Source organism: Moschus berezovskii, chromosome 4 (genome assembly GCF_049115385.1).
Source record: "Moschus berezovskii isolate FMDL1 chromosome 4, NW_MosBer_1.0, whole genome shotgun sequence".
Taxonomy (NCBI): Eukaryota; Metazoa; Chordata; class Mammalia; order Artiodactyla; family Moschidae; genus Moschus; species Moschus berezovskii.
In genome coordinates this window covers 96,721,552-97,009,909 of record NC_142463.1, presented here as the reverse complement: position 1 = coordinate 97,009,909, position 288,358 = coordinate 96,721,552, and the positions used below count along the sequence as shown (strand labels likewise).

The 288,358-nt window shown below is 42.5% G+C and overlaps 2 protein-coding genes, 2 long non-coding RNA genes and 1 other non-coding gene across 20 annotated transcripts; 3 read left to right on the top strand and 2 right to left on the bottom strand.

The window, feature by feature from the left end:
- Positions 1-95,166: 95,166 nt before the first annotated feature.
- On the bottom strand, positions 95,167-155,491 carry LOC129541691 (uncharacterized). Of its 12 annotated transcripts, none has more exons than XR_016037278.1 (10): positions 154,436-155,491; positions 132,041-132,184; positions 117,887-118,309; positions 115,675-115,777; positions 115,419-115,584; positions 115,085-115,232; positions 112,203-112,442; positions 109,449-109,525; positions 107,903-108,061; positions 95,167-97,480 (listed from the first exon to the last, which is right to left on the bottom strand). It is a non-coding gene; the product is annotated as an uncharacterized LOC129541691 (long non-coding RNA). The 12 variants fall into 12 exon arrangements; XR_016037270.1 differs by having other exon boundaries at positions 95,172-97,480; positions 115,675-118,309; positions 154,436-154,738; positions 155,022-155,491; XR_016037274.1 differs by having other exon boundaries at positions 95,172-97,480; positions 115,675-118,309; positions 154,436-154,568; positions 155,022-155,491.
- TRNAA-UGC (transfer RNA alanine (anticodon UGC)) lies at positions 110,292-110,364 on the bottom strand. The gene has a single exon. It is a non-coding gene; the product is annotated as a tRNA-Ala (tRNA).
- Positions 143,387-154,442, top strand: LOC129541694 (uncharacterized). Of its 2 annotated transcripts, none has more exons than XR_016037279.1 (3): positions 143,387-143,419; positions 150,518-151,957; positions 152,105-154,442. It is a non-coding gene; the product is annotated as an uncharacterized LOC129541694 (long non-coding RNA). The 2 variants fall into 2 exon arrangements; XR_008682874.2 differs by lacking the exon at positions 143,387-143,419 and having other exon boundaries at positions 148,078-151,132; positions 151,834-151,957.
- Positions 155,492-155,505: 14 nt separating the features above from the next.
- Positions 155,506-235,358, top strand: VTCN1 (V-set domain containing T cell activation inhibitor 1). 2 transcript variants are annotated; one of them, XM_055403799.2, is made up of 7 exons: positions 155,530-155,651; positions 202,541-202,618; positions 204,312-204,376; positions 217,742-218,089; positions 223,115-223,393; positions 226,773-226,942; positions 233,535-235,358. In XM_055403799.2, the coding sequence occupies exons 1-6, from the start codon at positions 155,620-155,622 to the stop codon at positions 226,895-226,897; spliced, it is 927 nt and encodes a 308-aa protein (XP_055259774.1). In that variant the 5' UTR covers positions 155,530-155,619; the 3' UTR covers positions 226,898-226,942; positions 233,535-235,358. The 2 variants fall into 2 exon arrangements, with proteins under 2 accessions (XP_055259777.1, XP_055259774.1); XM_055403802.2 differs by lacking the exon at positions 202,541-202,618 and having other exon boundaries at positions 155,506-155,651.
- A 31,313-nt stretch (positions 235,359-266,671) lies between these two features.
- Positions 266,672-276,814, top strand: TRIM45 (tripartite motif containing 45). Of its 3 annotated transcripts, XM_088835618.1 has the most exons (8): positions 266,672-266,903; positions 267,518-268,050; positions 269,653-270,386; positions 272,082-272,211; positions 272,831-272,945; positions 274,990-275,116; positions 275,477-275,632; positions 276,003-276,814. In XM_088835618.1, the coding sequence occupies exons 1-8, from the start codon at positions 266,703-266,705 to the stop codon at positions 276,149-276,151; spliced, it is 2,145 nt and encodes a 714-aa protein (XP_088691744.1). In that variant the 5' UTR covers positions 266,672-266,702; the 3' UTR covers positions 276,152-276,814. The 3 variants fall into 3 exon arrangements, with proteins under 3 accessions (XP_088691744.1, XP_055259758.1, XP_055259759.1); XM_055403783.2 differs by lacking the exon at positions 275,477-275,632; XM_055403784.2 differs by lacking the exon at positions 275,477-275,632 and having other exon boundaries at positions 266,837-266,936.
- Positions 276,815-288,358: the final 11,544 nt, after the last annotated feature.

The following is a 288,358-nucleotide window of genomic DNA, read 5'->3' as shown; positions in this document are numbered from 1 at the left end:
CTTAAGGCTCAACACTAAAAACACTAAAAAGATGGCATCCAGTCCCATCACTTCATGGCAAACAGATGGGGAAACAATGGAAACAGTGACAGATTTTATTTTCTTGGGCTCCAAAATCACTGCAGATGGTGACTGCAGCCATGAAATTAATAGATGCTTGCTCCTTGGAAGAAAATCTATGACCAACCTAGACAGCATATTGAAAAACAGAAACATTACTTTGCCGACCAAGGTTCATCTAGTCAAAGCTATTTTTTTCCCCAGTAGTCATGTATGGATGGGAGAGTTGGATTATAAAGAAATCTGAGCACTAAAGAATTGATGCTTTTGAACTGTGATGTTGGAGAAGACTTTTGAGAGTCCCTTGGACTGCAAGGAGACCCAACCAGTCCATCCTCAAGGAAATCAGTCCTGAACATTCATTGGAAGGACTGATGCTAAAGCTGAAACTTCAATACGTTGGCCACCTGATGCGAAGAACTGACTCATTTGAAAAGATCCTGATGCTGGAAAGATTGAAAGCAGGAGGAGAAGGGGACAACAGAGGATGAAATGGTTGGATGGCATCACCAACTGGATGGATATGAGTTTGAGCAAGCTCTGGGAGTTGGTGATGGACAGGGAAGCCTGGCGTGCTGCCGTCCATGGGGTCACAAAGAGTCAGACACGAATGAACTAAACTGGACTGAACTGAAAGCCAGAAGGTTAAATGTTAGAAAGATTTCTGCTCAAGTTGGTACAGTGTGGTCGTCCTTTGATTTACAAACTTTACTTCACACAAATAGTAATGATAGTGAAAATATAGAAAGAGAAAACCAAAATGATGTAACCAAGTTCCGTAACAAAATAACTCTTTTCTTAGATCAGAAATGGAATTGAAACAGAAAGCACTTAGCAAGTCTGAAGCCACAGACCCACTGAGGTAGAACTTTGAAACCCAAAATTTGTGTCTGCTTTGAAGTGACAGCAACTAAATAGGCTCCAAACAAGGTGGAGGAGGTGGAGGACAGTCTTAGTTGTTGAAGTCAGGAACTTGTAAGAGGATACCGAAAATAAACTGCTGCCAGCCCACTGCCTGGGGAAGCAGAAGGACAAAAAGTCACAGTCTTGGAATCAGGAGCTAAGCCAAGTAGGTGGCCAAGTGACAAGTTCTGCAATATCCCTAACACCACTGTGGGGTAAGAGTACAAAATGCCAACAGTAATCCTGATTCCAGAACAAAAGTTCGGGAAGGCATCTGGAAGCAAAAATCACTGAGCCTGAAGGGGTGAGCACAAAGAGGGCAGGGGAGAGGGGAGCATCCTAAATTAAAATAAGACAGAAAAAAGCAAATAAAAACTTCACTCAAAATGAGCCTGACCACCAAATTACAAAGGTATACAGAAGTCTCATACTAAGAAAGATGGCCAACAAAATGAACACTCAGAATGTGAACCTACTCCAAATAAAATTACACTATGATATTATATGACAAAGATTTTTTAAATTAATGTTTCGCATTATCAAAGTGATAAATGAAGGCTCAGCACTCATTTTAAAAGGAAAAGAAATTAGGTAACAGATACAAGCTGCATGAAGAACAGGTAAATGGGGTAAATATGGGGGGAAAAGACAATAGAAATCTTGAAAATAAGTATATGGTCAGTGAGATTTTTAAAAATCCAACGGACAGGTTAACCCTGGAGCTGGCCAAAGTTGAAGAGAAAAAGTAATTCACCCAGAGCATAATGTAGAAAAATAAAGTTATTTTAAAATGTGAAAAAAAATAGGTATTCATGGGATTATATTGAATGGCTTCCACATATGTCTCTTAAGAATTCCAGAAAGAAATACTAAAAACTGAAGGGAAGAGTGGACAAGTTATACTTTAAAAATGAAGAAATGAGTGAAGGTTTTCTACTCAAAACATCAGAACACCATGTGTACTGAGCAAGGTAAATAAAAGTAAATGACTACTTCTGTCACATTATAGTGAAACTACAGAGAAATAAGCATAAAGATAAAATCTTAAGTTACCAAGAGGAAAATACTGATTACCTTCAAAGAGTCTATAGAGTTCTCCAAAACAACAACAGAAAAAAGAAAACAATTGAGTATCTTAGAAGTATTGAATGGAACATTATCAACCAAGAATTTGATTTCCAGATAAACTACCATTTCAGGAGAGGGCAGAACAAAGACATTTTCAATCATAAAAGACTAGGGAGTTTTCTACCCACAGACCTAAACTAAAAGAACTACTAAAGAATGTACTTCCCCCAGTGAGAAAATTAAGCCCAGAGGGAAAGCATAGGATACAGAAGATTCTAGTGAAGGAAGAAATTAATAAAATGTGATGGTAGAATTGAAAATAACTACTTTAGGAGTATGGTATTAACAGACATAGACTACTACACATAAACTAGATAAGCAAAAGAATTTACTATATAACACAGGGAACTATATTCAATATCTTATAAAAACCAATAATGGAAAATAACTTGAAAAAATACATATGTATAACTGAATCACTTTGCTGAAACTAACACAATATTGTGAATCAGTTATACTTTAATTAAAAAAATAATACTTTAGTATTGAAAAAGAAGGAAAGAAATGTTTTCAATGGGTAGTTAAAACATGCTAAGTCCTTTGTCATGTTTGGAAGAGGAATATAAATGATTGTGTTTGAATACGTTGTCTATAAGATATTTTCTATTAATAAAAAAATGATCTAGAGCTTCTAAACCTGCAAAGAAAAAAGAGTAGCAGGGGTTGGGGAGATTTGATTTGGAAAACTGATCATTCTATAGAAGGCAGAAAAGAAGAAAAAAGCATGTCAAACAAAACCCCAAATTAAATTGAATAGTAGAATTAAATCCTATTATCAGCAAGCACAATAACTAAACAGATTTAAGTTGCTTATTAAAAGACTGATTCTCAGATTGTTTGGAATAATATTCAGACATATAACATTAGTGAAAAAACACAAAACTAAACCACAGAAATATTACATAAAAAGAGATTTAAAAAAAGAAGCTATCAAAATACTGTCAAAAAAAAGTTGATGAAGCATTATTAATATGAGACAAAAAAGTATTTTGAATCAAATGTACTAATTAAGAGTATCAGTACCAAGAAGTTGAATGTACCTAATAATATAGTTTTCAGTTATAGAAAGCAAAACCACCAGAATTACAAAGAGAAATTGACAAGCCCACTGTCTGAGTGGGAGATTTTAATCTATCAGACCCAACTATTATGTTAGTGCAAACATAATTGCAATTTTGGACCGTGAATTTTAAATCATTCTAACTAGACTTAAATACATCTTTATTAATCAAAATAGGAACCATTATAATCAGCACATTTTTGCCAACAAGAAATTAAGTTTGCTTATTCCTGTAGCATAAAAATCCATGCTATAGGATTCCATGAAATCTTGGAAAGTATTTTTTGCCTTCTGCTTGTTGTGAAAGCGTTTTCCCTGCAGAAAGTTGGCAAGACGCTTAGAGAAGTGGTAGTTGGTTGGTGAGAGGTCAGGTGAATATGGAAGATGAGGCCAAACTTCGTAGCGCAATTTGTAAAACTTTTGAAGCATTGGTGTGTGACGTGTGGTCAGGCATTGTCATGGAGAAGAATTGGGTCCTTTCTGTTGACCAATGCCAGCTGCAGGTGCTGAAGTTTTTGGTGCACCTCATCGATTTGCTGAGCATACTTCTCAGATGCAATGGTTTCACTGGATTCAGAAAGCTGCAGTGGAACAGACCAGCAGCGGGGCACCAAACAGTGACCATGATCTTTTTTGGTGCAACATTGGCTTTGGGAAGTGCTTCGGAGCTTCTTCTCGGTCCAACCACTGAGCTGGACATGGTGGTGGTGGTTTAGTCACCAAGTCAAGTCCGACTCATGTGACCCCGTGGACTGTAGCCTGCCAGGCTCCTCTGTCCATGGGATTTTCCAGGCAAGAATACTGGAATGGATTGCCATTTCTGTCATATAAAATCCACTTTTCATTGCTCAAACCGATTGAGAAATGGTTCGTTGTTGTAAACAATGAGAAAAAATGACACTTCAACAAGTTTCTTGATTTGGGTCAGCACACGAGGCACCCACTCATTGAGCTTTTTCACCTTTCCAATTTGCTTCAAACGCCAAACTACCACAGAATGGCCAACATTGAGCTCTTCGGCGGCTTCTCATGTTGTTGTAAGAGGATCAGCTTCAATGAGACTCTCAGTCTGTTGTTGACTTCTGATGACCAGCCATGGCACGCATTATCTTCAAGACACTTGTCTCCTTGGCAAAACTTACTGAACCACCAGTGCACTGAATGTTCGTTAGCAGTTCCTGGGCCAAATGCATTGTTGATGTTGTGAGTCATCTCTGCTACTTTACGATCTATTTTGAATTTGAATAAGAAAATTACTCAAATTTGCTTTTGCCCAACGTCATTTCCCTAGTGTAAAATAAATATAAAATAAAAAGTAAGTAATGTCATTAGCAAAAAAAAAAAAGCGATAAGTGTGCATTAAAATTATGTCTAAAATAAGCACATTTATTTAAGAATGTATTCCAATATGAAATGCCAAAGTTCAATAATGGAAAACTGCAATTACTTTTGCACCAACCTAATAGATCAAGCGGACCAAAATAAAACAGAGGTAATAGGGATTGAATCATGAAGGGCCTCTAAGAGGCTGCATTAAGGAGTTGGGTTTTATTCTGGGAGCAATAGGAACCAATTAAAGGATTTTAAACAGAGTAATGATTACATCAGATGTCCTTTTTTAGAAGGATCGCTCCGGATATAAAATGGAGAATGGACTTCAGGATGATCAGACTACATAAAGACAAGAGGACTATTTTAGAAAATCCTTCCTACCCTCTAGCCAAGAAATATTAAGCTGAACTATAATAGAGTCATTGGTGAAGGGAAAAGTCATTGGTGAAATGTCCCAGACATTTCAAGGGACATTCAGATGGCATTGTTGATCAAATGACAGAGGAGGAGGATTAAAGACAACATCTGTACCTATGTTCTACAAAACCTGACGCATGGCAAGGAAGAGGAGGAGCAGGGTTTTGCCAGGGGTCGGGAGAGGAGGTGGGGGTGGTAGCGAAAGGTGGAGATATCGTGTCCTTGTTTTTGATTACGCCGCTTAACTCTCAGTCTGTCAATTTTGACATTCAAACTGGTTCATTAAAAAGTTAAATTCTAGGGACTTCCCTGGTGGACCAGTGGTTAGAATCCACCTGCCAATGTAGGGGACACAGGTTCAATCCTGGTCTGGGAAGATTCCACATGCCAGAGGGCAACTAAGCCCCTGCCCTGCCCGAATACCCTAGAGTCTTTGCTCTGCAACGAGAAGCCTGAGCACGGCAACTAGAGAGTAGCACCCCCATCTCTGCCACTAGAGAAAAGCCGTGTGCAGCAACAAAGACCCAGCACAGCCAAAAATAAACAAAATAAATAAATTTTTTTAAAAAGTTAAATTATAGATTTCCCTGGTTGTCTGGTAGTTAAGACTCTACACTGTCAATGCCAGGGCCACAGGTTTGATCCCTGGTTGGGGAAGATTCTGCATGCTGCATGGGGACAAAAAAAATGGGGGCAAATTATATTCGATATACAAGCGGTATACAAGTTAATTTTAAAAGGTGTCTACCAAAAATATACTATTTTAAATTATTGGTGCTTATGGAATGTTTCAATAATCTGGGCAAAAATTATACTTCAAGAATACCAGAAAACTATGTGTATATTTGAAATAATCATTTTTCATATAATAATAGTCCTTTAAGATTATTTATATTTTTATTGCAGATTTTCATGCTTTTCTGTACCTAATAGACTTTAATTTGCCCAACTATTATAGTATTATACAGTTGGTAGGGCTTTCCTTAGTGTGTAGCTGGTATTATGAACAAGGAATTCCAATCTGTTGACCTGTGAATTTTTACAGAGTCATAGATTTCATGGCACATAACTCCTTTTCTTTTCCTGGTTGTTCTTAACTATCCTAAGCTAATTCCAAGTTTATAGTGTGTGTTTATCTTTCAGAGAACAATGATTCTACCCTGACTGAAGCTGGGAAGGGTGTACATATTATACAGCCAAACTGAGGTTACTTACAAATGCTGGAAATTAAGGAGCTATTTTTCCAAAGGCACTTTATTCAGTATCTACAAGCATTAAAAAGTTTAAATAACTTACAGATTTCCAATTATGAATTTTAAGGTTTTGTATTTCTTTTATAGTCATTCCAAATGCAAAGGAGTTTCAGAGTTCCAAATGTGCTATGCAATTTCAGCCTAGTATTTTAAGGCATGGAGTGAAGTGTGAGCCTATAATACAGAAACAGGACTATTTGAACTGTCGAGAAATGCTTTGGATCCTTACAGGAAATCTGCCTGAAAGTCTGCAGACTGGAAGATTCCTGGTAGGAATAGAGCCATGAGATATGTGATTCCAGTATTGCCTCTTAAGTGATGGCAAAGATGTGTTTTGAAAAGACAAAACCCTTTTTGTGTCTGGTTTTTAAAGTTAACACTTATTTGAGCTAATTAATGCTGATATTGAATTAAATTTCACACACAGATTCTGCTGTTTATTATGAGCCATTATCATTTTAGTTTCAGTTCAGACCACATTGCTTCTTCAATTGCAGCACCCTGCGTTCAGGAGCAGTGCAAGCAAAATAGTGAACTGGGCTCTTCTCCTTTGGGGCCAGTTGCTGTATCACTCTGCTGCTAAGTCACTTCAATTGTGTCTGACTCTGTGCGACCCCATAGAGCCCGCACAGGCTCCCCCGTCCCTGGGATTCTCCAGGCAAGAACACTGGAGTGGGTTGCCATTTCCTTCTCCAATGTGTGAAAGTAAAGTTGCTCAGTCATGTCTGACTTGTAGCGACCCCATGGACTGCAGCCTACCAGGCTCCTCCGTCCATGGGATTTTCTACGCAAGAGTACTGGAGTGGCTTGTCATTGCCTTCTCCGCTGTATCACTCTACTTAAAACATAATTTGGTTACCATCATGCTATGTAGACATCTCTGACTTGATGGAGAAATGCTATAATCAGAGATTCCACTATCAAGATGTTGTAGGTTTCTTCCCTATCATGGAAGTTGAAAGAACAGATGTATTATGCTTTCCTAATACTATTTAAAATTATAGTAACTTATTAGTTTTAAACAGTATAAAAAATTCAGTTCAGTTCAGTTTAGTCGCTCAGTCGTGTCCGACTCTCTGCGACCCCATGAATCACAGCACGCCAGGCCTCCCTGTCCATCACCAACTCCCGGAGTTCACTCAAACTCATGTCCACAGAGTCGGTGATGCCATCCAGCCATCTCATTCTCCGTCGTCCCCTTCTCCTCCCGCCCCCAACCTTTCCCAGCATCAGAGTCTTTTCCAGTGAGTCAGCTCGTTGCATGAGGTGGCCAAAGTATTGGAGTTTCAGCTTTAGCATCAATCCCTCCAGTGAACACCCAGGATTGATCTCCTTTAGAATGGACTGGTTGGATCTCCTTGCAGTATAAGGGACTCTCAAGAGTCTTCTCCAACACCACAGTTCAAAAGCATCGATTCTTCACCAATCAGCTTTCTTCACAGTCCAACTCTCACATCCATACATGACCACGGAAAAAACCATTGCCTTGACTAGACGGACCTTGGTTGGCAAAGTGGCTCCAAAATCACTGCAGATGCTGATTGCAGCCATGAAATTAAAAGACGCTTACTCCTTGGAAGGAAAGTTATGACCAACCTTGATAGTATAAAAAATTAGGCCACATCAATAAAATCATAATTCTTTATATTTCTAGATGAGCCGGATATGTATTAAAATTAAAGGGAGTTTTCATTTCTGTTATTGTGTTGGTGGTAATTTTTTAAAACTTTATACTTCCTGGAAATACATATGCAAGGAAGGAGAGAGGGAAAGAATTGATGCACTGGAAGATGTGAATAATGCTGAAGATTTAAACATGGTACACAGAAATTACTGAGGTGACCCAAGGACAAAAGAGTAGATAAAACCAAGGAGGGTCTTGGAAAGGAAAAACCAGACCCTTATCATCTTTCCCTCCTCCATGTTGTAACTATTAACGGATTTCAGGTCCTCCTGAGCAGTATAGCCTGTCTCCCCTCCTACCCTATCAGTTCAGTTCAGTTCAGTCGCTCAGTCATGTCTGACTCTTTGCGACCCCATGGACTGCAGCATGCCAGGCCTCCCTGTCCATCACCAACTCCCAGAGTTTACTCAAACTCATGTCCATTGAGTTGGTGATGCCATCCAACCATCTCATCCTCTGTCGTCCCCTTCTCCTCCTGCCATCAATCTTTCCCAGATCAGGGTCTTTTCAAATGAGTTAGTTCTTCAAATCAGGTGGCCAAAGTGTTGGAGATTCAGCTTCAACATCAGTCCTTCCAATGAACACCCAGGATTGATCTCCTTTAGGATGGACTGGTTGGATCTCCCTTCAGACCAAGGGACTCTCAAGAGTCTTCTCCAACACCACAGTTCAAAAGCATCAATTCTTCGGTGCTCAGCTTTCTTTATAGTCCAACTCTCACATCCATACATGAATACTGGAAAAACCATAGCCTTGACTACCCCATAGGGAAAAGGTATTTGCCTTACTCTTCCTCCACCCAGTATATGTGCCTCGTCCAATCAGCAAATGACCCACAAGACCCCTACTCCTTGTACCCTGGGTATAAAAGGGGACTAAGGACCCTGTTCAAGGTCAGTTCTTCCTTGAGCTGGCCCGCTGTTATAACAGCATTTCCCATTCTAATAAACTTTATTTCCCTCTCATTCTGTCTCATGTCTGGAAATTCTTTTCCAACCCACACCTGGACCATGACATTTTTGGTGGCCTGTACAGGGAACTTGGGGTCTCTTCCCCTACCTCTTCACTTCTGCTTTTTCATAGGGACCCTCTGCGAACAGGCAAGTGCTGTGGAAGCAACTGAGGAACTCTGGCCAGGGTTACCCTCTGCTGTGTTCCAAACGCCCCACTGCTCACTGCACCCCAGTAGCTGCCGTCTGAATGGGTGAGGGTCTCGCCTTTCGACTTCTTTCCAACTGAAGACTAGGCCAACCAATATTGTGTGGGCACAGGTCAGGCACTGAAAATCCATTAGGGCACCTGTCACATGAAGACTCCCCTGTGAGGATGAGGGGGACACAGAACGGATCAGGCCACAAGGGCATCTGCCCCTAGCAAGACAACTTCTGTACACCGTGTCAGTGACTGAAGCAAAACAGACCATTTTCCCCTGGCCACTGCCTCCCCAATAGGACTGTAAGGCGGATTCCTCAGCCTTCTTCCTTGCCTCTTCCACTTCTTTCCCTTTCTGTCCGGATTGATTTACACGCGCCTAGGTATTGCCTCCATGATCCAGCGGATATTGGCAATTTGATCTCTAGTGCCTCTGCCTTTTCTAAAACCTGCTTGAACATCTGGGAGTTCACGGTTCACATATTGCTGAAGCCTGGCTTGGAGAATTTTGAGCATGACTTTACTAGCGTGTGAGATGAGTGCAATTGTGCGGTAGTTTGAGCATTCTTTGGCATTCCCTTTCTTTGGGATTGGAATGAAGACTGACCTTTTCCAGTCCTGTGGCCACTGCTGAGCTTTCCAAATTTGCTGGCATATTGAGTGCAGCACTTTGACAGCATCATCCTTCAAGATTTTAAATAGCTCAACTGGAATTCCATCACCTCCACTAGCTTTGTTCGTAGTGATGCTTTCTAAGGCCCATTTGACTTCACATTCCAAGATGTCTGGCTCTAGGTCAGTGATCACGTTATCGTGACTATCTTGGTCGTGAAGATCTTCTTTGTACAGTTCTTCTGTGTATTCTTGCCACCTCTTCTTAATATCTTCTGCTTCTGTTAGGTCCATACCATTTCTGTCCTTTATCGAGCCCATCTTTGCATGAAATGTTCCCTTGGAATCTCTAATTTTCTTGAAGAGATCTCTTGTTTTTCCTATTCTGTTGTTTTCCTCTATTTCTTTGCATTGATCGCTGAGGAAGTCTTTCTTATCTCTCCTTGCTATTCTTTGGAACTCTGCATTCAGATGCTTATATCTTTCCTTTTGGCACCAGAGATCAAATTGCCAACATCCGCTGGATCATGGAGAAAGCAAGAGAGTTCCAGAAAAACATCTATTTCTGCTTCATTGACTATGCCAAAGCCTTTGACTGTGTGGATCACAGTAAACTGTGGAACATTCTGAAAGAGATGGGAATCCCAGACCACCTGACCTGCCTCTTGAGAAACCTGTATGCAGGTCAGGAAGCAACAGTCAGAACTGTACATGGAACAACAGACTGGTTCCAAATAGGAAAAGGAGTACGTCAAGGTTGTATATTGTCACCCTGCTTATTTAACTTATATGCAGAGTACATCATGAGGAACGCTGGGCTGGAAGAAGCACAAACTGGAATCAAGATTGCTGGGAGAAATATCAATAACCTCAGATATGCAGATGACACTACCCTTATGGCAGAAAGTGAAGAGGAACTCAAAAGCCTCTTGATGAAAGTGAAAGAGGAGAGTGAAAAGGTTGGCTTGAAGCTCAACATTCAGAAAACAAAGATCATGGCATCTGGTCCCATCTCTTCATGGGAAATAGATGGAAAAACACTGGAAACAGTGTCAGACTTTATTTTTTTGGGTTCCAAAATCACTGCAGATGCTGATTGCAGCCAGGAAATAAAAAGATGCTTACTCCTTGGAAGGAAAGTTATGACCAACCTAGATAGCATATTAAAAAGCAGAGACATTACTTTGCCAACCAAGGTCCATCTAGTCAAGGCTAAGGTTTTTCCTGTGGTCATGTATGGATGTGAGAGTTGGACTGTGAAGAAAGCTGATCGCCGAAGAATTGATGCTTTTGAATTGTGGTGTTGGAGAAGACTCTTGAGAGTCCCTTATACTGTAAGGAGATCCAACCAGTCCATTCTAAAGGAGATCAACCCTGGGTGTTCATTGGAAGGACTGATGCTAAAACTGAAACTGCAGTACTTTGGCCACCTCATGCGACGAGTTGACTCACTGGAAAAGACTCTGATGCTGGGAGGGATTGGGGGCAGGAGGAGAAGGGGACGACGGAGAATGAGATGGCTGGATGGCATCACCGACTCTGTGGACATGAGTTTGAGTGAACTCCGGAAGTTGGTGATGGACAGGGAGGCCTGGCGTGCTGTGATTCATGGGGTCGCAAAGAGTCGAACACGACTGAGCGACTGAACTGAACTGAGGTGTTGCCTCTGAGCCATCCCAAGAGTGCCTTCTATGTTTCAGGGAATCCCAGAATGGTGAGTCACCTGGTTGCTCCCAAGAATCTGTCTTTCTCTGCCCAGGTCACATGATGCCTTAGTTGCATGGTTCTCAGAGGTCATCTCTCACTGCTGGACGCGACTGTTGGAACAGCCACCCGTTTTTGTGTCATTAGTTGCACAGAGATGTCACTGAGACAAAAAGGGATTCCTTTTTGCCAGTCGGTGACTCTCAGCACCCCCATTCTATGGCATATAGGCTAAGGATGGGCTCTGGTATGTCTCAGGAGACTCTCTCAGGCTCACTCCTTGGCTACATTCTCAGAAACTGGAAAATTTTGACCCTGCAAAAGGCCTGGCCCCAATACAAACTGGGGGAACCAATAAACATGGCCTCTGAATGGCACACTGCTGCTGCTGCTGCTGCTGCTGAGTCGCTTCAGTCGTGTCCGACTCTGCGTGACCCCACAGACGGCAGCCCACCAGGCTCCCCCGTCCCTGGGATTCGCCAGGCAAGAACACTGGAGTGGGTTGCCCTTTCCTTCTCCAGAATGGCACACTAGCTTTTGCCAAAAGCAAGAAAGGACTCAGAATTTCCTTACATTCAGTCCTTCATGGCCCTCAGTCAGAATCCGGATTTCAGGAACTCGAGCCACATGTGTCTTTCTGTTGCCTCCCTATCTCCTGTTCCCCTCTGTCTTTCTCCATCAAATTTCCCAGATGACCCCTATATCCACATACCTCTGGGAAAGAATTCTGAGGTTCCCTTTGGTCCAGGTCCTTCTCCTATTTTCAAAAGCCTAAGGGATCAAAAAACTCTCCTAACATTCTGAAGAATTCCCTTCTAACTACTGTTTCTCAGGGTGAAGAAGGACCAGGCTTCCCCCCACTCCTGCAATTCCCTTAACCTTTCCATCTTCTGATGGGACAAAGACCTCACTTCTCAATCAGAGGGACAATCCAAGATTTTTATCAGCTGATTTGCCCCTGATATCAGAGTCAATTTGAGCACTATTTGGTCTATATTTTAGCTATGAAACTATGACTACAGAAAAGAAAGATGAATTTTTGACACAGGATGGCCATGATATTCTTTAGACTCCAGAGAAAACTGGTTAAAATGAAATTTTTTTCTTGGAAACCGCAAAACTAGTTCTTTTTGCATATGCAATTAAAAGCAACTAGCTTGCTGGACACGACTGGGCGACTTCACTTTCACTTTTCACTTTCATGCATTGGAGAAGGAAATGGCAACCCACTTCAGTGTTCTTGCCTGGAGAATCCCCGGGACGGCGGAGCCTGGTGGGCTGCTGTCTATGGGGTCGCACAGAGTCAGACACGACTGACGTGACTTAGCAGCAGCAGCAGCAGCTTGTTAAAAGGCCTGCCTAGGGAAATGTTTGAAGTTAACCCTTTCCATGTCCTTGAAATACACAGCCCACTTTGCCTTGGACAAATTAGAACTTCAAAAAAAGGGAGGGGGTGGGAATCAAAGAGACATTTTAAATCTCAAGCAGAAAACTATGAAATCTCTGCCTGTCTGTCTGGATTTATATATGTCTCAGTGTGTGTCTTTTGTTGATTTTTTTTTTATAATATTGTTGAAGTTGTAGATGAGTTCTAATTTAATTGGCCTAAAGAAAAGTAGCGGTTACAAATCAGACAATTCTAAATACAAGATAAATTAACTTAAATTAATTTCAATATTACGCAAACTGGGAAATATTCAATATTAAATATCTAGTATTAATGTTTGTTTGCTAATCTAATATAGACATGTCTAAGAGTCATTAGGGAGAAGGCAATGGCAAGCCACTCCAGTACTCTTGCCTAGAAAATTGCATGGACAGAGGAGCCTGGTGGGCTGCAGTCCATGGGGTCGCTACTAGTCGGACACGACTGAGCGACTTCACTTTCACTTTTCACTTTCACACATTGGAGAAGGCAATGCCAAGCCACTCCAATGTTCTTGCCTGGAGAATCCCAGGGATGGGGGAGCCTGGTGGGCTGCCGTCTATGGGGTCGCACAGAGTCGGACACGACTGAAACGACTTAGCAGCAGCAGCAGCAGCAACAGTCATTAACATTAAACATAATGTTTTCATTGTGCCTAGGTTTATCATAAGTTAAATATTGTTAAACTGTTATATCTGTTACAAGTTTGACAGCAAAGAAAGTAACTTGAGTGAAGAAACTTTTAAAAAATATATAAATGAGACAAGAGATTTTAGATAAACTATTAAGAATAAGTGGTCATGTATGGATGTGAGAGTTGGACTGTGAAGAAAGCTGATCGCCAAAGAATTGATGCTTTTGAACTGTGGTGCTGGAGAAGACTCTTGAGAGTCCCTTGGACTGCAAGGAGATCCAACCAGTCCATTCTAAAGGAGATCAATCCTGGGTGTTCACTGGAAGGACTGACGCTAAAGCTGTAACTTTGGCCACTTCATGCGACGAGTTGACTCACTGGAAAAGACTCTAATGCTGGGAAGGATTGGGGGCGGGAGGAGCAGGGGACAACAGAGAATGAGATGGCTGGATGGCATCACCAACTCGATGGTCATGAGTTTGAGTGAACTCCGGGAGTTGGTGATGGACAGGGAGGCCTGGCGTGCTGTGATTCATGGGGTCGCAAAGAGTCGGACACGACTGAGCGACTGAACTGAAAGTCACTGCAGATGGTGACTGAAGCCATGAAATTAAAAGACACTTACTCCTTAGAAGGTTAGTATGATAATCTCTACTTCCACCTCAGTTCAGTTCAGTCGCTCAGTCGTGTCCGACTCTCTGCGACCCCATGAATCACAGCACGCCAGGCCTCCCTGTCCATCACAAACTCCCGGAGTTCACTCAAACTCATGTCCACAGAGTCGGTGATGCCATCCAGCCATCTCACTCTCGGTTGTCCCCTTCTCCTCCCGCCCCCAACCTTTCCCAGCATCAGAGTCTTTTCCAGTGAGTCAACTCGTCGCATGAGGTGACCGAAGTATTGCAGCTTCAGCTTTAGCATCAGTCCTTCCAGTGAACACCCAGGATTGATCTCCTTTAGAATGGACTGGTTGGATCTCCTGGTGCTACAAGGGACTCTCAAGAGTCTTCTCCAACACCACAGTTCAAAAGCATCAATTCTTCGGCGATCAGCTTTCTTCACAGTCCAACTCTCACATCCATACATGACCACGGGAAAAACCATAGCCTTGACTAGACGGACCTTTGTTGGCAAAGTAATGTCTCTGCTTTTACCGACTCAAAAACATGAATTTGAGTAAAGAGATGGGAATACCAGACACCTGACCTGCCTCTTGAGAAACCTGTATGCAGGCCAGGAAGCAACAGTCAGAACTGGACATGGAACAACAGACTGGTTCCAAATAGGAAAAGGAGTGCGTCAAGGCTGTATATTGTCACCTTGCTTATTTAACTTATATGCAGAGTACATCATGAGGAACGCTGGGCTGGAAGAAGCACAAGCTGGAATCAAGATTGCTGGGAGAAATATCAATAATCTCAGATATGCAGATGACACTACCCTTATGGCAGAAAGTGAAGAGGAACTCAAAAGCCTCTTGATGGAAGTGAAAGAGGAGAGTGAAAAGGTTGGCTTGAAGCTCAACATTCAGAAAACAAAGATCATGGCATCTGGTCCCATCACTTCATGGGAAATAGATGGAAAAACAGTGGAAACAGTGTCAGATTTTATTTTTTGGGGCTCCAAAATCATTGCAGATGCTGATTACAGCCATGAAATTAAAAGACGCTTACTCCTTGGAAGGAAAGTTATGACCAACCTTGACAATATATTAAAAAGCAGAGACATTATTTTTCCAACCAAGGTCCGTCTAGTCAAGGCAATGGTTTTTCCCGTGGTCACGTATGGATGTGAGAGTTGGACTGTGAAGAAAGCTGATCGCTGAAGAATGGATGCTTTTGAACTGTGGTGTTGGAGAAGACTCTTGAGAGTCCCTTGTACCGCCAGGAGATCCAACCAGTCCATTCTAAGGGAGATCAATCCTGGGTGTTCATTGGAAGGACTGATGCTAAAACTGAAACTGCAATACTTTGGCCACCTCATGTGACGAGTTGACTCACTGGAAAAGACTCTGATGCTGGGAAAGTTTGGGGCGGGAGGAGAAGGGGATGACCGAGAATGAGATGGCTGGATGGCGTCACCGACTCTGTGGACATGAGTTTGAGTGAACTCCAGGAGTTGGTGATGGACAGGGAGGCCTGGCGTGCTGTGATTCATGGGGTCGCAGAGAGTCGGACACGACTGAGAGACTGAACTGAACTGAACTGAACTGAGTTAACTCCAGGAGTTGATGTTAGACAGGGAGGCCTGGCGTGCTGCAGTTCATGGGGCTGCAAAGAGTCGGACATGACTGAATGACTCAACTGAACTGAACTGAAACATCAGGGAGGGAACATAGCTCCACCCATCAACTGAAAAGTCAGATTATAAATTTACTGAGCATGGCCCCACCCACCAGAACAAGACCCCGTTTCCCCCTCAGTCAGTCTCTCCCATCAGGAAGCTTCCATAAGCCTCTTATCCTTCTCCATCAGAGGGCAGACAGACTGAAAACCACAATCACAGAAAACTAACCAAACTAATCACATGGACCAAAGCCTTATCTAACTCAATGAAACTATGAATCATGCTGTGTAGGGCCACCCAAGACAGACAGGTCATGGTGAGAGTTCTGACAAAATGTGGTTCACTGGAGAAGGGAATTGCAAACCACTTTAGTATTCTTGCCTTGAGAACCCCATGAAGAGTATGAAAAGGCAAAAAGATAGGACACTGAACTCCCCAGGTCGGTAGGTGCTCAATATGCTACTGGAGATCAGTGGAGAAATAACTTCAGAAAGAATGAAGAGATGGAGCCAAAGCAAAAACAACACCCGTTGTGGATGTGACTGGTGATGGAAGCAAGGTCCAATGCTGTAAAGAGCAATATTGCATAGGAACCTGGAATGATAGGTCCATGAATCAAGGCAAATTGGAAGTGGTCAAACAGAAGATGGCAAGAGTGAACATCAACATTTTAGGAATCAGCAAACTAAAATGGACTGGAATGGGTGAATTTAACTCAGATGACCATTATATCTACTACTGTGGGCAAGAATCCCTTAGAAGAAATGGAGTAGCCATCATAGTCAGCCAAAGAGTCTGAAAGACAATGCTTACATCTGTCTCAAAACGACAATCTCAAAAACGACAGAATGATCTCTGTTCGTTTCCAAGGCAAACCATTCAATATCACAGTAATCCAGGTCTATGCCTTAACCAGTAATGCTGAAGAAGCTGATATTGAACAGTTCTATGAAGACTTACAAGACCTTTTAGAAGTAACACCCCCAAAAAATGTCCTTCTCATTATAGGGGTCTGGAATGAGAAAGTAGGAAGTCAAGAAACACCTGGAATAACAGGGAAATTTGGCCTTGGAGTACAGAATGAAGCAGGGCAAAGGCTAACAGAGTTTTGCCAGGAGAACACACTGGTCATAGCAAACACCAACTTCCAACAACACAAGAGAAGACTCTACACATTGACATCACCAGATAATCAACAACGTAATTGGATTGATTATATTCAATCCAAAAATGGAGAAGCGCTATACAGTCAGCAAAAACAAGACCGGAAGCTGACTGTGGCTCAGATCATGAACTCCTTATTGCCAAATTCAGACTTAAATTGAAGAAAGTAGGGAAAACAACTAGACTATTCAGATATGACTTAAATCAAATAACTTACGGTTAAATAGTGGAAGTGAGAAATAGATTTAAGGGACTAGATCTGAGAGACAGAGTCCCTGATGAACTATGGACAGAGATTTGTGACACTGTACAGGGACAAGGATCAAGACCATCCCCAGAAAAAGAAATGCAAAAAAGCAAAATGGCTGTCTGAGGAGGCCTTAGAAATAGCTGTGAAAAGAAGAGAAGTGAAAAGCAAAGGAGAAAAGGAAAGATATACCCATTTGAGTGCAGAGTTCCAAAGAATGGTCAGGAGAGATAAGAACACTTTCTGCAGTGATCAGTGCAAAGAAATAGAGAAAAACAATAGAATGGGAATGACTAGAGATCTCTTCAAGAAAATTAGAAATACCAAGGGAACATTTCATGCAAAGATGGGCTCAATAAAGGACAGAAATGGTGTAGACCTAACAGAAGCAGGAAACATTAAGAAGAGGTGGCAAAAATACACAGAACTGTACAAAAAAGATTTTCATGACCCAGATGATCGTGATGATGTGATCACTCACCTAGAGCCAGACATCTTGAAATGTGAAATCAAGCGGACCTTAGGAAGCATCACTATGAACAAAGCTAGTAGAGGTGATGGAATTCAAGTTGAGCTACTTCAAATCCTAAATGATGATGTGAAACTGCTGCACTCAATATGCCAACAAATTTGGAAAACTCAGCAGTGGCCAGGGGACTGGAAAAGGTCAGTTTTCATTCCAATCCCAAAGAAAGACAATGACAAAGAATGCTCAGACTACTACACAATTGCACTCATCTCACACACTGGCAAAGTAATGTTCAAAATTCTCCAAGCCAGGCTTCAACAGTATGTGAACTGTGAACTTCCAGATGTTCAAGCTGGTTTTAGGAAAGGCAGAGGAACGCTGGGCTGGAATAAGCACAAGCTGGAATCAAGATTGCTGGGAGAAATACCAATAACCTCAGATATGCAGATGACACCACCCTTATGGCAGAAAGTGAAGAGGAACTCAAAAGCCTCTTGATGGAAGTGAAAGAGGAGAGTGAGAAGGTTGGCTTGAAGCTCAACATTCAGAAAACAAAGATCATGGCATCCGGTCCCATCACTTCATGGGAAATAGATGGGGAAACAGTAGAAACAGTGGCAGACTTTATATTTTTGGGCTCCAAAAGCACTGCAGATGGTGACTGTAGCCGTGAAATTAAAAGACACTTGCTCCTTGGAAGGAAAGTTATAACCAACCTAGACAGCATATTAGAAAGCAGAGATATTACTTTGCCAACAAAGGTCCCTCTAGTCAAGGCTATGGTTTTTCCAGTAGTCATGTATAGATGTTAGAACTGGACTATAAAGAAAGCTGATCACTGAAGAATTGATGCTTTTGAACTGGGGTATTGGAGACGACTCTTGAGAGTCCCTTGGACTGCAAGGAGATCCAACCAGTCCATTCTAAAGGAGATCTGTCCTGAGTGTTCATTGGAAGGACTGATGCTAAAGCTGAAACTCCAATACTTTGGCCACCTGATGCCAAGGGCTGACTCACTGGAAAAGACCCTGATGCTGGGAAAGATTGAAGGTAGGAGGAGAAGGGGACAACAGAGGATGAGATGGTTGGATGCCATCACAGCCTCAGTGCACATGAGCTTCAATAAACTCCGGGAGTTGGTGATGGACAGGGAAGCCCGACATGCTGCAGTCCATGGAGTTGCAAAGAGTTGGACATGACTGAGCAATTGAACTGAACTGTACCTTTAACTTTCTTGTTAAGTTTGTTTTTTCTAGAATACAACAAATCTCCAAGTGGTAGTACAACAAGGATATTCCCTGACCAACACTTAGAGGATGCTGAAACAAGTCACCTTATCATTCCATGGACTCTCATCTCCCTCCTTAAATGCACCCTGAGAGAGCAGGCAAAGGGAATCCAGAGCCCCACGATGCCCCTTTACACCCTGACGAAGCCAGAGCGGTCATCGCCCCCTTTCCCCTGAGACTGGATTCCCAAATGTCTGAGAAGGGAAATAATTAGACAGTTAAACATGAGCGGGGTATCAACAGGGGCCAAAGAATTGGCCCTAAAAATACAGAGAGGGAGGAATGTGGTGACCCAAGGACTAAAAAGCAGCTAAAACCAAGGAGGGTCCTGGAATGTAGGAAAGGAAAAAACAGACACTTATTGTCTTTCCCTCCCCTATGTTGTAACTATTAACGGATTTCAGGTCCTCCTGAGCAGTATAACCTGTCTCCCCTCCTACCACTTAGGAAAAAGGTATTTGCCTTACTCCTCCCCCACCCAGTATACGTGCCTTATCCAATCAGCAAATGACCTGCAAGACCCCTATCCCACTCCTTGTACCCTGGGTATAAAAGTGGACTAAGGACCCTGTTCAAGGTTGGTTCTCCCTTGAGGTGGCCCATTGTTCTAACAGCATCTCCCATTCTAATAAACTTAATTTTCCTCTCATTCTGTCTCATGTCTGGAAATTCTTTTCCATCCATGCCTAGACCACAACAATTACTACTATCTCTACAACTATGCCAAGAGTTGAAGACAGGATCAGAACCTAACAGGACAAAAACTAATTTTGTCATTCTCACAATAGCAATGTTAATCATTATATTAGTGTAATGACAAAGAACCTGAAAAAAGTCTTTAGTAGTTTCTCTCATTTTTCAGCAAAATATGTACAGTGTCCCCACAAGATATTGACTATCTGATTTTTATGAATCGGAGGAAAATGAAGACCCCTCAAATGGCTGTCTTGCTTTTTTATGCAAAATTGTTCTATGCATCTAACTTGAAATTCTTTCCTGTCTTAACTTCTCTACCAGGGATTCCTATAGGCTGTGGGGAAAATGATAGTCACAGCATCTCCTGGGTATCAGGTTAATTTAGGTTGATGTAACAAGAGAAATGGAAATTCCTTATACAGATAAAAGCAGAGCTGGGGAGTAACCATTAACCCCAAGCAATCAAACTGAGTACTGCACAAATATAGAAAAAAGAACTCCAGAGAGCCATCTAAATAAAACCTGGAGGGAAGATGGACCAAAGGGCATAGAGCTGCAAGTCAATTATGGGTAAGAGACACCAAAGTCCCAAGTTGTAACTTTCCAAAAATGAGATGTGTTTCTTGGCAAACTATGGCACAGCAAAGGTAGGGAACTATGTTATTTCTAATGAAATAACCAAATAGTCTGGGAGCATTTAAATCCCAAGATTTCACTGAAGCATTCATTCATTCAACTAATTTTATTATTATTATCATTATCCTAACCATCACTGCTGTCAAGCATTCTTCATCTTTTTCTTTTAACCAAAAAGATTAATGACTCCTGTCTTATTAACCAATTCATGGGTTCTCAATTCTAGCTATAGGTCATAATCACTGATAGAGGTGATTTTAATCTGCAAGGCCCTCCTTCCCTGAGCCACTAAATGAGAATTGCTTGAGGGCAGGACATGGTCATGTAATGAACCCTAAAATACCTCTCTGAAACAAAAGTCTTTTGTAGCATCCCTCCTGTTACTGAGTCCAAGCTTGCTCTGCTATGACAGGCCAGTAAAATCAGAGATGAGATATTGAGAAAAGGAATACAACTTTATTTGGAAAGCCAGCTGACTGAGAAGATGGCAGACTAATGTCTCAAAATAGCCATCTTGTTGGGGTCTGTATGCTGGGTTCTTTTATAGAACAGAAAGGGGCAAGAGTTGAGGAAGTAAAGTAAAAAGGCCATTATCTTGCAAATATCTCCTGGAATGGCCAACCTCAGGGAGGGGATGTGTTAATCTCTTCTTTCTTGCAGCCATTCATAGGTGGGCAGGGTCAGATTATCTCCCTGTGAGCTGAAGAAAAGCACTTTTAGTTTAACAGTCAGCCAGAAGGACAGGGTTCCCTGAGTCAAGGCATTGTGTATGATTATAATAACAAAAGGAATGAAAAGCAAAGGTTAAAGTCAAAGAAACAGATCCAACAAGGAGTCAGAATTGGCTCTTTTCCTGCAACACTGCCGTCCACCTTAGACTGTGGATTTCTGGAGCTCTTGAGGAGAAGCCAGGATTCCAGGTTGGGTGAAAAAGACACCCTTTTGCAGACACCCTTCACTTCTGAGGAGCCAAGTTTTGGGTGGTTACTGCTGCTTTGAAAGTACAAGCTTTACAAATGCTCTATTGTTTGATGAAGGTGTAGGGTGTATGAGTCAAAAGCATTCAGGGTGGGGTGGGTGGTGGTAATTTATTTACAAGATTGCCTATAAATGGTTTTATTCTATATATTGCCAGAGAATGAACCCATGGCTTATCGTCCAGAATTTATACAGCAAACACTCCAAAACATTTGAGGAGGGAATAGATAGTTAGATCTAGCTATTGACAGTTTGGATTTCCCTGGTGGTTCAGACAGTAAAGAATCCACCTGCAATGTGGGAGACCTGGGTTTGATCCCTGGGTTGGGAAGATCCCCTGGAGGAGGGCATGGCAACCTACTCCAGTACTGATGGTTTAGAACTCTGCCACTTGCTGCTGTGAAACTTGGAGCAGGCTACTTGACTTCTCTGATCCTCAGGAAAGTCAAGCTAAGATTACTTCCTTGTAGGTTCTTGCAATGACTAATGGATAAGAAAAGCAGCTGGCACAGTGCCCAGACCAAAGTTAATATTAATAGTTAATACATTTAGAAAAGCAGCACAGCCAAGTGCACCCAAACCTTTTATTTTCCTAATTTTGTCTCTTTCCTTATGTAATAAAAATGGATGTTACAACCATAATCATCACCATCAAAACCCCAGAAAACAGGGGAGACAGGATGAAAGGTCAGAGGTTACTGCTCTGCAATTCTCTCAAGTAGACACTTATGAATTTTGATTCATTAATATTCATTAAACAACTTCTAGAGACCAGGTAGTGAGCATAAAGGAAAAACGGCCAACTGAGAGCTCAGTCTACTTTCATACCAGCTCCTCTGCACAGAAATTAATCCAACACAAAATCAACATTGGTAGAACTCAAGTATAAAACATAATTTAAAGCTCAGCTGAATTTGTCTCTCTTCCCCATTTGAGAACCTGGGGTCAGGGACAAAAGAATCATTAATCACACATCAGATGTCATTTGAAAAATCTGCATCTGTTTTGCTTTTTTTTTTTTTTAAATAATGCATCATTATTTATTTATTCAGTTTTCCCCCATTTTTATTGAGTTATAACTGACACTCATCACTGCATAAGTTTAAGGTGTACGGTATAATGGTTTGACTAATGAATATTGCAAATCCATTTTGCCTTTGATAATAATATCTAGCATTTAATGAGTGCTTGCTGCTGCTGCTGCTGCTAAGTTGCTTCAGCGTGTCAGACTCTGTGCAACCCCATAGACGGCAGCCCACCAAGCTCTGCCGTCCCTGGGATTCTCCAGGCAAGAACACTGGAGTGCTTACTACAGACCATGTTTATATGTTCTCTCTTGTAACTGTCAGAACACAGTTATATCCATGTTAGAGTTAAGGAAACTCAGGGCCACTGTTGAAAGTGTAGAGGTTTGGAAATGTGCCCAAGATTGTTTGGTTAATAGGAACCAGCCTGTCCCTACCCCACCACCGCCACCCCCCTCCACACACACACACAGCCTAGACTCATACCTACTACACTGAACTGCCCTACCAGAAACTAGCCTTCTCCCCAATTGACCAGGCAGGTCTGGTCCCCATTTTGATTTCCCATCTCATTCTGGTGTCTGTCTTCCTGAGGCTGAGCTCTTCTGATCCCTGAGCTTAGTAATATCTCTCTTAGCCTGACGAATCTGTCTGATATTTACTGCAGGTTCATGACACATCTGAATTGTATGGAGGCTGGCCCTTGCCCTTCCCATGGTGAAGAGAATGCTTTGATTTCATGGCAGGGTTCCACTAGGGTAACTCCTCTCTCTGCTTATTTATTTAGGCAAGCAGTCTCCAGCATGCTCCCTTACTGAGGGGACACAGCCACTCAGGTAAATGAAAGAGTCTATTAACCAACAGCATGAGCTCTGGGGGAGAAAGAGAGCCAGGAATAAGGCAGGTTGTTAGGGACATGCATTCACTGGGTCAGTGCTACAAGACTGTGGACTGTAGCTGGTAACAAGCTTCCACTTCCGTTACATTTGCACTGGGTGTCTTTCTCACTTAGAGGCCCGGTGACTCCTGAGCTCCCTCCAGTAGAGGAAAGTTGCTCCAGGCTTCACATTGTGCATGAAGAATATTCTATTTTGAAAAAAATTCTAATAGTCCTTATTAAGAGATCTCAAAATATTATAACAACCACATTTCCTCATGTCTCACCCAAATCTTGCTTATAGGATACTTTTATCTGTAACGATTACATTATAATTTGTAAAACTTATATGTATTTGACTTGCTATTTTCAAAAACAAGATTAACATGGCTTATTCTCTAAGTGTCAACCACTCACGGCCCACGTTCAACCCTCACCTCACCCCACCCCCACCCTCACTGATAGGAAGATGAAGAATGGTCATTTAATATTTTTGAGAAAACTCTTTAAACCACATTGTTGTACTGATTCTGCATGTGGATTGTTTCTTTGCTAAGAAAAACCTCTTTTCATTCCAATCCTATGTAGCCTTGGTTCTGTTTCCTAGAATGAGCAGGAGGAAACAGAATAAAATATCACTGTGTTTCCCATTTTCATTTTTCTGCATGAGGTTAGTGGTAATGAGACCTGCTTCTCAAAGCAATTGCATCTGTGGCAGTTGTCCAGGGTCTGAGACTGTCCCTGGCTGGCCTCAAGGTAGTCACCAATGCAGTGAACTGTGGCCAAGACCTTTCTCGATTTAGCTGCTATTCCAGAGAGAACACCCACACAAGAAAGGATCACAGCAAAGGCACTGGCAGTAGTTTTTCTTTTTCTTTTTTTTGAGAAAAGAGGATGGCAGGTGTGGGAACAGGAACGCAGAGACTGAGGATTTGAAACACAGATTTTTAATTTTTTTTCCAGAATTTCACAGCATTAAAGTGAGCAGAAAGATAAGTTGACATTGCTGAATCCAAAAGGTAATAAGAGTGCCCTCACCCTCTCTTACACACATACCCATCTCCCTCCAACTATTTCTGTTCAAGATTTTGCTTTCACTTTGGAGGAGTATTTTCTTACATGTGTGTGTGCCAGCTTAGCCACCAGTCGTGCCCGACTCTTTGCGACCCTATGGACCGTGACCCACCAGGCTCCTCTGTCCATAGGGTTTTCCAGGCAAGAATACTGGAGTGGGTTGCCATGCCCTCCTCTAGGGAATATTCCCAACCCAGGGATCAAACCTGCATCTTGGGAAGTCCCAGGTGTATAATTTTTCTTATGGCAGGTCACTTCAGTTCAATTCAGTCTCTCGGTCATGTCCGACCTTTTGCAACCCTGTGGACTGCAGCACACCAGGTTTCCCTGTCCAGCACCAACTCCCAGAGCTTACTCAAACTCATGTCCATCGAATCGGTGATGCTATCAAACCATCTCATCCTCTGTTGTCCCCTTCTCCTCCCGCCTTCAATCTTTCCCAGCATCAGGGTCTTTTTAAATGAGTCAGTTCTTTGCATCAGGTGGCCAAAGTATTGGAGTTTCAGCTTCAGCATCAGCCCTTCCAATGAATATTCAGGACTGATTTCCTTGAGGATGGACTGTTGGATCTCCTTGCAGTCCAAGGGACTTTCAAGAGTCTTCTCCAACACCACAGTTCAAAAGCATCAATTCATCAATTCTTTGGAACTCAACTTTCTTTATAGTCCAACTCTCACATCCATACATGACTACTGGAAAAACCATAGCTTTGACTAGACAGACTTTTGTTGGCAAAGTAATGTCTCTGCTTTTTAATATTCTGTCTAGGTTGGTCATAGCTTTTCTTCCAAGGAGCAAGCGTCTTTTAATTTCATGGCTGTAGTCACCATCTGCAGTGATTTTGGAGCTCAAGAAAATAAAGTCTGACACTGTTTCCACAGTTTCCCCATCTATTTACCATGAAGTGACGGGGCCAGATGCTCATGGTCTTAGTTTTCTGAATGCTGAGCTTTAAGCCAACTTTTTCACTCTCCTCTTTCACTTTCATCAAGAAGCTCTTTAGTTCTTCTTCACTTTCTGCCATAAGTATGGTGTCATCTGCATAGCTGAGGTTATTGATATTTCTCCCAGCAATCTTGATTCCAGCTTGTGCTTCATCCAGCCTAGCATTTCACATGATGTACTCTGCGTATAAGTTAAATAAGCAGGGTGACAATACACAGCCTTGATTTACTCCCCCGATTTGGAACCAGTCTGTTGTTCCATACCCAGTTCTAGCTGTTACAGCAGGTGTATAAATCCAATTACGAAACACTGCCCGTTTCTATAACCCTCAGTGAGGCTATCTTCATACTAAAACAACCACAACAACCACAAATGTGACTGTAGTTTTTGTTTCCCCTGTAGGTATATTAAAATTAGTTGCTGAATTTCCTATTCTCTAAATTGTTTAATGCCAAGTGTTTTGGAAAGTCTTTATAAAAACAAACCCCATTTAGCCAAGCTGTAAGCCTCTAACTGAAGTAAATCTAACTTGCCTAAAGTGATTAAATACAAGTGAGTCCAGAAGTTTGACTTACCTATTTGAAATTCTTCTCTGTCCACAAAGTATATATAAATCTTTATGGAATGACCTATTAACTGCCTGCTGCTGGGACCAAGCTATGGACTTTGTTTCCATCATAAAATAAGGTCACTCTGCTTTTGGCAAAAAAATGGATGTAGGTGCTTTGTTAATTAAAATCTACAGAGTCTTGAAATGATGATATATTTAAACTTCTAGAAAACAATGTGGAAGCTATAAAATTACAAAAGGAGAAGGGATCAAAGTTCCCTCCTATTGTTCATCAAATTTTATGTTGGTAATAGTGTATTGACGTCATGCTTTAAAAAGGATGTCAAGAAGTTTTTTTTAAACTTTAAATCCAAATTCTGAACCACTTCTTGTCTGTTTCACTACCAACGGGCACTCCTAGAGGGCACTACATAGGAGGGTATCATTTAAATGTCTTCAGCTTTCTATGAAGTGTGCTCATGCCCAGTTGTTTAGTCGTGTGTGACTCTTTGTGACCCTATGGACCATAGCCCACCAGGCTCCTCTGTCTGTGGAATTTCCCAGCCAAGAATACTGGAGTGGATTGCCATTTCCTCCTCTGGGGAATCTTCCCGACCCAGGGACTGAGCCCACATCTCCGGCATCTCCTGCATTGCCAGGCAGATTCTTTATCACTGAGTTACCTGTGGAAGCCCTTTGTATGAAGAGTTCCACTAAAAATATTCAAGGATGCTGCTGCAAGTCGAAGAGTCGAGAGTCAAAAGGCATCAACCTGGCCTTTAACATGGGGGTTTTACCTATAGAGAGACCTACTCCTTGCAAGCTTGGAGGCTCCAACCTGCTGAAGGAAAAGCTCTTTCCTGACTTTTTCCTGCTGCAGTTCAGAGCAGGTGATTCTGGCTCCAGTATGACAACACCATCTGGAGAGGCAGTACCTAGAATTGAGATCAAACAAATGTCTTATTCCTCATGAGGTTCCAGTGGTCCCATGAACTAATTTTTTTTTTTTTTTTTTAGTTTTTGGCAGTACAATGAGGCATGCAGAACTTCCTTGGCCAAAGATTGAACCTGCGCCCTCTGCAGTGGAAGTGTGGAGTAATAACCACTGGATCACCAGGGAAGTCCTAAGAATTGTTTTAAGTTACGCTTAAAAGTCAAAAAATCTTTCAGGCTAAATCTTTGAGATTTTCCTAACAAAGATGCCCTAATCCTACCTTCGTCAAGATCCTTAGCCTCACTCAGCCTCATTTTAATCATTTATAAAACAAGTAAATCATAATTCATTTAATGAATCACTAGATTGTTCTAAGTATTTAGAACAGGGATGCCTGTAGAGAGAGCACAGAGTGTAGTGCTGGCCCCAGTGAGGGCTTCTGAAATGCTACGTCCAGTAAGTACAGCTGGGCAAATAGTTTTGGTTCCATTTTACAGATGGGGAAACTGAGGCTTAGAGAGTTGAAGTAATGATGCATTTAAGTTAGAAAATAATGAGGCAAGAATCTCGTATTAGTAGTATAGTGATACAGTGCAGTTACTTCTAAGGGAGATGGTCTACAATTTGCTTCTTGTCACTGGCTGTTCTGCACATCCCTAAATAGCTGATTAGTCCAGTCTTCTCTCCAAACGGGAGGAAGTTCTGCACACTGGCACCACCTCCTGCAATGCTTACCCGGCTCTCTCCCCTAACCCCCTCACCCATCTCAGCCCCCAGAACAGCCATGCTCCCTAGACTAACAGAGGTATACTCCTGTGCAACCAATCGCTCACACTTGGGTTACTGTGAGATGCCACGGGAAATGTTGATATTTACATCCATTAGAGGTGCATCCTGGCCTTCCTCTCTTTCCCTTCTGTCTCTTCTTTGTCCACTTTCCTTTCTTTCTTGATCCCCTTTCTCTCTCCCTCCCCCCGTCCTCCCTTTCCCCTTTCTCCCCATTTTCCTTCCCCTCCCCTCCTTTCTCATTCTTCCTTTACCTCCTCTCCTTCTTCTGACTCCTACGCCATTACCACCATCCTTATCATCACTACCACATTCCCTTCTAGAAGGTCTGAGAGTCTTGAAGGCAAATGGACCTGGGTTTGAACTTGTCTCTCATAATAGTTGTGTGACTATGGGCAAGTTAATTAACCTGTGTCTAAACCTCCCCTTTCTAGAATGGAACAGTTGATGATAATAAACACTGGCAATGATGGAATTAGAAATAACGCTAGGCACACTGTGTCAGGACATGTGGGCGTATGTTTCTCCTTGCCCATTTCTCAACATCCTTCCCTCCCTTCATGCCCATCATCGAACCCCATGGCTGCAGTTTGTCACCCCACGTGATGCTGCCACTGGGAGAGGATATGGTAGTTTGCCAGCAACTGCATTCTATTTGGCTCACGTGGTAGTAACATTCCTCACAATAACAACCAACCCTTTGGTGTAGACTTTGGTCCCTCATGGGTTTGGTCCAGGCATTTCAGTTGACTTTGAGAGCACAATTCTGGAACATTGACAAGGTAGGGACAGATCTTACAACTTGCTGACTCAATGGAGTCAGGACACCTGTGAGGTCTCTGAGGAGACAGCCAGACTCTCCTCCCTGGAGAATGCACCAGCTTCAATCCATGCTCATTTTGAATGGCAGTTTCATTTACTGGCTCTGTGGGCTTGAGCAAATCACTAAACCTTGTTGGACCAGTTACCTTCTCTGTCCAGTCTACCTATCTCACAGGGTCACAGTGAAGATCAGTGGTGAAAACATTCCATAGACTGCAGTGCGCTGTATAAGTGTAATTGATTACTTTTTAAAATTTACATTAAAATCTAGGAAGTCTTATCATTCTGCTTCATTCTGTCAGTGTGAGGTCAAACCAACTTTAAAAGGAACTTTGAAAATTCAGAAAATCACATTTGGAATAGTACTTGAGAAACACTATTTTGAAGCTTTAAAACTATACACATATTTACATCTTCTTATGTATATATTAAGTATATTATTACATATTTATGGTTATTATGTTGAGTCACTGTTATAACCCAGATGGTGGAATTTTATAAGGCAACAAAACACAATTTTATGTTAGTTAGCATATGTGCAGCTTCTGATGTGATATAAACATATCTTTTACCTTGAGCTTTATTGGTCTTCTATTTATTTACCCTGCCCCAATCATTAGAAATTATTTTCTGAGGCATAAATGACAACTATAGGAGCCCCAACTGACCCATCTTTGCTTTGCTGTAAACTCGATTATATAGCAGAACAGCTAAAGGTACTGAATACCAATGTTTTGGGTTTGGAATTTTATCACTCTCTCTGGCCATTGAGCCTACCAGTTATAAATTACATTTTATTACCTTCTATAAAAACAAATTAACTGATGGGCAATTCACATTCCATATGCAAAATGGTTAAACTGAGAAGTAAGACTCAGCTGGACAAATTCCCATTTTTCCCACCAATGGAAGCTGGGAGAAGGGGGAGAGGGATGAAGAAGGTGTTTGTTTTGAAGTAGCTAAAACACCTGACTTAACAGTTGGTGCTGTTACTTGAGATGACATAACATTGGGCAGGGAATTCTCTGGCGGTCCAGTGGCTAGGACTCAGTGCTTTTACCCCTGATGCCCAGGTTCAGTCCCTGGTCAGGGAACTAAGATCCCACAAGCCATGTGGCACAGCCAGAAGAGAAAAAATACCAGTGGACAGTCAGAGTGGTATGTGGGCCATCTCGCCAATATCACCTCCATTCCCTTTCAAGAAAAGAGAGCAAGTGAAATAAGTCAGAAAGATAAAAACAAACATTATATATTAACATAATATATGGAATTTAGAAAATGGTACAGATGAACCTATTTGCAGGGCAGGAATAGAGACACAGAGAGAGAGAATGGACTTGTGGACACAGGGTGGGAAGGGAGGGTAGCCAGAATTGGGATATTAGCATTGACATATATACAATTCCATGTGTGAAATAGACAGCTGGTGGGAACCTGCTGTATAGCGTAGGGAGCTCAGCTTGATGCTCTGTGGTGACTTAGACGGGTGAGAAGGGGGTGTGGCAGGGAGGTTCAAGAGGGAGGGTATGTATCCATAGAGCTGATTCACTTTGCTGTACAGCAGAAACTAACACAACATTGTAAAGCTGCTACACCTCAACAAAAAATAAAAATAGAATAATAATAATTAATTAATCTAAAAAAAATAGAAAGGAGGGCCACAGATGACCATTGATGTGGCCTACAGAGTCAGTCCCCATACTTACCTGGATAATTTCTTCTGTTGCTCATCTTGGTTGGATGTTGGTTAGATGTGATGTCACTTGGTAGCTGTTTTCAGTCTTTAAATTCCATCTTCCTTTTGTTAGTCGTCTTTGTTTGCATTCAAATGAGTTTATCCTCCCAGCTTTTTTATACTTTGCCTTGTGGTTCATTTTTTGCTTCTGCTTCGTTTCTGCTTCATAATTTCCCTAATCTGCTTTCTAGACATTTTCTATACCTTCTTTCTCTGATTCCCTATCTAATTTCTACTCCATTCAAGGTAGATGTGGTTTACGTCATCTTGGGAGGGTCGAGAACTGTGTTTCCCAAAGCACACAGCATACAAACTATATGTGGGCTTAAATGGCCCTGGAGACAATGATCAGTCATACCCAGACACTGATATTCAGTGACACTGAATCACACAGTGAGCAAGTTGTTCCCTTTCCAATTCTCTCTTAGTCTTGCTGATTACTTCAAGGGAAAAGTTTCCATTTGGTCTCTGTTCTTCTATCATTTCCTAATCTCCCATTTTAACAGAGAGCAGGCCTCAGGCTGAAAGCCTGTGGCATGCGATAGTACCTAGCTAGAGTTTTTTTTAAGGACTGTTTTGGTTTTTATTACATAAATGTGTACTTGTTCTTCTTGTTACCTCCTATTTATGGCAAGTTTTTTTTTTAACAGTCATTATATAAAGTCTCTTCTTTAAAAGGGTATGTGTGCACGTTCAGTCGCTTCCGTCAACTCTTTGTGACCCCATGGACTATAGCCCACCAGGCTCCTCTGTCCATGGGATTCTCCAGGCAAGAATACTGAGTGTGTTGCCATTCATTTCTTCAGGTGATCTTCCCAACCCAGGGACTGAACCCACATCTCCTGCATTGTAGGTGGATTCTTTACTGCTTAGCCACCAGGGAAGCCCTTAAAAGAGTATATGTAAGTTTAAAATGCAAAACGGTTGAAAGAAAAACATTAAATGAAGTAAGCACAAAGAAATGGAAAAAATATTAAGGGTAGTAGCATGGGAACAGTTAAAGTTGGGAGACAATGGCTTAGAATCACTCCATCAACATTTGTTACTTTTTTCTTGCTTTACAGAATTATAGTTCATTTTCAAAGCATACTTGTAATAATATCCAAGTCTAGACACAAGTCATTCTACTTCTGAATTTCTCCAATTGAAATTATACACTGATTATGTCATGGTCTCTTTTAACTCCCTTTAGTCACAGGGTTTTGACAAGCTTCTCTTCAAATAGACACTGAAAATCACTGATGTTCCATTTGGCAGACTAGGGCAAGTATTCTGGTTTAATTAATCTATTCAGAGTGCTACAATCTATACTTATTAAAAAAAAAACCCATCTTCCCTCTTCTGCCATGAGGCAGCAGATAAAGCCATAGGATTTTAAGACTTTGACATTTATTAAGAATCCTTCAAGGTGATCTCACTAATCCCAAGCAATGCAAACTCTGCAATGTTTCTCTAAAAAGAAAAAGGTCATGTGTCTTTTGAAGACTACTCAATCTCATCTATAGAAAGGAAAATTTTGATCTTAGAGAATAATATTCTCCTCCACCTCTCTTTTCACCCAGCAGGAAAACTCTCTAAGATGTCTAAGTTTATTCTTGGAGGTCCAGTTGGATCGTCATCAAGATCAGAGGCCTTTGGCACCCCCTGAAAATATTTAGGTGGGCTTCAGTCTGCAGACATTGGGAGAGAACTTCCCGATCTCCATTCCCACCCACTGACCAGTGTAGAGCAAGCCCTCTGAAAAAAACCAGACCAGGTTGGCATCTGTGCAGCTGCTCCTTGTCCCACCTTCTCATTTCAGGCAGAGTCCCTGCCATCCACACCCACCTCTTCCTTTCCTCCCAAAAAAGTCAGGCCTTGCCCTCACAGTTCCAAAGTAGGTACAGGTCAAACCTTTATGTTAAAACCATAACCCACCTAATTCTTGTAAAAGGAAGTGGATCGGGCGTAGGTCATGGAGTGATTGCAAGGTAATACTTACTTGTGGACCACTGTTCCACACCACTTGAAACCAACTCCATCCTTGTTTTTATGTATCTACTCTGATATCTTTAAATCTCTGCACGCCTAATGACTGCTCAGGTGAGGGGTAGGGCCAGTTCTCATTTTAGCTGCTTTGCTGTGTCTGACCCTCTGTGATGCTTTTACCTCGGGAATACTAAAGATGGGTTTTATTCCTGATCGCAGTCTTTGCAGTGTAGCCTTGCTCCCTACGGTGATAGCCCAGTAAAGGGCAACCATGTTTCGTAGATTTCTGAGCACCGTTTCTGGCATTTTTTTCCTTTGAAGATTGAGCCTTGTGACTGGCAAAGGGCCACCTATAGGTCTTCTCAGAAGCCTTAGATCTGAGGTCAAGACTTTGCTTTCCTGGCAGTTCAGTATCTGTCCCAGTTGATTTGGGTGATCCCTGGATTCCTGTCCTTACTCTTGGCAGCTGGAGGGAATTAGGAGCTTGTTCTTAGACTGGCAGCTGGAGTTTTGACTGATGAAGTCTTTTCAAGGCAGCCCCAATAATTACTTGATCACAGACAGCCTGATCCATATCTTCTTTATTACCATCATAGGGTCCCCACTTTTAATAAGTAAGCTTTTTTTTGTCCCCCTTTCTGGTTCACCGATGATTTAGCAATTTTGCCTGCATAACTCTACAGTTGATAACACTCCCAAATACCTGCTCCAGTTCTCTGCTCCAGTTCTCAAACATTAGGCAGTCTTCCCAAAGTACCACATGACTTAACTTCTCTGTGAATCTCAGCTGTCAAGCTTTGAACGCTCTCTGTTAACTTTACTCAATTTCCTAAATGAGGTGATGCTTGTAAAGTGCTTTGCACAATGCCTGACACTTAGTAAGTGATCAGTAAATGTGAGCCATTGCCACGTTTACTGTAGTTGGTGCTGTTACTGTTTCACTTCTGATAACTGCCATTTTTGCAGTGTCTAAGTGGTTTTCCCTAGCCAGAGTCTAATTTTTTCCCCCAGTGCTATTGTAATACTCTTGAGGAACATGCCGCCTTTTGTCCCCATCCCGCATGGATTCTACCACTGTCTGTCCCAGAACATGAGCTTATACACATATGGTAGCAGGTGGTCCAGTTGGGTTTTAAATCCATCGGTCAACTTTCTATCCAAGGACTCTGGTCATATCTGACATCTACTGCACGTCTTGATCCAGGAATAAGTTCACTCTCTACAGAAATTCAGTATTTAAGGTAGAGAGGAGAGGACTGAAAGACTACTTTCCAACACTTATCTCTCCAAGGGGTACAAAATAATTAAGCTTGAGCAAAGCTGCATTTATTTCCTCTTCCTTTCCGAGAAACTTGCCAAGCACTTTATCCCTTTCCAGGATCCTTAAAGAAGACTGTCAGGCATTTTTAATTTCAACTTTCTCACTACTCACTGGCATTCACAAACAAACAGAGAATACACACCTATTTAGAGCTCCCACAAAGTCGTTGCCATTTCCAATTACCAATTCTCTCTAGTTCTTAGAAGGAAAATTTAGTCCTTATTATATGTGTGTAGATATAGTTCCCTGGTGGTCTAGTGGCTAAGATTCGGCACTTTCACTGCTGTGGGCCAAATTCGATTCCCCATCACTTGAGTCTGTCAAGCAAGACTGATGTACAGAAGACATGCCAGGCCACTCAGTCCTGTGTTTATAGCAGATTTGGGCTCCAAATGCTATTGCAGTTCCTTGATGAGATCTGTGTTTTGCCTTTCTTTAAGGGACCCAAGTTTGCTATATAAAACTCTAAGCTTTATGTAATCAAATGTATCAATCTTTTCTTTATAACTTCTGGGATTTGTGCTATATTTTTTAAAATCTTGCCCATCCTAGAATCACAAAAATATGCATCCATGTGTTCTTATAAGTTGTCTGTGATTTTATGTTCTACATGTATATCTTAGATCCATCTGGAACTTATTTTAGTATAAGAACTCAGATAGGGACCCAGTTTTACTTGTCCCACCCACCCAAAATGGCAAGTCAGTCAATCCGATTACCATTTAAAGAAGCCCTTTAAATAGCAAACTTCTCCATCTACATTTTAATATGATTCAATTTATATAAGGTCTATATATGCATTTATATAAGTTCTTTTTAAAACATAATGACCGAAACAGCTATGTAGTTGTGGACAGTTGTTTAAATGCTCCTCCTCAGTCTGTTCCCCCAACCTATAAAAATCAAGACAACATTACCTTGCAGCAGTCGTGTGAAGATTTTAAGTGCAAAATATGTAGATGCTTCTACCTCGATAAATGAGAATTTCTTTCTGTTCAATTTTCTACAATAAAGCAATTTTTGTAGAAAAAATTTTGTGGTCCCTCAGAACAAGCAACAAGTTGGCGTCTTAGATATGATTTCTCTTTAGTTCCTGAGCATATTGACATGCAAAAGGATCATGGCTTTTTCAACAATGATATGTAATTGTTTTCCTTCCTGGTCAGTGCTTAAGAAAGTGAAAGTGAAAGTCGCTCACTTGTGTCCGACTCTTTGCGACCCCATGGACTATACAATCCATGGAAATCTCCAGGCCAGGATACTGGAGTGGGAAGCATTTCCCTTCTTTAGAGGCTCTTCCTAACCCAGGGATTGAACCCAGGTCTCCTGCATTGCAGGCGGATTCTTCAGGTATCTTATTTAATCCTCTTGAGGTATCAAACGTCACCTTTTTGGTTCCCCAAATATTTCAGCAAGTTATGGTGCTTGTGACAACTGGTACCACACAGATGTGAGTTTGAATTCCAATTCTTCCACTTACCAAGTTCTTGACTTTTCTTGAGGAATAACTTCAAGGGGGAGAATGACAGCCCCTATGGGTCCTTGTGTATTTCAAGTTCCATGAGAACAAGAACTTTGTCTTGTTAATCACAGTGTCTATCCCCAATGCCAGGACGGTGCTTGGTGTGCAATTGCCACTTATTAAATCAGTACAGAAGGAAGGAAGAAAGGATGGATGGATGGAAGGAAGGAAAGGAGTTAGAGCAATTAGCAAGTAGCTACAACTCTTAGCTCTAAGTGGAGGTCAGAAGTAACAAAAATGTGGTCCTGCCTTCTGAGGTTAGAATCTGGATCTAAAAGCTAAGGTGTATAGCACTTATATATGAAGCATAACAAAATCCACGGTATCACCTGTGAAGTGAAGTGAAAGTCATTCAGTGGTGTCCTACTCTTTGTGACCCCACAGAGTGTAGCCTGCCAGGTTTCTCTATCCATGGAATCCCCAGGCTAGAATACTGGAGTGGCTAGCCTTTCCCTTCTGCGGGGGATCTTCCCAATTCAGGAATCGAACCCAGGTCTCCCGCATTGCAGGCAGATTCTTCATCAGCTGAACCACAAGGGAAGCCCAGGAATAATATAGTGGGTAGCTTATCCTTTCGCCAGCGGATCTTCCCAACCCAGGAATAGAGCCCAAGGTCTTCCACATTGCAGGCAGATTCTTTACCAACTGAGCTATCAGGGAAGCAAAATAGTGCTTTGGAGGCAAGTGGGAAATAATGAATTTCAACTGGAGGAGCTATTTCACGGAAGAGGGCAATGTTTATGTTGGACCTTAAAAGAAAATAGATTTTTTAAAAAAGAGATTTGATTTTCTAGGCTGGGGGGAAAGAAAAACACAAAATGGGGTAAGCGTTTGTTATATTCCAGGACCAGAGCTTAGTGTGAGTAAAGAGAGTGCAAGTCTGATAGAAGAAAGAGTATCTGGAAGATCAGTCATGGCTACCTTGAGTGTTCCACTGTAGTGTTTGACAGTTCACATACTTGAAGGTTTTAAAGTTGCTGAGTCATAGGGACAGATTATTATTAATAGTAGGTTGACTTATTCATTATTTGTGTTCATTATTCAGAAATCAGTGCAAAAGATGAATTAGTAGGAGTAAGCGTTTTAAAAGCTGTTGTAATAATTCAGGGGAGATGTCCTCACAGTCTAAACTCAAGAGCTGCCAAGGAATGGGGAAGGGGGAAGAGATGAAAAGTGAGGGGAGCGCAGAGTCATAGGTAGTTGAGAGTTTGCTTGGCAGTTAAGTGATGTTTCCTGAGGTCAGAAATACAGGAAGACAAACAGGGTCAGTTTGGTCAGGGAAGTGTTGAATTTAAGGATGTCTTCTGGACTCTCAATTGGAAATAGGGCACTGATATCCAAGAAGATGTCAGAAGAAGTAGAGACATGTCAGCATTCATCCATCATTAATGAGATGATCAAAGTTGCTTTCCTAAGATGTTTACAGTCAACATAAAATATAGAAATGGAAGTATCTCAGATCAATGAGGAAAGGTGAATTATTCAATAAATATTGTTGATAAACTGACTGGTTTTGTGGTCAAAAAAATGTGGCACCCCATCTCACACTGTGTTCAAAAATAAATCCCAGATAAAGCAAACATGAAATTGAAAATATAAAATGTCAGAAAAATATTTAGATAAGGAATAGGTATGAATATAAGTATACATATACATATATGTGTATGAGGGCTTCCCAGGTGGCTCTAGTGGTAAAGAACCCACCTGTCAATGCAGGAGACATAGAGAGATGTGGATTAGATCCCTGGGTCAGAAAGATCTCCTGGGGAGGGCATGACAACCTACTCCAGTATTCTTGCCTGGAGAATCCCTTGGACAGAGGGAACCTGGCAGGCTACAGTCCACAGGGTTGCAAAAAGTAGGACACGACTAAAGCAACTTAGTACATATGCACATAGGTGTATGAACAGGTGTATGTATGTTCAGTTGCTCAGTCATGTCCAACTCTTTGCAACCCCATGGACTGTAGCCCATGAGGCTCCTCTGTCCATAGGGTTATCCCAGCAAGAATACTGGAGTGGATTGCCATTTCCTCCTCCAGGGGATTAGCCCAATGCAGGAATCAAACCCACGTCTCCTGTGGCTCTTACACTGGCAGGTGGATTCTTCACCACTGAGCCACCCGGGAGGCCCCCAAGGTATGTGAATATACACATTTAATTTGATTTCTATATCTATATATTTATTGAAATCTGTGAGCTAATGCTGATACCTCCGATATCAATTCAACACCAGAGTGTTTATTTTATTTCTCCTTTACCTTATTTTTAAGTCTCTCATATGACACTGAGAAACAGCTCTCATTATTTTTTTTTCATTATTTTTGATATATTTATTTATTTGATCAACTTCACAGTATGTTGGCTGTTCCTTTCTCTGAATAGAGACCTTCTCATCCTACTTGACTTCTGATACACAACAACAGGTCACACATCTGAATCAATGTTTACCTTGCTTTGCCCCATATGATGGCTTTAGGACTGAAATCGTCAGAAAAGGAAAAGGAAGAAGAAGAGGAAAGGAAAAGGAGAAAAGACCTTTCTGTTTATTTCTGTTTGTTTATTGAGAGTGCATCAGAGTGATCCACCTTTGCAGTTGGATTCCCAAGGACAGAGGAGCCTGGCGGGCTATAGTCCATAGGGTCACAAAGAGTCAAGCACGACTGAATGACTGAGCAGACACACACACCAATCAGATAGTTGACAGCACTACAGTGTGACCTGGCACAGCCCAGTCAGTTCAGCCAGGGCTTTCTGGTGTTGTTTTCTAGAACACATATCCAAGTGACCTTTTTTGAACGGGGTATTATTTGAAATGATGAATTTACTTAAGAATGTGCTGCCCATTGGTTTAAAATAGAAAATAAATATACTAGGGGTCAAAAATTACACACATATATATACATATATATTAATATATTTGACTCTATTTCATTCAGCTACCATTTATCAAACATTTTCTGTGCTTAATGCATTCTGGGAAAAATAAGAAAGTATTTCCCAGAGCATCACTGACATTCAAGAGTTCACAGTCTCACTGGGGAAATGAAACACAGAGACTTAAAACCAATAAATACAATTTAAAAATCAGCAGTTCAACACAATTCTGGTGCAAGCTGGCGCCAGATGCCTGATTTTCATGGAGCCAAGTGAATGAAGACATCATTTCTGCAAGCCTGGTTTATCTGGGGCTGGCAATGAAGCCTGGTAGGGCAGGTTGAAGACTCCCTCTTACTAAAAGGGAGACAGCCCATAAGGGCAAGATTTCTTTCCAAGGATGTTTTATCATAACTATTTCCTGCCAACTAAATAAAAATTGCTACCATCCTGTATATGCAGAACAAAAATATGTCTGCAGATCCTAATGGATCATTGCCTCATTCCCAAATAGAGCAGGTCTATGATCTTGGGTGAGACATCCTGGAATGTGAAGTCAAGTAGGCCTTAGAAAGCATCACTACGAACAAAGCTAGTGGAGGTGATGGAATTCTAGTTGAGCTATTTCAAATCCTAAAAGATGATGCTGTGAAAGTGCTGCACTCAATATGCCAGCAAATTTGGAAAACTCAGCAGTGGCCACAGGACTGGAAAAGGTCAGTCTTCATTCCAATCCCAAAGAAAGGCAATGCCAAAGAATGCTCAGACTACCACACAATTTCACTCATCTCACACGCTAGTAAAGTCATGCTCAAAATTCTCCAAGCCAGGCTTCAGCAATACATGAACCGTGAACTTCCAGATGTTCAAGCTGGTTTTAGAAAAGGCAGAGGAACCAGAGATCAAATTGCCAATATCCACTGGATCATGGAAAAAGCTAGAGAGTTCCAGAAAAACATCTATTTCTGCTTTATTGACTATGCCAAAGCCTTTTACTGTGTGGATCACAATAAACTGTGGAAAATTCTTCAAGAGATGGTAATACCAGACCACCTGACCTGCCTCTTGAGAAATCTGTGTGCAGGTCAGGAAACAACATTTAGAACTGGACATGGAACAACAGACTGGTTCCAAATAGGAAAAGGAGTATGTCAAGGCTGTATATTGTCACCCTGCTTATTTAACTTATATGAAGAGTACATCATGAGAAACTCTGGGCTAAGAAGTACAAGCTGGAATTAAAATCGCCAGGAGAAATATCAATAACCTCAGATATGCAGATGACACCACCCTTATGGCAGAAAGTGAAGAGGAACTAAAGGGCCTCTTGATGAAAGTGAAAGAGGAGAGTGAAAAAGTTGGCTTAAAGCTCAACATTCAGAAAACTAAGATCATGGCATCCAGTCCCATCACTTCATGGGAAATAGATGGGGAAACAGTGGAAACAGTGTCAGACTTTATTTTTCTGGGCTCCAAAATCACTGCAGATGGTGATTACAGCCATGAAATTAAAAGACGCTTACTCCTTGGAAGGAAGATTATGACCAACCTAGATAGCATATTAAAAAGCAGAGATATTACTTTGCCAACAAAGGTCCGTCTAGTCAAGGCTACGGTTTTTCCAGTAGTCATGTGTGGATGTGAGAGTTGGACTGTGAAGAAAGCTGATCGCCGAAGAATTGATGCTTTTGAACTGTGGTGCTGAAGAAGACTCTTGAGAGTCCCTTGTACTGCAAGGAGATCCAACCAGTGCATTCTAAAAGAGACCAGTCCTGGGTGTTCATTGGAAGGACTGATGCTAAAGCTGAAACTCCAATACTTTGGCCACCTCATGGAAAGAATTGACTCACTGGAAAAGACTCTGATGCTGGGAGGGACTGGGGGCGGGAGGAGACAGGGACGACAGAGGATGAGATGGCCGGATGGCATCACCGACTCGACGGACATGAGTTTGAGTAAACTCCGGGAGTTGGTAATGGACAGGGAGGCCTGGCGTGCTGAGATTCATGGGGTCACAAATAGTCGGACACGACTGAGTGACTGAACTGAACTGAACTGATGATCTTGGGGTTTCTTCTACCACCAAGACTCCAAATGCGAGCTTCTCCAGGAAAAATGAGCATGGAAATTCTGACTGTCTCTTATTTTGTTACATAAATAATATGAATTCTTTTTAGAAATTACACACAGTCAAAACTGCAAATATTACACATAGTCTTACAACTTTGAAAGCATATACTTTCAGAAATTTCTTTCTCTATGTTTGTATAATCTCAAGTAGGTAATGTAATTAGCTGCTGTATGTCAGTTTCCTCATCTGTAAAATAAATAGCAATATGATCTACCTCATACATTGAGGGCAAAATGTGATTTAATATACACAAAGTGCTTTGAATAGTGATGCTGCAAGGTAAGATCTGTAAAAAATAATATTACTTATTTTTATTTAGCATTTATCTATTTAGATTCAGCTATTTTTATTAAGTGAAAAGGAAGTGTTTCTATTTCTTTGTAGCTTGTTTCATTTCATTTAATGACATTACATGAAGTTTTTTCCTTGTATGAAAGTTTTAAAAGTGCAAAGAGACCAGTAGATTGTTTGAGTGATTTTTCTAAAGTGAAAAGTAGTGTAGGCAATGGACCTGCTCCTGCAAGGTATTAGTTCTAGGTGATGAGGTAGGTTAGGGCAAGGCCTGGATCTGTTAATAATACTTTCTGAAACCAGAAGGCTGGGATGCTCTTACATATAACCTTGAGCTCCTCTAGCTCATAAGTTTTCAAAATTGTTAAAACAGTAAAGCCATGTTTTCCCCCAACAAAATCTTATGTGGATCTCTACCCAATAAGTAAAATAATTTAAAAACATCAGAGGGTGGCTCAGAGGTTAAAGCGTCTGCCTCCAATGCGGGAGACCCAGGTTCAATCCCTGGGTCGGGAAGATCCCCTGGAGAAGGAAATGGTAACCCACTCCAGTATTCTTGCCTGGAGAATCCCATGGACAGAGAAGCCTGGTAGGCTACAGTCTACGGGGTCGCAAAGAGTCGGACACGACTGAGTGACGGAACGGAACGGAAGGCTGCTTGACCTGGTAGCTCAGACAGTAAAGAATCTGCCTGCAATGCAAGTGACCGAGGTTCAATTCCTGGGTCGGGACGATCCTCTGGATAATGGCCCACTCCAGTATTCTTGCCTGGCGAATCCCATGGACGGAGGAGCCTGGCGGGCTACAGTCCATGAAGTCTCAAAGAGTCGGACACAACTGAGCAACTTTCACTCTCTCACTCAGGCTGCTTGTTTAAGAAAAATTAGAACTCCAAAGATATGGGTGATCATCACATTCTTAGGTAGCATTAACTTCCATGCAGTGTTCACTTCTGTAGCCCCTGTAGCCCCACTGCCATAGGATGAAGTATTAGAACCAATGTTCCAACACCCTTATTTTTCTAATAAGGAAATGAAGCCCTAGAGGTGTTGTATAAAACTGCTTGGGCTTTTAACATGAAATGTCCCCAAAGTAAAAATAATCTGATAATAGGATGAAAATAAATATTGCAATGAAGAAAGTACCTGGAATGGTTAAACGTATTATCCACAAAACACAGTTCTTTTCTATTTAAATGATTACCATATAGTTCTCCAATTAATAAAAATGGAAATGGTCAATTAACTTAGCATCTGTTCTTTATTGTTTTGCATTATCCTCATAGCTTGTAAGCACTCAATTGTGCTGACTATGTAATTCGTATTTTATTCCATTAGTGGATATAGATTTACTGATTATCTCTAATAATTAAACTATTCATTTCAACTTATGAATCAGCATCTCATTTTCTATATATCAGCTCTTCTTGTCTTTTAAATATTCATCCCATCATCTGAAATTTTAGTTGTTTTCTAATCAAGAGGCTTGCTTATGAGACTCAGGAAACTACTATTGACAAACAATTTCCTTCACTAATTAAACAAGGCCAGTCTTCACTGATGGAAACAGAAGTTGATTCTCTGTTAACCCTGCTACTTCCTCCTTTTACCTGGACATTTGATGCCTATGCCTTAGCATCCTTATAGCTACTCTACCCTGTTTATATGAGCACTGACAACCCCCTGACCTCTGTGTTGGGCACAGTCCTGCAAAACCTTACATGTATTTCATTTTTAAAAAACAGAAAAAGGAAAAGCAGTTCTCACAAATGATCCAAAGTCAAGGTTTTAAAAATTACATTGAGAAATATATCATATATGAAAACACGTATATAAGGTATTTACAGAAAAGTGATTTGTTCTTTCAAAAATTAATATTATCATAAAATCACACTTGCTTATTATAGACAGTTTAGAAAATATGTTAAAAATTAAAATTCTAATAACATAACTGAAAATCACCCATAAATAAATCTACCCTTCATTGTTTTCTCTCTATTAATACACACACACACATATATATATCTATCTATAGATGCATACACACATATACCAAATATAAGAATAAGTACATACATATTTTTACATTCTTTGTGTCCATTTTCACTCAATAATATAACGTGATTATTTTCCCGTGCATTGCATGATTTTAAACAATCTTGATTTTAAAAACATCTTTAACACCTATTCTACTCAAACTCTTCCAGAAAATTGCTGAGGAAGGGAAACTTCCAAACTCATTCTATGAGGCCACCATCACCCTAATCGCAAAACCTGGTAAAGACCCCACAAAAAAAGAAAACTACAGGCCAATATCACTGATGAACATAGATGCAAAAATCCTTAACAAAATTCTAGCAATCAGAATCCAACAACACATTAAGAAGATCATACATCATGACCAAGTGGGCTTTATCCCAGGAATGCAAGGATTCTTCAATATCCGCAAATTAATCAATGTAATACACCACATTAACAAACTGAAAAATAAAAATCATATGATTATCTCAATAGATGCAGAGAAAGCCTTCGACAAAATTCAACACCCATTTATGATAAAAACCCTCCAGAAAGTGGGAATAGAAAGGACATACCTCAACATAATAAAAGCTATATATGACAAACCCACAGCAAACATTATCCTCAATGGTGAAAAACTGAAAGCATTTCCCCTAAAGTCAGGAATAAGACAAGGGTGCCCACTCTCACCACTACTATTCAACATAGTTCTGGAAGTTTTGGCCACAGCAATCAGAGCAGAAAAAGACATAAAAGGAATACAAATTGGAAAAGAAGAAGTAAAACTTTCACTGTTTGCTGATGACATGATCCTCTACACAGAAAACCCTAAAGACTCTACCAGAAAACTACTAGAGCTAATCAATGATTACAGTAACGTTGCAGGATATAAAATCAACACACAGAAATCCCTTGCATTCCTATACACTAATAATGAGAAAATAGAAAGAGAAATTAAGGAAACTATTCCATTCACTGTTGCAATGAAAAGAATTAAATACTTAGGAATATATCCACCTAAGGAAACAAAAGACTTGTACATAGAAACCTATAAAACACTAGTGAAAGTAATCAAAGAGGACACTAATAGATGGAGAAATATACCATGTTCATGGATTGGAAGAATAAATATTGTAAAAATGAGTATACTACCCAAAGTAATTTATACATTCAATGCAATCCCTATCAAGCTACCAATGATATTTTTCACAGAACTAGAACAAATAATCTCACAATTTATATGGAAATACAAAAAACCTCGAATAGCCAAAGCAATCTTGAGGAAGAAAAATGGAACTGGGGGAATTAACCTGCCGGACTTCAGGCTTTACTACAAAGCCACAATCATCAAGACAGTATGGTACTGGCATAAAGACAGAAATATAGATCAATGGAACAAAATAGAAAGCCCAGAGATAAATCCACGCACCTATGGACACCTCATCTTTGACAAAGGAGGCAAGAATATAAAATGGAGAAAAGACAGTCTCTTTAACAAGTGGTGCTGGGAAAACTGGTCAGCCACCTGTAAAAGAATGAAACTAGAACACTTCCTAACACCATACACAAAAATAAATTCAAAATGGATTAGAGAGCTAAATGTAAGACCAGAAACTATAAAACTCCTAGAGGAGAACGTAGGCAAAACACTCTCCAACATAAATCACAGCAGGATCCTCCATGACCCACCTCCCAGAATATTGGAAATAAAAGCAAAAATAAACAAATGGGACCTAATTAAAATCAAAAGCTTCTGCACAGCAAAGGAAACTATAAGTAAGGTGAAAAGACAGCCTTCAGAATGGGAGAAAATAATAGCAAATGAAGCAACTGATAAAGGATTAATCTCCAAAATATACAAGCAGCTCCTGCAGCTCAATTCCAGAAAAATAAATGACCCAATCAAAAAATGGGCCAAAGAACTAAACAGACATTTCTCCAAAGAAGACATGAAGATGGCTAACAAACACATGAAAAAATGCTCAACATCCCTCATAATCAGAGAGATGCAAATCAAAACCACAGTGAGATACCATTTCACACCAGTCAGAATGGCTGCTATCCAAAAGTCTACATGCAATAAATGCTGGAGAGGATGTGGAGAGAAGGGAACCCTCTTACACTGTTGGTGGGAATGCAAACTAGTACAGCCACTATGGAGAACAGTGTGGAGATTCCTCAAAAAACTGGAAATAGAACTGCCATATGATCCAGCAATCTCACTCCTGGGCATACACACCGAGGAAACCAGAATTGAAAGAGACACATGTACTCCAATGTTCATTGCAGCACTGTTTATAATAGCCAGGACATGGAAGCAACCTAGATGTCCATCTGCAGACGAATGGATAAGAAAGCTTTGGTACATATACACAATGGAGTATTATTCAGCCATTAAAAAGAATACATTTGAATCAGTTCTAATGAGGTAGATGAAATTGGAGCCTATTATACAGAGTGAAGTAAGCCAGAAAGATAAACACCAATACAGTATACTAACGCATATATATGGAATTTAGAAAGATGCAAATGATAACCCTCTATACGGGACAGCAAAAGAGACACAGATGTATAGAACAGTCTTTGGGACTCTATGGGAGAGGGTGAGGGTGGGATGATTTGGGAGAATGGCATTGAAACACGTATGTTGTCATATGTGAAACGAATCACTAGTTCAGGGTCAATGCATGTTATAGGATGCTCGGGGCTGGCATGCGGGGATGATCCAGAGGGAGGATAAAGGGAGGAAGGAGGTGGGAGGGGGGTTCAGGAGGGGGAACTTATGTAAACCCGGGGCGAATTCATGTCAATGTATGGCAAAACCAACCAATATAATATTGTAAAATAATTTGCCTCCAATAAAAAATAAATTAATTACCAAAAAAAAAAAAAATCCAATATCCCAAAAAAAAAAAAATCTTTATTTCTTCCCCCTTTTTTTGAATTCTGATTTTTCTTACAAGTGTTTTCTTATTATGAATAAGATTTTCATGCAGGACTTTAGGCGTAAATACTTATGCTCATCTCTTTTTTTTTCTTTGTGTTAAGGTCATGTTTCCTGATATCAGATTTTGTGACTAGATTGACATTCTCTTAGTAATACTCCTAAATCTATTCTAGTCAGTATATAAATGATTTCTATAATAAAGTTCCTGGAAGAATTGTTACAGGCTCATGTCAATGACACTGGTGAATTCCGTTTCCTGCTCTTACTTGGTTTACTAAGCTTTGGTTCCTGTAAATCTTTTGGCTTATGGAAGTTTCCTTTGGACCAAGTTGTGTCACATGATGATGAATATGTAAACAAAACAGACTGAGATTTGATGGATGTCCAGATTTAATGGGAAGACTTGCATCCAGCAAATGACAGATGAGGAAGGGCAGAAGAGGTAGAAAGGAAAGTAAAGTAAAATAAAGTTGTGGAGTCTGAAATTAGAAAGAGAAAAATCAAGTGAGTCGTTGGGCAATGGTGCCAAAGGCAGCAGAAAGAACAAGATGAATGAATCAAAGAGACGTCATTAGATTTCATCAGAAAGTGAGCACCATTTACTTTTGAGCCGTTTAAGTGGAGTAGAAATGAGGAGAGAAGAAGTGATGGGTGGGGATTGTGCCAAGGAAATGGAGTTAACACCACACAAAGCCTGAGCCTCTTTTCTTGTTCTTTCTGCTGGTTAGAGTACTATAATACAGGCAATTTCATTCATTTTCTCATTCCACAGGTATTTATTTAGCCCTATTCTGATCGCCGAAGAATTGATGCTTTTGAACTGTGGTGCTGGAGAAGACTCTTGAGAGTCCCTTATACTGCAAGGAGATCCAACCAGTCCATTCTAGAGGAGATCAATCCTGGATGTTCATTGGAAGGACTGATGCTAAAGCTGAAACTGCAATACTTTGGCCACCTCATGCAAAGAGTTGACTCACTGGAAAAGACTCTGATGCTGGGAAAGGTTGGGGGCGGGAGGAGAAGGGGACGACAGAGAATGAGATGGCTGGATGGCATCACCGACTCTGTGGACATGAGCTTGAGTGTACTCCGGGAGTTGGTGATGGATAGGGAGGCCTGGCGTGCTGTGATTCATGGGGTCGCGGAGAGTCGGACACGACTGAGCGACTTAACTGAACTGAACTGATTCTATATGAGGCACTGTGCCAGGGCAAGGGAACATAGCAGTGGATAAGAAAGATGTGTTTCCTGCTCTGATTAAGCTTACCTTTTACTAGAGAGACAGTTGCTTAACAAGGAAACAAGTCATCAAAAAAAAGAAAAATGTGTGAGGTGGTGATAGATGTGAGTTAAATTAGACAGAATAGAGGTAGATATTGTTTAAATTCAAGGGAAAGTTAGTTTACCTATGATAGTTAAAGTAAGTCCTTCTGAAAGGTGATATTTGGAGAAGAAGCCAGCATATGGGATGAGCATTTTGGGCAGAAAGGACAGCAGTTATAAATCTGGGAGATGGGCATGAACTTAGCTTTCTCTAGAAGCAGAAAGAAAGTTCATGTGACTGGAATGGAGTAGATGAAGAAGAGATTGGAGTGGCTAATGAATGATAGGAAAGAAGATTAGACACGCAGATGTAAGCAGGTGGCCTGATCTTATAGGTCCTTACAGGAGTTTGGATTTTATTCTAAGTGTAGTTGGGAATCAATTTTGATAGAGAAATAAGCCTGAAATCAAATGACTGTGCCTTTGCCTCATGTAGCATAAGGACCTGGAAATAAGATTAGCAGGTAATATGTGTATCTGATTCACTTTGCTGTACAGTAGAAACTAACATAACACTGTTTAGCAACTACACTCCAATAAAAATTAAAAAAAAAAATATTAGCAGGTAGAGAGGACGTTTTCTTGTTTTGTCCACTTAACTAACCTTTCCCATTTCTTCTGGTAACTGTAGCCACTTGATCTACCCCAAACCAGGGACATCTACTAAACAGAACCTCACTCTCTCTGACCTCAGGAAGGCACATATCACCTAGGTCAGGCCAACCAGGGTCCCATTCCTCTGGCCACAGGGACTGGCCCAGGCAGGGGTATATGATTTAAGCTAGAACTATCACAGTTGTTCCCTAATACAGGTGGATGCTGGATGGGAAAAACTGTCTTCATCCTCTGGGGTCACCAAACAGGGATGATGCAAGCTTGACAACATCTTTGACCACTTCTGCCCTCTCCTCCTCTCAATTTCTCCTATTCTCACTTCCTCTGCATAGACTCACTTGTGTAATTGGAAAGAATAAGGTGAACACACAGAATTAAGCTGAAAATGGAGAGAGAAAAAGATCTAGAGCTAGCAACTTCCTCACCTACTAACTGTCCCAGAGACCAACTTCTTCCTAGACTTCCTGGTTTGAGGGCCTGATCAAATAAATGTCTCTTTTTTGCTCAAAGTAGTTTGAATCTGGTTTCTGTCACTCGCAAACCAAAGAATTCAGACTACTGTTGTTATTGTTGTTTAGTTGCTAAGGTTCCTCTGTCCATGGGATTTCTCAGGCAAGAATACCAGAGTGGGTTGCCATTTGCTTCTCCAAGGGATCTTCCCAACCCAGGGATTGAACCTGAGTCTCCTGGTGAGTTCTTTACCACTGAGCTACCAGGGAAGCCCATCCTGGCTCTTACAGTATGTTGAAGAGGGGAAAGGAAAGTCTGTTGACATTTACACACATTCTCCAGGCTTTCTCACTAGAAATAGGGTATGGGAACAGATGGGATGTGTATCACTTGAGACTTCAGTTTCTGCGACAAAGACATTTACAGTAAATTCTCCAATGACCAGTCACTCTTTCTCTTATGCCTTCTTTCCAGTGATATGCTGGTAAACTGGCTTCTTTGGGGAAAAAAAAGAACTGATTTGTAACATTTGGCAATTTCTGTTCTATAAATCCTCCCACTGTGGCAGATTCTGCCAGCAAAATTCCTGAATGTGAGAGTCAGTAAGACCAGGCTTCAGTACACGATCGCTTTCCTCTCTCTTCCTGCGTGCAGTCTCCCTCCCTCCATTCTTCCCTCTTTTGTGCAGTTGGCTTCTCTCTGCCACGTGTCCCCCACAAGTTCACCTAGGGTTTCCTCCCCATTCTTCGAATCTCAACAGCATTATCATCCTGTTTGATGCCAATGACATAAGGTTATTGGAAGGAATAGAGGCTTTGGTGTTGTGTTTAGTTTTAGTCACTTGTGACCTTGAATAAGTTACTTAATTACACAGAGCCTTGGTTCTCTAATCTGTAAAGTAATAATAAAAAATAAACCTGTGCCTCCCACATAATGGATATGAGGACTGTACAAGAAAAACTGATATGAGAAATGCCAAGTGAAAGCTTTTGTCTTTCCTAGGCCGTCAGAGAGTGTTAACACCCCATCTGTGCCCCAGGGCATCCCCCAGCCCCCAAGGCTAGTTCTTGCCATGAGCATTGCACATGGCTCTCCCGTCACTAAGGGAACTCTTTGACTGCAGGGCTTTGTCTTGTTCATCTTCATACCCCAGATCCTGGCTCATTGTCTGGAACATGGTAGATGCCTAATAAATATTAAATGAATACTGTCTTTCTTACCCATTTCCTATTTGATCATGGGAAGAGCTGGGAGAGAAAGAATTGGGCTGCAGAAGAAAATAGGAGGAAAAGGTTTGGGGCCGAGGAGACTGGTTGGGATGGATGTGGGCTGCCAGCGCAGCAGGTGGGCAAGGGTGGGAAGGCTGGCATGAAAAGCTGATTTGTTAGCATATGGATTGCTGACTTCTCCCACGGGCCCAGCTCATTAGTTTACTTGGTACACAAAGCTGAACAGAGCCCAGGGGAAAGACAATTCACTCAATAGCATTCATTCTTTTTTCCTCTCTAGTTTATCTTAGCTGCTAGTGCTCATGTCATATCTTTAAGTTTCTTTCACTGATTGCCTTTTTGCTTTAAATCTTTAAGTTATTTTTTCCCTTCTTGTCCTGGAGATATATGAACCAAAGCCAATAAAGTAAGAGCTCTCTTTTTCCTTCACAGCTCTGAAAGCTTTACATAAGTGTTTCTTCACTTCTATTTTATGGCCAGGACCAGATGCAGAAGTGCTAAAATATTTTGATAAGAGCTGTCCTGGCAGTACTTCTTGCTTTTATAGCTATCCAGAGGGAGAGAATTAGCTAGGAAGTCAGCCCACAGAGAGGAGAAGGAAGCTATGAAATCTCTCTACTGACCGAGATTTTCAGTTAGTTTAAAAAATCACTTGGATGAAGAGAGAAAGAAAATTTAGGCCACAGAGCTTTTAAAATGAAAACTAGTAAGTAAATTTGAAGGCCATCGTAATTCCTAACATTTATGAGGATGAGCTCTTTTGAAGTTTATAAAATGCCTTTATATACAAACATATCCTGAGACCTCGAGTTAAACACACACTTCCCTATCCCATAGTACCTGTAAAGGTAGGAACTATTAGTTTCCTCATGGAACAGTTGAAACTAAGGCCTAGAGAGATTAAGTGACTTGTCCAAGTTTCCATAGCTCAGCGATCCCTAATCATTCTGGCTCCAGGGACCAGTTTCATGGAGATAACTTTTCCATGGCCCGGGGTTAGGGGGATGGTTTCAGGACAAGTCAAAGGCGTTACATTTATTGTGCACTTTATTTGATTTTGTGGCAATCTCAGGATATTCTGTTTTGAACTTTAGGATTAGGGTTATGTTCCTATGAGAATCTAATGGTATGGTTGATCCGACAGGAGACAGAGCTCAGGCAGTAATTTGAGTGATGGGGAATGGTTGCAAATACAGATGAAGCTTTACTTGCTCACCTGCTTACCTCCTGCTGTGTGTCCTCAGTACTGGTCCATGACCCTGGGGCTTGAGGACTCCTGACATAGCTGATCAGTGGTGATACTGGCATTTAATCACTATCGTGTTTAGTTGGTCAGTCGTGTCTGACTCTCTGCAACCCCAGGACTGTAGCCCACCAGACTTCTCTGTCCATGGGATTCTCTAGGCAAGAACACTGGAGTGGGTAGCCATTCCCTTCTCCAGGAGATCTTCCTGACTCAGGGATTGAACTCGGGTCTCCTGCATTGCAGGCAAACTCTTTACCGTCTGAGCCACCAGGGAAGCACTGCCTCTCATCTGTTTTGCAGAGAAAAAGTCAGAAGTGTAGCAAGGTTGAGTTGTACAAGATGCCATGGACCAGGAAGCAGAAGGGTGCCATTGTTTCTTTCTCCACTCTGCAATGGGGTCATCACCTCTCTCTGAGCCTGTCTCTGTCTCATATTCTTTTCCATCTTAAAACTTTCCCTTCATCTTGACCACTCTTTTGTTTCACTTCATTCCACCTCATTCGGCCCTCTTGGTGTCCTTTGGGGGCTCCGTTTTCATCCCTCCTCCTGGGTCCCACACATGTGACTGTGTTTTACGTGACCTTGCTGGGTCCTTACCTTGTGCCAGGAGTCCATCACCATGCATACAAATATTACCTCATTTTTATCCCCCACAACAAACCTAAAAAGCAAACACTATGATTATCCTTATTTTCCAGTTGAAACAAATCAAGTCACCTCACCTGCTCAAGATCACACAGCTAATAGGCAAAGAAGCCAAGCATCAAGGCTGAGCAGTCTGGCTTTAAAACCTCATCCTAAATCATTCAGCTGCCTCTCTCTGGGAACTTGACTTTACCTATATCTGTCCTTCAGGATATGTTCACACATAGCTTTGCCTGGACATAGATGTTCTGGATGTCATTGCTGTCTTCCTTTCCATTGTGTGAAGTTAGGCAGTATGGGCTGGGAAGTGGCTTTCAAGAAAGGAATTTGTAAGGGATATAGATGAGATGAAATTAAAATTCACAGTCTCTGAGTCTCAGTTCAGGATTCCATTTATTCAATAGTTTGTTCGTTCATCAGCCTGATGTTGCCTGCGACCTCCTTGAGAAGCAGCAGCAAAAACTAAACAATTAAGCTACTTAAAGGATGGCTCATAATGATAAACTGTTTGTTGAATAGTTCACGGTATGTCTGCAGCTATAGGAGATACGTCATTTTCCAAAGGGAGAGAGAAATGTAGCCTGACAGAAGGGAGGATAACCAACATGGGAATAGGTAATAAAATAAAAATTCTGAATCCAATTTCCTTTGGTAAGATGTATTAGATTTTAATCATCTAAACCAAATGGCTGAAACCCATTGAAAGCCAGATCAGCTAAATTTTGTCTCATGTTTGTTTATGTAAGCATCTTCCTTCATTTGCCATTATATTAAAAGCTCCTTGCATATAACACTGAAGGTTACTCATCTTAGTCTCCTGCTAAATGCCTGGCACATTGCCTGGCACATAGCAGGTGCTCAATAAATGTTTATTGAATTGAATTTAAAAGAAAACATTTATTACTTATCAATTCTATACTCACCCCCAGATAAAAAAGAATAAAAGTGATGTTATGCTCTATTAAGTGCAAAAATGAAAACAAATACCATCTCAAGGTTGTTAATTTAAGAATGTGGGGACTCTGAAATGAAACCTCTCCACAATGGAGAATTGCTTGCAAAGCATTTTCTATATCAAGGTTTACTATAACAATACCACAGAATAGTCCAAAGGCTTTCTATTTTAATTCCCAATTTTCCAAGATCAAAGAATAAAAACTCTCTGAAAAGCACAAATAGTCACTCAATATATTTGATCTCAGTTTAAAGTTTGTCTTTTAACCTACTTATGTTTGAGGTAGAAGAACACAGGAATTAGAAATAGGCTTGTTAATTTTTCTGGATATGTTCAAGTTTTTTTTTTTTTTTTGATGGGGGGAGAAATATATAAAACCCTTATCCTTTTCACTGACATAAGAACAAATTGTGTGAGGCACACGAGGGTCAGGCAAATGTAAATAAAAAATAAAATCTGTATTTATTTACTTATCTTTATTGAAGTATAGTTGATTTATAGTGTTGTGTTGGTTTCTGGTATACAGCAAAGTGATTCAGCTCTACATAGTTCCCCATGTATATGGTAAGACCTTGCTGCTTATCTATTTTATATGTAGTAGCTTGTATCTACTAATCCCAAACTCCTAATCTATCCTCCCTCCACTCCTTTCCCCCTTTGGTAACCAGAAGTTTGTTTTCTATGTCTGTGAGTCTGTTTCTGTTTCATAAATAATTCATTTATGTCTTATTTTAGATTCCACATATAAGTTACGTTATATGGTGGTTGTCTTTCTCTGTCTGACTTCACTTAGTGTGATAATCTCTAGGTCCTTCCATTTTCCTGCAAAAGGCATTATCTCATTCCTTTTTATGGCTAAGTAGTCAAAAATAAAATCTTTATTACTCATGAGGAAGGTGTTTGGAAAAGGTGTTTAGGTCGGTTAACAAGTGTGCTTGCTGAGACTATGCCCCAGATTAAGTTTGCCCATCACCCTGCTATGGCAGCCTTAGTCAAAACAGCCTCAGATCTCTGTCACAGGGGCCTGCCCCTTAAAATTTATGGCAGACTACAGGAGCCTGTTTCCCTGGTAGCTCAGAGGGTAAAGCGTCTGTCTGCAATGTGGGAGACCCAGGTTCGATCCCTGGGTTGGGAAGATCCCCTGGAGAAGGAAATGGCAACCCACTCCAGTATTCATGCCTGGAAAATCCCATGGACTGAGGAGCCTGGTGGGCCACAGCCCACGGGGTTGCAAAGAGTTGGACACGACTGAGTGACTTCACTAACTTCACTACAGGAGCCTGAGTACCTGCTCCCTGCAGACATGTAGATCCCTAGGAAGAGGGAAAAGGGCTAACATAAGCACACCCAGTTTGGTCTGCCAGATAGAAAGTTAAGCCTATTTTCCTGGAAGGGGTAAGAAAAGGATGGAGTAAAGACTTTGGTATGTTATCCTTATGGCAGTCTCTTCACACAATAAAGATGAAGAGCGGGGACTAATTGTTCCTTCCAACACATAACACATTTTACAACAGATGTACTCCATTGCCAATAACTTGTAAACAATTTGAATTTTATCTTTTAGCAGTGATTTATTGAGTCCTATGTGCCAGGCCCTTTGTTACTGTTCATGGGGTTCTCAAGGCAAGTATATTGAAGTGGTTTGCCATTCCCTTCTCCAGTGGACCACATTCGGCTGTGGTCCATGTGATCAGATCGGCTAGTTTCCTGTGATTATGATTTCAGTTTGCCTGCCCTCTGATGCCCCCTTGCAATACCTACCGTCTTATTTGGATTTCTCTTACCTTGGTTGTGGAAAATCTCTTCACAGCCGCTCCAGCAAAGTGCAGCCGCTGTACCTTAACTTGCACGAGGGGTATCTCCTTAAGGCCGCCCCTCCTGACCTTGAACGTGGAGTAGCTCCTCTCGGCCCTCCTGCGCCCGCGCAGCCACCGCCTGTTGGACGTGGGGCAGCTCCTCTCGGCAGTGCCTCTTTGCCTGGTCGGTTGCGCCGGGGCCGGCGTCTCTCGCGTCTGCGCCGCCGGGGCCGGCGTCTCTCGCGTCTGCGCCGCCGGGGCCGGCGTCTCTCGCGTCTGCGCCGCCGGGGCCGGCGTCTCTCGCGTCTGCGCCGCCGGGGCCGGCGTCTCTCGCGTCTGCGCCGCCGGGGCCGGCGTCTCTCGCGTCTGCGCCGCCGGGGCCGGCGTCTCTCGCGTCTGCGCCGCCGGGGCCGGCGTCTCTCGCGTCTGCGCCGCCGGGGCCGGCGTCTCTCGCGTCTGCGCCGCCGGGGCCGGCGTCTCTCGCGTCTGCGCCGCCGGGGCCGGTGTCGCTCGCGTCTGCGAAGAAAGCTGATCGCGGAAGAATCGATGCTTTTGAACTGTGGTGTTGGAGAAGACTCTTGAGAGTCCCTTATACTGCAAGGAGATCCAACCAGTCCATTCTAAAGGAGATCAATCCTGGATGTTCATTGGAGGGACTGATGCTAAAGCTGAAACTGCAATACTTTGGCCACCTCATGCGACGAATTGACTCACTGGAAAAGACTCTGATGCTGGGAAAGGTTGGGGGCGGGAGGAGAAGGGGACGACGGAGAATGAGATGGCTGGATGGCATCACCGACTCTGTGGACATGAGTTTGAGTGAACTCCGGGAGTTGGTGATGGACAGGGAGGCCTGGCATGCTGTGATTCATGGGGTCGCGGAGAGTCGGACATGACTGAGCGACTGAACTGAACTGATGTGCCAGGCACTATACTAAAAGCTGTATGAATGTGTTGGCTCATTTGATCCTGAAAGTAACCCTTCAAGGGAAAATAGTTTGGTATTTTCTCAACAAGTTTAACTTGGAATTACCGTATGCCCCAGAAATTCCATTCCTGGGTACATACCCAAAATAACTGGGAACAGGTGCTTAAATTAAAATTTTGTACACAAATGTTCATAGCAACACCGTTCACAATAGCCAAAAGGTGGGAACAACCCAAATGTATATAAACAGATGAACAGTGAAACAAAGTGTGGTCTATTACAATGGAATATTACTCGGCCATAAAAAGGAATGAAATACTGATATGTGCTTCAATGTGGACAAACCTTAAAAAAATTATGTTAGGGGGAGAAACAAATTCATCAAAAGAACATATGAACGTGGAGTAAAATCCACAAAACAACTTCTGAATGCTGGCAGAGGACATCAGGCACCCAGAAAAGCAGCCAATTGTCTTCGAAAGGAGGTGGGAAAAACATAAAAGATAAAAAGAGAGACAAAAGAGGTCGGGACGGAGCTCCGTCCAGGGAAGGGAGGCTTTAAAAAGAGGGAAGTTTCCAAACACCAGGAAACACTCTCACTGGCGAATCTGTGGCAAGCCTTGGAAGCTCAGAGGGCCACATAACCGGGAGGAAAAAGAAAGAAACAAAACCCACATATTACCGCCAAGTGGTAACTCCCAGTGGAGAAGCAGCACAGATGCCTGCATATGCTATTAGCAAGCGGGGGCTAGGGAGGAGCTGGCTGAACTGCTTAGAGAGAGGACTGGGCTTGAATACGGAGAGAACAATCTGACAGAACTACCTGGGGACAGCAAAGCAGACTGTGGGATAGCTTCCCCGCGAAAAGGCGGAAAGCTCTAACCTAAGACTCCACCAGCCCCGCTCAGAGAACAAAGGACTGAGCAGAGCAAGTCCCCCATCCCCCATTCCCCACCAAGACAGGCAGGGAGGGCAGCCAGAACCAGAGGGGGCAACCGCGGCCCCAGAAAGGCATCCGATACAAACTGCAGGCAGGCTTGTTGATAATCAGGACTTCTTGGGCTCGGCTGGTTGATATCCCCCTGAGAAGGTGCGCTGGTTGTACACCCAGAAAACTGACTGGCAGGGACTGGGGAGGGGATAAGTTGCAGCAACAGCGCTCGCCAAACACCTGGTCACCTGAGCTGCTCGGACCAGCGAAGGCACAAAATGCAGGCCCAGCCAAGTCTGCACCTTTGTGGAGTACCCAAGAAACTGAACTTGAGCCGCTCAGACCTGGGAAGTGCATACAACCCAGTGCCGGCCTCGGACAGTTCCCGGCAGAGCAACCTAGAGCCTGTGCAGTGTAGACTGGGACAACACATGCGCTGCGAGCGGGGGTAAACCCAGTGTGGCCAAGACGCTGCGAGCACTCCCCACAGACGCCAGAGATATTTATCTGCAGCGTTCCTCCCTTCCCAGAACAGGACTGAACAACTGAGCCTTAAAAAGTGTCCCCCCACCCCATAATGTCAGGGCGGAAATTAGACACTGGAGAGACCAGCAAACAGAAGCTAAAACAGAGGGAACCACCTTGGAAATGACAGATAGAGAAGTCTAGAGACTACTCCAAGAATAAGACCAAAAACCAGAGGCAAGAGGCTTAAGCCCAAATCCTGAGAACACCAGACAACTCCTGACTCCAGGGAACATTAACCGATAGGAGCTCATCAAAAGCCTCCATACCTACACTAAAACCAAGCACCACCCAAGGGTCAACAAGTTCCAGAGCAAGACATACCACGCAAATTCTCCAGCAACACGGGAAAATAGCCCTGAGCTTCAATATACAGGCTGCCCAAAGTCACTCCAAACCCACTGACATCTCATAACTCATTACTGGACACTTCATTGCACTCCAGAGAGAACAAATCCAGCTCCACCCACCAGAACACCGACACAAGCTTCCCTAACCAGGGAACCTTGACAAGTCACCCATCCAACCCCCCACACAGTGAGGAAACTACGTAATAAAAAGAACTCCACAAACTGCCAGAAGAGGGAAAGGCCACCCCAAGCAACGCAATATAAGCAAGATGAAGAGGTAGAGAAATACCCAGCAAGTAAAGGAACAAGATAAATGCCCACCAACACAAACAAAAGAGGAAGATATAGGGAATCTACCTGATAAAGAATTTGAATTTTGATGGTGAAATGATTCAAAGTCTTGAAAGCAAAATGGAGTTACAGATAAATAACCTGGAGAAAAGGATTGAGAAGATGGAAGAAAGGTTTACTAAGGACTTAGAGAAAATAAAAAAGAGTCAATATACAATGAATAATGCAATAGATGAGATCAGAAACACTCTGGAGGGAACAAACAGTAGAATAACAGAGGCAGAAGACAGGATAAGCGAGCTAGAAGATAGAATTGTAGAAATAAATGAAACAGAGAGGAAAAAAGAAAAACGATTTAAAAGAAATGAGAACAATATTAGAGACTTCTGGGACAATGTTAAATGTTCCAACATTCGAATCATAGGAGTCCCAGAAGAAGAAGACAAAAAGAAAGACCATGAGAGAATACTTGAGGAGATAAGAGTTGAAAACTTCCCTAAAATGGGGAAAGAAATAATCACCCAAGTCCAAGAAACCCAGAGAGTCCCCAACAGGATAAACCCAAGACGAAATACTCCAAGACACATATTAATCAAATTAACAGCTCAAACACAAAGAACAAATATTAAAAGCAGCAAGGGAAAAGCAGCAAATAACACACAAGGGGATCCCCATAAGGATAACAGCTGATCTTTCAACAGAAACTCTTCAGGCCAGGAGGGAATGGCAAGACATACTTAAAGTGATGAAAGAAAATACCCTACAGCCCAGATTACTGTACCCAGCAAGGATCTCATTCAAATATGAAGGAGAAATCAAAAGCTTTACAGACAAGCAAAAGCTGAGAGAATTCAGCATCACCAAACCAGCTCTCCAACAAAAGCTAAAGGATCTTCTCTAGACAGGAAACACAGAAAGGGTGTATAAACTCGAACCCAAAGCAATAAAGAAAATGGCAACGGGATTATACTTATCAATAATTACCTTAAACGTAAATGGGTTGAATGCCCCAACCAAAAGACAAAGGCTGGCTGATTGGATACAAAAACAAGACCCCCATATATGTTGTCTGCAAGAGACCCACCTCAAAACGAGGGACACATACAGACTGAAAGTGAAGGGCTGGAAAAAGATATTCCATGCAAATAGAGACCAAAAGAAAGCAGGAGTAGCAATACTCATATCAGATAAAATAGACTTTAAAACAAAGGCTGTGAAAAGAGACAAAGAAGGAAACTACATAATGATCAAAGGATCAATCCAAGAAGAAGATATAACAATTATAAATATTTATGCACACAACATAGGAGCACCGCAATATGTAAGACAATTACTAACAAGTATGAAAGGGGAAATTAAAAACAATGCAATATTAGTGGGAGATTTTAATACCTCACTCACACCTGTGGACAGATCAACTAAACAGAAAATTAACAAGGAAACACAAACTTTAAATGATACAATAGACCAGTTAGACCTAATAGATATCTATAGGACATTTCACCCCAAAACAATGAATTTCACCTTTTTCTCAAGCGCACACGGAACCTTTTCCAGGATAGATCACATACTGGGCCATAAATCTAGCCTTGGTAAATTCAAAAAATTGAAATCATTCCAAGCATCTTTTCTGACCACAATGCAGTAAGATTAGATCTCAATTACGGGAGAAAAACCATTAAAAATGCCAACATATGGAGGCTGAACAACACGCTGCTGAATAATGAACAAATCATAGAAGAAATAAAAAGAGAAATCAAAATATGCATAGAAATGAATGAAAATGAAAACACAACAACCCAAAACCTGTGGGACACTGTAAAAGCAGTGCTAAGGGGGAAGTTCATAGCAATACAGGCATACCTCAAGAAACAAGAAAAAAGTCAACTAAATAACCTAACTCTACATCTAAAGCCACTAGAAAAGGAAGAAATGAAGAACCCCAGGGTCAGTAGAAAGAAAGAAATCGTAAAAATTAGGGAAGAGATAAATGCAAAAGAAACAAAAGAGACCATAGCAAAAATCAACAAAGCCAAAAGCTGGTTCTTTGAGAAGGTAAATAAAATTGACAAACCACTAGCCAGACTCATCAAGAAACAAAGGGAGAAGAACCAAATGAATAAAATTAGAAATGAAAATGGAGAGATCACAACCAACAACACAGAAATACAAAGGATTATTAGAGAATACTATCAGCAATTATATGGCAATAAAATGAATAACCTGGAAGAAATGGACAAATTCCTAGAAAAGTACAACTTTCCAAAACTGAACTAGGAAGAAATAGAAAATCTGAATAGACCCACCACAAGCACGGAACTAGAGGCTGTAATTAGAAATCTTCCAGCAAACAAAAGCTGAGGTCCAGACGGCTTCACAGCTGTATTCTACCAAAAATTTAGAGAAGAGCTAACACCTATTCTACTCAAACTCTTCCAGAAAATTGCTGAGGAAGGGAAACTTCCAAACTCATTCTATGAGGCCACCATCACCCTAATCGCAAAACCTGGTAAAGACCCCACAAAAAAAGAAAACTACAGGCCAATATCACTGATGAACATAGATGCAAAAATCCTTAACAAAATTCTAGCAATCAGAATCCAACAACACATTAAGAAGATCATACATCATGACCAAGTGGGCTTTATCCCAGGAATGCAAGGATTCTCCAATATCCGCAAATCAATCAACGTAACACACCACATTAACAAACTGAAAAATAAAAATCATATGATTATCTCAATAGATGCAGAGAAAGCCTTCGACAAAATTCAACACCCATTTATGATAAAAACCCTCCAGAAAGTGGGAATAGAAGGGACATATCTCAACATAATAAAAACTATATATGACAAACACACAGCAAACATTATCCTCAGCGGTGAAAAACTGAAAGCATTTCCCCTAAAGTCAGGAATAAGACAAGGGTGCCCACTCTCACCACTACTATTCAACATAGTTCTGGAAGTTTTGGCCACAGCAATCAGAGCAGAAAAAGACATAAAAGGAATACAAATTGGAAAAGAAGAAGTAAAACTTTCACTGTTCGCTGATGACATGATCCTCTACACAGAAAACCCTAAAGACTCTACCAGAAAACTACTAGAGCTAATCAATGAATACAGTAAAGTTGCAGGATATAAAATCAACACACAGAAATCCCTTGCATTCCTATACACTAATAATGAGAAAATAGAAAGAGAAATTAAGGAAACTATTCCATTCACTGTTGCAACGAAAAGAATTAAATACTTAGGAATATATCTACCTAAGGAAACAAAAGACTTGTACAGAGAAAACTATAAAACACTACTGAAAGTAATCAAAGAGGACACTAATAGATGGAGAAATATACCGTGTTCGTGGATTGGAAGAATAAATATTGTAAAAATGAGTATACTACCCAAAGTAATTTATACATTCAATGCAATCCCTATCAAGCTACCAACGATATTTTTCACAGAACTAGAACAAATAATCTCACAATTTGTATGGAAATACAAAAAACCTCAAATAGTCAAAGCAATCTTGAGGAAGAAAAATGGAACTGGGGGAATTAACCTGCCGGACTTCAGGCTCTACTACAAAGCCACAGTCATCAAGACAGTATGGTACTGGCGTAAAGACAGAAATATAGATCAATGGAACAAAATAGAAAGCCCAGAGATAAATCCGCGCACCTATGGACACCTTATCTTTGACAAAGGAGGCAAGAATATAAAATGGAGAAAAGACAGTCTCTTTAACAAGTGGTGCTGGGAAAACTGGTCAGCCACTTGTAAAAGAATGAAACTAGAACACTTCCTAACACCATACACCAAAATAAACTCAAAATGGATTAAAGAGCTAAATGTAAGACCAGAAACTATAAAACTCCTAGAGGAGAACATAGGCAAAACACTCTCTGACATAAATCATAGCAGGATCCTCCAAGACCCACCTCCCAGAATATTGGAAATAAAAGCAAAAATAAACAAATGGGACCTAATTAAAATCAAAAGCTTCTGCACAGCAAAGGAAACTATAAGCAAGGTGAAAAGACAGCCTTCAGAATGGGAGAAAATAAAAGCAAATGAAGCAAATGATAATGGATTAATCTCCAAAATATACAAGCAGCTCCTGCAGCTCAATTCCAGAAAAATAAATGACCCAATCAAAAAATGGGCCAAAGAACTAAACAGACATTCTCCAAAGGAGACATAAAGATGGCTAACAAACACATGAAAAAATGCTCAACATCCCTCATAATCAGAGAGATGCAAATCAAAACCACAATGAGATACCATTTCACACCAGTCAGAATGGCTGCTATCCCAAAGTCTACATGCAATAAATGCTGGAGAGGGTGTGGAGGGAAGGGAACCCTCTTACACTGTTGGTGGGAATGCAAACTAGTACAGCCACTATGGAGAACAGTGTGGAGATTCCTCAAAAAACTGGAAATAGAACTGCCATATGATCCAGCAATCGCACTCCTGGGCATACACACCGAGGAAACCAGAATTGAAAGAGACACATGTACTCCAATGTTCATTGCAGCACTGTTTATAATAGCCAGGACATGGAAGCAACCTAGATGTCCATCTGCAGACGAATGGATAAGAAAGCTTTGGTACATATACACAATGGAGTATTAATCAGCCATTAAAAAGAATGCATTTGAACCAGTTCTAATGAAGTGGATGAAACTAGAGCCTATTATACAGAGTGAAGTAAGCCAGAAAGAAAAACACCAATACAGTATACAAACGCATATATATGGAATTTAGAAAGATGCAAATGATAACCCTGTATACGAGACAGCAAAAGAGACACAGATGTATAGAACAGTCTTTGGGACTCTGTGGGAGAGGGATGGTTTGGGAGAATGTCATTGAAACATGTATATTATCATATGTGAAACGAATCGCCAGTTCAGGGTCAATGCATGTTACAGGATGCTCGGGGCTGGTATGCGGGGATGACCCAGAGGGAGGATAAGGGGAGGAGGGAGGTGGGAGGGGGGTTTGGGAGGGGGAACTCATGTACACACAGGGTGGATTCATGTCAGTGTATGGCAAAACCAACCAATATAATATTGTAAAATAATTAGCCTCCAATAAAAATAAAAATTAAAAAAAAAACATTATGTTAAGGGAAAGAATTCAGGCAAATCCATAGAGATAGAAAACTGACTGGTGGTTTCCAGAAGGTAGAAGGAGGAAATAATGGGGAATAATTGCTTAATGGATACAGTTTCCTTTTGGGGTGATGAAAAATTCTTGGAAATAGATAGTGGCAATGCTTGTACAACATTATGTACTTAATGCCATTGGACTATACACTTTATACTGGTTTAAATGGTACATTTTATTATATGTCATTTATCACAATAAAAAACATATATAATCTTAGGAGGTAGGTTTCATTATCCCAACTTTACAGATAAGAAGACTGAAGTGCTAAGAAAAATCAAGGAAATTGCCATCAGACGGGTTGAATCTAAGTTTTGTGTGGTCTGAATTTTTTACAATTTAAGAAAGTACCCTATTTAAGAAAAATATACAAAATTATGATTATGAAAATAAACTGCTAGGGTACCTCCAAAAGTCTAAGGATCTTTGTAAGGGAGAACTCTGAAGCTTACCTGTAGTTAACCCCAAGGTAAATTCATATTTTTCTTAGTATGTAGAACTGGGAAATGAAAAAAAACTAAAAACCTGTAGTTCCATTTTCAATAACAGCAAAAGCTGTAATACTTAGCTTTTGTAATGTAATACTTAGGAGTAAATTTAACAAAAGATGTGTCAGATTTCTGCAATAGAAACTACAAAACATTGCTAGGAGAAATTTTAAAGAACCTAAATATATGGATAGCTGTACCATGTTTAAGAATTGGAAGATTTAATATTAAAATGTCAGTTCTCCCCATATTGATTTATCGGTTCAAAGCAATTCTGCTCATAATCCCACCAAAGCTGTTTTTCATAGAAATTCTCAAACTAGCTCAAATTTATATATAAAGTACCTAGATTGCCAAAGAAATGCTGAAAAAGAAAAAGTTCAAGGACTTACACTGGCTTCAATACTTAGAATAAAGCTACACTATCAAGACAGAGTACTATTAAGAGAGAAAAATAAATCAATGGAACCAAACAGAGTGCCCAAGAATGAGACCATTTATACAGTCAAATGATTTTCAACAAAGGCACTATAACAGTCCAATGAGGAAAGAGAATTGTTTTCAATGGACGATGCTGGAATAACTGGACATCTGCATGGAAAAGTGAGTAGGCAGAGCTAGAATTTGACCCTAGGTCTGTCTGTACCCATTCACACTACCTCTCTCCCCACCTTGCTTTGCCCTTGCCCTGCCTAAACCCTCTCTGGCTACAGTCTTCAGAAAGGTGACTCTAAAACTTGAGATAGTGAGGCCTCTGAATCAATCTTAGGGCCAATTATTTGCTAGGAAGTTTAAGGGAATGGAATCTTGACTCTGAAGGGGGTTACTTGCTTTGGGTCTTGAGAGGCCTGGGACCCTACTACCTGTTGTCAGAAAGGGATTTAGGAAGCCTATCAGACAGGAAATAAAACTCATAGTACATTTTCACCGTCAGTCAAATGATTGAAGCCTGCTCTCAGAGGTCACCCATGGAGAGGGAGAAATTCTGAACTTGCACTCAGAATTTTCAGGTTCTGTTCTTTCCCTGGCTCTATATGACTCTAGGTGTGTCCTTAGTTCTTCTTTGATCCTTGGTTTCCTTACCTGAAAAATACCTCCTCTATTTCACCCCATGGGTTGCCATTAAGTTCAAATAAAGCAGAATATTAAAGTATCCTTTGAAGGCTATGAAATCTTACATGATATAATTTATCACAGTTCTGTGTACACTCTGTGTGAACTGAAATAAGTAATAATATTACCTTGTCTATTCTAAATTCAAAGTTTACATATCAGGTTTATTCTATAATTATTTTTCTTGTTCCTTTTATGTTTATAAAAGAAATCAACCATTCTAGTAATGATTCAGAATTCCTTTATTAGTGCAGCTTTTGAGTCAGAGATACCTGTTTTAATTCCACCTATTCACTTATTTCACTCATTGAATTTTTAAAAATTTCACTTATTACTTAATCAATTCATTGTGTTCAATAAGTTCTTATTTAGTGCCTACTATGGGCAAGACACTGTTAAATGCAAGCAGTAAATGGATGAAAAGACATAATCCCTGTCCACAAAAAGCTTAGGCTAGTGAGGATACAGACATATCCTTTAAAAGCTAATTATGATATAATGTCACCATCGCTATAAAGGACTTATTTACAAGTTACTGCCCTGGAGAAGGAGCATCTGTGGCTGAGTATCACAGCAGGCTTCAGAAAGGATGTGATCTTCCAAGTTGGAATTGAAAGGAGAAAAATGATTTTACCAAGACAGTCTAGGGTAGATGGGCACCATAATTCAAGGACATATACCAAGACAGGAAACAGCATGTTGGAGAATTGCAAGAGAGTTTAACATATGTAGAGTTTAAAGTTAGAATAGGTATGGCCAGGGAAGAGACTGGAGGAGCTGGCATAGAGTAATAAGATCAGCTCTATAGGTTAGAAAGTAAAACATGGCCAGTGGAGGACAATGTGGGGGGCTGGCTGGAGGTGGGGACAGGGGAACAGGCAGACATGACCAAAGAATATGCTCTGCACTGTCAGAACTCATTTGGGAACTTGCAGGCCCTTACCAGGAACTGCTGATTCCTGGTAAGGGTCTTGTTTCCTACGAAACAAGTAGGAAAACCCGTTAAGCGGATTGCAATGGTCCAGACTGAACTAGACTATGGTTATAAGCCTGGTCAGAGGACACTGATCTGAAATTCATTTAAGAAGCAGAACTAATAGGATTTAACAGTTAGTTAATTGAATGTAATGAGTGAGAGAGAGAAACTCCATCCCATGTTACTGACATGACCTTGGATACAGTGCCTGACCATCCCAATTCTCAGTTTCCTCATTTAGAAAACTGGGAGTAGTAATACCTAATCTGCAGAGTACATCACAAAGAACGCTGGGCTGGAAGAAGCACGAGCTGGAATCAAGATTGCTGGGAGAAATATCAGTAACCTCAGATATGCAGATGACACCACCCTTATGGCAGAAAGTGAAGAGGAACTAAAAAACCTCTTGATGAAAGTGAAAGAGGAGAGTGAAAAGGTTGGCTTGAAGCTCAACATCCAAAAAACAAAGATCATGGCCTCTGGTCCCATCATTTCATGGGGAAACAGTGGAAACAGTGTCAGACTTTATTTTTTTGGGCTCCAAAATCACTGAGGATGCTGATTGCAGCCATGAAATAAAAAGACGTTTACTCCTTGGAAGGAAAGTTATGACCAACCTAGACAGTATATTAAAAAGCAGAGACGTTACGTTGCCAACCAAGGTCCGTCTAGTCAAGGCTATGGTTTTTCCTGTGGTCATGTATGGATGTGAGAGTTGGACTGTGAAGAAAGCTGATCGCCGGATAATTGATGCTTTTCAACTGTGGTGCTGGAGAAGACTCCTGAGAGTCCCTTGGACTGCAAGGAGATCCAACCAGTCCATTCTAAAGGAGATCAATCCTGGGTGTTCATTGGAAGGCCTGACGCTAAAGCTGAAACTCCAATACTTTGGCCACCTCATGCAACAAGTTGACTCACTGGAAAAGACTCTGATGCTGGGAAAGATTGGGAGTGGGAGGAGAAGGGGACAACAGAGAATGAGATGGCTGGATGGCATCACTGACTCGATGGACATGAGTTTGAGTGAACTCCGGGGGTTGGTGATGGACAGGGAGGCCTGGCGTGCTGTGATTCAATGGGGTCGCAAAGAGTCAGATACGACTGAGTGACTGAACTGAACTGAACTGAATACCTAATCTGTAAGGTTGTTGGGAGCCTTTAAGGTACTCAGTGTAAAAGCACCTATCAGAGGGCTTTATACAAAACAGATTTTCCACAAAGACTTTTTCTCCCCTACTTCCTCCTCGTTTCCTAAGCCCACAATGTATAAGAGCTCTTCTGAATTATGGAGACTTAGCTCTTAGAGATACTCATGCTGGACACTAAAAACATCGGGGTTAAAGGCTTTGGGGCCACATATTCTCTCCTAATATACATCTCCAGAGTTTTCTTGATAAAGAAACTTCCAGGCTGGATAGACCATGTTTGGGGCAATTCTTAAGCTATCTGAGGAAGCAATCAGCAGTTTCTGGTAAAGGCCTGGAAGTTCCCAAATGAGTTCTGACAGTGTGAACCATATTCTTTAGTCCCAGAATTCAGTTAACATCATTCTCACCTCTGTGATACAAGCTGATGGAGCTGGGATCCTATGGCTTTCCTGGGGCCCAACAGGGCTCTGTATCTCTTTCCTACAATGAAGAATTCTGGATTTCCCTTCAGTTCACATAAAATCTCCCTGCTTCCTATTATTTTCCTACCATGGCAGAGGTCATGTAGGCCTTAAACACAACCGTAGGAAACACTATTCCAATCCTGCCCTTTCTCTCAGCTCAGTTAAGTCTCTCAGTCATGTCCAACTCTTTGAGACCCCATGGATTGTAGCCCGCCAGGCTTCCCTGTCCATCACCAACTCCCAGAGTTTGCTCAAACTCATGTCCATCAAGTTGGTGATGCCATCCAACCATCTCATCCTCTGTTGTCCCCTTCTCCTCCTGCCTTCAGTCTTTCCAACAGCATCAGGATCTTTTTCAATGAGTCATTTCTTCACATTAGGTGACCAAAGTATTGGAGTTTCAGCTTCAGCATCACTCCTTCCAGTGAATATTCAGGACTGATTTCCTTTAGGATTGACTGGTTTTATCTCCTTATAGTCCAGGGGACTCTCAAAAGACTTCTCCAGTACCACAGCTCAAAAGCATCAGTTCTTCAGTGCTCAGCTTTCTGCATCCTTCCTTCTCATGTCTTGACTGGATGTCCAGATACTATTAGAGAAAGCAGCACTTGGAGAGAGACAAGATGCTATGTGACACATCCCCGAGAAGGCAGAAGCAGATTTTGGAAACAGTTGACCAAGCTACCGCCTAGAGAGGCGTTGATTGAAAGGCCTGCAGTCTTCAGAGGCTAAGATAATTAAGAATTTAAGAGCCTTCTTAAATTAAATGTTCCCTTTATTTCTGACTGGCATTTCTTGTATGTTATTGCTGAAAAGGAGGGGACTTGTGGGTAACAATATTCTTATCCATGAATAATAATTAACTACCTCTGGCTTCCAGGGTCACTATGCCCAATCAGCATTTATACCGCTCTTTTGAAAACCCAAGCAACTCTGAAAATTTTCCTTTGTTAACCCATTTCCCTTTCCTCGGCAGATCAGCACTACAGACCATTCAGATCCTGAGCTCCTGAGAATTCTATTAAGACACACCAGAGGGAAGTCATTAATGTTCTGCCTGCAGAAAACCTAAACTCTGCTTCTCATCCCTGATACCCTCCTTTGTGATAGAGCCTTGTCTAATGGTGTGCAATGATGTGCCAGATCTTGGAGGGAAATTGAGTTCTCCTACAGGAGCTCTGAGCTGTGGGGGTACGTTTTCTCTCCTGAGTGGTGTCTGCAGCTGAGAAAGACTGACACACTGCCTCTTCCCAACAATTCCTGGGCTGCAGGATGGAGGATTGTGATTAAACCAGGAACATAGAAGATGGTAGCAGTCCTTGCCTGACTGCTCAGAAGTCCACAGATGTAATCAAGATAAGTAAGTGAGGGGTCTTATAGGAGATGTAATTCAGGGTAGTAGTAGGAGCCAAGTTATAATTATTGTAATAAAAATTCACACACAGTGAATTCTTAATTATCTGATAATGAAGTTCAAGAGAGGATACCAGAATTGCAAAGCACAGATAATCCGAAAAGCTCATTTCAGATATATGTTCTTTATCATCCAACATTGATCCAGGGCAGTGAATTTACTCTCTAGTGATAATAGTTCATGTTTATGTGTGACCTGTCATATATCATAGGTCTGAGTGAGTTTCAAGGATGTTTTTAGCAGCAGATATATAGTATCAAACAAAATCTCCTCTAGGATCTCATAATATAAAGCAGATAAAAGTGGAGCTGCTCTGGTGCAGCCAGACCTCGAGACCCTAGAGCTCTCTCCCTGAGGATAATTCCTCCCTTCCGACTGCCCCATCCCCCTATTAAAGCCAGAGCTTCTGAGGGACCACTCAGGAAACCTGGAACCCAGAAGAATGCAATTAAAAAATTGGCTTACATTAGCTCTTGACTATCATGTGCCCTATAAAGTAGATATGTCAGGAATCAATATTCTTCTTTTCCTGATAAGGTTCAGGGAGGTTGGGTCACACATGTAGTAACCAGTGGAGCTGGAACTTGAACTCAACTTTCTGATGCCAACTTTAATATCCTTTTAACTCTACCTATGTTCACTTTCTCAGGCTACCCTCTTGTATTGGGATGTCTTAAGAAGAAAATTCACCAAAGGAAAAATTAAGGGATGAGGTATTAGTTCAATAGAGAGCCTTCCATGTTTGCTGAACTGTCCTTTCCCCATTCTCCATGTGACAAATAAACCATTGGTCTGATGAGGAGAGTCGGGATGGTATGAGAGGTGTTTTCTGTTTCACTGATCACCTTTAGTGATTGGAATTTCAATTTCTTAATAATTTCTGTCACTTCCCGGCTGTTTCTAAATATTTAGGCAGATTCGTGCAGAGTGGATTTGTCTATTTGATGTGTTGCATATATTTTTGTGTTCTGATTGTCAATCAGTGAGGAAACCACGCCACAGAAAGCAGATGTGATCTGACAGTCGCCAAATGTGGGTCTCACTGTTCCCAGCATTCCCTGTGCCTCTCAAAGGCAGAACTAATTTCTGTCTTTGGACCACAGACTCTCAGAGAATCCAGCCACTTGACATTTGTTTTCTATATTCACTTTCTGTGAAATCTTAGGCATATCCATGGCTTTAGTTACATCCCTAAACTCTGCTGCTGCTGCTAAGTCACTTCAGTCGTGTCCGACTCTGTGTGACCCCATAGATGGAAGCCCACCAGGCTCCCCCGTCCCTGGGATTCTCCAGGCAAGAACACTGGAGTGGGTTGCCACCTCCTTCTCCAATGTGTGAAAGTGAAAAGTGAAAGTGAAGTCGCTCAGTCGTATCCGACCCTTAGCGACCCCATGGACTGCAGCCCACCAGGCTCCTCCATCCATGGGATTTTCTAGGCAAGAGTACTGGAGTGGCTTGCCATTGCCTTCTCCGCTCTAAACTCCAGTGATTCTCAATTCTATATCCTTAGCCCTAACCTCTCTCTAAGTTCCAGGCCTACATTTCTAATTACCCACTGCTGCTGCTGCTAAGTCGCTTCAGTCGTGTCCGACTCTGTGCGACCCCATAGAAGGCAGCCTACTAAGCTCCTCTGTCCCTGGGATTCTCCAGGCAAGAGCACTGGAGTGGGTTGCCATTGCCTTCTAGACATGTGTAATTGGAAGCATATGTACTGACTGGTTCAGAATTAGATATTTCTAGCAAAAACAGTGCCTCTTGAGTTTCCTGTCTTGGTTAACACTGCTGCAACTTACCTCCTAACAAAACTAGAAAACTCAATTTCCTTAAACCCCTCCCTTCCCTCACCATCCACTTTCAACTAACTACCAACACATTCAGATTCAACATTTAAAATATCTCCTGTCTTTAGTTGCCCCTTCCCCTTCCAGTTCCCACCATCTTAGTTCAGTCCTTCCACCTGACTATCATAATAGTTTAATGGGCGCTTCTCCAATTAGCCTAACTGGTCTCCTTCTATTATGATTCATCATCCTTTCTGCTGCCCCTACACTTAACCTGAGATTAACTCATAAAGGATCTACACTGTTGACCCCTGATCCATCTGGCCAGCCTCTATTCCCATCACAACTCTTTCTTCTCTTCTCCTTAACACCCAAATCCACCCATCCAATCAGATATTCCTCCTGACATGTTTACAACATATACCTCATAGCCGCCCTGCTATGCAGTTCCCACTGCTGTTCCACCAGGATATTGCCAACCCTCATCATTCTTTGCCTGCTCTCTTGCAATCACCCGAGATTGCAACTGATCTCACTGTTCTCAGTCTACCTTTACTGAGGTTTCTTTTTTCAGTGTATTCATGTATTTATTGTTATAGCTTTATTTTTTTATTATTTTTATTGAAGTATAATTGATTTACAATGTTGTGTTGGTTTCTGGTACATAGCAAAGTGATTCAGTTATATACACAGACACATATATGTATTTATTCTTTTTCAGATTCTTTTCCATTATGGGTTATTACAAGGTTTTGAACATAGTTTCCTGTCTCATACAGTAGAACCTTATTGGTCATCTATTTTATATATAGTAGTGTGTATCTGTTAATCCCAAACTCCTAATTTATCCCTCCTACCTCTTCCCCCTTTGGTAAGCATGTTTGTTTTCTATGTGAGTCTATTTCTGTTTTGTAAATAAGTTCATTTGTATCTTTTTTTTTTTTTTTTTAGAATCCATATATAAGTGATAACATATGCTATCTGTCTTTCTCTGACTGACTGACTTCACTTAATATCTAAATCTCCAGGTCATCCATGTTGCTGCTGCTGCTGCTAAGTCACTTCAGTCGTGTCCGACTCTGTGTGACCCCATAGATGGAAGCCCACCAGGCTTGCCCATCCCTGGGATTCTCCAGGCAAGAACACTGGAGTGGGTTGCCATTTCCTTCTCCAATGTGTGAAAGTGAAAAGTGAAAGTGAAGTCGCTCAGTCATGTCCGACCCTTAGCGACCCCACGGACTGCAGCCTACCAGGCTCCTCCATCCATGGGATTTTCTAGGCAAGAGTACTGGAGTGGCTTGCCATTGCCTTCTCCGCCATGTTGCTGCAAATAGCATTATTTCAAGTGAATTCAGGTTATTTTGTTAAGATATATATTCTCTTGCTACATGCTCTCAGAATTGCCTTTTGGAATTTGAAGTTATTACATCCCACCATAATTCTTAGATGATAATTTTATTTTCCTTATCCTTTTTGGCACTCTACTAGCCTTTCAGTCTGAAATATTTTTTATTTCAGTCTAAAATCTTTTACCCTGGGAATTTTCAATCACTATTTACTTATACTTCCTATACAAATTATCCATTGTTGCATAGCAAATTACCCCCAAACATAGTGGCTTAAAGGAAAAACAATGATTTCTTAAGGTTCTGAGTTGTCTAGGTGGTTCTATTGGTTTTATGGGTCATACTCCTGTGTCTGCCTTCAGCTGAAGGGAATCCAGTGGACAAGGATCCTCTAGCTGACCAGGCTTCTCTCATCATGGGGTCTTTCAGCCTTAAGGAGGCTCAGCTAGGCTTCTTCACACAGTCTGGGCAGTGTGCACAAGCACTTCTTAAGTCTCTGCTTCCTTCAAGTGGACTGATGTTAATTAGTCAAAGTAAATCAGGGTAAGCCACATGATCACATGTGCTCTAGCATAAGGTCTTACATGTCTCCTTGCTTTACTGATATCCGATTTGTCAAAGTAAAGCCCATGATCAAGCTCAGCATCCGTGTGAGAGGAAACTAATTCTACACTGTGGGAGGTGTGGTTCAGTGGGGGCCACAGTGTTACAACCTACCATGTGTGCATGTATGCTCAGTCACTTCAGTCATGTCTAACTCTTTGCAACCCCATGGACTGTAGCCTGCCATGCTCCTCAGTCCATGGGACTCTCCAGAAAGAATACCAGAGTGGGTTGTCATGCCCTCCTCCAGGGGATCGTCACAATCCAGGGACCGAACCCACTTCTCCTGCGTCTCTTGCACTGTAGTCAGATTATTTTCTGCTGAGCCAGCGGGGAAGCCCACAACCTACCATATCTCCTCCTATTCACTTTTTTCTTTCCTTCTGGAACTCCTGTTAAATCCTCACTTCTTGCTTCCATTATTCTTACCTTTTCTAACTTATTTTTCCTCACTTCATTTCTTCCTAAAGCTTTGTGAGATAGTTGCTTGACCTTATCTTTTGCTCACTTGTTCAATTTTGCCTGGATCCAGTCTGTTTTTTAATCTCTTCGAGTTCTTAATTAAACTGCTATATTTTTCCTACCTGGTATTTGCGCTTGATCTTAAAAAAATTACTGTATTCACTTCATGTTATATTATTTGTCCCACTTTGTATATATTATACTCTCTTCAATTTTTAAAGTCTATCTCATCTGATATGAATAATTTAGTTTATTATTTTTCTTTGATTAGTGGCTGCATTCCTTAGCTATCTGGGTACTTTTCATTTACCTTCTAGATGTCAGCTCTTCGTTTATGTGCCCTTAGTGGAGAGAAGCCTAAACTCAGCCTCTCATTTATGTCATTCCCACAGATTTAAAGGAGGATGAGATGGCCCCCTAGGGAAGAGAATCAGTGGATCGGAGTCTGGGTTTGACTATTTCTGACTGCTGCCTTCTAATAAGGTGATCTTTTCCTCATAGTCTGAGCCCTCATGCTTCTGTCCTTGGCACCGGTTTGTTTGTTTCTTTGTTTTTGCTTTAACAGGAGTTTTACTTTCTCAACAGGAGGGCAGGAAGAATGGACCCCTTGGTCTAAACTTTTCTCCCATGGCCATTCATTCCCTCCTTCTCACACCAGGCTTCTAGACTCACATAATGTTAATTTCCCAAACCTCTGCTGGCCTGAGATTCTATTTTCCTGTCTCTCAATAATGTTGGGGTGAGCAACAATCCACTCAAAGCTCTTCTCTTTTGAAATATTTTGGAAAAGTTTTCTTCACTCTGACTCTTCTTCTCAAGGGAGATTTGGCCACATGCCAACTATGCCAGCATTTGGAGTCGGAAAACTCCCCTCACAGGTCTGTCAAACTTAACACCTTTATGAAATCCCCTCCTGGTGAAGATGAGTACTTGTTAGTAATCTCTAGGTTTTCTGACTCTTAGAACTGTCTTCCCTCTGCTGCCCTCCATTCTGCTAGTGTGTTTGTTTTGCTATCTTAGGGGTCATCTCTGTTTTTGTTGTGGGGCAATAGTCCGGAAAATTAAAGATCACATCATCTTAGCCACCATCTTGTCTCTAGTCCATTTCTAGCTTCACTTTTTCATCTCATTGACAGGGAGATTTTCTGATACACTAAACAGATGAGACTTTTTCTGGGTCAAATACATTCAAGAGTTTAGCTTTCTTTTGCTTACTGGACAACACCCAAAATCCCTGAGGCCCTCTATTATCTCAGTTCAGTTCAGTCGCTCAGTTGAGTCCGACTCTTTGCGACCGCATGAACTGCAGCATGCCCGGCTTCCCTGTCCTTCACCAACTCCCAGAATTTACTCAGACTCATGTCCATTGAATCAGTGATGCCATCCAACCATCTCATCCTCTGTCATCCCCTTCTCCTCCTGACTTCAATCTTTCCCAGCATCAGGGTCTTTTTTAATGAGTCAGTTCTTTGCATCAGGTGGCCAAAGTATTGGAGTTTCAGCTTCAGCGTCAGCCCTTCCAATGAATATTCAGGACTGATTTCCTTTAGGATGGACTGGTTGGATCTCCTTGTAGTCCAAGGGACTCTCAAGAGTCTTCTCCAACACCACAGTTCAAAAGCATCAGTTCTTCAGTGCTCAGCTTTCTTTACAGTCCAACTCTTACATGCATACATGACCACTGGAAAAACCATAGCTTTGACTAGACGGACCTTTGTTGGCAAAGTAATGTCTCTGCTTTTTAATATGCTGTCTAGGTTGGTCATAACTTTTCTTCCAAGGAGCAAGCATCTCTTAATTTTATGCCTGCAGTCACCATTTGCAGTGATTTTGGAGCCCCCCCAAAATAAAGTCTCACTCTTTCCATTGTTTCCCCATCTAGGAAGCATCACTACAAGCAAAGCTAGTGGAGGTGATGGAATTCCAGTTGAGTTATTTCAAATCCTAAAAAATGATGCTGTGAAAGTGCTGCACTCACTATGCCAGCAAATTTGGAAAACTCAGTAGTGGCCAGATGCCATGATCTTAGTTTTCTGAATGTTGAGCTTTAAGCCAACTTTTTCACTCTCCTCTTTCACTTTCATCAAGAGACTCTTTAGTTCTTCTTCACTTTCTGCCATAAGTATGGTGTCATCTGCATATCTGAGGTTATTGATATTTCTCCCAGCAATCTTGATTCCAGCTTGTGCTTCATCCAGCCCAGCATTTCTCATGATGTAATCTGCATATAAATTAAATAAACAGGGTGACAAAATACAGCCTTGATGTACTCCTTTCCTGATTTGGAATTAGTCTGTTGTTTCATGTCCTATTCTATTGCTTCTTACCTGCACACAGATTTCTCAGGAGGCAGGTCAGGTGGTCTGGTATTCCTATCTCTTGAAGAATTTTCCATGATTTGTTGTGATCCACACAAAGGCTTTGGCATAATCAATAAAGCATAAGTAGTTATTTTTCTGAAACTCTCTCTTTTTTTCAATGATCCAGCAGATGTTGGCAATTTGATCTCTGGTTCTGCTTCCTTTTCTAAATCCAGCTTGAACATCTGGAAGTTCATGGTTCACATACTGTTGAAGTCTGGCTTGGAGAATTTTGAGCATTACTTTGCTAGCATGTGAGATGAGTGCAATTGTGTGGTAGTTTGAGCATTTGTTGGCATTGCCTTTCTTTGGGATTGGAATGAAAACTGACCATTTCCAGTCCTATGGCCACTGCTGAGTTTTCCAAATTTGCTGGCATAGTGAGTGCAGCACTTTCACAGCATCATCTTTTAGGATTTGAAATAGCTTAACTGGAATTCCATCACCTCCACTAGCTTTGTTTGTAGTGATGCTTCGTAAGGCCCACTTGACTTTGCATTCCAGGATGTCTGGCTCTAGGTGAGTGATCACACCATCGTGATCAGGTCCCATTCTTTTGCAGCCTTGTTTCTCACGTCACACAATCTTTTTCTTTCTTGGAGAACAAATAAGGCTCCTTCCTGCCTCTGCCTCTGCTCAGACTGTTCCCCTAACCTTGAACATTCCCAGCCCTATCTTGTAGCTTACCACATCGTCATTGTTCTCCAGGACCTGTTAAGTCTTGTGTTTTCTAAGACTTCCCTCCCATCCTCTCCTGTAAACAATTACATTTTTTGAGCACTTATAGTTAAATGCCAGGCAAGGGTCTAGTTAATCCTGATGAGAACCCTATGAGAAACAACAATTATTATCTGGCTTTAAGAAAACAGAAACTCAGAGTGGCTAAATAGAACATTGACAAGGTAACAGTCAGCGGCAGAATGTCAATTTAAACATGACTTGTGTCTTCAGAGACGACACTTTGATGTATTTCACTACTCAGGTCTTAGAGATGCAACTTAACGTTTTTGCAGATGTTTCTTTCTGTTTTTCTGTTTCTAGACACACAGATACATGTGCTCTGTCATCTCTCTCCCTCCTACTCTCGCTGTCTCTCTCAGACACACACTCATGTAGATAGAAAGTGTTGCATCAACTTCATATAAAATTTGCATACATCACTCCCCTGATTCTTCTAGTTATTAGCTACAGAAGCAGGAGCAGTCCTGTCTAGTTCTGCCTTCCAACTAGATTTAAAATTCCTTGGTGGCCTCTTGCTTCTGAATATCTCCCTTCATATTGCAAGTAACTCAGTACTGAGCCCTGAATAGGAGCTTTGTGTGTGCTTGTTGATAGACTAACAGGAAGAAAGGATATAACTGGAAAATGCTCGTTTACAGATAGAATCACAAAGCTCTATGGAGACAGGAGAAATGCCTCATCTCCCTCTGGTCTCACCTGTCTAGGTGACTTTAAACAATATACTTGGGCTTCCCTGGTGGCCAGTGGTAAAGAATCCATCTGCCAATGCAGGAGACGCCAATTCTGAGTTGAGAAGATCCCCTGGAGAAGGAAACGGAAACCCGCTCCAGTTTTCTTGCCTGGAGAATCCCATGGACAGAGGAGCTTGACAGGCTATGGTCCATATGGTCACGAAGAGTCAGACATGACTTAGTGACTGAGCATGCATGCACGCAAGCCAAGATACTTAGGTGCGAAGGCTAAGAAATGAAGATCCTGTCTGCAGCTGTGAAGGATGGCTAGGCATATCTATCATGGTCATCAGCTTGCATTCTGTGGAGGGAGGTTCAGAGCAGAAGGGAGGTAACATCTATCAACTGCTAGGAGCTTCCTGCAGTCAGGACCACACATGTACCAAGGATAATTGCTGGGGGGAGGAGGAGGCAGAAACCAGAGGGCCAGTCCTTGTGCTCACCCAGCAGGATGTGAAAAATTCAGCTGGGTTCTTTTTATAGTTTCAATCATCCCTGGTAATGAAGATTCTGCAATTAGAACTCAGCTGGCAGTTGTGTTGTGGATGTGTGAGGCAGAATAGAATCCCGGGTCTGCAGGAGGGCAAGCCTGTTTATCAGAAAGGCTCGAAGGCACTGCTGGGAACAAGCCATGTGATGTAAGGACGAGAGCTATTTTTACAGACCATTTTCAAGCCATAATCACTCCTTAAATAAGTTCCACTTGGGCATTACAGCTTTAACATTTTATTGAGACTGCATTCAGCTCTCAATTATCTGTACAAATAGAGGGAAGTGTTAACACAGATAATAGAAAACAGCGACACCACATTTATATAAGCCACAACTAACATGGAATTTATGATCATTTCACCTGGGATTGATTGGAGTTTATCTGTGTATATTCTATGAAGAGAGCATTTGATGAAAAAGATTCAAGGTGGATCAACCTACTTAAGAGGAGGTACTCTCTTCAAATATGCCTGCGTGCATGTGTCTAAGTAGCTTCAGTCAAGTCTGACTCTTTGCGACCCTATGGACTGCCAGGCTTCTCTATCCAAGGGCTTCTCCAGGCAAGAATACTGGAGTGGGTTGTTGTGCCCTCCTCCAGGGGATCTTCCTGACCCGGGTTTTGAGCCTGCATCTTTTACATCTACCTAAATTGGCAGGCAGGTTCTTTATCACTAGCACTGCCTAGGAAGCCCTCAAATACGCATATTTCTAAGTAAATCTTTATTGAGCATTTTCTATGCGTTTAGGCACCATGCAAAACTCTTTACATGCATTATTATCCCTAATCCTCTTAGATACCTTATTAGATAGGCACTATTATAAGTCCCATTTTATAGGCAAGGAAACGGACTCTTGTCCAAGATCACATATCCAGTAAGTGGCCAATTCTGGCTCTAAATCCAGCCAAACCTGACCTGGATACTCTTACTCTCAATTATAAAATAGTAAGCTGGTAATAAGCCAGTCTCCTCTAATCAAAACAACAACTCTGGTCACCTCTGCAAGGCATTTGCTGTTAGCAATTGGATTTATTATCACTGCTTCTTAAAAATCTATGCAGTGAAGAATGAGGGAGAAGCATCAGTTTATTGCTAAATTCTGCAATGCCTTTCTCATTCCTTGCTTGTGTAGGTACCTCTTGGTTCCTTCTCTGTTGAATTTAAAACTCTCACTAAAACTCCGACACTATGACAATCATTCCATTTCTCTAAATTGTCTTATGAAAACAGAAAACACATCTGCTCAAATTGACATTTCTAGCCTGACAAACTCATCCGGTGAGCCCCAAGCTGCAGCTTGTGTTCAAGTCATGTGCCTGTATCTGGGCTAGGCTGGCACTACCTATCTCTTCCTGAGGTATAAGCCCTGGGGTCACTCGTAGTTAATACACTGCTGGGTATGGGGCAGTGGAGGCCCCATGAAAACATGAACGAGAAAGAAGGAAAACTTACTGCTTCTCAATGCTCTGATGGACTTCCCTGTGGCTCAGAGGATAAAGAATCTGCCCGCAATGCAGGAGACACGGGTTTGAACCCTGGGTCGGGATGGAGAATGGAATGGTTATCCACTCCAGTATGCTTGCCTGGGGAATTCCATGGAGAGGAGCCTGGTGGGCTACATTCCATGGGGTTGCAAAGAATTGGACACGACTGAGCAATTAACACTTGCAGTAATACTCTGATAGTTGGAAATCAATGAGCTTTTATACTTTTTAGAGGACGGGTCATACTGATAGGCCCATTCATTCATATGTGAACTTAATTTGTCATGTGAGGAACAATTATTGGTCTGTGGGTATGTTACCTGAGAAAATGTGCTGATCTTCTAGGTTAGGCATAACTTTCACATACAGAGCTCGTGTACACAATCAATATATTGGAAAATCTCACTCTTCTGACACCCTAAGCCTGAAAATCCACAGGTAAAATGTGAAGTTTTGTTTATATTTAGTTATGACAATGTAGCAAGTCTTACTTAGTGCTATCTGGTGCCAAGATTCTGAAAAATTCATAAGCTAGTGATGCTTCCCTCTGAAGATTAGACCGGAGAAAGTGGCTTGAGATTCCACGAGACTTAGAGATTCAAGTGGATATGACTAAAATAAGAGAAGGTTTGGGATGCTTTGTAAAATCACATTTACTAATAACCACACACAGAAAAGAGTTTTATTAAAGATAAGAAAATGGTTTGGAGAGGGTCTTCCTTGGTGGTCCAGTGTCTCAGACTCTGCATTTTCACCACAGGGGCACAGGTTTGATCCCTTGGTCAGGGAACTAAGATCCTTCAAGCAGGGAGCTCAAACCTGGAGCTTGGTGACAACCTAGACAGATGGGATGGGGTGGGAGTTGGGAGGGAGGTTTAAGAGGGAGGGGACAGATGTATGCCTATGACTAATTCATTTTGATGTATGGCAAAAACCAATATAATATTATAAAGCAATTATCCTCCAGTTAAAAATAATTTTTTTTAAAAAAGAAATGAAAAGTACTGCTTTAAAAAAAGATCCCGCAAGCCACAGGGGGCAGCCCAAACACAAACAAACAAAAAAACATTTTGAAGAAACGCTATTTTGCCCTTGGGTTGAATATTTAGTTTCACAGAAAGGCTTCTATGTTATAATAGAGAGAGAAACCTAAGTATGTTTTTAATAGAGTGAACTCAGCCCTTTCATGCAGATTATCCAAAACAAATCTTTAATTTCCAGTAGGTTTGTTCTAACTTCCTTCAGTCCTGCTATAGTCAGTAGATATAAAACATGAAATACAAATTAATTGTAATTCAAGCAAATCTATGGTGGGAAAACATCTACATTCAAAAGAATCACCAATTACATTCCAACAACAGCTCTCCAAAGCCCTAATTTTGTGATCATCTGCTATTTTGAATGATACGTGCCAATGCTCACTGCCGTTTGTGCGACTGATTAAGAACTGACTCTGTGCATGATAAATATTGACACACTCACATGCAGAAGTTGGGGCAACATGAAATTGTTCGCTGACTTTATTTCAGGTAAGTCAAGAGACCACCCATCCAAGCTGCTCGAAACCTTCAGGTGGCTATAGCAATGTTTCTGCCACCTCCCAAGCCCTTCCCCTGCATGTCCTCACGTGCGTACCCCTGCCTGCCACACTCGGTCCCACCTTGAGCCCCAGACCCCTGCTCCCACTGTGCCCAGATATGCATGTGCTTGGAGTAGCTTTCTCCCTAGAACATTCTGTGTACATAGCCAGGTTTACAGCCCTGAATGCTACTTGAGTTCAGGCTGGGCGTGGCAGTGGGTGGTTCTGGAGTTAGACTGAGCCCTAGACTAGGCAGTAGGTGGCTGGGATATGAAAGATGGTCTGAAGAGGTAAGTTGAGGGGGACAGGCTGGAAGCAAGAATCAAATCACACTGTCCTGCAAAGAGTTACCAGCAGTGAAAGGTAAAATGACGAGCTGTGCAGAACTGCCACCAGCCTGTATGGTGCATTTTAGAACTTAGGGAAAGATGAGTCTCTGTGTGTGTGCAACCTGGTGCTGAGGTTTGCAGCCAGACAAACACTTGTTTGAAATCAGGCTGGATTTCAACTCTTACTTGTCCCCTGGACTGGTTGCTTGTGTTTAGGATACAGACTATACAACCCTGGAAGGTTGCCCTGGAGTCAACAGGAAGAGTCTGGAAAGATCCTCTGGGGGATGGCTAAGGGAAACATTATAAAGTTAGGAGAAATATATTCTTAGTATTAAATATATATATAAGGAAAAGAAATAAAAGTAAAAATCTCTTATCTCACCAAAAGAAACCACCATCGACACTTTCTTGAACATTCTAAAAAATTTTTATGAATGTACTAGCATATGTAATATTTACATAAAGTGTCCCTATAACACATACTTTTTGCACCTTACTTTTTTCACTTAATGTATTTTGAAGTAATTTAATATCAATGTAGCTTAACCATCTTCTTATTTAACTGGCTATGTGGTATCCCATGACAGATGCATTCTACACAGCCAGTTTTTGTTATTGGATATTTAGATTATTTCTTTCTTCCGTTCTCTTGCTCCCTCTTTTTTTCTTCTTAGAGTTAGTGACTTATTTGTTTTATTTTTTGGCCGTGCTGGGTCTTTGTTGCTGCATGCAAGCTTTCTCTAGTTCCGGTTTGTGGGGGCTACTCTTCATGTGGTGTGCAAGCTTCTCACTATGGTGGCTTTTCTAGGTGCAGAGCACAGGCTCTAGAGTGCACGGGCTTCAGCAGTTGCAGCACGAGGGCTCAGTAGTTGCACCTTGCTGAGTCTAGAGCACAGACTCAGTAGTTGTGGCACGCAGGCTTAGTTGCTCCACAGCATGTGGAATCTTCCTGGGCCAGGGGTTGAACCCATGTCCCCTGCACCGGCAGGTAGATTCCTAACCACTGGGCCACCAGGGAAGTCCACTTTCTGATCTCTTACTATTTTGATATTTCAGTAAATGTCTTTAAAATCACTCTTGATATATTGGTTGGGTAAGGAGAATGACATGGAATCACAGTATCCTGTCCACTTCAGGACATTGAGACCGAAAGCTGCAGTGGAGAAGTTGACCTGACACATCTCTGGTCTTCGACAGACTTGACTTACTGTTGGTGGCTGATGCTAAGTGGGGCTTGGGGAGAGAAGGATGTGGGCAGTGCATTAGAAATGCCTGTTTTTCTCCCCATGGGTCTGACACAAACAGCAGCTCTCTTTCTAAGGAGAACCATAGGGGAACCCATGAACTCGCCTCTGCTGTGCCTACCCTCTCACCAACCATAAGATGGAGAAAGACCTCCTTGTACTTAACACCCCTGGCTGGATGACAAAGCAGGTGAGGTTGTGAGAACAGTCCCCTGATGAATATAGACCTTGAGGAGCAGCTGTGGATTCTGCTCCACTTGGCAAACTTATTTCCAAGAAATGGGTCTTTTGAGAATTTCTCTTACTCTGTGGTTGCAATGCATTTCAGAACTCCCATGCTCTATTTATGCTTTCCGAAGAAAGTGGCTCAGTGGGCTGAATTATGCCTGGCTCTGCTTTCAGGTTTTCTCAAATGAGAAATTGAGGAAGAAGTTACATTAACGACCTTCTTTCTTCCTGAAGTTTCAATCAAACGATAGGAAAGCAATCTACATAGTAATTATAGCACCCCTCCAAGTGAATCCCTGTGCTCCAGCAGAGAAGAAGAGTGTGGAAATCATATCTATAATGAAATTCAGACCCAACAGCTTTTAAATCACAGGGAGGTTAATTCAGGCTGCATGGTCACAAGCAGAGGTGATATAATATACTGGTCACGGAACAGCTCACATTGTTCTCCATAGCAGAGGGCAACAGGAAATAAGCCAACATGGAGACAAGGCTGGTGCTAAGAGAGACCTTAATCTGGGACTGCTTGAAGTATTTTTTTTTTGGCTTTTTCCAACATCAAAGGAGAAAATACAATAGTCAGAGTTCTTGTCCTAAATCTGAAAAATCAAAGGATCATGAGATGAATGGATGTTAATGGTGTTAATGGATCGTTTTTTAGGGGAAGCAGAGGTGTCTGGGGGGAGAAGTACATATCTCTAAACATTTGAGACTGTTCATCCACAGGCTTCCATTGGTGCCTCTGTCGGTCATCTCCATCTGTGATGCTGGGAGGATTCATTCATTCTCATGACCTAGTGTAGCATTTCTCATGCCCTTATTAATAGTGTCAATGAAATTAAATCTAGTCTTTCTTTTCTGCAATTAAATAATATTTACCTTTTAAAGATGCAATAGGTCATCACTGTCCTCAGGGCTCTGATGATAACTAGAGAACTACAACCTGCCAGTATTCAGCGAAATTCCTGTCTCTTGCCCATTCCCCTGGAGTCCACTTGCCTCTCTGTTGCTGGGTTACCTCCAGCTCTACCCAAGGCCAGCAAATTACTGAAGTCCTTGCCATTGGATCTATACATTGTCCAGGTAGGCTTTTCAAACAAAAAGTCAGTTTTACTCCTTTTCTGTTCACTCCTGTCAAGAGCTCCGGTCCCAGCAATGTTTCTGAGAATGATTTCCTTCCCAAAGCCCCAACACAACTCTTGTCTTTGTTAAGTTTGAGGTTCTTCTTGGTCCTGTGCTGGCCTTTATCACCACAAGTGGTGTCACATGTGAGGTGAGTCTTGAAGCAAATGCTGAGTTAGAGTCAGCAAATGACCATCAAGGATTCCGCAGAAACTGACCCATCTGCACCATAAGATGCTAAAGCACCTTGACATTAGATTTCACCCTGTATTGTTGGTTTGATTTGTGTGTGTGTGTGTGTGTGTGTGTGTGTGTGAGTGTGTAAATCAGCACAGCCCATTCTCATCTTGGGCTCCAAAATCACTGCAGATGGTGACTGCAGCCATGAAATTAAAAGACACTTGCTCCTTGGAAGAAAAGCAATGACAAACCTAGACAGTATATTAAAAAGCAGAGACATGACTTGGCCAACAAAGGTCCATGTAGTCAGAGCTATGGTTTTTCCAGTAGTCATTTATAGATATGAGAGTTGGACCATAAAGAAGGGTGAACACCAAAGAATTTATGCTTTTGCATTGTAGTGCTGGAGAAGATTCTTGAGAGTCCCTTGGACTGCAAGGAGATCAAACCAGTCCGTCCTAAAAGAAATCAGCCCTGAATATTCACTGGAAGGACTAAAGTCGAAGCTGAAGCTCCAATACTTTGGACACCTGATGTGAAGAGTCAACTCACTGGAAAAGACCCTGATGCTTGGAAAGAATGAGGGCAGGAGGAGAAGGGGACGACAGAAGATGAGATGGTTGGATGGCATCATCGACTCAATGGACGTAAGTTTGAGCAAACTCTGGGAGATAGGGATGGACAGGGAAGCCTGTCATGCTGCAGTCCATGGGGTCACAAAGAGTCTGACACAACTGAGCAGTTGAACAGCAACATTCTCATCTCTGTTCTAGCTAATTGAACTATTTCCAAATTGTTATTAGATGTCTTAGTTCCTATGGCTGATGTAACAAATTATTGAATACTAGGAACTTGGTGACTTAATGAAACAGAAATGTATTATCTCACAGTTCTGGAGCCAGAAGTCTGAAATCAGTACCACCAACTCAAGGTGTGAGCAGGGACATGCTCCCTCTGTGGGCTCTCAGAGAGGAAGCATCTGTTCCTTGCCTCTTCCAGCTTCTGGTGGCTGTTGGGAGCATTCCTTGGCTTGTGGTTGCATGATCCAGTTTTCAAGGCCAGTATCTTCAAATCTCTGTGCTGCAACTTCACACTGCCTTCTCCTCTGTGTGTCTGTGTCTAATCTTCATCATCTTCCCTGTATAAGATTGTACATGTAGAAGGATACATGTGATTGCATTTAGGATCCACTCAGATAATGCAGGATAATTTCTTCTTCACAAAATCCTTAATTTAATCACATCTGCCAAGAATAGGTTAATATTACCAGTTCCTGATATCTTTGGGGAAAGTTATTCGGCCTACTATACTCGCTTCTGTGTATTTCCCATGTTGTCGTATATATACAATAGCTGCTTTATAAATGCTTCTTTTTTAAAATTTGCAATGCTGTGTTAATTACTGCTGTATAGCAAGGTGATTTAGTTATACACATATATACATTATTTTTCATATTCTTTTCCTTTATGGTTTATCCCAGGATATTGAATATAGTTCCCTGCGCTATACAGTAGGACCTTGTTTATCTATTCTATATTTAATAGTTTGTATCTGATAATCCTAAACTCCCAGATCCATCCCTCTCCCACCTCCCTCCCCCCTGGCAACCACCAGTCTATTCTCTGTGTCTATGATTCTGTTTCTGTTTCATAGGTTATAAATGATTCTTTAATGAAGTCAATCGTTTATTAGAATGAGCCCAAAAGTTCAAAGGATGAGCCCACACGAATTGACTGGATAGGACCTCATACCAGATTTTCTGCTACAGGAAGAAGGAAACCAACATATAGGTCATGTTAGACACTGTCCTATGCTTTCCCCACACTCTGACTTGCTGTATTCCCCCTGTAGCTTGTGCCACCTACTGGAATGAGCCCCAAAAAGAGGAATGGAAAGAGAACAAGGTGACCAAGTGAAAGAGGAAGTGAAAAGTTGTTTGGGGATTGTTTTTCTTTTGCTCAGAAGGTGGAAGATAAAATCAAAGCCTTAAGGAGAAGGACTAGAACACTGACTCCCATTCCTTCTGTGCCCCATCCATTCACATTCTATTTGCATGGAAGGATAAGTCCCATGAACATAGGAACCTCTGAGCTAGACGGTCACGGGCACATAGTGCACGGCTGGAGTCAGAACCTCAACGACCAAACAAGAATTCAAATTTTCCCATAAGCCTGGGGCAGCTTCCGTCTCTTCAGACTTCTGCCATGTGGTTGGTAAGTCCATAAGTCAATAGACCATACCTTAATCTCACCCAGGAGAGATAAACTGGATTTGGCTCTAGAACATAATAGAAAGTCCAAGAGGAAACTGAAGTTTGGGGCTGGAGGAAAAAAAATGTTTAGTTTAGAAAAAAACTGGCAATAAACAGAATATAGAGTAATTGGATAACCAGGGACAGGGAATATTCTCAGACAGAGTGGAACAAGAGGGTAATCTCTTGTCTAAGGACACAGGATAATTATGTACACGAAGACAACCATTCAGATTCAAGAGGTAAATCTTAGGCAGTCAAGTGGAGAGAACTCTTTTTTCTTCAATTTCAAGCTGAACTACCTTCATGATGGGTTTCCCAGATGGTGCTAGTGGTAAAGAACCCACCTGCCAATGCAGGAAACATGAGACATGAATTGGATCCCTGGCTTGGGAAGATCCCCTGGAGGAGGGCATGGCAACCCACTCCAGTATTCTTGCCTGGAGAATCCCATGGACAGAGGATCCTGGAGGGCTACAGTCCATGGGGTCGCAAAGAGTCAGATACAATTGAGCAACTAACACACACTCTTCTCCAAACTCTGTCATCTTCCTAGATGATGATCTTTGTAGACAAATCATCTCAGATCTGATGATGCCACAGATTCTACTCTCACCAAAGACACTTGTGACCAAGCTATTATACCTGATGGAGACCTCTCAGTCCCTAAATACCTTTTTCTGTGTCTGACATTTGACCCTGTTGGCCATACCCTCCTCTGAAAACTTCCTCCTCTCCTGGTGCTCCTACCACTGCTCTCAATTAGGTCTTCTCTCTCCCTGGATATCTTCACCTCTATTATGAGCCTTCTTTCTGGATATCTTCACCTCTATTATGAACTTTTTTTCTGGATAGCTTCACCTCTATCATGAGCTTTCTTTCTGGATATCTTCACCTCTATCATGAGCTTTCTTTCTGGATATCTTCACCTCTATCATGAGCTTTCTTTCTGGATATCTTCACCATGAGCTTTCTTTCTGGATATCTTCACCTCTATCATGAGCTTTCTTTCTGGATATCTTCACCTCTATTATGACCTTTTTTTCTGGATATCTTCACCTCTATCATGAGCTTTCTTTCTGGATATCTTCACCTCTATCATGAGCTTTCTTTCTGGATATCTTCACCTCTATTATGACCTTTCTTTCTGGATATCTTCACCTCTATCATGAGCTTTCTTTCTGGATATCTTCACCTCTATCATGAGCTTTCTTTCTGGATATCTTCACCTCTATCATGAGCTTTCTTTCTGGATATCTTCACCATGAGCTTTCTTTCTGGATATCTTCACCTCTATCATGAGCTTTCTTTCTGGATATCTTCACCTCTATTATGACCTTTTTTTCTGGATATCTTCACCTCTATTATGAGCTTTTTTCCCTCTTGGTGATCCTCCATCAGATTGTTTGTGCTTATCTGTGGTTAATCTCATCCACTCCCATGGTTTCAATTACTATCAATATACTTATGACTCCCAAACATCCCTCTTCAGCCTGGCTCTTGCCCTTGAGCCCTGGACATATATACAACTGTTCGCTGAACGTTTTCACCTCCATATCCTCCCAACACATCAATATCAATATATTCAAACTGAACTCACTACCTACCACTTCAGGCTAGCTCTAAGCCTGTATTATTATTTTTAATTGACAGGTATAATTATTCATACCACAGTGAGCTCTTGAGTTCATTATTCTTATCACTGTTTTTTAAATTTAACTTTTACTGAAGCCTAAGATACATGCAGAAAAATTCAAAACCCTTACACAATCCCTAAGTGTACAGATTGGTGAATTATCACCAAGTGGATACATCCATGTAAGCATCTGGGTCTACAAGTGAAGCATCCACCAGCATCTCGGGAGCCCACCTTGCGCACTTTTGTATCACTAACTCCTCCCTAGATAAGATAACTAGCATATTGATACACATCATCATAAGTTAGTTTTGTCTGTTTTTAACTTTATAGAGTATGTATTCTTTTGTTTCTGGCTTCTTAATACCATGTTTGCAAGATTTATTCTAGTAATCACTTTAGTGTGGTTTATTCATTTTCATCCCTGCATAGTACTGGTGGCTTAGATGGTAAAGAATCTGCCTGCAATGTGGGAGACCCAGGTTTGATCCTTGGTTTGGGATGACCCCTGAAGAAGGGAATGGCAACTCACTCCAGTTCTCACCTCGGGATTTCCATGGACAGAGGAGCCTGGAGGGCTCCATAAGGTTGCAAAGAGTCAGATACAACTGAGTGACTAACACTTCATTCTGTAAATATATCATAATTAATTTGTCCATTGTACAACCAATGGGCATTTGGGCTGTTACCAGCTTGAAAATATCAAGGATGATGCTATTTTGAACATTCCAGTGCGTACCTTTTGGAACACAGACCTTTTCAAGCTTTCATCCTTGGATCTGTCATTTTCAATGCTTTAATTAATGACATCAGAACCATGAATCACACAAGTACATTAAGAAAGTCAAAACTCAAAAATCTGTCGATATGTTGTAGTTACTGGCAAAAACTAATAAAGTTAAATTCAATTAGAATTAATGTAAAATTTTAAATTTATCCTTAATGAGTGTATCATTGCACATGATATCAGTTAAAACTGAAAAATAAAAATCCAATAATATGGAAGTGGTTAATTGTTATTTGTCTTCTCAATGGAATATTAAATATTCCCAAATGAGAATTTAAGGTTGTTTGAGCTCCAGAAAAATATTTCTGACACATTATGCTATAAGACGCAGATGCTTATATATGATATGATTAATTTAGAATAATTATATGTATACAAAGCAAAATGTTAAAAAAAATTAATAAAAATTTTATGATATTTCAGTGAAAATTAAAACTAGAAATTTTCAAAATTGTTGGACAGAGGGGCAAGGAAGCAGAGATGTGAATAGGAGATACTAACCAACTTGGGGATAAAAATGCATTCATCTTGTAGGTGATAATAGAGACTAAAAGATGTATAAGCCCAGTCATTTTTGGAAATGGCCCTACTACTGGCACTGGAAGGGTATGGGAGCAGAAGGAGTGTGATGTAGGAAGCGTCCTGAACGAACCATTAGGTGGAAGATGTGGGAACATGTTCATGAGAGGGACTTATCCCTTTCCAGTGAAAGCCAAACAAGCCTCCCAATAAGCCTCTTCCACCCCCCTCCCAGAGCATAAATGTTGTGGGGAAGATAGGGAGGATACAAAACAGCAGCATCACAAGGTTGTGGAGGGTGAGGGTCAAGGTAGAAATGAATGCGATCCCTGCTGGTGCAGCAGTTGCCGCTGAGAAGCCAGTCAGCTGCCAAGGGAGCAGTAAGGAAGGGCCGTGCTAGGAGCAGAGGGTGTTGGCAGCAGAGGCCCTGATGCCTGGCACTCTGCATCCATCATCTGAGTTCCCCTCCACCAACTGTAAATTTATGGTGCTGCATATCCACTCTGAGATGGGGATTCTGGGAGGCTGTTAGCCTTGATGATTTGTAACCTATGGATTTAATGTTTGCCATATATTTTCTCTATAACTAAACTTCTTTCTACAGGTTACACCGGTAGAATAGGTAACGTGGTTGGGCAAGACACCATTTGCCCCATTCGCATCAGTGCTTGCTCTAGAATGGTGATCATCCTTAAATGGGTGACCTTCTGCCCCCTCCTAGATAGCTGTGACTTTGAACTTGAACCCTGCTACTCTTTATCCTGCTGTATTAACTTCTATCTCTGCCCAATATGTCTGTAGTATACTTACTCATGCATGCATGTGTTATATAACAAACACACAAAAAAGTATTTTTTAAAAAAGATATGATTTAGCAATTTGTAAAACAAACCCTGGTGTAATGACACAGAATATTGCTAAGACCCCCAAACCTTTCCTAATTATAACCTCTTTCTCTCCCTAGAGGTATATACTTTCTTGATTTTCACAGTGTTTGCTTCCTTGTTTTTCTTTATAATTTGTCCTGAAATTTGTTTAATTTTGCCTTTATAAAATTTTAATATAATTTATACCATACAGTATGTGCCCTGTATTGTTTGGCTCTTTTCTACTAATATCACGTTTTTAAGATTCTCGTCTTCTTATGCGTAATGTAGCTTTACTCCACCACCCCAGTTTTTCACTGTGTAGCATTTTATAATATGAATACACCATAACTTTTATTTACTCCACTCTCTATAGACATTTAGGTTATTTCAGTTTCGAGCTATTATTCAATACTGCTACGAGCATTCTTAAATATGTATACTGGTGCACATAAGCATATGTTTTATGGGGACATATGACTCGAAGGAAAATTGCTGAGTCATAAATTATGCATATCTTCTGTTTTACAAGATGATATCAATCTTTTCCATAGTAAAGTGCCAGTTTATAGTTCTACCAGCAGCCTGTCAGAGTTCTTGGCACTCAATATCTTAGCAACACTTGTTGATGGCTCTCTAGTGACTGTATAACAGTGTGGTTTCAGTTGCATTTCCCAGATAATTAAAGAAGTTAAGCATGTTTTGGGCTTGTTGTCTATTCAGTTTCTCTTTTGTGGAGTGCCTGTTCAAGTCGCCTAGTCACATTTTATTGTGTTGTTTATTTTTGTCTTCTTGTTGATTTATAGATTTGTGGGAATTCTTTATATAGTCTCTTGTTGGTTAAACTCCTTGTTGGTTAAACTTATTGCAAAGTGTTCCCAATTTGAGCCTTGACTTTTCCCTCTTTTAGTGCGATGTTTTAATGAACAGATATTCTTAATTTTAGTGCAGTCCTCTGTTTCAAACTTTTATTTACTGGCAAGTGTTTTGGTATCCTGTTCAAGAAATTTTTCCTGATAGAGGATTTGTAAAGATATTCTCCCATATTACCTATTAGAAGCTTTACTGTTTTGCTTTTCTCATTTGGTTTATTATCTACCTGGAAATGATATCTGTATATAGTGTTATGTAAGAGTTTGTTAACTGGCCTTAAATGATTCATCTCTTTTGGTGATGTTGAGCTTCTGCATGCTTGGTTCTACATACCCTAGGTTAATCTAAGTGGCAGGTCTACCAAATATCTTCACAGAGTAATAATCTACCAGGTCCTTAAAATATAGAAAATAATGTATAATAGATACTATATACAGCTATACATAAAATATATATTATGTATAATAGTATTTAGATATGCAATACATATATATATACATAAGAAATAAAAGTAACGATTATCAAGAATTAGAAGATGTGCCCTTTACAAGGAGATGGAAAGGTATGATGGTGAAGGTTACAATGTTTTGAGAGAAGGCCAAAGATAGGAAATCTGAAGGACTGGTTATTGACAGAGAGGTCAGGAGTCTAACAGTTGGTAATTGTGGTGGATATCTATTGTTTTTCATGGTCAGAATGATAGGCCTCTTCTAAAAATCTTAATAGAATGTTTGCTTCATGAGACCAGGCATTGATGGTCTTGTTTTCCACATTTAGCATAGTATTAATACCTAGCACAGCAGAAGCACTCAATAAATATCTGTTGAATGAATAAATGAAATACTCCTTCTAAATCATAGTTCAAATGAGAGCTATCATCTTTTCACAGACCACCTACACAGCATTCATGATAATGTAATGATGACTTTAGTTACTGTGCTAGGCAAGATGCTAAATGATTGACATTTATCATCTCATTTACTCCTTGAAACTACTTCACAAGATAGGAACCATTATTATCCCCACTTTAGAGATGAAGAAGCCAAAGGCATAAAATAGTTGAATAACTTGCATAAAGTATAGTTGGTAAGGGTGGCAGTTAGAATTTGAAACCAAATCATTGGACCTCAGAGTTGATGTTTTTAATCTCTCCATTAAATTGCCATAGTGATTGATCTAAGCATGACCTCCTAATCCTGCCAGCTAAACCAGTAATAATAGCTAGTGATTATGGATGACTTACTTTGTGGCAAGCAATACATAAAATTATTTGTACATGTTTCATCTCCTTTAAAACATCACGTGAAGCCTGTTAAAGTAGACAGTATTTTTTATACCCATTTTACATGTAAGGAAACTGAAGCAAATGAGCTTAAAGAGCTTTCCCAAATCATACAGTTAGCAGGTAAGGGAGTCAGTATTTGGACCTTTCGCCTGCCATGCTACCTGCCTCTCCTAAGCCCCTATATCCCTTTTCTCAGAAAGGAACACCTCAACAAGAGAAGCTCACCAGAGTCCTTTTCTGTTCTGAAGGACTTTTGAACTTGAGTCTGTTCCTTTCTGGTGGGGGACACATGAGGCTCTGAGCCCATGACAGCTGTAACCCCCATGGCGTGGCTGACCCATCCACAGAAGAAGGACAGTGATGCTGACTGACAGAGAAAAGCACGAAAGAGAGAAAGATTGAGACTCCCAGTGGCTCTTTGACTCACACCCAGCTCTTCCTTTTGGAATGACAGCTTTTCCCTTCACTCTTTCTTAGTCTAAGTTAGTTCAGTCTGGTTCTTGTCACTAGCTACCAGAATAGTCTTAGCTAAAACAGAAGGCGGTGGCACTCTCCCAAATGTATTAACATCTATGAAAAAGCATCAGAACACTTCAGAGTTTAACACACACTGTATTTCCTGACTTTCCATTTGATGAATGAATGAAGATGATGACTTTTGTAAAAGTGCCCTCTGTGGGTTTATAAATGAATAATGCCTGGTCTTGTTTTATCAAATGCAGCAACATCTTGTGTTCGACTTTCCAGTGAAGGGGATGGCCTGATTTACACTCTTTTGAACTAAGCATTTTTTTCTACCTGCTTATCTCGTTTTTAAAAATGTGTACACTTTACAAGGGACAGCTCCTCTGGGGAAAATGTTCATAAGTCCTGGGCTCCCACAGGGAGTTTTATGGTTATATTTCTTCATTGGGTTTTGAGAGTACTTTTCTTCGGAGCTGCAGAGATTTTTTTTTTCTTTTTGGCTTATTTTTTAATTGCGGTATTGCTTGTTTACAATGCTGTGTTAGTTTCAGTGTTGTACAGTGGCGTGAATCAGCTGTATACAAACACATGTGCCCTCCCTGGACCTCCCTCCCAACTACTCCCTCCAACCCACCCATCAAAGTCGTAACAGAGCACCAAGCCAAGCTCCCTGCGCCCTACAGCAGGATGCCCCTGGCCGTCTGTTTTACACATGGCAGTGTACACATGTCAATCCCAGTCTCCCAGTGCATTCCAGTTCCCTCCCCAACCCATGTCCACACGGCAATTTCCACATCTGTGTCTCTATTCTTGCCCTTCAAGCTGGTTCACTTGTACCATTTTTCTAGATTCCACATTAGTGTATTGATAGATGGTATTTGTTTTTCTCTTTCTGACTACTTCTCTCTGTATAACAAATACTCTAGGTCCATCCACATCTCTACAAGTGACTCAATATTGTTCCTTTTATGGCCGAGTGATATTCCATTGTATATATGTACCACATCTTCTTTATCCATTCATCTATTGATGAACATTTAGGGTGCTTCCATGTCCTGGCTGTAAATAATGCTGCAATGAACACTGGTACATGTGTCTTTTTGAATTATCATTTTCTCAGGGTATTTGCCCAACCATGGGATTTCTGGATCATATGTACTTTCTTTATAGCTCTCTGAGTCTCCAGCCTTGTTTACAAAATGAAAGGATTGGATTGCAAGAGATTAGGATCTTAGGGTCTCTTCCAGCTCTGAGCTTGGTGTTTGAAACTGAGTATAATGCTAACTCGTGAGATATTGGAGGTCATTTGCATCACTGGTCCTGGTATTGGCTTGAGTGAGATAACATCTGTCATTGCATAATGTGGAAGGGGATCTCTTTTTCCTAGTTCGTCTCATGAATATCTAGAGTTGCAGTGTCAGACTCGTCTACAGGATGGGACACTAGTTCTTGGAATTCTCCTCAATAAAGGATCGGTTATTATAAACCTGTATGTGTTATCTCCCTCAAGGATTCACAACTTCTAGTTTAAAGGCCCTGAGAATGTTTTCAGTATACAACCCTGTGAAACTTTCTTTACCCTAAGATTTTCCATACTTATTTGGTCACAGATCATTTATCTTTTTGAGAAAAATGCATATTGTACATTATACATGGGAACCACAGATTTTATATCTTCTCTCTAGGTCTACTCTGTAGAGTAGATGTCACAATTGCCTTAATGTGACCATATTTGAACCGCAATTATGTTATCTTTAATTACTCCACTTTTAAGGTGTAGCTTTTTGTGAATTGAAAATCCAAAGTTTATGCGGAGATTATGATTTGGTTTCATTACTAGTTACCAATGGGGCTTTCCTGGTGACTCAGTGGTAAAGAATCCACCTGCCAATGCAGGAGATGCAGGTTCAATCCCTGGGTAGGGAAGATCCCCTGGAGAAGGAAATGGCAACCCATTCCAGTATTCTTGCCTGGGAAATCACATGGACAGAGGAACCTGGCAGGCTACAGTCCATGAGGTCACAAGAATTGGACATGACTTATTGACTAACATGTTAACCTTTTCCCTGAACTCTACATGGCTATAAAGAGTCTTTCCAATTGACCAGAAGAGGGAAGCAGAGGACCTGGGATAGTATCTGAGGTCCCAGTCCAGACTTGGGAACAAACCTAAGACAAGGCAGAAACCATCCAGGAGTCTGTACTGACAGGATCAACTCCAAAGCAAAGTGATCCATTCACATTTCAACCACACCATTGGCAGAGCATGGGGTCCCCGTGTTGGAAGCCATAACCTTCCATCATTATGCATTTCTCAAAGTTTCCATAGGGAACAGGTTTCCTTAAAGTTGGGGAGCACCAGGAGATCCATCAGGAAGAGATAGGTGGAGACAGCAGAAAACAGGCACGGCCGGGGAAAGAGGTCACAGCAGCAATGCTCAGCACCCAGGGCTTCCTCGCTGTTGTGTGTTTGTTCCCTCCAATCCCTATGAGCAGCCACTGCTCAGCTGGGCTCCGATCAGAGGAGTCACTTGCCAGGGCGTTGGCCACAGTGGTCTTAGAATGGCAGCTCTGTCATTACCTGTGCTGCTTGTCTGGGATGACATGGCATTCTTTTGGAGTGGTGTCAGCCTTGGGCACAAGGTTCTGAAAACCAAATCCAGTCTTGTCCAAGTGATGCCCATTGCCCATGTGGTTCACAAGGAGGATATCATGCTCAGAGGACAGAGCGAGGCAATCACATAAATTCTTTATGGCATTGCAGCCTCAATCACACTCTAGGCCACTGAGCAGCCAGGAGTAACCACTAAAGGGTTCTTCTTGCCTAATTGAAAGGCAAAATTCAACATTAAAAGTAGACCAGGAACTCCTTGGTTTTTCCAGTAGTCATGTATGGATGTGAGTGTGGCTCATGAAGAAGGCTGAGGGCCAAAGAATTGATGCTTTTGAACTGTGGTGTTGGAGAAGACTCTTGAGAGTCTCTTGGACTGCAAGGAGATCCAACCAGTCCATCCTAAAAGAAATCAGTCCTGAATATTCATTGGAGGGACTGATGCTGAAACTGAAGCTTCAATACTTTGGCCACCTGATGTGAAGAACTGACTCATTAGAAAGACCCTGATACTGGGAAAGACTGAAGGCAGGAGGAGAAGGGGACAATGAGGATGAGATGGTTGGATGGCATCGCTGATTTAATGGACATTAGTTTGAGCAAGCTCTAGGAGATGGTGAAGGACAGGGAAGTCTGGCATGCTGCAGTCCATGGGGTCGCAAAGAGTCGGGCAGGACTGAGTGACTGAACAGCAACAGCAACGAAGACCTCCTTGGCACATTCCCCTCTATGTTTATACCTCTTTGGACTTCTATATTTTAACTTTCCGATGGCAAGAAAAGATGAACCCAAGGAGAAGCAAGTTATGGAAAGGAGAGAGAAACAAGTTTCTTCCAAAAGATCTGGAAGTAAGATATTGAAAACCACTGAGTATATGCCTTCTTAGCATACCAGGGGTTCAAAAGGGAAGTTTCCAATACATGTACACTCAAAAGAATGATGGGGCCAATAAAAATACCTATGAACTGGAGTCATCCTCATTACCTTTTTATCACTCTCTTGCTTGGATGTGTGGGTGGGAATTAATGGGGGAGGGAAGTGAGGTAAGGAGAATGGACTGGGGAACATGGAGGAGACTGTTTTCTTATTCCCCTTCTTTCCCCTCCTACCTGCCTCCTCCTCACCTTCTATCTACCCTATTCCCTCTTGTCAGAGCCCCTAGTTGCAAATTTGAGTGTTCCGTGTTGAAAGTCAGCACTCACGCTGTGTTCTCTTGCATTATCTGTTTCCTATCTCTTGGTGGTGCTGTAAGGATGAGAGAGGGGTTTTGGTGTTACTTGATGGTGTTACTTCTCTTCCCCCTCCATGCAGGGAACCCAGAAATACTGAACCCTGCTCTTTCAGTGTCCCTTCTGGCCATTACTTTCCCAAGGGAGATCTCTGCAAGGCAAGGAAGAGCAACAAATGAGAATCAGTTGCTGAACCAGCACCTGGTAATTCTTAATGAGGGGCTTTCTGATAAGAGATGGAGCTTGAGCCTGTGGCTTAAGCCTCCAAGTCTGTGTTGGGGTCCTTTTTGCGTGTGTGTGCTTAATCACTCAGTTGTGTCCTACTCTTTCTGACCATTTGGACTATGGTCTCAAAATCTTTGGCATCTTGGTAGATAGAGAGCTCCAGGCCCAGAGAAGAGTATTAAATTCACATATCTTCCTAGCACAATGTTGAGGAAGAGATAAGAGACCTCATGGCTGCACATTAAAGAGAGATAAGAAATAGAAAGTACAAAAGAACAGGGCATGGGTACTGACTTGTCAACATAGTGATCCTCCCTACTAATAACTGGCTCTAATCAAAACCCTGGACAGAAAATAAGTTTATAGATATTCTTCCTTTGAGTTGGGGGAATTGATGAGAGCTACAGAGGGAGAGAGGCAGAATTCCCTCATGCATAGAGAGGAAATTTCCCATATAGCTTCTAACATCTGAAAAGAAGTCATTGCAGGTTTTTGACTCCTAGGAAGAAAGCCAACATTTCATGAATATCTATTATGCACTACATTGGGCTAAGAAAGTTTCCCTGGACCATATGTTGGGTTTCTTTAGTTGCAAGTAACAAAAATAATTCTGATCTATTTTTTAAAGCTGAAGAGGAAAGTTGTCAGGAATTTTTTGTCCTTAGTGTGTATACTATGATATATATATACACAGTCAAATTACTGTCTTAGAGCCACATTGGAGTCTTCATAAAATTGCTAGTCATATTGGGCAACCAGGCTCAGACATTCTGTAGTCAAAATCAATTTCAAAATCAAATTATCCCATCTTAGTCTAAGGGAGGACCCCTCAAGTCAGTTCCTAAGGCCTTTGAAATAACTTTAACAACTTTCTTGCTACCTGAATGACAAGATATTCTATGCCCAGCTTGTACATTTCCCTTCTCAAGCCTGGAATCCAACATTCTCTAAGGAGCTCTCGTTCAATTCAACGAGAAATGATATTTAGAGGATATAATCTGGGGAACTAGTGGTCTCATTGTTAGTAGATTGTTTCTATGTCTTTTCAATGGGTGGATACAGTATACATATTTATGTAATATATATTATATTGTATACAATGTAATATACATTATATAACACATATTTATATTAAATTAATACTAATTATAAATAAGTTATTCATTAAAATGCATTATGAGCTGATACTGATAGTTTCATTTGAATTCAGGACTACAGAGTTTTTATTTGGCGTTATCATCATCTTACATCCATATTTCCTTTCTCCCATATCTGAAGTTTTACTTCTCAAGGATACCTATTTGGGACTGAATTGTGTCCCTCCCAAATTTATATGTTGAAGCCTCAACGTCAATGAGCCTGTATTTAGAGATAAGACCCGTAGGGAGGCAATTAAGTTTAGCTAAGGTCATTAGAGTGGCACTTGTAAGAAAGTAAGAGATACAAGAGGGTACCCTCTCTGCTTGTGCACAGTTCAGTTTAGTTCAGTTGCTCAGTCATGCCCGACCCCATGGGCCACAGATTGCCAAGCTTCCCCGTCCATCACCAACTCCCAGAGTTTACTCAAACTCATCTCCATTGAGTTGGTGATGCCATCCAACCATCTAATTCTCTATTGTCCCCTTCTCCTCCTGCCTTCAATATTTCCCAGCATCTTTTCAAATGAGTCAGTTTTTCGCATCAGGTGGCCAAAGTATTGGAGTTTCAGCTCCAACATCAGTCCTTCCAATGAACACTCAGGATAGATCTCCTTTAGGATGGACTGGTTTGATCTCCTTGCAGTCCAAGGGACTCTCAAGAGTCTTCTCCAACACCACAGTTCAAAAGCATCAATTCTTTGGCGCTCAACTTTCTTTATAGTCCAACTTTCACATCCACACATGACTACTGGAAAAACCGTAGCCTTGATGAGATGGACCTTTGTTGGCAAAGTAATGTCTCTGCTTTTTAATATGCAGTCTAGGCTGGTCATAACTTTCCTTTCAAGGAGTAAGTATCTTTTAATTTCATGACTGTAGTCAACATCTACAGTGATTTTGGAGCTCCCAAAAATAAAGTCAGCCACTGTTTTCCCGTCTACTTGCCATGAAGTGATGGGACCAGATGCCATGATCTTAGTTTTCTGAATGTTGAGCTTTAAGCCAATGTTTTCACTCTCCTCTTTCACTTTCATCAAGAGGTTCTTTAGTTCTTCTGCACTTCCTGCCATAAGGGTGTCTTCCGTATGTCTGAGGTTATTGATATTTCTTCTGGCAATCTTGATTTCACTTTGTGTTTCCTCCAGCCCAGCGTTTCTCATGATGTACTCTGCATATAAGTTAAATAAGCAGGGTGACAATACACAGTCTTGACGTACTCCTTTTCCTATTTGGAACCAGTCTGTGGTTCCATGTCCAGTTCTAACTGTTGCTTCTTGATCCACATACATGTTTCTCAAGAGGCAGGTCAGGTGGTCTGGTATTCCCATCTCTTTCAGAATTTTCCACAGTTTATTGTGATCCACACAGTCAAAGGCTTTGGCATAGTCAATAAAGCAGAAGTAGGTGTTTTTCTGGATCTCTCTCGGTTTATCGATGATCCAGCAGATGTTGGCAATTTGATCTCTGGTTCCTCTGCCTTTTCTAAAACCTGCTTGAACATCTGGAAGTTCACAGTTCACATATTGCTGAAGCCTGGCTTGGAGAATTTTGAGCATGACTTTACTAGCGTGTGAGATGAGTGCAATTGTGCGGTAGTTTGAGCATTCTTTGGCATTGCCTTTCTTTGGGATTGGAATGAAGACTGACCTCTTCCAGTCCTGTGGCCACTGCTGAGTTTTCCAAATCTGCTGGCATATTGAGTGCAGCACTTTCACAGCATCATGTTTCAGGATTTGAAATAGCTCAGCTGAAATTCCGTCACCTCCACTAGCTTTGTTCACAGTGACTGTGCACAGAGGAAAGCCCATGTGTCGACACTGCAAGACGGCAGCTGTCCACAAGTCAGAAAGAGAGGCCTCATCACCCCAATGGCATCTTGACCTTGGACTACCAGCCTCTGGAACATGAGAAAATAAATTTCCGTTAAGCTACCCAGTCTGTGGTGTTTGTTAAGGCAGTCTTAGCAGACTAACACGGTAGTATCATTACTCCATTGCTTTTCCCACAGTGCACACACAATAATACCCTTGCTGCCACTAATAACAATTATCGTAAATAGTTTAAAATTTTTTAATGTAATTTTTTTTTTGTTCTTAAATTATATACAACTAGAGATATACACTCTGCTGCAATGGTAATTTTTGTTTTCTCTCTGCTTACTTTTATGTTTTCTCTTTCTCTTTTGTGCTTTATAATTTATCACAATGTATGTAGTTTTGCGTGTGTGTGTATTCCCACAAGATTTAATCCCATCAAGACTTAATGTGCTACTTGAATTTAAGGTTTACGTTTTTTAATAATTCTGAAAGTTGCACAGAAATTTTTTTCTTCGAATATTTATTCTCTGTCATTTTCTTTAATATTTTCTTTTGGAACTACAACTAATTGCTCTCAGTCTACTCTTGACTCTTTAAGTCTTTTTCACATTTTCTATTCCTTTAACACTTTGTTACATTCTGCCTAATTTTCTTAGATTTACCTTCTACTCCACAGTTGCCTCTTCAGTTGTCTTTAAATCTGCTGTTTAATTTTTCCTTTGAATTTTAATTTCAGTTACTAATTTTTCTTTTATAGCAATTCTTTTAAAATCTACCTCCTTTTATCTCTTAATCATTTAAAAATATTCATTGTGTAGTCTCTTTAGTTTGCATTATTTAACATTTGCAAGGTTGCTTAATCTCCTACTGTCAAGTCTACTGACTTTCCTAAATTGTGACTAGCTTTGCCACATATTAATTTTTTATCATAAGCTGATATTTAGTGAGGGATATTTCCCCTTTTGGGGCTTTCATTGTGCTCTAGATCAGATGTTGGCAAGCTTTTTATATAAAAAGCCAGGTAGTACGTATTCTGGGGCTTCCTTTGTGGCTCAGCAGAAAGAAGCCACCTGGCAATTCAGGAGACTCAGGTTTGATCCCTGGGTCAGGAAGATCCCCTGGAGAAGGAAATGGCAACCCACTCCAGTATTCTTGCTTGGGAAATCTCATAGACAGAGGAGCCTGACAGGTTACAGTTCATGGGGTCGCAAAGGAGTTGAACATGACTCAATGTCTAAACCGCCACCACCACTGTATATTATCTACTATTTCTCCATGTTGAAGGAAGGAAGAGATCCAAGTTAGCTTCCAAGTTGCCAGGAGAAATCTTAATCAGAAAACGTGTTGAATTTTATCCTCACTGGAAAAAAAGGACATCTCATGCTACATTATGTTAATGTGTTTTTCTGATTTCAGGTTATACTTGAATTTCTAGAATGAAAGTTTCTTGGTTGGGATGTACGAGTCATTTAATATACTATGAATTCAATTTAGTAGGTTTATGATTCCAGATTCATAAAGAAGTTTGCTCTAAGGATTGGTATGTTTTTCTCTCTTTTTTCCATCCTTCCTTCTTTCTTCTTTCTGTCTCTCCCTTTTTTTCTTTTTTCTGTAGATTTTGCATTTCAGTTGGGCTTTCCTAGTAGTTCAGCTGGTAAAGAATCTGCCTTCAATGCAGGAGTCCTAGGTTCGATCCCTGGGTTGAGAAGATCCCCTGGAGAAGGGAACAATTATCCAATCCAGTATTCCGGCCTGGAGAATTCCATGGACTTTATGGGGTCCATGGGGTCACAAAGTTGTCTCAGTTCTGTTAAAAAATTGGACAACTTTCTATATTTATCTTCTTAAAAACTTGATTCGATGGTTATCTTTTATACTTTACATCCAAATAAATAAGTCTTGGATTTTAAAAATCAATCCTGCTTTTTAAAAAAAATATATTTATTTTTAATTGGAGGACAATTGCTTTACAATATTGTATTGGTTTCTGCTATACATCAACATGAATCAGCCATAGGTATATATATGTCCCCTCCCTCTTAAATTTCCCTCCCACCTCAAATCCTGCTTTTTTGTTTTTGCAATATTTTGCTTGTTATCTTTATTGTTCCTTTCTCCTTTTAAAAGGATTTTTTATCCTTATTCTAACTTCTCGAATTGAATCAATAATGCAATTATTTTCATTCTTTCTTCAATAATGATGAAACTTAAAAGTTATCCATTTTTGCATTGGCTGCATCCAATTTCCTAACTTCGATGCACAGTGTGTAGGTATTCCTCTCTAAAAGAATGTTCTTTTCCCAGATCCTGACATGGTGAATTCTTCCTGACATTCAGAGCTCAGCTTAAATGGTATCTCAGAGGGGCTTTCCCAGCCAAAAGTACTACCATCCTCCCCAGGCACTCCTAGTCATATCACTCTGTTTCCTTTTGCTAAAGCAAGTATCACCCCCTGAAACTTCCTTGTTTTGCTGGTACTTCTTCATCAGCTATCTTCCCCTGCTGCTGCTGCTGCTAAGTCACTTCAGTCGTGTCCGACTCTGTGTGACCCCATAGACGGAAGCCCACCAGGCTCCCCCGTCCCTGGGATTCTCCAGGCAAGAACACTGGAGTGGGTTGCCATTTCCTTCTCCAATGTGTGAAAGTGGAAAGTGAAAAGTGAAAGTGAAGTCGCTCAGTCGTGTCCAACCCTTAGCGACCCCACGGACTGCAGCCTACCAGGCTCCTCCATCCATGGGATTTTCTAGGCAACAGTACTGGAGTGGCTTGCCATTGCCTTCTCCGTATCTTCCCCTACTCTAGTAAAATACAAGCCCGTGAGAACAGAGTTTGTCTTCTCAGTGCTGTGTGTCCTCCTATGAGACAATGTCTAGTATCTGATAGGTGATCACTAAGTGTTAATTGGGGCTTCCCTGGTGGCTCAGATTTTAAAGAATCTGCCTGTAAGGTGGGAGACCTGGGTTTGATCCCTGGGTTGGGAAGATGCCCTGGGGAAGGAAATGGCTACCCACTCCAGTATTCTTGCCTGGAGAATTCCACAGACAGAGGAGTCTGGCAGGCTACAGTCCATGGGGTCACAAAGAATTGAACACAACCGAACGACTTTCACTTTCAAGTGTTCATTACATGAATGCACCAAAAATATTCTCATTTCATTATTTTATAAATAGCATAATGTCATGTTATGTCAATTATACCTCAATTTGACTTTTTAATTAAAAATAACAAATAAAAATAGCCTGTATGTGTCATTTTTATTTCACTTTGTCATAATAACTGTTTGGGAGTTATTTAGCACTTCACCTCAAGTGGATGTTTTATTTGTTTGTTTAATTTTCAGTTTATCACTTTCTGATATGATAAAATGGTTCATATAAATTTTATGCTTTGAAACTTATTGAGTTCATCTTTGTGTCTTATTTATGATCACTCTTTGTAAATGTTCCACAGAAGCTTATAAAGATGTCATATTTTCTCCTTGTAAAAGAAAAATTCTATCTATGATTCAGATTTTTTTCTATGTTTTTGACAACTTTTATTTCAGCTGTCAAAATTTGAGATATGTGTGTTTAAAAGTCTCCTACAAATATTGTATTTCAAGTATTTTTCCCCTTATGTTTCTAGCATACTTTGTTATTGTTATAGAAAGCTTTCAGTGCTGAGATCTTTAGTGTAGAATGTATCTTTGTTGAGTATAAAATGTTCTTCTTTGACTCATTTAATGTTTTTTGACATGAATCCTATTTGTCTGAAACAAACTCCTCTGTTCTTTTTCTGAAGACAGAATCTGGGAACCTCTGATGGCTCCAGGAGCTCCTTTCCTGATATACAGCAAAAGATAAAAACAAAGCCTTAAGGACCATCTGAACTCCAAGGGGAATTAATGCACTGTATGTTTCAAACTCTTATCATGTAGGAAAAAAGGATGTATTGGTGAATCCTGCAGGAATGCTGAAATCGCAGTTTTTCTAGGGCCAGAAATTGCATACCTGTCAGCTAGCTTAGAAATGTCCTGTAGTGTCCAGACATCAAGACTCTTCCCCGAGTGATTACACCCTGGACGGTGTAACTGACCCTCTTGGAAGCTGTCCCTGGCACGGACTGTGATTTAAGATAGCTGGATTCTTAACATAGCTGAGAGAACAGGGTGAGGGGCAGGGTGAGGGGCAAGGTGTAGGAAGGCCTGGCTCCTGGGTGTCTGGGCAAGAAGTTCTGTTTCCCTTAGACTCCCCTGCTTCATTTGATTGGCAGGAGTCCCAAGCATCCTCATCCGCTCCCACTTTCCTAGTACTGAAACTGAATTATGGCCGTGGAAGATGTTTGAGAATGTTCATGATGCTCTTAAAATGGGGTGGAGCCCTGAGAAGTCATCATTCTCCATGAAACAAAACCCCAAATACCATTCAGATTGGGCCTTAACGGCAACTGGATATGGTAGCAAAATAAGAAGCAAGCAATAATGCAGTAGCAGAATCCTTGCTGAATGGCAGGACCCCTGTGTGTGATTCCCTATCACTGTTCCTGGCTTGCCACGGTCACTTCTCATTATGTGAAAATGGCCTGAGCAGGGCAAGGAGCCCCTCACTTTTTCAAGAGCCATCTGCAAATGGATGAGAAAAATGTGCTGGTTTGTGAAGTGCTGAGAGCTCTTTAGAAGAAAAAAATACAGCCTTTTTTTTTTTTTTTTTTAAGACAGAAAATGTGCAACTGAGTTGTAGTGGAAACTGGGATTTGCCACCAGGTGCCCCTTCCCTTTCATTGAATGGCTGGCTGGCCTGCTGCTGGAGATGCTATTGGCTGATCACCCTCTCTTGCCCCCCTGCAATGAGTCTCCCCACTCAAGTGAGCCCCTTTCTTGGGTTAGCTCACAACCAGTGACTGATCAGTAGCAAGTATAAAGCTCCTGTCACTTTGCTCCAACTCAGGAAACCCTGAAGGTCAGTTGGAGTCTGAAACTCCCTTGTGTCTTCTGATGCCTTCCCTGGGATGCTTTTAGGGGAAGCCCCAATACACAGGCCTTATAAAGTAGTGAGAATGATTTACCTCTTCCATGTTCTTCCTCCAGAAACTGAAGCACATCTTCAGTAAGCCATACCAATTTAAGGAAAAGCCACTTTTTGAAATGTGGATTTTTTTTTTTAAGAGTTAAATTGGAGGAAATTTTAACAACAGCTAACATTAATTTGCCTGCCAAAGCAGGAGATATAACAGCTGTAGCTTCAATCGTTGGGTGGGGAAGATCCCCTGGAGGAGGGCATGGCAACCCACTCCAGTGTTCTTGCCTGGAGAATCCCATGGACAGAGGAGCTTGGTGGGCTACATACAGTCCATGGGATCGAAAAAAGTCAGACACAACTGAAGCAACTTCACACACACATTGGTTTAACACTTAATAGTGGTAGTTTAGTCGTTCAGTCGTGTCCGACTCTTGCACTTAATATGCACTCGCTAAGTATTTTATGTACATTAACTCATTTGATTTTCAGAACAGTCTTCTGAGGTAGAGCCTCATATTAGCTTCATTTTATAGCTGTGAGAAACTAAGCTTGAAGAGGTTCAGCGATTTGCCTAAGATCACATCTAGGAAGTGGTGAGGTAAGACCTGAAACTCTGTTCTCTTTGACTCTAAAAACCTGACAAATGAACAACCACACACTATCACCTCTTAGAACTATGCTACAGCAAGCTTCCCTGCAACTCCCATAAATAATGAATTCTTTTGTAGCACTGACAAGAGAATTGGATTTGGGAGAAAAAAAGGATGGTGGATATAGTTTCTAGAAAAAAAAAAGGGGGGGGATACTAAGTACTGCGTAAATATTAAATCCTTCCTCTTGGTCTATTTTCTTCCATGTCTGTGAAAGGAACTGGAAATAGAATAAGAAGCATTATTCCAATATACAATTCATCAGGAATTTATAAAATATTCAAGACAGTAGTGTCCACAGAATGGGGCACCTTTAAAATAGTCCTTATCTGTTGCCTGAGAGGTAGGGGACTATTTATCATTTCAATGACCTCTGGTTTATGCAGATAGTGTTAAGCAAAATAACTTCTAGGACATTTTAAAAAATCTCTTCAAAAGAGAGTTAATTCTGTCAAGGCTGTTTTCAATGTTTCTATCCTTCCTGCCTGAGTGTTTCATGTGTTGGGCGGCACCATCCTAGCTGTACCCACTGTGGACTATGCCCTATGAAGTCTTGAAGCCCTGCTCACTTGAGCAGCTTTTGTATGCTCTGAAGAGATCCAGCTCCCAGCCTCCAGTGAGCAGAGGCAAATTTGCATTTCTACAAGGGCACTAAGACCCCCAGATACCAAGCAACACGAATATCAAGCACCACAGCATCTCTTTTTAAAAAAAATTTTTGGCCACAGTGCCCAGCTTGTGGAATCTTATTAACAATTCCCCAACCAGGGACTGACCCAGGATCTCTGCAGTGAAAGCGCAGAGTCCTAACTACCAACCATCAGGGAATTACCAGCATCTCTTTCCAAATTCCTTTCCATCCTTGCTGGGAATTTCAGTATCACCCAAAGCACTGGTTGGGCAGCATTTCAAAGAGTTTTCAATCACACTGAAGCCTTCACGGGCCCCATCAGGCACTGCAGGCCAGATCCCAGTCTTGGGCACATCATTTGTGGCTGCCTGACTGGCTGAGAAAGAACAGAACCAAGGTTTCTTTCAGGTCAGGGGCCACATTCTTATACCTGACCGTCTGAGCTGATGCTGGACCGTGTTCACCTCCTTACCCAACACTGCAGGCCTAGCACCTGAGCCATTCTTCCCTCTGTGCATGCTCACAGCCCCTGGCCATGCCCTGGAGCCCTCCAGGTCTCTGCTCTGTGGTTTGAGCAGCCTGCCAGGTATCCTGGATTTATCCATTCCCACTGGGAACTATGGGCTTCCCAGGTGGCTCAGTGGTAAAGAATCTGCCTGCCAATGTAGGAGATGCAGGTTCCATCCCTGAATCAGGAAGATCCCCTGAAGAAGGAAATGGCAACCCACTCCAGTATTCTTGCCTGGACAATTCCATGGACAGAGAAGCCCGGTGGGCTACAGTTCATGGGGTCACAAAGGAGTTGGACACTACTGAGCGACTATACAGCGGCAATGGGGAGCTGCAAGCAAGGACGCTGTGTTAAGTTAACCAAAAACACTCAGCAGAGGCCACGGAGTCACAGAAGATGCTGTGCCAGGAACTGGCCACAAGGGACTACAAGTGCTGGCCTCACTTGAGAGAGTTTTCTGGGTGGAGCTCTGATGGGGAACCTTCGGGTCATTATGATTCAGTTTATAATAGTGGCAGTGTTAACTTTTATTGAGTATTGATTATGTGCCTGGCAGACTTCTGAGCACTTCATCTACATGATGTCACCTAATCTTCCCAAGAACACTGTGAAATAAGACCAATATTTTCTTTGTTTTATGGATTAGGAAACCGAAGTTTAGAGAGGCATATTGCCCAAGGTCACAGACAGGGGCTGAGCCAGGATTCGCATTGGTCTGTCTTGCTGTAGTGTCCACCATCAACCTATGCTAAGCTGCGGCAGCTGTGTCAGCAGTTCATGGGCTGGGTTGTGTTTAGCCTGCGAGGGTTTTGAAAAACATTTAAAATGTGAGCCAATATTTTAAATGCAAGAGATTTCACTTATAAGCACGTACAAAATTCTACTATCTTTTAAAAGATGGGTCTGTCTGGTATCCTTGGTCCCTCAGTTCCAAAGGCTCCCATCTACCGGAGGTGAGTATTATTATTAGCTGCCTTGTTAGATGGAGGCTGTGCTCCCAGTTTCTACAGAACCTGGTCCAGCAGCCTGGTTCTGTTCACCTACCTGTGCGCCTCCCAAGTGCTCTTGAATTGCCCAGTGCTGTGAGACAGCCCCCTAGTCCTTGGTATGGGGGTGGCAGATATATCCCTGACCTTGTACTGCCTTGGAAACAGTTTGGGGCTAACACTCCTGTCCTCAGTTGGTTTGGAATAGAGAACACAGATGTAGGCTGGTGATGGTATGAAGCAACATGGCAGGTTACTAGTTTAGAGTTAACTTCAGTCAGTTTATCTCCAGGGCAGATGGTAGGATGAGAGGGTGGTTGGAAAGTTCTGGCAAGTAATTGGATCTGAAATTTACTCAAGGTTGTGCCACAGGCTAGTTGTGAAAGCTAGGTTGAGTCACTTTTCTCTGTACCTATAAAAGGGAGAGATTGAAGTTGATAAGCTGTAAGACAGGTATCAGCTCTGAAACTCTGCTACTGCTTGTAAGTCATACTGACTTTGAGAGCATCTCTTAAGGAGGGGAAAAATCTTTGTACAGATGAATGATTTCAGTGGGTACAGATGAAAGGTAGGTAGTAAACAACTCTGGCTGGCTTAGCTGAAGAGCCAAGGAGAGGTCATAGACCCAGCCCAGTGTAAAAAGGTGTGGCCTGAGTCTCTAGAACATTTTGGATATCAGAGCTTTCCTTTATTTTAGTTCAGGGTCAGGTTGGGGCTTGGTTCTTTATTTAGAAAACCATGATAGTCATCACTGAAAACAGTCCTTGCCAGAACAAACATCTCACCCCAAACAATATCACTGGGAAATATAACTATGTTAACAGATGGAATTTCACAATCTTTGAGAACATTCAGAGGAACTCACAAGAGTGTACCATTCTCTACTTTCTCTTTTAAAGCACACACCTTATCACACCTGTTTCTCAAATTAGAGTAACCTTGAAAATAAATAGTTATATAACAGATGGCACTAAAAGAATGAAAGATAAGCCAAGAGAAGAGGCATGAATCCAAGGAAAAAAAACCCTCATAATACATTTCTCTTGTACACTTTTTTGTACTTCTGGAGTCTTGTAATTCCCTCTGGCCCATTGGCATCTCTCAGTGTAAGTCTCACTGGCTTCTCAGAGTTAGCCCTGTTTTCTCTGGCAAAGGTGGTGTGTACAACCTGAAATTCTGTTGCTTATCTAAGAACTTGATCTCAGGTGTGACTTCCCAGTATCCCCCAAACTTGGGCAGGTTTGAGGGTAGATGTGGGGGACCTGCAGGAGAGGTGTGGCCTCTTATATGGACCCGATACCAACTGAAGCTCTCTGAGACCTCTGTGACGAGGCCAACTTGACTGGGACTAAGCCTCCTGGCTTGACTTTATAGAACCTGGCCTCTATATCCAGGGCCAGTTGACTTCCCTACTTGTGCTGGGGCCCATCACTTAATAGAATAAAAATTTTGATCCCATAGGTCTAAAGGTATGGGCAGAAAGAGAGAGACTGTGTTTCCAACAGGCTTCCTAGTGATGCTCATGCTGCTGGCCCACGGACTGCATCTTGAGCTGCAAGGTCTTTCACGGGCGGTTCTCACAGTGTGCTACCAGGAAGGCCAGCGGCAACAGCATCCCTGGGAATGTGTTAGAAATGCACACTCTTAAGCCCCACCCTTGACCTCCTGAATCAGAAACTGGGTATGTGACCCAGCAGCCTGTATTTTAACAAACACTTTAGGTTATTTGGGGTTTCCCTGGTGGCTCAGTGGTAAAGAATCAGCCTGCAATGCAGGAGACACAGGAGATGTGGGTTCGATCCCTGGGTGGGGAAGGTAACCTAGAGGAAGGCATGGCAGCCCTCTCCAGTACTCTTGCCTGGGAAATCCCATGGACAGAGAAGGCTGGTGGGCTCTAGTCCACAGCGTCACAAAAAGCCAGACATGACTGAAATGACTGAGCACGCATGCTACGTAATTTTGATGCATGCTAAAGTTTGAAAAAACACTGCCTATACTATGGGTACATGTTGAATTGTGTCCCTCCTCAAAGATATATGGAAGCTTTAATCTCTAGTACCTGTGAATGTGACCTTATTCAGAAATAGGGTCTTTGTAGATTCTATCAAGTTAAGACGAAGTCATTAGCGTGAGCCCTAATTCAATATGATAGTGCACTAGTAAGAAGATGACCATATGAAGACACAGATGCAGAGGGAGAAGATGGCCATGTAACAAAGGCAGCAGGGACGGGAGTGATCCATCTATAAGCCAAAGAATGCCAAACATGCAAGGAAAAAGCCAAAGCTGTAAGAAGTATTTTTGCCTACATGTTTTACAGGTGGTGAAGCCCTGCCAACACCTTGATTTTGAACTTCCAGCCTCCCCAACTGTGAGACTATAAATTTCTATTATTGAAGCAATCTGGTTTGTGGTAGCTTGTTACGGCAGCCCAAGGAAACTACAACTGTGAAAGGCTTTCCCTGCTCTGATGGAATAGCAGGTGTTGACAGGACCTGGATGCAAGAGTTTGACTGATAGGTAGAAGAATACAGAGAACGAAGTAGAAGAAAGTAAAAAGCAAACAGGAAGCAGTCATAATATAAGGTCAGAGGTAAGTGTGGTATTGATATTTTTAAAGATATTTGTAAGTTAATTTAACAAACATTTATTGAGTCCCTGGGAACATGATAGTGCTCAAGAAAAAATCCTTTCCTTAAGAAACAGCATGAGAAAACAGGCACTTACCATTCAAGGCAGCTGCTACTCTAAGGGGAAGTACAGAGAACTTTGGGATCAAGGCAGCCATAGACAGTTGTTCAGGTTGTACACTATGCAACATATCTCTGATGTCAGTGGTCTTCCTTAGGGTCCTATGGTTCATAACTGCTCAGTTGAAGGTGGTTACTACATTGGAAAGATTTAAGAAAGACATTTAATTCATTCTTGAGGAGGAATAAAAGTTTCCCAAGGGAAGTAGGATCTAAACTGAGACCTGAGGAGTGAGCAGAAATTAGTCAGGTGAAGGAAGATGAGTGTGGGGGATTAGAAAGGAAAGTGTTTAGGAAAAGAGCATATGCCAGACCGAAGGATGGTCAGAGTATCTGTGAGATGTGAGTCCAGTCAAGGACTCTGCAGGGAAGAAGTTAACTGTTAATTAAGGGGATCATCCTCTTTCATTAGAGCCTAGAGCCCTCCACGTAAGTTCTATTTTGTAGCAAGGCTTTCTTTGGTGACTCAAGTATCCCCCAAGGTAATCAAAGCTGGTATGTCTTGGTCATAAAACTGATGCAATTTGCTTGTAATAAAACAGATTGGATATCGCATGGGAGAGGAGAGGAGAAAAGAGGGTAAGATAAGACAGAATAGGATAGAAGGCAATGGTGTGTTCAAAGTGTCTGCGTATGTGGACTGAAAAACTGTAACCTCAACTTTCTTTTCTGGCTGGGAGTCCTATCCCTTTTTGCTCCAGTGAGGGTCAGGTACTGACGAGGCCATATTGAAGCTGGCTTGTGTTTTTACTGTATCCCCTTGGAAACCTGAGACTGTGCAAAGTCCATTCATATAGAAAGAAAGAACTCGTTCAAGTTCTACCCTTGGATCTAGAAAACTAGTCTTCTCCTTGGTGCTAAGGGTGAATTTCTAATTGCATTGTCCAAGCTGAGGGCTTGACACTAGTGTGGATGAGGTAGCCACAGCTCGGTGGGGCAGCCATGAGCCCAGGGTCAACTGGCCAGGCTGTTCCTAGTGACACAGGGTCTCCAGAGAGTGTGCTCGGTGCTTTTTCAGCAGCACATAGTAATTTCAGGTGAGAGTAGGCTATACTGAGCGCTGGGGCTGCAGATGGAGTGTGGGGTGAAGGTGAGGCTGGGGTACCAGGGGAGGCCCAGAGATCAGCACACAGGTGGAAAGCAAAAGAGCAGGTCACAGTCTCATTCCTGGACTTGGGACCTGAGGGCTCAGCTAAGGACTGGTTGCTTGTTTATAAGCTTCAGATTCCTTTTGGACCAACTGTTGCCATTTCCCCCAACATCAGAAATGCCAGGGATGAAAGAAACCTAAGGGTTATCATATACAAGAATCCTTAACTCCTGCCCTCTGTCTCTCCAGAGCTTTCCAGGCCTCCAGCCCACCAACACCTGGGCACCTGGAGGCAGCTCCCCCTTGCCTCCAGAGCACAGCTCTGCCTGTTAGAACTTTCCCTTTGAATTGAGAGAAAATTGATCTTTCTGTCGCTTTCCTCCATCTGTTGTCCTTTACTTGGAGAGTGTTGGCTTTTCCCCCTTTACTCTACCTTGCTGAGTGACCTTGGGTGAGCAATTCACCTTGGCTTTCTGTGCCTGTACCCTCTCTGCTGGTCCGAGAGAATTTCTGTCAAGATCAAATAAAATTATTATATGAAAGCACTTTGAACAAGTAGATCAGTCCTACAACGTAGCAAGCCCTGGTGGTTCTTGGTTTGTTTGGCGTTACCGTGTTTTGGCTCTCTTTGACTATGACTTCCCTGAGATCTGCCAGCTGACTCTGAGAACAGCTTATGTTCAGTGCCCAGTAGTTTCTGAGTGAGTCACTCACTGGTCTGACCTCCCCAAAAGGAAGGAAGAGAAAAGAAAGCGAGGACTCGGAAGCATTTTGGACCACATCCCTAAACATAGCACTAAGACACAATACACATCCAAGTTTTCTGAAAGGATGGGATTTGGTCCAGGTATCCCATCAAGGACTATGCCCTTATATATCCAAGAACTCTTCAACAGTGGTGCTTACACAAACCAGTCACTGAGGCCGCTTGAACTTCAGCTGGCACCTGCTTTGTTGCTGTATCAGCATCTCCTGAACCTTTGGTACTCGTGTCATTTCCTACTCATTGTCCCTGAGCCAATGATGCTGAGACACTGAAAATCATCAAAAAGTCCCACTGCTCCCAATTAAGAATCCCTGCTCCCAATTAAGAATCCCCTTCCCTCTAACCAAGAGTCAGGGCCCACAGCTACCTGCCATGATCCTACTCACCTGTAAAGAAATGACTCTAAATGCAGTATTTTCTCATTATTATTTTGGCTGCACTAGGTCTTCATTGCAGCATTCATGCTCAATAGTTTAGCTTGAGTACTTAGCTGAGGATGTGGGATCTTAGTTTCCTGACCAGGGATCGAACCTGGGCCCCCTGCATTGCAAGTGCAGTGTCTTCACCACTGGACTACCAAGGAAGTATCAGTAAGTGTTTTAATGAGTACAGGTTCCTTGCTCTGGAAGTATATTCCTAGCCATGGATGGACTTCCATCATTCAGTATTTGCTGAATGTCTTCTGAACACCAGACCCTATGTGATATGCTAGGAAATATGGATATATAAGCACAGCCCCTGACCTAAGGGAGCTTTCACTGAGGGAAGTCTTAGAGACATCTGAACTGTAAGTGCTCTGAAGGGCTGCAGGTGCTGTGACAGACTGAAGTGTAGGAAACAATAGGGGACCCAGGGAGGAAGGAATCTGGGCTGTCTGAACAGGGTAGTGTAGGGTAGCGTGAATCAGAGAAATTACCATAGAAATGCGATGTTCACAATTGAGTCTTTAAAGAATGTGTACTTAGTGTGGTTGGAGGTCTGAGGCAGTAAACCATTTATCTGAAGCATAAACTCTAGTCACATGTCAAGGTTGGCAGTCCCATTGGATGCAATCTGATTTCTCCATTGCTTGGTTGAGGAGTGGAACCTGGATTTCAGCTCTGTGGCACTCAACAACAGCTGCCATATTCTCATTTGGAGGCTATTTTCTTTGTATTCTCGTGTCAGTTTCTGAATCCCACTAATATAGGACTTTCCCAAGGTAGTAACTGCATGTGTGTCTGTACCCCCACTTATCCAGTTAGGTTGTGACTGTCTTGAGAGAAGAGTCTAGGTGTCTCTTTGTTACCCCTTCATTCTACAAACATTTTTTGGGCCCCACTAGTGCCAAGCCCTATGATAGCGCTGCAGATACAGCATCGAATAAGACAGATGTGGTTTCTGTCCTCATGGAGTTTCCATTCTAGCAGAGAAGATGGTCATTAGACAAACAATCAATTGCAGGTGTGAGCAGAGCTTTGAAAGGAAAAGCCCACCTTGGTGTCACAGGGTAAAGCAGGGGACCTGATCTGGTCAGAAGATCCCACGCAGGTGACCCAAAAGGATGTTTAATCCTGAATACACTCATCGTCAATTCTTGTCTGACTGGGTTTACACCTTGGTGCCGTGATCTAATGGACTTTCCAGGTGGGACTAGTGGTAAAGAACCCACCTGCCGATGCAGGAGACATAAGAGAAATGGGTTTGATCCCTGGGTCAGAAAGATCCCCTTGATGAGGCTATGGCAACCCCCTCCAGTATTCTTGCCTGGGAAATCCCATGGACGGAGGAGCCTGATGGGCTACGTACGGTCCATGTGGTCACAAAGAGTCAGAAATGACTGAAGCTACTTAGCACACACTCCATGCTCTCATGTCTACCCTCCAGTTCCAAATTCTGCAAAAACTCCAGTATTTATTCTTCCCTCCTCCTCTTTCTTCTTCTTCTTCATAATAAAATACCAAGATTTATCTGAACAAAAGGTCATCCAGGAAGCAACCGCATTTCCCAGCCTCCCTTGAAGCTAGGAGAGACATACGACTACTTTCCTGCTGCTGGAACATGAATGCGAGTGATGTGAGCAACATCAGTACTATATTCTTTAGAGAGAAAAGGGCTTGTGCTCCACTCCCCATTTCCTACTGTGTGGGAAAGAACAGCGACTGCAATGGCCACCTTAAACCAAAGATGGGAGCTACCTCTGAGGATGGGAGAGCTGCCCAACGCCTGTATATCTAGATCACCTTGGGCAACCGTGCTGTGTGTCTGCTCTAGACATCCCGCCCATCTGTGAACCTCCCAACAACAAGAGTTAAACTTCTGCCTTTTTGAGCCACTGTATTTTGGGTCTCTTTGCGGGGAAGTTAAGCCTATAAACTGACTCACATCTAGGGTCTGTTTTCAGCATGTCTTTAGCTTAGCAGGGACCACAAAGGCATTTACCCGATTTGTCATCGTCTGTGAATCGTTAAAGCATGAGGTTTCTCTCTCCTCAGTTTGAGCACATCATGGGCCCCATCTGGCTGTGGTTCCTTGAACTCTTCTTCCCTCTTTCTGTGCTTACTTGTTCCTCTTTCCTCATTCAGGTGCTCTAAAAATCTGAAGGAGAATGAAAGTCACACTGTCACGGGGTTGGTTTTGTTTTTTTTTTTGGCCAGGTCACAATGCCTTCAGAAGAGTGGCCTAGGAGAGAAAAGGGCTGTGAATGAGATTCTGAGATGAAGAGGAAAGCCTTAATTACCTGAAACTTGGCGAATCACAGCTGTCTATTAATGAGAATGCTTCTACCACATCTTTAGAAAGAAGAAAACTGCAACCAAATAAGCTGTTGTGGAGAGATTCATTCAAAAAACCAATTTTCTAAGCTTGTGCTAGAGTTTCAACCCAACTGACTCTTCTCCCATGGTGGCAGCCACAGCCCAGTGGGAGATGGGATGGGAATTTGTCATAATGGCTTTGAGGCTGTCCTTTCAACCTTGCTTTATTCCTGCTTTCATATCATGGGAAAATGGGCTATAAGGTCCATCTATTATGCTTAAAAATATTCTACAAATATGCAAGGCTACTTGTATAATGACATTGGTCTGATGTTGTTTTCATTAGTAAAACAATGAAACCAATATAAATGTGTGTCAATAGGAAGAAACTTAAATTTTAAAGTATAGCTTATCTTACAAAGAAAACAAAGCCAGTCACTTCAAAGGAGATAGTTTTCTGTGGACTGACCTGCAAAAATGTGCATGATGTGTATGTGTTAGCAAAACAATTGGTTTTAAATAAAAATGAACAACTGATGTTTATGTATATATTTTCATATGCCTAGAAAAACAGACTGGGAGGACATGCATGAAATTATTAATAATGGTTACCTCTGGAAAATAGAATCAGGGGAGATGAGGGTAGGTTTTCATATTTTACTCTATAATAATTCTATGGCGTTTGTTTTTATAGTAGTAGAATTTCCCTGTAAGGCAGAGATCATACTTATCCTGCTCATTGCGCATTCATAGAGAAAATATGGGAGTGATCAATGACAGTGACAGTAATAATAATAACAATTATTATTATTATTATATAGGTTATGTAGCATTTACAATACAGTAAGTACCATCCTTTGGATTTTATATATATTAATATATCTAATTTTCATAAATATGCTATGCAGTAAGTACTTTATCATCTCCATCTTACATATTTTTTTCTTTTTCTTTTTTTTAAATTTAATAAATGGTACAAAGCACAATGCCAAAAACATTAACAGTTAAAATTTCACCAAATGAAAAAATACTATAGAATACACAGTTGTAAAAAGCTACATTAAGTTATTTTACAACTGCCTCAAGCTGCAAAAAGGAAAAAAACCCATCTTACATATAAAGAGACAGAAGCACAGAGAGGGTAAGCAAGCTGTCCAGGGTAACCAAGTGACAGCTGGCACTGAATCCAGGGGGTCTGGCTCCAGAGATTATTCTTAATCACTCTATGTTACAGTGATTAATGGATGTAATGAATGAATGCTAAATTTTTTAAAAAATGTTTTTTGGCTAAGTCTCTGATAAGTAGAAGAATCAACGAACCAGTGAAGTTCATTCCCAGAGCATTCTGCTTAATCAAGGTTCTACAATTTATCTTTCATTGCAAGGTAATGGGCTGTTTATACTCAGAGCCTTCCAAAAGCTGAGAAGACACTGATGTTAACAGTTGTTGATGAGTGACTGGGAAAGGCTGAATGTTTTAATTTAAAGTAAGTGAAAGGATTAATTGCTAGCAAATTAAAAGGCTTCATCTGCCATTTCTCTGTTCCTCGGTTTTCTATCTTCCACCCAGAACAATAACAGGGGCGTTGCAAGCACAAGTGTGACTGCCTGGCTTTTCCTGTCTAAGCAGCCTGGTTTTGCAGCTTGTGCTTACATCTGGGGATCTGGAAAGGTGGGAAAGAACTCTGTACTCCATACAGTACATAGAGATGTACTTAAGGGACTCACAGGAACCCCCACCCCTCCACTCAGGGAAAAAGGCTAAAGCATAGACTATGAGTTCTTGGAGTAGAGGAATTAGATTTCATTCCATTTTTATCCTCTGCATCTCAGAGTGCCTGGCACCCAGCACAAGTTTTACATAGGAAAGGTTATCGACACTGTCTGACCAGGAGAAATTTTGATGGTATAGAGGAAGCGCTAAGAAAAGTAATAAACACTCCTTGATTGAAATAGTTTTCTGGATCTGCAAATAACATTCATTCAGCAGTTATGAGCACATACTCTTTGCAAAGCCTATTACTAGATACCGGTGGACACAAAATAGTCTGTCTTCAAGAAGCTTAAAATGAAGTCTGAGAGATATACACATGGCGTCAGCACTCTGACTTTATTTTTTTTTTTTTTGCATTGACTCCATAGATCAAACTTACAAGCTTAGAGTTGTTTATAGCCTTTCTTCATTATCCTTTTAATGTCCATGTAGTGATGTTTCCTCTTTCACTTTCGTTATTATTAATAGCAATTGTTTATTCTCTTTTTTCTTAGTTAACCTGGCCTAAGGCTTAATGATTTTATTGATCTTTTCAAAGAACTAGCTTTTGGTTTTATTTATTTTTCTCTATTTATCTCCTATATTCAATTTCATTGATTTCTGCTCTGATTTTTATTATTTTATTTCTTTTCTTCTGCTTGTTTGTACCATTTATTTCATTTATATATAAGCATACATAAGCATATGTATGTATATATAAGCATGTATAATCAAATATTTGGGGCTAGTATTTTGAACAAACTGTTACCTGTTGCATCAATTAAGAATAAGAAAAATAAAAGTTTTTATTTTACCTTCATTATTCATTCTCCAATGTTCTTTCTTTATGTAGATTCAAGTTTTTGTACTATTTTTCTTCTCCATGAAGAATTTCTTTTAACATTTCTTACAAGGCAGGTCTATTGGCAACAGTTTCTTTGATTTTTGTTTGTTTGATAAAGCCTAGAATGAGAAAACGTTTGTAAATTTGAAGTCAAGGAAAAGCTCTCTCTCTCCCTTTCTCCCTCTCTACTCTCCACTACCTCTCTCATCATAAAGATTATTCAGGAGTAATTTTGTGGATATATGAGATTTGTATACATGTGGGAACTGAATATTGGCAATACATGGGGAACAAATTTAAATTACTTCTCCAGGACGATTGAATGTGGCTTCCTGGCAGAGTGGAGATTGGTTTATCTGTGCGCAGTTGAGTTGAAGGTTTGTTTGCAGAGAAATCACTCTTCCATGGAACATCAGAAGAAGAACCCACAGAAAAAAAAGACATATCAACGTGCTTAATGGGACTAATGACCTGGGGGAAAGAGAAGAGAGCTTAAGTTAACAATCGTGCTGGCTATTGATCTTTCCGAGTCTTATAGAAACGGCACAGGGCACTACTTACCTGAGACACAGAACTGTGATGGAGTTAGAAAGGTACCAGGACAAAATTTGTGCCCCTTGCAATTTGGTCTTCCTCAGAGTAGATCTGTGCAAGCACTGCAGTTCTGAAAAGTAAAATTATTAGCTGCGCAGTTGTGTTCTACTCTTTGTGACCCCGTGGACTGTACCCCCATGGACTATAACCTGCCAGACTCCTCTGTCCATGGGATTCTCCAGGCAAGAATACTGGAGTGGGTTGTTGTTCCCTTCTCCAGGGGATCTTCCCAACTGAGGGACTGAACCTCTATCTCTGCATCTCCTGCATTGGCAGGCGGGGCTCTTTACTAGCTGAGCCACCAGGAAGTTAAAAGGACACCCCAATTCTCAGATTGTTTCCAATCAGAATATTGACACTTCATTGACTATTTTTCATGAATATCTTAGTCTTTGGGAAGACAGCACAGTGTAGGGGAGGCCTTGGTGTCAGACTGCCAGTGTTCAAAACTCATCAGCTATGTAATCATGGACCAGGAAGCTTTATGTGGATGGTAATATATTCAAAGGGCATTGTTAAGATTAAATGAGATGATATATGTAAACTATGTGGCAATCCATAAATCCTCAATAACTGCTAGCTATTATCATGTTCCATAGTAACAACAAGGAGTAATGTGTGCTGCTGCTGCTCCTGCTAAGTCAATTCAGTCGTGTCCGATTCTGTGCAACCCCATGGACTGTAGCCCACCAGGCTCCGCCATCCCTGGGATTCTCCAGGCATGAACACTGGAGTGGGTTGCCATTTCCTTCTCCAGTGCATGAAAGTGAAAAGTGAAAGTGAAGTCGCTCAGTTGCGACCCCATGGACTGCAGCCCACCAGGCTCCTCCATCCATGGGATTTTCCAGGCAGGAGTACTGGAGTGGGGTGCCATTGCCTTCTCCGGAGTAATGTGTACAGGACCTTAATTTACCAAGTGTTTCATGTGAATGTTCCCCGATGAAGCACTGTCCTTAAGAGTCAAACCTCTGGTCTCATACAGACCTGAGTTCAAATACTGGCTCCCTTCCCACCAGTCTTGCAAACATAAGCAAACAAGTTAGCCTCTAAGCTTTAGTTTCTTTATGTGAAAAATGGGATAACAGTACAGCAGATGTATAAGGTAGTTGTGAAGATTAAACAATGTAAATTGTTCAGCACATACCAAGTGCTTGATAAATGTCAGCAATTACTTATCTTCCCATTTCTCCTCCTAATAGCTCTGCTCTGAGGGACCTATGACTCTGTACATTAGAGTTTTCCATGTTAGTTTGACTGCAAACATCCACCACATTGACTTCCCTGTAGCTCAAATGTGATGCAGGAGACCAGGGTTTGATCCCTGGATCAGAAAGATCCCCTGGAGAAGGGAATGGCAATCCACTCCAGTATTCTTGCCTGGAGAATTCCATGGACCGAAAAGACTGGTAGGCTACAGTTCGTGGGGTCGCAAAGAGTTGGACATGACTGAGCGACTAACACACACATAAGCATCCACAGTGGGACTTAGATCACACTCCGCACAAGCCCAGCACCTGGCTGAGAACACTCTCCAGCGGTGATGTAAGGGAGATGTTTCAGAAAATGAACTGGAGATGACTAAGGAGAAACACCTGTACCTAAGCCAGGACTGAAGATTCTAGTGCCAGAAGCTGTAAAGCCAGCAAGGGAGGTCTGGAGGGAGGACTCTCCTTGAATCTGGTATGGTGACACAGTGATGATCATTTCACCTCCCTAAATAGGGACATGGAAGTAAACCTTCCCTTCTGGTCTTGTCTTTGCTTATCAGGAATAAAGGCTGGGAGATGAGGATAGGCTCCAGATGTGTCCAGAGGCTCTTGGATGTACTCAGAGCTCTGCAAAGTGTGTCTTAAGTTGAGAGTGCAGAACATGGACTCATAGGAGTGGGGTCAGCCAAGACCTCTTGGATCAACCCCTGAGATGTTAACAGAAAGGCGTGCCTCAGCTCTGAGATCTGCTGAGTAAGAGACTGTTGCCTTCTTGCGTATGTGCTGTCACTTCAGCCTTGTCTTCTCTTTGCTACCCCATGGACTGTAGCCCACCAGGCTCCTCTGTCCATGGAATTCTCCAGGCAAGGATACTGGAGTGGGTTGCCATTTCCTCCCCCAGAGGATCTTCCTGACCCAGTAATGGAACCCACGTCTCTTATGTCTCCTGCATTGCCAGGCGAGTTCTTTACCTCTAGCAGCACCTGGGAATTCCTGTTGTCTCCTTGAGGGGCCTATAGCAATTGCCAGCAAGAGACAGGAAGGGACTGGCTTTTATTTCTATTGAGCCAATCCTTCACCCGCCTCCAGTTCACTTTCTTTTCCCATCTCCAGTTACCTCCCAAATTGCACTTCCCCAGACTCTGTGTTTCTCTTACCTTGGTCGTGGGATCTCTTCACAGCTGCTCCAGCAAAGCGCAGCCCTGCACCTTACCTTGGAGGAGGGGTATCTCCTCACGGCCGCCCCTCCTGACCTTGAACGTGGAGTAGCTCCTCTTGGCCCTCCTGTGCCCGCGCAGCCACCGCCTCTTGGACTTGGGGTAGCTCCTCTCGGCCGCGCTTCTGCGTGTGGTCGGTTGTGCAGCCGTCTCTGTCTGTGCGGCTGGAGCCGGCATCTCAGAGAAACACAAATAAGAAGATAGGTATTGCGAGGGGGCATCAGAGGGCAGACACACTGAAATCATAATCACAGAAAACTAGTCGATCTGATCACATGGACCACAGCCCTGTCTAACTCAGTGAAACTAAGCCATGCCGTGTGGGGCCACCCAAGACGGGCGGGTCATGGTGGAGAGGTCTGACAGAATGTGGTCCACTGGAGACAGGAATGCAAACCACTTCAGTATACTTGCCTTGAGAACCCCATGAACCGTATCAAAAGGCAAAATGATAGGATACTGAATGAGGAATTCCCCAGGTTGGTAGGTGTCCAGTATGCTACTGGAGATCAGTGGAGAAATAACTCCAGAAAGAATAAAGGGATGGAGCCAAAGCAAAACCAATACCCAGTTGTGGATGTGACCAGTGATAGAAGCAAGGTCTGATGCTGTAAAGAGCAATACTGCATAGGAACCTGGGATGTTAGGTCCATGAATCAAGGCAAATTGGAAGTGGTCAAACAGGAGATGGCAAGAGTGAACGTAGACATTCTAGGAATCAGTGAACTAAAATGGACTGGAATGGGTGAATTTAACTCAGACGACCATTAAATCTACTACTGTGGGCAGGAATCCCTTAGAAGAAATGGAGTAGCCATCATGGTCAACAAAAGAGTCCGAAATGCAGTACTTGGATGCAATCTCAAAAACGACAGAATGATCTCTGTTCGTTTCCAAGGCAAACCATTCAATATTACAGTAATCCAGGCCTATGCCCCAACCAGTAACTCTGAAGAAGCCGAAGTTGAACGGTTCTACGAAGACCTACAAGACCTTTTAGAACTAACACCCAAAAAAGATGTCCTTTTCATTATAGGGGACTGAAATGCAAAAGTAGGAAGTCAAGAAACAACTGGAGTAACAGGCAAATTTGGCCTTGGAGCACGGAATGAAGCAGGGCAAAGGCTAATAGAGTTTTGCCAAGAGAATGCACTGGTCATAGCAAACACCCTCTTCCAACAACACAAGGGAAGACTCTACACATGGACATCACCAGATGGTCAACACCAAAATCAGACTGATTATATTCTTTGCAGCCAAAGATGGAGAAGCTGTATACAGTTAGCAAAAACAAGACCGGGAGCCGACTGTGGCTCAGATCATGAACTCCTTATTGCCAAATTCAGACTTAAATTGAAGAAAGTAGGGAAAACCAGTAGACCATTAAGATATGACCTAAATCAAATCCCTTTTGATTATACAGTGGAAGTGAGAAATAGATTTAAGGGACTAGATCTGATTGATAGAGTGCCTGATGAACTCTGGACGGAGGTTCATGACATTGTACAGGAGACAGGGACCAAGACCATCCCCATGGAAAAGAAATGCAAAAGAGCGAAATGGCTGTCTGAGGAGGCCTTACAAATAGCTGTGAAAAGAAGTGAAAAGCAAAGGAGAAAAGGAAAGATATAAGCATCTGAATGCAGAGTTCCAAAGAATAGCAAGGAGAGATAAGAAAACCTCCCTCAGTGATCAATGCAAACAAATAGAGGAAAACAACAGACGAATAAAAACAAGAGATCTCCTCAAGAAAATTAGAGATATCAAGGGAACATTTCATGCAAAGATGGGCTCGATAAAGGACAGAAATGGTATGGACCTAACAGAAGCAGAAGATATTAAGAAGAGGTGGCAGGAATATACAGAAGAACTGTACAAAAAAGATCTTCATGACCAAGATAGTCACGATAACATGATCACTGACCTAGAGCCAGACATCTTGGAATGTGAAGTCAAGTGGGCCTTAGAAAGCATCACTACGAGCAAAGCTAGTGGAGGTGATAGAATTCCAGTTGAGCTATTTCAAGTCTTGAAAGATGATGCTGTGAAAGTGCTGCACTCAATATGCCAGCAGATTTGAAAAACTCAGCAGTGGCCACAGGACTGGAAGAGGTCAGTCTTCATTCCAATCCCAAAGAAAGGCAATGCCAAAGAATGCTCAAACTACTGCACAATTGCACTCATCTCACACGCTAGTAAAGTCATGCTCAAAATTCTCCAAGCCAGGCTTCAGCAGTATGTAAACCGTGAACTCCCAGATGTTCAAGCAGGTTTTAGAAAAGGCAGAGGCACCAGAGATCAAATTGCCAACATCCGCTGGATCATGGAGAAAGCAAGAGAGTTCCAGAAAAACATCTATTTCTGCTTCATTGACTATGCCAAAGCCTTTGACTGTGTGGATCACAATAAACTGTGGAAAATTCTGAAAGAGATGGGAATCCCAGACCACCTGACCTGCCTCTTGAGAAACCTGTATGCAGGTCAGGAAGCAACAGTTAGAACTGGACATGGAACAACAGACTGGTTCCAAATAGGAAAAGGTGTACGTCAAGGCTGTATATTGTCACCTTGCTTATTTAACTTATATGCAGAGTACATCATGAGGAACGCTGGGCTGGAAGAAGCACAAGCTGGAATCAAGATTGCAGGGAGAAATATCAATAACCTCAGATACGCAGATGACACTACCCTTATGGCAGAAAGTGAAGAGGAACTCAAAAGCCTCTTGATGAAAGTGAAAGAGGAGAGTGAAAAGGTTGGCTTGAAGCTCAACATTCAGAAAACAAAGATCATGGCATCTGGTCCCATCACTTCATGGGAAACAGATGGAAAAACAGTGGAAACAGTGTCAGACTTTATTTTTTTGGGCTCCAAAATCACTGCAGATGCTGATTGCAGCCATGAAATTAAAAGACGCTTGCTCCTTGGAAGGAAAGTTATGACCAACCTTGATAGTATATTAAAAAGCAGAGACATTACTTTGCCAACCAAGGTCCGTCTAGTCAAGGCAATGGTTTTTCCCGTGGTCGTGTATGGATGTGAGAGTTGGACTGTGAAGAAGGCTGATCGCCGAAGAATCGATGCTTTTGAACTGTGGTGTTGGAGAAGACTCTTGAGAGTCCCTTGGACTGCAAGGAGATCCAACCAGTCCATTCTAAAGGAGATCAATCCTGGATGTTCATTGGAGGGACTGATGCTGAAGCTGAAACTGCAATACTTTGGCCACCTCATGCGACGGGTTGACTCACTGGAAAAGACTCTGATGCTGGGAAAGGTTGGGGGCGGGAGGAGAAGGGGACGACCAAGAATGAGATGGCTGGATGGCATCACTGACTCTGTGGACATGAGTTTGAGTGAACTCCGGGAGTTGGTGATGGACAGGGAGGCCTGGCGTGCTGTGATTCATGCGGTCATGGAGAGTCGGACACGACTGAGCGACTGAACTGAACTGAACTGAACTGAACTGAACAGAAGCAGAAAATATTAAGAAGAGGTGGCAAGAATACATAGGAGAACTGTAGAAAAAAGATCTTCATGACCAAGATAATCACAATGGAGTGATCACTCACCTAGAGCCAGACATCTTGGAATGTGAAGTCAAGTGGGCCTTAGAAAGCATCACGACAAACAAAGCTAGTGGAGGTGATGGAATTTTAGTTGAGTTATTTCAAATCCTGAAACATGATGCTGTGAAAGTGCTGCACTCAATATGCCAGCAAATTTGGAAAACTCAGCAGTGGCCATAGGACTGGAAAAGGTCAGTCTTCATTCCAATCCCAAAGAAAGGCAATGCCAAAGAATGCTCAAACTACCACACAATTGCACTCATCTCACACGCTAGTAAAGTCATGCTCAAAATTCTCCAAGCCAGGCTTCAGCAATATGTGAACCGTGAACTTCCAGATGTTCAAGCAGGTTTTAGAAAAGGCAGAGGCACCAGAGATCAAATTGCTAAAAAAAGACTCTGATGCTGGGAGGGATTCGGGGCGGGAGGAGAAGGGGACGACAGAGAATGAGATGGCTGGATGGCATCACCGACTCAATGGACATGAGTTTGAGTGAACTCCGGGAGTTGGTGATGGACAGGGAGGCCTGGCGTGATGTGATTCATGGGGTCACAAAGAGTCGACTGTACTGGACTGAGACTCTGTTTTCTCCCTCCATAGATATTTACACTTGCTCAGCTGTTTTGGAGTTGTGTGTGTGCTCCATCTTCTGCATAGATCTTATGCTGGCCCAGAGGAGTGTCCAAGAATGTCCATGTATAGTGTGTACCCCATTGTATATGTTAATATGTGTATTTGTGTGATCTTTAGGTTTAGTGTTATAATCTTGCTTTAAATTCCTGATAGCTACATATCTATATCACACAAATACACATATTTTCATTCCACAATTAACACACATACACTTTTCATTCCAATCCCAAAAAAAGGCAATGCCAAAGAATGCTCAAACTACCACATAATTGTACTCATCTCACACAAGTAATGTAAAGTAATGCTCGAAATTCTCCAAGCCAGGCTTCAACAGTATGTGAACCGTGAACTTCTAGATGTTCAAGTTGGATTTAGAAAAGACAGAGGAACCAGAGATCAAACTGCCAACATCCATTGGGTCATCAAAAATTCAAGAGAGTTCCAGAAAAACAACAACTTCTGTTTTATTGACTATGCCAAAGCTTTTGACTGTGTGGATCACAATAAACTGTGGAAAATTCTGAAAGAGATGGGAGTACAAGACCACCTGACCTGAGAAATCTGTATGCAGGTCAGGAAGCAACAGTTAGAACTGGACATGGGACAACAGACAGGTTCCAAATCAGGAAAGGAGTACATCAAGGCTATATACTGTCACCCTGCTTATTTAACTTCTATGCAGAGTACATCATGAGAAATGCTGGACTGGATGAAGCATAGGCTGGAATCAAGATTACCAGGAGAAATATCAATAACCTCAGATAAGCAGATATGTGACCCTTATGGCAAAAAGTGAAGAACAAAAGAGCCTCTTGATGAAGGTGAAAGAGGAGAGTGAAAAACTTGGTTTAAAACTCAACATTCAGAAAACTAAGATTATGTCATCTGGTCCCACCACTTCATGACAAATAGATGAGGAAACAATGGAAACAGTGACAGACTTTATTTTTCTGGGCTCCAAAATCACTGCAGATGCTGATTGCAGCCATGAAATTAAAAGACGCTTGCTCCTTGGAAGAAAAGTTATGACCAACCTAAACAGCATATTAAAAAGCAGAGACATTATTTTGCCAACAAAGGTCCAAATAGTCAAAGCTAAAGTTTTTCCAGTAGTCATGTATGGATGTGAGAGTTTGACCATAAAGAAAGTATAAAGAGATTCACCTTTAAAGGTTCACCATAAAGAAGGTGAACGCCAAAGAATTTCTGCTTTTGAACTGTGGTGTTGGAGAAGACTCTTGAGAGTCCCTTGGACTGCAAGGAGAGCCAACCAGTCCATCCTAAAGAAATCAGTCCTGAATATTCATTGGAAGGACTGATGCTGAAGCTGAAGCTCCAATACTTTGGCCACCTGATGTGAAGAACTGACTCATTTGAAAAGAGCCTGATGCTGGGAAAGATTGAAGGCAGGAGGAGAAGGGGACGACAGAGGATGAGATGGTTGGATGGCATCACCGACTCAATGGAGATGAATTTGAGTAAACTCCGGGAGTTGGTTATGGACAGGGAGGCCTGGTGTGCTGCAATCCATGGGGTTACAAAGAGTCAGACACGACTGAGTGACTGAACTGTATTGAAATCTAAACTTTCTGGTTTGCTAAACTAAGGCAAGTCTGAAAGTTAAACTTTCCTTAAACCAAAAAGCTTAGAAGAAAATGGCTTGGTTCAACTTAAGACAAGTAATAGAGTTTTTTTAAAAAATTACTTACTCTTTTAAGTATAGTAACACATTTATATGATTCAAAATTAAATTAATTTATTTACTTATATGTGTCTATTTTCTATCCCTGTCTTCTACATGTCCAGTTCCACTTCACTTTCCCAAACTGGTAGCCATGTTAATATTTCCTGTAAATTCTTCCAGAGATTTTTTAAATGTGTGCAAGCAAATATAGCAATGAGAGCGCCGTATGCATTTTATTCTGCATTTTATTTTTTTAATATTATAATCCATCTTGGGAATTTTTTAATTCATAAGAAGAACCCTCCTTCTCGTTTTATAACTACATAGTACTCTGTTGAACAGGTGTATCATAACAGGTTTAGCCAACCTCTTAATGGAAGACATTTAAGTTGTTACCGATTTCTTACCATAACAAGCAGCTATTGTTTAGTTGTTTAGTTATGTCCTACTCTTTTCATGACCTCTGTAACCTGTCAGGCTCCTCTATCCATGGGATTTCCCAGGCAGGAATACTGGGGTAGGTTGCCATTCCCTTCTCCAGGGGATATTCCCTACCCAGAGACCGAATTCCCGTCTCCTGCATTGGCCGGCAGATTCTTTACCATTGAGCCAGCTGGGAAGACCACAGCAAACACTGCTCCAGTGAAAATCCAATTTTGATGTTTATTACTAAATTGCCCACCTATGGGAATGCAAAGACAGGAGGAGAAGAGGGTAACAGAGGATTAGATGGTTGGATATCATCACCGATTCAATGGAAATGAGTTTAAGCACACTCCGGGAGAGAGTGAAAGACAGGGAAGCCTGGCAGTCCATGGGGTGGCAAAGAGTAGCATACAACTGAGTGATTGAATAACAGCAACGGGGGTGGCATCAAGTGACACTGGAATGACGGAAACTGTCGTGTAGAATGCTCGTTTTCCTCTTCCTTGCCAAAACCATTTTAATACTTAGGGTGGTTTCTTATAGCAACAAAACTTGGTGCTTTCACTGCTTTTGTTTCTTGTTGGCTGGTGGGAAGGGATAGGATGCTCTGGTTCTGGGCTTGGCTATTGCAAAGGGGTGGTGAGTAGTTGACACTGTCCTCAGGGAGAGGGCAAGGAGCCTTGGCTGGAGGCAGTGGCACCCCAACTCTCATCTGGTTCTTTGTTTTCTCCCTGGAAAGTCCTGCTAGGGAGATTTTTTCTTTTACTAATTTGATAGTGAAATGATATTATATTATGATACTGTATTTTGAATTTGTTGCTCTTAATATAAGAAAGGTTGACTATTCATGTATTTAAAAGTTGTTTGTATTTCTTTTATCTGTGAACCATTTCTTTACATTCTTTTCCTAACTTTTCTCTGGATAATTGTTTTTTTTTTTTCTTATTGACCCATAGAAGCTCTTAAAATATTAAAAACATTAAACTTTGTGAAATGAGTTATAAACAATTCGCTTCCATTTCACCATTTGTCTTTTTACTTTGCTCAAGGAGATTTTGCCAAGCAATGATTTTTATTTTTATGGAACTTAATTTTTAACTCTTATATTTTATGCCTTCTAGTTTTTATATCATAGTTAGAAGGTTTTTTTTACTCTGAATTTATAGAGGAGCTTTCCTTTTCAGATTTATATTTTACTTCTTTTATTTGATTCATTTGGAATGGATCCTAGTATAAGGCTCTTTACAATTTCAATGAGAAGCTGAAAAGTAGGGCAAGGAAGGAGGTCAGAAGGATATTCCCAAGTGGGCTGAAGACTGGCATCAAACACATCCAGAAGATTCTCATAGCTTTGCTATGTTCTTTATGCCTCTCCACCCACAGTCCTTTGGCTCAGAGGTGTATCTGGCCCAAGATAGGGCAGTCAGAGCCCTTCTCCGAAATTTCTGAACTTGGGGCCAGAATGAGGATCAGTCAGGCAGCCATAAAAGGTAAACCTTGTGAGTTCCATGAGCCAGACTTCCTTCTACATGAGATAGCCAGACAGCACTGAACGAATACACCAACCCAGAGGAAAAGGCAGAGATGATGGAAAACTACTCAGGAGTACAAAGGAATGAACTGCAGATACACACAACAACATCAATCAGCCGAGTGAAAGAAGCCAGACAAAAATAAGTATTGACCATATGATTCCATTTCACAAAACTCTTGAAGACGCAAACTAACCTAGAATGTCAGAAATCAGATCAGTCTTTGTCAGGAAGAAGAGGGTGAGGTGCGGCAGAGTGGGGCGGGAGAGAGGAATGACGAAGGGGTGTAGGGAAAATTGGGGATGACAGATATTGTCCCTACGTTGATTGTGGTGATGGTTCCATGAATGGGTACATATTTCAAAACTTTTCAAATCATGCACTATACATCGGTACAGTTCATTTTATGTTGATGCTATCTCCACAAAGTTGTTTTAAAATAAAGCAGAGATGAGGGGGAAAATAAATCAAGTACAAATGAGGAGTGTATGTACAGGAGGAAAGGAAAACAAGAGAAAGTGAGTTTAGTTGGAATCTAGTTCTCTCATTTTAGATGCCCACACTTGCCCTTGAGTGTGCCTATCCTATTTGTCCACCTGACAAACTTCTGACATATTCCAAGTCCAACTCAGATGTTATCTTTTTACAGCTTTTTTTGACTCTCTCAGGCTGAATTAATTGCTGCTTCATTTCTGTATGTGTTCCCATAGCTCTTATCATCTCTGCTGTGGTGACTGATGAGTCTGTCTTTCCCACAAAATGATAAACCTCTGAAGAGCAGGAAGTGTGTCTTATTTATCCTTATAAACCCAGAAACCAGCATAATTTACGAAGTGTAGCAGGTGCTCACTTAATGTCTTTTAATTGATTTAAATGGAGGGAATCAAATTCAATCAATGGTTATCAAGTCTTTTTGAACACTCCTTAATACAACTCTTTTTAAAAACAAAATATTGCAAGGACTCTCAATAGAGAATTCAGATCAAGGTGGAACTGACCTGGCTGAAGAGTCAATTTGAGTTTGAATCAGAGGCTATTTTCTCATTCTGGTTTTCAATAGTTTTCTATCTGCATCCATGTATAGCATGTTTGCTTTTCTGTCATCTTCCTCTATTTCCTGATCTTCTCTACCACCTAAAGAAGACCCCACTCACCCTCTCTGGGTGCACCCATAACCCTCCTGTATCTGTCTCTTTCTGACTTACTCCACTTTGTATAATAGGCAAATACTGTACATTGACGTATATATGGGGAATTTAGAAGGATGGTCATGATGATCCAACAGGTAGGGCAGCAAAGGAGACACAGATAGGAATAGACTTTTGGACTCAGTGGCAGAAGGCAAGGGTGGGTTGATTTGGAAGAACATTGAAACATATATTACCATTTTTACATATTTATATCTATATGTAAAATAGGTGGCCAGTGCAAGTTTGATGCATGAAGCAGGGCACCCAAAGCTGGTGCTCTGGGACAACTCAGAGGGATGGGGTGGGGAGGGAAGAGGGAGGGGTGTTCAGGCTGGGGGGACACATGTATACCTGTGGCTGATTCATGTTGATGTATGGCAAAAACCACCACAATATTGTAAAGTAATTATCCTCCAATTTAAAATAAATTAATTCTTAAAAAAACTCTCCTGTATCACAAGAGACCCCAGAAAACAACTCCCTTGTGTTGCCAGGTACTCCTGCTCCAAGCTTTCCTGTTAAGAAATTCCCGATTGTGGGGGTGGGGTGGGAGAGAAGGTTTTGTACAAAGAGATCCCTGACCACAAAAACAGATCTTATAAAAAGGCCTCTAGCTACTTGCTTAAATTACTAAGCTAGTTTCCAAAAAGTTAGATGAAAGAAACAGCTTATCTCCAAAGGGCCAAGGATGCTGGGAGTTAAGCCATTGCTATTAGGTGCTTCTCCTATTAATTGTTCCTGCCTACAGAGTCTTAGGGCTTCCCTTGTGGCTCAAGTGGTAAAGAATCTGCCTGCAATGCGGAAGACCTGGGTTTGATCTCTGGGTTGGGAAGATCCCCTAGAGAAGGGAAAGGCTTCCCACTCCAGTATTCTGGCCTGGAGAAATCCATGGACTTCAGTACATGGGGTTGCAAAGAGTGGGACATGACTGAGTGACTTTCACTCCCTCACAGAGTCTTAATCTAAAATTTTGAGTCTGTGGTCTTTTATTTCCAGGAATCCATTTTACAGAATTGATTCTGGAATTATTTTCTGACTTGTATTATCCAAAGACTCACCGTGTATTAATTTTCCCTGCAGCTTTTAAATCAGAGCTGGTTCAATATGAAACCCAATAGGCTATGTTTGGAATGCATAGAAAGCATTCAGAGCATTGTGGCCTATAGAATTTATGATAAAGATAAAGCGGAAGCAACTTCATTGTGTTTGCAGGCCAAATGAGGGCATTGAACAAGATGATCTCCAAGAGCTCCTCCAACCTTGTGAGTTTATGATTTCTGGGCAGACAGACGAGAACAGCAGCATAGGTTTGGGGTGAGCTATGTGAGAAATAAATTGTTCTTTGTGCAAATGAATAGAGTATAATAGCAATAAATCTCAGAAAGAACATTTCAACAGAAAGAACATTTCAAAATTATCTTCAATGTCTCCTTGTCTGTACAGTTTCATTTTTGTATTATTTTTTCTAAGTAATGCCTCTTGTAGGGGGTTTAAAGTGTGATTCAGCAAATGTTATGTCCATTTGTGCTATCTTCCATACCCCAGGACAAGTCATTAGAGGCAAGAACCTAAGGACATTTGGCAAGGTCAACAGGACTAAATGAGGAAAGGAGAGGGTTTTTTCTAACTGCTAAAACTGCAGAAAGAGGGTGTTTCAAAAGTTGGTCTGTTGATAAGAATTTAATGTGTATTTGCCCAAACCATTAAAGTTACATGGTTGGGTTACCCCGCTAGATCCCTACCTAAAATATGAGAGAACATTAAAAGCTTTATTTTTATACAGGTCGCTGAAGAATTGATGCTTTTGAACTGTGGTGTTGGAGAAGACTCTTGAGAGTCCCTTGGACTGCAAGGAGATCCAACCAGTCTATTCTACAGGAGATCAGTCCTGGGTATTCATTGGAAGGCCTGATGCTAAAGCTGAAACTGCAATACTTTGGCCACCTCATGCGACGAGTTGACTCACTGGAAAAGACTCTGATGCTGGGACAGGTTGGGGGCGGGAGGAGAAGGGGACGACCGAGAATGAGATGGCTGGATGGCATCACCGACTCTGTGGACATGAGTTTGAGTGTACTCCGGGATTTGGTGATGGACAGGGAGGCCTGGCGTGCTGTGATTTGTGATTCATGGGGTTGCAAAGAGTTGGACATGACTGAGCGACTGAACTGAACTGAACTGAACCTCATCTATAACATCATTTTCTTGGGGAAAAAAGTCCGTTTTAGGTTCTCTGCTACAGTGTTGCGGACATGTCTCCCTCAGCCTAGCAGTAGAAGAGACTACTGCAGTGATGGGGACAAATGTGGGCAGCTGTCCTCAGACCCCCACAGCTCAGCCAAGCTTTACATCTGCCTTCTCTTAGAGGGAAAAATTATTCCAAACTGGGGAAAGAGGGAAAATTACCTTGAAGGGTGGAGTTCCGAATATCGACTCTCATCATTCTTATGTTTAAATTACTTTACAAATTGAATACTCACAACAGACTGCCTGTCTTTGCATTTAATTTACAATTCTGTTTTGTGACCATGATTGAGAACTCAAGGCTTTTTTGCTCTGTTACAGTTAGTAAATGGTTTTATGTTCCTTGATGATGATAAATTTGTTTTTGAATTTCATTATAATATCTAAATTGATTATTATCATAAATAGATGTAAGTACCTGTCAGTGTTTTTCTTATGGCAGAAATGAATGATCCTATTTTTTTGAATTACTATGTTGTGGGTTTCTTTTTAACTACAGGAAGCAAAAAAAAAGCACAGAATGACAAAGTGTATTTTGAACCAAACAGGAGTTCAGTCATTCATACTACAAACATTTATTGAGCATTCTGTCCTCTGGATAGAAGAAAGATGAATAATTCACATTTCCTGCACTCATAGAACTCATGAATTACAGGAAGTAAAACAGATAAATAATTCTACTCAAGGCAAAATGAATAAGTACCATAAAGAAATATTGATAGCAGAGTTCTTTGGGCAACATAAAAGGAGGAAAAAACATTTCAGCTGAGAAAAGAGAAGTTTCCTGGAGAAACCAGTGCAGAAACTGGTCCTTCTTAAAGAAGAATCTAAAAAGTGATGGGCAAGGAGCCCACCAGGGGGAGAAGGGAAAAGCACTGGTGGTTTTTGGAAGGGGAAGTGGAATGATTTAACTGAGTGGTTTAGAAGGCAAACATATACGAGTCCAGTGATGATTGTAGTGATTCAAATGAAGTCAAGATGCTTGAACCGTACAAACGGGTGTGTACAGAGCACACAGATTTAAGAGATGCTAAACATGTATGGATGTGAGAGTTGGACTGTGAAGAAAGCTGTTTGCCGAAGAATTGATGCTTTTGAACTGTGGTGCTGGAGAAGACTCTTGAGAGTCCCTTGGACTGCAAGGAGATCCAACCAGTTCATTCTAAAGGAGATCAGTCCTGGGTGTTCATTGAAAGGACTGATGCTAAAGCTGAAACTCCAATACTTTGGCCACCTCATGCAACGAGTTGACTCACTGGAAAAGACTCTGATGCTGGGAAGGATTGGGGGCGGGAGGAGAAGAGGATGACAGAGAATGAGATGGCTGGATGGCATCACTGACTCGATGGACATGGGTTTGAGTGAACTCCGGGAGTTGGTGATGGACAGGGAGGCCTGGCGTGCTGTGATTCATGGGGTCGCAAAGAGTCAGACACGACTGAGCCACTGAACTGAACTGAACTGAACTGAAGGAATCAAGGCTTCCCAGGCGGCGCTAGTGGTAAAGAACCCCCCTACCAATATCAGAGATGTAAGAGATTCAGGTTCGATCCCTGGGTCAGGAAGATCCCCTGGAAGAGGACATGACAACCCACTCCAATATTCTTGTCTAGAGAATCCCATGGACAGAGGAGCCTGGTGGGCATTACTGAAGCGACTTAGCACGCATGCACATATGCAAGAAAACAGAATCAACAAACTTTGGGGATCCTTTAGAAACAAGAAGTAGAAACAGATTTGAAAATCAGGAAAGGCAATCACTGAAATTACAAAAGAGTGGTTTTCAAGCTTATCAAGCAAGAGAGACCTGGAGAGCTTAAATATCAATACAAGTTTCAGGCTCTACCTTGTGGACATAAAGATTCAGTGAGATTTAGGTTTGGTTCCTAGGAATCTGTATGTTTAAGCCGCATCCCAGAGGATTTGGATGTATTGGGGCACCGACCACACTTCGAGAAACAACTATATGGAAACAGAGGTCACCAAGAGGGTGTGAAAAGCCCAAAAGGGGGCTGACCTGGTTTTTTGGAAAATGAGGGAAAGAATCTGAGACCTGGAGATCCTCCCTTTTCCCCTCTGCTTCTCCAAGACCTGAGACTAAAGTCACCTTCTGGGGGCTTACTATTCTAATGTAAAATAATGCATACAAGAGACACACACAAAAATAAAATGGTTTTAAACAGTGCCATGGAGAAAATAAAGCAGAATACGGGCTTGAGAATGGTGGGGTTTGCGGGGAGAGGGAAAGGAGGTGAAAGGAGAGTAGGGGCAGCACTTTGGGACTGAATCATAAGGAGAGGCTTTCAGAAAACGACAGGAGTCGAGGTCTGAGAGGAGGACGTGGCCCCAGGAGATGAGCATTGCAAGCATGGGAACAAGACGCTTGAAGATGATGAGTGAGGAAAGCACCCTGTGTGTTCAGGGGATGGCTGCAGGGCCAGGCGGCTGCAGGCCAGGGTCCAGGGCGTGCTGGAGCAGAGTGAGGAAGGGGGCAAGTAGTACGAGCTGAGGGCAAAGGAGAAAGCAGTAGTCAGGTCACAGAATAAGACCCTGTTGGATTTGGGAGTTAACTCTAAGGTGTGGGAGGACCTCCTTGGAGGCTTTGAGTAGGAGAGTGTCATGATGTGACTTACTTTGTGGAAGAGTCACGTTGCCTGCTTTGGCCGTGGAGTGTGGCTGTGGGGGATGAGCTGGAGGTGCTGAGATGGTCTCAGACAGACGCTGTGGCAGCTGGGACGTGGATGGTAGAAGTGGAGAGATGGGGGCAAACCTGTGTTCTGAAAGGAAAAATGACATAACTTGCCAATGTATTAGCTATGCAGTATGAGGGTAATTTCTAGCTTTAGGGGTTTTTTGTTTGTGTTTTGGTGGAAGGAACTGGATACATGACATGAAGCTGATGTAATACAGTGCAAGCTAAGGGAAACAAAACTGCAGAGTCTAGCGTCTCAGCATTGCTAATGCCTCAAACCATGATGGCACATGGTAAGCTCTTAACAGATATTTCTTGACTGAATTATTGAAAGACTCGATGCTAGAGAATAGATAAGAAGGTAAGTTAAGTTCAGTTCAGTTCAGTTGCTCAGTCACGTCCGACTCTGCAACCCCATGAACCGCAGCACACCAGGCCTCCCTGTCCATCACCAATTCCCAAAGTTTATCCAAACTCATGTAAGGAGTGGAAAAAAAACCCCTTGGTGGGATTTAGAAGTGTATTTTTTGGGGGCTCCAAAATCACTGCAGATGCTGATTGCAGCCATGAAATTAAAAGATGCTTACTCCTTGGAAGGAAAGTTATGACCAACCTAGATAGCATATTAAAAAGCAGAGACATTACTTTGCCAACAAAAGTCCGTCTAGTCAAGGCTATGGTTTTTCCAGTGGTCATGTATGGATGTGAGATTTGGACTGTGAAGAAAGCTGATCGCCGAAGAATTGATGCTTTTGAACTGTGGTGGTGGAGAAGACTCTTGAGAGTCCCTTGGACTGCAAGGAGATCCAACCAGTTCATTCTAAAGGAGATCAATCCTGGGTGTTCATTGGAAGGCCTGATGCTAAAGCTGAAACTGCAATACTTTGGCCACCTCATGCAACGAGTTGACTCACTGGAAAATACTCTGATGCTGGGACGGATTGGGGGCAGGAGGAGAAGGGGACGACAGAGAATGAGATGGCTGGATGGCATCACCGACTCGATGGATGTGAGTTTGGGTGAACTCCGGGAGTTGGTGATGGACAGGGAGGCCTGGCGTGCTGTGATTCATGGGGTCGCAAAGAGTCAGACACAACTGAGCGACTGAACTGAACTGAACTGAGGGGCACTTGGTGGGGTTTGGAAGTGTGTAGGGTCAGCGATGGTCACAGTGACCAGCACCAGTCACACCTAAACTCCTGAAGTCACCACCAGGCAGTTTCACATCCACTTGTATCTGTGCATGCTGTTCCCTCTTGCAGGTTTTTCCGCATCCTTGGGTCAACTGTGTGTATTTCAATTGGTATTATCGCAGCTGCTGCTGCTGCTGCTGCTGCTGCGTCACTTCAGTCGTGTCCGACTCTGTTTTACCCCATAGACGGAAGCCCACCAGGCTCCCCCATCCCTGGGATTCTCCAGGCAAGAACACTGGAGTGGCTTGCCATTGCCTTCTCCGATTATCGCAGCAAACACCTATATAACAAAATTGACCATTTTAACTATCTTAAAGTGTACAGTTCAGTGACATTGTGTACATTCAGTACTGTACATTGACAGTTTGTCCATTCACACTATTTCCAGAATACTTTTATCATCCCCAAGGAATTCCCTGTAGCCGTTTCTTCCCATTTCTGCCTGCCCCCTCCCCGTCCCTGGAAACCACTAATCTGCTCTCTGATGCTATGGAGTCACTTCTTCTAGACTTTCCATATTCACCGAATCACGCAGCCTGTGGCCTTTGTGCCTCGCTTCATTCGCTTAGCATGGTGTTTTCCAGGCTCATCCGTGTTGCAGCACGTATCAGCACACCATTTCACTCTGTGGATGAGTAATATTCAGTTGGACGGATAGATCGTATTTTGTTTATCCGTTAGTCCATTGATGGATATCTGACTTGTTTCTATCTTTTGGCTATTGTGAATAGGGCTGCTATCAATATTTGTGTATAAGACTTTTTTGTGCCTGTTTTCCGTACGTGTGTTGGGAGGGTTGTTGAGTTACATGGTAACATTTTTAAAATTTTATTTATTTTGGCTTCAGCAGGTCTTTGTTGCTGCATGTGGGCTTTCTCTAGTTGTGGCGAGCAGGGGCTAATCTTCATTGCAGTTGCACGAGCTTCTCATTGCCGTGGCTTCTCTTGCTGCGGAGAACTGGCTCTAGACATGGGGGTTTCAGTAGTCGCCTCACACGGCCTTAGAAGTTGAGACTCAGGCTTAGTTGCTCAGTGGCGTGTAGGATCCTCCCTGACCAGGGATCAAACTCTTGTCCCCTGCATTGACAGGCAGACTCCTAACCACTGCACCACCAGGGAAGCCCTTTATGTTAAACAAATTGAGAAAATGTCAATCAATCGAGCATCCTTTAAGACACCCTTTCTGATGTCTTTCTTGACTTGTCCTTTCTCCTTCATTCGAGCTTTCGCTTTTTCTGTGTATTGCCACTGTTTCTGATGTACACACGTCTCCTGGCACCTGAACTTGAGTGTAGCTACCTTATGCTAATATTACCCGTCTTCTGTTTAGTGGATTATAAACTCTTTGAGGGAAGAACCCAAGTCTTATTTTTCTCTGTATGGTTTACTGCAACTCCACTTACCTTTGGTAAATTTACAAGCTTTCAATAAATCTTTGCTGGGAAAATGACAGTTCTCAGTGCAGAAAAGAGTTTCAAGCAGGGCGACTTTTCATTTGGGGAATGGAGAACCTTAGATTCTACAAAGTGGTAATTGCTGTTCTTAACTGTAATTGCTGGAGCTGTGCTGGCACAGCCAGGTTGCTATTATGTTTATTTAGACACATAAAGAGGGGGTATGTGTGTATATGTGTGGGGAAGAGGAGGCTGTGTTATTTATGTTGAAGCTTTTTGACAGTTCACCTACATCTGCAAAATCCCTGCAAAATCTCCGAGTGACCTCAATCAAGGTAGAAGAAACTTCTCAGAACTTCTTCTTTAAACAAGCCTGAGTTGTTGGGCTTCTCCACCACTATGCTGATATCTGAAAATGCCGCCTTTGATAAGCCATAGCTCTGCCTAGAGAGACTGAATTTTTGGCAATCTTGCAAAATCCCAGGGTTTTAATTAAATTGCTTTCAAAGTAGCTTTACTTAATGGGTCATAGGACAAAGTGTTGAATTAACACAAAGTATTTCCTAATGGAGTGAAAACAAATGGGAGGTGGCTTTTCATATGAGCTTCCTGTAATTGGAACCACCAATCAGATGTGCTGCATGAAGGCTCCCTGATGGAATGCTTTTTGTCTCTGAGTCAGCATACAAAATTAAATGCTGAAAAAGTGTTGACTTTCCAACTGCAAAAGCACTGAGGATCAGACAGAGCAGCATAAGGCATGGCTTCCACACACAAGGAGCTTATAATCTAACTGAGGAGGTGAGAAACAGACATATAAATGATAAACATCAATTTCAGACATGTAAGAGCTAAACGGGTAATGTAAACAACTGGTTGTATTAGATAGGGCGGGGGGGGCGGTCAGTGTTAGGGGGCAGGGAGAGATGCTACTTGAGAGTGTGGAGAAGTACATTGAGTTCAGTTCAGTTCTGTCGCTCAGTCGTGTCCGACTCTCCGTGATCCCATGAATCACAGCACGCCAGGCCTCCCTATCCATCACCAACTCCCGGAGTTCACTCAAACTCATGTCCACAGAGTCGGTGATGCCATCCAGCCATCTCATTCTTGGTCGTCCCCTTCTCCTCCCGCCCCCAACCTTTCCCAGCATCAGAGTCTTTTCCAGTGAGTCAACTCATCGCATGAGGTGGCCAAAGTATTGCAGTTTCAGCTTTAGCATCAGTCCTTCCAATGAACACCCAGGATCGATCTCCCTTAGAATGGACTGGTTGGATCTCCTTGCGGTACAAAGGACTCTCAAGAGTCTTCTCCAACAAGTATATTACGAGGTTGTATATTTCAAGTGACAAGCATGACACGTGTCAGGAGCATGCAATGGTTAAGGGCCTTTTAATAAATTATTAACAGTCTAAATGGAGCAGAATATTCAGGTAAGGGAATATGGGGATACTCAAGTGGCAAGGATATTTTGGAACTCAGATTGAAAGGAGCATGGAAAATAAAAATAAGTTTAGACTTTATCTGGTAGGGAATGAGAAGCCATAAATGGCTCCTTCTCAGAAGCCAAGGCTTCTGAGAGGGAGAATGACAGACACATTGACAGTTATATTTATGGAAAAGTAATCTAATGAGGTTTTATAGGCTGGCATAAAAAGAGAAAATAATGGAAAAGAGAAATAAGTTAATAGGCTATTGAAACAGTCCAGCAGAGAACTGAGAGCTTAAACTAGAGCAGTGGCAACGGGGATATAAAGAAGTGTGGGAGTAGGAGGTGGATTCGTAAATAAAGTTGACTTTTCTATAGTTTTAGACAGACACTAAAAAGTGTGAGTTTTTATGTTTAATTTTTCTATTTCTGCTTCATATTTTCCAACACTGTTCTGTTGGAAATCAGGACTTCCTTAGCTGATGAAGGGGATCATAATAAGCCACCCCCAAACATACCACTTTGGCTTACAGGTTATTTTGAGCTGAAGGCAATTAAGAAATAGCAAATACAGGAGAAACTCTGCCCTCCCATTTCCGCCTGAAAACAGGGCATAAATTTCCCCTTGGAAGGGAACAAATTTACATTTATAAAGATTTCTCCCTCTCCAGCACCAGAAAGAGGAGAAAAATTTTAATCGCCAGAGATGACTCTTATCGCTGGAGACAGCACTGACTGGGTCTGCATATCAAGCCTGACTCAATGACCTTTACTACCTTTCCTAGTCCCCTCCCACAGTCCACTGAAGCCCAAACACCCCCTTTCCTTTGTCTAGTCACTTCTCCACAATCTATTGTTGTTCAGTTGCTCAATCATGTCCAACTCTTTGCGACCCCATGTTCTGCATCACGCCAGGCTTCCCTGCCCATCACAATCTCCCAGAGCTTGTTTAAACTCACGTCCATCGAGTCAATGATGCCATCCAACCATCTCATCCTCTGTTGTCCCCTTCTCCTGCCTTCAATCTTTCCTAGCATCAGGGTCTTTCCAATGAGTTGGCTCCACACATCAGGTGGCCAGAGTATTGGAGTTTCAGCTTCAGCATCAGTCCTTCCAATGAATATTCAGGACTGATTTCCTTTAGGATGGACTGGTTTGATCTCCTTGCAGTCCAAGCGGTCTCAAGTCCACAATTTATTACCCTTTGTTAAGGTGCTAGGAGATGGCTGGATGGCATCACCAACTACGTGGACATGAGTTTGAGTGAACTCGGGAGTTGGTGATGGACAGGGAGGCCTGGCGTGCTGTGATTCATGGGGTCGCGGAGAGTCAGACACAACTGAGCGACTGAACTGAACTGAACTGAAGGTGCTATGTGGGCATCAGGGTCTAACTTTGTCTTTGAGTTTTCCCTTATTTCCTGTGAAGCCCTCATGTACATGCAAAAGAAAACTTTTCCCCGTTACTCTGTCTTTTGTCATTCAATTGCTGGCTTCAGGTACTGAATCTAAGAGGATAGAGGAAATATATTTCTTCCTCTTCCTCTATAATGAACAGTCAGAAATGCCCTCAGGCAACTGATCATTGCTAAATCATGTGACCAATTTCATGTATAGATTTGATTCTTACTCTCAAGTGGGTCCCAAGTGCTGCCTGGCAAACTGAATACATTTCTTTAGTAAATTCACTGGCATGTGAAATCTGCATGGGCAGGGATCTCTGTTCTGTTTACTGGCGTATCCCAAGAGCCTTGACTACCGCCTGGCACAGAGCATGTGTAGGACAATGTTATGGATAAGTGTTTTATACTTTTTCTTCTTTCCTCAAACCTCAAACCCCCAAATCCTCAGACCTCAATACTCAGCTATTGGCCTTGCTACTTACTTCCCTGAGAAAATGCAATTAATCTGAGAAGAACATGCACACACTCCCACACCTAAGTCAACCACCCCCTTGCAAACTTACCCATATTTTTCCCTTCCCACTTATCACAAAGGACAGTTTGTCCCAGCTCCTATCTAAGTCCGACTCTCCCAACTGTACACTGCATCCCACTCTCTTCTGCCTACTCAAGAGTTTGTTCCTGCAGTCAACTCTTCTCTTTCCTGCATCATCATTTTTTCCTCTCAAATGGATAATTCCCATCAGGATACAGATTGATTTAGGAGAAAACCCTGATGCAGAAAGTAAAGAGGTGTTCTGGTGTGTGCTTGGGTGCTGGCAACCTACATAGAACTGTCAAACAGAGCTGCCTTTCGGTGGCCTTGGGCACTCAGAGCATCTGCTAAGGGGTTTTTCCCAAGGTATAATATTGTGCCTGACAATTAGTCGGTGCTCAATAAATATTCACTGAAGAATGAATAATAACCCTCATCTTAAACTATCCCTCTCTTGACTATGCAGCCCTCCAGCTACCATCTCATTCTTCTGCACCCCTTTTATAGAAAATTCCACAAGAGCATTATTTATATGATTGCTGTCTTTTGAGCCTCTTAAGTCTCTCTTGATCTCACTCCAATTGTGCTTTCATCTCTAGGACCCTACGAAAACTTTGAGATCATCAACGACCTCCATTTTGACAAGTCCAATTCCTAGACCTCATTTACTTGACCCTTCAAGCAATCATTTGACCCAGGGGATAACCTCTCCTTTTTTCCTCACTGACCTCTCTTTCTCAGTCACGTTTGCTGGTTTCTACTCAGCTCTCCAACTTCTTAATGTTGTAATGTTCCCATTTCTGACCTCAGACACATTTTCCCCATATTTTTCTATCACATTTATTCCCATACTTTACTTCCTAATCTAGATGCTGATGATTCTCAAGTTTATATCCAGGCTCTGAATTTAAGACTTATCCAACATCTCCTCTTGGATTTTGAATAAGCATCTCTCTCTGTTTCTTCCTTTAAATTTCAGATGTATAGAAACGAATGAATTGTAATCTTTTGTTGATGCCATATTCATTTTTTGTTTGTTTGTTTTTGGTCAATGCTTGGCCTTCTTTTCCATTTATTTATTTATTGTTTAATATACTATAATAAATACCTGTGAACATATTACAGGATAAAGAAGCTAGAATGTCTACAATAATGTAAGTCATCCTCTATGATCTTCCCCAACCCCATCCCTGTACTACTCCCCACCCAGGTAACACCCTGGTACCATCTCCTTACCACAACTGCCCAAACCACCATCGACTCTCTCCTAGACTGAGGCAATAGTCTTCTGACTGGTCTCCCTGCTTCTTTTTTTGCATCAACAACCCCCCCTCCCCATCCATCCCCACCTCCTCCTCCACCCCCAGCCAATCTATTCTTTTCACTGCATCCAGAGTGATGCTTTAAGGTCAGCTCATGTAAATACTAAGTGACTCTAACCAAAATCTTCAATGGCTTCCCATTCTCATGCCAGATAAAATCCAAAATCCTCATGATGGCTTACAAAGCTCTCCATGATCTGACTGAGTCCTCATCCGCTACCATCATGCTCACTAGTCCTTTGGCCTAATATCTTTGAAGTAGCTGTTCCAACTGCCTACAGTACTCTTTCCCAAAATACCTCCCCGTCACTCTTCCTTATTTTATTCAGGTGTTACTCGTCAGTGAAGCCTTCTCAGCTAATCATTAAGAATAGCATTCCTCCTCCACTTCTGAGTCACTTCCCAACTTCCTTATTCTGTCCACTTGAACTTACCCTATGTGTATTTGTTTATTTTCTGTCTCCTCCCAGTAGAAGGAATGTTCCAGGGGGCAGGGACTTGCTTGTTCACCACTCTAACCCCCAGTGAAATATGTGTGGTGCTGGGCAGGCACTTGTTGCAAGTTAGCTTCCCTGGGAAGCAGACTCTGAGACTGGGTTAGTGTGCGTGACTTCCATTAGGGAGGACTCTATAAAAGGGAAGGGAAGGGCACAGGGAGAAGTTGGGTGATGATACAGTCTTAATAAAGGCCTTGGTTAATCCCATAGGATGCTCTGAAGCTGGAATGGCCCTTCAGAGTTGTACCAAACACTTGGGTTTTTATAGTCCAGTCATTCGTGGGGCTTGCTGAGAAAGTGGCCATGACCTTGGAGGAGGGGCTCTCTTTAGCTCTGCAGGGTATCATGGGCTAACAACTGAGTGCTTACTGCCAGCAGCACTCCTGGGACCTGGGGAAATAATTTCTTCATTTCCAGAGAGATGTAGGTGGCCCATCGTGGTGCCCGCCGCAGCAGTCAATAAAGTGGTTGACAGATGAACTTTTTGAGATCCAAGAACACAGGAAATGGGTGAGGGTTCATGACATGCAGAAGAGGAAGGAACTGGGAACCAGGTCAGTGCCTTTTCACACCCACCGTCCTCCAGTTGCCTCCCACGGGCAGGAAGGACCATGCGCGGGTGCTCTGTGAGGGGACCCAATGGTTACAACGCGACCCTGCCCAGGAGAGAGAAAGTGAAACATAGGCACAAACACCCATGGTACAAAGCAGCGCTTATGAAGAGAAAAGAGGAGGGAGCGAGGGGAAGGATTGAGGAAGGCAACATGGGGGAGATTTTCCAGGTGGATAAGGTGTTGCTGAGCATGATCAGAGGGAAGACAGCCAGCAGGCTAAGAGGTGGCAGACCAAGAGCTCAGATGCAGGAAATCTTGTGCCATGGCATCTCCCCTGTCTCTCCTCCAATACTTGGAAGCTTTACTGCACACAAATCCCTCCAATGCCAACATCACATGCACGTTCAAATTCAATCCTGAAAGAGGAAAATGCTGCCTCTTTGCTACCAATTCTATCAGCCTCAGGGAGATAATTTGCAGAGTTTTATGTGACCTGTTCTATTTTTAAAACTGTAATGAGTCAGTAAATCCCATCAGGCACACTATAAAGCTGTCCCTTGTATTTAGGAAACAGAATCTAACAGCTACAGAAAAGACCATGTCTTTTGAAGAGAGGCCAATGCAGTGGTAGCTGAGTCTCTGGTTTAAAAAAGTTAGACTCGGGCTTCCCTGGTGGCTCAGTGGTAAAGGATCGCCTGCCAATGCTGGAGACACGGATTCAATCCCTGGTCTAGGAAGATGCCACACGCTGCAAAACAATTAAGTCTGTGAGCCACAACTATTGAGCCTGTGCTCTAGAGCTGGGAACCACAACTGCTGAGGCCAGGTGCCCTAAAGAACCTGCTCCACAACAAGAGAAGCCCGCACACTGCAACTGGAGAGTAGACTCCACTGAGCACAACCAGAGAAAAGCCCGTGGCGCGACAAGGGCCCAACACAGCCAAACACAAATAAGCAAATAAAACATTTAGACTCAAATAAGCACATGTAAAGATCATCACTGATGGAACCTTACAGTTCAAGAACTTGAGCCCAGAAAGGTGATAGGACTTGGTCAAAGTGACACAGCAGATCAGTGCCAGGTGAAGCCCAACAATAAGCACATGGCCCCCAGACCCCTTTTAAAGGACTGTCTAGACCTTTGGCCAGGGCTCCTTAAAGGATGCCTGCCTCCCTTCTTCTTAAATGAACAGCAGCAGGAGCCACTGGCCAACCCAGTTGCTGGGTCAAGTGGCAGTTCCCACCTAATTGTACCAGTCCAAAAAGGAGTGACACAGTGAGTCAGCTTGGAGTCTGGTTTCCTGTAGCTCAAGAATGGCAAGATGAGGAGCAAACCACGGGCTTTATTGTTGGGGTAAGAGAATGAATTACAAGGCCCTGGCCCTTGGCTGGGATAGAGAATAGAAAATCCTCTAAGGATGTGATTTCAAAAATAGGCACTTGAAACCATGGTTTCAGCTTGAGGTTCCAGCGTGGCTTTGTGTTTTCCTGCCAGTGAACCGATTTCTGTTTGCCTAAGCTAATCACTCTGAATAGTGCCTTCCTGATCTGCTTTAGAAATGAGCCTCTCCCTCTCCCTCCTTCCACTATAAATGGATCCACTATTTCTCAAGGCACTAGATCCCTTTGATTGTTTGGTGGCAACCTCTGGCTTTAGCTTGGAATATGTGGGATATCTCGTGACCAAACAAGGGACCAAGATGAAGACTGAATGTCAACAGTGATTACTGCACTGTTTGACTCCTTGGAATCAGCAACTAGATGGGAAATGACTTGCTTAGAAATTGGACCAGGAGGATACAACAAGCCTATGTATGAAATTATACAAAGTCTGATCCCAGGCCTCAGAAACTTAGAAGAAGGTAGAGGAAATAAGAGAAAGAAGCCCCCAAACTCTAAAAATAAACATTATTTATTCCCATGTGGCAGCTTTAACTAATGCTTAGTTTTTCTCAGTAGCGAGCCACATGACCACAAATCCCTGGGTGTGGGCCATGTGAATCTTTTATTCATAATTATCAGAATTCAAATAATCCATGCTTGGACTACAAGTTTCAGCAGGGACCAAGTTCACATAAACACTTTGTTGATCTTTATCATCCTATTTGTCAGGATTGCCATAACATCCTATTTCAAGATGAAATTTTGGTAAGAATGATATGCTATCAAATTATATTCAGTTTCAATTATTATCTTAATGGATAAATGCCAGGCGGGGCTAATCCAGGCAGAAACGGTTACATACCTGTTATGGGTGTGGGATGGAACTTGTTAGACACCAGTGGCCTACTGGCTTGAATATGAGATAATTAGTAAAAATATTTTTGTTCATCTAAAAATCTTAGATCAGCCTCTCCTTATGGGTCACATTTTGGAGGCTTGAGTTTAAGATGTCAATCATCCACTCCTTGAGTTTCCATCCTCCCCTCTTGTTCATTTAGTGGTGGGTTAACCAGGCCAGGGACTAGTTTCTCGTGTGCTCGGTATCTATTCCCATCACTCTCCTCATGGCTATAAAAGTACTCAGTTCAATCACTTCCTGTTATTCAGATTTAACCCAGATGTGTCATGGTTGTGGTGGTGATAGTGTGTCTTTGCACCATCGAATTGATGCCACGTTTTCTCACCTGTAAAGTGGGGATGATTATTCTAAACTCAAGGCCTGATGGGAAGATTAAGTTAGTAGACACCATGCATGAGGATCTTTGACACACAGTTGGTCACCTTCAATATGTTTGTGAAGCTGAATTCATGGGGGTCTTTCCACACTCACTGGACCACACCTGCTGTCAGTTATTTGGGTTAAGGCCATATGGCCTCGGGCATCTGTGCTGATTGCACCTTGGGAGTTGGGTACATGGCTTGTTACGGAAGGTCAGGGCAGAGTAGGGAACCTGGCTTTCCGGTCAGGCCGTGAGCTCTGGGATTGATTACTTTGGGCCAGCACTTCTGAATCAATCTAACACCAGACTCTTCCATGGACATTTGCCTTCTCTCGGTAAGATTTTCCTCTTTTGTGTATTCCCTGGTCCCTCAAGATGGCTACATTTTCAATCAGCAATCATTTGTTGAGCAGATGCCAGGCACAAGGCACTGTGTCAGATGTTGTGAGGGAGGCCCAGAGAATCACTTTTGTTGAGAATTTGCTATGCAGCAAACTCTGAGCTGGGCTTCCCTCATGGCTCACACAGTAAAGAATCTGCCTGCGATGCAGGAGATCTGGGTTTGATCCCTGGATTAGGAAGATCCCCTGGAGAAGGGAATAACTGCTCACTCTAGTATTCTTGCCTAGAGGATCCCATGGACAGAGGAAGCTGGCGAGCAACAGTCCATGGGGTTGCAAAGAGTTAGACATGACTGAGTGACTAATACTTTCACTTTTCAAGCCCTGAGCTAGGCCTTTTACATGCTTTATCTCATTTACAAAGATTAAGACAGTCTCCAGCCATAAGGAATGAAACATCATTAAAGGAAAATAAGACATATACACACAAAAAATAACTATTCCAAGTATATAAAACTGAAAATCAAGACATTATGAGAACTGAAAATTTAGAGAAAGCAAAAGTTACTGCTAAGGGATGGGGCCATGACTGTATTCAAAATGAAGGATGGGTTTGATTGGGTCTTGAAGGATGGGCAACATTTGGGCAGGGAAAGAGAAGAAAATGAGTCTGTCCACTTGGGGAATTGCACAAGCAAATCTAAAAATGGGAATGAATCCCAGCTGTGCCCATCAGACAGTGAGCAGCCCATTCCTGAAGTTGGGATAGGACAATTTCCCTCCCCTCTCTGTACCTGCCCCCCACCACACACAGACACAATAATTGAGAGGCAACCACTTCAGTGTCAGACAGACTCAAATCCCACTTGTGTCACATGCCAGCTAAATTAATAAAACTGTCTGAGTCTCAATAACTTCATCTCTGAAGTGGGAATAAAATACTTCATCTCCAGGTTTGTTACAAGATTAGATGAAATGATGATATTATGTAAACTGCCCAGCCCTCTGTTAATAAAAGGCTGTGTCTCATCAAGCATGTGGATATTGATTGAGTGTCTATGGTTAGAGCCGTCCGTAGTTTGCAAAGTACCTTCACCTACACAGCCTCATCAGGATGGGCCTTTCCTTTGCTCTGCGTGTAGGCAGGGCTGGTGTCACTGGGGTCCCATTTCACAGCTGGGAAAATGGAAGTTTAGAGAAGCCTGGACTTTCCAAAGTTCCTAACTTTACAGTCAGATAGACCCATGTTCAGACACTGGCTCTGCCACCATCTGCTAGCTGGAGAACCTCTCTGAGCTTCAGCTTTGCATTCCATGGTCAGTTTAACACATCCATACCTACATCCTTTACTAAGCATTTAATTTGATTATTTAAATTTTTGAATGTATAATAAGTTTCAAAACTTAAAAACTACAAGAAGCTATGTGATGAAAAGTCTCCTTCTCACCCCGTCCACTATCCCTCATGTACCACCACATCCCATAAGTAACCTGCGCATACTTTAGCCGATCACTGTGTGTCCTTTTCTGAGTCTCTACACATATAGAAGCAAATCCAAATGCATCTATATGTGCTTCTGCATCTTGCTTTATTTTGTAAAGTGCATCTAGGAATTTTTTCACATCAGCACTTACCAGCTTCCTTATTTTCTTTGGCAGTTGGTATTTCATTACCTGGATGTGCTGTAATTCATTCAACTAGTCTCCTACTGACTGACACTTAGGCTGGTGCCAGTCCTTTGCTATTACAAACAACACTGCAGTGAATAACCTTGTACGTATACCACTTTGTGTTTTCATATGATAAATTTTCATACAATAAATTCTTAGAAGCACATTACTGGATCACACTTGGGCAATGTCATGTTCATAGCTACCCTCCATCAGGTTATAAACCCACTTGCAGTATACAAGTGCCAGGGCAGTGTGCTGTTACTGTTACTGGTACTGTTACCAATCTGATCGGTGAAAATAGCATCTCAGCGTAGTTTTCGTTTGAATGTATCTTATTATGAATGAGATTGAGCATATTTTCAAAAAGCTCTTTGTCTTTCCCTTACTGTGAACTGTCTGTTCACATCGTTTGCTCATTTTTCCTTTGGGTTGTTGGTCTTCTATATTTTATAATAAGAACTTTATACAAGCTTTATACAAATTTAATCTTAGAAATGGAAACCCTTTGTGATATGAGTTGCAAATAACTTTTTTCTTTCTTCATTGGTTGTTTGCTTTTTCCTATGGCTTATTGTATCCGTTATTTGCACATATGTGTATGTTACAAACCATCCCCAAACTTATCAGCTCATCACAACAGCCATTGCGATGCTATGGTCTGGGCTTAGCTAAGAGTCTCTCTCTGTTCCACAAGGTGTCAGCCAGGCTCACGTGTGCTTTAAAGTCAGCGGGGGATTGATGTCCTCATTCATGAGTCTGGTGGTTGACTGGCTGTCAATAGAAGGTCACTCGTCATCCAGTAGGCTAGTCTGGTGTTCTTCTCATGATGGTCACAGGTTCCAAAAACAGCAAGACAACAAGTACATACCAAAGCCCAAGTGTTTTTAAGCCTCTACTTGCGTCACATTTGTTACTGCCTCTGTGGCCAAAGCAATAAGGCTGGATTCAGGGTAGGAAGGGAACACCTGAGAGTGTAAATAAAGGGAAGGAATTTTTGGCCATTTTTGAAAACAATCTACAACATTTACGGGATTTGTTTGGGATTTTGGTTCTTTTCCTTGGTGTTACTATTATTTGTTTTCCTATGTAGTGTTTTATTTTTATAGTAATGTAATTTGTTAATCTTTTCTGTCATAGCTTCTACATTTTAAATTATAAGTAGGAAGCCATTCTTCCACTCTGAGGTTATAAAGGTAATTCTTACTATCTTCTCATACTTTTACAGCTTCACTGATTACATTTAAGCTTTTATCCATTTGGAATTTATCCTTGTGTTCACTCCACATTTATATTCTTAAGTAAAACATAATCTTTCTCTATTGTCAGGGTAAGCAGTTATACTCAGTAACAAACAACTCCTAAATTTTAGTGGCTTTTAACAAGAAAGATTTATTACGTGCTCACGCCACGTGTCCATCATGGTCTAGGGTAAGCTCTGCTCCCCATCAGCTTTACTCTGGGACCCACGATGAAGACCCACCCTCCTCCTAGGACACTGCCCATCTTGCACAGAAGAGAGACCAAGACATACACAGTGCCTCTGACAGCTTCCTCTCAGAAATGACACTTGCTTTTCATGGGCTAAAATGAGTCACACAGCCAATCCTGATGGCAATGCAATAGTGAAGTATAATCCTCCCCTGAGGAGGGACAAAAAATAACCAAGAACAATTGAGTCTTTCACAACAGTCGTTTCTGTTAACTTGCAGCTCTGGGAAAGGACACAGAGCCTGAAGCTACTGGAGACCGAATCTTACCAGCTAGGTCAGGAACATCATCACTGGCCTGGGATTAGGCATGCCAGAAGCAAATGACCCTCACACCTGACCTTTCTCCCGTAGGTCTTGTACCCTGTTCAGAGCGAGGGAGGTGTGTGTAGTCTGGGGCAGCAGAGCATATAAAGAGAGGAGCAGTGAGCCTCACCTAGGAAACTGGTGTAAGTTGAATGGTGTCATCTTAAAAAGATATACTGCAGTATGAACCCCACCCCAGTACCTCAGAATGTTACCTTTTTTAGAGATAGGGTCTTACAGAGGTAATCAAATTAAAATGAGTTTATTAGGATGAGTCCTAATATGACTCATATCCTTATATAAAGGGGAAATTGGGATACAGAGGGGAGATGATATCGAAACAATTTACCTCAGATTGAGATTTGAACCCATGTCCTGGGACTCCATCCCAGTTAAAACCCACAATCTTCCAACTGAGATCACAGACCTGGCTTTAGGACCTAATGATGTCTCACCACAGAAAAAAACTCAGTGGGAGACAAAGTCATAGGTAAGAGTGGATTTATTTAGAGAGAAACATTTCCACAGACGGACCTGTGGGCCATCTCAGAAGGTGAGAATGATCTCAAAATGTGGCATGGTTCGCTTTTATGGACTGGATAGTTTCATTGGCTGATGAGTGGGAGGATTATTCCAAACATTTCGGGGAAGGGACAGAGATTTCCAGGAATCGGGCCACCACCCAATTTTTGGTCTTTGATGATCAGCCTTGGAACTGTCATGGCGCCTCTGGGTGTGTCATTTAGCTTGCTGATGTGTTACACTGAGCTGTGCTGAGGATCAAGATCTCGTCAAAGTTGACTTGTCTGCCATCTTGGACCCTTTTGATTCTAATCAGTTTATGTTGTGTCCTTGGGCTATGTCACCCTTTCAAAACTTGTGACCTGCCCCCTCCCCTCCCATTTCAGTATGAATACACAGGAAAAAGACAGCCATCCACTAGTGAAGGAGGGGGACCTGGAACAGATCCTTTGTTCACAAGACTCCAAAGGAACCAATTCTGTCATCACCTTGATGTCAGACTTCCAGCCTCTGGGACTGTAAGAAAATAAATGTCTGCTGTTTAAGTCACACAGTTAATGGTACTTTTTCATGGCAGCCCTAGCAAAGGAATACGGGGAACATATCCCAGAGCTTGGTAAGGGCTGCCTGGATGCTAATTTGAAGCATTTCTGGTGTCACTGCTGCTGCTGCTGCTAAGTCACTTCAGTCATGTCCAACTCTGTGTGACCCCATAGACAGAAGCCCATCAGGCTCCCCTGTCCCTGGGATTCTCCAGGTAATAACACTGGAGTGGGTTGCCATTTCCTTCTCCAATGTGTGAAAGTGAAAAGCGAAAGTGAAGTCACTCAGTCGTGTCCGACCCTTAGCAACCCCACGGACTGCAGTCCACCAGGCTCCTCAATCCATGGGATTTTCTAGGCAAGAGTACTGGAGTGGCTTGCCATTGCCTTCTCCTCTGGTGTCACAGGTTAACAGAAAAGAAGCCCGTGGTCAACTAGCAATGTCTTCCTTGGATGTGAGGTGGGAAGTGGCAGTGAATTTGGAGACAGCTGGCCAGGGAATTCACTCAGGTTCCAGTACATGGTGACTCTGTGATGACAGCAAGGGTCACACCAACTTGTAAACAGGTGAATCTCAGGGCAGGACTGCCAGGAGTCCATGACTGAGGGCTTCACTGAGGATAACGGAGGGGGGACGGAGAGTAAGCCTGGCATCTACCTAAATGTGGGTCCCGAGCCTGTCTGGTGATGGAGCAGCCAGCACTTCTCTGATGAGAGAGCACCAGCAAGAGAAAAGTCAGGGTCTCAAATGAAATGATAGCTCCTCAATATTTTACTAGATGTCAGCATTCCTTTCAATTAGCCTTTTTGAAGTTTGCTATATTAAAACCAGAAAGTCTGCCCCTCTCAGCTCTGCTAAGTATCATGAGATCTCTGCCTCTAGCAGAGTAGAGTAAGATTCCACAGCCCTGAAAAACACAAAGTATTTCTCAGAGCAGGTTTTAAAGGGTACTAGGGCTTCCCTGGTGGCTCAGAGGTTAAAGCGTCTGCCTCCAATGCGGGAGACCCGGGTTTGATCCCTGGGTCGGGAAGATCCCCTGGAGAAGGAAACGGTAACCCACTCCAGTATTCTTGCCTGGAGAATCCCATGGATGGAGAAGCCTGGTAGGCTACAGTCCACGGGGTCGCAAAGAGTCGGACACGACTGAGCGACGGAATGGAACGGAAGTATATAAGAGAAGTCCTGAAATATTGATGAAAAGGTCCAGAGATGTGGGTGCTGTGGTTGCTTTCAGCAAGTATTTCCTTCCTGAAGGCAGATTCAACACCAAAAAAAAGCAACAAAAAAACTTTAAAAAAAATGTTAATCTCTGAGGCATGTGTGTGCGTGTGCATGCGCGCGTGTGTGTGCATGCACGCGCACGTGTGTGTGTGTGTGTGTGTGTGTGTAATATGCCATAGTTTGCTGGGTGCTCCATGGAACACCGTTGTAATGTGGGAGCCAGACAACACTTTGGATGTAGATATTAAGGTTGACTCAGCAGAAGCAGGAGTGATGAGATGTCTTCGGAAGTGACTTCAGAGGCAGAGCCCACTAGAGAGAGAGATGGAGCAGAATAAGATGAAAGAACAGTGTATCTTTTGCTTATGGAACAAACCACCCCAGAAATAATGACTTAAGGCAACATTTTATTTGTTGGTGATTATACAGGTCAGCGGTTTGGGATGGGCTCAGCTGGGCGATTCTTATATTCCCCTAAGGTCATTCATGGGCTGCAGCCAGCAGGCAGTTCAGCTAGAGGCTGGTTGATTGGGGCTTTCAACTTGGGTGGTTCATCTCTGTGCCAGAGGCTTTATCACAAGGCAGCAGGAGAGCCTTCAGCAGCCAGAGAGGGCAAGTCTGAAGACACACACACCCTTCAGGCCTCTGCCTGCATCATATTTGCTGACATCCCAGAGTCCAGCCCAGGGTCAATGCGGGAGGGAACTACACAGAGGTTTAGATCTATGAAGGCATGAGTCCTTGGTGCCTTCATTGTAAGACTCTTCCACGGTTTGCCTTTTTGAGAACCTCTGTAACATGTTCTGAAACTCTCAGAGGTAAAAACCTGTAGTCTGCCAGAGATTAGATGGTAGAGTTCAGGAGGTAGTGAAAGTTTTATTGTATTCATTTCTGTGATCCCTTCTATACACACAGGCAAGTAGGCCTGGGAAAGCTCACATTATTGACCTTGAACAAATCCCTTAATCTCTAAGGTTCAGTTTTCCCATTGGCAAAACTCACCCCACAGGGTTACGGTCAGGATCATGTGAGCTCATGGCCTTTTGTGACACACATTAAGTGGGCGCTTCCCTATCAGCCAGGATAGGCTATGGAGGAAACTTTAAACTGGTGCTCAGGGAAATGTACAGTTATTCGATGAGAAAATAGAGCTCCAAGTGACTAGGCTGCTTAAATAATTTTAAAAATTCAGAAGATCTTTCAGTTCTAGATACATTGTTAGTCTTGATCTTTGTCTACTCAAAATTAACAAGGAGAAAACAGATCGGCTTTGCCTTTTGTCCTAATCCTAAACTATTCCTCTATCTCAAAGGCAACTCATTCTCTCTTATTTTTAACAGCATCAATCCAGCTCACAAACCATCGCCTCTAGAAAGTGTTTGATGAATCACACCTGATTTGATCCCTGCTCACCTATCCATCAAATATTACCAAGTCCTCTTTAAGTGTCTGGTGTGGTGCTAGGACCTGTGACACAAAGATGAATGAGGCCTTGTTTTTATCCCCTAGTTGCTCACAGACTAATGATGTGATAGATGCTTAAACAGGAAATAGTACTGTCATTGTGTGCTGTGAGAGAAAAAAGTACGTTTACTCAACAAACATGTAACACCCCTTGCTCTCTGTATGCCTTATGCTGGTGTGAAACATTAAAATGAACAAGGGGGACTTCCTGGTGGCCCGGGGTTAAGAATCCACCTGCCAGTGCAGGGGACATGGTTTCCATCTCTGGTCTGGGAAGATCCCACGTGCCACAGAGCCACTAAGCCTGTGCGCCAACAGTTACTGAGCCCACACTCTGGATACCATGTGGCACAACTACTGAAGCCCGTGAATCCTGGAATCCGTGATTCGCAACAAGAGAAGCCACCACAATGAGAAGCCCTTGTACCGCAAACAGTGAAAACCCGTGACCAGCAACCAGCAATGAAGACCGACTGCGGCCAAATAAACGAGTAAATAAAATATGAACAAGATGCCTTTGTATTCTTAAGGAGTGTCTAGTGAAGGAGTCAGAGAGGTCTCCAGTCATAATTTAGGAACTCAGAAGTAGGCATGAGCTTCTCATGGAAGCCCAGAGCATGGCACCTGCCAGGTGGAAGTGATCAAGAGTAGTTTCCTATAGAGCTGATCACAGACAAGGAAAAGGCAGACACAGCAGCATGTTACAAAGGCAGTTTGGAGCAGCTTGAGAGTGCGGCATCTGGGGGAACCCAAAGCAGCTCAGCATGCCTGGTACACAGATCGAGAGCAGGGGTGTGACAGCAGAATCTGGAGAAGTTGGTAGAGGCCAGACCATGGACGCTGAGGAGCCATAGATCATTTCAATCCGGAACGTGATCTGATCAGATATGCATTTTAGAAAAGTCACTCCAGTGGAAGTAGGTAGATTGGCACTTACAGGGGCAGACTCAGGAAGGGACAACAAAACAGGAGGCTGTTTAATAATCCACTTCAAGTGGGAAGTGATGAGGGATCAAATTTAAGAGATACTAATAGGGATAGAAGGAAGGGGGTGGATTTGGAAGGCATGAAGGAGTTTATGGGCTGAAATGTGTCGTCCCCTGAAAATTTTCGTATGTCGAATTCCTTACCCTCAGTACCCAGATTGTGATTGTATTTGAAGATGGGTTATTTTTTTTTTTTTTCTGTCAAGCTGTGCAGCATGGAGGATCTTAGTTCCGCAAACAGGGATTGCTCCCACACCCAATGCAGTTGAAGCTCAGCGTCTCAATCATTGGACCACCTGAGAAGCCCTGAGATGGAGAGTCTTTAAAGAGGTGATTAAGTTATCAGCTATTAGGGTGGGATTAATCCTATATGACTGCTTTGCTTATAAGATAGAAGAACAGTTTAGGATTAGGACAAAAGGCAAAGCAGATGTGTGAAGCAAACACCAAGTCTGTTTTCTCTTTTCTCCCTGTCAGCCTTGGGGAGAGATGCAGAGACATTCAGAAGAAAGACCATGTGAGGACACAGGGAAAAGACAACCATCTTTAAGTCAAGGAGGGAGACTTCCGGAGAACCCTGCTGAAACCACAATCTTGGATTTTGGCCTCCAGAACTGTGGGAAAATGTCATTTCCATTATTTAAACCGTCCAGTCTGTGGTACTTTGTGATGGCGACCAGAGCAAGTTAAAAGAAGCAAGATGGACATGGACACAGTATAAAACAGATAACCAATAAGGACGTGCTGTATAGCACAGGGAACTCTGCTCAATGTTACCTGGCAGCCTGGATCGGAGTGGAGTTTGAGGGGAGAATGGATACATTTATATGTATGGCTGAGACCCTTTGATGTCCACCAGAAGCTATCACAACATTGTTAACCAGCTATACTCCAATACAAAATTAAAAGTTTATAAAAAGACAAAAAAACAAAAAACCTTGTGCCTTTGGGGAGGGTCAGACGTATAGGAATTATTGAAACTGCTGCTCCACTTCCTCTATCTTCCCCAGACCCAGAAAGGATCCAGTTAGCATGGATACCTCATAAGTCCCTGGCATCACCCCTTTACTTACTCCAGAGAAAAGGAAGGCATGTGGACCCCCTCAGATACTCCACACCCTAGCCCAGGAAGAGGTGCTTTAGAGAAAGTTAAAGGGATTTTCCCAAAGTCACATGATGGGATGATTCAAAAGATCTTCCCATAACTCCCCTATCCTGTTGGTGGGAATGTAAATTGGTGTAGCCACTATGGAAAACAGTATGGAGGTTCCTTACAAAACTAAAAATAGAACTACCATGTGATCCAGCAACTGCACTGGGCATATATCCGAAGAAAACTCGAATTCAGAAACATACATGCACCTCAACGTTCATAGCAGCACTAACACAATAGCCAAGACATGGAAGCAACTTAAATGTCCACTGACAGAGGGAAGGATAAAGAAGATGCGGGTACCTGTATACTCTGAATACTACTCAGATATAAAAGGAATGAAATAATGCCATTTGCAGCAACATGGATGGACCTATAGATTATCAGACTAAGTGAAGTAAGTCAGACTGAGAAAGACAAATATTAACATCATGTGATATCGCTTATTTGTGGAGTCTTTTTTTTTAAATGATATAAATGACCTTATTTACAAAACAAATACTCACAGACATAAAAAAACAAACCAATGGTTACAAAAGAGGGAGGAGGGGAAGGATAAATTAGGAATTTGGGATGAACTACTGTATATAAAATTTGGGATATACACTACTATATGTAAAATAGATAAACAACAAGGCCCTATTATAGCTGCTGCTGCTGTTTAGTTGCTAAGATGTATCTGATTCTTTGTGACCCCATGAACTGTAGCCCGCCAGGCTCCTCTGTCTATGGGATTCTCCATGGGCAAGATTGTCCATGGGAAAGAATACTGGAGTGGGTTGCCATTTCCTCCTCCGGGGGATCTCCCCAACCCAGGGACTGAGCCCACATCTCCTGCTTGGCAGGTGGATTCTTTACCATTGAGCCACCAGGGAAGCCCAACACTATACAGCACAGGAAACTATTTAATATCGTGTAACAATTAAAAGACGCTTACTCCTTGGAAGGAAAGTTATGACCAACCTAGATAGCACATTGAAAAGCAGAGACATCACTTGGCCAACAAAGGTCCGTCTAGTCAAGGCTATGGTTTTTCCCGTGGTCATGTATGGATGTGAGAGTTGGACTGTGAAGAAAGCTGATCGCCGAAGAATTAATGCTTTTGAACTGTGGTGTTGGAGAAGACTCTTGAGAGTCCCTTGGACTGCAAGGAGATCCAACCAGTCCATTCTAAAGGAGATCAATCCTGGGTGTTCATTGGAAGGACTGATGCTAAAGCTGAAACTGCAATATTTTGGCCACCTCATGCGACGAGTTGACTCACTGGAAAAGACTCTGATGCTGGGAAAGGTTGGGAGCAGGAGGAGAAAGGGACAACAGAGAATGAGATGGCTGGATGGCATCACCAACTCTGTGGACATGAGTTTGAGTGAACTCCGGGAGTTGGTGATGGTCAGGGAGGCCTGGCGTGCTGTGATTCATGGGGTCGCGGAGAGTTGGACACGACTGAGCGACTGAACTGAACTGAACTGAACTGAACAACTTATGGTGAAAAAAAAAAAAAGTATATATATATTATATACATATATATAACTGAATCACCTCGCTGTACACCAGAAATGAACACAACAATGTAAATCAACTATACTTCCATTTTTTAAAAAAGCCTAGAGAGGAAACAAATATGTAAGAAATAAAAACAAAGATCTTCCCACCGTTAAATTACCCTCTCCTCTGCTGTCTTCTCTCCACCACCGGGTTCTTTCTTGCTTTCCCAGCTGTGCTCCGTGCTAAAACCAGCAGACTCTGCACCAACCCTGGAGTCATTCTGCCAAAGTCCTGGGGCATCTTTACCCCAAAATAAACACAGTCGGCCAGCCTGCAGCTGGTGAACCAGCCAGTCCATGGATGTTTTCTATCCAGGGTGCCCCTCCGGAGGGGATGGAGGGGGTGCAGGAAGCAATACAGAGAGAGCGAGCTTTGGGCCATAGACTTCTGTCTTGTTGGAAATCTGAGCGCTAGATGAAAGGTCAGAGATCAGATTTTCTAACCCACTCACCCAACAGCAACTGGAGAAGGAAATGGCAACCCGCTCCAATGTTCTTGCCTGGAGAAGCCCATGGACAGAGGAGCCTGGTGGGCTACAGTCCATGGGGTCACAAAGAGTCCAACGGGAGCGACTATCACTCACTCACCCAACAATAATGTCAAGAGAGGGTAAATTCCCTGTCATTTTGGAGTCTCAAACTAGTCGTGACAGGGATGGGGCAGGACCTCTCACCGTTTAAGAGATCTGCTTACCCAGCAGCGCAGTCTCAGGGGCCCCAAGGTGAACTCCGTCTCGAGTGACAGACTTGCACTCTTGTCATCTGGGCTCACAGTCTTCTGAGGTCCCTCGGCATGAGCCCCTTCCATGAGAGATCCCACCAGGGATGACCCAGCCTCTGTCTGAGCATCAGCCACACAGGAAGGGCTCCCAGGCTCCCGCTTCCTGGCACAGACCTGCCACTCTGAGCCATTCCTATCCGTTCTTGGGTGGAGATGCACTCTCCCTCCAGAGTGCCCCCTCTGCAGAGTCAGAAGAGATGTGTGTGAAGCAGAGGGCCTGGGAAGCTTTTCCTTCCCACTCTTTCCCCTCGGTCGAGGCTTGGCAAGGTGGCTCTGCGTGCGCCAGACCTCCCTGGCTGGGACGAGCAGCCTCTTCCCTGCAGGCACTTCTGCAGAGCAGCGCTGCTTCCTCATACCTGAGCTGTGCACGGCAGCACCGACCACTCCCGGCTGAACCCACTATTTAAGGCCAGTGCACCCCTGCCGGCTGTGAGTCACGGCACTAGGAGGGCAGCGGCAGCTCCACTCACCCCAGCATCCAGCGCCCTGCAGGAAGGCCCCTTCCCCTGCCATGGCTTCCCTGGGGCAGGTCATCTTCTGGAGGTAGTGCTCTCTTCTCTGTCTTTACAGGTGCAGGGAACCAGGGTGAGGTCTTGCGGTGCTGCTGAAGACTGCTGGGCCATCCCATAGCTCCCCACCGGTACCCTTATCTGATCCAGCACTGGGCTGGCATGAGCCTGGCCACATAAGAGCTTAGGAGAATTGGATTTAACATCTTACCCCAGCCACTCAAAGCCCCCATTCAGGGTCAGATTGGTTTTCTGCCATGGAGGGAAGGCTGGCACCTGCCACAACAGCTCTAGACCAAGGAGTGTGTATGCCAGGCTGGGACATTAAGGCTCTTGTGGGGGCACTAAGTAGGATGGCATGGGGCTGCTTGGTGGAGTGGGAAGGAATCTATGACTGATGATGGCTGGGGTGCAGAGGGACCCTCTATAAGCCCCCAGGATGAAGGAGGTGAGCGTGCTTTGGCTTTTCTGTGGGTGTGACTTCTCAGTACTGCTGAGTAATTCACACCACCACCCCTCCTCCACCCTGGCTCCAGGGTGGGGTCCCTAGTTTTCCTGGGGGCTCCTGGGAGAGGAGACCCCTGCTGCTGCTGCTGAGAAAACAATACTTTATTGAAGGCCAGAGTAAGCCCTCCCTAGGGCCTGGGATGGGATGGAGGAAGGACATAAAGAAACAGCAGCAAGAGGAGCTTGTGGCCCTGGAAACTGCGGTAGGGCAGGTCCATCAGCAGAGCTGAGAGGATGGAGGTGGGGGGTTGATAGAATGAGCCCAACTCCCCAGAGATGAAGGTAGCCCCATCTCTTACCTTCTGCTCCTCTCACAGAGTCAGGCCGTTGCTTACCTTTCCAGAAGGAAAGAGGTGGAAAGTGAAGGAAGAGTTTTCCTGAAATGGTTGGTGATTCACCTTCAGTCACAACTCGTGACGATGTTTAAGAGGACTGGTGGGTGTTGGTTCTAGGGGTTGTTTGTGTCTTTTCCAGAAAGGAAAAGCAGGGAGGGAGGAAGGGTTAACCTCAGATTAACAGTGAAGTTTCTATAAAGACTGCGAGAATGTTACTTCTTGGAGGCAACCTAGAAAACTCTCTTCCTTAAAACAAAACATCAGCTCCCTCACGGGTGTCCTCCTGAAGTCACCAGTCCTGAGTCGGGGCCTGGGGACGCTCAGGGTGACCGCATGGCTGTTGGGCAGCATTCCCCTTCCTGTGTCTGCAAGGACACCCTGCTCCCTTCCATTTGGACTTTTCTGCCCAGTGAGGATGTCCCAAGAAGCACCTACGTCAGAGGACCTAGCGTTTTGCCAGCACCTTCTTTCTCTGTGCCCTGGGCTAGGTGCCCCACAGTGGCCTCCTGTAATCCTCACCACAGCCTGTGAGGGTTCATGATCCCCTCAGAGGGGTTAAGTCACTTTCTCAAGGCCATACAGCCTGGAAGAGGCAGGGTAGCGTTGGAATCCACCCTACCTAACTCCGAAACCCAAGTTCTGTCCCCAGTGTCACGCTTGACTCCACTGCCTGCCCACGCCCCCCTACTTCCCAACCCCGGTTCCTCGGGTCCACTGAAACACTCCTCATGCAACAAGTGGGTCTGTTGTTCCCAGGAAGATGTGTGGGCTTTCTAATAATACATTACAACCAGCCTGACTGGTTTCGCAGGAGGATTAGCAGGAGGTGGGTGTTCAAAATGCAGATCCCACCCTTCAGAGACCCACTGGAATCCACAGAGGCTGCTCTTGTTGACCCCAGCATGCCTTGGCAGTTCTTCATGCTCTGCGGTTACAGAAGCGGTGAGGAGCCAGCAGGGTGGCTGAATCTTTGTGCAAACAGGCCCCTGGGAAGATGGTCGATGGCAGGCTGGGTGGGGAGCAGGGGTCTGGAGGGCTCTGCCCTAACAAGCCTCTTTCTTTGCCGTAATTTCCTTAATTCATACTCATACCTTTACTGAGATTGGTGGTATGGGAAGAGTTCATGAGAGGATCTGCCACCCTCTGCGGACCCAGTGGATTATTACCTTAAATAATTACCAGAGAGCTTACTACCTTCAAAACTCATGCTTAGAATGCGGGGGGATGGAATGTTGGTGTGCAGGTTCTGCTGGGCCTAACCTCCATGGTACATTCAGAAGCTCTGTGGTCAGAATTCTCTTCCCCCTTTCCCTTCACGGTCATCAGTGGGAGCAGACCTCACCCAAGGAACATTTTGTTTCAGCTTTTTTAAAGTAAAGTATAATCAATGTGCAATATTACATGTTACAGATGCACAATATAGTGACTCACAATTTTAAAAGGTTATATATGAGCTTTCCTGGTAGCTCAAACGGTAAAGACTCAGCCCACAATGTGGGAGATCCAGGTTCAGTCCCTGGGTCAGGAAGATTCCCTGGAGAAAAGAATGGCAACCCACTCCAATATCCTTGCCTGGAGAATCCCATGGACAGAAGAGCCTGGTGGGCTACAGTCCATGGGGCTGCAAAGAATCTGACATGATTGAGCGACTTATACACACACACACACACATTCATACTCAATTTATAGTTACTATAAAATATTGCATATATTCTCCGTGTGGTACAATATACCCTTGTGGTTTATTTATTTAATAGTTTGTACCTCTTAATCTCCTATCCCTCTATTTCCCCTCCTTCATACCCTCTCCCTATTGGTAACCACTAGTTTGTTCTCTCCAGAGAAGGCAATGGCAAGCCACTCCAGTACTCTTGCCTAGAAAATCCCATGGACGGAGGAGCCTGGTAGGCTGCAGTCCATGGGGTCGCTACGAGTCAGACATGACCGAGCGACTTCACTTTCACTTTTCACTTTCACACATTGGAGAAGGAAATGGCAACCCACTCCAGTGTTCTTGCCTGGAGAATCCCAGGGATGGGGGAGCCTGGTGGGCTGCCGTCTATGGGGTCACACAGAGTCGGACACGACTGAAGTGACTTAGCAGCAGCAGCAGTTTGTTCTCTAGATCCCTTCGTTTTATTCACTAGTTCATTGTATTTTTTAGATTCCACACATAAGTGGTATCATACAGTATTTGTTTTTCTCTGTCTGACTTATTTCACTTAGCATAATGTCCTATAAGTCTGTCCATGTTGCTGCATATGGCAAAATTTTCATTCTTTTTTATTGCTGAGTAGTATTCCATTGTATCTCAATACCACATCTTCTTTATCCCTTCATCTATAGATGGACATTTAGGTTGTTTCCTTGTCTTGGCTATTGTGAATAGTGCTGCTGTGAACACAGGAGTGGATGTATCTTTTTGAATTATAGTTTTGTCCAGATACACCTAAGAGTGGGATTGCTTGATCATACAGCTACTTTATTTTTAGTTTCTTGAGGAACCTCCATACTGTTTTCCATGGTGGTTTCACCAATTTACATTTCCACCAACAATGTAAGAGGGTTCCCTTTTATTCATGTCCTCTCTAGCACTTGTTATGTGTAGACTTATTAAAAATGGCCATTCTGACCAGTGTGAGATGGTACCTCATTGTAGTTTTGATTTGCATTTCTCTAATAATTAGTGATGTTGATCATCTTTTTATGTGCCTATTGGCCATCTGTATATCTTCTTTGGAGAAATGTTTGTTTAGTTCTGCCTATTTTTCAATTGGGTTGCCTGTTTTTTTGATGTTGAATTGTATGAGCTGTTTATATATGTCAGATAGTAACTCCTTATCCATCATATCATTTGCAAATATTTTCTCCAATTCAGTAAGCTGTCTTTTAATTTTGCCGATGGTTTCCTTTGCTATGCAAAAGCTTTTAAATTTATTTAGGTCCCATTTGTTTACTTTTGCTTTTATTTCCTTTGCTTTAGGAGACAGATCTGCCTATATTTTCCCCTAGGAGTTGTATAGTATTTGGTCTTACATTTAGGTCTTTAATTCATTTTAAGTTTATTTTTGTGTATGGTATTATAGAATGTTCTAATTTCATTCTTCGACATGTAGCTGTCCAGTTTTTCCAGCACCACTTATTGAAGAGATTGTCTTTTCTCCATTATATATTCTTGACTCTTTGTTGCAGATTAATTGACCATAAGTGCAACCCACGAAGGGTCTTCCCTGGTGACTCAACAGTAAAGAATCTGCCTGCAACACAGGAGACATGTAGGAGTTCGGGTTCGATCCCTGGGTTAGGAAGATCCCCTGGAGTAGGAAATGTTAACCTGATCCAGTATTTTTGCTTGGAAAATTCCATGGACAGAGGAGCCTGGTGGGCTACAGTCCATGGGGTCGCAGAGTCAGATACGATTGAGCACACATGCACTCCCCTTAGGAATCCATGGGTGGAGAAGTAGTGATCCCTTCTCTGAAGGGCTTACATTCAGTCGATAGTATTAACAGAGCACCTACTATGTGCCAAGCACTGCATGAGGCACTAGGTCAAGGGCAGTTAAAACACTGGAAAGGGTTTAGGTTAATGGGAAAGTAAGACTCCGAAACAGACAATTACAACCTTCTGTTGATTAGCCATGAGACAATAGAGCAGAATGAAACTGGAGCACTTCCCTAACTTAAGAATTTGGGGGAGGTTTCCTGAGCCAGGTGATGGCTGGGCTAAGTGTTGGGGATTAATTAGCAAGATCCAGGTGAAGAAGGAAGGGAAGGGCCCTCTAGGCAGAGGGGATAGAGCAGGACAGGATAGGATAGGATGATAGACTAAAGCTCATGAAACAGTGTGAGGTGTTGGAAAGCTACAAGCTACTCTGTATCATCATCAGAGCCTGAAGTTTGAGGCAGGGAGTGCTGGGACGAGGCTGGAGAGGCTGAGTCAGGCCACGCTGGGCCTTCATCTATCGGACTCGGAGCTGGGAATTTGGTGTGGGTGATGAGGAGCCATTGTAGGTCTCTAGCAGGGGAAACTTGGTGGTTTTCATTAGGCAGGTTATTCCAGAGGCAGCGTAGAGGATGGATATAAGGACAGAGAAATGGTAGGGAAATAGGTAAGGAAGATAAGGACCTGAAATTGAGAATGATAACTGAGGTCCAGAGAAAGGAAACCTATTCAAGATACATTTAGGACTTAAAATGGGTGGTATTTGGTAAATGAAAGGAGGATAGTACAGAACAGGAATGGATGAGAAGGTTGGAGCCTAGAATGACCCCCCATATTCCTGGATTAGGTACAGTGAGGTGGGAAACAGAGACAAGAGATGAGAATTAGTTAACTTTGGCACGTGTTGAATTTAAGGTTCCCCTGGGAACCTTAGGTGGTGATGCTCAGTGGACAGCGGAAGCCTTGAGGCTGAAACTGGGAGAAGTCAGGGCTGGAGATGTCAGTGTGAGATTCAGAAGTAGGAGGCAGGGAGTAGTCACCTGGAATGTCTTCTAATGAGAGCCTGTAGAAGGATTGGAGCCAGGGGCTGAGCATGGGAAGCTGAAGAACACCCGTGTTTAAGGGAGGGCAGAGGAAGGTGAGTCAAAAAGAGCTGGGAGCAAACGGTGGGAGAGCAAGATAAAAACCAGGACTGAGGGTCTCATGGATGTCAACAGAGCAGTTTCGTGGAGCACCCAGGGCTGGTGGGGGTGTCACACAGGCCTGGTGCTGGTCGGGAGATCCAGTCCAGACAAGAGTATGGCCTATGGAGCATTTAGCAGAACTCGTGTGACTTTGCACAGAAAATGAGAAGGACACACTGCCAAGTAGCTCCTGAGTCCAAATGAGACCAGAAAGAGGCAAGGATCCTTTGAGTCTAGTTTCGTGGGTGCATTGAGCATGAGCAGTGAATGGAGAAGATAAAATAGCTGTAACATCTGATTGCTCTCCTTCCAGAAAGCAGAGACACACGCTGAAGTCCAAGTGAGGCCCAGTTAGCATGGATTTCAAATTGTCACTCTGCTCTCCTTCTTCCCTCCTCTCTCCCATCCCTTCCTCCCGCCCTCTCTTCCTTCCTTCCTTCTCCCTGGAATCGTCATCTATCCCATTCTGTCTCTTCTATCTGAAGAGAGCTCTTTGAAGCATTTAAGGTTGGGGAAAATCACCAGCCTCAATGAGATTGATGAAGACAAGTCAAAGGAAGGAGGACATGTCAAAGACATGTCTTTCTGCCAGAGGAAGGTGGAAGAAACAGAGAAGGAGGGAGGCTGGAACCTGGAGGCTCACGGAAGTTTGTTCCAAAAACTTGGTTCCCCATTCCCCACAAGTCTTGAAGCTGGTGGCTGCCTAAGACATACCAGACTTTGATGGCCAGACAAAATGGTGCTTGGCAACATAACAAGTTTGCCTACTGAGAAAATCTTACCAAGGCCTGGACTGGGGAGGATCTCATCACAGGCCATGATGACACTTGAAACCCATCAAGATATGAAAAGATGGGCCCAAGTTTCAGACCCTCTGAGCCTAAAAATTCTGAGACTTCGGGGCCCTGAGGGCCCATCCTCTTGAGCTAAATAGAGCGTTGGAAAAAGATATAAATGCACATTAAAGATTTAAACAGGAGGTACCTGTGTTCCCACCTGCACCAGGTGTAGGTTTTCTCTTGATTGCACGGCTCTAGCCCCATCTCCACCTGCTGCAAGGCTACTCCTTTCTTTCAGCATTCAGCTCAAGTGCCACTGCCACTGCGAAGTCTTTCTGGACTTTTCTTGTTGTTCAGTAGCTCAGTCGTGTCCAACTCTTTACAACCCCATGGACTGCAGCACGCCAGGCTTCCCTGTCCTTCACCATCTTCCAGAGTTTGCTTTCCGAGGCCTTTCTAGTTGCAATTAATTGTTCTTTATATGTTCATGGTCGGCCGTGTTGATAAATGTCTGTTCCTGTGCCCATTTCCTTCCCTCTGTGGGGTTGGCTTCTCAAGGGCCTGGCCTTTGTCTTGTCCCTTGTTGTAGGGAGGCAGTGTGGCTCCACGGCTCCCCATCTAGGCTGTGGAATCACACTGCCTGGGTTCAAATATGTTTGCTATCTTGAGTTCTGTGGGCCTCGATTTACCTACCTATGAAATGGACTGATAATAGAACCTAACTCCTAGAGTTGTGTGAATGACATGTGACAGTTCTGTGCCTGGCACATCCTAAGAGCTATTGCTAGAGTCTTTATCTGCAAATCCTTCTATAATGTTGATACATGGATATGATTTATGCATTCTAGGATACTTTGGATAAGTTGCTCCTGGGGTTTCTTAAAGACAGGTCACTCTAGCAACACTCTGGGAATATTCAGAGTTTTTCAGCTTCTTGTTTTGAAAAAAAGTACACCCTACTTCTGTTGTCTATGAGTCTGAGACAATTCTTCTGTAAACCTGAGGATGGCCAGGGTTTAGGATAAGTGTCAGACTCTGCCAGTGTCAAGCATTAAGGTGGCTGAGCTGAGTCTGGAAGGTCCTTGTGTGTACAAGTTGTATCTAAGTCTTCCCATGAGGCACTGCTCAGGGATCGAGCCACAGCCTTCACTGGGCCACTGGAGCTCCAGTTAATGGTTAATTAACTAAACCACCCCATACTCCTAATTATCTCCATTTCAAAGACGCAAATGTTGAATCAAGATGACTGCACAATGTCCCCCTGGTCATCCAATGGCAGAACCAACAAGTTCCTACCTAGACCTCTATACTGACTTTGATTAGAAAATTATCTTTGTAATCAGTTCTGCCTCATCTCCTGCCACTAGAAGCAGGACCTGAAAAACTCCTCAGAGACCAGAGACCACCAGGGCACTAGAGTTCTCAACCAGCCAAGGAGGGTGCTGGGCCCAGAATAGGCTGGGGCCTGTGATTTATCAACCCTGGGTCTGTGTTCTTCCAGGCGGCTACTCCAGATGAGCGAGTGCAGGAGTAAGAAGTGGTTGAAACTCGGTAAAAATTATATCCTTTCAGAGCATGAAAATTTAGAAAGTCAGTACACCGCCTCATCTTATTGCTGGGATAATAAAAATAAACTGGCCACTTGCCTAAAGGTTGTCCGGGTAAAAATGGGTAGAACGATGCTCTTTCAATGATTCCATATTGCCCCATGACCCTAGCTAAAAACTGTTAGATCCCAACTGACCACAATCTACCCAAACATCAAGGATCTAAGAGACCAAAGCTTCACCCATAATGACCTTTGACATAGGAAGAAGTGGAAACAATGCTGGTGCTGGAGTTAGCCTCACCTGTGTTATATTCCAGCTTTCCTCTAGCTGAGTGACCCCAGGTCACTTAACCTCTCTGTGTCTTCATTCCCTCAGTAAATTGGAGTTAATAACAGTGTCAACCTCACAGTCCTTGTGAGGACTAAATGAGTTGATACATAAAGAGTTCAGGGCAGCGCCTTGCTCATAGTTAGTAGTTAGTGCTATGTGTGTTAGACACCCTTATTCAATGACCCCCTCTTACAAAGTGACTCAGAGGGAGGCAGAGGAAAAACCAGTCCTAAAGTAGCAGCTCGGCCTAAGGGTCCTTCGTGTCCAGATTCTTCGGGGATTTCAGTGGACTTGAGATACCCTCTCTATTCTTGCTTTGTGAGATTCGGGAAAGCGCTTGGCTGCCGGGGGGTGGGCACCCTCGCTCCACAGTCAGAATGGTTTCTTGACAGGGCGGGGTGCTGCAGGTAAGAAAGCCAGGTTATATTTCTCTTTATGTTGGCTTTCCACAGTCCCCAACCCTCTGCCTGGACTGTTTCAGATTTACTATCACATCACTTTCAAATGTATTCCTACCACTCCCAGCACAGCCGTAATGGGAGAAAGGGCCGGCAGTTTCCTCTCTTTCTTTCCCTGCAGATTTAGAATGAGAAATTTCATAGAAGAAAAAGCATGAACGATTGGAGAAACAGAGCATCCATAAAGTGCCGGGGTATTGAATTGTCTCTTGTTGCTTCCTGTCTTGGCTCTTCATTGCGTTCTCCTCTCTCCTCACCTCCCAAAGGGCCATTTCATACCTCTCTCCTCCCCGCAGGCCTCCTGCAAGCCTCCTCCACCCCGCCCTCCGTCCCCAGTCTCAGATGATGATCTTGCTTTATCGTTTACCAAGAAAATGGGAATCATCAGACTTCTGACTCCTCCATCTTTTCTCTTCCACAGCTGCCACACTCATCTGCACCCTTTTTTTTTTTCCTCCCCTCCTGGTACTGAAGGACAAGCCCAGCTCCGAGCAAAGGGCAAGGCCTCTGCTGCCCGGATCTGTCTCCTCTCTCCTTGTCTGGCCAGCATCCTCACTTTTCCTCTGTTCCTCCAGTATCCGTGTCAGCATGCCACCTACACATCAGTGTTTCTAGTTTAAAAAAAAAGTCCTGAGAGTCAGGACTTTTCAGCTCCCTATGACCTTTTCAGCTCCCATCCCCTCTCTTTTGCCTTCACAGCAAACTTGTTGAAAGATGCTCAAAGTTAGTGATCTTATGATTTGCAGGTGTTATAGAGGCAGTGTCAGGGGTGACTCCCAGTACAGACTAGACCCTGGATCAGGAGGTTGGGGTGCAATCCCAGCTCCACCACTTTCCAGCTGTGTGGCCCTGGGCAGGTTCTCTATCCTTTCTGGGCATGAGGTACTCACTTGTAAAATGGGCATGACGTTAGAATCTACACTGTAAGATTGTGAGAAATTTCTGAGTTGATACCTATAAAGCACTTGGCAGAGAGTGTAAACCATGGGTTCTATTACTATTCTCTCAACTTACTTCATTGGGGTTTTGTCCCCACTGTGCTGAGACATTGCTACTGTCAATGTCTCCAGGGACCTCTCCATTGCCAGATCTAACGTCAGCTTCTCTGATCTGATCTTGTCTTCACATCGGTATTCAACACACAATGTCTCATGAACTCCTTGAAATACTTCGTTCTGTGCTTTCCACGGCGCTACCCTCTCCCTCTCCCCCCAGGACACTGGTCCCACCTCCTAGCGTTGTCCTCTGCTTCTCTGCGCCTGGCCTGGTGGTAGCCGCTCTCCTCTGCTGCCCACATGACTCTAAACCACCGCATGCTGCCTCCAGGGAACCCACCTCTGGAATGAGGAGGGAGCCTTTCACTCATTTTATGCATTTGATGATTGCACTCTTTGCCAAAAAGCCTTGGGGTGCAGGAACAGAATATAAAATTGCGGGGACAATTGCCCTGTAGAACTTCACGCTCAGGATAAAGTCCTATGAGATGAGGGAAGGTTAAGTTGTGTACTACCAAGTGCCCTGTGGGAGGGAGCTCCTTTCAGACCCCGGAGGAGCCTGGACTGGAAGCCTTGAAGCCTGGGGTTAGGTTTCCAGACAGGTCCTGGTGGGAAGCCCCACAGCAGGATAGATGTGAAAGAGGAATTAGTCAAGAAGCTGACCTGTGCAAGGAAGCAGCATCCTATCCTCTTCCTCTGTCTCCACCTTTTTTGACGAGGATCCAAGTCTTGGTGATTCTCTTCACAGCTAAGACAGAAGTCAGTTGATGGGAAAGCTGTGATGTTATTCTGACGGCCTTAGGTCAGGGGGTCTTTGTCCAAAGACCTTAATATAGGGTCATGGCAATTCAGCAAGAGCTATCCAAGTTTGAAGCCCCTGCCACAGCCACCTTTGACATGGGCCTCGCTCTGCGGACACTTCCCTGTGGAGGGGCTCTGTCTCCTGGCAATTACTCATACCATATCCTCTAGGATGGCATCCAGCGGGTGCTGGGGGTGGGCTTGCATATGGCTACTTACCTGGAGTCTAGGAATAAGTCTGATCTGGGAGTGGGACGGGGAGAGGAAGCAGGACTTCCAAATGTCCCTTACTTAGAAGTGTTCCCTGCCAAGCCCTGGGGATGCCCCAGAAGTCTCTCCTGCAGGCCAGGCACTGCCTGAAGACCTGGACAGAGGAGTTCCTTGGCACCAACAGCTGCACGTGTGCGTGCTCAGCCACTCAGTTGTGTCTGACTCTTTGTGACCCTCTGGGCTATACATAGCCTGCCAGGCTCCTCTGTCCATGGAATTGCTCAGTCAAGAATACTGGAGCGCATTACCATTTCCTTCTCCAGGGGCTCTTCCTGATCCAGAGATCAAACCCACGTCTCCTGTGTCACAGGAATTATTTCATCACAGGTGAATTCTTTACCACTGAGCTGTGGGGAAAGCCCTCAGCAACAACCTTACCCTCTTACCAACAAGTAGCTGACGGGCTGTTAGGGCAGCATCCCAAGCAAGACTAGAAAGACATTGTCCATGGACACAGCTCAAAACTGTGAGCTAGATTCTCAGTTAGCCCACAAAATCCATGCACTCCATGCTGTAGCTATAACTGTGTGCTTACGGTAGGAATGTTTTCTGCTATTTTCCTTTCTCACTATAAATGTACCATATTTCTGAAACCTGGGGATTCAACAGGGTTTTGAGGCCCTGCTGAGAAAGCTCATCATCATTTATAAAGAGTGTTGCTAATAGGATCCTGTCAAAAACAATTTAAACGCAGACATTAGAAAATAGCCATTGGGTATTAGAATGCTTGTAGACTTGGGGATCTGTGTGGGCGAGCTGATTCTTGGTCTGGATGTGGAGGCAGAAGAGCTGTTAAGGTAAGTGATGGAGCCAGTGGGACATGATTGACTAAAGTTCTGGCTGGAAGGTCATCTTCTCCTTGATACCACCTTCCCATCTGGAAAGAATGGAGAGGGGGTGTGTTGGGACTTTCTCAGAAGACATTCCGGTGTCAACTCAAAGCCTAAGGAGTAACTGGTATAATTTTTGTTTGTTTTCTTGGTTGTTTTTTTTTTTCTTTTTCTGTGAAACAGTAGAATAACATTTGAGGAATTTTTTTTTTTCAAAAGTGCTGAATACTCTTAGGTTGGGCTACATGAAATGGCCAATGTTCAATTGTTCTTGACCTCTGAAAGAGGGATTTCAAATAGTTCAACCTAATACATACACACATACATACTCCTCTGGGACATTCACCAAGCATATCAGCATATTAAGAGCTTTAGAGGGATTTCCCTGGTGGTCCAGTGGTTAAGACTCCCTTCTTCCACTGCAGGGGGCCCAGGTGTCTGCCATGCTGCCAAAAAATAAAAACGCAAACAATAACCAAAAATAAGAGCTTTTGAAAAGTCCTATAAAGAAATCTATTTGATTGTGATTGACTTAACATAATTCTTTTAAAAATAATACTATTAATATATACCAGGACATGCTTTGGGAAACTAGGGCCTGGAGTAATTACAAAAGAACAGAAAAATGTACATAAAAGAGGGAGCCCAGGGCAGCATGGAGGGCTGAGCAAATAAATGCTCAGGAGGGAAAGAGCAGGTGGGTATTTTCCTTCCTGGGACTGCCCACCAATCTTTGAGATCCAAAATCATCATATTTTCAGCCCTCCTCCTTCTACAGTGATTCTTCCTGAACGACCTCTACTTTTTTTCTCCCTCATAAACATGTAGGGAGGATTCATGAAGTGACAGCAATGGCTCACCCCATATTCTTCAAATGACAGATACTAAATAAACACGGGTATTATTTTGATGGCTCTCTCATTATAATAATTAGTTCATCCATTTAGGATGTTATTATCATCCCAGTTCATAAGTGATCATCTAATTTGCTTACAACTAGGAGGTGAGTTAAGCTGATGTGTTTGCAGGGAGGAGGCTCTGACCTGGCTGTGGCCCCCGGGGGGAGTGCCTCACACGTGCTGTATAAAGAACATGGGCATGTGGCCAGCTTTGGCACCAGAGCCAAATGTCCAAGACAGAGACTAGAATTGTCGGCTGGGGTGGATCCAAGTAGCAGACAATGGCCTGGCCAGGACTAAGTCCTCAGGGTCTCTAATCCCTACCTCCCACTGTCCCACTGTCTGGAATTCTTCCCAGGAGAGAGCCTTTAATAGACCTGTCCATCATTCACACACTGCCACTGGACATCAGTATGACTGACTCTCTGAGGAGTGATGGCGTTTTGGTCCCTCTGGTCATCTAGCAGAATGTTAGGTGTGGATAGGAATTATCTCATACTCCAGGGAAGCGGAAGGTGAGAGTTGAAAGGTAGGGTGTCACTTCCCTGTGAGAGCCCACAGTTTATTTAAAGTTCTTAATTGTAGCACAATGAGCTTTATTTTTTAATATTCATTTTATTTATTGGGCTGTGCTGGGTCTTAGTTGCAGCACATGGGATCTTTGACCGTCACTGTAGCATGTAAGATCATTTGGGACCTAGTTCCCTGACCAGGGATTGAACCCGGGCCCCCTGTGCTGGGAGCAAGGAATCTTAGCCACTGGACCCCCAAGGAAGTCCCCATGGTGGCATTTGAATGACATTAAATGGGACCCTAACAGTTTTGTACCCTACAGTGGAAGAGACTGCCCAGAGGGAGCATACTTACAGAAGAAATTATTGGCCGCTCAAGGGCATTGCCACAAGCATGTAATTACCAAGAAAGGATAGAACAAGGTTATTTGATTTCTCATGATGTGAGTGAAAACAAAGCCTTTAACTTCAGCTGACTGAAACAGCAAACACAGATAGGCTCTGAATGGGCCACACCATCTTTCAGATCCTCATGTCTCATTTGTCATCTGTCTGTCAAAGTCAAATAATCTTTGTAATGTCTGCTGTGAGAGCTCTGAGAGCAGAGGAAAACGGAAGGGGCGGAGTGTCGCTATTTCTCTTCAGCTGTACAGTAGATGGGAAAAGACGGATTTAGAGCCGGGGGAGCCTGACTTGACCTTCCTTTCCAAACGTATCCTGTGTGGTACTGTGCCAGTCACTTCATTTTTCTTAAGGACAATAAATGGGCCTCCCAGAACCACCTTGAGGATCAAAGGTGATAAGGTACAGAAGATGGTCATGACAGCGACACTGAAGGCAACACATAGCTCCCCCGCATTACCTGACATCCCTACATCTCTCACTGAGAAACTGCCTTGCTCACTGGAGGAAGATAGCCTTTTAAGAAGAACCAAGGCCTACACACCCTTTTTTACACATTTTATTTATTTTTTGGTTGTGCTGTGTGTTTGTTGCCACGTGGGCTGTTCTCTGTTTGTGGCAAGCGGGGGCTACTCTCTAGTTGCGGGCTTCTCAGTGCAGTGGCTTGTCTCTGAGGAGCACAGGCTCTAGGGCACGGGGGCCTCAGCAGTGGCGGCTCCAGGGCTCTAGTTGTGGCACATGGGCTTAGTTGCTCCTCGGCACATGAGATCTTCTCAGATCAGGGGTCGAACCCGTGTTTCCTGCATTGGCAGGCAGATTCTTTACCACTGAGTCACCAGGGAAGCCCCCTCACACCCTTTAAAACAGGCAGAAATGTGAAAAAAGCAATGGTCCTTTATTTCCCATTGCTCATTTCCCCGTTGGGTTCAGCTTCCAGAGAGTCTGTCTATGTCAGGGACATAGCCTGACAATTTGGATCTCTCAGTCAAGGAGTTATGTCAATTGTGGAATTTTTTTTTATAGATCATCTACTTTGTACCTGGCACCATAGATCCTAGAGTTATAGTAATGTACAACATATAGGGCTTACCATCATTTAGAGGATAGACTAGGAGAGACGGGTAGACAAACAGAATACTGTATGCTCAGTGCCACCACAGGCCAGTTGCAGAATGCTTGAAAATCAACTTCTAGTCCAGTTGTGGTAATGGTGATTGTAGGGGGTTGTTCCAGAGATGTTTCTGGAGGAGGTGGTTTCTGATCTGAGTGGGAGTTACCCAAGCAAGAGAAGTGGCGAGAACATCCAGGCAAAGGCAAGACCTATGAGGTGGAGTGGGAAGAGGAAGAGGAAGGGAGAGTGGTGGCTGGAGAGACGAGCATGAGCCCCATTTAATCTTCTCAACAACTGAATAAGGCGGGGTTCTGTCTTCCCACCTGCAGCTGAGTAAATCAAGGCTGAGCGTGCTGTGAGAAAGTGTATGGGGACGTTTGGAGAATGATCGGAGACAGGCAAAACCAGAAGATGAAATCAAATCATTTTTGAGAATGATTTTCAAATGGCAAGGAGAGATGGTGTGGTCAGGAACTCACTGGTTAATGACTGGACTCTGCTGGCCCCATGGTGCCCCTTACTGATGCTTTTCTCCCAGGGATCATCACTTTCACTGCTGATCCATGATCACAACTAATACAATATAAGCAAAAGGAATAAAATGTAGAGTCTAGATCTATCTGCCTCCAAAGTTTGTGCCCTTTTCTAGTCTAGAAAAAATTATTTTATTTTTGATACTAAGATTAAGCGTGCGGAGACAGTCGGGGTGGCTAAGCTGGTGCAGATCCCCTTAGGTCCAAGATTATGGTAGCTGAAATTTATCAAGAAGCCCAGCTTCCCAGGAGTCTCAGTCTCAAAACCCCAAATGCCAGGTTCCTCTGCCTTTCTTAGAAAGCCTTTAGAAGTAAAACTCTGAAGTGTTAGCAGAGAGGAATATTGGTATGAGAAAGAAGTGTTTTGATATTACAAAGCTATCAAGATCTTGTCTCTCTTGAAACACTTGAAGGATTTTTCCCCTTAAAAATGTCTTCCACACTACCATGTGTAAAATAGGTAGGTAGTGGGAAGCTGCTATACAACACAGGGAGCTCCGTGACCATCGCGAAGAGTGAGAGGTGGGCGTGGGGTGGGGGGAGGACAGGGGATATATATATGCACACAGTTGATTCTTGAGAGTTCTTTGCACTGCAAGGAGATCAACCCAGTCAATCCTAAAGGAAATCAGCCTGAATAATGAATATTGGAAGGACTGATGCTGAAGCTCCAATACTTTGGTCATCTGATGTGACTCATTGGAAAAAATCTTGATGCTGGGAAAGATAGAAGGCAAAATGAGAAGGGGGCGGCAGACGATGAGATGGTTGGGGTGGTATCACCAACTCAAGGGACATGAAGTTGAGCAAACTCCAGGAGATAGTGGAGGACAAAGAAGCCTGGTGTGCTTCAGTCCATGAAGTCGCAAAGAGCTGGACATGACTTAGCAAATGAATTTTAAGATTCAAGCTGTTGTACAGTAGTCACCAACACAACATTGTAAAGCAATTATACTCCAATTAAGAATAAATTTAAAAAAGAGGTCTCTGGGCTTCCCTGGTGGCTCAGTGGTAAAGAATCCGCCTGCCAATGCAGGAGATATGGGTTTGATCCCTGGTCTGGGAAGATCCCACATACCACGGAGCAACTAAGCCTGCGTGTCACTACTGCTGAGCCTGGGCTCTAGAGCCTGGGCCCCATAACTTCTGAAGCCTGCAAGCCCTAGAACTTGGCTCTGAAACAATAGAAGTCACTGCAGTGAGAAGCTCCTGCACCTCAACGAAGTGTAGCCCCCGAACACCTCACCTAGAGAAAAACCTGCACGGCAGCAAAGACCTAGCACAGCCAAAAACAAATAAATAAATAATAGTAATAAAAGTGGTCTCCTAAAACTCCTGTGTTTAAATTGTAGGAGAAAACTACAATCTTGAAAATTTTTGAACATGATCAAAACTTTCAGTCAGTCAGTTCAGTCTCTCAGTTGTGTCCGACTCTTTGCAACCCCACAGACTTCAGCACGCCAGGCTTCCCTGTCCATCATCAACTCCCAGAGCCTACTCAAATTCAAGTCCATCGCGTCAGTGATGCCATCCAACCATCTCATCCTCTGTCGTCCCCTTCTCCTCTGCCTTCAATCTTTCCCAGCATCAGGCTCTTTTCAAATGAGTCGGATCTTTGCATCAGGTCACCAGAGTATTAGAGTTTCAGCTTCAGCGTCAGTCCTTCCAATGAATATTCAGGACTGACTTCCTTTAGGATGGACTGGTTGGATCTCCTTGCAGTCCAAGGGACTCTCAAGAGTCTTCTCCAACACCACAGTTCAAAAGCATCAATTCTTCAGCACTCAGCTTTCTTTATAGTCCAATTCTCACATACATGACTCCCACATCCATACATGACTACTGAAAAAACCATAACTTTGACTAAACAGACCCTTATTGGCAAAGTAATGTCTCTGCTTTTTGATATGCTGTCTAGGTTGGTCATGGCTTTTCTTCCAAGGAGTAAGCGTCTTTTAATTTCATGGCTGCAGTCACCATCTGCAGTGATTTTGGAGCCCAAAAAAATCAAGTCTTTCACTGTTTTCACTGTTTCTCTGTCTATTTGCCATGAAGTGATGGGACTGGATGCCATGATCTTAGTTTTCTGAATGCTGAGTTTTAAGCCAACTTTTTCACTCTCCTCTTCCACTTTCATCAAGAGGCTCTTTAGTTCTTCGCTTTCTGCCATAAGGGTGGTGTCATCTGCATATCAGAGGTTATTGATATTTCTCCCGGCAATCTTGATTCCAGCTTGTGCTTCAAAGAAGCACAAGAAAGCAAGAAATATCAAAACTTTAAAAAAAGATCTGTTCTGTTCTGTCGCTCAGTCGTGTCCGACTCTTTGCGACCCCGTGGACTGTAGCCTACCAGGCTTCTCCATCTATGGGATTCTCCAGGCAAGAATACTGGAGTGGGTTACCATTTCCTTCTCCAGGTTAAAAAAAGATAAATCTAGCTATTTTCTCCTTTTTAGGTTGACATTTCTCATAGACAAAGTTCTAGATTAATGAAATGCTCAACTTTTATAGATTCAGCAAATAAGCATTTTCACTAAGAGTGATCCCAACATACTCCATTTATTCTTATCAATGTATTATCTGTTTATAAATGCTAATTACCTGAGGCAGAATGTGTGGGGCCTTTGAGATAATCTGTTTAATACATGTAAGGGATTCTACCCTTAAGGCAAAACTGTAAAGCAGTGAAGCACAGGATGGTGGCTTTCATCAGCATTTCCCAAAGGTGTCCAAATGTGAAGGAAATGCTGTTTACTGGGGCTCCTGGTGCTGTTCACCTGGGCCCCCCAAACTGAATCTGGTCTCCATCACCTCATCTTATAAATCACCTATTGAACTATGAAGAACATGCCTGCTAACTTAAAGGAAGAAAAACCAGTTATGGGTAACTTCAAGCATGCATTCACTGGGTTCTGGCTTTTCCTGTGGGAGCTCTGATAAGTACAAACCATTGATCCAGGGAATTGTTGTAAGTGAACAACTTTGTGGGAGCATCTCGTTGAAAGATGCCTGTTCATACATTGTCTCAAAGAGAGTTCAAACCTAGAGAAAATAGAGCAATGTTTTCTTTTTTAAAATATGTTCTTCTTGTTTTACAAAAGTAACATGGGGACAGTGGGTAGAACCTGGAAAATACAGAAAAGCCCAAAAGAAAAAATATCTAAATCTATACCATCCTGAACCTGGAGACAACCACCTTTAACATATCCTTTCAGCCTTTTTACTCCATATTTAGATTTAATAAATGGTAGTATACAGTACCGGAGAAGGCAATGGCAAGCCACTCCAGTACTCTTGCTAGAAAATCCCATGGATGGAGGAGCTTGGTTGGCTGCAGTCCGTGGGGTCGCTAAGGGTCGGACACAACTGAGCGACTTCACTTTCACTTTTCAGTTTCACACATTGGAGAAGGAAATGGCAACCCACTCCAGTGTTCTTGCCTGGAGAATCCCAGGGACGGGGGAGCCTGGTGGACTTCCTTCTATGGGGTCACACAGAGTTGGACACGACTGAAGTGACTTAGCAGCAGCAGCAGCATACAGTACATATTATTTTAGAAGCTACTTTCTACTTACCAATTTTGTGACTATTTCTCACATAAATAAACATTCTTTTATAATGTGATTCTTTATAACTACACAGCGTCACCTCTAGGGATGAAGCTTAATTTACTCAACTCAGTTCCCGATTCTCGGACATGTTCAGTTGAGTTCAGTTCAGTTCAGTCGCTCAGTCATGTCCGACTCTTTGCGACCCCATGAATCACAGCACGCCAGGCCTCCCTGTCCATCACCAACTCCCGGAGTTCACTCAAACTCATGTCCATCGAGTTGGTGATGCCATCCAGCCATCTTACTCTCTTTCGTCCCCTTCTCCTCCTGCCCCCAATCTTTCCCAGCATCAGAGTCTTTTCCAGTGAGTCAACTCTTCGCATGAGTTGGCCAAAGTGTTGGAGTTTCAGCTTTAGCATCAGTCCTTCCAATGAACACCCAGGATTGATCTCCTTTAGAATGGACTGGTTGGATCTCCTTGCAGTCCAAGGGACTCTCAAGAGTCTTCTCCAACACCATGTAGGTGCTTCCAATTATTTGGACACAACTACAATGCTAATTTTAATCAACACTATAGTTAAAGTCCTTAGAAATGCATTCTGCTGGTTCTTTAGTGTAGACTCCTAGAAGTAGAATTGCTGGATCAAGACTCACTGTGCACACTGAAGCATTATGGTACACATGACCAAATTGTCCTTCTGTCCCTACCCTAAGTGAAGTTAAAGTCATTCAGCCGTGTCCAACTATTTGCAGCCCCATGGACTATATAGTCCATGGAATTCCACAGGCCAGAATACTGGAGTGGGTAGCCTTTCCCTTCTCCAGTGGATCTTCCCAACCCAGGGATCAAACCCAGCTCTCCCACACTGCAGGTAGATTCTTTACCAACTGAGCCACAAGGGAAGCCCCGTCCCTACCCTAAAGTTTGCTCCAATTCACACTCCTACAAGACAACTGCTGCTGCTGCTGCTAAGTCACTTCAGTTGTGTCCGACTCTGTGTGACCCCATAGACGGAAGCCCACCAGGCTCCCCCATCCCTGGGATTCTCCAGGCAAGAACACTGGAGTGGGTTGCCATTTCCTTCTCCACCTAGACTCCCCCAAATAATAACTTTTACATAAGCCTTTTTCCAGGACCAGAACTAACCCTGCCAACCTTTTGAAAAAGAAAATGGCAAATTTTGTATCTAACGTTTCCACTTTTCTCATTATTGAGATTTTCTTTCTTATGTCTTAGTCTCTTCCTTCTTAATTTACCATCCAAGCCTAGATAATTCCACGGACAGAGGAGCCTGATGGGCTACAGTCCAAGGGGTCACAAAGAGTCGGACATGACTGAGCAACTAACACTTTCACATCAATGACTAATAAAATATTATACGTTTTAATTAGGAACAAAAACCAAAGCAATACATCTCTTATAAGGTTTCACTTCATAATCAAGCTAAAGATGAGTTACTGTGAGGTGGAGAAAGTCCCAGAGGTAGTAAAACAGAGTCCAGGTTTTCTCTGATGTCCCTTTTTGTTTATTGAAGTATAGTTGATTTACAGTGTGTTAGTTTCTGGCGTGCAGCAAAGTGATTCAGTCATATATATATTTCAGATTCTTCTCCATTATAGTTTATTGCTGTACTCTTCCCCCTAATGCTGCCCTTTGGCAAGTCTCCCTTTCAGAGGAAAATGAAGTTCACAGCTTCTTTTTTCTCCCCACAACTCCTCAGGAAAATCTTGGTGTTTTCTGCTAAGTCTGCTCACCCAACCACTCATGATTATGAATTCAGAGGAGTAAGCAATGCAGAGAAGTCTGGAAATGGTATAAGAGAAAGGGAAGAGAAGAGTGGATTTGCAGCTGAGAGTGGATTTGAGGCTGTGAGGAAGAAGAGACGAGGAAGTGGATTTCAGAGGAAATCTGGTGAAATTTTTGAGAAGGGAAAAGTCTGCGGAGCTAATAAGAACAGAAGTTGAGGAAGAGTATTTTTTGGAAGTTTTTTTCTGTGCAGTTTCCATGTAATGCCTTTGGATACTTTCCTACATGTCCATTGGTTTCAGATAAACTTTTCTATTGGATTCATAATTCTTTGTAACATTGTCAAAAGCCAGACCACAAGATGTTTGGGGTTTATAGAATTTGCAATAGCAATGAGTCTCTAGAGCTTGACTATATTTATGTATAATAAATAGGAGCTGATATCTAAATCTATATTTGTATTTAGAAGGTAATTTTAATTGTTTCCATAAAATGTTCCCCAAAGTGTAATTTAAATAGACATAACCCTGAAATAAAAATATGGGCTGCCATCCATTTGGGCTGCCTCATGGACATGTTTTGATTCATAGAGGAGTATGTGCCAAAATCAGTCAGCTCAGTTTGGCATTTGTCAAATGTCTAGGATGAGTCAGGCACTGTGTCTGACACTTACGGGAATAAATGTGACTGATATATTGATCCAACATGGCCAGTAGGTTATAATCAAAGCAAGATTTTATCTTTATCTCCCTCTGACCTTTTAAAGTACATTCAGTAGAGAAGTACATGCTGGAACTTCTGAAGCCTCTGATGGAAACTTGTCCTCTTCATCATCTGGCTGACGTCCCCTCAGCCCTTTGTTCCCCAAAAGTCTACTTCACACATGACCCTCAATGCTCAGGTCTCATCTCCCACATAATCCTAGTGGTGGGAACTCATTATGGCTCCAGGATATCTGGCCTGTTGGACAAACTCATCTATTCCTTATCTTATGAAAAGAGTCGTTGTTGTTTAGTCAGTAAATTGTGTCCAGCTCTTTGGAGACCCCATGGACTACAGCGCACCAAGCTCCTCTGTCCATGGAATTTCCCAAGCAAGAATATTGGAGTTAGTTACCATTTCCTTCTCCAAGGGATCTTCCCAACCCAGGAATCAAACCCATGTCTCCTATACTGCAGGAGGATTCTTTACCACTGAGTCACCTGGGAAGCCCCGTGAAAGAGTGGTGACCTCCAAATGCATATTATTTTTCCCTTTCTCTCTCTCTCATTGACCTGTTCTATGCAATACATGCTGTGCTAAGACATCTCAGTCATGTCCAACTCTTTGTGACTCCATGGTCTGTAGCCCGCTAAGCCCCTCTGTCCATGGAATTCTACAGACAAGAATACTGGAGTGAGTTGTCATGCCCTCCTCCAGGGAATCTTCCCAACCCAGGGATCAAACTCACATCCCTTACGTCTTCTGCATTGGCAGGCAGGTTCTTAACCACTAGCACTGTCTGGGAAGCCCCTATGTTCTAGATCATGTTAAATTTCTTAAGTATGACTTTGTATTGAGTCCATGGTATCCCCACCACACCCCAACTTTGTGCTTTGTGTGTTGGGAGGGGGAAGAGTATGTGCTCATAGCAGAGGAAAAAGTTGTTTTCTCCTAAGAAATAGCATCACAAATCTTCTCTTTCTACTTTGATTCTTTTTTATAGTCCCTCATCTGATCGAGGTAGCTAAGAATCATGGAGCTAATTGTCAAAGATTCCGTTTTTAAACTCTGCAGAGTGATGTGCTGTCTCATTTTGGTATGCAGCATCTATTGTATCTTGAATCTCAGTTGAAACTTTAAATTGAACATCCTATTATTACACAAAAACAAAAAGGTGCAGTTCCTGTTCTTGAGAAATTGAGAGGAGATTAAAGAAGACACAAATGTATAAATAGATCATTCTAATACAATATGAAAAGTGTCAGACAGAGATATGTACACGGTTGATAAGGGCAAAGAGACAGCTTCTAATACACATTGCCACTACTGAGGGAAAGAAAGTGAAAGTGAAGTCGGTCAGTCGTGTCCGACTCTTTGCGACCCCATAGACTGTAGCCTGCAGGCTTCTCCGTCCGTGGGATTTTCCAGGCAAGAGTACTGGAATGGGTTGCCATTAGGCCATACACAAAAGAATAAGGAGTCTGTGTAGCTTGCAAGTGAGCTGAAAGAATGTGGTATCTTCTTTGGAACTTCAGAACAAATGCTGTTGATTTGTCCCCCAGTTACTCAAGTGCCTGGAAAAAATGATTAAATTATGGGTCTAGGGTAATACTGCATAATTGGTTAAAGTGGATAGAAAAAGGATCCTTTTTTAAGGGTTTGAAAGGAAGCCCAGAAATCTTGGCAGACAAATGTGAAAATAGTTATGCTCTCTGAATCTGCCTTAAGGTATTGTGGAAACAGGGCTGGTTCTGGAGCCTGTACTACTCAGATGTGGCTCATGTACCCCCTGGCTCCATGGCATCAGTGACCATATAGAGGGCATCTGGACAAGCACAGCCCCAGACAGAAGTGGAGAGGGAGCATGAGGGGCCCATCCCCCACACCTGCCTTCTCACTCTCTGCATTCTCCATTCTACCCAGTTCTTTCTTTGCCTTTGGAATGAATAGTTTATTGCATGTTCCCAGCCCCTGTTTCCAGCCCCTAATCCCAGCATAAAAGATGACATTATGAAATTGCTTGGAAAATAGCAGAAAAATCTAGGAATGAATCTGTTCCTCTAATGTTTCCTTTTTCTTCTTTTCCTTTTTCCTTTTCTGATTTGATGGTTTTCTTTTGTATTATAACATGCTTGAGTTCCTTTCTTTTTGTTTTTTGTGAATCTATTGTATGTTTTTGATTTGTGGTTAACCTGGAGTTCAAGTATGTTGACCCATAACTATATCTGCTTTCTTTAAACTGACAGTCACATAAATCCAAACACATTCCAAAAGGTATACATTTTTATACTCCCCTCACCCACATTTTGTGATTTTGATGTCCTATTTTACATCTTCATACTTATCCTTTTGCTGATAATTATAGTCGCTTTTACAAAAATTTTTGATTGTTTTTTAATCTATATACTGCTTTATTTAAGTGATATTCAACACTTTTATATATTTACCTTTCCTATTATGATTTTTCCTTTTCCTATGGATTTTTGCTTCTTTTCTCTTCAGAGAAGACCTTTGACTATTTCTTCTGGGGTAGATTTAGTATTCTTGAATTCTTTTAGTTTTTGCTTGTGTGAGAAAGTCTTTATCTCTCCTATTTGAAATGATTATCTTGCTGGGTAGAGTATTCTAGGTTGCAGGTTTTTCTTTTTCCTTTTCATGACTTTGAATATATGCCACTCCCTTTTGGCCTGCAAAGTTTCTGCAGAGAAATCAGCTGATAACGTTATGGGGTTCCTTTGTAATTGACCCTTTGTTTTTCTCTTGTGGCCTCTAGAATCCTCTCTTTAATTTTTGCCATTTTAATTATGGTGTCTTGGCATGCGTTTGTTTGGGTTCATCTTGTTTGGGGCTTTCTGTGCTTCTTGTACCAGGATATCTATTTCCTTCTATAGGTTTGGGAATTTTTCAGTCATAATTTATTCAAATACTTTTTCAATCCCCTTTACTCTCTATTCTCCTTCTGAAACCCCTATTATGTGTAGGTTAGAATTCTTTATATTACTATATTATCCCATAGATCGTGTATGTTGCTTTCATTTCTCTTTCTGTTTGCTGTTCTGATTGGATGGTTTCCATTATTCTATCTTCCAGATCACATTTTTTTTACAATTTTTTTTCTTCTGTGTCATTCAGTCTGATATTCATTGCTTCTAGACTGATTTTTATCTTGGCAATTGAATTGTCTAATTTTGATTGGAACACCTAGACTTTCTCATACTAGATTGGTTTCTAGTTCCTTATCACAGTGATCTGCATTTCTATTGATAATCTTTCTTAATTCCTTTAACATTTTTATAATCTCCTTTTTGAACTGAGGTTCTAGTAGACTGGGTGAGCTCTGTTTCATTCTTTGTTCTTTCAGGGGATTTCTCTTGTTCTTTTCATTGAGAGCAGTTCCTTTGCTTTTCCATTTTACTTAACCTTCTCTGTCTCTGTGAATTTAGGAAGGGTTGCTTTTCTGTGGGAGTGTCCCTGTGTAGACTGTGTGCATCCGGTATCTCTGGTTCCAGGCCTGGTTTGGGTGTACATTCCAGCCATGTCTTTCCTCAGTGTGCTGGCCGTCATCCTCTTGGTGGGGTCACAACCAAGAGCCTGGCTGGATGTAGGGGCAGGGCCCCCTCACTGCACTGTGACTGTCACCACCCTGTTGGGAGGCAGGGTCTGCTCCCCAGTTGTTGCAGTCGAAGCCCCAAGTTCAATCAAGCTCCATTGCCCTTGAATATATGCCTAGTCCTAAAGGAAGTGACCACTGAAGCAAGTCAGGCCTGCACGGTCACAGTGAACCCATACACAGAAGCAGCCCAAGGCCATCTCCCTTTCTCTGTTGTCTTCACCCCAGACCTAGTGCTGGGCTGTGGTGCAATGGGGCTGGGGCTCAGGTGCTGTGGCTGCAGGAACTGAGGTGCTATGTTGCCACTGGGGACCTGGGCTGCCTCTGTGGCAGACCTCTCCCACGATGTGTCCGCCCCAGATCCAGCACCAAGCTGCAGTGTAGGGTGAGTGGAGCCTGAGCGATCCCAGTGAGAAATGAACTACTGCCTACTCCTGCCCAGGGCCTATCTGCCTGAGACTCTGTCCCCAGCCACTGTGCAATCCTGTGGTCCCAATGTCTGCTGTGACCAGGCCCCTCCCCACCATGCATGCTGACAATGGGCTCCATGGCTCCCCCTGGGCAAGGCCCTCCTGGCTGTCAAGTCGTCTCTCAGGGCTGGTCTGCCTAAGATTCAGCATTTAGCTGCTGTGTTTTCTTGTGGTACTGCCCACATTATCTGCCAGGTGCGTGCACTAACAGTGTCTGGCTGGCTGACCTCACTGCCCAGTGTGTGTGCTGACACCCATCTCTGCTGTTCAGTGCCATCACACCCCAGGTGCCCTGGTTTGTCTCTGCACAGGTAGACTGGATCTTTGCTTGCATCTCCTGCCAGATGGGTGTGGAGCGAGCTGAACCAGGAAGTTCTCCTCTTTGGATTGGGAAGCGCAGCGAGGAGGCTCTCTCCCTGGTGGTTCTTCCACGAAAAAAAAAAAAAGAAGGAAGGAAGAAAGTGAAATGCACTCTCAACCCAGGCCACATCAAATTTCAGCAAACGAAATTCCCTGACCTGCCCACTAGCTCAGGTCTCTCTCTGCCCTGATTGTTGGCAAGCCAGCACAGGCTTTCCACGCAATTCGAGTCTAGGTTTCTCCAGCGCCTCTGCCTGAGGGGATCTCCCAGCCGGCAAGCGGTCTCCCCTGCTGGGGTCTGCCCCTGCGATTTTCTCTTCCTTAGAGATTCCCTCAGGGGCACCAGGCCCATACTGAGGTCTTTTTTTTTTTTTCTATCTTGCACTGTCACGTGGAGATCTATCTTGCAGCTTTGTTTGTACAGGAACTGTGCCAGTTTCCAGCGGCTTTTCTCTGAGAATTGTTCCACATGGGGAGTATATTTTTGATATGTTTGTGGGGGAAGTGAGAGCCCCCTTCTCCACCCTCTTGATCCTCCATCCCCTCTTTTATATTTTTGACCTCTTTGCTTCTCCGTACTATACCATGTGTAATTCTTCCACTCTTACTTTGGATTAACTATTTCTCTCTTCCAGTTGTATTCAATCTACTACTTAACCTGTTCAGTAAGTTTGAAATCAATTATTTATTCTTCATTTCTATATATTGTGTCTGTCTTTCTCAAATTTTTCTAATCAGCTTTTTTAGTCTCTTGTTCCTTACTCGGGCTTGCCTTCCCTCTTCCACTTATTTTAACAAATTTGAAAGGCTTATTTTATAATCTGTATGTAGCAGTTTCAATATTCAACTTCTTTTCATTCCCAATCTGCGGCTTGTTTCTACCAAGTTTTGTTCATGTTAGTTTTTTCTTTGTGTACTTAATAATTTTTTATTATGAACTGATTTAGGGGAATTTAATTTGCAGAAATTTGTCAGAGCCTGGGTTGAGAGTGTATTTCTTTCTCATCTTTTTTTCTTTTTGGAGGTGGAAAAATGATTTATTTTTTAATTTTTAAAATATTTCCATTGAAATATAGTTGATTTACAATGTTGTTAGTTTCAGTACAACTGAAATTTGTAGAGGTATATATATAGGCTTCCCTAGTGGCTCAGTGGTAAAGAATCCACCTGCAATGCAGGAGACACGGGTTTGATCCCTGGGTGGGGAGGATTCCCCGGAGGAGAGCATGGCAACCCACTTCAGTATTCTTGCCTAGAGAATCCTATGGACAGAGGAAGCTGGCAGGCTACAGTCCATGGGGTCATAAAGAGTTGGACATGACTGAAGCAACTTGGCACACATGCATATATCCTTTTAGAAATTATTTTCCATCATAGATTATTACAAGATATTGAGGATAGTTTCCCATGCTATACAATAGGCCCTTGTTGGGTATCTACTCCATATATGCTAGTGTGTATATGTGAATCCCAAACTCCTAATTTATCCCCTGCTTTCTGGTAACCATAAGTTTGTTTTCTGTGTCTGTTTCTGAGTCTGTTTCTGTTTTGTAATTACGTTTGTGTTATACTTTAGATTCCACATGTAATAGATATCAAGGGATATTTGTCTTTCTCTAACTTATTTCACTTAGTATGATCATCTCTAGGTCTATCCCTGTTGCTGCAAGTGGCATTTTTTCATTCTTTTCTATGATTGAGTAGTACTCCATTGTGGATATATGCCACATTTTCTTTACCCATTCATCTGTTGGAGACTATATTTCTTCTGAAATATTTCCTTCAACTTCTATCAAGCATCAACACTTTACCTGCTCAGTTCAGTTCAGTTCAGTCGCTCAGTCGTGTCCGACTCTCCGCGACCCCATGAATCACAGCACGCCAGGCCTCCCTGTCCATCACCAAATCCCGGAGTTCACTTAAACTCATGTCCACAGAGTCGGTGATGCCATCCAGCCATCTCACTCTCCGTCGTCCCCTTCTCCTCCCGCCCCCAACCTTTCCCAGCATCAGAGTCTTTTCCAGTGAGTCAACTCGTCGCATGAGGTGGCCAAAGTATTGCAGTTTCAGCTTTAGCATCAGTCCTTCCAATGAACACCCAGGATTGATCTCCTTTAGAATGGACTGGTTGGATCTCCTGGCGGTACAAGGGACTCTCAAGAGTCTTCTCCAACACCACAGTTCAAAAGCATCAATTCTTCGGCGATCAGCTTTCTTCACAGTAAAACTCTCACATCCATACATGACCACGGGAAAAACCATAGCCTTGACTAGACGGACCTTGGTTGGCAAAGTAGGAACTCTTTAAACCTGATTCTTGGTTTAGGATTCTTTGGGGCTGAATGTGTTGTGAATTCAAGCTTCTAAACTGCATGAAGACTGAATGATATATACCCAGACTCAGGGGAGTAATTTTTTTCTCTTCACTCAAAATTAAGACCGAATGAGGCTATTGTCCTTTGCGGAAGTAGGGATCGTAGCTTACCTGAGTCTCCAATTGGAGCCCCTAGCTTGTGTGGTCTCTAGGCTTTGTCTCTGTGTTCTGTATGACTCTTAAGACAGAAGCTTTTGGTCACTGGGAAGCACGACCAGCCGCTGTTCAGCACTCTCTTACCTCCCTGGATTCATGTGTCTCCTTCATTTTCAGCCTCTGTACATCTCACTTCTTTTTCTTGCTAGCAAAAGCAAGTGTTCAAAAATAATACGCATGTGGTTTTGCTTTGTTTTATTCAGCATTTTAAACACTTATAAAGTAAGATGGTTATTTTTAATATATCTATATTCACTGTTGCTAGAAAGTTACATTTCCATTCTCTGCAAAGCTTCTTTAAGGACTCCTCTATTTCATAAGTCATTTGTGGAGAGAAATTACATTGGAGTATAATTGATTAACAATGTTGTGTTAGTTTTAGGTGTACAGCAAAGTGATTCTGTTACACATATGTGTGTGTATATATGTGTGTGTGTGTGAGTGTATCTATTGTTTTTCAAATCCTTTTCCCATTTAGGTTATTACAGAATATTGAACAGACTACCCTGGCCTGTACAGTAGGTCCTTGTTTGTTATCTATTTTAAATATGCAACCCCCTCCAGTACTGTTGCCTGGAAAATCCCATGGGTGGAGGAGCCTGGTAGGCTGTAGTCCATGGGGTCGTGAAGAGTCGGATACGACTGAGTGACTTCACTTTCACTTTTCACTTTCATGCATTGGAGAAGGAAATGGCAGCCCACTCCAGTGTTCTTGCCTGGAGAATCCCAGAGATGGCGGAGCCTGGTGGGCTACCATCTATGGGGTTGCACAGAGTCGGACACGACTGAAGTGACTTAGCAGCAGCAGCAGTGTGTACATGTCAACCCCAAACTCCCAATATTTTCTTTTAAAAAGGAAGATAAACGATAATTTCTGCCATAATTAGATGCTCAGAAGTTAAGAATGTGTTAGCTTCCCTTAGTAACACAGTACTGATATTTAATTTAACCATTACTTCAGCAAGTTTTAAATACTATGTGCTAGACACTCTGAGGGAAACGTTTTCTAAGGTAGAGCACTTATTCAACAAACATTAACTGCCTACCATATTCCAAGAACTGGAAAAACAGCATGAACAAAGCACAGAGATGAGAAACAGCCTGGCCTATTTAGAGGCCCGAAGTAATGTAGAATAATGTAATTCTAATAATAATGTAGAATAAAGTAATGTAGAATAGTAATGTAGAATAGAATAGATGGAGGTGGGCCAGAGTGGGGCAAGAAATGGGATAAAGTATCCACAAATTTATGTAAACTCTTCTTGAGCTTATATTTGTGTTCAAACTTTAAACTTTCAGAATTTATATGCATGCTTCTCTTTTCATTCTCAAATCAATACTTGAGATTTCAGTCTTAAGCTTTTACTCAAATATGGTATCAGAATGTGTTCTGAGAAGTCTTACTCAGAAGATTAAAAGAAATCTTGTGTTTCCTTGTAGCCCTGTAACAATCTCCAGGTCTGTGCCAGATCCTGGGTCTCAGTGGGTTAGGGTGGCTCACAGGGTCTGGATGGGAGTTGGGGGTGGGTATTGGAGAATACAATAGATTCTTATTGCATGTAGTACCAGGGGAATGCAGAAACCATGAATCTACAGTAGAAAGTTGAGACCAAGGCATCAGAACTCAGGCTGGACCAGAAGGGAAGGACTAAGAGAAGTCTGAAATCATCACGAGAAGGTCTGGATTCAAACCCAGCTCCAGGGCAGAGGCAGGGTGCAGAGTTCAGGAAGGCCAGGGAACTTCGTATCTATAGCAGACAGGTCCACAGGGGAGTTCAACTTGAGGATGGCTGTGGCTCCTAGGACAGGGAACGTCTCCCCTGCATTGGGTTTCAGAACCATCCTTGATGTGGAGAACCGAGGCTTGTTACAGAGCACACGGCAGCGCCAGGGCAGCTGAAGAGTGCCGCTCAGACAGACCAGGTCCTGAGAGAACGGGCCCGGCAGCCTGATGGCCACGTCTCCATTCTCAAAACCTTTCCAATGGCCATACCTGGAGAATTGTGCCTGTGGCTAAAAGATGAGAATGTGGGTACTAGCAAGTGAGGATTTGCAGCAGATTTGTAGTCCTGGTAGGACTTTTGGAAGACTGGACACCATATCCCTACTGATTTCCAAGATACAGTGGCCTACGTTTCTCTGGGATATTTTCTAGGGTTACTGAAATAGAAAGTGAATGATGGAAGCATTGGAGTCAACAGATATGACATTGTGTCCCATTTCAAGATGCAGAGACTTCAGATTGCCTGGGACAGATATATGTGCTTGGCTAGAGGAAAGCTCTGAGGAAGACAGATGTACTTGTTTCCGGTTTTCTTAATGAATAAACAGTGAACTAATCCCAGGGTTGGGTGTTCTGAGAGGATACAGCCCAAGCAGTTATCTAAATTTCTACAGTGACAGTGTATGATCCTGAAGGGAGGTCAAGGAATACAACACCAAACAGTCACTGTGGCTTTAGGGTACAGCAAAGGTGATGGGCTTCTCTGGTGGCTCAGTAGTAAAGAATTTGCTGGCCAATGCAGTAGACATCGGAGAAGGCAATGGCAAGCCACTCCAGTACTATTGCCTAGAAAATCCCATGGATGGAGGAGCCTGGTGGGCTGCAGTCCGTGGGGTCGCTAAGGGTCGGACACAACTGAGCGACTTCACTTTCACTTTTCACTTTCACACATTGGAGAAGGAAATGGCAACCCACTCCAGTGTTCTTGCCTGGAGAATCCCAGGGACGGGGGAGCCTGTTGGGCTTCCGTCTATGGGGTCACACAGAGTCGGACACGACTGAAGTGACTTAGCAGCAGCAGCAGCAGTAGACATAGGACATGGGTTCGATCCCTGGGCTGAGAAGATCCCCTGGAGAAGGAAAACGGCAACCCACTCCAGTATTCTTGCCTGGGAAATCCCAGGGACAGAGGAGCCTGGTGGGCTACAGTCCATAGGGTCACAAATAGTTGGACACAGCTTAGCAACGAATCCACCACCAGCCAAGGATGAATGGCATCATTCTCAATGATACCAGCCCCTGTTCCCATCGAGGCTTCCTCAGATCATGAGTGCTGGGCTCTGTGAGGAATTGATAAGGGGCAGGGTGACACAGTGCCTTCTCTCAGTGTCGTCCCTTCCAGAAACGATCAGACTGAGGTGATGAGGGGCAAGCCGGGGAGAAGGCAGTGGTGAAAGAAGAGCAGCCCAAACAACAACTGTGATCATGAAAACGAAGTGCTTGTTGGCAGCCAGACCTCACCCTGGGTGCTGTGAGCGTCTCCTCAAGGCCGGTTTGAGAGACTCACAATTAACCTGTTACAGAGCAGGCCACACAGACCGCTCAGAGGACACCTGGCTTCTCCAACAGTACAGACACTTCACAGGAGGTTTGTAAAAGGTTTGAAGTGTGTTTGTTGTTAAACACAATGAGATCAGTTATGCTGCTGAAGGAATCTTCTGGAAATGTTTTTCCTCCAGGGTGAGAATAAGGAAGAACGGGAAATTCAGGTCTGATTAGGAAAAGCACTAGTAATCAACCTTGTGTTGACTTTTGCCTCACTCTGCTTGTGCACCCGGCTGATAAAATGCTTTGTGGGCTTTGTGGGCAATCGGGGGACGGTTATAAATAGAGCTGGCTTAAGAATGAAATAAAATGGCTTTGCCGCAAACCCAACATTGTCTGGGGAAAGGTGGTGTCCAGTTATGAACGTTCTATATTTTTCCACCTGACACTCCTCCCTCCTGTTTTCCTTTCAGGGTTTCAAACAAAAGATAGAGGGAGACGCCTTCAGTCCATGTAAAAGTGGCTGTGCAGTCCTTCCACCAGTTACAACTGTATAAAACATGAGTCTCAGCACAGATCTGAGCACTGGGGTTTACAAAACTCTAATTTATATAAAATAGAGCATAATAATGAAGGCCATGGATGATGGAGCCTAATTTCCCAGGGATGAGCCCTTGGATGAGATCCTTGATAGTAGGCCTTGGTTTCCCCATCTATGAAAGACAGATATTACTACCTCCCTCAGAGGGCTGTTGTGGGGATTAAATGAGGTCATACACTCAGTACCAATTAGCATTGTTACATGATTAACAAAGGTTTTACGAGGCAGATACAGAATACAGAACTCTGGCAATGGCAAGGCCAAAGCAGATGCCAGGGAGTATCAGATTACAGAAAGGGACTTTGGGGATTGTTCCAACCCTTGTGTAGTGCCAGAAGCTCTTCCCTTCCCTCTTCTCTCCTTAAGGGGTTGCTCAACCCCAGTGTGCACACCCACACGCAGTGCTGCGGGGCTGCAGGCTCAAGCCAGTGGGACAGAGTTCTGTTGGAAAGTTTCTCTCTATGGTGAATCTAAACCTAACCTCTAGCACTTTCACCTACTGGTTTTGTTGCTTGCAGGGTGATGGAGAACAGGCCCATATAGCCTGTTTCGTTTGGAATGATCATCACTACAGTTAATCCTCTTTACTAACTATTCTTTGAAAGGCTTCTCTTCTAATCACATCACCACCCTGATCCTGTTTTTCCTGGATCTATGATTATCAACCTGGGTGACACATCTGGAGATGGTGTTAGGTTGTCACAAGAAGGGCAGGGGTGCTACTGGAATTCCCGGCTAGTGGCCAGGGATGCTGCTAAACAACCTACAATGAATAGGACAGGCCCACAACCCAGAATTATCTGGTTCAAATCATCAGTAAGGCTAAGCTTGAGAAACACTGTCCTAAATATACACATGAATCAGTGTTCTTCTTAAAATATGGGCATATTTCTCAAGATTGCTTTGGCTATGCGAGGTTTTTTGTATTTCCATACAAATTGTGAAATTATTTGTTCTAGCTCTGTGAAAAACACCGTTGGTAGCTTGATAGGGATTGCATTGAACTTATAAATTACTTTGGGTAATATATTCATTTTCACAATATTTCACGGTATATTTCTCCATCTATTAGTGTCCTCTCTGATTTCTTTCACCAATGTTTTATAGTTTTATATATATAGGTCTTTTGTTTCTTTAGGTAGATATATTCCTAAGTATTTTATTCTTTTTGTTGCAACAGTGAATGGAATTGTTTCCTTAATTTCTCTTTCTATTTTCTCATTATTAGTGTATAGGAATGCAAGGGACTTCTGTGTGTTGATTTTATATCCTGCAACTTTACTATATTCATTGATTAGCCCTAGTTATTTTCTGGTAGAGTCTTTAGGGTTTTCTGTGTAGAGGATCATGTCATCTGCAAACAGTGAGAGTTTTACTTCTTCTTTTCCAGTTTGAATTCCTTTAATGTCTTTTTCTGCTCTGATTGCTGTAGCCAAAACTTCCAAAACTATGTTGAATAGTAGTGGTGAGAGTGGGCACCCTTGTCTTGTTCCTGACTTTAGGGGAAACGCTTTCAATTTTTCACCATTGAGGATAATGTTTGCTGTGGGTTTGTCATATATAGCTTTTATTACATTGAGGAATGTTCCTTCTATTCCCACCTTCTGGAGGGTTTTGATCATAAATGGATCTTGAATTTTGTCAAAGGCTTTCTCTGCATCTATTGAAATAATCATATGGTTTTTATTTTTCAATTTGTTAATGTGGTGGATTACATTGATTGATTTGCAGATATTGAAGAATCCTTGCATCCCTGGGATAAAGCCCACTTGGTCATGATGTATGATCTTTTTAATGTGTTGTTGGATTCTGATTGCTAGAATTTTGTTAAGGAGTTTTCCATCTATGTTCATCAGTGATATTGGCCTGAAGTTCTCTTTTTTTGTGGCATCTTTGTCAGGTTTTCGTATGGTGGCCTCATAGAATGAGTTAGGAAGTTTACCTTCCTCTGCAATTTTCTGGAAGAGTTTGAGTAGGATAGGTGTTAGCTCTTCTCTAAATTTTTGGTAGAATTCAGCTGTGAAGCCATCTGGACCTGGGCTTTTGTTTGCTGGAAGATTTCTGATTACAGTTTCAATTTCCATGCTTGTGATGGGTCTATTAAGATTTTCTATATCTTCCTGGTTCAGTTTTGGAAAGTTATACTTTTCTAAGAATTTGTCCATCTCTTGCAAGTTATCCATTTTATTGGCATATAATTGCTGAGAAAGAAGAATGGAACTGGGGGAATCAACCTGCCGGACTTCAGGCTCTACTACAAAGCCACAGTCATCAAGACAGTATGGTACTGGCATAAAGACAGAAATATAGATCAATGAAACAAAATAGAAAGCCCAGAGATAAATCCATGCACCTATGGACACCTTATCTTTGACAAGGGAGACAAGAATATTCAATGGAGAAAAGACAATCTCTTTAACAAGTGGTGCTGGGAAAACTGGTCAACCACTTGTAAAAGAATGAAACTAGAACACTCCCTAACACCATACACAAAAATTAACTCAAAATGGATTAAAGATCTAAATGTAAGACCAAAAACTATAAAACTCCTAGAGGAGAACGTAGGCAAAACACTCTCTGACATAAATCACAGCAGGATCCTCCATGACCCACCTCCCAGAATATTGGAAATAAAAGCAAAAATAAACAAATGGGACCTAATTAAAATCAAAAGCTTCTGCACAGCAAAGGAAACTATAAGCAAGGTGAAAAGACAGCCTTCAGAATGGGAGAAAATAATAGCAAATGAAGCAACTGTTAAAGAATTAATCTCCAAAATATACAAGCAGCTCCTGCAGCTCAATTCCAGAAAAATAAATGACCCAATCAAAAAATGGGCCAAAGAACTAAACAGACATTTCTCCAAAGAAGACATACAGATGGCTAACAAACACATGAAAAAATGCTCAACATCCCTCATAATCAGAGAAATGCAAATCAAAACCACAATGAGATACCGTTTCACACCAGTCAGAATGGCTGCTATCCAAAAGTCTACATGCAATAAATGCTGGAGAGGGTGTGGAAAGAAGGGAACCCTCTTACACTGTTGGTGGGAATGCAAACTAGTACAGCCACTATGGAGAACAGTGTGGAGATTCCTCAAAAACCTGGAAATAGAACTGCCATATGACCCAGCAATCCCACTGCTGGGCATACATACCAAGGAAACCAGAATTGAGAGACACATGTACTCCAATGTTCATCACAGCACTGTTTATAATAGCCAGGACATGGAAGCAACCTAGATGTCCATCTTCAGACCAATGGATAAGAAAGCTTTGGTACATATACACAATGGAGTATTACTCAGCCATTAAAAACAATGCATTTGAACTAGTTCTAATGAGGTGGATGAAACTAGAGCCTAGTATACAGAGTGAAGTAAGCCAGAAAGAAAAACACCAATACAATATACTAACACATATATATGAAATTTAGAAAGGTGCAAATGATAACCCTGTATACGAGACAGCAAAAGAGACACAGATGTATAAAACAGTCTTTGGGACTCTGTGGGAGAGGGTAAGGGTGGGATGGTTTGGGAGAATGGCATTGAAACATGTATATTATCATATGTGAAACGAATCGCCAGTTCAGGGTCGATGCATGTTACAGGATGCTCGGGGCTGGTGTGCGGGGATGACTCAGAGGGAGGATAAGGGAAGGAGGGAGGTGAGAGGGGGGTTCAGGAAGGGGAACTCATGTACACCCGGGGCAGATTCATGTCAATGTATGGCAAAACCAACCAATAGAATATTGTAAAATAATTAGCCTCCAATAAAAATAAATAAATAAATAAATAAAATAAAAATACCAAAAAAAAAAAAAGGGCCAAAGAACTAAACAGACATTTCTCCAAAGAAGACATACAGATGGCTAACAAACACATGAAAAGATGCTCAACATCACTCATTATCAGAGAAATGCAAATCAAAACCACAATGAGATACCATTTCACGCCAGTCAGAATGGCTGCTATCCAAAAGTCTACAAGCGATAAATGCTGGAGAGGGTGTGGAGAGAAGGGAACCCTCTTACACTGTTGGTGGGAATGCAAACTAGTACAGCCACTATGGAGAACAGTGTGGAGATTCCTTAAAAAACTGGAAATAGAACTGCCATACGACCCAGCAATCCCACTCCTGGGCATACACACCGAGGAAACCAGAATTGAAAGAGACACATATACTCCAATGTTCATCGCAGCACTGTTTATAATAGCCAGGACATGGAAGCAACCTTGATGTCCATCTGCAGACGAATGGATAAGAAAGCTGTGGTACATTTACACAATGGAGTACTACTCAGCAATTAAAAAGAATACATTTGAATTAGTTCTAATGAGGTGGATGAAACTGGAGCCTATTATACAGGGTGAAATAAGCCAGAAAGAAAAACACCAATACAGTATATTAACACATATATATGGATTAGCAAGAGGATAACGATAACCCTGTGTATGAGACAACAGCAGAGACACAGATGTGTGGAGCATTCTTTTGGACTCTGTGGGAGAGGGTGAGGGTGGGATGATTTTGGAGAATGGATTGAAACATGTATATTATCATATGTGAAACAAATCTGATGTGGTTGGGGGCTCCCCACCTCAACACTCTGTGGATTTAAGAGGCCATTCCTAAAAAAAAAAAAAAAAATGGGCATATTTATGCCAAAATATGCAGTCAACTAACATTGCCATTGGACTGGCATTACTTTGCTATTAAATTAGGCTCGATTTGTTATTAAATTAGCCTCAATTTGCTATTGAACTAGCCTTGACTCAATGGACATGAGTTTGAGCAAGCTCCGGCAGTTGGTGATGGACAGGGTAGCCTGGCATGCTGCAGTCCATGGGGTTGCAAAGAGTCGGACACAACTGAATGACTGAAGTAAACTGAACTAAATTAGCCTGAGATAGGTAGTTGGTACTGATCAGTCAGTTAAAGCCCCCTTTCATGTGTTGCTGCTAACCCAGGGATAGGGCCCATGTGATCACTTAGAAATCATTTATCAATAGTGGTCCTCTCTCTTGCTGAGCCTGCAGGCAGCCTTGCAGTCTTTTCCAACATGATATCCTAGGCCACCACCATCAATCATACAAAAGAAGTTGGTGTGTGAGATGAAATTCACTTGCTGGTCACGTCTCTCTGGTTTTGTGGCATTGGGGTCCAGGGTGACGTAATCCTGGGGCCCGGGCTTTGGAGGACCCCACAATCCTGTGTTGCAACTTGAAAGAAGAGAAGATTCCTCAACTTGACTCTCAAAAGCACCCAAGCTTCTCATACACAGTTTCCTAAAATCCCTTTCCCCAACACAAAGCCAGGCTGTCCACTGTCTTTAAGGCAGTATGCACAGAGCGGGGCTGCCCAGAAAGCATGCCCTCTCTTGTACACACTCTCCTCAGGCTCCCAGGAACGCTCCTTCTCCTTGCCAACTTTCTTCCTCACTCTCCACTCCCCACTCTAGCTGCTCATTCTCTGATCCACTCTGTGATCTCATTTCCTGGATCCACACTAGCCTTCCTTTCCCCAAAATGAAGAGGTGAAGGAGAGGAACTGAGAGGTAGGGAAACATACTCTCGATTCTTCAGGGAAAGAAAGAACCTGAGTATTCAGCAATCTAAGTGTCTCACAAACCTCAGAGCTACACTAATCAATATCTAGAGAATGGCACATAGTTTTACCTTGAAGCCCAATGCTTCACATAGAAAGAAAAAGTGAAAGAAAGAAAGTCAAGTCGCTCAGTCATGTCCGACTCTTTGTGACCCCATAAACTGTAGCCTACCAGCTTCTCTGTCCATGGGGTTTTCCAGGCAAGGGTACTGGAGCCATTTCCTTCTCCAGGGGAGCTTCCCAACCCAGGAATCGAAGCCGGGTCTCCCGCATTGCAGGCAGACGCTTTACCCTCTGAGCCACAAATAATTCCTTTTCTCCTTTTATGGGGGAAAAAAATGCAGAGAGAGAGAACCTTTTTGGTTAGGCTGTAGTCAGTTCATTTCAGTTGAGTTGCTCAGTCGTGTCCGACTCTTTGCGACCCCATGAATCACAGCACGCCAGGCCTCCCTGTCCATCACCAACTCCCAGAGTTCACTCAAACTCATGTCCATCGAGTCGGTGATGCCATCCAGCCATCTCATTCTCTGTCATCCCCATCTCCTCCTGCCCCCAACCTTTCCCAGCATCAGAGTCTTTTCCAGTGAGTCAACTCATTGCATGAGGTGGCCAAAGTATTGGAGTTTCAGCTTCAGCATCAGTCCTGCAATGAACACCCAGGACTGATCTCCTTTAGAATGGACTGGTTGGATCTCCTTGCAGTCCAAGGGACTCTCAAGAGTCTTCTCCAACACCACAGTTCAAAAGCATCAATTCTTCGGCGATCAGCTTTCTTCACAGTCCAACTCTCACTTCCATACATGACCACGGGAAAAACCACAGCCTTGACTAGACGGACCTTGGTTGGCAAAGTAATGTCTCTGCTTTTTAATATGCTATCTAGGTTGGTCATAACTTTCCTTCCAAGGAGTAAGCGTCTTTTAATTTCATGGCTGCAATCAGCATCTAAAATGTCTTCAATTTCATCATCCCTTTATAAACCTAGTTACTTCATTAGTTTACAAACAAAGTAAATGTTTGATTTATTCAAATATTTACTTGATTTACTCAAATATTCTGCTTGTAATATTTAAAAGTAGAATTTATTCAGATTAATCCCATATTTGCTAACTTAATCTAGTTTTCAGAGTATTAATCATTTATCAGTGACACAAGTAGAGGTAAGCTGATAATCTATAAGAAATACAGTCTCTCAGTTTTCTAGGTATTTGAGGAGGCAGAAACTGAACAACAGAGAAACCATTAATGTCTGAATAAACAAAGAGCATTTGATACCTTCCCAGATGACTGCTCTACCCAACAACATAGCAAATCTGGGAAGTCCTGGTTTTCAGAAATAGAGCTAGAGAAGATATTCATGGGTGGGGCTGACGGGGCCTTCCAAACGTTCAGACTCCTGCCATATGGAACTTTTTCTACAAGTATGGCTCTTCGGAGAACAGGCTCACAAACTGGACTCCCTGGGTTTGAGACCTGGCTCTCCCACTTTCTAGCTGTGAGTGTTTGGTCATTTACTTCAGCTAAGCCTCAGTCTCCCCACATGTAAAAAGGTAAAGATAGTGGCACTTGCCTCAAGGCATTCCTGTAAGGAATGAACAAGACTCTGGATGCACAGCACTGGCGCACAGAACAGGACCGATAAGCATTAGCTATTGGTTAACCATCCTTATGGGTCTCTGATACAATGAGAGCTGGTCCTTAAAAGGTAGGTATCTCTATCCCAGTTTTCTTTTCTTTTTTTTTAAAACACCTGATGAGAGTTCACTTCAATGCAATTGACAAGGAAATTTGATTGGTTTAGTGAGATAACATTTTAAGATAATAACTGGAATTATGACTAATTACACTATAACCGGACGTATCATGGATAGCAAAGACCTTGAACTGATAAATTTCTAGGAATTTCATACAATTTTGGAAGCACTTATTAATAACACATTCCATAAAAATATAAACTAAAGAAGATTAAACCTTGCTTCTTTTTCAACAAGGAATTGCAAATAAAATTTATTAGGGTCTCATATAGCCAGAAGGAGGTGGTACCCCATTTAGAGGGGTGACGGTTGTTAGGTCAAAGGGGTTGCCTATTTGGAACTTCTGAAACTGCAGGGTTAGGGAATCATCAATCTTGTTTCTTGGTAACTCATTACTATAGTCTGTCTGCTACAATATCAGTTCAGTTCAGTCGCTCAGTCGTGACCGACTCTTTGCAACCCCATGAATCTCAGCACGCCAGGCCTCCCTGTCCATCACCAACTCCCGGAGTTCACTCAAACTCATGTCTATTGAGTCAGTGATGCCATCCAGCCATCTCATTGTCTGTCGTCCCCGTCTCCTCCCACCCCCAATTCTTCCCAGCATCAGAGTTTTTTCCAGTGAGTCAACTCGTCGCATGAGGTGGCCAAAGTAATGGAGTTTCAGCTTTAGCATCAGTCCTTCCAGTGAACACCCAGGTCTGATCCCCTTCAGAATGGACTGGTTGGATCTCCTTACAGTCCAAGGGACTCTCAAGGTCTTCTCCAGCACCACAGTTCAAAAGCATCAATTCTTTGGCGATCAACTTTCTTCACAGTCCAACTCTCACATCCATACATGACCACGGGAAAAACCATAGCCTTGACTAGACGGACCTTTGTTGGCAAAGTAATGTCTCTGCTTTTTAATATACTATCTAGGTTGGTCATAACTTTCATTCCAAGGAGTAAGTGTCTTTTAATTTCATGGCTGCAATCAGCATCCACAGTGATTTTGGAGCCCAAAAAAATAAAGTCTGACACTGTTTCCCCATCTATTTCCCATGAAGTGATGGGACCAGATGCCATGATCTTTGTTTTCTGAATGTTGAGCTTCAAGCCAACCTTTTCACTCTCCTCTTTCACTTTCATCAAGAGGCTTTTGAGTTCCTCTTCACTCTCTGCCATAAGGGTGGTATCATCTGCATATCTGAGTTTATTGATATTTCTCCCGGCAATCTTGATTCCAGCTTGTGTTTCTTCCAGCCCAGCGTTCCTCATGATGTACTCTGCATAGAAGTTAAATAAGCAGGGTGACAATATACAACCTTGACGTACTCCTTTCCCTATTTGGAACCAGTCTGTTATTCCATGTCCAGTTCTAACTGTTGCTTCCTGACCTGCATACAGGTTTCTCAAGAGGCAGGTCAGGTGGTCTGGGATTCCCATCTCTTTCAGAATGTTCCACAGTTTATTGTGATCCACACAGTCAAAGGCTTTGGCATAGTCAATGAAGCAGAAATAGATGTTTTTCTGGAACTCTCTTGCTTTCTCCATGATCCAGCGGATGTTGGCAATTTGATCTCTGGTGCCTCTGCCTCTTCTAAAACCTGCATATAGATATCTATAAAGTCAATTAGCTCATATGTGGTCGGAAAAGAGGGGACTGATACAGTTTAACATGAATGTAGAATTGAGTCACATGCAAATTTTTCCAAGGCGAGAGGAGCTGAAACAGCAGAGAATGACTGTCAGTGGGAAGGGCTGAGTATAGCTTCCTGTTCTATTTTTCTTTTAATTTTAAATGAACCCATGCACTTGGGGCTCCCACCCCAGAGGCCCACATCCGGCCTTGCACCCCCAGGTTCCACTTCCCACCACTGTACCCACCTTTACCACAACCTCACTGCCTCATATCACCTTAAGTTGGCATTTCCACTCAATGGTTGTGCATTTAAAATTTTCCCTGCAGCAGCTTGTGCCTACTAAGCTGCCTGCTTTGGCTGCCAAGTCATCTCCCAAGGTACCAATTACTGTGTCTCTTAAGAGACGGATCACAGAGTCACACGGGTTTTGAATGGTCTTCCCTTAACCCTATTTTTTCCCCATAAGCCCTATTACGTTCATTGTGTGATTTTGTAGAATATGAGGTTATTCAGGAACACAGCATGTCTTAACAGAAATGCCTCCTTTTTTTCAAGTGCCGCAGAGAGGGCCAGCAGCTGAAGCAAAGACACATGAGAGAAGTGAGCAAGGCCATCCTCAGGTTTTGTGGATGTTTTATGCTGATTCCCAGGCTGCAAGGCGGGCCCCTCCCCTGAAAGGCTCAGGTCTGCAGCCCCTGAAACTCCCCTCCACGGGCCCAGAGCCCTACAGTGTGATGCTCGGGTCTGACCCCGTGCAGTGCAGCAGAAACAACTTTTCTTTTTGGTTCTGCCTTAGAGACAGAGTATATATTAGCATGAATTAGCTAAACATATTTTTGGATGAAGGCTTTCTCTTTATTTTCTTTGAAATTTGTCCATGAAAATGTACTTTGATTCTCCCTATTTCTCTCAGATTTAAATAAGCTACTGAAGTGAAGTGAAAGTCGCTCAGTTGTGTCTGACTCTTTGCGACCTCATGGAATATACAGTTCCTGGAATTCTCCAGGGCAGAATACCTGAGTGGATAGCCTTTCCCTTTCCAGGGGATCCTCTCAACCCAGGGATCGAATCTAGGTGTCCCACACTGCAGGCCAATTCTTTACTAGCTGAGCCACCAGGGAAGCCCTGAAAATAACTTCCTACCTTCCTAGAAGTCCTGTAAGAACTTGCTCCTCTCTTCACTGAAACCCTCACATTATGTCTTATTACAGTGGCATGTATATGTGTCTGTGTGTGCAATGTATGTTTGTGTATGTTTTATGTATGTGTGTGTCTTACCTAAATTTACTGTTAGTTTCTTGAGAGCAGGCATTTGGTTTACTTTATCTATCTACTTCCTCCATAGTGTCCAGAACAATGTCCTGCGCTTCAGTTCAGTTCAGTTCAGTCACTCAGTCGTGTCCGACTCTTTGCGACCCCATGAATCACAGCACGCCAGGCCTCCCTGTCCATCACCAACTCCCAGAGTTCACTCAAACTCGTATCCATCGAGTCGGTGATGCCATCCAGCCATCTCATTCTCTGTCGTCCCCTTCTCCTCCCGCCCCAGTCCTTCCCAGCATCAGAGTCTTTTCCAGTGAGTCAACTCGTTGCATGAGGTGGCCAAAGTATTGCAGTTTCAGCTTTAGCATCAGTCCTTCCAATGAACACCCAGGACTGATCTCCTTTAGAATGAACTGGTTGGATCTCCTTGCAGTCCAAGGGACTCTCTTCTCCAACACCACAGTTCAAAAGCATCAATTCTTTGGCGATCAGCTTTCTTCACAGTCCAACTCTCACATCCATACATGACCACTGGGAAAACCATAGCCTTGACTAGATGGACCTTGGTTGGCAAAGTAATGTCTCTGCTTTTTAATACACTATCTAGGTTGGTCATAACTTTCCTTCCAAGGAGTAAGCGTCTTTTAATTTCATGGCTGCAATCAGCATCCGCAGTGATTTTGGAGCCCCCCAAAATAAAGTCTGACACTGTTTCCACTGTTTCCCCATCTATTTCCCATGAAGTGATGGGACCAAAAGGAGTACATCAAGGCTGTATATTGTCACCTTGCTTATTTAACTTATATGAAGAGTACATCATGAGGAACGCTGGGCTGGAAGAAGCACAGCTGGAATCAAGATTGCCAGGAGAAATATCAATAAACTCAGATATGCAGATGACACTACCCTTATGGCAGAAAGTGAAGAGGAACTCAAAAGCCTCTTGATGAAAGTGAAAGAGGAGAGTGAAAAGGTTGGCTTGAAGCTCAACATTCAGAAAACAAAGATCATGGCATCTGGTCCCATCACTTCATGGGAAATAGATGGAAAAGCAGGGGAAACAGTGTCAGACTTTATTTTTTTGGGATCCAAAATCACTGCAGATGCTGATTGCAGCCATGAAATTAAAAGACGCTTGTTCCTTGGAAGGAAAGTTATGACCAACCTAGATAGTATATTAAAAAGCAGAGACATTACTTTGCCAACCAAGGTCCGTCTAGTCAAGGCTATAGTTTTTCCCGTGGTCATGTATGGATGTGAGAGTTGGACTGTTAAGAAAGCTGATCGCTGAAGAATCAATGCTTTTGAACTGTGGTGTTGGAGAAGACTCTTGAGAGTCCCTTGGACTGCAAGGAGATCCAACCAGTCCATTCTAAAGGAGATCAATCCTGGGTGTTCATTGGAAGGACTGATGCTAAAGCTGAAACTGCAATACTTTGGCCACCTCATGCAACGAGTTGACTCACTGGAAAAGACTCTGATGCTGGGAAAGGTTGGGGGTCTGGAGGAGAAGGGGACGACAGAGAATGAGATGGCTGGATGGCATCACCGACTCTGTGGACATGAGTTTGAGTGTACTCCGGGAGTTGGTGATGGACAGGGAGGCCTGGCGTGCTGTGATTCATGGGGTCGTGCAGAGTCGGACACGACTGAGCGACTGAACTGAACTGAACTGATGGGACCAGATGCCATGATCTTTGTTTTCTGAATGTTGAGCTTCAAGCCAACCTTTTCACTCTCCTCTTTCACTTTCATCAAGAGGCTTTTGAGTTCCTCTTCACTCTCTGCCATAAGGGTGGTGTCATCTGCATGTCTGAGGTTATTGATATTTCTCCTGGCAATCTTGATTCCAGCTTGTGCTTCTTCCAGCCCAGCGTTCCTCGTGATGTACTCTGCATAGAAGTTAAATAAGCAGGGTGACAATATACAACCTTGACCTACTCCTTTTCCTTAGGAAGTACTTAATAAATGTTTATTAAGTGAACAAATCCTCCAAAGACACTGGCTGTCATCTGGGCTTTTTTGTCAGGAGAGTCTAACAAACGTGCACTGTGAATTCCAATGCAGTTGGTTAGAAGACACAGTTTTGCATTAAAAATTTCCTGTAGCGTAGTTATTAGAAATTATTCTTGGAAAGTAAAAACCAAAAAGCCATGTAAGAACACCTTATATGAAATATTTCATTCATCTTTTTAAAAAATTAACAAGCAGCAGGCAGGAATTATTTCATTTGGCTGCTCTGATATTTCTTGCTTCTCTTTCCAAGGCTCTGGAGGTTGAGCTGTTTCCCATACAAGCTCAGAACAAACCTCAAGGTGATTTCTGCTTAGAGAGGGAACTTGCTGACAGACAGCAGGGCTCTGCTTCCACTGCAGGGGAAGCATGTGGGCCTGGGGGTGAGGGAGACGGGCTCAGCTGCTCTGACTGTGATGTTCAATCTCCACTGTCCCCTCCCTGCTGGTGAGTGTCCAGGTGTCTATTCAGTGTCTCTGCTGTCCACCCGCCTCGTGAGAGAGGGTAGGCCTGTGGCAGGGAGATCTGTGAGGGCCCAGCGGGCTGGAAGGGTGGACTGAAGTGCAGGATGCCAGGGGCAGTGTGGGAAGCAGCAAGACTGCAGAGAGAGGGTTAAGACTCCCTTTGAAAGGCCATTTTGTCTACATCACAAAGTGGATTTTTACCATGAGGGAGATGGAAAAGGAACCTGAAGTTTTAAGCACAGGACTAGTATGATTAGTTTTGTAGTCATTCTGACCAGTAGTTCTGTAGCTAAGCAATGGGTGGTCCTCACAAGCCACCAAGGAAATGTATACTTAGTTAGAAACCTGTGCTTGTTATATAACCACAGAAGGAAAACAAGAATAGTAGTAGCTAATACCGATTAAAGCTTCCTGTGTGCCACTGTTCTAGGCGATCTTTTAAAATGTGGCAACTCGGTCTTCACAAGAAGGAAAGGAAACAAGGTCTGCAGTTAGTACCTAGTGGTGCTGGGCTGTGAACCTGTTCAGGCTGGATCCAGAAGCCATGCCGTGATTCCAGCATTATACTGCCTCAGTATCACCCTCAGCCCCATTTCGACCAGGTCATCCCCCCTAAGCCACACTCATACAGAAATTCTGGGACTTCCCTGGTGGTCCAGTGGTTAAGAAACCTGCCAATGCAGGTTCTGTCCCTGGTCTGAGAACTAAGATCCCACATGCTGCGGAGCGGCTAAGCCTGTGCACCGCAACACTCTAGAGCCTGAGCACCGCTGCTCCTAAGCCTGCATGCCGAGAGCCTGTGCTCTGCAACAGGAGAAGCCATGGTACCGCAGTGAGCAGCCCCCACTTGCCGCAGCTAGAAAAAGTCTGTGTGCAGCAACGAAGACCCCGGGCAGCCAGATATAAATACATAATAACAAATTCTGAAGTCACCACTGATTCTGGCCGGGTGAAGCATGGCTTAGCAAGGTTTAGTCTAGAAGTAGGGCTGTCAGGAGAGTGTTGCAATGATGCCGCTGAGACATGGTGGTGACCAGGAGCAGTGGGGACAGAAATGAAGGAATATGAGAGAAATTAAGGAGACCAGGAACTGATCATTCAAACAAATGAGAAAATGTACACTGAATGCTTAGCCTACTACATGCTCTTTCTGATATACCAAAATGCTTATGATATTTTTGTTATTACCAGTTGGGTTATTCTCCAGATTTAAGTCATAGCTTTTAATAATAAGCATGCAGCAAATAGCAAGAGGTAAATTTTTTTACAGTAAAAAAGAAACATATGAAAGCCCTGTATGGAATATGCAACAATCATTGCCCATTTTGATCTTAAAACAAGATCAAAGCCAGGGCTGTTGTAATAAAATACCATAAACTGGGTAACAACAGAAACAAAATATTGTCTCATTGTTTTGGAGACTAGCAGTCTAGGTGGGTCCTCCCAAGGACCATGAGAAGACTCTGTTCAGGCTTCACCTCTAGCTTCTGGTGTTAGTTGGCAATCTTTGGTGTCCTTGGCTTCTAGATCTCTGTTTTCATTTTCACATGCTGTTTTCCCTGTGAGTGTCTGTGTCCAAATATCCCCTTTACAGAAGGACACCAGTCATGTTGAATTAGGGACAAACCTATTCCAGGGGCTTCCCTGGTAGCTCAGCTGGTAAAGAATCTGCCTGCAATGCAGGAGACCCCAGTTCGATTCCTGGGTCAGGAAGATCCACTGGAGAAGGGATTACACCAGTCATACGGAATTAGGGGCTACCCTACTCCAGTGTGGGTTTCCCTGGTGGCTCAGACAGTAAAGAATCCTCCTGCAATGTGGGAGACCTGGCTTCAGTCTCTGGGTTGGGAAGATTCCCTGAAGAAGGGCATGGCCACCCACTTCAGTATTCTTGCCTGGGGAATCGCCATGGACAGGGGAGCCTGGCAGACTACAGTCAATGGGGTTTCAAAGGGTTGGACATGACTTAGTGACTAAGCACAGCACTACTCCAGTATGATTTCATCTTAACTAATCACATCTGCAATGACTATTTCCAAATAAAATCACATTCTGAGGTCCTGGGGGTTCAGTTCAGTTCAGTTCAGTCGCTCAGTTGTGTCCGACTCTTTGCGACCCCATGAATCACAGCACGCCAGGCCTCCCTGTCCATCACCAACTCCCGGAGTTCACTCAAACTCATGTCCATCGAGTCGGTGATGCCATCCAGCCATCTCATTCTCTGTCGTCCCCATCTCCTCCCACCCCCAACCCCTCCGAGCATCAGAGTCTTTTCCAGTGAGTCAACTCTTCACATGAGGTGGCCAAAGTATTGGAGTTTCAGCTTTAGCATCAGTCCTTCCAATGGGGGTCAGGACTTCAAAATATGAGTAGGGAGGAGCACACTTCAACTTGTAATATTTTTATAACAGATGGAGCAGAAATTACTCCTACTCCCATTTTAAAGATAAAGAAACTGATTCTCAGAGAGACAAAGTAATTCACCCAAGGTAAGTGATTCCTGGGTCACAAATGCAAGTCCGCTCTGTCCAGCTCAGTAGTCAGAGAGCCAGATAGTACCTCTTGCTATGAGTTTGTCGAGCTGTTCTCACACACTTGGACTAATAATATTTGATGCCACACCTAGGTGTGTAAAAAAAGGAGGGAGTGGTCAAATGTGGTCTCTTCTTGGAATCAACTGCAGATACCTTGTCAGTCCTAGTGATCATTTTGCTTATTCAATTGTTGTCCCTATGGCTATACCTCAGGAGGGCTTAACCTCTAGGGGAACTGTTTACTCAAATTGTTCCTCATGAGTCTATCGTTTCTCTCTGGTTGGCCCATCCCTGAGCTGAGGGGAGCTGAGTACAATAAGCCTATTCGGGGCAGCAAGTAAAATGCCCTGTGCTTCCCTTCCCTCTCTATGGCATCATTCTTTGCCTCCCGGTGCCTCTCTTTTGTCCTGCCTATTGCATAACATCAGTGTGGGTGCAGGGAATGTGTGAGTTGGCAGCAGTGAGAGTGTGGCAGAGGACACCTGCCTGATGACTTGTGCTCGGAGCAGGCAGCACTGGGCAAGCTCCCCAGGGACTGCTTTGCCACCATGCCAGCTCTGACCTGCACCTTCTGTTCTGTCTGAGTCACTCTCAGTAGCTCAAGCTGGTGTCCCCTAATGGGTTCCTCTGGGCAGAGAGGAGGGGCACACCCCATCTGGAACCCCCATCCCTGAGAGGCAGTATAGGAAGTTGTCAAGTGCAGATTTTGGCGACAGATTCTGATCCCAGCTCTGCCACTTACCAACCATGTGAATTTAGGGAAGAAGCTTACTATCCCTCTGTCATGTCTTCATCTGTAAAATGGAGATACATTTGTTTACCTCATAAGGTTATCACATGGATAAATGACATAGTCCATAAATGGTGCCTAAAACAACATGTGTGACATAATTCTAGCACTCAGTAAATGTAAGCAGTATTTCCTTATTTGTTTATTTCCTAAATATCATTTGTTAATCTGCTCATTGAAAACTGGCAAGATACATATCAAGAAGTTAACAGTTGTTACATCTGGATGGTGGAGTTTCAGATGACTTTATTGTCTTATTTTTGCTTTTGTCTATTTTGCTTTTGCTTATTTTGTCTTTATTTTTGCTTATCTGTATTTCCTAAGCTCTCTGTAATAAACTTCTTACTGTTTTAATAAAACAGACTCTCACTGAGGATCTACAGAGTGAAGTGGACTAGCAGGTGCAAAGCAAAGATATGACCGCTGTCCTTGGTGGAGTTTAAAGTCTACGGAAGGAGACAAACAGATAGATTAATGATGTAATAAGAGAGATGCAGTAATGCTCAGGGTGGGCTAAGGATTGAACTAGTCTCCCTCAAGTGGCACCTGGCATTACAGAAATGCCATTGGGTTTTCCCCAGCAGTCTTTGTGTGTGATCTTCACTGATCTGGAAATAGCAAAGTAAGATGATGCACATAATCAGACAAAAGAGCCACTCCTTTAATCTATCCCAGCACCCAGAGGGCCAAGGATGGAATTGTTGAGATCCCTTTTATTTCTAGGAAAGGATATATGTTGAAGAAAAAGTTGAGTCTTTATATAGTACCTCTTACAAAGGGCAGGTATGAGCCCAGGTTGCAAAGCAGCATGTTAAGTGGAATAAAGAAGTAATTTCCTGATTCTTTCTCTCTCCACAGCATTATTAGCATCATCATTATCCTGGCTGGAGCAATTGCATTTATCATCGGTTTTGGTATTTCAGGTATGTGATTTCCTGCACTACCACAACCCATCTGCTGCTCATCATAAGTCGCTAATCATTTAATGCGTAGAATGGCAAGAACACAGGGCCTGAACCCAGAAAACCTCAAAGGAGAGCACTGGTTCTTCTACTTATTGACTGTGTTCTCTGCCCGTTAGTCATTTAACTCTGCAGACCTCAGTTCCCTCATATATGATGTGGAGGAAATAATATCTACATCACCAGGCAGTTGAGAGAATCAAATGGAATGTCTCTCAGACTGTTCTCCTCACCAGACAGCACTGAAGATATCATTCTGGGATCATAGCTAAGTGCCTTGGCTGAGCCATTCTACCAACAGCTGACCTGAGCAGGTGATTCCTTTGCAATGGGGCTTCAGCTGAAGTGTTGAAGAACACCAAGTCTTCAAACACAGGGTTCTTAAACAGAATGCTTACTGGTCATAACTGCTGTTCCATGTGGGAAACAGACGCCATTGTGGCGTGGATGGTGAGTTTCCAAAGGCAGTCAGCTGGTGTCAGTTGCAGGAACAGTCCTCTCTTCTGTGTAGGCCACGTCTCAGGAGCATCTATTATGGATGCCAGATTAAGACATTGAGTGAGTTAGACCAGCAGCCGTCCTCTCTGAAGCAAGTCGTTTGCTTCATTTCCCTTGAAGCTCCTGACTCAGGCCAACACATTTATTTTAACTTAGACTGTGGCCAAAGCTGTCAATTGATAACTTGAGTTCTTAGAGTTTCAGCTGTCTTTTCTCTCTGTCACTCTCCTCCAGGGTGTGTGCTGCCACTAAACAGTAATCACAAGGCCTAAATGAATAAAACTCGTTGCAGATGTGTTTGCCTAGAGAAGATACTGGCATCTTTCTCTATTTTCTTTATCAATAAAAATGTGTATTTTGTCTTTCATCTATTTTTCTATTGGGTTATCTTTTTGATATGTAGGAATTATATGCTGAGTGCGATTTGGTTATATGTACTGAGAAATCTCTTCTACTCCCTGGCTTGCTTTTTCAGTCTCTTAATGATATCTTTTTAACACAGTCCAATTTATCTTTTTCTTTATACCAGGAATATTTTGTAAGCAGTTTGTTTAAGACGTCTACCTATTCCAAGGTCATAAATATTTTCTTCTAGGTTATCTTGTAGAAGCTTTAATGTTTAAGCTCTCACATTTATATCTACAACCATCTAGAATAATTTTGTGCATGGGCACAGACAGTGGTTAAGATGGGTCAAAACACTATCCTTCCCCCACTTCTCATTAGTGTTATTTTGATCATAAATCAAGTATCCAAATATGTATGGATCTGTTTCTGAGCTCACTAGCCTGTTTTATTCTAATATTCTTTTATAATTTGTTTTCTCTTTATCTTATCTCTTCCTATTCCCAAGCTTGGGAGCTCTTTCTCCTGCAACCCTCTGTCATCTTAAAATAGATTTACAAGGTGTTAATTAGCTTTATAGTAGTTTTGAAGGGACCAGGTTTTGGTTTTATTTTTACTTACTCTGATTTCCTTATTTAATTAATTCTAGCCATCTATGGGGTCACACAGAGTCGGACACTACTGAAGTGACTTAGCAGCAGCAGCTTTTATCTTTATTAATGTTCCTCTTCCTGCTTTGTTTTGCTGTCTTTTAATTCTTTTTTTAAAGTGATGATCCATTTTAGTTCCTTTTTATTTAAAAAATCTTTGTTGAAGTATAGTTGATTTATAATGTTGTACTAGTTTCTGCTGCATAGTAAAGTGACTCAGTTATACACATATGTACATTCTTTTTTTTTTTTAATTCTTTTCCACTATGGTTTAAACCAATAGACTGGATATAATTCCCTTTGCTATATAGCAGGGCCTAGTTATTGCTGACTTTTAATTCTTTTTCTAGTATCTTAAAATAAGTACTTCACAAAACAGTATGTCCAGAAAGCCAATAAACAGATCCTAGTAGATACTGCCATTTCGTCTTCCAAAGTGATTTACCAAGTTATTCTTCACCAGAGGTGTTTGAGGGACCCAGTGATTAACGTCCTCACCAACACTGGATGTCGTGGAATACTGCTATGATTCTAACTTCTATTTCCTGGTGACTGAGAGACGTATGTTTTCAAATGAGAAACATAATGCTGAGCAACAGAGCAAGACACAGAACAGTGCATTCTATACGAAAAACAGGGACTTCCCCGGTGGCCCAGTGGCTAAGACTCCGAGTTTCCAATGTAGAGGGGGCCGGCTTTGATCCCTGGTCAGGGAACCAGATTCCAAACATGTAGCAACAGTTCCTTGAATACAAAGAAGACTCTTTAAGTGTTTTTTGAATAGACAAGTGGACAGAGGCATGGAGGGGTGAATACACAGATAGAAGTTACAGTTCACTCAGTTCAGCCATGAGCTACAAATAATATTAAAACCCTACCACCAATGAAAGGTTTTCTGCCTTCTTTCTACTTCATAAAGTAAAAGCTGGTTATTTTGGATTCAGTTCAGTTCAGTCGCTCAGTCGTGTCCGACTCTTTGAGACCCCATGAATCATAGCACACCAGGCCTCCCTGTCCATCACCAAATCCCGGAGTTCACGCAAATTATTTTGGATTAAATGGACTGTTTATTAGTTTAACACAATTTAGTTGGCTTTTTCTCAATTGCCTATATTAAAAGAACCATAACCAGTACCTGAGAGCATGACATTACAACACTTTAAATGAGTTAGAGAAAATGTTGGCTGGATTACTATACTAGACAATGAAATTAAGCAAATAGCATTAGGTAGATGACGGTAGTGGTGGTGGTGGTGATATTTTTCAATCTTTTTTGTGTTTACCTCATGGTGCCAAATAACTTTGCATATATTATCTGATTCACAACTCACAACAAATAGATAAATATTACTATGTCCTGATTAGAAACTTGTGTAAAGTTGCACACAGCTAGCAACCAAACACAAACACATAATTGCATTTCAAACCCTGGACATTTGCTTCCAGAACCCACATTCCCACCCATCGCCCTAAACCTCTGCATGATACTCATGCAGAGCTGTAACACAGGAGGATGTTTTCTGGTGTACCTTGCAGGCTTTATTCCTGAGACCACAGATGATAAAGACATTTCTAAATACAGAAAAAAAATCTATTTCTTTGGAACTTTTCCTGAGGCTTGTATAGGTCACCTTCTCATAGGCATGCCATTCCTTCTAAACTCTAAATATGGACCCCAAATGCATTTGAGGTGATTGGTTGGGAAGAGAGGCTGAGCAGCTTCCATCAGGCTGGTTTTAGGGCAGCCTTCGTGGATGACCCTTAAGAAGGAGGGAGATGCAGTGGAAAGGCCCCTGACTATACTCTACTAGTCTCTGGGCTGTCACTCACCCCCTGGGTAACTTTGAACAGCTCTGTGTAGTAGAAACACTTAAGAGATCGGAGTTCCTCTAATCTCAGGGATAATAATGTGTATCCTTTGGGATAACTTTCTAGAACGTCACTGGTAAAATAGTGAGAGTCATTGTGGGAATTACATGAGAAAGTGTTTATGAAGTGCCAGACACATATATGTGTAATAAATGGCTGCTATTATTTTTTACACTGATACCATCAGTGCCATTAATAATTTGCTATTATTAATGCATTCACACAGCACCTCCTAAAACATGAACAATTTCCTGGCCACACCAGGCAATTTCTCTGAAGTTAGGGAATCCTGGACAGGAAGCCACTGGACACTGCCTCCTAATGATGCTCCATCTTTGGTCACTGGATAAAACAATAAGGCATGAAAACACAAACATTGAAGTGGCTTGGAAAGAAATTGATACATATTTTTTTCACTGGAGTCATCTGAGAAGGCAATGGCAAGCCACTCCAGTACTCTTGCCGGGAGAATCCCATGGATGGAGGAGCCTGGTAGGCTGCAGTCCGTGGGGTCGCTAAAGGTCGGACACGACTGAGCGACTTCACTTTCACTTTCACTTGACCTTTCTTATACTTCTTTTAACGTTTTTAATTGTTTTTATTTTTACATGAGGTGGGGATACTGTTTTTGTGGGTAGGCTCTCCACATATCTCAATCTGGCCCTGGATATCAGCAAAATGCGATAGAAGGAATACAGACTTAGAGCTTCCCTGGTAGCTCAGCTGGTAAAGAATCCACCTGCAATGCAGGAGACCCCGGTTTGATTCCTGGGTTGGGAAGATCTGCTGGAGACAGGAACGGCTACCCACTCCAGTATTCTGGCCTAGAGAATTCCATTGACTGGAAACAGTTGGACACTACTGAACGACTTTTACTTTCAGGCTTAGGAAAAGCTCAGACAAGACTGAGTTTGATACTGGCTCCACTACTAGCTAGATATAGGGCTTTAGGCAAGCCATTCAATCCCACAGAGCTTCTTTATCCTATTCATAAAATGGGTCAGTTCAGTTCAGTTCAGTTCAGTCGCTCAGTCGTGTCCGACTCTCCGCGACCCCATGAATCACAGCACGCCAGGCCTCCCTGTCCATCACCAACTCCCGGAGTTCACTCAAACTCATGTCCACAGAGTCGGTGATGCCATCCAGCCATCTCATTCTCCGTCGTCCCCTTCTCCTCCCGCCCCCAACCTTTCCCAGCATCAGAGTCTTTTCCAGTGAGTCAACTCGTCGCATGAGGTGGCCAAAGTATTGCAGTTTCAGCTTTAGCATCAGTCCCTCCAATGAACATCCATTAGAACAGTATAATTCCTACCTCTCAGGGTAGGCTTAAACTGAGTCACTGCATCACTGCAAGCATTTAGTAAAATCTTTCTTTCCTCCTGGTGTGCTGATCTGCAATCTTTCTAAATGATTCTAACTAATAATGGTCATTAATATCATTGATTTAAGGTTCAACACGTGGCAAGTCAGGTACCATGCTAAGCTCTTTACTTACACTGTATCATTTAGTCCTTTCAGGGACCCTCTGAGGGAGCTACAATTATTAGCATCCCCATTTTACAGATGAAAAAAATTATGGAATAGAGAAATTAGAAAACTTGCCCAGGTCCCATGTCCAATAAGTGGCAGAGCTGGTCAATAAGTTGATCACCCACAGCTTGATACCTGTTCTTCCATGCCAGGCTCTGCTGCTGCTTCCCTGTTGTTCAGTTTCTAACTCACGTTTGACTCTGTGACCCCATGGACTGCAGCACACCAGGCTTCCCTGTCCTTCACTATCTCCTGGAGTTTGCTCAGATTCATGTCCATTGAGTCAGTGATGCTATCTAACCATCTCATCCTCTATCACCCCCTTCTCCTTTGGTCTTCCATCTTTGCCAGCATCAGGGTCTTTTCCAGTGAGTCAGTTCTTTGCATCAGATAGCCAAAGTACTGGCGCTTCAGCTTCAGCATCAGTCCTTCCAATGAATGTTCAGGACTGATTTCCTTTAGGATTGACTGGTTTGATCTCCTTGCTGTCCAAGAGTCTCTCAAGAGTCTTTTCCAACACCACAGTTCAAAAACATAAATTCTTCAGCACTCAGCCTTCTTTATGGTCCAGCTCTTACAGCCATATATGACTACTGAAAACACCACAGTCTTGATCATATGGACCTTTGTGGGCAAAGTGATGTCTTTGCTTTTTAATACACTATCTAGGTTTGTCATAGCTTTTCTTCCAAGGGGCAAGCATCTTTTAATTTCATGGCTGCAGTCACCATCTGCAGTGATTTTTGGAGCCCAACCTGCTTCCCTACATTGCTCCTTTCACTAGCCTGGCCCAGCATCCTTTCTAATGTTTTCTCACAAAGCAACTGTTCTCCTCTGCCCTGCCCTCTTCTCTGGCGAGAGTGGCGCTGACAGGTGCTTCCCCAGGTGCCAGCAGTGCAAGCTTAAGCCTATGTGTTTCCACCTGTCCACTATGTGCTATGGTGCCCATCCAGACAGCTGGCTGCAGTGGATGCTGAGAATGCTCTCTATGCTATTGGAATCCACAGAACTTACTGAGTCATTTCAAAGGAAAGTTCATTTTCCCAAGTTTCATCCAGTGGTATTGGGCATCCCAGAATCATAATTTCTATAAAGAATCCTTGCCTTGAGCTCAGCCTGGTGCTCTGTGACAACCTAGAGTGGTGGGATTGGGGTGTAGGGGTGGGCAGGAGGCAGGCACAAGAGGGACGGTATTATACATATACTTATGGCTGGTTCAAGGCTTCCCTGATGGTTCAGATGGTAAAGAATCTGCCTGCAGTGCAGGAGCCTTGGGTTCAATCCCTGGGGCGGGAAGATCCCCTGGAGAACGGAATGGCTGCCCACTCCAGTATTCTTGGCTGGAGAATTCCATGGACAGAGAAGCCTGGTGGGCTACAGTCCATAGGGTCGTAAAAGAGTTGGACACGACTGAGTGATTAACACTTAATGGTTGATTCACCTTGCTGTGCTACAGAAACCAACACAACATTGTAAAGCAATTATCCTCCAATTAAAAATAAATTTTTTAAAAAAGAATCTCTGCCTTATGTTACCTATATCCCCACTTTCCAAGAGATTCCTGCTCCTACTGCAGATGGCAGTTGAATAGTGCTCATCCATGTGAAAACAGAAAGGCTCCAATTTCAGCTTGCTGCCCTCTGACAATCCTCATTTTGAATTCAGACCAGAGCTGTGGTAGTAATTAGCCCCTAGGAGTTAGAGAATTCATTTTCAGTGAGTGGCTGGGGCTTCTAACTTTAAAGAGGTTTGATGGAATCTTAAGAGACCAGTGGAATTCTTAAAACCCATGCCTGTTTAACAGAGTCCTTTTACCCTCAACCAGCCACACAAGAGCCCCTGGTATTTAAGAGACCTGGAGAGTCACATTAGACCATATTGTGGTTCCTAGAACATAGCTCCTTGAGCCAATATTTGTTGGCCAAATTGAAAACAGATTTCTTTTTGAGAGAAGCAATATTTGTACGCTATTGCTCGCAAATTAAATTTCATTTTATCACTTGTAACCATCATTTATTAACCTAACAGATAAGTATTTATTGATTGCTTTCTGGGTGCAAAAGCAATGCCTAGGTCCTCATGGTTTTTAAAATTCTCACTGGCTTTATTCCTCCTTGATTTGCTACAAGGAGGCGGGATTTAATCAACACTGCACTCATTCCATCTGCCACATCTTTAATGCAACCTTAAATGAGCTAGAGCTGGCGGTGGGTCCCTGGGGCACTCCACAGCTGCCTACTTTTAATCATTACATTTTCTAAGAGATAGTTCAACAAATTCTCCACCTGTGGGCTCAAGGCCAACACATTAAAATTAATTTGATAACATAATTACTGAACTAAGATAAGTCAATACCATTTCATTCTCCCCATAAATTGTGCTAATCATGTACTTTTTCTAAAAAGTAATTTTTCAATTCAACTTTAATGGAACTTTATAAACTACAATCAAATTTACCCTTGCTCTAAAATAGTTATATTTGTTTTATGATTTTATTGAGAATCATGGTGTATTTTCATTGCTTTTTCTTTTTTTCACTGACTCACATTTCCCCAAACTTTAGATGGGATAATCTTGCCAAATGTTCCTTACTCCTACAGTCACTTTGATAGAATCATTGTTTCAAACAGTGCCTTGATTTCAACTGATTTCCGTTCATTCATTTATTCATTCATTCGACAAGCATTATTTTTCTCTGTAGAAACAGCACTAGGTACCTGTCTGAGTTTGCTCAGGTTGCCCTTACAAACTATCACACACTGAATAGTTCCAAGAGAGGTCCCCTGGCCTGTGGAAGCATACAGCTGAATAGCACTGAGGTCTGGTCTTACTGTAGGATCTAAGAAGTCGGAGAGCCTTCCTTCACTTTGTCTCATTTTTCTATACCCTTCGGTTTTTTCTGTACCAAGCTGGCAATATATAATCCTATCTCTATTCCTGGCTTCTGTTGTGGTGGCTGTTAAAATCCATGAGTCATACATATCATCTCCTTATCAAATGGATGTTCACCCACACCCTGAGCGCTATCTTCAGAACAGTCTTCTCATTTTTTGCAATATTGATAGGCTGAGAACTTTCTAAATCTCAGTTATGGATCCTTTTTGCTTAACAATTTCTTCTTCAATTCATCTTTCTCCTTTCCCATATTTTAGTATAAGCAGTCAGGAATAACCAAGCCTCTCTTTCAACAACTTGCTTAGAAATCTCCTCAGCTAAGTATCCAATTTTATGGCTCACAAGTTTTACCTTCTACAAAACACTAGAACACAGTTTGGCCAAGTTCTGTGCCACCTTCTAACAAGGACTGCTTTTCCTCCAGTTTCCACTAATGTGTTCCTCATTTCCCATCTGAGATATCATCAAATGGCCCTTAACTTCCACATTTCTAGCACACACCTCAAAGCTCTTTCAGCCTCCACCCATTACCCAGTTTCAAAACTTCCTCCATATGCTTATTAGATACTTATTACAGCAGCACCCACACTTCTCAGTACCAAAATTTATCAGTCAGGGTTCTCCAGAGAAACAGAACCATTAGGGTAGCTGTGGGTATGTGTGTGTGACGGGGGGATGTAGGGAGGAGGCGAGAGAGAGAAAGGCAGAGAGAGAGTGTGATATTTAGAAAGAACTGGCTCACATGATTGTGGACTTTGAGAAGTCCGAAGATCTGTGGTTAGCAAGCTGGAGACCCACATAATTCAGTTCCAGTCTGAGTCCAAAGATGTGAGACCCAGAAGAGTCGATAGTGTAGTTCTAGAAACCTGTATGCAGGTCAGGAAGCAACAGTTAGAACTGGACATGGAACAACAGACTGGTTCCAAAGAGGAAAAGGAGTAGGTCAAGGCTGTATATTGTCACCTTGCTTATTTAACTTATATGCAGAGTACATCATGAGGAACGCTGGGCTGGAAGAAGCACAAGCCGGAATCAAGATTGCCAGGAGAAATATCAATAACCTCAGATATGCAGATGACACTACCCTTATGGCAGAAAGTGAAGAGGAACTCAAAGGCCTCTTGATGAAAGTGAAAGAGGAGAGTGAAAAGGTTGGCTTGAAGCTCAACATTCAGAAAACTAAGATCATGGCATCTGGTCCCATCACTTCATGGGAAATAGATGGAAAAACAGTGGAAACAGTGTCAGACTTTATTTTTTTGGGCTCCAAAATCACTGCGGATGCTGATTGCAGCCATGAAATTAAAAGAAGCTTACTCCTTGGAAGGAAAGTTATGACCAACCTTGATAGTATATTAAAAAACAGAGACATTATTTTGCCAACAAAGGTCCATCGAGTCAAGGCTATAGTTTTTCCCGTGGTCATGTATGGATGTGAGAGTTGGACTGTGAAGAAAGCTGATCGCCAAAGAATTGATGCTTTTGAACTGTGGTGTTGGAGAAGACTCTTGAGAGTCCCTTGGACTGCAAGGAGATCCAACCAGTCCATTCTAAAGGAGATCAATCGTGGGTGTTCATTGGAAGGATTGATGCTAAAGCTGAAACTGCAATACTTTGGCCACCTCATGCGACGAGTTGACTCACTGGAAAAGACTCTGATGCTAGGAAAGGTTGGGGGTGGGAGGAGAACGACAGAGAATGAGATGGCTGGATGGCATCACCGACTCTGTGGACATGAGTTTGAGTGAATTCCAGGAGTTGGTGATGGACAGGGAGGCCTGGCGTGCTGTGATTCATGGGGTCATGGAGAGTCGGACACAACTGAGCGACTGAACTGAACTGAGCCTAAAAATGGGCAGGCTCAAAATCCAAAAAAGCACAATGTTTCAGTTCAAGTCTGAAGGCAGGAAAAGACTGATGTCTCAGCTCAAAGGCAGCATGAGACCCCTCTTGCTCCGCCTTTTTATTCTATGAGATCTTTAATTGATTGGATGAGGCCCATCCACATTAAGGAAGGTGATCTGCTTTACTGATTCAAATACTAATCTCCCCCAGAAACATCCTCACAGACATACCCAGAAAGTGAAAGTGAAGTTGCTTAGTCGTGTCCGACTCTTTGCGACCCCACGGACTGTAGCCTATTAGGCTCCTCCATCCGTGGAATTTTACAGGCAAGAGTACTGGAGTGGATTGCCATTTCCTTCTCCAGGAGATCTTCCCGACCCAGGGATCAAACCCACACTGCAGGCAGATGCTTTACTGTCTGAGCCACCATCTGACCAAATGGCTGGGTACTCTGTGACCCAGTCAAGTTGACACATAAAAGTAACCATCAAAGCATTTACAGGACTTAAAAATATGATTACGACAGTTTTTCCTTTGAAAAGCTTATGAATTAGTGCCAGAGACAGACTAGAGACAAAGTAAAGGGAGACAGATGCTACAATGAAGGCAAAGAAAAGCATTCAGGAAGAGTAAAGAGAATCTATTAACTTTGCTTTGGCAGATCAAAAAGGGTTTCGTGTGAATCCTTCAATCTGAATAGCCTTGAATATAAGTAGAATTTGGACAATTGGTGATAAAGGAGAAGAAGGAACTAAAACTGTAGGTGCAAGATGAACAAGTGTGTGTGTCAAGATGCACAGTACAATTATAACCAATACTAGCCTACAATATCTTGGATATCAATCTGTCAAGTAAAAACAAATAAAAAACAAATTAAATCTTTAAAGCAATGTTCAAGAAAATATGAAAGCAAGGGACTTCCCTAGTGGTCCAGTGGCTAAGACTCCACGCTTCCAGTGCAGAGGGCCTGGATGTGATCCATGGTCAGGGAACTATATCCCACATGCCACAGCTAAAGATCCCATGTGCCATAAGGCCTGCTGCAGGCAAATAAATAAAAATAATAAAAAGGAAACACCAAGGCAGAGCAAATTCCTTTCTCATGATGAGGTCCTCTGTTAGAGCCCGTTTGTGAGCCCCACTGTTCTAGGATTCTGTACAGGAAGGGTGGATGTGTCAAATTTGTTATTACATTGAATTTTTTATGTTCTTTCTTTTATTGAAAAACATCAAGTACATCTCTGCAAAAATAAAAATAGAATTTTATTAGAGCAGCACAAAAGGGAAAGACAGAAAAGGCAGGGGATGGGGTGTGTTGCACTCATATTACTCAGCTAAACTGCATACTACCCTCTTTCATATTTTTTTTTCCCAAATCTCCCACATGAATGGCCATTCATGGCAGTTTCTCCAAAGTCTCTCTTTACCCATACTCTAAAGCCTCCAAAACATCCTTACAACTCAGCCTATGCACGTGTTTCTGTTTCCTCTGTCTCCTTTTTACTGATAATTTTTTCTTCCATTAGTAGCTCTCTGTTCTTTATAATATACATTCATCTAGTTTGCTTCTCCAGTTCTGTCCCACATCCATTACCTTCATCTGTTTATAAAGGCCTAGGAGCTAATGAGACATTTCCAACCTCTTATGGGCTGGAAGACGCAAGAGGCCAAAGCTATCCCTTTGTTCACAATGTTAATCTCTTAAATTTGAAAAATACAAGTATCCTTTGCTTATGTATTTTTCCATTGAAGGCAGCAAATAAATAAATTGCTTGATATGCAAACTACAGTTTAGAATGTAGTAGAAAGTATGGCTAGAAAGGCAGCAATAAGGGGTAATATATATGGGCATTTCCTATGTGGCCCGCAGTACTTCACTTTGAAGGCCATGCTGTTAGTCTGAAGTTTACTCCACAGCCCTCGGCAATCGTGAAAGGTTGGTGATTAGGAAACTGACATGGGGGACTTCCTTGGTGGTCCAGTGGTTAAGAACCTGCCTTCCACTACAGGGGATATGGGTTCCATCCCTGGTTGGGGAACTAAGATCCTACATGCCACAGGGCAACTAAGCCCATGTGCTGCAATGAAGACCCAGTGCAGTCAAAACAAAAATTCAGAGCTAAAAAATAACAAACAGTATTTAAAAAAACCTGAGATGTTCAGATTGTTCCTTAAGGTCCACCTGGATGCAAAGATAAGCGGCAGGAACACCAGCAAGGAAGCTGAGAAGTCCAGCTGAGAAGTGCTCAGCACCCATCATATGTAGGACTTTCTTGGTTATAAGAAAGAGATGTTTGTGCAGACCATTATAATCAGTGTTTGTTTAAAAGATACTCAGAAGGTGGACAGAAACCAGACCTGAAAACCTTCAGGATCTAAGACAGCACTGGGGATGGGGGACTCCCTTCATTTTTCCTCTCATGGTCCCCCCACACTTCTTTGGGTCTGTACCACTCTCTTCTTGAGTTCTAAGACCATCCTTCTCCTTAGCTTCCCATCCAAATCACAGAAGGAGGCTCTCAAGAATATTCAGTTAATTAAATTACCCCATAGACATCCTCAATCAACAGCCTCCAGTACAGCAAGAAGAGTTGGTCAGTCCTTTACAGGCTGAGTGGGCAACTTCAGAAGGGGCAGTGGACATGGCTGTCATCATAATTAATACTTCTACTTGTGATATGTTTGGAGAGGAGGGTGTGACTTCTATCTTTGGCCCCAAATCAATTAAGTACCATTCTTCATTATACCATAGCTAGCACTCTAACCTTGATCAAGTCACTTCTATTCTCTATGCCTTAGTTTCCTTATCATTCAGGTGGAGATAAAAGTAACAGCACTTTAGAACTTAGCATTCTTCAGAATTATTAGCCACATTTAGTTAACATGAGATTTCATTTCTATGCCACTTCTGGTTAACTAAGAGTAACAATTACCTTATATGGGTAATTACAGTTTGCAAATCAAGTTCACATCCATTTGATTTTGATTCTCACAAGAGCTCCTTAAGGTAGGTAAGGCAGATATCCTTACCTCCAATTTTCTGAAATCCAGAGGTGTAGTCAAGTTCGCTGGAGAAGGCAATGGCAAGCCACTCCAGTACTCTTGCCTGGAAAATCCCATGGATGGAGGAGCCTGGTAGGCTGCAGTCCGTGGGGTCACTAAGGGTCAGACACGACTGAGTGACTTCACTTTCAATTTTCACTTTCCACTTTCACACATTGGAGAAGGAAATGGCAACCCACTCCAGTGTTCTTGCCTGGAGAATCCCAGGGACAGGGGAGCCTGGTGGGCTTCCGTCTATGGGGTCACACAGAGTCGGACACGACGGAAGTGACTTAGCAGCAGCAGCAGCAATCAAGTTCGCAAAGCTCATAACTGACCAAACCAGGATTGGAATTCTCATCTTCAAAACTCAAGTCCAATACATTCTCCTCTTGTTTGGTCTCAAGGTTTTGGTTGCTTGGTCTCAAAAAGCTATAGTATAGCTTTTTTTAATCAGCTATTGGCAGATCTGCTGGAGGTATCAAAACTATTGTCTTAAAGCTCTATTATGTCTTCTTTTTTCATGACTCTCCTGTTGTGTATATTTCTAATTTATTACAGAAGTCACTGTTTACCTTTTTAATGATGAAGGATTTGGTTGTAGATGTTCCAAACCTTCCCTTGGCATTGACCTTTGTTTCCTGAATTGTAGGAAGACACTCCATCACAGTCACTACTCTCACCTCAGCTGGGAACATCGGGGAAGATGGCATCCTGAGTTGTACTTTTGAACCTGACATCAAACTTGCTGATATCGTGATAAAGTGGCTGAAGGAAGGTGTCATGGGCTTAGTCCATGAGTTCAAAGAAGGCAAAGATGTCCTGTCAGATCAGGATGAAATGTTCAGAGGCCGGACAGCTGTGTTTTCTGATCAAGTAATAGTTGGTAATGCCTCTTTGAGGCTGAAAAATGTACAACTCACGGATGCTGGCACCTATAAATGTTACATCATCACTTCTAAGGGCAAGGGGAATGCTAACCTCGAATATAAAACTGGAGGTAAGTTACTTTTGAGAAGTTGGAAAGAAGGGGCCAGGAGATATTTGAGACTAGAGAGTGTGGCTCATGAGTGACTAATATCCAACAAAGACCATCTGAATTCTGTTAGCAGCCATCCTTGCTGTCTAAGACTCACACCAACTCCAGCAGTAGCCCACTATAATATTAAGTCTTAAAATCTTTTGTTCAGGACTCTAGCCTCTTCTGAATTTTCTCATATATCCCCTGAAATATTTTTCCAAAATAATTTTTCTCCCTCAGTAGCTCTCTGTTCTTTCTCTTTTATGGTAGCCTTCAGTCTTACTAGTGAGAGAAGATTATATATAATCTGGTCTGAGACTTTTCTGTTCTAAGTGGGCTCTAGCCCAAGTCTGAAATCAGTACCTCCAGGGGCTCACAGCAGTGGAAACCATTATAGGAGAAGTTCAAAGGTAATTGACCAAAACAATATTATCCTATACACTCACTAATCCTCCAGTAAAATCCACACTTCCTTACCAACTAAATTTAACATTTTCAGAATTTATGTACAAGGGACTCAGACACTGTAAGAGTATAAAGATGATTAAGAAAAAGATAATTGTCCTTCCTTCTAGAGCCAGAGCTCATAGTGTAGAGCTTATAGAGTTGAGGGTCAGGGCAGAGATTAAGAAATATGTGTAAAATCTATAATAATTGGTAAAGTGTATTAAATCAGAGAAAATACAGAGTGATTTGGGGATTCAGAGATCATATCCAAATGCATAGGGAGTAAAGGGATGGGAAGGATGAGAATTTGACATTTAATAGGAGCCTTGGAAGATAGGACTTCCCTGGTGGCTCAGACGGTAAAGTGCCTGTCTACAATGCGGGAGACCCGGGTTCGATCCCTGGGTCGGGAGGATCCCCTGGAGAAGGAAATGGCAATCCACTCCAGTACTATTGCCTGGAAAATCCCATGGACAGAGGAGCCTGGTAGGATACAGTCCATGGGGTCGGAAAGAGTCGAACACAACTGAGCGACTTCACTTTGAAAGATAGAAAGTATTCTGAGACTTCCCAGCCTAAGTTAGTCTGCACAGGTCTTTCTTGGAACTCTCATGACATGTATATGTAATGGTTTGAAGCACAGATCTAGAGACAGACCTGGGCACATAACAGTGGCCTAGGCAAGGCAACCTCACTGAGACTTAGCTTCTCCATATTAAAATAGGGATTAAGAGAGTCACATTAAAGGGACACTGGAGCCAACTGAAAGGACTTCCAGTGGGAAAGCTGGAATGATCTGAGCAACAAAATTAACAACACAGTATTAAATTATAACTAAGTATAAAATAAATACACAAGTCCATTCTTACATGAGTGAGATGAAACAAATTTTCTTTATAGATGAATTCCAAATAACAATTTTAGATCTCTCCCCTTCTGGGAGGTGGAGCTTAGAAGTTCCCTGCTCCCCCAACCACCACACTTAGGATGTGTTAGTGAAGTCCAACTTCCAAAGAAACCTAGCAAACACAGCCTCAGCCATGTGATCAAAGCTAACATCCTTATGTTTAAGTCTTGCTGATTGCATGCACTCTTTCATGTGACATAACGAGAACAGCACTTTAACTTCTATTGTTTTCCTCTCCAAAATCCACAATCTCAGTCTAACCATGAGGAAATCATCAGACAAATTCCAACAGAGGACATCCTACAAAATATCTAGCTAGTACTCCTCATTAGAATGGTAAAGACTAGAGATCTCTTCAAGAAAATTAGAGATACCAAGGGAACATTTCATGCAAAGATGGGCACGATGAAGGACAAAATGGTATGGACCTAACAGAAGCAGAAGATACTAAGAAGAGGTGGCAAGAATACACACAAGAACTACACAAAAAAGATCTTCATGACCCAGATAACCATGATGGTGTGATCACTCACCTAGAGCCAGATATCCTGGAATGTGAAGTCAAGTGGGCCTTAGGAAGCATTACCACAAACAAAGCTAGTAGAGGTGATGGAATTCCAGTTGAGCTATTTCAAATCCTAAAAGATGATGCTGTAAAAGTGCTGCACTCAATATGCCAGCAAAATTGGAAAACTCAGCAGTGGCCACAGGACTGGAAAAGGTCAGTTTTCATTCCAATCCCAAAGAAAGGCAATGACAAAGAAAGTTCAAACTACCACACAATTGGACTCATCTCACACACTTGCAAAGTAATGCTCAAAATCCTCCAAGCCAGGCTTCAACAGTATGTGAACCGTGAACTTCCAGATGTTCAAGCTGGATTTAGAAAAGGCAGAGGAACCAGAGATCATATTGCCAACGTTTTTCAATGTTGGATCATTGAAAAAGCAAGAGAATTCCAGAAAAACATCTACTTCTGCTTTATGACTACACCAAAGCCTTTGACTGTATGGACCACAACAAACTGTGGAAAATTCTGAAAGAGATGGGAATACCAGACCACCTAACCTGCCTCCTGAGAAATCTGTATGCAGGTCAAGAAGCAACAGTTAGAACTGGACATGGAACAACAGACTGGTTCCAAATAGCAAAAGGAGTACGTCAAGGCTGTATATTGTCACCCTGCTTATTTAAATTATATGCAGAGTATATCATGAGAAACTCTGGACTGGAGGAAGCATAAGTTGGAATCAAGATTGCCAGGAGAAATGTCAATAACCTCAGACATGCAGATGACACCATGCTAATGACAGAAAGTGAAGAGGAACTAAAGAGCCTCTTGAAGAAGGTGAAAGAAGAGAGTAAAAATGTTGGCTTAAAACTCAACATTCAAAAAATGAAGACCATGGCATCTGGTCCCATCACTTCATGGCAAATAGATGGGGAAACAATGGAAACAGTGACAGACTTCATTTTGGGGGGGCTCCAAAATCACTGCCAGAGAAGGAAATGGCAACCCACTCCAGTGTTCTTGCCTGGAGAATCTCAGAGATGGGGGAGCCTGGTGGGCTGCCATCTATGGGTTCTCACAGAGTCGGACACAACTGAATCAACTTAGCAGCAGCAGCAGTAGCAGCAGCAGCAAAATCACTGCAGATGGTAACTGCAGTCATGAAATTACAAGACTCTTGCTCCTTGGAAGAGAAGCTATGACCAACATAGACAGCATATTAAAAAGCAGAGACATTACTTGCCAACAAAGGTCTGTCTAGTCAAAGCAATGGTTTTTCCAGTAATCATGTATGGATGTGAGAGTTGGACTATAAAGAAAGCTGAGCACTGAAGAATTGATGCTTTTGAACTGTTGGAGAAGAGTTCCCTTGGACTGCAAGGAGATCAAACCAGTCCATCTTAAAGGAAATCGGTCCTGAATATTCATTGAAAGGACTGATGCTGAAGCTGAAGCTCCAATACTTTGGCCACCTGATATGAAGAACTGACTCATTAGAAAAGACCCTGATGACAGGAAAGATTGAAGGCAGGAGGAGAAGGGGACAACAGAGGATGAGATGGTTGGATGGCATCACCGACTCAATGGATAAGAGTTTGAGTAAACTCCAGGAGTTGGTAATGGACAGGGAAGTTTGGCAGGCTGCAGTCCATCGGGTCGCAAAGAGTTGGATACGACTGAGCAAGTGAACTGAATTGAACCGAGTACTCCTCAAAACTGTCAAGGTCATGAAAAACATGGAAAGACTGAGAACATGTCACAGACCAGAGGAATCTAAAAAGACATGACAAATAAGGGCAATGTGACATTCTGATTGGGATCCTGGAATAGGAAATAGACATTAGTGGAAAAACTGATAAAATCCAAATAAAGTCTGGAGTTGATAGTAATACATAAACAATATTAATTGTTTCTCAGTTTTGATAAATGTGTCATGGTTATGTTAGCAGAAACTGAGTAAGGAGCATACAAGAACCCTCTGTACTATCTTTGCAACTTTTCTATAAATCTAAAATTATTCCATGTACTTCCCTGGCAGTCCAGTGGTTTAGACTCCACGCTTTCAATGCAGGGGGCACCGGTTCGATCCCTGGTTGGGGAATTAAGATTCCACATGCTGCAGTACATGGCCAAAAGATAAATAAAATCATTCCAGAATTAAAAACTTATTTTTTAAAGTGGTCACAATAATAGATATACCTGAGGCTGTTTTGACAAACAAATGAAATAGTGTCTCGAGTTTGGTCCATAGCCCAGAGCACACGCTCAATAAATGGCAGTTCATCATCATGTACACTCAGGTTCTCACATCAACTCCCAGGAGCTCATTCCTAATCTGTTCCAAGTGCATGAGTCTGGGCTCCCCTGCTATGCTGCAGGCTCTTTAAGGGGATGGCAAAGCTGTCCTTCCACTTCTCACTCAACACTAGCACAGTCCTGGACAAAGGAAGATGCTGAATATATTAACAATGTGCGTCCTGCCTTTTTGGCATAATAAACATTTACTGGCCAAAGTCCACAACTTAACATTTTTTACAGTTGTCTCTCTGCCTAGATAGATGAGGAAGTTAGTTTTAATTTCAAAATGTACTTGCCAGCCCAGGGAGAAACATCTTAGAAGAAAACAAATGCCTGTCTTTATTCATGGACACCGGGGCAATCCCTACCGGAGCAAACTTCAAATCTCCATGATCACAAGTTCTGTGTGTGGAATTTCTGTGGGTGATAGGTGAATGCTCTTTGTTTCTTCCTTCTCCCTCCCCACCCTAACTTTACCCTCCAGGCAGAAAAATACATAAAATTTAGGAGGCTTCACAGGTGCCTGGGAAAATAAACACCCAACTTCCCTAGCTAATAAAATTTTTTTGTATGATCACTGGAACTCCTCTTACGTGGAGAAATTTATTTGTGTAACAATTACATCTAGAACGTAGGTCCTCAGAGTTTGTGATATTGGCCAGAATGTTGTGATATAGCAATACTGTGAACAAATCACTTTTTGCATCTGTAATACAATGAGCCATACACAGCCCACTGGGAAAGTACTGAGTCACTTCAGTGTCTTTGTTGTAAGACCTAGCACCTCAAAGGCTACATTGTCTTATTGTCCAACCTTAACATCTGTCCTTTTGACCTGCAGCCTTCAGCATCCCAGAGGTGAACGTGGACTATAACGCCAGCTCAGAGAGCTTACGATGTGAGGCTCCCCGGTGGTTTCCCCAGCCCACAGTGGTCTGGGCATCCCAAGTTGACCAGGGAGCCAACTTCTCAGAAGTCTCCAACACTAGCTTTGAGCTGAACTCTGAGAATGTGACCATGAAGGTTGTGTCCGTACTCTACAATGTCACAGTCAACAACACTTACTCTTGTATGATTGAAAACAACATTGCCAAAGCCACAGGGGACATCAAAGTGACAGGTGGGCTCCTTCACATTTGTGGTATGAGTTTATTGCGGTTATAATCAAGTATAAATTAAAATTTAATTTCTTTAACAGATATATTATGTACCAGGACACAGAAAGTTTCACTGAGACCTCAATCACAATTCCAGTTGAGACTGCATTATGTAAGAACAAAACTAATACAAAAGAGTATTTATGGCCTACAGGGCAAAGCTGACAATTAGTTTTCATTTGTGTGCCTTCTTACTGCCTGGATAGCAGTGTTTAGGATTCTGAGGCCCTGTCTAACTCAGAAGGATTGCTTTGGTAAAACAGTATCTAATAAAAAAAATCATCTACATGAGGAAAAGAGAGTTCTTCTACTATCCTGTGGAACAAATTGATGACTGTACCAATCAGAATGCTTTTAGTTGCCTATAACACAAAACAAAACCAACTCAGGGTACTAGGATACCTCATGAAACCAAGGTCAGGAAGTACAGTATGACTTTAGGAACAGCTGGAACCAAGAACTTAAATTCCACTGGTCTTTGTCTCTCATTTCTAGTTTATTCTGTATGAAATTCTGTCTAATTTACTCTCTTTTGTTTTAGTCAACAGGGAAAATATGGTTGCCAAAAGCTCTTACCTTTAAATGGTGAAGGCAATGGCAACCCACTCCAGTACTCTTGCCTGGAGAATCCCATGGATGGAGGAGCCTGGCAGGCTGCAGTCGATGGGGTCGCTAAGAGTCAGACATGACTGAGCGACATCACTTTCACTTTTCACTTTCATGCATTGAAGAAGGAAATGGAGACCCACTCCAGTATTCTTGCCTAGAGAATCCCAGGGACAGAGGAGCTTGTTGGGCTGCTGTCTATGAGGTCACACAGAGTCGGACACGACTGACGTGACTTAGCAGCAGCAGCAGCTTACCTTTAAAAGTCTCTTTCACTCAAGAGAGTAACCAGACTGAAGCTCAATACCTCAGTCTGACTCTACATTCCCAGAAAGGCTCAACTTCGGTCAGCTACCTGTTCTTAGACCAATGAGACAGTACCTGGATGAAAGGCCTTCCCAGAAGAGAAGGGAGAATGAAGTGTCAGGCATTTAAAACAATGAGTGTTAGCAAGAGTACCTCAGTTTAGATCTCAATTAAAAGCTCCAAACTATATACCGAATGCTAATAGAAATGGCAGTAACTGAACAAACCACAGAAATTGAGCACAGCTTTTATTCAGTGAGCAGGTTCTCTTTCAGCGCATGCTTATCAGATACATTAGAACAGGTGCTCCATATACCAGTATTAGGACTATATACAACTTTTAGAAGCGTGACATAACTCAAAATCAACATAAACTAACATAACTCCTTTTTACCATGCACAGGGTAAGTGTTTAAACAACTGAGTGAGACCGTGGGGTTTATATCCTGTGTTCTCTTATTGCTAACTGGGGTCATTCATTCAACAAGTATCTACTGAGTGCCAAACACATGACAAGCAATCTGCAAGTCCTATGAAACACTAAGATGAATAGCACAGTTGTCATAAGGGAAGTTAATCAGGGTGGATATGGTGTCTAGGGGAAAGAGTTATGATGAGTGGCTCAATATTATGAGTGGCTCAATAGACGAGAAAGAGTTCAAGCTGGGTTTTGAAGAGAAAAACTGACTTTAATTGACTAGAAAGGCATGAAGTCAGGAGCCTGTATCAGTGTCCAGGGGAGAAACTATGAGGATCTTAACTGGGGCAGTGACAATGGGAAGGAAAGGGGGAAGAATCAAAAGTTAATGAAGAAAATAATCTGCAAGCCTTGGTGACACAAATGTGGAGGACAAGAGAAGGAATAGCTTGAAAGGGGTCTGATATTTCCACCCAGATTGTTTAGAAGGTTAGTAATGCTACCAACAACAGCAATAATGAAAATGCAGGAAGAGCAATGTGTTTGGTAAGAAATTAAAGATTTTAGAGATGCTGTGTTGAAAGCGTCCACTGTGTACAAAGGCAGAGATGTCCAGTGCTTAGCACATGACCCAGCACATGACAAGTCTGGGGGAGGCTGCTTCATCCCTACGCCACAGACTTCTTCCACGGGAAGAGACCCCTACCACCAGTGTAACACTTCTAGTCTCTCTCTTCTCCCCTCTTTCACTCTTTCTCAAAGGAGGAGGAATTAACTCACCCCATCAGTGAGTTTATTAGGGGAAGCATAAGTAGCTCAACACAAGAGCTGAGCTGCTTGTGTTATTCTATAACACAAGGAATTATGTTCCTTTCTCTCTAGCTAACCAGAAATTAGCTCCTCTGAGTCATCAGTTTTCAGGGGCAGGATTTGCCCTTGCGGGAGAAAGCAGGCCCCAGTCTTAAGATGCCTGCAGCCCTCTTCCCTGCAAACAAAGCATAATTCTTTATTATCAGCTTTATCAGGAATAAAGGTAATTTTAGTCTTCCAGTTGCCTCACTTTTTTCGTCTTACTCTTTAACTGATTCAGAGCTCAGTGGGGGAGAGGGTGTTTATTGGACTCCTTTGAATTCAAACAACAGGCACTCAAAAATATTTGCTGAATATTACATTTTTAAACTGACATACGGTAGTAACTATAAATACAGATGTGGAATTTAGGACAGAATTGGGGTTAAGGAGGTGGATTTAGAAATGATCAACTTAATGGAAGTAATGTTTATTAGGCTTGAGTGGGGTTACTGTTATTTTTATAGCTAATACTTATTGAGTGCTTACTATGGGGCTAGGTTCTAAATGTTTATACGTATTAACTCATTAATCCTCATAAGAACCCTAAGAAGTTGATTATTATTTTAGCCCTATCTTACAGATGAAGAAACTGAGGCACATAGAGATTAACTTGCCTAAACTTGCCTGAAGTCACACAGCTATTAAGTGTCAGAGTTGAAATGAACTAAATGACATTGGACTGTCTAGGGAGAAAATAGAGTAAAGAGTAATTTAATTCTTCACTTTTGCCTTTCTCTACTTCAAAATGAGAACAATATTTTCTCATTACTTGGTAGTGCTGTGATGAAAGCAAATGACACAGAACCTGTAAAGGTCACTGTCTAGAGGGAAAAAAATGCGTCTGAAACCAAGGACTGGCGGTGGCTCTTGGTTTAGCCTATTTTTTATTTGGTAACCAATAGCAATCTGTTTATTGGCATCGTTTTTCATTTGGCTGAGTGCTCACCGGACTGGAAGAGAAAATGGAACACCTCTCAAGAAAGGGAAAGCTCTGCTTTTAAGCCAGTTACAGAAATGTGGTAATTCCCCCCAAATTAGGGCACAAGTTATATTAGGAACAACTTGTTCTGCTTGGGGGTACTTTTCTTTGTTAGCCAGCCATGTGAAGAAGACATCACCTTTTCCTCTATGATCCTGAAATTTTTTCTCTTCCTTTACAGACTCGGAGATTAAAAGGCGAAGTCACCTACAGCTGCTGAACTCAAAGGCTTCCCTGTGTGTCTCTGCTTCTTCTGTCATCGACGGGGTACTCTTGCTGCTCTGCTTTTATCTGATGCTAAAATAACATACCTTGGTTACACAGAAATATGCAAAGTCATTTGTATGACAGGTGAGATGAATCACAAATGGTGTTGGGGATCCTCTGTGTATGTGTGTGCTTGTGTCCCTAACAAGAATCAAGCAGCCCCCAGCATCAGCCTCAGAGAGAAACATTAATAATGTCAGGGTAGTAGGCACTATTTCCACTGCTATTGTAAAAGGTAAGTATTTGTTAAAAAAAGAGTATAGACCTCATTGACAGACTTACAGGGAAACCAACTCTGTACAATTCAAGTATTTGTATAAATTCAAACACCTTTTCATTTATTGAGTCATCCTTGAAGGAAAACATCTTACTGAAGAGAAAGAGATATTTGGCCCTGACTCATTACTCTGTTGGAGAAGGCAATGGCACCCCACTCCAGTACTCTTGCCTGGAAAATCCCATGGGTGGAGGAGCCTGGTAGGCTGCAGTCCATGGGGTTGCGAAGAGTCAGACACGACTGAGCGACTTCACTTTCACTTTTCACTTTCATGCATTGGAGAAGGAAATGGCAACCCACTCCAGTGTTCTTGCCTGGAGAATCCCAGGGACTGGGGAGCCTGGTGGGCTGCCGTCTACAGGGTCGCACAGAGTCGGACACGACTAAAGCGACTTAGCAGCAGCAGCATTACTCTGAATTCCACAAAGAAACATAACATGAACATAATCACATAAGTAGCTTCTTCCCCCCAGCAGTGCCCACCCCCCAACAAAGACCCTGTTGACTAGAGACTTGACAAAGCACTCACCAACTAGCCTTCCTGCTGAGACTTCCCACTGTCCCTTCAGGCCTTCGGCTCTAATTATTGGTGGAACATTTCTTTCTAAATATTCTTCTGTATGCAGAGTTTGCATACCACTGAGTTTATGAAGTTACAGTCAACACTACCACATTACTCAGTGGACTACCACCATGCACCAGCTCACAACCTTAGAGCTATTTTTGTCCCCCATCTGTCCTCAGGTCAATTTGATACCAAGCTGTACGGTATTTGCCCATGTCTTTCAGACTACCCTAATCCAGCTTCATTTTATGCCCCAACTAGTTCTAAAATCTTGTACTTATCCTTCCTCTCTTTCAGGTGATAGGAAACAAAGTGCCAGAATTAAAAAATTCAAATGTGATTTTCATCATAGCATTCCTTTACTCTGCAACCTAAAGTGGCTCTCAGGGCACTGTCACATAACAGTTAAAAGTCCTCAGCTCTGCAGCCACAATTCTCCAAGTTTTTCTTCCTAAGGTTCCTCCTTCCCTTGGCTATCTGCTACTGCTCTCTGTCCTTGCCCCCTCTCTCTCCCTTCTTGGAAATCTCCTCTGCTCTATGGTAATTCAGGTCCACACTTCCTTCACCCATTTCCTAAAGGTCCTTCTATTTCACATCCCCTTGGTGAGCCTGTATAATTTGTAATATCTTACACTCTCCAAGGCACATATATTCTTTGCCTAGATAAGTCCTCAAGAGCAGGCAAAAATCTGTTAGCTGCTTTGTTTTTTTGAGTATGGTAAAAAAAAAAAAAATTACATTTATTTTTAAAAAATAGTGATTGAATTAAAAACATAATGTTGTATACATAGATAAAGCTAGTACATAAAAATTGCAAAGATTACAAAAATTGCAAATAATTAAATTAGAGGAAACCCTTTCTTTTGGGACTGCTGTGGGGATCAGGTCAGATCATGTTTCCTGAGTTAACTTGTTTTGCTATAAACAACATGCTTTTGTTGTATAGATTTTTGTTTGCACAGATTTTTGGACTGTGTTTTCATTTTCATTTATCTCCAGGCATTTTTTTTTATTTCCTCTTTGATTTCTTTATTGACTCGTTGGTTGTTTAGCATGCTCTTTGGGCTCCACACGGTGGGGTTTTTTTTTGGGGGGGGGCAGTCTTTTTTCCTTATAGTTGACTTTTAGTTTCATAGCATTGTGATTGGAAAAGATGTTTTTACATGATTTCAATTTTTTAAAATTTACCAAGTCTTGCATTGCTGCACAGCAGCATGTGCTTTACCCTGGAGAATGTTCTATGTGTACTTGAAAAGAATATGTATTCTGATTATTTCAAATGAAATGTTAGATAAATATATATATAATCAGTAAGGAAACACTAGCCTTAAATGACACATTAGACCAATTGGAGATGTTATACTGTTTGGATGACCTGTTCATTAACGTAAGTGAGGTTTTAAAGTCCCCTACTATTATTGAGTTACTGTTGATTTCCCCTTTACATCCATTAATATTTGCTTTATGTATTTAAGTGCTCCTATGATGGGTGCATATATATTCGAATTGTTATATCTTCATCTTGGATTGATTTCTAGATCATTACATAGTGTCCTTGTTTCTTATAACAGTCTTTATTTTAAAGTTTATCTCATCTGACATAAGTTCTGCTACCCTAGTTTTCTTTTGATTCCAACTTACATGGATTACCTTATCCTCCCTCACTCTCAGGCCCTGTGTGTCTTTAGATCTGAAGTGAGCCTCTTGGAGGTGACATACATACAGGTCTATCCAGCCAGCCACTCTATGTCTATTGATTGGAGTATTTAGTCCATTTAAATCTAAAGTGATTATTGATATGTATGTTCTTATTGTCATTTTGTGTTAATTGCTTGGGGGTTCTTTGTTAAGGCTTTTCTGTCCCTTTCTTCTTCTGTCCTCCTGTGATTTGAGGACCATCTTTAGTATTATGTTTGGATTTCTTTCACTTTTCTGTGTACCTAGCATAAGTTTTTGTTTTGTGGTTACCATGAGGCTTTTAAATAGCAATAAAATATACACATGATTGTATTAAGTTGCTGATCTCTTAATTTCAAAGTACAACTCTGCATTTGGGCTCTCCTCCCATCTTGATTACTGTTTTTGATATCACATTCCACATCTCATTGTTTTATGTATCCCTTGCTGCTGCTGCTGCTGCTGCTAAGTCACTTCAGTCGTGTCCGACTCTGTGTGACCCCATAGATGGAAGCCCAACAGGCTTCCCCATCCCTGGGATTCTCCAGGCAAGAACACTGGAGTGGGTTGCCATTTCCTTCTCCAATGTGTGAAAGTGAAGTCGCTCAGTCGTGTCGGACACTTAGCGACCCCACGGACTGCAGCCTACCAGGCTCCTCCATCCATGGGATTTTCTAGGCAATAGTACTGGAGTGGCTTGCCATTGCCTTCTCCGTATGTATCCCTTAGCTGCTTACTAAAGATATAAATGATATTTACTGCTTTTGTTTTTTAGCCTTCCTACTAGCTTTGTGCATGACATGATTTCCTACCTTTATGTTTACCTTCACCTGTGAGCTTTTTCCTACCATAATTTTCATGTTTCTAGATTTGGCCTTTTCTTTTTAAATTAGAGAAGTTCCTTTAACATTTCCTATAAAGCTGGCTTAGTGGTGCTGAACTTTTGCTTGCCTGTGAAATAGCTGGTATCTCCATGGAATCTGAATGAGAGAGTCTTCCTGGCTAGAAGTTTCTTGGTTACAGGTTTTTCCCTTTCACCACTTTAAACATACTGTGCAATTCCCTTCTGAACTGCAGAGTTTCTGCTGAAAAGTCAGCTGATAGCCTTCTGGGAGTTTGCTAGTATGCTATTTGTTGCTTTCCCCTTGCTGCTTTTAATATTTTTTTACCTTTAGATTTTGCCATTTTAATGACAATGTGTCTTCATATGTTCTTCTTTGGCTCTCTGCAGAGTGTGGGACTCTCTGCACTTCCTAGACTTGGATGTCTGTTTTGTTTTCCAGAGTAGAGAGGTTTTCAGCTATTATGTCTTCAAATATGTTCCCAGTCCTTTTCTCTCTCTCTCTTCTCCTTCTGGGACCCCTGTAACATGAATATCAGTGCACTTGATGTTGTCCCAGAGGTCTCTTAAACTCTCATTTCTTTTCATTTTTTCTTTTTTCTGCTCAGCATCAGTGATTTCCACTACTGTCTTTCAGTTCACTCACCCATCATTTGCTCTACTGTTGATTCCTTCTGGTATATTTTCCATTTCAGCTATTCTGTTCTTCATCTCTGGTTGCTCTATATATTTTCTCTTTGTTAAAAACTTTTAACTTCTCGCTCTTTGTGTCTCCCTATTTCTTTGACCATCTTTACAGTCACTACCCTGAACTCTTTCCCAAGTAGGTTGCCTCACTCCACTTGGTTGTCCTCTGAGGTTTTATCTTGTTCCTTTGTCTGGAACACCTTCCTCTGTCACCTCATTTTGCTAAGCTGTTTGTATTTTTATGGATCTCGTAGGTTGGCTACATTTTCCCACCTTGGAGAAGTGCTATTTTGTAGGAGACCTCTTAGGTGTCCCAGCAGCACACTCCCCTTCTCATCACCCAAACTATATGCTCTTGAGTACTTTATATGAGGGTTGCATGGGTCCTCCTGTTGTTGCAAGCTGGCTATGTGGGAGGTCTAGTAGGCTTGGTTGGCCACTGGTCCAATTGGTATCCAGGCCATCCACATGAGTTGAGGCTGCCAGCTACAGAGAGAGCCGACTATCGAACCTTAGGGGGACCCAGGGCTAGTGTTGGGTGGCTGGAGTCAGGGTCCAAGGAACTCTGGTAATGTTGTCTGGTGAGTGACAGTAAGGTTGTCAGTGCTAGTCTACTGGTGGGCAAAGCTATGTCCTGGAATCTGGTTGCAGGGCCCAGAGTTGGTCTTGGATTGTTAGGGGAGGGGGAAGGGGAACTCCTGATACAGTTGGGACCAGGGTCTGGGTGTCTCAAAGTTTGGGTTGGCCTGCTAGAGGGCAGAGCTGGGGCCCACCTGGTTCTCAGGGCAGGGTCTGACTTGCTGGTAGGCAGGCTAGGTCTGCAGACTTTGGGACTGTGGGTTTTGCATGTAGTGTCCGCCCCCTTGTGGCTGAAGTTGGCCCAGAGGCTAGAACAGGCTTCCTGAGGGCAGCGTCCTGGCCCAGGGGATTCTAGGGCTGGTACCTGCCCACTGGTGGATGGAGTTAGGTCCTGGGCCCTCTGGTGGGTAAGGCCACATCCAGAGGCGCTATGGTCTCAGGTAGTCTTAAGGCAGCCAGTATGCTAATGGGCAGAGCTGTGTCCCTGCCCAGTTAGTTGCTTGGCCAGAGACATCCAAGCACTGGTGACTCTTATAGACTGTTAAGTGGGGCCAGGTCTTGGTGCTAATGAGCTACACGCAGAATTTCACACTGGTGTTTGTCAGTATCCATATGATAGAAGCTCCCCAGAATGGCTGCCATCAGCAGTTGTATTCCCAGGGTGACGTGCAGTTGCTTCCTGCCTTTCTGGGAGACTCTCCAGGATCAGTAGGTAGGTCTGACCCAGGCTCATATCAGATTACTGCTTCTGCCTGGGTTCCAGAGCATGTGAGATTTTATGTGCACCCTTTAACAGTGAAGTCTTTCTTCCCCAGCTCTTTTGCTCTCCTAAAAGTAAGCCCCACTGGCCTTCAAAGCCAAGTGTTCTGGAAGCTTATCTTCCTGGTGCAGGACCCCTGGGCTGGGGAGCCTGATCTGTAGCTCAGATCTCTCTCTTTCGGGAGTACCTCTGCAAGGTAATTATCCTCCAGTTTGTGGGTCACGTACCTCAGAGTAGAGGACTTGACTACACATCATGAGTCTGCCTCTCCTATCTGTTTCACTGTAGTTCCTTCTTTACGTCTTTAGTTGTAGATCTTTTCTGGTAGATTCCAGGCTTTTTCATTAATGGCTGTTCTGCAAATGGCTGTGATTTGGTGTGCCCATGAGAGAAGATGATCTCAGGGTCTTTCTACTCCACCATCTTGGCTGGGGATCTCTTGACCTGCTTTTCATTTTTTCTCTTGTTCTCCAAACACTATGGTGCAGTGTGCAGAAGAGATTTTTTGTAAGGAAACCTACCAATTTCCATCATTTCCAAACTCTGTGGTTGTCACTGGAGGGAGGTTTCTCTAAGGAAACTATCCTTTGAAAATCTCATTAGAAGGAACCCTTTCTTCTTTCCTTGATTCTCATAACACTGTAAATGAGTTTTTAATATACTACAACTAGATAATCTGACCTATAAAGTATAGCCTATTCATCTTTATCTTGTATTCCCTTAGGGCAATGATTTGCAATCTTTTTTTAAATAAAATAAGACATACATGAATATATGTTCACATACAGTATGCAAAGAGTTATATACTGTCACCTGGTTAGCTATAGCTTCATTTCTTTCTCTCTAGAACTATAGGGGGATAACCTAAACCATTTTTTAAAAAATAAATGAAGAGATCATTACTTCAGATACACATTATAACTGATTATAATGTATAATTATGATTATATGATTATAGTTATAACACATTATAACGCGTTAGGTCACACACATTCCTTGGTTGAGAACTCAGATAGAAGTCATCTTTCCACTTCCATCTAGGAGCTTGTCCATAGCTCCTCTCTCAGTTCCTGTTTGCTGTGAGGATGATCCCCTTTCTTAAGGGGAGATTCAAGTCATCTCCTTTCCCCTAGCGACCCATGACACCATGTGGCCTCAATAGAATATCATCAAAATACAGAAAAACAAATCCATTTCTGAACAAGAAATATACAGTGGAAGGGAGACTTTCAGTGTTTGATAAGTGTTTGTTGAATGCTTGTAATGGTATCTTATTGCTATTATTTTCAGAATCCCAGGAATCTGCAGAACTATTTCACCACAAGACATGACCTAGTTTTATATTTCTGGGGGGAAATGAATTCATGTCTAGAACTCAGGAGTGAACAAATAAGATCAAGAAGCAAAAAGAAGCCAAAAGCAACCCACAGAAGACTTCAATATGAACAAGATAAATTTATCTTCAAAGACATATATTAAAAGTTGAGAAATAATTCATCTGAACTAGAGAAGTGTATTAATACTACCAAGTAAAATGCATGTGGGACAAGTGTATCCCCATATCTCAGGGACCTCACCATTCCCACCCAAGGAGTGAGATAATGGGATATTGCATATCTTTTGTCTCTGAATCTTTAGCTGTATTGTTGTGATGTTGCTCTGCGGAAGTTTCTAGAAAGTTCTGATTGCACTATATCCATGTTTTATAATCCACAAATTAAACTGTAGTAGATTCAGTTAGAAGCTGATAATGTGCTGCCGCTTCACAATTTAGAGATGGCTGCATTTTAGTGGGCTTCCCTGGTGGCTCAGACTGTAAAGAATCCGCCTGCAATGTAGGAGACCAGATATGATCCCTGGGTCAGGAAGATCCTGTGGAGAAGGAAATGGCAACTCACTCTAGTATTCTTGCCTAGAGAATCTCATGGACAGAGGAACCTGGAGGGCTACAGTCCATGGGGTTGCAAAGAGTTGGACACGACTGAGCGACTAAGCATGCATACACACATTTTAATGGGTCGAATGATTCACTTTTCATTAAAATGCAAAAATGCCCTGGCATCTCCTCCCACCTGACAAATGCCAAGAAAAAATGTAGAAAATGATCATAATTTTAACATAAAAAATGTAGTTGGGTGACACTGATTTTCTAAACTATGTCAGCATCTTATTTTTAAAACAAACTAATGCTATTTTACTTCTCAGATGATGTTTATCCTTGAATGGTCCAGGGAAAGGACCGCTCATCTTGACCATGTGTGATATTATGTCATCACAAGATTTGAGGCTTCTTCTTTATATCCTGATCGGACAGTGATCACCTCAGTTTTCACAGCATCTAGAGTGGTGGGACTCAACCAGGTGATTCTATGCCACCCCCGGAGACATTCGAAAATTTTGGAGACAATTTTGTGGTCACAAATTGGGGGTGCTGCTGGCATCTAGTGGACAGAACTCAGGGATGCTGCTTGACATCCTGCAATGTACAGGCTGTCCATCTACAACAAAAAATTATCCAGCCCCAAAAGTCAATGGTGCTGAGATTAAGAAACTCTGATGTAAAGTAGAAAAGTATCTAGAAAAGAGGGCAGCAAACAAACCTGTCTGCTTCCTAAAATTAGGCATTAGCTTCTGTCTCTCTGGCTGCTGCCTCAGCAGAGAGAGCCAGAACTCAGTTTCAGGCAACCAGGAATTCCTGATGGAATTACCCTCAGCTGGTTGAAGCTTCCACTTGCCTTTCCTTTTTTTCCTACTCTACAAGCCAAGTCCAGTGAGAGAGCTGCCTGAATTTCATCCCAAGTTCTCTTACTCTGAATTTAGATCTCAGGACTCTGCCTAGTCAAAATTCAAATTAAGGCAACAAAAACATGTAACTTCCTTGAAGCAGAAACTTCCAAAAGCAAGGGAAATGAACCTTTGAAATGAGGCCCTGAAAACGGAAGCCCTGATAGAAAAGATGTTTTGCTTCTAACTCCCTCCCTGTATTTTTCACATGGTGCCTACTGCCCTCCCTGGCACTTTGGACCAATTGTGATTATATTACATTTTGTTATAGAAAACTTGACTTTAGAGTTCTGATCATTCAAGAGAAGGATTAAATATACATTTCCTATGCTGCTGTCTGCCTATTTTGTCAAAGAACATGAGTTTAAGGGAAAATACATAAAAAGCCATAGATCAGGCTCTAAAGATTAGTACTTAGCACATAGCAGAGCTTCAATAAATGTTTGTTGAATGAATGAATAAATGAATGGGTGGAAATGGTAGGAGCCTATGAACATGGGCAAGGTGGCTTGGTCTAGTTTCTAGTTTTCTTAAGGAAACTACATTAGGCTTTACCAGCCTGCCAAGTCTCTACCTGGGAATATACAGTAGGCTTGAGGCAAATCTCCCATTTGAGGAAGAATACATATCAGTGCACAAACCCATTGCCCTAGTATCAGAAAAAAATCTGATTTTTTACTACTCAGGAATTATTAAATTCTCAAATCTTAGGAGGTGGAAGGACTTCAGAATCCTCTTCCCTAGTCCTTCCACTTTTCAGATGAAGATCCAGAGGCCCAGGGTAAGGTGTGGGTAATTAGCTATCCTCAGGCTATATAATTTGCCCAAAATCATACTAGCAGTTGGAGGAGTAAAACATTAAAAAAATTTTTTAAATTGCCAAATGGCAAATTCCCAGGGGACTTTGAAATACCTCTGCTGTATTCCCAGCTTGTTTTCAAAGGTCTTCTGCAAGAAGAGAATAATGCTAACCCTTGTGGTTCAGCTGGTAAAGAATCTGCCTGCAATGCGGGAGACCTGGGTTTGATCCCTGGATTGGGAAGATCCCCTGGAGAAGGGAAAAGCTACTCACTCCAGTATTCTGGCCTGGAGAATTCCATAGACTATATAGTCCATGGGGTCACAAAGAGTCGGACATGACTGAGCAACTTTTAAACTCAGAGAGTAAACTCTGAAAGCACAACCACTCCCAACCCATGTTGTTTCTTTGGCCTTGTCTCTGAGTACACAGTGATGTGTGCAGATGCATTAGACAACGGATGCATCATATTATCTGAAGTACAAAGGCGAGAACACAATGTACGCCACATCTAAGGAAGCTCAACTCTGGGTGCCAAAAGCTAGAATATTTCCGAAGTATAACAATTAGAGGGAACAAGTCAAACTCTGAGAAGAAGTGTTGGCTTCCAGCTATACCCAGATTTGTTGTAAGTGTATACTGACTTCAATTTCTACATTGTTAATTGGGGGATGGGATATGCAGGGGGTCATGACTGCATAATAAGGCTTCTATTAATGAAATTTGTAATCCTAATCTCACTTCAGCTAGTAAGTCTCCTAACAGCCAATTGGCTGCTCTAATTCATACTGTCCCAATATATGCCCGAGTGCCTTTCTCCTTCTAACCTTGTCTTATTTCTTTTTTGACATCATTCATCCAGGAGTTTCAGTATGCAAGCCTGAGTAAAAACTAACAGTCACAAAGACAGAACCTGAGAAATGCTCTCTTTTATCTTTCCTTGAATTCTACTTCGCTCAAGCAAAACTTTTATTTAGGCTGTCTCTGAGTGGTCTTCTGCACTATGATTTTACTCTTCTGTCTACAAATGCAACTTAACACAAAATCACACATTGTTTCGTGTATTGTTTTTCATTGCTGAGTACTTGGACACTATGAAGATGATGACAAAATAAGGATGGGGCCTAGGTAGTCCTTGGAAGTTTGCTCTTAGAAAAGGATCAAGCAGACACTCCTAGGAAGCCTTATTTACTTGATAGCATCTGCCAAAGAGGCCAAAGAGGTTAAGTCACCACTTAGAAGGGGGGGTCTGGAGTTGTCACTCTAGGAGCCTCTGTGTCTATGAATGGCACGGCTCCCCCAGATAATAATATGCCTGTCTCTTCTCAAAGTCATAATCTGACCTGCAGCATTATCTTATCTCTTCAGTTCAGATCTAACTGTCTGGCCCAAGAAGTATCCTTAGCATTTTCAATTTTAAAATCCCTTATGAACAAAGCTAGTGGAAGTGATGGAATTCCAGTTGAGCTATTTCAAATCCTAAAAGATGATGCTGCAAAAGTGCACTCAATATGCCAGCAAATTTGGAAAACTCAACAGTGGCCAGGGGACTGGAAAAGGTCAGTTTTCATTCCAATCCCAAAGAAAGGCAATGCCAAAGAATGCTCAAACTACTGCACAATTGCACTCATCTCAAACACTAGCAAAGTAATGCTCAAAATCCTCCAAGCCAGGCTTCAACAGTACGTGAATCATGAGCTTCCAAATGTTCAAGCTGGATTTAGAAAAGGCAGAGGAACCAGAGATCAAATTGCCAACATCCATTAGATCATCAAAAAGCGAGAGAGTTCCAGAAAAAAAATCTACTTCTGCTTTATTGACTATGCTAAAGCCTTTGACTGTGCAGACCACCACAAATTGGAAAATTCTGAAAGAGATGGAATACCAGACCACCTGACCTGCCTTCTGAGAAATCTGTATGCAGGTCAAGAAGCAACAGTTAGAACTCGACACGAAACAACAGACTGGTTCCGAGTAGTGAAAGGAATACATCAAGGCTGTATATTGTGACCCTGCTTATTTAACTTATATGCAGAGTACATCATGAGAAGTGCTGGGCTGCATGAAGCACAAGCTGGAATCAAGATTGCCGGGGAAAATATCAATAACCTTAGATATGCAGATGACACCACCCTTATGGTAGAAAGCGGAGAAGAACTAAAGAACCTCTTGATAAAAGTGAAAGAGGAGAGTGAAAAAAAAAAACTAAGATCATGGCTCTGGTCCCATCACTTCATGGCAAGTAGATGGGGAAACAATGGAAACAGTGAAAGACTTTATTTTGGGGGGGCTCCAAAATCACTGGAGATGGTGACTGCAGCCATGAAATTAAAAGACGCTTGCTCCTTGGAAGAAAAGTTATGACCAACCTAGATAGCATATTAAAAAGCAGAGACATTACTTTGCCAACAAAGGTCCATCTAGTCAAAGCTATGGTTTTTACAGTAGTCATGGATGGATGTGAGAGTTGGACTAAAGAAAGCTGAATGCTGAAGAATTGATGCTTTTGAACTGCAGCGTTGGAGAAGATGCTTGAGAGTGCCTTGGACTGCAAGGAGATGCAACCAGTGCATCCTAAAGGAAATCAGTCCTGAATATTCATTGGAAGGACGGATGCTGAAGCTGAAACTCCAATACTTTGGCCACCTGATGTGAAGAAGTGGCTCATCTGAAAAGACCCTGATGACAGGAAAGATTGCAGGTAGGAGGAGAAGAGAACGACAGAGGATGAGATGGTTGGACGGCACCACCAACTCAATGGACATGAGTCTGAGTGAACTCCGGGAGTCGGTGGTAGACAGGCACAGGGTGCTGCAGTCCAGGGGGCAGCGAAGAGTTGGACAGGACTGAGCGACTGAGCTGAACTGAACCCAAAACTCTACACAATACTTCAGATAAGGACTTTATGGATACCTTGGTCCTATATCACACTCTTTAAACAAAAGTAATACTCAGTTCATCTATCCTGTGAGTGGGTCACAGCAAACTGTAACCATTTCCTGTCTCTTTACCTTCCATATTTGCAGCTGCCAAAATTTATGTGTAACTATTTATGTATCATAAGAAGAACTATTAGGTTTCCACAGATAAAATTTCAGGACCTTATGGTACTTAATACGACTTTGATGAGTTGGCTCAGATAGCCCTATATGACTCAAGTGGTGGGGCCAGGTCTCATAACAAGGGTAGATGAGACTGGAAACGTGACAAGTTTACAGCTTAAAGATAGCAGTTTCTATTAACAGACAGCAGGTGCCCCAGAAGAAGCCAAGTCACAGCCTGCTAAATATGGACCCATGAGAAAAACAGTGATTGTCTTCAGTTCCACTCATCTTCCCTTTAATCTATTTTCTCCCATACAGCCCAATCACCTCTCCTGTAGGCTATGAGTACTCTGTCTTTTCACCATTCTTTTCATCAAAACTCCCCATGCACCCCCACACCAAGAAAAAAATGCTCCCTGGCATCTAGCTACACATGAGAAGGAATTTGTCAACTACCGTTTTCATTTGCTTCAGGTATTATCTTCCCATGAAGGCAAATCCTCACTTCACTGAAATAATGCTATGAGTAAAGATACCAAACAAAAAATATCAAAGTAGTAAGAGATCCCTGGGGTATCAAAGTAGACCAAGGATTCTCACTGAGGATGTGGGGGTGCTTTTTAATAATACATAAATCACCACCTCAACTCCCATTGTTGGAATTAAGAATCACTGTGTAACATGAGATATATTTGAAGAGAATGTTACCTTTATAATCATTACTATGGTAGAAATTTGAGATCCCCTGACACAAATTACAATCTTTAGAGAAGGAAAGAAATGGAGTGCCTCCTATGTCTCAAACATCATACTAGGTATTTGTCTCTTCAGTCCTTAAAAGATGGGTATCACCTTGACCCAAGCACCGTCACCATTTTTCAGAGGAGAGAACAGGTCCTGAAAGGTTAAGTAACTTACCAAAGATTATACAGACAACAGATTGAAAAAGCATTCAAACTTAAATGTCTCATCACAACCATACTATTTCTGAAAAAGCATGGTCATTTGTAAAAGTGCTATAAAAAGTCGAACACTGTGTGTGTGAGGGGCTTCCCTGATAGTTCAGTTGGTAAAGAATCTGCCTGCAATGCAGAAGACCCCAGTTCAACTCCTGGGTCAGGAAGATCCGCTGGCAAAGGGATAGGCTACCCACTCCAGTATTCTTGGGCTTCCCTTGTGGCTCAGCTGGTAAAGAATCCACCTGTATATGTTATATAAATATTGGCTATCATGTTATTATATGTATTAAACTATGAGGACTCATTGGAGCTTTCAGCTTCACTGCTCATGAAGATCTGCAGTCATCTGTAAGGAAGATGGACCATCTCCCTGGAAGAGATTCAGTGCTTCCTCAACTACACTTGGGCATTTTCCACCATAGCCCTTCCCTAATTCACAAAGGGGCCGGCAGTGAAATTTCAAGCCTCCTCCTAACTCACTCTAACTTCACCTTGATGTGCTCCCAAAAGTCCCTTGAGGATGATCTCTAAGACTTCAGAAGATGGCTGTAACCTGCTGAGGTGCAGTCTTTACCAGATGATCCAAAATGTCTCTTGAGACCGGTTTATATGTTCTGTGTTGTTGGGCCTCAAAAATACCTGAAGAATAGACTTAATTGTTATAAATATTTCCTTGAGTTCACAAATGTTGAGCACGGAAACATAGATGGTCCTGTCCACTCTGCCAGGACCAAACATACTATTTGCATATAATCAAATCTACCAGTTTTTTCCACTTTTGTTTCTTCTTTTAGTTCTTACGCTTACATGCCTTCAGTACCCCTAGATGATATAAAAATGATCATCTTTATATTTTAATATTCCATGTTTAACATTTAAATCTTCATTTCATCTGAAGCTAATTTTTAGTATAATCTGTGAGGTAAGGGAGTTAACTATTGTTTTTTCAAGTGATTCTCCAAAACTACTCATTAATTCATCCTTACTCTATTGCATGTTCTTATATGTATATTTATATCTGTTTCTGAACTTTGGTAACTTTTGAGACCTACAATGTTAACCAGTATATAAAGGAAAGGAAAAAGAATAGTTATTTGCAAATACATTTACCCAGCTATTCTCTGGAGATGGCTGTGAGTGGCTTAAGAAAGTAAATTTACTTTCTCACAGCTGTGGGTGCTAGAAATCCAAGATCCAAGAGTCAGTGGGTTTGGTTCATCTTAAGGCCCCTCTCCTTGGCTTGCAGATGGTCACCTTTTCAGTGTGTCCTAACATGGCCTCTTCTCTGTGGACACACATCTCTGATGTCTGTTCCTCTTCTTATAAGGACACCTGTAATATTGGATTAGGGGCCACACATATTATCCCACTTAACCTTAATCACATCATTAAAGGCCCTATCTCCAAATAAAGTCACATTCTGAGGTACTTGGGGGTAGGACTTCAACACAGGAATTTAGGAGAACACAATTCAGTCCATAACACTAACATATAAGAAATAATTAATAAAATTAGTTATTATTAAGTATTAAATATGTGTTGGAAAAGGGCAAATGAATGTCAAAGCAACCATGACAGGAAAATATATGACCAACTTAGCTTTTTTCCCCTTATTTGCCAAGAATAGATGTTTAATATCTGAACAGTTGGACACAAGAGAAAGACTTGTCCAAATAGCTACTGCTTCAAACCAGGTCAGAGGACACGAAGACTAGAGCACAATAGCTCAGCATGTGGATGCTGTTAAAGGAACTGAATTGACTAATGGCCTTCTCAAACCTCAGGTTACTGTTTCAAATGTCACAAAAGACCAGAGAGCATGAAAAGATGAAAAATAAAACCAGTGTGGGTCCAATCTTCACACAAGTAGAACTGAGTGATAGGGGCAGTTTTGGTTCCATGTGACTAAACTAAATTGCCAAGTACTAAGGCTGTCTTCGGGCTAGAGGTAGATTGCAATTTTTTCTGTCCTGGGGCTCTCAAAATAGAAAACAGCTTTTTTCTTTTTTCTGTCCTTCTCACTAAAATCCTTTTTGCAGTCCTTGTAGAGTAAAACATCTGTGTGTTGGTCAAAGTCATGCAAAAGGGACACTAACCCTAGTGCTACACAATGTAAATATAAAAAAGTATGTATCTGACACCATATATAAAAATAAACTCAAATTAAAGACCGAAGTGTAAGACCAGATGTTATAAAATTCCTAGAGGAAAAGAGAGGCAGAACACTTTTTGACATAAATCACAGCAAGATTTTTTTGGGTTGGGAAGCTCCCTGGGTCGGGAAGATACCCTGGAGAAGGCAATGGCAACCCACTCCAATACTCTTGCCTGGAAAATCCCATGGACAGAGGAGCGGATAGGCTACAGTCCATGGGGTCACAAAGAGTCTGACAGGACTAAACAACTTCACTTTTCACTTTGCTAATGTAAAAGAAACAAAAGCAAAAATACATAAATGGTACCTAATTAAACTAAAACACTTTCACACATCAAAGGAAACCATCGACAAAAATGAAGACAACCCACTGAATGGGAGAAAATATTTATGAGTGATATGACCAATATGGGACGGATATCCAGCAACTCAACATCAAGAAAAACAGACAACCCAATTAAAAAATGGGCAGAAGAATCTGCAGCAAGGTGGACAGACCTAGAGATTATCATATTAAGTGAAATCAGAAAGAGAAAGACTAAAGCCATATGAAATCACTTACACTTGGAATCTAAAATGTGACACAAATGGACTTATTTACTGAAACAAAAACAGACTCACAGGCATAGAAAGCAAAGTTACAGTGTCCAAAGGGGAAAAGGGACAGAAGAGAGGGATAAATTAGGAATTTGGGATTAGCAAATACAAACTACTATATATAAAATAAACAACAAAGTCAGTCCTACTGTATAGCACAAGGTACCATATTCCATATCCTGTAATAAATCATAATGGAAAATATGAAAAAGAATATGTATATATGTATAACTGAATCACTTTTCTGTATAGCAAAAACCAACACAACATTATAAATCAACTATATTTCAATTTTTAAAAAATGGTCAGAAGAACTAAATAGACATTTTTCTAAAGAGGAAATGCAGATGACCCACAAGCACATGAGAAGATGCTCAATATCACTAATCATGAAGGAAATGCAAGTTAAAACTACAGTGAGATGTTACCTCACACCTGTCAGAATGGCTATCATCAAAAAGAACACAATAACGCATGTTGATGAGGATGTGGAGAAAAGGGAACCCTTGGTACACTGTTGGTGGGAATATAAATTGGTGTAGCCACTGTGGAAAACAGTAAGAAGTTTCACACAAAAAAATGACAAATAGAAATACCATATGATCTAGCAATTCCACTCTTGGTCATGTACCCAAAAAACCAAAAACACTAATTTGAAAAGACACATGCACTACAATGTTCATAGCAGCATTATTTATAATAACCAAGATATAGATGCAATCTAAGTGTTCATCAACAGATGAATGGATAAAGGGGATATGTGTGTGTGTGTGTGTGTGTGTGTGTGTGTGTGTATGCACACACACAACAGAATGCTACTCAGTCATGAAAAAGAATGAAAGTTTACCATTTGCAGCAACATGGATGGACTTAGAGGACATTATGCTGAGAGAAATAAGCTGGAGAAAGGCAAAGAAAGACAGAAAGTCTGTAAAATTATATATCACTTGTATACAGAATCTTAAAAAATAACAAAATAGTGGATATAACAAAAAAGCACTAGACACAGAGATATAGAGAACAAACCAGTGGGTGCCAGTGGAGAGGTGGGGAGGTGGGGAGGGGCAATGTAGGTGTGGGGAAGTGGGAGGTACAAGCAACTGGCTGTATGATAGCTCAAGGATATACTGTGCAACATAAGGAATATAGCCAATATTTTGTAATAACTGTAAATAGAAAGTAACCTTTAAAAATGTGTTTTAATTTTCAAATTAAAAAAAGAAGGCTTATTTGGGGAAAAAACTTCCAAGGAAATATGAAAGAGCAGAGCAATCCTCTGAGCTTGTTAGAATGGAATGCTTAGGCTGGATATAGCTATACCCAGCCGCACCAGACTCACCAGGCTAAGCGTTCAAGTAGAGAGTAGTCACCCATTCTCATTACAGTAGAGAATGACCCTTCTATACATTAACGCTCTATGTATTTGCAGGAAAAGAGCAGGGAACTGTGATGCTATGGAATATCCCAACTGAGGAAATGGCCTTGTTAGAAAGGGTGCCCCCCAAAGCTCAGGAGCTTGCACTAGGTTATTCTCCTGTCAAGGGCTTCCAGGGCCCTCCAGAGATGTATCCTGCTCAGTTAAGGAAAAGGAATAATCACACTACCTATCTACCAGCTATTGTAAAGCAGGTCAGGCAACCCTCCAGTACGTATACTGTTGCTGTTCAGTCACTAAGTCGTGCCCAACTCTTTGTGACCCAATGGACTGTGGCATGCCAGGCTTCCCCGTCCTTCACTATCTCCCAGAGTTTGCTCAAACTCATATCCATTGAGTTGGTGATGCCATCCAACCATCTCATCCTCCGTCATCCCCTTCTCCTCAATCTTTCCCAGCATCAGGGTCTTTTCCAATGAGTTGTCTCTTTGCATCAGGTGGCCAAAGTATTGGAGCTTCAGCATCAGTCCTTTTAATGAATATTCAGGGTTGATTGATTTCCTTTAAGATTGACTGGTTGGATCTCCATGCTGTCAGAGGGGCTCTCAAGAGTCTTCTCCAGTTCAAAAGCATCAACTCTTTGGCACTCAGCCTTATTTATACATATATATACAGTACATATACATGTCATTGAACCATTGGTCAGTTGAAATGGCAGCACAAAGTGTGACCAATTTTGTTTAAGAGCTTTCACATGGGTGTGCCAACTCGGAGCCACCTCTCTACCAGGTGGAAAGAAGAGGCCTATGGGTCTCTGCTCACATTCACATTAGGACCCAAGTTGTGATTCAAAACAAAAACAAACCCAAAATAATCCTCTGGCGTTACACTGCTAGAAGGGGTCATGAAAATCCTCTTTTGTCATTTGAAGACCACCCACAGTCTGTGGCAAGCAGAACACAGACAGTTTCTGAGTTCACTAAACGATCAGTTCTTTCCCTTTCACCTTCCTCTCTGCTTCAGGCACTCAGCCGCTCCCTGGGCGAATGATGGTCCAGAATCCTTTCAGTAACAGTGTGAAAACAGTAAAAATGTCTCAAATATACATTATGGAGCAGATGGTAATTTGAACCAAAGGAAGAGGGTCACTTTAACTGAAAGATCACATGTATTTTTAGTAGTTACAAAAAAAAAAAAAAAGAAATCTGATAATTCTCAAATTTTTATCTCCAGTTTTCATCCCCTTCTGAAACAGATATGCTTCCAACTACTGACTGAGCACCTCCATCCAAAGTTATCTCATTTTAAACATATCCAAAACAAACTCATTTTTGTGAGCTGTAGTTTCTCCATAAGTCACCCAAGCTAGAGGTCTGAGAGTCTTCTTTGATCCATAACACATTCTAATTAATCGGTCTGTCAAAATGCCTCTATAATCCATCTACTTCCTCTTCATCCTATAGTTCCTAATTCAGCATCTTCTCTCAAGTGAACAATTGCCCAGCCTCTAAACTAATTTTCCTGCTCCCAGTTTCATTTTAATTTTTGATCCAGGCCCCTTTGAGGCATAGTAGAAATTCAAGACTGACCTCTTTGGAACAAAGTAATTTGCTTCAGGAGGGGAAAAGCAAGAATTCATCAGGCCTGATTCCCAAGAGGAATGACAAGGTCATGAAATAGAGAAACAAATCTTTCCAGATCAATGTAGTATGATGCTGTGGTTTGAGCCAATGACTCTGACAGAGTACTGTCATGCTACTGAGAGGGGAGGGTGGGAGATTTCTTGATGCGAGGCGGACAGACAGAGAGAAAATGGCTGTTCAACAACTGAGGTAAATTAGCTAAGTATCTCATAAGATTCAAAGTGGATGACTATTAGCTTTCCTTAATTAATGTGCAAAAAACTTGGGTATGTACTTTAAAAATTACAGACAATTTTTAACTTATATAGAGAAAAAATTACTTCTAAATCCACCACCCTAATGATCACCACGTCTGCGCACGCCCTCCCAGTTTTTGTCCACTGCACACACAGCTGCAATCATAGCCTTCGTCTTGGGTAAATATATAGGGTTACATATAAAAAGATCAGATAAATTAGAAAAGCAACTGACCTGACTTAATCTCATGCACTTCCCTTGAGAAACTGTCAGTGTGGAGTACATCATTCATTAGAGAGTATTTCCTGCTGCTGAAGAGTGAAGCTGCAGCCTGAGTTGTACCTACACAATATTATACAAACGAAAGTGCAGAATTTGGTAGGGTGCTACAGATTTAAAACTGGTGGACCTCAGATTTGGGGGAAATACCTAAAGTCTAGAAGAAAAAAAAAAAAGACTCTCTTACCTTCGTAACATATTCTGGCTTTAATTAGCATCATCCTTAAAATGGAGTTGATAATATCTACTTCACAGGACTTTGGTGAAGAATAAGTGTACTGTAAACTATAAAAAATGATACAAATGTAAAGAAAAATGATTGCTATCATTCATGAATCTGTACCTCTCACCAACCTCCAAACTTCTGAAAAATAACACTCTTGCTTCCTATCTTGGTATCTCCCTAACCCACCCGCACCCCCAGCTGAGAGGACTAGCCAATCTGTTTCTCCCGGGATTGTCAGGTACATTTCACCAAGAGTTTTTCAGGGGTAATAACAGGCACCTGGGAGCTATACTTAATTTTATAAATGTCAGCCTGAAATTATACTGTTATCAGCAGTAAAGCTTTGCAAGCTAAATAAAACATCAAGGCTTTATTTTTTGTTTCTTTTTCCTTTTAAATGGAATTATATAAAACAAATATCTCATAGAAAACTTGTTACTTTATTTAATAAATACTGTATGAGGCCCATAATAACCAAAGAGAACAAAAAGATGAATAAAATAAGTCATAATTCTTGCCCTTAAAGAACTCCCAGTGCAATGAAGACAGGTAAGTTTAATGTACAGGTATAATAATATACGTCAAGGGCAATAGTAAGGGCAATCACAATAAAGGATTGTGATCACAATCTAAGCTTGAATGGGACTGGGGGGTCAGGGAGGACTTCCTGGAAGAAGTTAAACCTTAAAACACTTCTGGGAGTTATCCAGGCAAAAGCTGTGTATGAAGGAAGGGGAGGGGCTGCAGATGGTATGTCCAGGCAGAAGGAGCAACATATGAAAAAGACCGAAGAGAAAAATGTTACAAGAAATTGTGGTTCAGTTAGGCACACACTAGTAAAGTCATGCTCAAAATTCTCCAAGCCAGGCTTCAGCAATATGTGAACCGTGAACTTCCAGATGTTCAAGCAGGTTTTAGAAAAGGTAGAGGAACCAGAGATCAAATTGCCAAATTCCGCTGGATCATGGAGAAAGCAAGAGAGTTCCAGAAAAACATCTATTTCTGCTTCATTGACTATGCCAAAGACTTTGACTGTGTGGATCACAATAAACTGTGGAACATTCTGAAAGAGATGGGAATACCAGACCACCTGACCTGCCTCTTGAGAAACCTGTATGCAGGTCAGGAAGCAACAGTTAGACCTGGACATGGAACAACAGACTGGTTCCAAATAGGAAAAGGAGTACGTCAGGGTTGTATATTGTCACCCTGCTTATTTAACTTCTATGCAGAGTACATCATGAGGAACGCTAGGCTGGAGGAAGCACAAGCTGAAATCAAGATTGCCGGGAGAAATATCAATAACCTCAGATATGCAGATGACACCACCTTTATGGCAGAAAGTGAAGAGGAACTCAAAAGCCTCTTGCTGAAAGTGAAAGAGGAGAGTGAAAAGGTTGGTTTGAAGCTCAACATTCAGAAAACGAAGATCATGGCATCTGGTCCCATCACTTCATGGGAAATAGATGGGGAAACAGTGGAAACAGTGTCAGACTTTATTTTTTTGGGCTCCAAAATCACTGCAGATGCTGATTGCAGCCATGAAATTAAAAGACGCTTACTCCTTGGAAGGAAAGTTATGACCAACCTAGATAGCATATTAAAAAGCAGAGACATTACTTTGCCAACCAAGGTCCATCTAGTCAAGGCTATGGTTTTTCCCGTGGTCATGTATGGATGTGAGAGTTGGACTGTGAAGAAAGCTGACTGCCGAAGAATTGATGCTTTTGAACTGTGGTGCTGGAGAAGACTCTTGAGAGTCCCTTGGACTGCAAGGAGATCCAACCAGTCCATTCTAAAGATCAATCCTGGGTGTTCATTTGAAGGACTGATGCTAAAGCTGAAACTCCAATACTTTGGCCACCTCATGCAACGAGTTGACTCACCTGAAAAGAGTCTGATGCTGGGAGGGATTGGGGGTGGGAGGAGACGGGGACGACAGAGAATGAGATGGCTGGATGGCATCACCGACTCGATGGACATGAGTTTGAGTGAACTCTGGGAGTTGGTGATGGACAGGGAGGCCTGGCGTGCTGTGATTCATGGGGTCGCAGAGAGTTGGACATGACTGAGCGACTGAACTGAACTGAACTGACGGGCCCCATGTGCGGCTTCCCTGGTGGCTCAGCAGTAAAGAATACACCTGCAATGTGGGAGACCTGGATTAGATCCCTGAGTTGTGAAGATCCCCTGCAGGAGGGCATAGCAACCCATTCCAGTATTCTTGCCTGGAGAATCCCATGGACAGAGAAGCCTGGCAGACTACAGTCCACTGGGTTGCAAAGAGTCGGACACAACTGAGCATACGCATTTACACTAAAGAGTAAGATTTTTGTCATACTCCAAGAACCAATTTTGGCCCACTTACAGGCAATGTCACTATCATTGAGAACACATAAGAGGGATGAATTAGATTATGAACTCCTATTTCAATTAGTTTTTAGAAACATTATGTGAATCACATATAAATTCTAAGAGTTCAAACAAAGAAGTTAACTCCTAATGTTTTATTTTTAATGTATAACATTTTGTTGATTTCTGCCATACATCAACATGAATCAGCCACAAGTATACATATGTCCCCTCCCTCTCACCCCTTCTCACCTCTCTAGGCAGTCACAGAACACCAGGTTTGAACTTTCTGCATCACGCAGCAAATTCTACGTTATACGGCAGTGTGTATGCTTCAGTGCTACTCTAGTCACCATACCCTCTCCTTCTCCCACTGCGTCCACAAGCCTGTTCCCTATGTCTGCGTCTCCACTGCTACCCTGAGAATATATATGGAGTCTAGAAAGATGGTACTGATGAGCTTATAATGTTTTATTTCAGTTCTTCTAAGAAAATGCTCTTTATTTTAACCCACTTTGCCACAGACCCCATACTCATATGCCCCAGAGAACCCAGTATGGCACTAAAAGACCTAGTCATTTATCAGCTGGTCTCTCTTGGAAGGGGCTGGGGGAGGAGCACGGTAATCCCAAGTAGTTTGAGGGCAACAGAGGGACCGAACCCAGGCAAGTACTAGAGAAGAAGAATCTTCTTTGTCAGAGGCAACAAAACTTTCACAGGTGTTTGAATAAGAAGGTTGTATTAAAGATTAACTCTACCAGTAACACTGTTTTACCAAGATATAAAGTAGTTCTATCCAGCAGAAATTTAATTAAACAGTCTATGTAATTTTTTTAGAAGCCATATTTAAAAAGTAAAAAAGAAACAACTGAAAATAAATTTCACAATAGGTTTTATTTAATAGATTTGAATTATTGTCACTCTTAAACAAGCAAACTGCAGTATATTCATACATTGGAATGCTATTCAGTGCTAAAAAGAAATGAAGTATCAAGCCATGAAGACATGGAAAATTCTTAAATGCATATTATTATGTGATACAATCTGAAAAGCCTACATACTGTACAGAAAAGGGCAAGACCATAGACAGTAAAAAGATCAGAGGCTGCCAAGGGTTTGGGGAGAACAGATAAATAAATGCAGCACGGTGAAACTATCCTGTATGATACTCTAAAGGTGGACATATGTCATAATAAATTTGTCAAAATCTACAGAATGAACAAAACCAAGAGTGAACCCTAATGTAAAATATGGACTTTGAGTGATAATTTGTATCAGTGATGGTTTACAAGTTATAACAAAGGTAATTCCCTAGTGCAGGATATTGATGGTGAGGGAGGCTGTGTGTACTAGGCTGGGGCAGGGGCAGGAAATGCATACATAAAAGCTATTTTTTGCTCAATGTTGCCGTAAATCTAAAGTTACTCTAAAAAAGTCTATATTTAAAATGTGTATCATTTTAACATGCAATCAAGATAAAATATTACTAAATGAGACAGTTTGCATTTTTCCATAACAAATCTTTTGAAGACCTGCACGCATTTTACATTTACACCATTTCTAATTTGTATTAACCATATTTCAAGTGCTCAAAGGCCACTTAATGGCTAGTGGCTCCCACACTGGACAATGTAAGTCTGGAGCAGTGGCAGCACCAAGCCACACTGGATACATAAATAAGGAAAAGTGTCCTGCTCTGCAAACGCAGCTTCCAAAAAAGCCTTTGAATCTTCTTTCTACCCAGCGTGCTGGCTCTCAGCTCCTCTCACACAGATATTCAGGAGCATCTTCCCTGCAAGGCCCCTCCCCAGTCCAGCCCTCCAGATGGTATCACTCTGAAGATTTTTTCTTGATGGAATTCTGTCTAAAAGAGAGGGATGGAACACTGAAGACAGAAGGTGTTTATCACACCAGTTTCCTGAAAACACCTCATTAATATTAGGTGTACTCCTCATTAATAACAGGAGAAAAAGCTTTCAGGCCCCGTACACTGTACAAAAAATGAAGAATGAATTAAAAGGCACAGCAGATTTAAATGCTACCTAGAAAATAAGTACTTAAGAAACAAATAGTTGCTGTCATTATAGAAATAAATAACTAGGCTTTGCCTCAGTCAGTGGGGATTATTTATATTTCCTTGCAACTAGGAACATTATTTATTTATATTTCCTAGCAACATTCCTGGAAATAATGTATAGACTTCTCTGCATGCCATGAAATGTTATAATCTACTTATTCTCTCAATGCTGTTACCAAGATGTGGGTGCACTTTAGCCCAGAAAAGTTAGCTGTCATTTGAACTAGAAAAGCCGCTATGTTAAATTATAGTCTGCCTTTACATATTCATCACTTTCAAGTTCTATCACTCACAGAAATGATTTTTAAAAATGGCATTTATTTGCTTATCATTTTCAACAGCTCTTCCAAATGAAGGGAGATGAAAAAAAAAAAAAAAACAGAAAGTAGACCAATTATAACAAAGTAAAACTGCAGTCTCACAGAATCCAGGAAAGAAAAGAATATGACATGAAGCAGAATGTATACATATCAAGTAAGTTGTATTTATTGTTACAAAAACATTAAATGTCTAACTCTCATCTGAGTCCTCTTTGAAATAAAGGAAGAAATGTAAAGATAAATATATAAAATTGGTGTTTAACTATGTATGGCATTTTTAAAAATAAAAAATTTACACAAAAAGTCAAAAATTTCCACCTTTACATCTAAACCTTTTCAAATAAGTTGTTGTTGTTCAGTCACTAAATCATGTCCCAAGAACTGCAACACCCCAGGCTTTCCTGTTCTTCACTATCTCCCAAAGCTTGCTTAAACTCATGTCCATTGAGTCGGTGATGCCATACAACCACCTTATTCAGCTTCAGGGTCTTTTCCAATGAGTTGGCTCTTCGCATCAGGGGGCCAAAGTACTGGAGCTTCAGTTTTAGCATCAGTCCTTCCAATGAATATTCAGGGTTGATTTCTTTTAGGATCAATTGGTTTGATCTCCTTACTCTCAAAAGCCTCCAACACCACAGTTCAAAAACATCAATCCTTCAGCACTCAGCTTTCTTTATGGTCCAACTCGCACATCTGTACATGACTACTGGAAAAATCATACCTTTGACTATACAGACCTTTGTTGGCAAAGTGATATCTCTGATTTTTAATATGCTGTCTAGGTTTGTCATACCTTTTCTTTCAAGGAGCAAGCGTTTTTTATTTCATGGCTGCAGTCACTGTCTGCAGTGATTTTGGTGCCCTGAAAAAAAAAATAAATCTGTCACAGTGATGGAATCAGGTGCCACGGTCTTAGTTTTCTGAATGTTGAGCTTCAAGCCAACCTTTTCACTCTCCTCTTTCACTTTCATCAAGAGGCTTTTGAGTTCCTCTTCACTTTCTGCCATAAGGGTGGTGTCATCTGCATATCTGAGGTTATTGATATTTCTCCCGGCAATCTTGATTCCAGCTTGTGATTGATTCATCCAGCCTGGCATTTCACATGATGTACTCTGCATACAAGTTGAATAAGCAGGGTGAAAATATACAGCCCTTGATGCTTTTGAACTGTGGTGCTGGAGAAGACTCTTGAGAGTCCCTTGGACTGCAAGGAGATCCAACCAGGCCATTCTAGAGGAGATCAATCCTGGGTGTTCATTGGAAGAACTGATGCTAAAGCTGAAACTCCAATACTTTGGCCACCTCATGCGACGAGTTGACTCACTGGAAAAGACTCTGATGTTGGGAGCAATTGGGGGTAGGAGTAGACGGGGACGACAGAGAATGAGGTGGCTGGATGGCATCACCGACTCGATGGACATGAGTTTGAGTGAACTCCGGGAGTTGGTGATGGACAGGCAGGCCTGGCGTGCTGTGGTTCATGGGGTCGCTAAGAGTCGGACACGACTGAGCGACTGAACTGAACTGAACTGAACTGAATGTACTCATTTCCTAATTTTGAACCAGTCTGTTGTTCCATGTCCAGTTCTAACTGTTGCTTCCTGACCTGCATACAGGTTTCTCAGGAGACAGATAAGGTGGTCTGGTATTCCCATTTCTTTAAGAGTTTCCCTAGTTTGTGTGATCCATACAGTCAAAGGCTTTAGCATAGTCAGTGAAGCAGATGTTTCTTTGAAATTCCTTGCTTTTGGCTTTTCCAAATAAGTACCTTAAGAAAACACAAGAATGATAGAACGCTGTTAACTGGTGAAGCTGAGTAATGGATACTTGGGGATGTGTTATACTTTTCTCTCCACTTGTACACAACTATTTAAAGTCATCCAGATAAAAAAAACGTTCAAAATCATTGGTGGAAAGTTTTAAAATATATGAGTATCTTTAACAACAAAAAAAATGACTACAACAACTAAAGAATGTTTGGTTGTCTCTGACTCAAGGTCTGGCATTGGAGATTTACTATTTACTCACACTCTTCTAAATTGTTCATGTGTTTTTATTAAAACATTATTTTATCAGTACAAAGATCTATATACACATGTATATATGTTAACACAAACATCTACCCCACAGATATATACATACACATGGACATATATAATATTTAATTATGCATTTTTATATAACATATACAGTATATAAAAGACATATATAGTTATATATACAATTGCATTATACATATGTACGTTTATATGTGTGTATGTTTCGGTAAGGGTAGAATACTTAACACTTCCTGAGGATACACCTCCTGAGAATGCATTTAGCTTGGCAACTTATCAGCTGTGGGTCCTTAAGCAAGTCACTTCTGAGTCTTCTTAGGTTAACACATAAATGAGAAAATACATTTGAAAATGCCAAGCACAAGATCTGGTCTAATACAGATATTCACTAAGTGTTCACTTAAATGACATTTAATATGTGAGGAGAACCAGATTTATTACATAAGTAGGACTGTCCCTAACATTGAGGGGCCATAAGCAAGAGGAGAAACAGAGGCATTCAGCCCAGGATCTGTTTTTATCCTTCCACCCTATAGAGGGGAGTCACACATGTGTATGGATATCTCAGCAAACTTGATCAAGCTCCACCACCTATAACAGCTGTCCTTTGACAACTAGGAAGGTTTAGGTATAGGCACACTTATCCTGTCTACAATCGAAGACCTAGCAGAGGCCCTGAAAGTAGGCTTCCAGTTATTCATCAGGGAATTTCAAGGGTCCCTGGTAGTAAGAATCTCGCTGGAATGTGTGTATGTCATGGGGCGTTTGGGGAGGCAGGGTGGTTAGAGTAATAGGGAGTTGTATTCTTAGAATTTCTTGGCTGCTGGGATAGGATGTGACTGGAAAAGGGCCACCATAGTTGGTTCTTTCAAAGCAAAGGGCCCAGGGCAGGGGACCCAGTACTGATTAGAGACAAGGTGTTGTACTGAACCACTCAATAGAGTAGGAATCAGAAAACATGGATTCTTACCCAGTTCTGCCAGTAACTTCTTGTGTGACCTTAGACCAATGTCTTTATCTAGCCATACCTCAATTTTCTCATACATCCATTCAATAAATAATTACTGGGCTCCAAATATGGGCATGCATCTAGACACTGTGGATATACACAGAATTTAATAGACAACAGTCCTTGCCCTCAAAGACTTCCCATTTTGATAGGGAATAAGCCATAAGCTATGAAGATATCTAGGGCAAACATATTCCAAACAAAGGGTCTCCTCTAAATCAAAATTTTCATGTTAATCTTGGAAGTTACCATGTTCATTAAATATAAACCACAAAAGAATCCTAAGAGGAAAAAATAGCATATTTTAAATTATAAAGCAACATTATAAAGAGTGGAAAGCAAGACTTTCATGATCCATTCTCTAATAAAACAGAATGAGCACTCCCCAACTGCTCCTCTAATCTGAATCACAAGAATCATCACCACATGCAGCACAGCATCCAATCTCTAAATGTGCCATTTTCTTTATATTAGTACTAAAAGGACCCTGATGCAGGGAAGGATTGGGGGCAGGAGGAGAAGGGGAGGACAGAGGATGAGATGGCTGGATGGCATCACCGACTAAATGGATGTGAGTTTGAGTAAGCTCCGGGAGCTAGTGATGGACAGGGAGGCCTGGCGTGCTGTGATTCATGGGGTCGCAAAGAGTCGGACATGACTGAGCAACTGAACTGTGTATATATTTATACAGAAGATAAATTTATGTGAAAGACATGATCACAAAGCATTTATCCACATTAACTTGTTTAATATAATGTATCAGATGCTTTTTAAAAGGTTAATGAGTTTAAAGTATAGCAAAGGAATATTTACACAGAGAGATGAACAGTATGTGCCTTAATGAACAAACAGTCTAAGAATAGCTTATATTTATACCAAACTAGATGATGCTGTGAAAGTGCTGCACTCAATATGCCAGCAAATTTGGAAAACTCAGCAGTGGCCACAGGACTGGAAAAGGTCAGTCTTCATTTCAATCCCAAAGAACGCTCAAACTACCGCACAATTGCACTCATCTCACACACTAGTAAAGTCATGCTCAAAATTCTCCAAGCCAGGCTTCAGCAATATGTGAACCGTGAACTTCCAGATGTTCAAGCAGGTTTTAGAAAAGGCAGAGGCACCAGAGATCAAATTGCCAACATCCGCTAGATCATGGAGAAAGCAAGAGAGTTCCAGAAAAACATCTATTTCTGCTTCATTGACTATGCCAAAGACTTTGACTGTGTGGATCACAATAAACTGTGGAACATTCTGAAAGAGATGGGAATACCAGACCACCTGACCTGCCTCTTGAGAAACCTGTATGCAGGTCAGGAAGCAACAGTTAGAACTGGACATGGAACAACAGACTGGTTCCAAATAGGAAAAGGAGCACGTCAAAGTTGTATATCGTCACCCTGCTTATTTAACTTCTATGCAGAGTACATCATGAGGAACGCTGGGCTGGAAGAAGCACAAGCTGGAATCAAGATTGCTGGGAGAAATATCAATAACCTGAGATATGCAGATGACACCACCCTTATGGCAGAAAGTGAAGAGGAACTCAAAAGCCTCTTGATGAAAGTGAAAGAGGAGAGTGAAGTTTGGCTTGAAGTTCAACATTCAGAAAACAAAGATCATGTCATCTGGTCCCATCACTTCATGGGAAATAGATGGGGAAACAGTGGAAACAGTGTCAGACTTTATTTTTTTGGGCTCCAAAATCACTGCGGATGCTGATTGCAGCCATGAAATTAAAAGACGCTTACTCCTTGGAAGGAAGGTTATGACCAACCTGGATAGTGTATTAAAAAGCAGAGACATTACTTTGCCAACCAACGTCCGTCTAGTCAAGGCTATGGTTTTTCCCGTGGTCATGTATGGATGTGAGAGTTGGACTGTGAAGAAAGCTGATCGCCGAAGAATTGATGCTTTTGAACTGTGGTGCTGGAGAAGACTCTTGAGAATCCCTTGGACTGCAAGGAGATCCAACCAGTCCATCCTAAAGGACATCAGTCTTGGGTGTTCATTGGAAGGACTGATGCTGAAGCTGAAACCCCAATACTTTGGCCACCTCATGCAAAGAGTTGACTCACTGGAAGACTCTGATGCTGGGAGGGATTGGGGGCGGGAGAAGAAGGGGATGACAGAGAATGAGATGGCTGGATGGCATCACCAACTCGATGGACATGAGTTTGAGTGAACTCCGGGAGTTGGTGATGGACAGGGAGGCCTGGCGTGCTGTGATTCATGGGGTTGCAAAGAGTCGGACACGACTGAGTGACTAACTGAACTGAATAACGATTAGGTGCAGCTTCCTGATATAACAACTACAGAATGTTTTGGGTCATGGCAAATAATTTGATCAATTAGGAGTCACATGAGAAGAACTAGAAGGTCTTGAATTACACAACGAAAAAAAATTTTTTTTCTGAAAAGATAGGCAGTTAAGTAATAATAATGGAACTTAAGTCTTATTTAGTTCCACTCTGACCTAAAAGCAGTTACACAAGGAGAGCGTCAAAGCTCAGATCATTCTAGCCCATTGCATCATACACCTCAAAGTTGAAGATTTTCCCATTTATCACAAAATATCCCTTATAAAGGAATATTTACACTTGTTACATCTCACAATTAGAATTACCCCAGGGTATAGTGAATTTCTAGACAGAAATAAAAACACCAATAATGCAACTCAACCAAGTTCTCTCTTCTATGTCTCTGTTCAAAATAAACAGAATAGAACAGCGTGCACTGTCCAAGCTTTACATAGTATAGCTTTCTATACTCTTGGAGGACACAAACAAAACCTTGTGCATACCACAAGCCAGGAGAAAGGAGGAGTGTCCCCACAAGAGACTGACCCAGACTCGCCTGTGAGTGTCCAGGAGTCTCTGGCAGAGGCATGGGTTGGCGGTGGCCAGATGCAGGGTTGGAGGCACTGATTGCTGCAGTGCAGGCACTGCATTGTGGACCTTTTAAAGGAGGTCAACATTATCTTCATTACCTCCACCATAGTTTGGCCTCAGGTCAAACAACAGGGAGGGACACCGCCCCACCCATCAACAGAAAATTGGATTAAAGATTTATTGAGCATGGCCCCGCCCATCAGAAGAAGACCCAGTTTCCCCCTCAGTCAGTCTCTCCCATCAGGAAGCTTCCATAAGTCTCTTACCCTTCTCCATCAGAGGGCAGACAGACTGAAAACCACAATCACAGAAAACTAACCAATCTGATCACATGGACCACAGCCTTGTCTAACTCAATGAAACTATGAGCCATGCCGTGTAGGGCCACCTAAGATAGATGGGTCATGGTGGAGAATTCTGACAGAATGTGGTCCACTGGAGAAGGGAATGGCAAACCACTAAAGTATTCTTGCCTTGAGAACCCCATGAACAGTATGAAAAGGCAAAAAGATAGGACACTGAAAGATGAACTCCCCAGGTCGGTAGGTGCCCAGTATGCTACTGGAGATCAGTGGAGAAACAACTCCAGAAAGAATGAAGGGATGGAGCCAAAGCAAAAACAACGCCCAGGTGTGGATGTGACTGGTGATAGAAGCAAGGTCTGATGCTGTAAAGAGCAATATTGCATAGGAATCTGGAATGTCAGGTCCATGAATCAAGGTAAATTGGAAGTGGTTAAACAGGAGATGGCAGAGTGAATATTGACATTTTAGGAATCAGCGAACTAAAATGGACTGGAAAGCGTGAATTCAACTCAGATTGCCATTACATCTACTACTGTGAGCAGGAATCCCTTAGAAGAAAGGGACTAGCCCTCATAGTCAAGAGAAGAGTCCGAAATGCAGTACCTGGATACAATCTCAAAAATGACAGAATGATCTCTGTTCATTTCCAAGGCAAACCATTCAATATCACAGTAATCCAAGCCTATGCCCCAACCAGTAACGCTGAAGAAGCTGAAGGTGAACGGTTCTATGAAGACCTACAAGACCTTCTAGAACTAACACCCAAAAAAGATGTCCTTTTCATTATAGGGGACTGGAATGCAAAACTAGGAACTCAAGAGATACCTTGAATAACAGGCAAATTTGGCCTTGGAGTACAAAATGAAGCAGGGCAAAGGCTAACAGAGTTATGCCAAGAGAACGCACTGGTCGAAGCAAACACCCTCTTCCAACAACACAAGAGAAGACTCTACACATGGACATCACCAGATGCTCAACACCAAAATCAGACTGATTATATTCTTTGTAGCCAAAGATGGAGAAGCTCTATACAGTCAGCAAAAACAAGACTGGGAGCTGACTGTGGGTCAGATCATAAACTCCTTATTGCCAAATTCAGACTTAAATTGAAGAAAGTGGGGAAAAACACCAGACCATTCAGGTATGACCTAAATCAAATCCCTTACGATTCCACTACAGTGGAAGTGACAAATAGATTCAAGGGATTAGATCTGAAAGACAGAGTGCCTGAAGATCTATGGACGGAGGTTCGTGACAGTGTACGGGAGACAGGGATCAAGACCATCTCCAAGAAAAAGAAATGCAAAAAGGCAAAACGGTTGTCTGAGCAGGCTTTACAAATAGCCTAGAAAAGAAGAGAAGTGAAAGGCAAAGAAGAAAAGGAAAGATATAAGCAACTGAATGCAGAGTGTCAAAGAATAATGAGAGATACAAAAGCTTTCCTCAGTGATCAATGCAAAGAAACAGAGGAAAACAACAGAATGGGAAAGACTAGAGATCCCCTCAAGAAAATTAAGAGATACCAAGAGAATATTTCATGCAAAGATGGGCACAACAAAGGACGGAAATGGTAGGGACCTAACAGAAGCAGAAGATATTAAGAAGAGGTGGCAACAATACACAGAAGAACTGTACAAAAAAGATCTTCATGACCCAGATAACCACGATGGTGTGATCACTCACACAGAACCAGACATCCTGGAATGCGAAGTCAAGTGGGCCTTGGGAAACATCACTATGAACAAAGCTAGTGGAGGTGATGGAATTCCAGTTGAACTATTTCAAATCCTAAAAGATGATACTGTGAAAGTGCTGCACTCAATATGCCAGCAAATTTGGGAAACTCAGCAGTGGCCACAGGACTGGAAAAGGTCAGTTTTCATGCCAATCCCAAAGAAAGGCAATGACAAAGAATGTTCAAACTACTGCACAATTACACTCATCTCACATGCTAGCAAAGTCACGCTCAGAATTCTCCAAGTCAGGCTTCAACAGTATGTGAACTGTGAACTTCCAGATGTTCAAGCTGGATTTAGAAAAGGCAGAGGACCAGAGATCAAACTGCCAACATCTGTTGGATCATGGAAAAAGCAAGAGAGTTCAAAAAAACATCTACTTCTGCTTTATTGACTATGCCAAAGCCTTTGACTGTGTGCATCACAACAAACTGTAAAATTTTTCAAGAGATGCGAATACCAGACCACCTGACCTGCCTCCTGAGAAATCTGTATGCAGGTCAAGAAGCAATAGTTAGAACCAGACATGGAACAACAGATTGATTCCAAATTGGGAAAGGAGTACGTCAAGGCTGTATATTGTCACCCTGCTTATTTAACTTATCTGCAGAGTACATCATGAGAAACGCTGGGGTGTATGAAGCACAAGCTGGAATCAAGACTGCCAGGAGAAATATCAATAATCTCAGATATGCAGATGACGCCACCCTTATGGCAGAAAGCAAAGAAGAACTAAAGTCTCTTGATAAAAGTGAAAGAGGAGAGTGAAAAAGTTGGCATAAAACTCATCATTCAGAAAACTAAGATCATGGCATCCGGTCCTATCAATTCATGGCAAATAGATGGGGAAACAATAGAAAAAGTGAAAGACTTTATTTTTTCGGACTGCAGCCACGAAATTAAAAGATGCTTACTCCTTGGAAGAAAAGTTATGACCAACCTAAACAGCATATTACAAAGTAGAGACATTACTTTGCCAACAAAGGTCCATCTAGTCAAAGCTATGGTTTTTCCAGTAGTCATGTATGGATGTGAGAGTTGGACTATAAAGAGAGCTGAGCACCAGCTTTTGAACTGTGGTATTGGAGAAGATGCTTGAGAGTCCCTTGGACTGCAAGGAGATCCAACCAGTCCATCCTAAAGGAAATCAGTCCTGAATATTCATTAGAAGGACTGATGTTGAAGCTGAAACTCCAATACTTTGGCCACCTGATGTGAAGAACTGACTCACTAGAAAAGACAGTAATGCTGGGAATGACTGAAGGCGGGAGGAGAAGGGAACGACAGAGGATGAGACGGTTGGATGGCATCACTGACTTGATGGATGTAAGTCTGAGCAAGCTCCAGGAGTTGGTGACGGTCAGGGAAGCCTGGAGGGCTGCAGTCCATGGGGTCGCAAAGAGTGGGACGTGACTGAGCAACTGAACTGAACTGAACTGATAGCTTTTTATTGCAGCTACTTCCACTAGATGGCACTAAAGACTCAGACTCTGGGGGGGAAATAAATCTGAACAGCAAAAGTGATCCTCTACAATAAACAAGAAATTTCTCCAGTCATCTGTCCTACCATTATGATCAGTTCCTTAGAAATTAAACATGAATCTTGGCCATTAGATCAAGCATAGTACATTCATTAAAGCATACTATGTCTGAGACTTGCCCAATGTTAGGAATGCAGAAATAAAACATAACTTGTTTTTAGTGTGGGAGGAGTGGGGTGTAGTGAGAAACAAACAAGTAAGTATAAAATTGAAATGAGAATGTTGAAAAGGTCATCACAGAGTACCATGGGTAGCACGATGAGGAACACCTAATAAAGGCTTGTTGAAAGAAGGATTTCTAGAGAAGCTGATATCTGAAAACTGAGCTTTGAAGGATGGATGGGAATTAACTAGACAAGAGAATGGGCAGGGTGTCCTAGGCAGAGCAAGAAGTTTGCACAACTATACAAGAGGCTGAAGCTCAGGGTGCATGCTAGGTGAAGGTGAAGCAGTGCAAGAAATGAGGCTAGCGGGACTGGCAGAGGAAGTCAAGCCCTGCTAGAAGATAATTTGCATGAGAACAGAGTTTTAGCTTGTTCCACACAGTAAGCTATATACTGGCACAGTCAGGAGTCCCTCCCTTCATGGAAATTATTATTCTAGCAGGGAGCAAGCCATGAAGATATTCGGGGAAAACATATTCCAGGTGCTTAAGTGATATTTGATGAATAAGTGAAGGTATTCAATAGCCACTGAAGATTATGATCAAACTGCAGGGGGGAAAAAAAAGATCTCTAACGGGATTATGGTGAATTAATTGGAAATAGAGACACTACTCAGTGATCCAAACAAAATATGATAGGAATTTGAACTAAAGCAGGAAAAGCAGGGAGGGAGTAGATTCCAAGCTATGATACAGACAATAATGGTATCGGCAAAAAGAGCCCCTGGGCTGGGGCTTTATCTATATCACCTCCAAACCCCACAACAACCAAGGGAGTGCTCTTTTTTTTTAGAAAAAAGATTTGCTAAAAGACCCTAGGAAATAGCAGTGTTTAAGAGCCAGGTGCGAGAAATAGTGCACTGCAAGGAGAAGAAAAGTAGTGGTTACAAGGGCTGAAAGAGGAAGAAAAATCAAGCATAGTGTTAGAGAAACCAAGGAGGAGAAAGTTTCAAGAAGAAACTGTCAATGTCAAAAGCTATAACAAATTCTGTTAGATAGTAACTGAAACGTACCCACTGGACAGAGCAAGGAGGAAGTTATCAGGGACTGTGGCAAAAGCAATTTCAGGGGATGGTGAGAACAAAAGCCAGATTATACTATGTTTAGGAGTAAAATGTGAGGAGGATTACAGAAGCAAATGTAGACTATTCTTTTTAAGAGGGAAAGTGAAATCAAGAGCGAAAGATGGGTTGTAAGGTAGAAGAAGAGACTTAAACATGGGTATGAGTTGGAAGAAAAACCCATCAGAAAAGAAAGGATGAAGACATGGAGCAAGAGCAGACGGGGCTTTAAAGCACAGATCTTAGAAGAAAGGACTGTCCTGCTTTGCAAAGGAGGAAGGATGGCGAATGACAGAAACAGGGATGATGGTGACAGGGGAGCCTGACATAGCTCTCTAGTTCTCTGGTTCACTTCTGTACATTCACCCCAAGTCTGGTGGTGCTAATAAGGCAAACTGTCCAATCCAGATGCGCCTGATTTCCTGATGAGTCGTCCTCTGTTCCTGGCCTTCTTGCCTTTGGTGCTTTCCCTATCTTGGGCTACAGGTTTAGTCGCTTAATCGCCCAGTTGTGTCTGCCTCTTGTGACCCTGTGGACTGTGTAGCCCGCCAGGCTCCTCTGTCCATGGGATTTCCCAGGCAAGGACACTAGACTGAGTTGCCATTTCCTCCTCCAGGGGATCTTCCTGACTCAGGGATTGAATCCTTGTCCCTTGTGTCTCCTGCATTGCAGGCGTATTCTTTACCCGCTAAGCCACAGGAGTGCAGTGAAACTCCTTAGACGCTTTGACAGACCTGGCCCTTTCCTCAGTCCTATTCCTCTGATCCCAAGACTTTTGTACTTCCCTGTAACTATCTGCTTCCCGGAGTCCCCCAAAAAGATGAAGTAGTATGTGAACATGGACTAAAACACTGACTAATCCTAAGAAAGGAGACTCCGTAAATGATTCTCTCCCATAATCTTATCCCATATCACTTGTGTTCTGTGTGATCTACAAAACTCTTGGTTGCAAGTATTCCCATTCTACTTTGGGATCATTCATTTGCCTCATCAATAACAAGTCTTTATTAGACATGAACTATGTAGACACGGAATTGGTTGCCAAGGGTTTTTCATCTTAACAAAGAGACAAAAAATACGTGTGTGTGTGTGTGTGTATGCACACATATATACATATATATACATAATAAATTAAAAACACTTAATATCAGAATGTAGCACAACTGAAAAATTTAAAGTATAAGCAAGTTGCCATCTAACCCAGTAATCCCACCTTTGGGTAAATATCCAGACAACACTGTAATTCAAAAAGATAAATGCACCTTTATAGTTGCAGCAGCACCATTCACAATAGCCAAGACATGGAAACAACCTAAATGTCCACCAGCAGATGAACAATAAAAAAGATCTGGTACGTATGTACAATGGAATACTACTCGGCCACAAAAAAGAATGAAATGATGCCATTTCCAGCAACATAGATAGAACTAGAGGTTAGCATACTAAGTAAAGTAAATCAGAAAAGCAAAGACAAATACCATGTGATATCACTTATATATGGAATCTAAAATACAACACAAATGAATCTACCTATGAGATAGAAACAGGCTCATAGACATGGAGAATAGACTTGTGGTTACCACGGAGGAGGGTGAGTGAGGGAAGAGATGGCATTAGCAGATACAAACTACTCTATATAGAACGGACAAAAAACAAGATTCTACTGTATAGCACAGGGAACTATATTCAATATCCTGTGATAAGTCATAATGAAAGAAGAACATGAAAAACAATGTATATATAACTGAATCACTATGTTGTAAGCAGTACTGTAAATCAACTATACTTTAATAAATTTGTTTAAAAATAGCTCACTCGCTCTCTCTTTAGTCACGCAGTCACGTCCCACTCTTTGCGACCCCATGGACTGTAGCCCACCAGGCTCCTCTGTCCATGGGATTCACCAGGCAAGAACACTGGAGTGGGCTGCCATTTCCTTCTCCATTAAAATAGCCATTGGAGCTCAAATCTGGAGTGCTGAAACAACAGGGAAAGTTTCAAGAAAGCAATGTGAAGAGTATGTTTAAATAATAAAGGTAGAAGAATTCTGAAGAGAAAATTGGATAAGACTAAGAAATGTGCTTGGCAATATTTAAGTCCAACTAAAAGTCCTGTTTCATGAATCTATTAAGGAATCCAGATTTCATCCTATAGAGGGAGGCTGGGAACTAGCTTTTATAAATGTTGATTTCTGCCATATTTTTACAATTAATTTCGAAAAACTGTGTAGAGAAAAAAGACAGAGGACAGGAATAATTCAGAAACTATTCTAATCCTTGAAGTAAGTCCTTATCATCTGAAAATTCTCCACAGTAAGGTGTTGGCTGTAGGGATGGAAAGAAATTGGTATCTGCTTGGATATGGAAAAAGAAAAAGGAAGCCAAGAGCACTATAAAGTTTCATGCTGGAGGCAGGAGAATGATATCCTTGAGAGAATAAAACAGAAAAATTCAGAGAACACAGTTTAGTGAACAAAGAGGTTCACTGAAGTTTAAGCTATGTGGGGCCTAAGGTGATGGGGCCACATTTGGGCCCAGGTTTATCATAAATGGCTATGACCAAAGCACAAGAAAGAGGTCAGTACTGAGAGTGTGAATCTGAGGATCATCTGCATAAGAAGTAAAGGTAGGGGATAAAGTGGAGCAAGCCGAACCAATGAGGGAAGAGAATATGAGAAGCTGTCCAAGAAATTAGAAGGCCAGGAGAATAGAATATTTCAAAAGGCAAAGGGGAAGCAAGTTTTAAGGATGAAAAAGTACATAACAATGGTGAATACTAAAGAGACTTGAGTGAGAAAAAGGCAATGACTGGTCATTTGTGACCCACAAGAGCAAAGTCTCAATAGGAGAGGGAAAAAATGGGTGACAGCATAAAGCGGGACTAGTCTTTTGAGAAATGTAATGGTGAGGGTCACAAAGGTAAGTAAGTCGAAAGGCAGCCTAGTCAAGGGAGAATTTGGTAGAAGAATGTGCTAGTTAAGGACTGATTGAAAATGTAGGGACAGCAATATTTTGAGAAGGCAGGAAAGGTCGGAATAAAGAGCAAAAGTCTTATGGAGTTAACCTTGGAACAGAAAAAGAGAAGTCAGAAGTCTGAGAGGAGTTGTGATGAATCATAGATTTTTTTTAGCAAAAAGTGAGTGACTTGCTCTTCTTACGCAATTAAAGGCAGATACCTGTTGAGTTTATAAGAAATTCAATGCTTAAGAAGCTGGGGAAGAAAAGGCTACAGGTGATTGGGCTAGACTCTTAAACATGGCATCATAAGAAAAGAGTTCAAGTCTCATTTGCTCTACCTTAGGCTAGCCACCAAATTTGAGACTTTCCTCATATATTCGAGATTAAAGGAGATAATACACAGGTAAATTCAAAGCACTTCTTAAACAAGAGAAGCTTGGAACATCTACCATGGGAAACATGATAGAGCATGAATAAGAGATGAAGTAAAGCATCTCCAAACATCAGGGAGAGTTGAGGTGAAGTTCAGAGGAAGAATAAATGGCAAACCCAAGCCTGCGTTTCTGTGGCTCACTCCAGCATACTGGAGTGAAGAAAGCAGAATCTGAGTCAGTAGGTATGAAGAAGGACAAGAAGCTGAAGAAAACCAGGTAAGGACTATTTTAAGACCTTCCTAGATGTGCTTACTTTTGGAAATTCTACGTAATTCACATATAAATGTAGCATATGACTCACTGACATATTTTGGAAATGGCTGAACATTTCGACTTTCATTTTATAGTTTTCATATTTCAAATTTCTGTTCGTTTGTTTCAGATTCCATATTTTTTAAAGCTTAGGCTCCAGGCACTGTGCCTATAGCATAAAATGGATAATGAAGACATCATTGAGACAGTTGTCCAAATCAAGTAGGGAAAGTCATGAACAAAGCAAGCTGAGATAATCAGGCATCCTAGCCGGTCTTAAGATAACAGGAACAAATGGAGCATAAGGAGCCAGAGTGTTACCATTTCTGGAATTGTGGAGGTACTGGTCCTAGATGACAAGTGTAGCAAATTCCCCATACAGCCAAATCAGGAGACTCCTTCTAAGAACACTCAAAGAAGACAGAAATTGTGAAGTAAAGGATGTCCGACGTGTTCATCTTCCCACTACTCTGTGAGCCCACAGAGGACTTATCCCTCTTTGACATTTTCCACTATACCATTGTGACCAGTCACGGGCCCGCTCTGATTTTAAAAAAAAAACAACCCACAGCAGGACAAACATGCTCTCTTTCTCTTACACAAAACTGTAGAACTCTGGTTGACAAACAACTCCTTAGTCATCTGCACCTCTAGCCCCGACGGACGAAACAACAGCTTCTCAAGCCCCAGGGAACCGGGATTCGAGCTTCCCGGCGAGTGCCTCACGAAGGCAAACCTAGACCTTGGTCCGGCGATCTCCCTGATGGGTCCTCAGAACCAGCCTGGCCCGGAAAATGCCCGGACCCAGCGAGCCGCTTCCCGAAGCTCTGGTAACCCGCACGCATGGCCTCAAGGACTCCTGAATTAAAATAAACTTAAAATAAGTTCCCCAGAGGGGAACTCGCAGGTTCACAGCACAGCCAAGGATAAAGCGACACTCGCCGCTTCCGAGGACTCGGGACCCAAGAAAACGCCTCCCGCTTCAACTCCCCTTGGACAAGCCCTGGGCGGAGCTTGGGGCAACTGACAGCTCCAGCCACCAATGGGAGGCCCCAGGGTGGGTCCGTGGGACCAATCCGAGGACGCAAAGGAAGCCTTCCCCGTGGCGCATCAGCGCCGCTTTCTAAGTTGCAGTCTGAGCTCTCTGCTCGCCAGAGCCATAGAGAGGGAGACAGTCGCCGTAAAGTGGTGACGCTGGCTATACTATGCCGCTCAGTCACAGCCTCACCCCTTTTCTCTTCCGAGGCCCAAGCCCTGAGGCCGCCCCGCCCCCGGCCCTGTGCTTGATACCGCCCCTCCCCGGGGGACCGGCGAAGATGTGGAATTTCCAAAGCTTACTGGATGCTGCCGGTGTCACTCTGGAGGGCGGCGGGGCTCGCGGCGGCGACGGCCGCCCTTCTCTGACGGTGATTGGAGTCGTCTGACTAGCCCCGGGATCGGTGCGAGGCGGGGCCGGAGCCGTTGGGCTCTTTGGACCGCAGGGTGGGGAGGTAGTGGCAACGGGGCCGGAGCCGTTGGGCTCTTTGGACCGCAGGGTGGGGAGGTGGTGGCAACCGCGGAGCCGGCGGGGGCTCGCCGCTCCCTTGTCCGCCGCGTGCCTTCCGCGGAGGGCCGGGTGGAAAGAAGGAGCGGAGGACCCCCAAGCGCATCACGCGGGGGCGGGAGTGCAGTTGTCGCGTGTCAGGCGTGGGACCAGTGGGGCCGGCGGTGGGATGGGTGGTAGTAGAGGGTGATAGGGGTGCAGGGGTCCAGGAGTCGACAGCAGGATTAGCTGGAGACCTAGACCTGGACGCGCTTCCGGGGAGGAGGACTTGGAGGGGCAGAGGAGGGCGTGGGCGTGTCTGGTATGGGATGCCTTGCAAAGGAGGGGGCCTTGCTGAGTGGATCTGTGGGTGGCTCCTTTGAGGAATACTCTTTTTCCTTTTTGCCCTTTGGTTTGCCGAAGAGAGAGTCCCCATTCTGTAGAAGTTTTGGAAACTGTCTCTTTGGATGGGCCTAATCACCTGCTGCTTCATTATAGAACTGCCCAGGACCTTTTCTGATACTGAGCACAAACGTGGGGAATATGGCAGAAAAGAGGAGGCCGCTGCTGGGCTTCATGGGCAAACTCCCCAGTGGAACCACAGCTGGAAACTCAGGCAAAACTCACTGCCCTTTGTGCATGGGGCTTTTCGAAGCCCCCAGGCTCTTGCCTTGTTTGCACACAGTTTGCACCACCTGTCTGGAGCAGCTGGAACCCTTCTCAGTAGTGGACATCCGAGGGGGAGAATCTGACACAAGCTCTGAGGGGTCCATATTCCAAGAACTCAAGCCACGCGCTCTGCAGCCGCAGATTGGCATCCTCTGTCCGGTATGTGATGCTCAGGTGGACCTGCCCATGGGTGGAGTGAAGGCTTTAACCATAGACCACCTGGCCATGAATGATGTGATGCTGGAGAGTCTGCGTGGGGAAGGCCAGGGCCTGGTGTGTGACCTGTGCAGCGACAGGGAAGTGGAGAAGAGGTGTCAGACCTGCAAAGCCAATCTCTGCCACTTCTGCTGCCAGGCTCATAGGTAAAGATGGGATACCCACCTGGTGTGGCTTAAGAGCAGAGTATAAAGAGGTGTCAAGGCAGAGAAATCCCTTGGTGAGCAGATGGAAAGGAAAGCTCAAATGCCATGGAAGGTCAGAGAACAGTATACGATGTGATTACTGATGTTCCAGAACAGTAGTTAAATTTTTCAGTCTTTATATAATACCCATGGTAATAATAGCATCAGAGGTTTGCAGAGTCCATTTCAGTTTACAAAGCTCTTACCCAGTTTCCTTGGCTCATCAATCATTTGCACGGGGTGCTAGAGAAAGAGTATGATAGCAGAGCCCTGCCCTCAATCTCATTTGATCCTTGGAACTCATAGAAAAGCAGGCACTGTTTTCAGTCCTATTTATTATTGGAGGAAACTGAAGCACAGCAGTATGTGGTATGCCCAGGTCCCGTAACTGGTAAGTAGCGTATAACAATTGAATTTAAAATCCAAATCCTCTACCTGCCTGCTGTGTTTTCTCTACTCATCTCTGTTGCCCTCCCAGTATAAGGTGCTGATTGGTGGGATACCACCTCAACCTTTGCCCTGTACCCTAGAGGTACTCTGGAACTTAGTGAGATGGACTTGGGGTGGGGATTATGTCTTTTATGGTGTTTGGTGAACAGTTTGTCACAGGAAATCACTTTGTGCCTTCAGACCACCTCCCCCCATTCCAGAACATCACAGTATGAAATGGCCAATATTTCAGGATTAGCTACTGTGGTTTTTAAGTTCTGCCTTCCAGGTGTTTTCTGGCCTCACCAACAGAACAAGTTAGCAGTCCTCAGTCCTTCTATTTTTACCTTGTAATGATGACTACTTTGCTGCCAGCTAAACAGCTGACCCTGTTTTGTGCACAGCCACTCTGCTGGTGCCAGAACAGGCATGTAAGCTTGATGTTGCTAAAACACTGAACACATGGTGTAACTGAACAGTCACCGTGGTTTCTGGGATTTCCCTGGATTTCTAGAGGGCTATAAAAAGAGGGAATTAAAAGAGAGCTTTGATTCTACTGACCACTGATTTTACTCTAATAATGTTGATGACTTTCCTCTAGAAAATTCTAGCTTACTCCTTTGGGTGGTGGACGCACTGGTCAAAGGAAATGCTTTCCCAGAGAGTTCAATGAAAGCTAAGGGAGACTGTTGTGCCCAGCTAGCTGCTTTTTAACTGCCTGAAGTTTACTGCTAAGCTGTCTGGCACAGGTCTCATATCGCTGCTGGGTCTCCACCAAACTCTCCCCTCTAGCTTTCTGTAGCACTAGGCTGTGTCTCTTGCCTAAACTTGACAAATGAACTCTTTGGGGAAAGTCCCAGGAGGTAGCCTTAGCATTGCAAAGTCATGCACCAAGTCAGAGAGCCCTAGCCTACTATCATTTAGTCCCATAGAGCAGCCCTTTCACATAGGTATTACCCCAGTGTATAGAGGAGGAACAGGAATCCTAGAGGCTCATGTGATTTTTAAGAGGTTAGAACGAGGAACTGAACCCAGATTTGTTGTACTTCAGAACCCATGCCCTTAAAACTGCCGGACAGTTTCCCTGCTAGACTCGTCCCCTCATTTTCCGTTCCTGCCTCTGTTTGCCTCTAGGCGGCAGAAGAAGACGACTTACCATACCATGGTGGACCTGAAAGACTTAAAAGGCTACAGCCAGATCGGGAAGCCCATTCTGTGTCCTGCTCACCCTGCAGAGGAGCTGAGGCTGTTCTGCGAGCTCTGCGACCGGCCTGTGTGCCGGGACTGTGTGGTGGGGGAGCACCGGGAGCACCCCTGTGACTTCACTAGCAACGTTATTCACAAGCACGGGGACTCCATGCGGGAGCTGCTCAGGGGTACCCAGCCCCACGTGGAGGTCCTGGAGGAGGCCCTGGCACAGATCAAAGGGACCAACAGCGCCCTGCAGGAGCGGGTGAAGGCCGTAGCCACCGACATCCGCACCTTCTCCGAGGGCTATATCAAGGCCATCGAGGAGCATCGGGACAAGCTGCTGAAGCAGCTGGAAGACATCCGAGTCCAGAAGGAAAACTCTCTGCAGCTGCAAAAGGCACAGCTGGAGCAGCTGCTGGCAGACATGCGGACGGGAGTGGAGTTTACCAAGCACCTGCTGGCCAGCGGCTCCGACCTAGAGATCCTCATCACCAAGGGGGTGGTGGTGGAACGGCTCACCAAGCTGAACAAAGTGGAGTACAGTGCCCATCCCGGAGTCAACGAGAAGATAACTTTCTCTCCCAAGGAGAAAGCAGGCCTGTGCCATGGCTATGAAGTTTACGGGGCCATCAACACCAAAGAGGTCGATCCAGCCAAATGTGTCCTCCAAGGGGAAGGTAGGGCGACATCTCCCATTGGCATGGAAAGGGCAGCAGCAGGACATGGTGTCAAAGACAGGTGGCATTTTAAGCTACAGCCTTTATTCAGCTAGGGAGAGAGTCATACCCATCCAATGGAAGGTGTTCCCTCCCTTGTCCTTTTATTTCTGGTTTGTTCTGGTCAGGTTGCACTTAAGATCCCAGACAGGGGTGAGGCTTGACCCTTTTCCAGTTGAGAAAAGTAGTAACAACCAAGAAACTCAAGGATCAGACCGCTTCTCTCATGTGACAGAACCGAGGCCGTGCCCATAAGACATAACAGCATAGACCTCAGAGTAGAGTGAAATCCTGCCTGTTCAGAGAGGTTGGCTTGTTCAGAGAGGATGGTTCTGAAGAGAATATCTGAGGAGTGAGGAAGAAGGGATGATGATTTGCTTTCTTTGATGCCCTTTCTGGTTCATGGAAGCCAGATAGTGGTAGGCATTTCAGTCAGTAGGGGGAGAAACAATTTCTTTTGACCATGGTGTTCTCTTCCTAAAGGAAGCACGTTATTCAAACCTATTTCACAGATCAGTTCTCACAGGAAGATTGTATTCTAGAGTCATCCTGACCCAGGCACAGGAATTCTTACCTGCTTGGAGGTCACAGATCCCTTTGAGAATGATCTCTCCACAAGAAAACGCCCACTCATTTGAGCATACGATTTCAGGAGATTCTTCGCCCCTCAGAAGGCCTCATGATAGTTCACAGACCCCAGGTAAAAAAGCCTGTTTCATCTGTCTTCTGAACCAGAAGTGGAGTGAAAGTGATAGTTGCTCAGTCATGTCCGATTCTTTGCGACCTCATGGACTGTAGCCTGCCAGGCTCCTCTGTCCATGGAATTTTCCAGGCAAGAATACTGGAATGGGTAGCCATTCCCTTCTCCACGGGATCTTCCCAACCCAGGGATCAAACCTGCGTCTCTTGCATTGCAGGCAGATTCTTTACCAACTGAGCTCTCAGGAAAAACCCTGGACCAGAGGCTGTAGCTATTGAATGTGCCCCCAATGCCTAGGCACAGCTACCATGCTATAAAGGACTTCAGGCATGAAGAGCCTGAACTGGTCACCTGTACCTCCTGCCTCTTCTAGCAGGATCTGTCACTCGCAGAGGGTAGTTTGGGGTTACCAGCCTCTCTTTGGGGGCTTCCCTGGTGGCTCAGAGACTGTAAAGGGTCTGCCTGCAATGTGGAAGACCTGGATTTGATTCCTGGGTTGGGAAGATCCCCTGGAGGAGGGCATGGCAACCCCCTCCAGTATTCTTGCCTGGAGAATCCCCATTGACTGTAGCCCACCAGGCACCTCTGTCCATGGGGTTGCAAAGAGTTGGATACAACTAAGCAACTAAGCACAATACAGCACAGCACAGCCTCTCTTTTATTCTCTGAATACATATGTCAAGCCTGAGTTTTTTCAAGGCTTTCTTAAGGCTGAAATTAAGATCCAGGATCCTTTACAATCCAAGAGCTGCTGCTGGCTGAGAGAGAACCAGGCTCACCAGAAGTGACTCCCAAGAAGTATGCTCCAGGAAACAGACAGGAAGAGAAAAGAAAGGGAGGAAACCGGAAACACGACCATTTATACTAAACAGAAAAAGCAAGATGGTGTCTGATCTGGGGATGTGGTCACTACGGTTGGCCTTTGAGATTGAGGACTGAGTGTTTATCTTCCACAGATCTTCACAGAGCCCGTGAGAAACAGCCAGCCTCTTTCACTGTACTCTGTAAGGATGCAACAGGAGAGAGCATGGGCAGGGGAGGAGACAACGTTCAAGTCACCGTAGTCCCTAAAGATAAGAAAGACAGGTTTGTATCATGCGCTCAGGCATCATGGACCTGGAAATCCAAGGTTCTTTGCAGTCACGGGGCTGTAACTGCAGTAGTTCCAGCCTACCTCCCCATGATGCCATTAAAAAGCGCCATAGGACTATGTGGACCAGATGCAATTCCTTGTGTGGGTTTTAGGTTCGTATTTGATTCTCTGCCAAAGGTCTCATCTGCCCCTGCAGACTGTCTTTATCCCTAGCTTTGAATAGACTGCAAAATATTCTGTGTTAGACTGAATGGTGCCCTTCTCAGAGTTCAGCCCCACGTTTACTATTTGTGCTGGGAACGAAGTTAAAAGCGATGTCTTCAGGATTGGAGGATGGAGGGGGGAGGAAGAAGAGCAGGAGGTACAGCAGAAGCTGATGAGAGAGAACACTGATGTTCTCAGGAATTCTTCTGAATGTCAGACTAAATGAGGATTGATGTTACCTTCTATTGTCAAGTTACTTTCTAAGACACGGAGAAGACACATCCTGCTTGGGGGACATTTAAAGTTAATATTGGCTGTATGATATAGAGTTTACATCCTAAATCAGCAGGCAGCTGAAGCAGGCTTTGTGAGAATGAGTGGTGTTTTTGAACTCCCGTTTCTATACAGTCCCGTCAAAACGATGGTCCATGATAACAAGGATGGGACATACTATGTTTCCTATACGCCCAAGGAGCCTGGCACCTATACTGTGTTGGTCTGTGTCAAGGAGCAGCACGTTCAGGTGAGTGAGGCCTTGCCTACACTTTCCTGACCTTTCACCCCTCCCCCCACCCCGGTTTTGTCATCTGAGAATGTGGAGACATTTCACACAGGACCAGCTGTGTAGAGGGATTGACCAGGATTCTCTTTCTTATTTCACCTCACTTTAGAAAGGGCCCAGATTTTGCAACTCTTATTCTTACTGGAGGATACTGGTGACCCTAAAACCTCTTCATCCCTACTTCACCTCTTAGCAATTATGCCTGTATTTTATCATCCTCCCAGTTAGTTTATTGGAGTTCTTAATTTGGGAAAGATGCCTTGATCACAGCGGGCAATCTACCAGCAGATGAGTATGCATACATGCAAGAAATACAACCTTACTCAGGATTTTCCGGCTTTGTTCAGACTGTGACCAGACATGGACTTATTGGAATACCACTGGGAGAGTTACACCCTCTCCTGTAACTGATCAGTCAACTATCTGCCTAACCATTTGTCCAGATAATTCTCTACTCTGTTTATATGTATGTGTGTGTGTGTGTACATACACACACACACACACACACACACACATATATATATATATGCTTCTCTGTTACCATGGTTACTACATCACCTCCACAGACATATGTAATACTTTCTGGTTTAGAGATTATGAATTTTTTAAAATTGAGTAACATTCAACATGTCCAGCAGAATCTCTGCTGACATACAAGCTGCCACAGGGTTTCCCCCAAATGGAAATCAATGCTGGCAGGGACAAGAAAACACTGTAGAGCATCAGGATGTGTTAGGCTTGCAGCCTGTGCCCTGGGAAGACTCATAGTAGCCACTTGCTGCTTGCCTACTTACAGGATGCCAGATAGGTTAGATATTTTTTCAAACATTATTTCACTTTTCTAAAAAAACACTCAAACATAAGGATCATCATCCAATTAGACCAAGAAAACAAACTTGCCGCAATACAGAGTACCTGGGTAGAAAAATCAGAATTTGAAACCACATGCTTGAACTCCCAAGTTGTTTTTAAAACAGATTATAGGGACTTCCCTGGCCATCCCATGGTTAAGACTCTGCACTCCCAATGCAGGGAATATGGGTTTGATCCCTGGTCAGGGAACTAAGATCCTACATACCATGTAGCCAAAAAAAAAAACTAAACTCTTTAAAGGAAGAGAGATTTAACATCTGAAAGGCTTCTAAGGTGCCAGCCTCTCTGCTTTGTGTTTTTGCATGGTATGTGATTCTCATATAGGAATAGGCAGATAGCAACACTCATTAAATATTTACTGTTTAGCATAGGGTAGAAATTCAAGGATGAAAATTATCCTTAAAGGAAAGAAGGTTAAGTGGAGAATTTCTAATCCGAGAATTATTAACCACATGCCTAATCTTCCTCCATTTCATCTAACTTCACCGACCTAGAATGAGTGGATGGGTAAACAGTTGCATCCAGAATGGAGGGATGAAAGGAAAGGAATTGGCTTAGGATGTGAGGGATGGGAGTGTGTGGCTGAGAAATTGGAGAAGGGACCACAGATGTTCTTAGACTGCTCAGGAATGGAGGAGATGGAGACCAAAGTCAATGACTTGAAAGCACAGTTGAGTTTACTAGGGCTTCCCTGGTGGCTCAGATGGTAAAAAATCTGCCTGTAATGCAGGAGACCCAGGTTCAATTCCTGGTCGGGAAGGTCCCCTGGAGGAGGGCACGGCAATCCACTCGAGTATTCTTGCCTGGAGAATTTCACAGACAGAAAAGCCTTGTGGGCTACAATCCATAGGGTCGTAAACAGACTGAGCGACTAACACTTTCAGCGTGTCAGGTAGTCTGCGTGCCGGGGCAGCAGCACAGGTTCCTTGATGCCTCTCGCTGCATTTGTATCTGGCCCTGTCCAGCTGAGCGCCCAGCTGGTTACTGACCCCCAGTCACTGTTTCCCTCCACCGTCCTCGTCCCTCTAGGGGCAGGGCCTGTGACTGATACTCTGTTTCGGCTGTGTGATGCTCAGCACACGCCTGTTGACTCATGAGGCGCTGTTCTTTGCTCTTGGTCTGAACACTGAAGGGCTCGCCGTTCACTGTGACCGTGAGGAAAAGGCACCGCTCACACCCGGGCGTGTTTCACTGTTGCACATTCTGCTCCAGCGGAGGCCAGAAAACTGCTCGCTGCGCATGTGGAGGCACCATGCCAGGTAAGGAGAACCAGTCGCTCCAGAAAGCCCTTGCTCCCCCTCTGTGCCTGTCTCCCAGCAGTGGGATCAGCCACCACAGTGACCAGGGTCAGGGTATTCAACCTCAGGCTTTGTTCCTAGGAATGTAGTCTGTGCATGCTAAATGTATCACAGTTCTGAAAGTTTCATTTAAAGCTTCTTGGTTATGGAAACTGAAATAGCAAGATGAAAAGTTCTGGGTGCTCTTAGTTTTGATACAGTTCACTGATTCTAGAAGCTCTGTGCTTCTCCTGGGATGGTCAGTTTCAGTCTGTACCCTTTCCAACAGCCTGAGCACTGTCAAAAACATAAACCCATCCTGTTCCTTTTGAAACCTTAAAGAAATTCCAGACGAGGCAGGGATGGGAGAACAGATGAATAAATCAACTGAACCAAGTCTGGCTTTTTTCTTGGGGGAAGGAAACGTGGGCCGAAAGGTCAGGATCCAGGCAAGAAATCTAATTATTTTCGGTGTTCTGTCCTGTCCTAACTCTTACGGTGAGCCTTCACATAGACTGTTGTAAACTTGCATAGAAACACTTCAGGATCTATTTTATTTCTAGCATTCTGCCCTTCTCTTTTATTTAGATTTTGCTATGTTAAAATCCAAACCAGTTCTTCTCCGTAAGTTCACAGACTATTAAAATAACACTGTTCTTACAACTCCAGCTAACCTTAATTGATTTGTTGTCATCTGTCTTGAGAGTCTTCCCAACTACAGAGGCATCTGAGAGCTTGTTCCTCTCACTGGGTTGTTTTTAGATGTAAAAATATCCATGAGTCTGAATATCGCCAGGAGTGTTAATTTCCATGGTAACTGCTGGACTTCCTTCTAATGGTTTTTCCCTCTCCTCTTTGGACCATGCAGGTGGGTACCTAGGCTGTGGCCACGGACACAAAGGCCACCCAGGACGTCCCCACTGGTCGTGCTGTGGGAAGTTTACGGAGAAGTCGGAATGCACGTGGGCAGGTGGGCAGAGCGCACCAACGAGTCTGCTGAGGACGGTGGCTCTCTGATGGCTTCCTGCGTCCATGGTCACAGCTGTGGCCAGCATGGCTTCAGATCACCAGAGGACCACAGACCTTAATTCTGAAGAAACTGATAGAATTAAAAACAAAGTGCCTTATGTTATATCCTCAAATCCGAGGACCTCTTTGTGAGTTATTCACTGATGGCACGTGTGGGCAGTCGGGTACCAGAGACCACATTACATTTGTCTTCTTGGCCAGAGGTCTTTGCAGGGAGGGGGAGGTAATCAGCTATCTGGTTTAAGTTAAATACCAGATGGTACCCCTCATCAGTGTCCTTTTAAAAAATATGTACTGTGGTCCAGTAAGATAGCTACTGTACAAAATGACTAAAATAGATTTTAGAATCACACAGTGTGTATCTTAGATCATCTTCAAAATCAGATTGATCTTTGAAACTTGCCGGTTTTAATCAAAGCTGGCTTTATAGGAGGTGTATAACATATGCACTACTGTTGTTAAGACAGTTCGTATGAGTGTGTGCACGTGTTTTTGTATGACTGGACCCATTCATCATAAGTCTAAACTTGTTAGAAATAATGTATCCATGTAGACTAACAAAATAGTATGTAGATGTGATCTCAGTTGTAAATAGCAAAATCTAATTCAATAAACTGTAAGCTACCCCCTCAAACTCCGGGAGTTGGTGATGGACAGGGAGGCCTGGCGTGCTGTGATTCATGGGGTCGCAGAGAGTCGGACACGACTGAGTGACTGAACTGAACTGAACTGAACCCCCTCAAAAAAAAAAGAAGTGTCATTTCTATACCAAGGAGGCTACATTCTATTTTGTATAGGCATGGAGGTACCTATGCCATTGGAATTTAGAGCTCACGGGAGTAATTATTTCCTTAACTTTTAGATACATAACTTTTAAAAAATTTTTCCCGAGCTACACATTAGATATTTATTTCCCTCAAAGAATAAAAACCTTTCCTTGTGTCTACTTGTTGCTGCTGCTGCTGCTGCTGCTAAGTCACTTCAGTCGTGTCCGACTCTGTGTGACCCCATAGACGGAAGCCCACCAGGCTCCCCCGTCCCTGGGATTCTCCAGGCAAGAACACTGCTAGCACACCTTAAATGGATTATAATATGATGCTGCTGTGTAGGTGGAAGTCCCCCACTTCCCCTCTACTCCATGTTCATCTCATAGCCCCAAGAACCTAGGTTACTATTTGGTCAAGGGTAGACACATAGCCAGCAAATAAAGGGGAATGCTGTTGAAATAGGACCTTACAAATTCCTTACAGATGTACTCATGCCAGGCGATCCACATACCTTCATTGTCCTCACATCTCACAGCCTTGTCTTCTAGAGAGGCATCTTCATTTTTGTCTGCATATCTAGGAAATTAACTAGAAGCTTTGGCTTCCAGAGCATGCCAGCTTAAAGGAAGAGAATTCTTGGGAGACGAAGTACATAGGACTGTTGCCCCAGCTCTGCCAAGGTCTTCACTGTATATATTCAATGTGTTCACATTCAATTCAATGTGTTCTTCTAGGATATTTGATTTCTTATATAGCAAAAACACAGCATGTATTAAATACAATTATTGAAGTCTGCATTGTAAGATCCATTAAGAAGTGACTCATTAGAGTGATGAGTTGGCTCAGGCAAAGGAAGTGAAATAATCAGACAAAACACATTGACTGTCATGTCATCATGGAATATGTTTCCTCCTTAAGGAGGTAGCTACACTGTAGCTGTAAATTTGAAGATACTATATGCTCACCCTTTCCTGGAAAGATTCCCTTCAGCCCTATCTCTGACCAAAATCTGATCTTCCCAGAAGCCCTGCTGGCCCTGTAATCCTCTGAGAATATTACTTGCTCTTGCTCACTCCTTATAATCAATCCCTGGGCCCAGAGGTCAGGTAACAGTTCTTTAGCTCAGCACTGCTGCTTTAAAATCAGTGGTTTTCAACCAAGAGTGAATTTGCCCCTCAAGGATGTTTAGTAAAGTCTCAGACATTTTTCCCTGCCACAGCTGGGAGCAGGGTACCACTAGCATCTTTTGGGGAGAAGTCAGGAATGTTGCTTATGATCAGTTTGGAACAGCTTCCCACAATGAAGAATCATCCAGGTCAAAGTGTTAATAATGCTGCTGTTGAGAAATCCTGTTCTAAACCATTATTCCCCCTTTAAAAATGGCCAGCCTTGAAGTTCATGTCTTTATACAACCTGTGACCTGTACGTGGTTCAGCCATCAAGAGAGCCCTGAGTCATTTCTCCCTTATTCCTTGAAGATTATAGCATCAAACTTGCTGCTACTCCATTACTACCCTTCATCAGTCTTAGAATAATTCAATATCTATGTAGACATAATGGTTTATCGGGGACCCCTCGATATGGCCCAGGGTATCCTCGGGATGAACGGCGTCGGCGTCAGAGAGAGAGAGAGAGAGAGACAGGGGCTGTTGATTCCTTGGTTTACGCAGGAAACCAATTAAACCCCAGCACGGGGTTTGCTCTGTTTACGTAGGCCGCAGGCGCCCTCTCGAATCACTGGAGGCACCCCACCAGGGCACCCCCTCGAGTGGGTCTTAGAAGCCCAGGCAGATAAGTAAACGCAGAGGGCCCAGCGCTCCAAGGATCTCAACCAGAAAAAGAATAGAGAAAAGGATGGAAAAAGAGAAAGAATGACATGGGGAGACCAAGCTTCAGTGAGCAAGGCCCAAAACTTTATTTTCCAGTGCTGCTTTTATACCCTAAGTTATGCACATAAAAAATAGAGAAAGAGAGGTATAGAGTCACACCAAAATCACGCGGGGTCAGCAGTCTTGACCCTTATCAGGATCAGGGCTCATTTTTGTATGTCTCGTGATATACAAAAGTTTTGGGTGGTTTACATCATCTTCTGGCCAGGAGGCCTGCTAACAGATTATGGCCCTCTCTCCTAACAAAGGTTAGTTAGCTAGAAAAAGTCTTATATTGTTTTAAGGTGATTTTCCTAAAGCCAGGTGCTAGACACATGACAAAGTTACATTCCTATAAGGCAAAGGTGTAGTGAGCTACAAGAAAGGAATTTATTAACTTAAGATCTGATGTGGTTAAATCAAAGGCTACTACTTATTTTCTCTATATGTGATTAATATATTTCCAAGGATACAATAGATAGAGGACACTTTGCAGCAAACATTGATTCAACAATGAAATCTTTTTTAGTACTATTCTGATGATTTTAACTTCTTCAACAAATTCCTGTATTTTAGAATATTAGGCTTTCTGTCCTTGCATGGCTGGGAGGCTGTAAACAGTCACACTCGTAGTTGTAAGAGCCCGGACAAACTTGTCATGCAAGTTAGAAAGCTATCAGAGGGGCTTGGATTGGAACACTCCTATTAAGCCGAGGAGAGGAGAACTTTTTAACTACAGCTCTGAATTAATGTTTTCAGAGAAAGGTGGTTAGGGGGAAGCCCCCGTAAGTATTAGAGGACTTGGTAAGAGGCCTAAGATAGTAAGGCAGTCAGACTCCGGTTTTCTTTGGGGTAGATGCTCGGGTAAGTCCAGGGGGTTCCTCGAGTCCTGATTAGCCTTTGCCCGTCAGGCCTCTTCCCCAATTGACCTTTGCCACGGGTAGGATTTCCCTCGCTGGCTCCCGGCAATGGTTGTAATTCTATGACCAATTCTCTAATGTTCTTTATTCCCTAACTCAGCATACAATCAGTATACGCTAGACCTTAATTCCACCTGCTCCCTCTGCATAATCTCAACTTCAAGCATCCTGCAACCATAACCTCCCATCTTTCCAGCTCACCCACCTGACTCTAATTCTTCTACCTTCCTAGAGTCCCCAGGATAGTGACCACTTTCCCACTGTTCCCTTCCTGTCTCATGTCCTTTCCTTCAGCCTTACTCAGATTAAACTCTACAGAACATCATTGTATTCTTGCATGTAGTATCCCTCTGTCCTTTTTCCCTGGAAAAACTCCAGATTAGATTTAGATCTCCATCTAACCCAACTGAATGATCCTGGAGAAAAAATTGTGAATGATGACTAGTCTCACTTTAAATCTGAGACCACTGATTTCAACGGACTTAGCATTGCCCAGTAGTTTGATAATATCTCTCTAGTCCATTTACTCTTCCACTCTCCTGGAAAATTATTTCATACCTCTCCTCAAACTGCAATTTGTATCCACTTCTCTTCTCCACTTATGACCTGCTTATTACTTCACCAAGAAACAAAATAATTCAGGAGAGAATTTCCCAACCTTCCCACCATATCAACAAATCTACCCATATTCCTATAAAAAGTAAATTTTTATATGAGTTCTCATTCCATCTCTACAACCCAAGAACGTTGCTTCAGTAATTTCTCCCTCTATTGGATTGCTCATTTCAGAAAATAAATATGCCATAATATTCCCCATCTTTTTTTTTTTTTTGGTTGAACCACTGGGCTTGTGGAATCTTATTTCCCCCACCAGGGATTGAACCCAGGCCCTCAACAGTAAGAGTGCCAAGTCCTAACCACTGGAATGCTAGGGAATCCCTTCCCCATCTTAAAAAACAAATTGCTCTTGAGTTTTTTTATTAGTCTGCTAGAATACCACAGACTGGGGGCCTTAAACAACATAAATTTATGTTCTCACAGTTCTGGAGACTGGAAGTCAAAGATAAAGGTGCCAGCAGGGTTGGTTTCTCCTGAGGCTTCTCCTTGGCTTGCAGATGGTACCTTCTCCTGTGTCATCACGTGGGCTTTTCTTTGCACATGTATCTTGGTATCTCTCCCTCTTCTTATCAAGACACCAATCCTACTAATTTACGGCTCACCCACACGATCTCATTTAACCTCAATTATCTCCTTAAAGGCCCTGTCTTCAAATATCGTCATATTGGGGGTTAGGGCTTCAATCCATGAATTTGGGAAGAACATAATTCATTCAGTCCATAATGGTTTTCTTCATCACTCTCTGACAGCCACTCCATTGTTCTACTTCCCTTTAAAAAGACCTTTAAAAAGTGTGTTGTTTGTTATCTCTACTTCCCCTCCTTGTATTCCCTCTCTTGGATCTAATCCAGTCTTTCATGCTCACCACACAACAGCTCCTGTCATGGTCACCAGTAATATCCATGCTATGGAATCCAGGGTCGGTTTTTGATCTTTATCCTTCTGACTTATCCACAGCATCAGACAAAGCTGATCACTTACTGCTCCAAGATTTTCTTCACTTGGCTTATGCACATTGCTCTTCTTAACTACCTATGTCATTGACTTTTCTTCTCAGTCTCCTTTGCTAGTTCCTCCTCCTCTCTCCATTCGCTACACCTTTAAGAGCTCCAAGAATCAGTCCTTGCGTTTTCATCTCCCCTCTACATCCTAGGTGATGTCATCCTCTCATGAGTTTAAGTACCTTTTATATACTGATGACTCCTGAATTTATCTCCAGCTCCAGTTCCACTATGATTACTGTATATCCAAGAGCCTACCTAACACTTCCACTTGGATGTATCACAGGCACCTTATCTTTAAGATGTCCAAAACAGAACTCTCAATACCTAATTCTCACTGTCTGCCTGCCCACCAGCACCAAAGTGTTTCTCCTGCAGTCTTTTCCATCTCTTTAAAAGGAAAGTCCATGTCTGTTCTTACAGATGGTGGAGCCAGTCACCTTGGAAACATCCTTGACTCCCCATTCATGCGCTACATCCAAACCACTGGCAAATCCTGCTGGCTGTCCCTTCAAAACACATTGGGAGAGCTGCTATCTGCCTCCACGCATGGCTAACCATCCTGATCTCAGTTCGGTTCAGTTGCTCAGTCGTGTCCGACTCTTTGCGACCCCATGAATCACAGCACGCCAGGCCTCCCTGTCCATCACCAACTCCCGGAGTCTACCCAAACCCACGTCCATCGAGTCAGTGATGCCATCCAGCCATCTCATCCTCTGTCGTCCCCTTCTCCTCCTGCCCCCAATCCTTCCCAGCATTAGGGTCTTTTCCAATGAGTCAACTTGTTGCATGAGGTGGCCAAAGAATTGGAGTTTCAGCTTCAACATCAGTCCCTCCAATGAACACCCAGGACTGATCTCCTTTAGGATGGACTGGTTGGATCTCCTTGCAGTCCAAGGGACTCTCAAGAGTCTTCTCCAACACCACAGTTCAAAAGCATCAATTCTTCGGCGATCAGCTTTCTTCACACAACTCCCACTCCAGCACTCTGTACCATCCTTACTCAGCTTCTTCACGATCTAACATATGTCTGTCCTCTTATCCTAGACTGTACGGTCTGTGAAGGCAGGGATTTGACATTTATTAATCACTATACTGGGCTTCCCAGGTAGCACTAGTGGTGAATAACTCTTGCCGGTGCAAGAGACATGAGAGACGTGTGTTCAGTCCTGAGGTTGGGATGATCCCCTGGAGAAGGGCATGGCAACCCATTCCAGTATTCTTGCCTGGAGAATCGTATGGACAGAGGAGCCTGGCGGGCTACAGTCCATGGGGTTGCAAACAGTTGGACGTGACTGAAGCAACTTAGCAGGCATGCACAACCACTATATTCTCCCCATGTAAGATAGTTTCTGGCACATATTAATAGTAGAGGCTTAATCAATATTTTGTTGAATGAATAAAGATCTAACTGGTAGAATTTTTAGTCTGGATCTCCTTGGTATGTTTCTACAAGCCAGACTACTCTTCCCCCAAACTGATATTTTTTTCCTTCAACCAGATACCACTTGGAAAAAAATCTCAGCCTTCTCTCAAACCTGTTGGATAAATTCTATGCACCTTAGGGATCAGCCTTGAATTTTCCAATTACCTCAGACATCTAGGGAATTACTTGCCACGAAGAAGCTTGTTGTATTACATCATTTTTCCCCATGGGTCTTTTTTTTTTTGACTGCACTAGGTCCTTTGTGGTACATGGAGGCTTTTCTCTAGTTGTGGGGTGTGGGCTTCTTGTTCCCATGTGGGGACTTCTCTACTTGTGGAGCATGGGCTCTAAATTGTGGGGGCTCAGAAGTGCAGCACACAGGCTTAGTTACCCCGTCACATATGGGATCTCAGTTCCCTGACCAGGGATCAAACTCACATCTCCTGCCTTAGAAGGCTGATTCTTAACCATGGGACTGCCAGGGAAGTCCCCACCATATGTCTTTTAATGAACCAGATTTCAGAACAAAGAATGAAAAAGTTTATCATTTATTTCAGTTGGAAAAAGATTTTGGTCACTGGATAACTGTACTGTAGGTGAACTGTTATTATGACAGAAAATTAAGGCATCTAGGTCTGGCAAATGCCCTACCTAGCTTTTAAGCAGTATCAATGGTAACAGACTATTTTTTTGGGCTCCAAAATCACTGCAGATGCTGATTGCAGCCATGAAATTAGAAGATGCTTACTCCTTGGAAGAAAAGTTATGACCAAACTAGACAGCATATTAAAAAGCAGAGACATTACTTTGCCAGCAAAAGTCCATCTAGTCAAGGCTATGGTTTTTCCAGTAGTCGTGTATGGATGTGAGAGTTGGATGGTGAAGAAAGCTAATCGCCGAAGAATTGATGCTTTTGAACTGTGGTGTTGGAGAAGACTCTTGAGAGTTCCTTGGATTGCAAGGAGACCCAACCAATCCATCCTAAAGAAAATCAGTCCTGAATATTCATTAGGACTGATGATGACACTGAAACTCCAGTACTTTGGCCACCTGATGCGAAGAGCTTTCCCAGCATCAGGGAAAGACTGAAGGCGGGAGAAGGGAACAACAGAGGATGAGATGGTTGGATGGCATCACCGACTCAATAGGCATGAGCTTGAGTAAACTCCGAGAGTTGGTGATGGACAGGGAGGCCTGGTGTGCTGCAGTCCATGGGGTCGCGGAGTCAGACACGACTGAGCTACTAAACTAAACTGAATGGTAACAGTTCCATTACAAATATTTACAAAATTTGTGCAGGTGTTGGAGGGGAGGGAGAGGCTATTATTTAGTCTGTGCTACAATGGAGTCTAAATCCAGCTGAAAGACTTGGCAAAGTAAGACTGGTCAGCACAGTCCAAGATTCCAAGGTGAGGACAAAAAGAAATTTCAGGATTTAAGAACTGTCCCCAGTGTAACCAAGTGCTTCAGAAATCACCTCTGAGTTGAGAGCACTGAAGCATCAAGGTACAGCATTATTATGTAAGCTCAATCTCTGCAGTTACAGGTAGGAAAAGAAGAGCCACAAATTACAGCCTGTGACCCTGTGATGATATAACAGGATCAACATCTGGGTTGTCAGGGATAAGGGCTTCCCCAGTGGTTCAGTGGTAAAGAATCCACCTGCAATGCAAGAGACACGGGAAATGTGGGTTGGATCCCTGGGTTGGGAAGATTTCCTAGAGGAGGGCATGGCAACTCACTCTAGTATTCTTGCCTGGAGAATCCCATGGACAGAGGGGACTGGCAGGCTACAGTCCATACAGTCTCAAAGAGTAGGACACGATCGAAGAGCCTGAGCGTGGATGCACATGAATCATCAGACAGGAAAAGCTTTTACTTCTACATCTGTTCTGCTTCATGGACGCTGAAGTGCCTAAAGCCTTTGACTGTGTGGATCATAATTCTTCAAGAGATGGGAATACCAGACCACCTTACCTGTCCGCTGAGAAACCTGTATGCAGGTCAAGAAGCAACAGTTAGAACTGGACACGGAAAAATGGATTGATCCCAAATTGGGAGAGGAGTACGTCAAAGCTGTTTATTGTCACCCTGCTTATTTAACTAATATGCAGAGTACATCATGCGAAAATGCTGGGCTGGATGAAGCACAAGCTGGAATCAAGACTGCCGGGAGAAATATCAACAACCTCAAACATGCAGATAACACCACGTTTATGGCAGAAAGCAAAGAGGAACTAAAGAGCCTCTTGATGAAGGTGAAACAAGAGAGTGAAAGTTGGCTTGAAACTCAACATTCAAAAAACAAAGACCATGGCATCCAGTCCCATCACTTTATGGCAAATAGATGGGGAAACAGTGGAAACAGTGACAGACTTTATTATCTTGGGCTCCAAAATCACTGCAGATGGTGACTGCAACCATGAAATTAAGACACTTGCTCCTTGGAAGAAAAGCTATGACCAGACAGCACATTAAACCTAGACAGCATATTAAAAAGTAGAGACATTACTTTGTTGGAAAATCCCATGGACGGAGGAGCCTGGTTGGCTACTGTCCATGGGGTCGCAAAGAGTCGGACACGACTGAGCGACTTCACTCACTCACTCACTTTGTTGACAAAGGTCCATAAAGTCAAAGCTATGGTTTTTCCAGTGGTCATGTATGGATGTGAGAGTTGGACCATAAAGAAGGCTGAGAACTGAAGAATTGATGATTTTGAACTGTGGTGTTGGAAAAGACTCTTGAGAGTCTCTTGGACTGCAAGGAGATCAAACCAGCCAATCCTACAGAATCAACCGATTCTGAATACTCATTGGAAGGACTGATGCTGAAGCTGAAGCTCCAGTACTTTGGCCACCTGATTCAAAGAGCCAGCTCACTAGAAAAGACCCTGATGCTGGGAAACATTGAACGCAGGAGAACGAGATGTTTGGATAGCATCACCGACTCAATGGACTTGAGTTTGAGCAAGCTCTGGGAAATGGTGAAGGACACTGAGTGACTGAACAACAAAAAAGTATTTTCCCATCCTTCCTTTCATACGTAATCTCTATACATGCAGAATTAGCCAAGGATTCTAGGTACAAAGGACGTGAGCTAGTGAAGACATGGTCTCCCGTTTCCCCCTAGGGGTTAGAGCAGGAGCCTCCAACCTTTTCGGCACCAGGGACCGGTTTCAAGAAGACAATTTTTCCATGGACCAGGGATAGGGGATTAGTTTCGGGATGATAAAGTGCATTACATTTATCGTGTACTTTATTTCCATTATTATTACATTAACTCCATTTCAAATCATTAGGTATTAGATCCCAGAAGATGGGGATCCCTGGATTCTTTCATTTCCATTCCGGTCCCCTGGCTACTGGTTTGAGTGGTTCTTTGTATGTAACTGATGCTAATTGCATCGCTATCTATGAAAACATTTTATTCTAAGTTTTTTGCCTACGATTTCTAAATTCCTATTGTTATTCTTTCTGTGCTTGAAGGTATGCCTTTTAATTCTTTCTGGCTTTTCCTAAATCTAGATAGTACATAGCAAATATCAGCACAACCTCCCACTCTGTAAACCCAAATTCTCTCAAGGTATTATGGTAGATACCAAGATTATACACAAACAGAGGGGTCACACAGTGCAATGGGATTTCCATGACCATCCTGTTAGTGAAGGAGAATCTGGCTTCACTACTGAGCCCTGCTGAAAGCTATTAATACTTCACCGGGCAAGACAATCGGAAAGAGGAAAGAACCCAGTAATCATATGCAGCCATTCCAAATCACATCCATGATTGCTAGAGGAAGGGGTCGTGCCCCACAAGGACATCATTCTATCTATGGTGTTCATAATAATTGCATGGCGACAGCAGTCCTAGGGAAGGTTTTCAAGGGCCCAGGTTCCATCCAGCCATGGCAAGAACAATGCCCTTTTTTGGATTAATACTGCCAAAGAGAAGTCAAACTATAAACTTTGAGGGCAACTCTGTCACATAAAAATACTTTGGAAGCTGGGTGCTCAACAGTGTTGCACTTTGGAGACAGATGTTCACCATCTTGCTCTTTCAGCTGCACCTATGCTTCTATTTTAATCTCATATTCCAATACCTGGTCCCACAGCAATAACACTAGCATTTGGATAGCATGTCATGGTTTAATAAAGTATTTATTACCTCATTTTGTCCTTGCCTAAGTCTAGTGAGGTAGGCAGGGAGATGTAGAAACAAAATCCAACAGTTATGGTGTCACATAAAGGAAGGTTGGTTGACACTGGCAGAACTCATAGGGCAGCACTTCAATAAAGTTGTTACACTGTGAGACACTGACCACTGCTAGTGGGTGCAGAGGCACCTTGTCACGCCCTGACCTTAAGAAATTGACTCACAGTAACTAAAATGAACTTGAGCCTGAGACGGATACCAGAATGCTACTTATAATTCATGAGATATTGCCAGCCCGGTGTTAAGATTTCAGGATGCACATCTGGTAATGACAGTGGCTCCCATTTTTGCTGTATACACCTCACATCAACAGCATCTCCCTGTTATACCAAGACAAAGCTGGGAGGCTTTGCCAGTTTAGAATCCGAATGATGAAAGCTAGAGAAACTGTTTGAGATACCAGAAGGAATCTTGGATGGAATCTTAGATTCCATCAGTCAGTGGGCTCTGAATATCTGAAGATTGTACATTATAATCCCTGTATCCATCTTCAGGCTAAAAGCAAGCATACCTGAACCTCAAAGTTAACACTGCCTCGCTCCTAAACAGGGATTCAGAGGTAGCTCAGTGGTAAAGAATCTGCCTGCCAATGCAGGAGATGTGTGAGTCCTATCCCTGGATTGAGAAGATCCCCTGGAGGAAGAAATGGCAACCCACGCCAGTATTCTTGCCTGGAGAATTCCATGGACACAGGAGCCTGGTGGCTTACTGTCCATGGGGTCACAGAGTCGGACATGACTGAGAACACACACACACTCTCCTAAACAGGGCCTGGAAAGGACACCGATAGTGTTGACTTAATGTGCCTTTGACTGACATGACCCACCTGTCGTGTCAAATGGGTATGGTGCATGTATGTATGTTGTTAAAATCCCTGTGGAGCACAGTGACTGTATGCTAACCCTCACACCTTACAGACGGAAAGAACTGAGGCGCCTGCGGACTCTGCAACGAGCTAAACACCAGACAGGCAGCAGATGTTCTTACCAGCCAGGGAGCCAGGGCTTCTCAGGTGACATTCCCTTTAACCTGGTGTGTGGAACATACAACCAAACTCTTGGAGGGTAATCTTACATCTTCTGTTTCCCGATTTTATCAGGGACCTCACTATAGCTGCTGAAGTTCTAAAAACAATGCCCGCCACAGTCGCAGAAACCAAAGTGCAGAGAAGGGAATGATTTCTTCAAGGCTACACCCCCAGCTCAGGTGAACCTGGAAGTCAGAACTCTTCCCTCCAGGCCACCTGTCTCTACCTCTGCAGCCTTTAGACTATGTCCTTAGAGGGCACAGTCCAGGGCCTCAGTCCACACTGTGACTGGCCTAACACAGGGCTTTGTCATGGAATCCTAACTCAGAAGAGGGCGACAATTCCAGAGAAGAA

Bases quoted from the DNA above. Each gene is read 5' to 3' on its own strand.
- TRIM45 (XM_088835618.1), top strand. From the start codon at position 266,703: ATGCCGCTCAGTCACAGCCTCACCCCTTTTCTCTTCCGAGGCCCAAGC. The intron at 270,387-272,081 runs GTAGGGCGACAT...TATCTTCCACAG, and splicing joins ATGTGTCCTCCAAGGGGAAG to ATCTTCACAGAGCCCGTGAG. The intron at 272,946-274,989 runs GTGAGTGAGGCC...TGAACACTGAAG, and splicing joins TCAAGGAGCAGCACGTTCAG to GGCTCGCCGTTCACTGTGAC.
- VTCN1 (XM_055403799.2), top strand. From the start codon at position 155,620: ATGGCTTCCCTGGGGCAGGTCATCTTCTGGAG. The intron at 202,619-204,311 runs GTAAGTGATTCC...CTCTCTCCACAG, and splicing joins GACAAAGTAATTCACCCAAG to CATTATTAGCATCATCATTA. The intron at 204,377-217,741 runs GTATGTGATTTC...CCTGAATTGTAG, and splicing joins CATCGGTTTTGGTATTTCAG to GAAGACACTCCATCACAGTC.